The sequence below is a fragment of the Mobula hypostoma genome, chromosome 5 (assembly GCF_963921235.1).
Source record: "Mobula hypostoma chromosome 5, sMobHyp1.1, whole genome shotgun sequence".
NCBI classification, from domain to species: domain Eukaryota; kingdom Metazoa; phylum Chordata; class Chondrichthyes; order Myliobatiformes; family Myliobatidae; genus Mobula; species Mobula hypostoma.
The window spans coordinates 139,603,042-139,891,399 of NC_086101.1; the positions used below are offsets into that span (position 1 = coordinate 139,603,042).

The window sequence follows — 288,358 nt, forward strand, 5'->3', positions numbered from 1 at the left end:
CTGCTGTGTTGAACAAAGACCTTTGTATCACCAGCTTCATGTCTCTCTGGTGACTTTACTCAGTCACAACACACCCCACATCACTCATGTCTGGCTAATGTATAAACTTACAAATGGACAGATTCTTGGGAGATGTAGGGCTGGGGGGCTACATATTTCCGACTTGCAAATGGCCTGGGTTAGGAATAGTTACAAAAATAGAAACACGCTGTACAGGGGGAGAAACTGCATAATGCTTTACACAAGACTCCTCCCTCCCTGCTTTGATACTGCCTCCTATTCTATGGCGCCCCCTACTTTACCCTAGGTTCTGGTGACAACTCTCACTCATGGCCTGTTCTTGCTCCTATATCTAATATTCTTCCTGGGCAGAAAAGTGGTGCCCTAAGGGCAGGAAAGGTTTCGGCCTGAAACATTGATTATACTCTTTTCCATACATGCTGCCTGATCTGCTGAGTTCCTCCATCTTTTTGTGAGTGTTGCTCGGATTTCCAGCACCTGCAGATTTTCTCTTGTTTAAGTACAGAAGGTGAGATCTTATGTTATAGCTATGCAAGATGTTGGTGAGGCCACCTTTTGAAAATCGTGTTAAATTTTGGTTGCTCTGCTATAGGAAAGATAGCATTAAGTTGGAAAGTGTGTAGATGATGGACTGAGTTATAGAAGGAGGTTGAGAAGACCGGAGTTATTTCATTGGAGCATATGAGAATGAAGTCTTATAGATCTTATAAATCTTATAGAGGTATATAAAATTATAGGGGCATCAGACGGGTGAATCTGCAGTCTTTTTTCCAGGAAATAAGAAAACAAGGGCATGGATTGTCGGTGAGAGGGGGAAACTTTTCACCCAGAAAGTGGTCAATATATGGAATAAGCTGCCAGAGGAAGCGGTTGAGACAGGTACATTAACAACATTCAAAAGGTACTTGGACAGATACGTAACAGGAAAGGTTTAGAGGCGTAACTGTAGGCAATGGGACTAGATGGGAACCTTGGTTGACCTGGATCAGCTGGGCCTGATTCTCTATGAGTTGTTCTGAGTTTTCAAAGCAGTATTGATTGGGTAGGTGACCTAAAGGGGTTTCTCCAATCAAACAATAAAAGTTGGGAATGACTAGGGAAGGGATTTCAAAAACTGGGACCCAGATAGCTTATGACATGGCCAAGAACATTAAAATGGAACTGGACAATGCACAACATGGAGGTGCGGTGAAATCCAACTGGGAGAAACGAGGGAGTGTGTCAAAACATTTGAAAACAACAGTAACGATTTTAAAATAAACGTTTTGCTGGATGTAGTGAGACAAAAACAAATTTTCTTAAATACTAAGATGAGCATTCCCCCTTTAAAGCCCGAACCCAGACACGATTGGTCGTGGGAATCCATCTGCTTGACATTAAAGGTCAAGTCACTCTGTCAAAATATGAACAGATAGGGTGGGCAACTAACTCTCGGTGTTGGAATGTCTGTGAATGAAACTCATTGGGTCCAATCAAGAGAGACGTACATTATGACGCGTCGGGGGTAGGGCGGAGGCAGGAATCCGGGTTGTGGTTACATTGTGAAATTGTTACACATCGTGGATTTGGTGTGGGGGAGTTCGCTGGTCTAAATCTGATCTAAGGTTGATCTAATATTCATCTGCAATACAAGCAAATCTGCAACTCGGCAAAATAAAATCAATCGTGATTTGTACCGGTAATCAATCAGTTATCGATAGCTGTTTGAATGGGAAAAGGGAATAACAAATTATATCGAATTTGCAATTCTCCCTTTCATCCTCAAAGGCCAGTTTGCAACAAGTCAAGCGGTGCAAAGCAAAAGTAAACTGGAAGCTTTGAAGTTGAGATAAATTTCATTATGATCTGATCGTTTAAAAACAATTGTGCAACAGTTCCATTCTACGTGTTAGCCGGGTTATACAGAAAACAGCCCAGAAAAGAGTAGACTTCGTCCTTTAAAGCGTGATTTAAAATAAAACGAAAAGAGGGATTTGCAAGATTCTGACAACTCTGAGAGTGATGTCTGCAATAGCTTACATCGAGTACCTTGCCGCCGAGTGCCTAGTTTCTATTTCCAGCCGCCCTGTGGTGCACCAGTCTCCCGGGCAGGGCTTGGCCGAAGAGGAGACGAGGGGAAACCGGGAGGGTTGCGGTTCCCTCCTGAACATAGCCACAGTCCTGGCCGACCTAAGCAAATTCAATTCGCATTCACAGGTGGGATCCAGTCACGATCCCTGTGACCGAACGCAGCGCCAAGAGGCGGACTTCACGCCCGCAATTCCGCTGCGTGGCGCACCGGGGAAAGTGAAAAGTCCCTCCAGCCAACGACACCAGTGCCCGTACACTGGTTGCGCCAAGATCTACGGGAAGTCTTCTCACTTGAAGGCGCACCTGAGAACGCACACAGGTTGGTCTATTTTTATGCCTTGCTTTGCGTTACAGCCTTTGCAGTTCGTTCCATGGCCTGAGTTGAAATTTAAAAAACATCGGATTGACTGCCGTGATAGATAACAGTATTTCTCTCAGTCAGGCTTAGAATAGTCGATGAAGACGGAGTCCCAGCTGTTGCTTAATCAAGATGTAGGATGCTATGAAATTCATTGCTGGCGTGAAGCTCAGAGTGACGCACAGAAGTGACGACCAATTTTATCTTAAATATAGCATAAGAAGGAAAGCAGACTCCTGAAATGGTTAGGAACAATATGCTAGAGGAACTCAGCGTACTGAACAGCATCTGTGGGAGGAAAGAAAAAGTCAAGTTATCAAGTCTCAACCTTGACTGAGAATGGAAGTAAGAGGGCCGTAAAAAGAAGGGAAGGGAATGGTAAGAGGAGTTCGAGCTGATTGGTGGACCGAGAAGTGTCCTGAACATTTTATCTAGTTACACTCTTCCCCCACCCCATCTTTTCCCAGTGAAACGCAGCAAAATGATTTTTAGTATTTAGTTTTTAATATTTATGGAATTCCCTTCGGACAGAGAATTGAACACAGAAATGTGAACTGGGCTCTCGGTGCAGTACTGGGGGAGTGCTGCACAGTTACAGACCTGCATATAGCATTAGACATTAAACAGATGCCCTTCTGTAACTGAGCTGAAGGTAAAAAGATCTCATTGAAATAGCCTCAATATCCCTCTGTCAGCTTTACTAAAACAGATTATCTGGTCATCACTTCACTGCTGTTGGTAGGAACTTGCTGTATGCAAATTGACTGCCATGCTTTCAAAAGTACAACACTCCATTGGCTATAAAGTGGTTTGAAATGTCCCATGGTTAGAAATGATACTTTAAAAAGCATGCCAGTACTGTATTTCAAAAGCTTTTTTTTCATCTGCCATCTGTTTCTTTTGTTCATTCAATTAAACTGTCTCCTTATCTATTTTATGTAACTTAAAAAAGGTACAGCATGCAAACCCTGATATTATTCCAAACTAAGTGGTGGATAACTGTGTGACAAAAAACAAAGTTGTTAAGAACCCTCAGCAGGTCAGGAAGCATCTGTGGAAAGAGAAACAGTCAACAATCAATGTTTGAGGCCCTTCAAAATTGGGAAAAAAATACAGCAGAGTCATCAGGTAAGAGAGAACAGAAACAAGACATTTGGCCCAACTTGTCCAAGCGAGTCAAGATGCACATCTAAGCTAGTGCCATTTGCCTACGTTTGGTCCATATCCCAAACCTTTCGTACATCTGTCCAAGTGCCTTTAAATGTTGACATTTGTGGTTTTCAGTCAGTGCTAACCTTGAAGGAAAACTGTGTAGTGGTTTGGGAATGTCCAGATGTGGGATGGTTCTGGGCAAATCTATTAGTTGTAGAAGTGGATGTCACACTCAACTTGATAGTTACTTGAGTGATTGAAGAGCTTGTGACATATACCTTGGATTTAGGGAATTACAGGGGACTGCAGATGCTGGAACCACTTCAGATGAAGGGTCTTGACTGTCCATTTCTCTCTACAGATGCTGCCTGACCTGCTCAGTTTCTCCAGCTTCTTGTTTGTAACTTTATATAGCTAGGGTCTGAGATCAGTGATGGATCCTTTCAACAAACTCCATGCATTTCTACGTATCAGTTAATTGAGCTCCAGAACAGTGCTACAGAGGGCTAAATGCTGACTATGCTTTGGTTCACTTGCTCTTATTTAGTTTGGTGCCAGACTTTGTCTGATGATGTATCTGTGAAGACATTTTAAAACACTATACAAATGCAGTTGAAATCCTAACTATCTAGACTCATTGCACCTTTGGAGTTATGGACAAGTGGAAGATGTACAAGCCATCTCTTGAGAAATGCAGACATCTTTTGCTGAGAGATGGCTCCCATAATACATTCTGCAGGCACCACCTTTGATCAATTCTGCATTCTTTGTTGTCCAGAAGAATAAGGGGTTGTGAAACATATATTGAAGCATAAGATCCGAAGGGGCAAGAGTAGATCTTGAATTGTTTCCATTGATCAAACAAGGAGACAGAGTTGAAAGATAAGGAGAAAATCATTTAAAACTGAGGTGTGTAAGGGACATCATCTCACAGAAGAGTGATTAATTGGAACTCTGTGCCAGAGGGTTGTGAAGGCCAGACAACCAAAGGAATTTAATGAAGATGTATATGTATATTTTTGAAAGATAAGGGAATCGAAGGCCATGTGGAACTGAAAGAGGAGTTGAGGCCTTTGGTAAATTTAACATGACCATATTCAATGGCAGGAAAGGCCTGTGAGGGTAAGTGGTCTATTCCTGCTTCTTGTGATGGAAGAAGAGGATGCTTGAAGGTCAAGACCACAGATTTGGCACAACATTCACAGACTACTGAGTAGTTGTGATCCCTGATCACCTACATGTTTGTGATATCTAGATAAACTTCAGCAGGTATCTCAACACTATGTAGTGTCTCTGCATTGGAATTCTCCTGGGCGAATATCCTCAGTTATTGAAGCATTAGTTACATTCAGTCAGTTTCCTTGGATGTTTCCCGCTGATTTTTATCCCTGAAACCAGTCTCCCGAAACAGACACTCTTCTGAGAGCTGTCACAGAGCGCGAGTAATGGGCACACAAAGGAAAAGAGTCAAGAATGTTCTCAAAGGCTCCTTGAAAAAACAATGCAACGTTCCTATTGACTGTTGGGAATCTTCAGCCTATGACTTTTCACAGTGGAGAAAGAGCAGTCAGAATGGTGTTGCAAGTCTTGACTCAAGCTCAATGTTTCAAAGTCAAACTTATTGTCATACACACAAGTACACGTATGCACTGGGGCAATGAAAAAAAACTTACTTGCAGGAACAGGCACATAGCGTCATATATGCATTATTTACTAAAGACAAGCAAATTATACAAAAAAAATTACAAGAAAGAACAGAACAAAGAAAAACAAAGTCCATTGAAGTGCAAAGTAGTCATAGTGATGCTTTCCTAATGTAGTGATTAGGATTGTGTAGGCTGTTGAACAATTGAATGGCTGAAGGGAAGTACCTAGCTATTTTGAACCTGGTGAAGTAGGACTTTTGGCTTCTCTACCTCCTGCCCAATGGTAGCTGCAAAATGATGGCATTGCTCAGATGGTGGATAGATGTTCCCTTCTTAAGGCATACATAATGATTTGAGTCCATGCATTAGGAATGTACAGAAGTCTTGGATAAAGGAACACACTTCACAAATTATCTATTTGCCCCATCGGTCCTGCACCATCTATGGTGTATCTCCCATACACTTCATCAACCACTTTAGACCCCCCAGAACCAGGAAACATCTCATCTTCAAGTATGAGGAAATGCCTAAAAAGAGAAGATGAAGCATAAAAAATGGATAGGTTGCTACAGTCAAAAACTCTTGCAAGTCAAAAATAGTGCTATTGCAACAGTTACCAAGGTACTTCACAAGAACATTGTCAAGTAACATTTAACACTTGATTAATATTTAATATCCCATAAAGTGACATTGGGAGAGATGGTCAAAAGTTAGTTCCAAGATGTAGGTATTAACATGTGTCTTAAAGGTGGAGAGGTAGAGAGTGAATATAAGTTTCTGGAGCCTTCGTTGAAGGGCCAGTCACCAATACTTACTGAGTTCCAAGAACTTAGGGCAATGTAGACCAGCTCTGTGAATACAAGACACTCAAGCTAAAACTACTGAACCAAGGTGGGTAGCTAAAGGCAGTTTGAACTGGGAGTTTCAATGAGAAGTGAGATATCATGATGTTGACAATGTCATTAAAATGTTCTCTTTGACTTTTACAGGAGAGAGACCCTTTCCTTGTACTTGGTCTGGGTGCTGTAAAAAGTTTTCCCGTTCTGATGAGCTAACGAGACACTTCAGAACTCACACAGGTGAGAAGAAGTTCAAGTGCCCCTTGTGTGAGAAATGTTTCATGAGGAGTGACCATTTGAGCAAGCATGCCAAGCGGCACCCAAACTTCCAGTCCAGCATGCTACAGAAGGCAGGGAGGACAGCGGTCTCCTCTCTGCCCTCAGGCCTCGAACCAGCCAGGTAGACGCACAACCACCCACATAGAAACAAGCTGCTGAAGCCTCTCCAACGTCCATCTGCCCACTTGCTCTCCTGCTACTGATTTTTAAAGAAATGGTTATGACATTTGCATTCTGCATCTTGCTGCTGTGGTGTTCAGATTTCTGGAGCAATTTCTCTTTGGGATCTATGCTTGCTAGCAAAAAAAAATTGGCTGGCAAATTAATACTTCTTCGAGACATGGAACAGCATTTCTCTGTAATTGATTTCCACAACTTTAGTATCTTCTGAGTGAAGTTTTAAATGGTCTTCCACGTGCACTGTTCTACTCTGGTACTATTAGCTGGTGTGAAGATTTACTGTACACACTTACTGGGACAGCATGTCACCTGAGCTGAGAGACACTTTCAGCATGCTTTCTTCGAGCTAAAGAAAACCACTATTAATTCTTCTGTTTCCCCATCAACCATGGCAGAACTATCTTAAAAGAGGGAAATAGGCAAATCACAGGCAGAATACTGCAGTAGGTCTCAGGCCAGTGACTTTGCAATTCATCTGTCTAACTGGGAGCAGATTGTGGTTGAAGGGGAAGAAAATAACTTAAATTTCTGCAGCATTGGAAACCATCGTTGATCTAATTGTCCCCTTTAAACTATTCCAGATACACGCTAATGTTTGTGAATTTAGGAAAGAGGAGAAAAAATGACCTTAAAATTCTGCAATGCATTGGAAAACTTTTTTTGGAAAGTTACCAGAAAAATCTACCTCTGTTTTAGTTTCCACAGTATGCCTTGTCAATCATTGTACCATATGGTACCTATCTCTGAGTGTGAATATATAGGGAACAATCTGTACCCTGTTGCCTGAGCTAGCTTTTATATTATATTTTGTTTTCTTGTCATCAACATGCAATTTGTACTTGTTGACTGAAACTGAGTCAAATTTCAAAACAAAATTCAGCTTTTGAAAATGAGGACTTCTTAGTAATGGATAAGTAAGTATCCATTGAGTAAGGAGACAAAAGTGAGAGAACTAAGAAAACTGAAGGATGGATGACAGCTTTAACATGACAGTCATATAATGAAACTGCACTGTGCTTCAGCGCTGGTACATCTGTATCAATACTGTAAAAAAAAGATGAGTAGAGATCTATTTCAGTCCAGCTTTTTAGCTGAAAGTCTTTTCAAATCATTTTAAGGGCACACCTTTCTGAATCATATGCTCTAAATTTTGCAGGCTATCTGACATCCTGTGTAGGATGAGTAGAAATTTCATCAACTGAGTAAAGGCAAGACCAAACCTACTTTCATTATTCTTTGTGATAGCTCTGTTCCCTAACTACTAATGACTTTGTCATCCTGGGAAGTGTCCTAAACCTGAACCAGGTGGTGAATGATCTTGGGGCATTGTTTGACACCATGGTGTACTTCTGAGCACATGTAGAAATAATGAATAATCTGCATCATCACTAAGATTAATGCTTTAACATTGTCTGTTCCCACCCCTGGTTCCTCCTATCATTGAAACTCTCATCCATTTATTTGTGTCCACTACACTATATCAGATGTGAGGTCGCATACTCCAAAGTCCTCAGTTCTGTAAACTTGCTCAAAAAAAATCTGCTTCCTTTGTCCAAATATGCACTAAGGCCATTTACAATCCACACCACCCCCAAATATGTTATGGTTTTTGCTTTGGCAACCTCTGGAATCAGCACTGACCTTGCAACCTCCTGGGATCCCTTGCATATCCTAAGAATTAATCCCCTCACATTTGACAACCGTACTTTCAGCTGCCTAGGCTAAACCTGTTTCTGTCCTCCTTTTAAGGTACGTACTCACTTTGGAAAGGCAATCAAAAATCTTATGGTACTCTAGGACATATTACTATTAAAGGTACCCTATTAATGATTATTTTGCTTTACTGAAAATTGATATCTAAAATGTATAAATCAAAATACCTTTTTTTTTAAAGCAGGCAACAGTTGTTGTTCTGTAGAACATTTAATCGCTTGCCATATAATGCATCATACTGCAAATCCGAATACAGCTCCAACTTGGAACTGAGTTGTAGTAACCCTTTGCAAGTCAACTGCTGCTGTCTACTTCATCTCCACAGAAAGTTTGTGCATATGAAGGTGACTTGCATTTATGTAATGTCATTCATACCTGATGGTATTTTATTACCAAAGATGTATTTTTTCCCCAAAGAGTAGTGACTGTAGGATCAATGCCAAGCTCAATCACCTCATTGGGGGCAAGTCAAAACTAAGTTTTGGTATTAGTTTAAAAGTGAGCAATGGGTACCAATTCATAGCTACCTTAATAAAAGATTTGATATATTTCATCATCCTACAATTTCAATTATAGCAATGCTAGAGATGGGAGCTGTTAAGTTCTAAATGCTCAGTTGGAGTTGAGAAGGTTAATGGTTTATTCAATAGAAGTTTCCAAAACAAAAAAAGATTGAGTAAACAAGAAAAATCTATTCCTTTGTGTGAGGGTCAGTAATCCAAGGCCAGAGATTTAATATGTTAAGCAAAAAGTTAAGATTGGAATTCTGACCACAAGATCTGGAGCACCCTGTCCAAATGGCACTAGATGCAGATTCAGTGGTAACAGACAAAAAGCAAGAATAGAGAAATAGTTGAAAATAAATATTAATGAGGAAAGGTCGAGTAAACTAGAGTATTTCTTTTTGGATTGAGAAAAGATCAGAGGTGACTTGATAGAGTTGTATAAGATGATAAAGAGGCTTAGGTAGAGGGGACAGCCAGCAACATTTTCCTAGGCCAATATGAGCAGGCATAATTTTAAGGTGATTGGAGGTAAGTACAGCAGGGATGATCCAAGGTACTTCATTTTTTTTACAGAGTGGTAAGTGTGTGGAATGTACTGCCAGGGGTCATGGTAGAGGCTGATAATTCAGGGCATTCAAAAGACTTAAGCACAGGGATGGGAAAAAAAATGAAGGGCTATGTGGGAGGGAATGGTTAGATTGATCTTAGAGTAGGTTATAGGGTCAGCACAACATCGTGGGATGAAGGGTCTGTATTGTCCTGTAATGTTTATGTTCTATGTGGAATCTGTTGTGTTAACAGGAGTGGAACTAATTGGAGAATTCTTTCACAGAGTTCACATGCACTAAGCCACCTGTTCTACTCATTTATCTTTAATCCAATTTAAAAGAAAATTTTGATTGTTTTTATTTATTAAATTCATTTTTTCATGCTTTGGCTGACAGACATGACCAGGATGCATTCTCCCGCTCTAATTGAACTAAGTAGCTGTGAGGTCATTTCTGAGTCAAATACCTTGGTGGGTCTAGCATCAAATAAAAACTAGACCCTGTAAAGGTGGCAAATACCCTTCCCTGAAGGACAATGTGAACCAGATGGATTTTAACAACCCAGTCACTTTGTAACCTTTATTAGGGGAGAACCAGTGGATGTGGTATATTTGGATTTTCAAAAGGCTTTTGACAAGGTCCCACACAGGAGATTAGTGTGCAAACTTAAAGCACACGGTATTGGGGGTAAGGTATTGGTGTGGGTGGAGAATTGGTTAGCAGACAGGAAGCAAAGAGTGGGAATAAACGGGACCTTTTCAGAATGGCAGGCGGTGACTAGTGGGGTACCGCAAGGCTCAGTGCTGGGACCCCAGTTGTTTACAATATATATTAATGACTTGGATGAGGGAATTAAATGCAGCATCTCCAAGTTTGCGGATGACACGAAGCTGGGTGGCAGTGTTAGCAGTGAGGAGGATGCTAAGAGGATGCAGGCTGACTTGGATAGGTTGGGTGAGTGGGCAAACTCATGGCAGATGCAATTTAATGTGGATAAATGTGAAGTTATCCACTTTGGTGGCAAAAATAGGAAAACAGATTATTATCTGAATGGTGGCCGATTAGGAAAAGGGGAGGTGCAACGAGACCTGGGTGTCATTATACACCAGTCATTGAAAGTGGGCATGCAGGTACAGCAGGCGGTGAAAAAGGCGAACGGTATGCTGGCATTTATAGCGAGAGGATTCGAGTACAGGAGCAGGGAGGTACTACTGCAGTCGTACAAGGCCTTGGTGAGACCACACCTGGAGTATTGTGTGCAGTTTTGGTCCCCTAATCTGAGGAAAGACATCTTTGCCATAGAGGGAGTACAAAGAAGGTTCACCAGATTGATTCCTGGGATGGCAGGTCTTTCATATGAAGAAAGACTGGATGAACTGGGCTTGTACTCGTTGGAATTTAGAAGATTGAGGGGGGATCTGATTGAAACGTATAAGATCCTAAAGGGATTGGACAGGCTAGATGCGGGAAGATTGTTCCCGATGTTGGGGAGGTCTGGAACGAGGGGTCACAGTTTGAGGATAGAGGGGAAGCCTTTTAGGACCGAGGTTAGGAAAAACTTCTTCACACAGAGAGTGGTGAATCTGTGGAATTCTCTGCCACAGCAAACTGTTGAGGCCAGTTCATTAGCTATGTTTAAAAGGAAGTTAGATATGGCCCTTGTGGCTACAGGGGTCGGGGGGTATGGAGGGAAGGCTGGGTTCTGAGTTGGATGATCAGCCATGATCATAATAAATGGCGGTGCAGGCTCGAAGGGCCGAATGGCCTACTCCTGCACCTATTTTCTATGTTTCTATGTTTCTATTAATGACTTTTTAAATTAAAATGCCATATTATTAAACTAAATTTAAATTCCAGAGCAGCTGTGGTGGGAATGGAATTATAATCTAGATAAAGTTAAAACATCATTTTGCATGATTGCTGGTTTTGCCACACCTCCTGCTATCAACATTCTGTGGCTACATACTTGGAAATAATTTAGGTTGCAAATATGGTGCAAGCTAAATGTGACTTAAATAATATGCTTATATATTCTTGCAGGCACATATTTAAATTAAAAGCAATGTTATTAAATTAGAGTTGGTCTAAGGCATAGCTCTACAGCAGGTAGGAGTTAGGGTTGAAGTCTTAATGTGGTCTAATCGGAAATTGTCTGTAGAATAAACTGCTGGAGGAACTCAGTGGGCTGAATAGTATCTGTGGTTGAGGGGGGTGGGGTCTGTGAGAAACGATGACACTTTTGGTCAACATCCTGTATCACGGCTGTAAGTAGAGGGGGGGGAGACAACCAGTATTAAGGGGGGGGTGAGATGAGGACTGGTGGTTGACAGGTGGATTGAGGAAAGGTCACAGATGATGGGCAGAAGCTGCCAAGTGTGGGGCAGGAAGGGTGAAGTAGCAGGTGGTGGAGGAGAGGTGAATGTGGAAACAGATGCTGTAGGCGTGAAAAGCAGGACATAAAGGCTACAAATGCTAGAATCTTAAGCAGTGATAATGAGAAGATAGAAATTCCTCTGATCCATTGTATATCAATTCTCTTGAATACCCCAAAGTCTGATCTTATATCAGATTTGTTGGCCTCAACACCTCTCCTTTCATCGTGTTTTGCACCCAATGTTTTGTCATTCTTCCACATATAAAGCACTAGATAAAGAAAAAACTACTGCTTCTAGTAGCATTTCTCAGAGCAAGGGTCATGCCCTAAAATTACACTTTTCAAGCCATGAATCTAAGAAACACCACTTAATATCAATTGTAATGAAAATATAAGAGCCAAATGCTCTCAGCAGCAACTATAAAGGAAGAAATGCAGTTAACATTTAAACAACTTAATTGTCAATCTAAATCTTTATCAGTTAATCCCTTGGAAGATACTGTTTGGTCCGTTATGCATTTCTGGCATTTTCATTTTTTTATTTCAGAGGAACAACATCAATACTTTGCTATTGACCTGAAACTTAAAAAAGTTGTATGGTTGGGAGTGGAATTTGAATTTTCGTAACTGAGATTGGTTACTGATTGACAGGTAGGAAATGTTATGATCTGAATATGGAACAGTACTGCATAGGTACAGGCCCTTTAGTCCCATTCTGTCTGTGCTGACCATGAAGCCAATCCGCCTGCCTGTAAATGGTCCACCTCCCTCCATTATCTTCCTGTTCATGTGCCTATCTAAATGCCATTCATTATCTTTAGAAATAAAATGAGTCACAGGTTAGCCATACTACACGTGAGAAACTTGTATTTAAATGACCAAACCGCCTTTGACCACAGGCTTTAACTAGGCACAGGGCCAACATCAGGTTCATATACACTGCCTGGGTGAAATGCGGCATGGTGTATGGGCTTCCATAAATGCAATGTGCAGAAGGGCTCATCTATTTTGTGCCAACCTTGACACCGACACAGACTGCTCAGGCTTCACAGAGTAAGGACATTGCTTGCCCAAAAACAGCATCTCATTTTAGGTGCCTCTCCCACAAAATCAGTGGCAGTAATTTTTGATTTCAGTGATTTTTAAAAATGAATTAGTAATCTGAATCTCTCATTTAAAAAAATTCATGAATATGAAATTGCTCAAAGCTTTTAAATGATCCTTCATTGTAATTGTACAAGAATTTTTCTGAAATCAGATTTTAACAAGCATCAAACAGCCAAGAATAGCGCAAATAGCTTCCTTCTGGTACTAGCCAGCCCCCTGACTCTCAATTAGACTCAAAATAACAACTCAGTTCAATTTCTATTTGGCAAATATAAACCTTTCACTGAATTAAAAAGTTGGATATCCCATCATTTATATAAAGTATATAACTTAACATAGCACAGAAAAAACTCTCTGGCAATAGATTGCATTGTTCCATCCCTTGTAGCTACTGTCCTACACTAGACAGTGCTCATACTAAATATACTTAAAACAGGCTCTACTATCTAACAGTAGACTGCAAACCAATGAGTACATGAACAAGCATCTGTCCGTCATTGTAACCTATCAGTCTCCCAGAACAAAGCCAATAAGAAATCTCCACTGTCCTTATTGGAGTAGCAACATCATTTTCATATTTCTTTGTTACAAAGGTGGTCATTGAGCCCACTCTGTATATGCTATGTCTATTAGCAATCTCACCCCCCACCAAATTTTACTGTAATTTATTCTTCCCACATTCCCATCAATTATCACCATACTCTACAACTTACCTGTACAGTAGCAGGAAAGGCCAGTTAAACTACTATAACTGAAGCAGAGTCTGCATGTTTCAGAGATGGCTATTTAGTTTCATTAAGGAGACTGGCAATCCCCCCCCCCCCACAGTGAATACAAACTCTTCTTTAATGAACAAAAATTTTTAAATAATATTCCACTCTTTAATTCAGCATTTAATTGTCCATAAATACTATTAGTGAGAATGTATAATTTTGCTTTAATGTGCCATGAATAATATCTCTTCACTGGTATAGACATACAGCTTGTACTATATCTTGATATGAAAGCAAATTTTGGCATCTGCCTTTTGGAAAATATAGAAACAAGCCTTGCTGCTGTGCTGATAGAAATGCTGTCAGTAGTTAGCTTTCTGCTTTTCATACAAAAGCTTTACAAGATTGGGTCAACAACAGGAATTCTGCAGATGCAGGAAATTCAAGCAACACACATCAAAGTTGCTGGTGAATGCAGCAGGCCAGGCAGCATCTCTAGGAAGAGGTGCAGTCGACGTTTCAGGCCGAGACCCTTCGTCAGGACTAACTGAAGGAAGAGTGAGTAAGGGATTTGAAAGTTGGAGGGGGAGGGGGAGATCCAAAATGATAGGAGAAGACAGGAGCGAGAGGGATGGAGCCAAGAGCTGGACAGGTGATAGGCAAAAGGCATACGAGAGGATCATGGGACAGGAGGTCCGGGAAGAAAGATGGGGGGGGGGGAACCCAGAGGATGGGCAAGGGGCATATTCAGAGGGACAGAGGGAGAAAAAGGAGAGTGAGAGAAAGAAAGAATGCGTGGAATATAAGGTGTTGTTCCTCCAACCTGAGTGTGGCACCTTATATTCCGTCTGGGTAGCCTCCAACCTGATGGCGTGAACATCGACTTCTCTAGCTTCCGCTGGTGCCCCACCTCCCCTTCGTACCCCATCTGTTACTTATTTTTATGCACACATTCTTTCTGTCTTCTCCTATCATTTTGGATCTCCCCATCCAACTTTCAAATCCCTTACTCACTCTTCCTTCAGTTAGTCCTGACGAAGGGTCTCGGCCTGAAACGTCGACTGCACCTCTTCCTAGAGATGCTGCCTGGCCTGCTGCGTTCACCAGCAACTTTGATGTGTGTTACAAGATTGGGTCAGCCTATCTCATACTTTGTTTATTGATATTCATTTGTTCTGCCATTATACTGCTCATGTTCAAAAGGTTTACTCAATGGTATTGTCCCCCCTTCAAGCAGCAGCTTGTTTCCTCACCAGCATCAATCAGGTCCAGAATCCTGTAATCTCACTGCCTATTTAACCAGCCTGCAAACCACATTAATGCAATCTAGCAGGGAAATAGCTACTAGATTCCTATTAGCCATATTCAATCTTCCAGAGAGGGCTGTAGTGTATTTGATTTCTAATCACTACAAGCTCTAGCAGATTAGTCCACTGCAGGATTTTAAGTCATGGAATACACGATAAACAATGTTTATTTGTTATTAATCTTAAAACAAGGATTTCTTTTTCACAAAATGATTCCAGTGTTGACTGGACCCTACATATATTGATACATAAAATGATTCAAATGAGCTCAAAAATGACAGACTGTAAAAATAAGTTATTTATTTAACTTCGTACATAGACACATCATTTCAAAGGGTAATTATTTTCTTTTAAAACAAAATAACACAAATAGACATTAGAAATATCAAACAAATGAGTTCTCAAAACAAAGTTCTAACACAAAAGTCTTCAAAAGAAATTTTACAAAAATGCACAAGAGGAAGTAATACCAATTAACAGATATCTCCAAAATCCAATGTGAAGGAATTCAATAATTAAATGTGTCAGTTTCAATGAAGGCGAAAAAAGGGACAGATTCTAGAATCACATCCCAGATCTACCCCTTTCAGGAGTAATTGAAAGTATAAATATGACATTTTATTGGCTTTTCACAAAAGCCATTATTGGATCAAGGCAAGAGTTACAACAAGTACAGGGAGATTGAGAAGAGACAGGCAAGGACTAATAGGCAGACATCTCCGAAACATTATGTTTTCTTTCATTAAAAAGGTGCAGGTTGGTAAGTTACATGATAAAAGTTGTGGACCACATTAATAAAAAAACATTTCCATCAATAGAACACTAAATATTGTGATTTCAATTACTTAGAAAAATAAGGCAAGCATCAAAATTTTAAATAGGTAACTCTTTGAACACCAAACCTTCCCAAATTTGAATTATGTCAACAAACAGATTAAAACCTCTTTTTTTAAAAAACAGTATTATTGAAGACCAAGATGCCAGCCTTGCCCACGGTACTACACCATGGATGAATTAAGGGGTATTTAACGACAACCTTCCAATCAGGTGGTTTCAGGAGCAGACAGGACACTTGACGAGTCTTGTATATAAAAATAATGTACAAGGCACACAATTTAACAAGTTGCCAGTTCAGCACTGGTTAAATCTGCAACAGATTATCCTCCTGACAACCTATTTAAATATACAATCAATGGCCTTCATATTATTCCCTTACTACGTAACAAGAATCTTGACTGGAACATGCAAATTAGTTTTCCTGCAGTGCTCAGGAATTATGTGTACATTACAGTTCATATTTGACAGCAGAACCACTTTTGTCTATACTGCAATGTGGATTAATTTTATTTACTTAAAATAAGTTAGTTTGCTGTTGTACACAGGGAGCTGCTCTGTTACCCAAGAGCATCTTGGCTACTAATTCTCTAACTGGGAGGCACAACTTTGAAACAAAATGCATTTGAAGAAAGTAGATTTTTGCTTTCCTAAGAGGGAATTACCTTATACATCTTCAATCCATACTGATACAAGTGTCACAATAAATTTATCAGTCAATACTGGACACCCAGCAGCATTTTACTGGGAATTTGCTTCATAAAATTCATTGGAGTCACAAACAGGTGCTCATATCCTGGAACATGAACAAGCAATCCTTAAGGGAGTAATTTAACTTTACTGAGAGAAAAACTGGCTCCCATTTTTTTATAACTCTGTACAATAGTCATGTTAGGGTCAAGACAGCCCAGGATCAAATGTAACTACACCAGTGGATGTGCACGTAGCAGTGATGTCTGGCAAAAAGTATACATCAAAGCGTGCAACAGAAGTATTTTGTAATTTCTCTGTTTATGTAACAAGCATTCCACAGTCAAAGAAATAATTCCCAAAACACACACACCCACTCTCCAGGGTCACAATAGATATTAACATTCTGATAACTGCTTACTACTGTCACTCATTTGAAAAACAGCAGACAAGAAAGTACCATCAGGCACAGACAATATGGCATTTAGATTTGCTCAAAATCTCTTCCACCACCCCGTCTCCAAATGCACAAGCAGATTTAAAAACGAAAACTTACTAGTAAATGCATACAGAAAATGGCTCTGAGTTACCAAATGAGGCACCTTGTTTGCCTGCAAACATGATTGATGTGAAAAGGGAAATGTCCACTGTTTCTCAGTTATGCACCTGCACTCTTCGTCGTCGCCTGAGGAAAGCCTTCAGATTCCACTTGCCCGGTGGCAGCATGTGTGGCCCATTGTAAACACACAGAACTGTCATGTTGTCAGCATACGTGAGGTTCTGTAAAAGCTGCAGGAAACCAAAGGGTATGAGTGCAATAAGCAAACAAAGGCAAAGTATTGCAAGAAAAGGTTGAAATGATATTATATTGTTCCCTTTTAATCACACACTTGTTAAGTTCTATCAAATAGCTATTTACTCAACTATCACCATTTTGTTTTGTAATAATCGTTCTGGTTTCAGTGAACGTACATTCAGTGACCATCCGTAAACTAGCGCATTAATGCAAGTATCTAATCAGCCAATCATGTAGCAGCAACTTAATGCATAAAAGCATGCAGACATGATCAAGAGGTTCAGTTGTTGTTCAAAGCAAACATCAAAATGGGGAAGAAATTTGATCCAAGTGACTTTGATTGTGCAACGATTGTTGGTGGTAGACAGGGATAGCTTGAGTATTTCAGAAACTGCTGATCTCCTGGGATTTTCATGTACAAGTGTCTAGAGTTTACAGAGAATGGTGTGAGAAACAAAAAACATCCAGTGAATGGCAGTTTGTGGGTGAAAATAGCTTGTTAATGAGAGAGACCAGAGGAGAATGGCCAGGCTGGCTCATGCTGACAGGAAGGCAACAGTAGCTCAAATAACCACACATTACAACACGACAGAGGAGCATCTCTGAATGCACAAAACATCAAAGCTTGAAGTAGATGGGCTACAGCAGCGGAAGACCACAAAAATACATTTAGTGGCCACTTTATTAGGTACAGAATCAATCTAATAAAGTGGCTACCAAGTTTAAATTAATGCAGTGATTTCATATTCCGCAGTGCAAGATTCTATTACTGATAACTGTATACTATCAAAACTGTACATAAATCTTAAGTAGAACAACTGCATAACTTAAAGTTTAGCCAATGTACCTTGGGCGTAATAAAGAAATACTGAGAGGTGTTTTCCTTGCAAGCAGCGCGCACAACCATTTCAAAAACCCTTCTTTCATTGGTGGGATCCATTCCCTGCAATCATCAAAAGAAAATAAACGTCAGCCCTTCTGCCACATGTATTGCAAAAATTTCCCATGTCAGGATGCTTAATTCATGCAAAGGTGGACAATTACTTTTGAGAATTAAGTGTCCATTGTGACAGCCATTCAGCAGATAAAATCTGTATCACTGCTCCTTTGCAAGAAGGATGATATATGAAGGTAATCTAATCAATAGTATAAAAGAAGATATCAAAAGATATTTCAGATGTATAAAGAGTAAAAGCGAGGCAACAATGGATATTGGACCACTGGCAAATGACACTGGAGAGGTAGTATTAGGGGACAAAAATATGGCAGATGAACTCAATAAGTATTTCGCGTCAATCATCACTGTGGAAGACAGCAGCAGCATGCCAGAAATTTGTAAGTATCGGGGGCAGAAGTAAGTGTAGACTCTAGTACTAAGGAGGTGCTGCTTAGGAAGCTGAAAGGTCTGAAAGTAGGTAAGTCACCTGGACTAGATGGACAACACCGCAGGGTTCTGAAAGAAGGAGCTGAAGAGAGTCAGTGGATGTTGTTAACTTGGAATTTCAAAAGGCCTCTGACAAGTTGCCTCACTTGAGGCTGCATAACAATAGAAGAGCTCATGGTTTTACAGGAAAGATACTAGCGTGGATTGGCCGACTGGCAGGAGGCAAAGAATGGGAGTAAATGGGGTCTTTTCTGGTTGGCTGTTAGTGACTAGTGGTGTTCCACAGGGGTCGATGTTGGGACTGACTGTCAATCTTATATGTCAATTATTTGGATGACGGAATTGATGACTTTGTGGCCAAGTTTGCGGATGATACAAAGATAGGTGGAGGGACAGGTAGTTCTAAGGAAGCAGTAAGTCTGCAGGACCTACAGATTAGAAAAATGGCAAAGGAGTGGCAGATGGAGTACAGTGTAGGGAAGTGTATGGTTATGCACTTTGGTAGGAGGAGTAGAAGTGTATACTATTTTCTATACGGAGAGCGAATTCCTAAATTGGAGATGCAAAGGGACTTGGAGTTCTTGTGCAGGATTTCCTAAAGATTAACTTGCAGGTCAAGTCAGTGGTAAGGAAGGCAATTTCAATATAAGCATTCATCTTGAGGGGACCAGAATATAAAAGCAAGGATGTAATGCTGTGGCTTTATAAGACATTGGTCAGAACGCATGGAGTATTATGAGCAGTTTTGGGCCCCTTATCTAAGAAAGGATGTGCTGGCATTGGGGAGGGTCTACAGCAGGTTCACGAGAATGATCCCAAAAATGAAAGGACAAACACACGAGGACAGTTTGATGGCTCTGAGCCTGTGTTCACAGGACTTAAGAAGAATGAGGGGAATCTCACTGAAACCTATTGAATAGTGAAAGGCCAAGATAGAGTGGATGTGGAGAGGACGTTTCCTATAGTGGTAAGGGGAGGGAGGGTTTAGGACCAGAGTGTATAGCCTTAGAATACAAGGACATCCCTTTAGAATAGGCAAGAGGAGGTAATTCTTTAGCCAGAGGGTGGTGAATCTGTGGAATTTATTGCCACGGATGGCTGTGGAAGACAAGTCATTGGGTATATTTAAAGAAGTTGATAATTCTTGATTAGTAAGAACATTAAAGATTATGGGGAGAAGGCAGCAGAACGGGGTTGGAAGAGATAATAAATCAGCCATGATGGAATAGCGGAGCAGACTCTATAGGCCAAGCGGCCTAATTCTGTTCCTATGTCTTATGGTCAAAGATTGCGTGAATAATGAATGATTGACCAGTTTGGGGATCTGCAAGCCCTGTTAGCTGGAAGTAAAGGTTCCTATTACCCTACTGTGAAGAAGGGCAGCCAAGTTATTCTAGCAGTATATACCTCAAATTAAGAAAATCATATTGGCACAGTCACTGGGACGAATGACCTCCTGTGCAGTAAAATGCAATGATAGTTTTTGCACTGGAACTTTAACATTGAAATAGTTACTTTCAATGAGAGGAAGAAATAAAATTTGCACTGATAGAAGTACCTGATTGATTTCGTCTACAACACGAAAGGGGCATCTGTTTAATTCCTGCAGTGCCATCAAATAGAGCATTGTAGAAACGCTTCGCTCCCCACCACTCTGGTGATGCTGGGTGAGTTCATGCAGCTGGGTGCTGCTACGAAACTTCACTCGGATTCGGATACCATACTTGTCATATTCCTCCTGTGGGGAGAAGAACACATACAGCATTGAAACACTGAGACCTAAAACTGCCCTGTATTCTACAGAGTTTGGAAGGACCTGATTGTGATATAGAAGATTCCAGGAATACCTATGATGTTCTATGAGGAATCAGATGCGAAAGATCTGATTCCTCAGGTGTGGAAGTCAATCAGTTAGGGCTGAGAGAAGGATTGGAATTCTCTACTTCAGGAGTAAAAACTTAGGTTTGGAAAGCATTCAAGGGATGCAGTAAATTAGTAGCAAAGGGAACTCGTTAAAAGATCAACCACAATGGTGGAGCAGGGTCATGGTGTTTTTTAGCCTGGTCACACTTTTGATTAACTTCTGATCAAGTTTGTTTGAGCATTTAGATAATATTATTTAGTCAGCACCTCTTTTTTTTATATTTTAAGACAACAACTTTCTAAATGACATAGGTGATGAGTGTGAATATGAAACAATGTAGTTAAGTATTCAAGGAGTTTCCCTACTTAGTAAAAGAAATGGTTAAGCTCATAAAACTAAATTTAAATAGGTCTTCATTCACCTCGCATTCAAATTGCAACAGGTTTCAGCAATATGTAGAGAACATAGTAGGTTGGATTGTTATGTCCCTCTTGTGGGTCATCGCTCAGTTTCTGCACCAGCAGTGAAGCAGGGGAGAACTCCACTGTTGTTCATCTGTCTTTGTGTGTAGTTCTTCATTGTTTCCATTGTATTTATTTGTTATCTATTGTGAATTCCCGCAAGAAAAATGAATCTCAGGGTAGTATATCGTGACATACATGCACTTACTTTAAACTGAAAGCACTAGATCAGATGACTGTGTGGCTGCCAATGGACTTCACCACTGAATACTGAGGCAGTTGTGTATCACCCTAAACTGAAAACACAGCCACATTTCACATCTGCCCCCTTCCCCCAGCTACATGGTAGGATAATTGTTTGTCTAGCGCAAACCTGTTACATACACTTGGCAGTCAGAGGGTAAGAATCCAGTGAAAGATTTTTGTTTTATATTTTTAATGAATTTACAGCAGTTTCACATATTTTTAACTAAACCTATTTTTTTGAAATTATATACATTTCAGTTGTTTCTAAGTGTCAGTGCTGAAAAGGACTATCTGAAAGACAAGGTAATTCAGAAGCAATCCCTAAAGTTCCTAAGGCCTAGTCACTGCTTACAGACCACTCTACTTCTCAGGCTTGCTGTGACTAAGGGACGCTCAGCTGAAAAAGGACAATGCTGCACATAGGACTACAAGTAAGCACATTCAAGGCATGGGTATTATGTATAATTTGGGCCAATGTCCATCAGTAGATACATTAACAGAAGAAAAAAAACAGCAGAGGGAATAAAGAAGCATCAAGACTACTGCTGTGTCGTACTATTTCAGGAAGTCTTAGGAATGCAATATTCAAAAAGGCAATTGTACATTCAGGGAATAATCCCTCAACTCAGCGAAGGGAAATGAACAAAAGGTTAATGAAGAATGGCAGACACTTCTTAGGATATTGCAGGTGCAGTTAATTTTATAAATCTTACCAGTAACAGTCTACATCTGGGGTGAAGGAAGGAATTGCATCTCACTCAAGGGTTAAACCACTAGGTAAATAATAGTACCTGCATTATTGATATATCAGTGCTAACATACAAGGTCTTACCTCACTGTCTGTGTGGAGGTCAACTTCACCTGCACACTGCATTGAGCGGAAATACTCGCTAAATTTCTCATTAATTTGTTCAACTAGCTGCTTTAAGGGATTTAGCCATCTTTCTTTTACCTACAGAGAGAAGAAAGGGCATTGACTCACATTAACAGTTTGTAAAAAAAACTTAAAAATCCAAATCAACGTTAATATAGTTGTCAAAGTATTAATCCAATAACCTGTGAGATATTCAGCTTGTAATTTTCTAATTCGCTCTTTTTTTTATTTAGCTCATCAGATAAATTTTCTATTTCTTGCTTCCTTCGCTTGTATTCATCCACAACCTAAGAAGATAAATTTCATACAGCTTATTAATTCAACAGAAATCAGTGCATGTTATTATCAAAACCTAATTTCACTCAGTACATCTCAATAATCTTCTCACATCTAAGAGCTTTTTGTCAAGTATTTCTCAGAGGATAGCCTCCTGACTGCCCAATATATTTACTGTAGCAATATTTATTCCCCATGTCATTATATACAATAGCATATTCAGTTGAATTACAAATACTTCCATATCCACAACTCAGTTTTTTAACTATGTAAATGGAACTGACCAGATCATCCGTTTGTGGTTAACACTTTGACTGCTATTTGCGAGAGCCTGCTGCTTGTAAATTGACCCTGCATATCCAATTTCCATTAGGTGACTTAGCAAAAGCATATTCCAACATAAGTAGAGAAGTTCACAAACTTTCCTTCTAAGTGAAATGACAATCTAACTGCAGTATTTTAATTTTACAATACTTAATACTGGCTGAAAACCCCTTATCTAAAATGCTTGGGACAGAATTGTTTCAGATTTTGGAATATTTGCATCTACATAATGAAGTAGCTTGGGGATGTGACTCAAGTCTAGACACAAAATCCATTTACATTACATATACATCTTATACACATCCTGAACAACTCTGAATTTATGTGCTCTCGGTAAGCAGTCTGTCTTACACTTGTTCATTACACATATGCACCTAACAGTAAAAATTATATTTTCATTATAGTAATTGTATATAATAGCATGTACAAGGTAACAACAACAACATTGGGAGAATATCTGAATCAGTTGTTGAACAGAAACAATCAACGGCAGGCTTTCAGTCTCCATTTATGTTGTCATGTTTTGATTAAAAGGTTACAGTACGCAGTATTAGCATTTTACTTTTTTGGGTTTATGTAACATATAAAACAAAAGATTGAATTTAATTACAGGTAAATGCAATGAAAACTATGAAAAAGTCAGCATTTTACTTTTAACAAAATAGTGTTGCTGGTCATGTTACATTCAAACATGGGCTTTTAGGTGGAGATGAAATTCAGATTTTTAAAAAAATGTTTTTTCCTTAGTGTCATCTGCCTCATTAACAAGGGTTTCTATCGTAGCAATTTTTTGATTTTATAAACCAACATGATTTCTTTATTTTTTTTGGGGTACTGGTAGGTCCTTAAAGCTGCACTGCCCAGCAATCCCCCAATTTAATCCTAGCCTAATCAAGGGATAACTTACAATAACCAATTAACCTACCAACTGGCATGTCTTTGGATCATGGGAGAAAACCGGAGGACCCGAAAGAAACCCACACAGTCATGGGGAGAATGTACAAACTCCCTTAGAGATGGCGGTAGGTATTGAACCCGTGTCACTGGCATTGTAAAGTGTTGTGCTAACCACTACGTTACCCTGCTGCCCTTGCTCGTTCTGTTATAAATGCATACTGCTCTAGCCCTTCAATTAGTCCACCATACATTTTCACCATGTCGTCTATGGGCATCTTTTCTACCGTGTTAACATTATCATCTCCATTCGTCATTAGCACAGTGCAAAGAATAAGTATAAAACACATTGTCATTACTGTGAACTATGCACAAAGATCTGGCTGTGATGACTGCTGAAAATAAATTGGTGGCAACAAAGCCCTACTCGGGATATGTGAGGTCACTTCTCAGAGACCTGGGTTTCTTCAGTGCCTTGTGGAATTTTCCATTGGGGCATCATGTCACTGCTCAAAAAAAAAAAAAAAAATTGGATTTCAGAGGTTTATAGATTTTGCATTTTTGGAAAAAGGGTGCTCAACCTGTATTAGTATTCACTCAGCAGATTTAGATTTAGGTTGCTTAAGGAAAAGACCATTTGGATTATCAAGTTGATGATGCTGCGGAGTAATTCAGTCAGTAATTCAGAGTTATAAACTACAAAAGCAGACACTTTGAACCCGCATATCTGATGAAAATTGGCGGAAGAAAGATTCTATTTATACTCAAAATGTTCTCTGGAATGGTTTGGAATACTTAAGAGTCATGAAAAAAGAGCAAAGTAAATGCAATTTCTTTCCAGTTGTTAGCGTTTGAATATTTTGAAATATGTAACTGCAATCTGAGCCTTTCTTCACTAAAAAAAAATCTATAGGCCGTATTCAATTTCCGAAAAGTCCCAAAGTGGGACTTTTGACATTGCTTTCAAGACAAAATTGCTGATTTCATTTATTAAAACTCTGAACTGTAAATGTTAAAACAAAAATATGCCCTTACTGAAAAATTCAAGCCTGTAAAACATGATGCTCTTGACTTCTCCTCATTAAGGCAAGCATCTATTTCATCCAGGGAATTGGGAAGACTCTGAAATGCCTAGACAAAAAAAAAGGACAAATGAAACTACCAGAATGATTTTTAGTAATAGAAATAGAATGATACAGTTGGTTAATAAAATGATTACTGTAGGATAGGGTTGCTCAATAGGCTTATTCCTGCGTACACAGAGGAATAACAAAAATAAATACAAATCATGCTTAGCCATCGATCAACTATTTGCCATGCTCATCAGTCATCAGACAAGTAGTAATAAAAGAAACTTCAACCTCCCAGTACAACCTGAATAACAGTACCAATAACACAGCCCACCTTTCTGCTCAAACCAGGATCCTTACAACATCATTCTTGAACAGACTTTTACCAACCAGACTTGTTTTCTAGAGTATAATCTTTCCCTATATTCAGTAACAAATGTGATCATGTATTGAACTGCTGCAAATTATGCTACTTCAGGTAGTGTCATGAAGTAGCATAAAAAAAACCATGGCTGAACTCAGCAGATCACTACCCAGCATCAATATGGAAGATTACTCATCCTTTACAAAATTAATTAGAAATATTGTAATATCAAATTTCATCTAAGTACTTAAATATAAGCAATGAGATGATATTTGAATCACCAAAACACACTAAGAACTGGTATATGCAATTAATATAAATGGGTACAAACAACAGGAATTCTGCAGATGCTGGAAATTCAAGCAACACACATCAAAGTTGCTGGTGAACGCAGCAGGCCAAGCAGCATCTATAGGAAGAGGCGCAGTCGACGTTTCAGGCCGAGACCCTGGTCTCGGCCTGAAACGTCGACTGCGCCTCTTCCTATAGATGCTGCTTGGCCTGCTGCGTTCACCAGCAACTTTGATGTGTGTTGCTAATATAAATGGGTACTCGATGCTTGGCATGATACAGTATGCTGAATGACTTGTTTCAGAATCAGGTTTATTAACACTGACATATCATGAAATTTGTTATTTTGTGGCAGCAGTACAGTGCAAGACATAAAAATTACTAAGCTACAATAAAGTAAATAGTAAGATAATGTTCGTGGATCATTCATAAATCTAATGGTGGAGGAGAAGAAACTGTTCCTAAAATGTTGAGTGTGTATCTTCAGCCTCCTGTATCTCCCCCTAATAGTAGTAATGAGACAAGAGTATGTCCCAGATGGTGAGCTCCTTAATCACGGCTCCGCCTTTTAAAGATGCTCTTGATGGTGGGGAGGCTTGTGCTGGATATTGAGGATGGAGCCAGCTAAACTACAACCCTCTGCAGCCTCTTTCGATCCTTGGTATTGGAGCCTTCATACCAGGTGGTGATGCAACCAGGTGGAATTCTGCACGTTGATGATGTATTGTGGAAAATGCCTTCATGTATTCTACTGTATTGATTTAATAGCATACATACACAAGTTATAACTCATTATCCACTTTCATTAAACTTATCCATGTTTTTAGTGAGGCAACACTTCTACAATTTAAAATTAACATCAAATACAATGAAGTTTCATGACTTTTGACTGGTCTTATGAATTTACTGTTTTTACTTTTGAGTCATTTCATTCTGTTTAATCCATGATCAATCCATTCTTTATTTATTCTGAACCATTGTAACCACACACTTAACTCCCATTAATAAATGGACAATGGTAGACTACTCATTAGAATCACCACTAGAGATGACATGCCAGGTCTGTAATTTTCCACATTTTTGTCTCTGCATAATGGTACAATTCAGCAATTCATTTTTACTTACCGTCATCAGTTCTGGAGGAATGTCACTCTGATTTGGATCCAAGTCACAGATCTCCCTGGCTGCTTTCATACGCTCCTTACACATATTCAAAAGTTTGTGCTTTTTTTCATCCAGCTCTCTGTACTGTTGCTATATCCATAATTAAAATAATATTATGAGCACTGGTACAGACTTATTTGGCCAAATGAGCGACTTCTACATAATCCTACATAAGAGAACGCAGTTACTGAACAAAAAAATGGCAAGTATCAAGTACAACTTTAAATGCAGAAGGCAACACTTGCATCATGCGAGAATAACTGAATCAATGTCATTTTGTATGGGGTATTAATTTCTCAAAATCAATGTCGATAAATATGAAGGCTACTAAAATGTGTGTATAAAATCAAGTTAGGAAAAATAACGTATTGGTGTAGAACCCACAAAAACAGTGCTGGGAAAAGAATTTCATTCATCAACCTCAGAATACATCAGCATAAAGCGTGGTAACTATACCTCTTTCATTTTTTGTTCCACAGTAGATTCTTTAAATTCTGTTTCCAGCTGATTCTTTTCATAACTTAATAATGTGTTTTCAAGAACAAAGCCAACTTTATCCATGTTCAGCCTCATGCAGGTCTAGAAACAAAAGGTCACAAGCGTAACTGTGCATACTACCTCTCAATCCCACCGGAAACCCTACATTACCTATTGCACCTGTGAACAGCTACAACAGATTGTTTATTTATGCTGCCAATTTCAGTGGACTGGAAATTCTACATAGCATTCTAAGTAGGAAACGGTGGAAAAGACTGTTTCAGCACAAGGTTTACAATACATTATCTGTCATTTCAATGGTTGATAATTATGTTTTGTATGCAACTATAAATGAATTAATGATTATTTCAGTGAATGGTCTAGCCAACTTCCCAGATGATAAAAAGACGCTTAAAACAGTGGAAACATTAAAAAAGGATAAAAGTAATGATAAATGTTAACTTGTACTGTACATAAGAGTGCAAAGGCTAGGGGAGTATGCTCAGCTTCTTTATGAGCTGGAGTACTGAACTGTTATATGAAAGCTCTGATGAAATGTTGACTTCTTCACCCGGATTACCCAATGTTATGTGTGGCCTCCGTCGGTCGTGATTGACCATGGGTACTGTGCCTCTGGTAGTCACTGGTTTGTCGAGCAGTGTTGACTGCGGCTATTGAGGCCGATCCTGGAACGATAGGCTCTGCCACAGCTGCTGCATGTGTAGGGCGTCGTGGAATTGTTGTCCGCTGTGCTCTCCGTTTAGCTCTCCACTCCTCAAACTGACTCAGGATCACTCTTTCGCCTTGCTGTAGGTGTTGCTGAAGGGTACCTCGCCATTTGTTGCGGTCATCTGCTGAATCCTCCCAGCACTCTGTGTTGATTTTTAAGGCTTTCATGTCGTGCTTGCAGAGGTCCTTGAAGTGAAGCTGGGGTCTACCAACGTTCCTCTTGCCTGTTGCTAGTTCTCCACAGAGGATGTCCTTGGGCAGTCTACCATCCTTCATATGATGGACATGGCCCAGCCAGCGCAGTCTGCGTTGTCTTAAAAGCGTGAACATTGTGGGAAGTCCAGTGTGGGGGAGGACTTCAGAGTTTGGAACTTTGTCTTTCCAGGCGATACAGAGGATGCGGTGAAGGTTGCGCAGGTGAAAACTATTGCGTTTCTTCTCCTGTTTGAAGTAGATGGTCCAAGTCTCACTACCATACAGGAGGGCGCTGATAATGTATGCAATGTACACGGCAGTCTTGGGTCTTTGTAGCAAGTTCCGGATTCTCCCAGACCCGCGAGGAGAGTCCAGCAAGGATCGATGTTGCTTTGCTGATACGCCTATTGATTTCAGCATCGAGGGAGAGAGTGTCGCTAATGGTCGACTCCAAGTACGTGAACTTGTGGACGACTTCTAGATTGTAATCGTCGATGGTAATGACAGGTGTCTCCACTACGTTCTGGACAAGGACATTTGTTTTCTTTACGCTGATGGTAAGCCTGAAGTCCTTGCATGCCTTAGAGAAGCGGTCCATGAGAGTTTGTAGTTGCTGTTTGGTGTGAGAGGTTATAGCAGCGTCATTGGCAAAGAGTATGTCACATATTAAGATCTTTCGCACCTTTGTTCTTGCTCTTAGGCGCGCAGGGTTGAACCCAATTTACAGTATTCACTATCAACAGGACTGTATACTTGCAGGGCTCTGATCCAGGCACAGTGTATTCTCTGCTATTTTTGACCAACAAAACAGAGAAACTTCAGACTCCCACCATCCCCAATGATCCAGCAATTTCAGAATCTGAGGCCAACATGAGAGCATCCTTGAGGAGGATGATAGAAAAGCATCTGGCCCAGGCAGAGTACATGGCTGAGAACTGAAGATCCGGAGTGTTCACTGACATTATTAATGCTTTGGAAGTCTGCGGTACCAATCTGCTTCGAGCAGGCTTTAATTTTACCAGTGCACAAGAAGAATATGGTAACCTGCCTCAATGACTTTGATAATAAATTTACTTAAACTTTGGATGCTAAAGAACTTTCCATTCCATCAACTGCATTTTCCTTTAACAAAAACAATGACAAATTAAACAATAGCAAAAATGAAACCAAGATATCTGTACTTCACAAATTTCACTGCAGTAATACAAGCTCCAAGTCTTTCAGAAGCATAACAATGCATTTACACAGAATAGATCACATCACATGAGAGGTAGAGATAATGTCAAGTCTTCCCCCCCCATAGTACAAAAGTCTAAAACTCTGTCGTCTCATTGTTCATTTCTGAATAAGTTAACAAAGCAAATAAAATAGAATTAATTTCTTTTTTTTTAAATTTTATTTTTATTTGGATAAGGAATTCACAAGTATCATGTACTTCTTTCACATGTATGACCTTTTCCATTTTTTTATATGTATAAAACTATAATTATTTATACATTCTTAAGTACATATTGAGATGATATAAAAAGAAATTAGACCCTTAAATAGATAATTATGTACAGTAGAAATTCTAATCTATTAGGCTAAGTAATGGTATTAATTGTTAAGAAAAGTAGTAATAATAGTGGATTAGTAATAGTTTCCATACATCTCTTCTGGATCACTTCTTCTGGTCCAAAAAGTTGTGTGTAAGCCTATGTAACAACCATTGTAGGTGTTTATATCCTAACTTGTTCATGCTTATCCGATCCCTATGTACTTAATTACTTAATTTTATCATTTTTTATCCCTTACCCAAATCTTTTCCTTTAATTGTATTAATTCTCTATCTTCCAAACAAAAAAAACAAAAACAGTAAACATTTAGACTAGGGGTGCTTACATTAGCAATATTACTGTGTTGATGAGAAGAGCAGTATAAATCATTAGGAGATTCATCTAAAGTCTGCTCGCATTGGGGTTATATATTCAATCCATTTATTCCAGATTTGATAAAATTTTTCTTTTTGAATTCTCAGGGAGTAAGTCAACTTTTCCATTTTAAATATTTCCAAGATAATTTTGTGCCAATCTTCTAATGTAGGTGGTATTGGATTTAGCCACTTTCTAGTGATTGATTTCTTACTTGCCACTAAAAGGGCCTGCAGTAACTTTATGTCTTCCTTCTGTTCAAGAAACAATACATGCCCCAAATAGAGCGTCTCAAAGTTCAGAGGTATCTGGGTCCTAAGTACCTTAACTAATGTTCTATGAATACTTTCCCAATATAGACTTAATTTAGGACAATCCCAGAAAATATGGAAATGATTTGCCTAAAATAGAATTAATTTCATACAAAAATTTAAGTATTTGTAATATCTTTTTAAGTATTTAAGTATTTGTAATAATTTTCACAATTACTATTGCTTTACTAAAGAGTACAGATCTATGTAATGATAGTTAAACACATTTGTGATTTTTCTTAACAAAACCAAAATTATTACACTAACATAATTTCCTCACATACTTTTCAAGGTATTTTGCCAGAGATTTAGAGTCATGGAGCAATATTTATGAATTGTTCCATAAATTCCTTTGAATCATACCTTAATAAGCTGTGTTAACTCTGAAACCAGCTTGGCTTTCTGGGTATAGATTGCTTTCAACTTTGCATTAGCTTTTCGTTCTTCCTCTTCAAGATTGATGGTATCCATCTCCATCTGCTTGAGACTTGGAAAATATTGTCAAATATGAGGACTGAGCAGCATTTGTCTGCTAACATGAAAATACTTTGTGACAAGACCACCATTGCCTCAGATAAAGAGCTTGCCTCCAATATTTGCGTTTTCAGGACAGCTGGATTATTCAGAGATCAAATTGAAAATAAACTTTAACAGAACCTGGCTGAAATAAATCAAAATTATATTGAACAATAACTCCCATTGCTAACCTACATTTGCTCCTAACTGAATTAAATAACTGGGAAAAAATGTTGTCCAAGATGCATCAAATTTGTAGCATTTATTATCTGAAACATTAACATCTTCCAAAATGATGGCAGCACACTTGGTCGCAGTGGCCTCTCTGGGTGCAAAACAATATTGTAAATGTTTGTATTAAATGTTTTTCTTGTGATCGCAAGATACTGTTGGACATTGGTAATACATAATAATGCAAGTCAGGTTCATTGGTAAGACCTAACAGGGGTGGGGGAGGCTGCATGGCCTCGCTTGTTGCATGGACCAGGCCCAAATGCTGCAGTGTCACCTGTTACAGCCTCCCTAGGGAGGAGGTACTGGAGAGAACAAGAGGCATGGCTGGCGCATTGGGATCTGTGCCTGGTTCAGGGCTGGCCCCTGCAGGCCGGTTGGAAGAACTGCCGTGTGTTTGTTCTTCCAAAAACTTGGCACCATCTATCTTCAAGTCACATCACTCAGGGACTTGTGCTAATATTTTGTGACTATATGGTGGCGTAAGTATATGTGCTGTGCACTGTATGTAACTTTATGTACTGTGCTTTGCACCTTGCCCCTTGCCCCCGAACAAACAATGTTTCATTTAGCTGCATACATGTGTATGATAGAATGACAATTAAACTTGATCTTGAATATCTCTTTTCCTCATGCCAACAAAGCTGATTTCATTTAGTTTGCACTCATATTACATAATTTAAATGATACAAAGAAGCAACAGCTGTTATGCAACAATCTAATATAACCACTCAGAGTAAGGAGCTGCTTGTTTGACATAATTAACAACAATGCAAGTTCTATCAGTACTTGGCATCCATTTTAGTTTTATAGTTTACTAATATTGCATACTTCAAGGTGTGCATATGATTCTTCCAAATTAGAATGACAAAAGCAGCAAATGCAGTAATTAATATGACACTTAAAATATACCCAATGCAAAACTAGAATATCAAGAACTATTCAAATATAAAGAGTGAACCCTTTTCTATTCAATAAAATAATTATCATGGAAATATTTTCCCCACATAAAATTTAACTTCTTAGTAAACAGAGAAATTCATTTTTTTCTTTAATATTATGCACACTGAAAATATTCCTAACGTTGTGTTTATATTCTCTTGCACTTCCAAAAATCATCTCTTAAATTGGGGGTTCCCAACCTGGGGTGCATGGACCCCTCGGTTAATAGTAGGTGCCCATGACATAAAAAAGGTTGGGAACCCCTACTTTACATCATTAGTTCATAAATACCCAGCCAGATAAATCCAGAATTTTGTTGTACTGTTAAAGGGCGGTGTTTGTTGTTTTCCACACAAGATACCCTCAGAATTTACATTGTACCTGAATGCACAGTAAAGAGGGTCATTCTGTACCTGTCATTCTTTGTGCTGATTTTTTGTTCTAGTTGCCTTCTCTTGCTTTTCATCTCCAAAAGCTCTTTCTTTTTTGTCCTCAGTTCATTATCTTTCCACTCGAGATGTCGGTGTGTCTCAGAAATTTCAGCAAGGCGGGATTCTAGCGCATTTAGCTTTGCAGTTATTTCCTACAAACGAAGTAGACAAATAGCATATGATGTTATGGAACATCCTTTTACTCCTTGCTCTTTCCCTGCAGTTCACTTTACACTGAAATGAAGAGGCAGCTAACAAAATTGTCAAAAGAAATGATGCTAATATGGTTACAGTCCAGCTCCTTAGATGAAGCAACTAGTTCCAGACCTCAACAACTACAAGGAAAACCATGCTGTATCTAACAGAATAAAAGTATTATAATAATAACTAAAAGCCTAGTTTAGACAAGACACTATGCAGGTTGACTCTGTGGTTAAGAAGGCATATGGTGCAATGGCCTTCATCAACCGTGGGATTGAGTATAAGAGCAGAGAGGAAATGTTGCAGCTATATAGGAACCCTGGACAGACTCCATTTGGAGTACTGTGCTCAATTCTGGTCGCCTCACTACAGGAAGGACGTGGAAACCATAGAAAGGGTGTAGAGGAGATTTACAAGGATGTTGCCTGGATTAGAGAGCATGCCTTATGAGAATAGGTTGAGTGAACTCGGCCTTTTCTCCTTGGAGCGACAGAGGATGAGAGGTGACCTGATAGAGGTGTACAAGATAATGAGAGGCATTGATCGTGTGGATAGTCAGAGGCTTTTTCCCAGGGCTGAAATGGCTAGCACGAGAGGGCATAGTTTTAAGGTGCTTGGAAGTATTCTATTCAGGTTCCGTCTGTCTAAGTCGACAATGGATGCGCCTGGTCCTCTCCGGGGCGCAGACCTGGGGCTGCCCAGACATGAAGATCCCCCTCTCGGCCTCGCGGATGTGGTCCAAAGGAATGGGAAGCAGTACATTTGGCATCAGCTTGGCTGCAGGAGCTGCTGGGAAGTGACGTGATACGTCATCCAACCGCCTTAGGGGCTCCACTCTGGATTTGTGTAGGATTTACTCCTTAGCCTTCTCTTCTCCCAAAGATATCCATAAGGCAGTGGGATCTGTAACCCTGGATAGGGGCCCATACCAGGTACTGTCAGCCGGAGCCAGCTGAGCCCGGGACTCCTGTAAGGCAGGGTTGTCACGCCCTGTAGTAGTGATATATGGAGCCACTACCCACTGCTTGGAAGTAGGTACAGAGATGTCAGGGATAAGTTTTTTTATGCAGAGAGTGGTGAGTGCGTGGGATGGGCTGGCGGCGGAGGCGGAAACGATAGGGTCTTTCAAGAGACTCCTGGATAGGTACATAGAGCTTAGAAAAATAGAGGGCCTAGGTAGTTCTAAGGTAAGGACATGTTCGGCACAACTTTGTGGGCCAAAGGTCCTTTATTGTGCTGTAGGTTTTCTATGCTCTATGTTCTAAGATCTTTCTAGTCCGGCATTCTAAATTCCAGCAAATTCCATGGCCCAAAATGTTTTGAATCGGTAGTTCCGATTTGTATTAATTAATTCTAAGTTCTAAAACTCAGTGAGATATTTTCTAACCTGCAGCTAATTAACTTACCAATGCAGCTTCTGCAACATCAGCCACTACTGTTTCTGACTTACAGAAGCTTCATATTACAGACAGTTCTCAGAACCCTTGTTTGACTCAGGGAGTATCAATATTTATATTAAATAAAAAGGTCTCCCATTCAGAGGATCATGACCTGGAGCAATTTCTGTAGTTGAGAAATGGAATTTCTAATGCTTCAACATTCAAACAAAAAGCCATTATAATTGTTTGAAAACTTACTTTTGCTTGATCATCCAACCGTCTCCGTTCCTCCACATCCACTTGAACAGTGAGGAACTGTGCATTTTTCAATGATGTGTTGCTTGAAATGGTCTTATTGGAGTATACCGATTTTTTTACACTGTATCGCTCTTCCCCTGTATAGATCTGACGCAGATGAGTTTCTTTTATCACCTGCAAAACATCAATGTTGGTTAGAATGTTGTACACTAATTCACATTGTTAGAAAATATACAGTGGTACATCTATCAGATTTCTCCCTGGACAGTACAGGTTATAGACCAGCGTTCCGATTTGACTACTGCTACAAAAATTAGTAAGATCTTGTCTCTTGGACTACGAACTCAAAATATCAAAAGACTTAAAAAGATTTTCCCCCTGTATTAAAGGAATACAATCAACATAACTTTCACCAATATCTGAACAATCTGCTCTATTGATTGCTATAAAGAATTGAGTGCAAAAAGAGGGGAATTGTACGTTAAATCTTATTCCTTTACAGATGTGAAAACCATCATCTAGCATGAGAAAAGATTAATATAAAAAAGACTGCCCTTTGATCTTTAATTTATTCAGTCTGACTGCTGGTAAATTATGGTCCCTCGTACACTATTAGATCACAGAGGATCCAATTATGAATATGTGAGATGTTTCTGATAGTGAAAGAAACAAAACTCAGGGTTTATCAAGCAGTGGCAAATCAAGGCAACTGGACTTGCTATGTTGTCTAGAAGACGTTTCGCCACTCATCCGATAGGCTTCTTCAGTTCTAATCCATGGTGGGTAGTTTTCCAGCTTGTTGACGCTTGTTTCTGGTTTGTCTGTGAGTTGTTTAAAGGTATAGCAATCACAAGAGGGTCGTTAAGAGGGTCATGTGACTATACAATACCTTTAAACAACTCAATTGAGTTTATAAGCCAAAGAACTACCCAACATGGATTAGAACTGAAGAGGCCTCTCGGATGAGTGGTGAAGCATCTTCCAGACAACACAGCAAATTCAGTTGCCTTGATTACTACTGCTTGATATACAATAACCTGGATGACTGAGAAACTTCACACACAAAATCTAGGATTGTTAATATAAATTAGTCACTGCAAAATTCAGTAGAGTTTTGACAAAAAACTGTTAAATATTGAGGATCAGTTAACACATTTAGGTTGATGCATGTTAAATACTTCGGACAAAAGATGAATATACAGATGCTACAGACATAACAAAGGTATAGGTAAGCGAAGAAGGGGTGTTATTTTTTGTTAAAGGAGGACATAACAGCAGTACTTAGTGATGGTATTTTTGAGGGATCATCATGAGGCCATATGGGTAGAAATTAGAAACAATAAGGGTCACTCTAATGGGGCTATTAGTCAGCTGGAACTTCAGGAGTTGGTGTGTAGAGAAATTGCTCAGAGTTGTAAGAATAATAGGGTTGTATTAGTGGGAGATTTTAATTAATTAAAAAGTACAGCAAGTCAAAAGTGGAAAATAACTGACCTTTTTTCTGACATTAATTTTTGGAAAGTAGCTAATCGTAAACATACTTAACAACATTTTCTGAGAAGAGCCTTGGGGGAAATGCAGCATATCCACAGGAATAAAAGTCCAAGATGAATTTTGTGAAGATGCTTAGGCAGATGAATGGGCATTACTTATTTTCAAAAAAACTTTTGACATAGTACATTAGAGAAAAAGAATCTCTGGGAATTAAGACAGACAGTGAATTGCCTGGATTATCATGGACACAGGGCAGTTTTTAAAATGGAGACATGATACTTTGCACTTTCATGATTGCTTATGACTTAGAAGAGGATGAGGGAAGCAGTTAACACATTTGCAGATGGACAAAAGACTGCAAGCGCCAGAATCCTAGAGAGGAAAATAAACAACATGGCCTTGATGTGTCAAGGAAAATGGACCCACATCTGAAAAATGGTATTTTAACATATTTAGATACTACATGATAACGGTAAGCTATGGAGTGAACTGAAATTGTTTCAGAGGAAGCGTGACCTGAGTGAATGTGGTACAGCACTATTGAGGGTGGCAAGCGGTAACCTTGTAGGACTCCTTGCTTAGAAATGCTATGCTTCTGATACAACTTGAATACAAGAAGTCAATTAAAAATACCTACCTTTTCAATCATCGATCTAGTCTTTGCTGTTCCTATAGGAACATCATAAACTTTGTACTGTTCACAAAGATAGCTCATTACAGGTTCGGGTGCATCGATCAGCTCTCGCAAATAGGATATAAAACCATAACTTCTATCAAAAGACAGACAAAATTCCCACTGTTAATTGGGATATAATAAAGCAAACTGCTGAAAGAAAAGATCCCAAAAAGTAAAGAAAATAGTCAAGGAAAATTGACATGCAAGTTACACAATAAGTTTTTATTTTTGATTAAAGGGAGCGGCCCTTATAGTAACAATTGATATCAAGTTGCAGTCTAAGAAAACTGCAACATTAACTATTACAAATGTCAAGTTCTTCAGTTACTTTTGATCTTAAAGTCAACATTTCAGAGCTCAATTCTGACATCCTCCGTAAGGAGTTTCTGTACGCCCTCCCCATGGAATTAGTGGGTTTTCCCCTGGGTGCTCTGGTTTCCTCCCGTAGTCCAAAGACGTTCCAGGTAGGCTAAATGGTCATTGTAAATTGTCCTGTGATCAGGTTCGGGTTAAATCAACGTTGTTGTGGGTTACTGGGCAGCATGACAAGGGCCTATTCTTCACTTTATCTCTAAGTAATAAAAATGAAAATAAATGCAGCACAAATTATAATCAGTTAAATACTCAGTGGTATTGGTATGTAGTAGAGTTCAGTATATATTGTAAAGCAGTGTGAGATTTGTGGATTTAGTCCAGAATTTTCTCATAATGCAGTAAGTCGATCAGTGTAAATGTACAGTAACAGAGAAATAAATTTTCCCTGCAAATGTCATCTCTCTTGTTCAGTGCATAACAGATTCTCTTGCCCGTCAGAGTCTCACTCCACAGAACCAAGAACAAATATATAACCTGATGATCCAGCAAAAAGAGCGCAGAATTATCCCATGTTCCAGACAGCTAATGAGTAAGCAAATATTGGTCCAGAGAGATGCACTGATCCCAATAGCTTTATGCAATTTTGAACCGTCACTTAAGCACTGACCTACCTACTTTATAGAATTACAGTGCATTGTTCTGGTCAGTCCTTCCTCTATTAAAAAATGGTAATCCCTTAAATGAATTTTGTTACACATATATACATTGGTGGTTGCAAGAACTTGTACACAAATTAATGGCTACATTCCTTTCATTGCAATGGTGAGTATATTTTCAAAGTACTTCATTGATTTTAAAGCACTGTAATGTTTCAAGGTCATGAAGATCACTGCAGAAATACAAGTGCTTCTTGCATAAAAATTGAGATCTGATTAGAAGTATTAAAATATTACAAGTGCTACATACAAGATTATACATGTTTATTTTTCATTTTTGATGACTAGTTCAAGAAACCTAAGCAAAGCAGAATCGTTTTAGGAAAAGTTCAAGCCAAACAAGATAATGAAAAAAAAGCAGAGACATTATTACATACATTTCCAAATAAGAAGTTAGCCATTTAAGTTTCAAAGCACAAAGAAAATCTTCCACAAATGATGCAGCTATTTAGCATCTTGGAGAATAAAAATAGTTTAAGCAGAGAAAATGTAACCTACTTACTTAAGTTCTTGAATGGGCCTAGTAGGTGGCTTTCCTGCCATTGAAATAGGAGGTGCACACACCGCATTCACTTTTAGCCTCTGTTTATCACGAACCTGATTGTGTAATATTGGTGATAATCAATTTAATTTATTGGGAATAGTGTTCCAGCTTACTTTCCTCCCTCCAGTTCTCCCTGCACCCCCACCCCACACACAATCAATATTTCCAAATTTGCTGAATATGCAAGCAACTGACATCAACAATCTTCAGCTGTGTGTCAATTCTCCATGCGCAGCCAGTTACTATGTGGTGTTATTGTGGTATGATCTTCAACCCAAGCAAGCGCGCACGCACGCACACGCACACACACACACACAATTTCAACCAACATGAGCGTGGACAGCAACCACACTCACGAACCTGGATTTCTGCTCTGGTCCTTTCCATTCTCCAAATTTAGATGTGGCTTAAGGCTATCCATTCTTTCACTGGAGATCAGTGAACAGATCAAAGCTATTATGACTATTATAATTGAAATAGTCAAATAAAATCATTGGTGTAATAATAATGTAAAAACAAATATAACTTTACATGCAAGTGACTCATTAAAATGTAATAAAGATGCTTCCTTGCCTAATTGTAAGTCTAACTTGGGTCTAATTCCAGTATGGTTCTAATTCCCTGATTACAATAAAATTTTTAGTTTAACATCTTGCAAGCATATAGTCGTCAATCTAATTCCAGTTAAACATTCTTCTCATCAGTTATTTTCTATTTAACCCATTTGATGTAAAGATTCAATACAATAACCAGGAAAATAATAAAAACAGACATGGCAGTACTAATTCTGATTTATATGACCATGCACATTTTATCCTTCCATTGAGAAATCTTGCCCTTGTGTGACAGCACACAAAAAAGGTGAACGATGAGTTGGCAGCTTCTGCATTTTTCTCTTAAGGCTCAAATAAAAGTAAAGGAAACAAGATAAACTAGATGGATGTTCAGTATACACAGAAAATGCTGGAGGAATGCAACAGGCCAGACAGCATCTATGGAGAAGAGTAAACAGTCGGCATTTCAGGCTGAGACCCTTCATCAGGACTGAAGAAAAAAGATAAGTCAGAGTAAGGGGGGAGGGAAGGAAGTAGTACAAGGGAGCAGCTGATAGGTGAAACCAGGAGAAGAGGGGTGAAGTAAAGAGCTGGGAAGTCGATTGGTGAAAGATAAATGAGAAGTGGGAATCTGATAAAGACAGAAAGCCATGAAAGAAAGGGAAAGGGGAAGGAGCACCAGGGGGCGGTGATAGGCAGGTAAGGAGATAAGGTGACAGAGTGAAATGGGAAAGGGGAATGGTGAAGGAGAGGTGGCAGCCATTACCGGAAGTTTGAGAAATCAATGTTCATGCCATCAGGTCCTTCCAGGCCAGGCGACACTTCACCTGTGAGTCTGTTGGGAGGGGGTCATCTACTGTATCCGGTGTTCCTGGTATGGCCTCCTGTATATCGGTCAGACCCAAAGTAGATTGGAAGACCTATGCTCCATCCAGCGGAAAAAGTGGGATGTCCCAGTGGCCACCTATTTTAATTCTACTTCCCATTCCCATTCAGACATTTTAGTCCACGGTCTTCCCTACTGCCGCGATGAGGCAACACCCAGTTTGGAGGAGCAACACCTCATATTCCGTCTGGGTAGCCTCCAACCTGTTGGCATGAACATCGATTTCTTGAACTTCCAGTAATGGACACCCACCCTACTTCACCATTCCTCTCTCTCACCTTATTTCCTTAACTACCTCTGGTGCTCCTCCTCCTTATTCCTTTCTTCATGGCCTTCTGTCCTCTCCTATCAGATTCCACCTTCTCCTTCATTTTTTCCACCAATCGACTTCTCAGCTCTTTACTTCATCGTTTACCTGCACCCAGTTTCACTTATCACCCACTACTTTGCATTTCTTCCTCCCCTCCCCCCCCCCACCTTCTTACGCTGACTTTCATCTTTTTTCTCCAGTCCTGATGAATGGTCTCAGCCCAAAACATCGACTGTTTATCCTTTTCCATAGATGCTGCCCGGCCTGCTGTGTTCCTCCAGCATTTTGTGTGTGTCGCTTAGATTTCCAGCATCTGCAAATTTTCTCGTTTGTGATTGGATATACAGTATAGCAGACAAGACAATTTGGAAGCAACAAATAAATCTCACTTCAAATGAAAAACTAATACTTTTGAAATGTAAAGTTTCTTCTTTAAAAAGAAAAAGTCCTACTTGTGCAACACACATCAAAGTTGCTGGTGAACGCAGCAGGCCAGGCAGCATCTCTAGGAAGAGGTACAGTCGATGTTTCAGGCCAAGACCCTTCGTCAGGACTAACTGAAGGAAGAGTTAGTAAGATATTTGAAAGTGGGAGAGGGAGGGGGAGATCCAAAATGATAGGAGAAGACAGGAGGGGGAGGGATGGAGCCAAGAGCTGGATAGGTGATAGGCAAAAGGGATATGAGAGGATCATGGGACAGGAGGTCCGGGGAGAAAGACAAAGGGGGTTCCGGGGGGCGGGGGAACCCAGAGGATGGGCAAGGGGTATAGTCAGAGGGACAGAGGGAGAAAAAGGAGAGTGAGAGAAAGAATGCGTGTATAAAAATAAATAATGGATGGGGTACAAGGGGGAGGTGGGGCATTAGCGGAAGTTAGAGAAGTCAATGTTCATGCCATCAGGTTGGAGGCTACCAAGACGGAATATAAGGTGTCGTTCCTCCAACTTGAGTGTGGCTTCATCTTTACAGTAGAGGATGCCGTGGATAGACATGTCAGAATGGGAATGGGATGTGGAATTAAAATGTGTGGCCACTGGGAGATCCTGCTTTCTCTGGCGGACAGAGCGTAGGTGTTCAGCAAAACAGTCTCCCAGTCTGCGTCGGGTCTCACCAATATATAGAAGGCCACATCGGGAGCACCGGACGCAGTATATCACCCCAGCCGACTCACAGGTGAAGCGTCGCCTCACCTGGAAGGACTGTCTGGGGCCCTGAATGGTGGTAAGGGAGGAAGTGTAAGGGCATGTGTAGCCCTTGTTCCGCTTACAAGGATAAGTGCCAGGAGGGAGATCAGTGGGGAGGGATGGGGGGGATGAATGGACAAGGGAGTCGCGTAGGGAGCGATCCCTGCGGAAAGCAGAAAGAGTGGGGGAGGGAAAGATGTGCTTAGTGGTGGGATCCTGTTGGAGGTGACGGAAGTTACAGAGAATAATATGTTGGACCCGGAGGCTGGTAGGGTGGTAGGTGAGGACCAGGGGAACCTTATTCCTAGTGGGGTGGCGGGAGGATGGAGTGAGAGCAGATGTGCGTGAAATGGGGGAGATGTGTTTGACAGCAGAGTTGATAGTGGAGGAAGGGAAGCCCCTTTCTTTAAAAAAGGAGGACACCTCCCTTGTCCTGGAATGAAAAGCCTCATCCTGAGAGCAGATGCGGCGGAGACGGAGGGATTGCGAGATGGGGATGGCATTTTTGCAAGAGACAGGGTGAGAAGAGGAATAGTCCAGATAGCTGTGAGAGTCAGTAGGCTTATAGTAGACATCAGTGGATAAGCTGTCTCCAGAGACAGAGACAGAAAGATCTAGAAAGGGGAGGGAGGTGTCGGAAATGGACCAGGTAAACTTGAGAGCAGGGTGAAAGTTGGAGGCAAAGTTAATAAAGTCAACGAGCTCAGCATGCGTGCAGGAAGCAGCGCCAATGCAGTCGTCGATGTAGCGAAGGAAAAGTGGGGAACAGATACCAGAATAGGCACGGAACATAGATTGTTCCACAAAGCCAACAAAAAGGCAGGCATAGCTAGGACCCATACCAGTGCCCATAGCTACACCTTTAGTTTGGAGGAAGTGGAAGGAGCCAAAGGAGAAATTATTAAGAGTAAGGACTAATTCCGCTAGAAGGAGCAAAGTGGTGGTAGAGGGGAACTGATTAGGTCTGGAATCCAAAAAGAAGCGGAGAGCTTTGAGACCTTCCTAATGGGGGATGGAAGTATATAGGGACTGGACATCCATGGTGAAAATAAAGCGGTGGGGGCCAGGGAACTTAAAATCATCGAAAAGTTTAAGAGCGTGAGAAGTGTCACGAACGTAGGTAGGAAGGGATTGAACAAGGGGGGATAAAACCGTGTCGAGGTATGCAGAAACGAGTTCGGTGGGGCAGGAGCAAGCTGAGACAATAGGTCTGCCAGAGAAAGCAGGATCTCCCAGTGGCCACGCATTTTAATTCCACATTCCATTCCCATTCTGACATGTCTATCCACTGCCTCCTCTACTGTAAAGATGAAGCCACACTCAGGTTGGAGGAACAACACCTTATATTCCAGCTTGGTAGCCTCCATCCTGATGGCATGAAAATCGACTTCTCTAACTTCCGCTAATGCCCCACCTCCCCCTCGTACCCCATCCGTTATTTATTTTTATACACACATTCTTTCTCTCTCTCTCTCCTTTTTCTCCCTCTGTCCCTCTGACTATACCCCTTGCCCATCCTCTGAGCCCCCCCCCCTTGTCTTTCTCCCCGGACCTCCTGTCCCATGATCCTCTCATATCCCCTTTGCCTATCACCTGTCCAGCTCTTGGCTCCATCCCTCCCGCTCCTGTCTTCTCCTATCACTTTGGATCTCCCCCTTCCTCTCCCACTTTCAAATCTCTTACTAACTCTTCCTTCTGTTAGTCCTGACGAAGGGTCTCGGCCTGAAACGTCGACTGTACCTCTTCCCAGAGATGCTGCCTGGCCTGCTGCGTTCACCAGCAACTTTGATGTGTGTTGCTTGAATTTCCAGCATCTGCAGAATTCCTGTTGTTTGAGTTCTACTTGTGGACATCTTTGTGCTTTCACTGACCTCATGAAGGAATGCATCCATGTCTTCCATGTTCACACAAACAAAAGCCCTCAGATCATTCAGTGAAATATGGTTTTCAACATACTTAGCGTTTCTCGAATCCTTCATATTGAGCTGTAAAAATTAGGAAAGAAAAAATAATAATAGGTAAAATACTTTTTCAAAATCATGCTACCAAAATGAACAGCAACATTACATACTTATGAGCTTAAAGACAATAATTATAAAAGCACATTTTTTTTAATTAAGGCACAGTGTGAAGTCTGCAGGGTATCAGCAAGGTTGCGAAGATGAGGCATCAAGTGAAGCAACCAAATTTTGGTTTCAAAGATATTTAAGATTATAGGAGAGACTGATTTACGTATCAGAGATCCCCAAAATCCTGCTTTTAATATTCAAGGAATATTGAAGGAAGACAGCATTTGGAACAGAATCAGAATGAACTTTATTAGCATATGCCTTGAAATTTTATTTGTAGCAACAGTGAAGTGCAAGAAAAAATACTGTATGTTATAATAAAAGTGTGAAGAAAGAATGAGGTTTATATACATACTATAATAAATAAGACCATAAGATATACGAGCAGAATTAGGCCATTTGGCCCATCAAGTCTGCTCCACCATTTCATCATGGCTTATCCAATTTTCCTCTCAGGCCCAATCTCCTGTCTTCTCCCTGTATCTTATCAAGCTCTGATCAATCAAGAATCTATCAACCTCTGCCTTAAATATACATAAAGACGGCCTCCACAGCTGTTTGTAGCCAGGAATTCCACAGATTCACCATTCTCTGGCTAAAGAAATTCCTCCTCATCTCCATTTTAAAAGGACACCCCTCTACTCCGTCCTCTGGTCTTAGAGTCTCCTACCATAGGAAACATATTCTCCACATCTACCCTATCAAGGCCCTTCACCATTCGATAGGTTTCAATGAAATCACCCCTTATACTTCTGAATTTTAATGAATGCAGGCCCAGAGCCATCAAAAGCTCTTCGTATGACAAGCCATTCAATCTTGGAATCATTTTGTGAACTTCCTTTGAACCCTCTCCAGTTTCAGTACATCCTTTCTAAGATAACAGTCCCAAAACTGCTCACAATATTCCAAATGAGGCCTCTGCAGTGCTTTATAATGTCTCAACATTACATCCTTGCTTTTATATTCTAGTCCTCTTGAAATGAATGCTAACATTGCATTTGCCCTCCTCACCACAGACTTAATCTGCAAATTAACCTATCAGGTCATCCTGCACAAGGACTCCCAAGTCCCTTTGCACATCAGATTTTGTATTTTCTCTCCACTTAGAAAATAGTCAACCCTTTAATTTCTTCTACCAAAGTGCATGACCATACATGTCCCAACACTGTATTCCATCTGCCACTTCTTTGCCCATTCTCCTAATCTGTCAAAAGTCCTTCTGTAGCCACTCTATTTCCTCAAAACTATCTGCCCCTCCACCTATCTTCATATCATCTGCAAACTTTGCAACAAAGCCATCTCCCCTGGAAGAGAGCCCAATGATCCAAAAATTCCCTCCTACACCAACCCCATAGCCACATATTAAACTGTATAATCTTCCTAATTCTGGCCTCACTAGAATGGGGCACAGGTAGCAATCCTGAGATCACAACCCTGGATGTACCACCCTTTAACTTAGTACTAAACTTCCTTAACTCCCTATGCAGAATCTCGTCACTCGGCCTACCCACGTCACTGGTAAGAATGCTGAGGAGTCAATTCAAGACATCCCAGACCCTGGCGCCCGGGATGCCACATGCCATCCGGGAATCTCATTCTAGCCCTCACAACCTCCTGTCCGTTCCCCAAAGAAATCCCCTATCACCACAGCGTGACTCTTCTCTCCCCTTTCCCTTCCGAGTCACAAAGCTAGACTCAGTGCCACAGACCCAATCACTGTGACTTTCCTCTGTTGAGTCAACCTCTCCATAAGATCCAAAGTGATATACCTTTTGTTGAGGGGGATGAACACAGGGGTATTCTGCACTGGCTTCTTAACCCCTTTCCCCTTCCTGACTGCCGTCCAGTTTCCTATGTCCTTCTTAGGTGCAACTACACCTCTGTATGTCCTACGTATTAACCCCTCAGTCTCCCGAATGATCTGGAGTTCATCCAGTTCCAGCTCCAACTCCTTAATGTAGATTAATAGAAGCCACAGCTGGTTGCACTTCTCATAGTTGTAGACATCAGGGACACTGGACCCTGCCTTCCTAAATCCTACAAGGGGAGCATTCCACTACCCTCGAAGAACTACTTGGGCAGTGAACCCAAGTGAAATCCCCTCCTCTCAAAACATCCGAGATCTGGAAGTTAATAAGCACCAATTTTAATCATAGTAACTTTGTGAAAGAAGCACAGAAATGTTCTTAAAAGGGCACACCATAATTGTTTTGGTGCAGTGTCGAAGCAGGCTGTTGCAAGTCCATGGCCTGCTTCCTAATCACTAGTTAACAATACAGTTCAATGTCTTGGTCACTGAAGTCATTGAAGACTTCAGAAAAACAAGACTTATAATAGGAATCCAGACACAACTGAAAGACATCCTACTTCTTTAACCATGAATAATGGCATTATCATTTTAATAAATACTTACAAAAGGATCCTTACCTCGAGCATAATTGGCTCATAGATGTGTCCACTGAATTTATTCTTGTTGTCTCTTAACCACAGGACAGCATTGTATGTATCTCTAAATCGATCTCGAAGTTTTGCTTCTTTAAAATTCATCATATCTTCAAGTCTTTTGATATTAACCATTACCTCTGTTTCAAATAGTTGTACATGATACCATAAGCAGAGCACGTTATGACACATCGACTTAAAGGTATATTTAAAAACTATGATAACAATATCATTATATTTTTTTGGAACAAAAGCAATGAGGCTATCGGTGTTTAATGATAGTCTGGGTAAAAAAGACAGTAACTGCTGACACAGATACCATGTTCCTTTACAATGCTTGGCTGCAGTCCTCAACAAGAGGATTTTCAGTGAAATTCTGGCAACAGATTCTTTAGAGTTGTCCACTAGTTCCTTACCAAAGCATCAATAAAGTCAAGGCTGGTGCATTCAAGAGTGACCAAGTGAATGGCATAACTATTAAAAATTATGGCTGAACAACCTCATTAGCCTGAAGAATTATTTTACAAAGAGGGAGATCTCATTCCGTTATCGTAATTCATATTTCCAAATTATTGATTATCTGAAATTCTGTGCATCACCCGAATCTAGTTTAGTTTCTACTTCCAAGTTAGAACATTGCATTAGTAGTTGTAATATTCTTCAGTTGAACTTGTTGATCAGCCAATTCTTGCCTCAATGCCAAAGAAAATTCAACCTGGAAAAAAACGACCACCTAAGTAGTCACCCAAAAGATCCACCAAATATTATGGGCAACTGCCAGCAAGTGGCTTAGCAAGCATAAAGAAGAGACAAGTCTGACAGAATGGAAAGACATCTATCATGAGTAAAGGTATCATGAAAAATTTACACTGTGATATCACAAACATGGCAGCTGCAACTGTGAGCTGTTTCAAATTAATCTACATAATATAACTAAATCTTAACAGCTAAAACAATTTAATACATAAACTAAATAAGGTACAGGTGTCCCCCGCTTTTCGAACGTTCGCTTTACGAAACCTCACTGTTACGAAAGACCTACACTAGTTCCCTGTTATTGCTAACAGAAGGCATTTTCACTGTTACAAAAAAAGCAGCGCACGCCCTGAGCAGCCGCTCTCCCCCGGATTCGGAACGGCATTCTCGCCGTCACTGCTTAAACACATGCCTGTGAGCAGCCGTTTGCAAGATGAGTTCTAAGGTATCGGAAAAGCCTAAAAGAACTTGTAAGGGTGTTGCACTTAGCGTAAAACTAGACATAATTAAGCGTTTCGATCGTGGTGAACGAAGTAAGGACAAAGTGAGCTTGGTTTGTGGAAGTTGACGAAGATGATCTTGAAGAGGTTTTGGCATCCCATGACCAAGAACTGATAGATGAAGAGCTGATGCAACTGGAAGAGGAAAGGATAACAATCAAAACCGAATGCAGTAGCGAACAGACCGAAAGTGAAGTCGTCCAGGAACTGAACGTGAAGCAACTGCGTGAGATTTTCGCTGCAATGATAAAGTACGACTTTAATTTTGAAAGGGTACGTTGGTTGAGGGCTTATTTGCAAGATAGTTTACAAAGAACTGTTAGATAGAAAAATGTGCGAGGCCAGCAGTCAAGCATACTGTTGTTTTTCAAGCCTTCCACATCAGCCACAGCTGACGACGAACCTCCACCTTCGACATCGAGGCAGGCAGACATAAAAGATGACCTGCCTGCCCTGATCGACGATGAGATGACACCCCCATGTCCCACCACCACAGTGGTCCTAACCCCCAGGCCGCAGACAGATACTGATTCGCGGAGAATGCAGCGATAGCCAGGAGGCACCCAGCACTTCTTTAAGAAAAAAGCCAAAATAAACTAGCTAATTAATTAGGTGCCGCCCAGCACGTAATTAATTAGCTTGTTTATTTCAGCTTTTTTCTTAAAGATGTGCTGGATACGTCCCGGCTACCGCTGTATCCCTACATGCTTCGCGGATCAGTATCGGTTCGCTGCCTGGAGGGTGGGGGCCACTGCACCACCCCAACCTCCGACGACTCAGCCTAACACACCATCATCAGTGTGCTCGGCACTGTCCCCGATTCCCGTAAGTGATACACTGTACATATATTATTTCTACTTTATATCGGCTGTGTATTTTTACGTGTTATTTGGTATGATTTGGCAGCTTCATAGCTTAAAAGGTTACTGAAGAGCGCTTGCGCGAGATTTTCTGCCGACGGCGCTTACGCCGTGTTTCTGCCAAGAGCGCTTGCGTGAGATTTTTGCTACGGAAAACAATGCAGGCAATCGTTGTAGGTAAGTATTTCTACTTTATATAGGCTGTGTATTTATCATATCATTCCTGCTTTTACTATATATTACTGTTATTTTAGGTTTTCTGTGTTATTTGGCATGATTTGGTAGGTTATTTCTGGGTCTGCGAACGCTCACAAATTTTTCCCATATAAATAAATGGTAATTGCTTCTTCGCTTTACAACATTCTGGCTTACGAACCGTTTCATAGGAATGCTCTACCTTCGGATGGCGGGGGAAACCTGTATATTAAAACAAAACAAGTAAATAAAGGGACAACTAGAAATGTGCGACTGCTACGATAAGTGGGAGCTTTCAAACACTTTTTGTCCAATGCAAAACATTGCTATAAATGTCTGCAGTTCAGGGAACTTCGGTATCTGAATGGCAGATTGTGGGACATCAGAGTGAAAATTACCAGGACTTTTCCCTTCAAGAGGTTGCCACACCATTTAGATCAAGTACTTGGAAATTGACATGGAACAGGAACAATGAATGTAGAAGATCGTCTTAAGGGAACTTCAAACTTGCAAATCCAATAGATCTGATATTCTTGAGACATTTGGAGACAAGTGTGAGGGCGGTGCAGAGGACAAACCAACCACCACAGAATGGTACAAAAAACCACAAGGGCTAGATTCCAGAAGTCCAAGTACATACCAACTATATAAATAGGACCAAGAGGAAAGTTTTGCTGATAGCAAAAGCGGAGCCACAAAACACATTAATGCCAGGATTATCATGTGTGCCAAATGCAAGCTGGCATAGGATTATTCCAATCAGGGGGATGACTGCGCGATTCTGTCTGGTATGGAAAAAGTCTTGATTTATGGGGCACTAGCATTAGTACTAGGGAAAGGAAGAATGGTTCTACTGGGACAGACAACACCCAAACCCTGCTGGGGCCAGATTTCTAGCGAATTGAACAAACAAGGAGTTCATTAATTTAAAAAAAAAGGAAAGGGTGGTGTGCTGGTAGAGAGAAATCTAGAACACTAATATGAAAAGACAAGGAAGCAGTGCAGGGAAGAGTTTAGGATAAGGATAGGACATGCACTAACAAATAGTGGATAACAATTAGTGGTAATTAGACAAACAGAAGTATATAAACAGTTGCTAAGATGTCCAAATATGTTAAAAAGACAAAAAGACAAGTGCTGTACCTCAATGCGTGAATAAACAGTGCAAAAAGATGTGAGCAGATATAATGTAGCTGTCATTGCAGACAAATTGTAACACGGCGATAAAGGCTGACAATAGAAATTAATAAAAAGGAAAAGGCAATGAAGTAGCTTTGTTAGTCTTCTTCTTCATGTGCCTTGCACATTACATACTTGGGCAATCATGGCTCTCCACATCAAAAGATCCCTCACAGCATCAATGATATCTCGCACAGCTTTGTCAGTAAAAGTTTAAATCACAGGAATAGTTAAAAATAGTAACATAAAATCAGTCTAGGTGGAGCTAAGAAGCACCAAGGGTGTTAGAAAAGATTGGTGGGAGTAGTCTACAAATTTGAAACAGCCATCACGCAGGGTAAAGTACCATTCAGGGAATTTTTAGCATAGGCTGGGGGAGAGGGTGGGGTAGGTAGAATGAGTCAGGCTCAAGATATAGGAGAGGATATTTAAGGAAAACACAATATTGGTTCCTTCATATGGTGTTGAACTTGTAAGCTTCATAAACACAGAAGACAAAAGGCCAGTTCCTGAATTTGTTTCAGGAGGCAAGATAGAAATTTCTATACACAAATGGCAGAAGGATTCTGTAGAGAGAACAGGAATATCATAATGAAATGGAGCCATGATCATACCAAATGGTGAACCAGCTTCAAGAGTAAAATGGCCTACTGGAGCTGCTATTTCATCAAGGAATGCTTTTGCCTGCTGACCACAGAATGCGGGCCTTCACCTATTTACAATAATTGCCACCTACTGTTTGGCCCAAGAAGTGCAGATGACAGACAAATGTGCACTTTTGCTTAATGTCAAATACACTAAAAAATGAAACACTGGCCACTTATTACTCTGTTTGCTTGATTCCATTTGACAAATGTTTAATATTCAGTGGGTAATAACAGAATTCAAAATTACAATGTCACTTTACCTGTTTACTACCAATGTATTAGGTATTTTAAATACAGCACACCTTAGTACCCACTACTTCTTAAATTACTGGAATTTGCAAACTTCTAGAAATTCACTTACTCTTTTTGTCTTTCTCTAAATTTTCCTTCTCTCTTCGCAGCTCTCCCTTCTCAGTATCAATGGCTCCCTTTTCTTCCTGGACTTTCCGGAGGGCACTGCTAATTTGGTCAATCTCAGGTTGCACATGGTCATAATTCCTTGTGGCGTTCAGTTCATTTTGAAGATCATCAATCATTTTCTTTGTGTTGCTTATTCTTTTTTGACGGTCAATTTCCTCATCTTTTTTCATTCTTAAATTTTGCTGAACTTCTTCAACCTTATAGAAAGATCCTAATTTAATTAATTACATGAAATATATCCTCCAATTTTATAACACATCAAGTTTTTGTTTACTATTACCATACTACTTGTATATTATGGGGATGCTTCACAGCAGCAGGGACTGGAAATCTGGTCAGGATGCTTCACAGCAGCAGGGACTGGAAATCTGGTCAGGACTGATGGGAAGATGAATGCAACCAAATACAGACAGATCCTGGATAAAAACCTGCTGGCCTTAAAGCTTAAACTGGGGAGGAAGCTCATCTTTCAGCAGGACAACAACTCAAAGCAAACTGCCAGAGCAACCATGGAGTGGCTTCAAATGAAGAAAATTGATGTCCTTGAGTGGCTCAGTCAGTGTCCTGACCCTAACCTGTTTGAGCATCTCTGACAAGACCTCAAGATTGCTGTCCACCACAACTCCCCAACCTGGCACAGCTTGAGCAATTTGCAAGGTGAAATGAGCAAATCTTGCTCCATCACATTGTGCAAAGCTATCGGAGACTTATCCAAAAAGATTACTTGCCTAAATAGCTGTGAGAGGCATTTCAATTAAGTACTGAGCAAAGGGGTACGAGTACTTTTGAACTGCTGACATTTCAGTTTTGAATATCTAGTGACTACTTGCCCTAATAACTGGGAGAGGTGTTTTAATAAAATACTGAGCAAAGGGCGTATGAGTACTTTTGAAATGCTGACATTTTAGTTTTGAATATCTAGTTTTTCATGTTTTATAATTTTCTGGTTTTGGGGCTCTACTGTGGAAAAAGGAGCATGTGATTCATAAATAAAAATTTGCTGTTAAATTGATCAAAATCCCTGATTGTTATACCTATTTATGTGAATAAAGGGTTAGGAGATGAATACTTTTACAAAACACTGTATATATATATATAATGCAGTATTATACTTTCTACTTTAAGTGCATCAAAAAAAAAACAAGATGTCAAGTTATTCCTAACATAATCCCAGTGAATTCCAGCTTTATGTTCTCAATACCTTTATTATCTTTTTATTTCTATGAGATTTCCTCAGATGCATTTTTTTAAAATCTTTGTCCCAGAAATGCCCTCTTGTAAATTCATCACTGCCTGTTTAGTCTTGGTCTCTTTGTCCCATATATAAACCCCTGGTACGCCATTTATAAATTATTCACCTGTACTCTCACATTCAGGGATTTCAGCCAGTGAATTTTCCTTTATCCCCACCCCTCCCGAACCAAGATTTTATTCAGCTCTAGTGACCATAAATTAGTGAGGAGTCTGTGGCCTGGTCATTAAAATTACATATAGTAGAACACAATCTCATTCTACTTGCTTGAGGTAGCATTCAATTAGCAACTTATATAGGATAACGCTAAGTGAAGATTTGTATTGCTTCAGCACTTAAAACAGTACACAGCACAGGAACAAGCTAACAAATTGTTAGCAATTAAATGGCAAGCTGAAAAGCATGGGAAGAGGAGAAACCATATACAGATAAAACCTCAATCGAGTGAGCATGTCAGTTCTATGTTGCGTACCTACCCCCTCTAACCTCTTCCTCCATTAGCTGACTCCAGCCTTGGAAACATGAACTTGATGATAACGCTGGCAACCACAGCAACAGGAAAGACAATGGGCTCAATGCTGGGTCATGTGATTCAGGTCTCCCGCCTCAGAGCCAGTCAAGTTCATGTTTCCAGAACTGGAGTCAGCTAATGGAGGAAGGGGTTGCAGGGGGTTGGTGCGCAACATAGAACTGGCAAGCTCACTTGATTGAGGATTCGTCTGTGTATAGTCTCTCCTCTTCCCATGCTTTTCAGTAATATTTCATGTACTTTCATTCTTTATTTTTTCTCTTAAGATGTGTAATCCAACACTTTCTAACTAGTCCGCTAATCTGTTTACTCTTTCAGCTGAGTTCCAGCAATCTCTAAATAAATGTTAACACAAAGATGACTACTTGAAAATGCTGCTGGGAAGAATATGGCAATGAAGATACTTGGCTTGTTTTCTCTCCTTGATCCAATGATGGTGTGGCCACAACCATAATTTCTACAGTTACTTAGCAGGGACTGCAATGGGAACAATTTCCACTCGAGTGTCCATAATTTAATCACTTCAGATTTGTCTAACTGTGATAAATCTACATTGCATACAAATATAAAATGCTTTAAAAGATTACAATTTTCAGAACTGCATTGTTAATGGCAAAATTAAATTCTGTATAGAATTTATTTTTCTCAAATTGAACTAAAGGTTCAGAATGATCATTTAAATCTGACCAAATTCTCTAACAACTTAATTTCTTTGTAAGACTATCCCCACACTGAGTAAAAATAGCTCAAAACTTGTTAAAACTTTTCCAAAAGTGAAACAGTACTGACCTCTTTGTCCTTCCGTTCCAATAGATCTTGTTTTTGTTTGCACTCCTGTGAGATTTTCTTAATTTCTGAACTCTACAAGAATAGAATTTTGCAATTATTTCACAAACACATTCACAGTCACCCAGTTTAACTATGATACACATTCTTAAATCAAATTAGACTGAATGCACATCACATTCTACACTACAAAATAAATTAAGAGAAGATAGGGTTTCATTCTTGCAAGTAAGAGCCACAAGGTGAAATCAAAGAATTTTGTAGCATAAGACAAGGCTCAATCCCATGTGAGTTGCAAGGTAACCTATCCAATTAACCCTGCTTACTCCACAGTCTTTAATTTGGATGATGTCTATTATATAGTACCACAACAAATACATTTTGGAAGTCCATAAATAGAACATCAATTGTATTTCCTTCGTTGACACATAAGACAGGAGCAGAATCAGGCCATTCAGCCCATTGAGTCTGCTCCATCTTTGTCCCACTCAACCCCACACTTGCCTTCTCACCATATCCTCTGACACCCTGATCAATCAGAAAATGATCCCCTTCCACCTTAAGTATATGCGCAGACCTGGCCTCAACCGTAGAGCATTCCACAGATTTACTACTCTCTGGTTAAAATAAAAAATCCTCCTTACCTCTGTTCTAAAAGGTCGCCCCTCAATTTTGAGGTTGTGCCCTCTAGCTCTGGATACTCCCACCATAGGAAACATCCTCTCCACATCCACCCTATCTAGTTCTTTCAACATTCAGTAGGTTTCAATGAGATCCCCCCACTTTCTCCTAAATTCCAGTGAGTACAGGTCCAAAGCTGCCAAATACTCCTCGTATGTTAACCCCTTTATTCCTGGAATCATCCTCATGAACCTTCTCTGGACTCTCTCCAATGACAATGCATTCTTTCTGAGATATGGGGTGCAAAACTGTTGACAATACTCCAAGTGTGGCCTGACCAGTGTTTTATAAAGGCTCAGCATCATCTCCTTGCTTTATTATCAAGGATGCATCTCACCCTAACCATGGACTTTTTACTCTCCTCCCATCTGGTAGGCACTACAGGAGCCTCTGCTCTTGCACCAGCAGGCACAGGAACAGCTTCTTCACTGAGGCTGTGACCCTGCTGGACCTTACATCACAGCACTAAGCAGTATTGCACCCATATTGTATGTCTCAGTACTTTTATATTTGTGTGCTATAGCACTTACTTTTTTATTCACAGTTATTTTGTAAATAACACTATTCTTTGCATTTCTGGTCAGACGCTAAATGCATTTCATTGGTTTTGTATCTGTACTCGGCACAATGACAATAAAGTTGAATCTAATCTAATATTCTATTCACCTTGAAATAAATGCCAACATTGTATTTGCTTTCTTTACCACAGACCCAACCTGTAAATTAACCTTCTGGGAGTCATGCACAATGACTCCTAAGTCCCTCTGCATCTGATGTTTGAGCCTTCTCCATCCCCATGTAGATAACAGTCCACACTATTGTTCCCTCACCAAAATGTATCATACACTTCCCAACACTGTATTACCCCTACATTAATTCATCATAAGACTAAAAAATTAGTTAGAAACAATGTGTCTTTAACAAATACCTTGATGACTGCCCCTAGTCAAGCCACATTTGTACCAGTGAATGCCAATTCTCTAGTTGGGAATTGTTTCTAGAATTTTCTCCACCAAAGGTTAAATTGACTGGACTGTAATTATTCATTCACCCAGAAACTTGCATCGAGAGCTAACAATACAATTTTATTTTCCCACACAAGACAAGCTATCCAAAAAATTTTCTCCTAGGCAAACAAAACATGTTTAAAAAGAACAATTGTGCTTAACTATAACATACGTTTAAGCTTGCAAGTAAAATCTACAACAAAGGAACAGGATATTAGAGTGAACTGGTTCTATGTCAGTGTCCACGACCTTGATCTTGTGCCCAACATCACCTCACAATAACAGCACCTTTTATTCTTCCCACATATTTACTCAGTTTCCTCTTAAAAATATCTCCAATTTCTCCATATGGCTGTGTCTGCATAATAGCAGTGGCAACTTTTTTCTAGATCCTCCTTAGAAGTTCAAAAATCAAATGCCAATGTTTAAAACAATAAGAAAACACGGCTGCATCAATCTTTATAACTCTAATTTATAATTTTTCATTACTGGTTGTACATGTGCAACTTTCATTTAAAATGCACTTAATTTTTTTTTAAAGACATCATTCACACAAAAATGAAATTAACATGAGTACTGAGCTGCATCACACCAATAATAAAATATTAGATGTGGTATCTTCAGGCCAAGATGATACTGCACATGTATTTAATCCATCTGCCTGAATAATCACAGCAATTCATTAATCAGGTTCATTAACGTCAACAATTAAGGTCCTTTAAATGCAAGTACCTGTGATGAAACAACTCAATGCTGAGATAAAACTGATGTTTAAGTACAGTGAGTTAAGTCATCACTCCAGGCGTAAAAATAAAATGGGAGTTTCTAACAGGTGGTGAGGAAGGAGTAACATGGACAAGATTTTATACTTAATTACTGCTACGTGAACTAATCTCAAGCAAAATCAGTTAGGACCACCAAAAAAAATGGTATCATTGAGGCTTTCATCCATCTCCTCTTGGAATGTACACTTGTCAAAAAGGTCTACAAAAGAATGTGGCAGTTTTATCCCATATTCCTGACTTCATTCACCATGGTTTGTTTCCAAACATCAGCTCCTGGTGGTGGAAGACTATCAAAAACACCCAGAACTTGCCAGACCTCAGTATAGGGAACTATCCAAATTGAATGTGGAAGGATAATGCACTGAAACATGAGAGTCTGCCACAAAGGCTGCATGGAGAAGATATCCTGATGAATGTTGCATGATGCTAAGTTCCTCCAGCACTGTACAAGTTTCCACAGAGATGAGTCACAGTGTAGACCTTCCCACCACAGCACAGTGGGGGGCTGAAGCACATGTAAAAAATCTCCAGGACTCGTGGTATTTTTATGAAAGGAAAAATAATCTCATTTAGATATAATACAAATTTTGCAAGTAAATAGGGTATTTCTTATATTAATGACTATTATTTTATATATTTAAATTTTTATGAATTAAACTGCGGCTTTGAGTACAAGCTATGATTTGACAACCTCTGGATAAGGCGGCAAGGGGTGAAAATTGGGAAGGAAATTTTGGATTGTAGAATGATCACAATATTGAACAAACAGAAAAGAGGCAAAACCTTGGGATTAGGGAATGAAAGAAGCCACACATCCACCATGCCAATATTATTCATTAAATAAACCTTTGTAATCATGTAAAAGAGAATAGTTTGCCTTTTCTAAATGGAAAAACTATTGGCATGGGGAAAAAAATAGCAGCATAGCTGTTATCAGTTTTTCCATAGATAAGTGTACAAATAATATCTCTTATGCTTTGTTTAAAATACTCATTATTTCAACATATACAGGTTTTCAAAGTTTGTAAACTGATTCATATTTGTAGCAACTACAGATAAAATCAGAAGCCTTATCCAACAGCAAACAAGCTTCTCATTCTAACCTTTTCCTTGACTTTTGTTTCCTGCTCCTTACACTGCCTTTCAACAACCTGAATTCTTCTAGTCACTGGAGCCTGAGCTTCTTTTAGTGCTTTGAGTTCTTGTTTCAGCTGGTCACGGAGGTGCTTCACTTCTTCATGCTCCTGTCGCGCAGCCTCATATTCCTTTACAAAAGATAAGGTCAGATCTTAAAGAAAGCAAGTACCTTTTATTAGAATCTTACAATACACAGGATGCCATTTGGCCAATCGTGTCCATGATAATTCTCTTGAACAGCTATTCAATTAGTCCCACTGTTCTGGAAATATTTCCTCCAAGTATTTATTCAGTTTCATTCTGAACATAACTATTGTTTCAGCCTCTCTTTCAGGCAGCACATATTAGACCACTACAGCAAACTGCAAACCACATTACAAAATATTGTAACCAAAATGCAGTAAGAACATTGACATATTTTACACTACTGTATAATTCTACTAAAACTGAAGAGTAGTGATAGAAAGCCACAAAATTATTTGTAATCAACACATCTATTGAAAGTTGATATCCAAAGAGCACATTCAATAATGTACACAGTACAGCCTGAAAGAACTTTTGTCCTGCTGAAGGGTTTTAGCCCGAAATGTTGACTGTACTTTTTTTCCTGGCCTGCTGAGTTCTCCCAGCATTTTGTGTATGGTGCTCAGATTTCCAGCATCTGCATATTTTTCCTCTTGTCTGAAAGAACTTTGTAAGGATTGCCCACCAGACCAACAAGAATTGAATTTTCTCTCATTTTGTATCAAAATCTTTCTCTGACCACAGCACTAGTCAGTGCACTTCTCAAGAAGCACTCGAGTTATTTCTATATACACCATACAAAGGCACTTCTACTCCCACGACACAGCAAAAACATACAAGTACATCTCCTTGGGCTCAAGCTCTATTGAAGCAGCAGTTGTGATTGTTCATTACACATTCAGCCCAGGTTGGGTCCTAAAATGGAATTCAGGATCCTAGCAAAATCCTAAAAGCCAGATTTAAATATATAAAATAGTAGTGCATCGTTTCTGATCAGGGCAGCTATTCACAACAACTCAGCACCCATAATTAAAAACACCAGAAACACATCGGTAGAAGTAGAGTTAACGCTTCATCAGAACTACTATGGATTTCCAGCATCTGCAAATGATGATGGGGATGAGAAGTCTATCTTTCCACCATCTTGTATCTGCAGAGTTTTCAGCACTTCACCTGCAGGTTTGTGAACATGATGCCTGTGAATGTATCTCACTTTGGCAATTCAATCTTCTTCAGGATATAGACCTTCAAAATTTTTAAAAAGAGCTTTAACTAAAGGTAATGCATTGAACATTAACATGGAAATTTGAGACCATGCAGAAACAACTCCTATATCAGCTGGTGGTGAGAAAGAAAAAGGAAGTATTTTTGAGACCACGGTTTAAAACAAATGCTCTTTGAATATTACTCACTACACATCAACAGCCATTTTCCACTTAAACATGGAGCATTTAGGAAGACCATTTTTCGATTGCCCAGTATCGAAACATCTGTCCTCTGTGCAATCGAAAGCAAACAAAAAAAAATAGCTGTCAAAAAAGTGACCATTTGGGTCATCAGGTTCATCACAACCTACCAATCCACCCAAAATCATTCAATCCAAAGACGGGTAAAACTTTGTCCAAACTGGGCTAAAGAAATTCCTCTCCAGATCCTTCACATAATTAAAATTAGTTCAGGATTTAAACTTATCCTATGTCATAATTCCCAAGCAATTAACGTCAATGATATGAATCATTTTCATGTAAATTTAAATTAGGAATCCAAAACATCAACATTGTTTCCAAAAGAATATTCTGATCAGTCCCATACACTGAAGTAAAATACAGCAGGATAATGTCATAACTTACCACCCAAGGTCTCTTTCTTTCTAGGATCTTTATTTTATCCAAATGCCTTTGTCGTTCATAATACCTCTGCACATCTTGCTCACTTCGCTCATTTCTCTGTTTCATTTTCTCCAAAGCAGCTGACTTTTCTTTGCACGTGTTCTATAAATGCAGTAAATAAACCATTTTTTGAAGCTGCTAAGAAGGAGGCAGGTAATGCTCATAGTAATTTACATCTATCTTTACCTCGAGTTCTTTCTCCTTTTCTCGATAATTTTTTAAATCACTGTGAAATTTGTACATCTCAGGTGGGCCAACTGATTTTTCTGTGGCTTCCAAAAGCTCGATTTTTGACATTTTTGCAAACTCTCCAACTTTCTCCTATAAAATTAAATAGGAAGTTGAATGTACCTTTTGTAAAGACCAGAAGCATCAATCTGCTCATTGGGTGGGTGGGTGGTTGAGGGCGAAGAGATGGAAGGACAATTACTCAGAAAGGATGCTGACACAATTTTAAACAAATTGGTACTGCAAGGTCTCAGTGTGGCCCTGTTCTTCAATGTTATTTTTTAATTTGTACTATTTTTTAAATATCTTTGCGTTATACTGCCCCGGTAAAACAAGTTTTATGACACGTCACTGATAATAAACCTGATTCTGATACCACAGCTGCAATGAGTCTTCTTAAACTTCCTAATACCTGTCTTGCAGACACAAAAGACCACATGAAGGTTGCAATACCAGAAAAGATACTGGCTGCAATAAGATCTCCATGAGAATCCAAGCAACCAGGCTTGTTCAGTATTAGCATAAATTAGAACACGATACCAGTTCTCCATACTGGAAACACGTGTTAACTATTGGGAGATACAATATTAGCATAAATTAGATCATGATACCAGTTCTCCATACTGGAAACACGTGTTAACTATTGGGAGGTACAATATTAGCATAAATTAGATCATGATACCAGTTCTCCATACCAGAAACACATGTTAACTATTGGGAGATAATCAGTTTTCTTTAACTGTTTAGACCAAATTTGACACCAAAGTTTTGCATCAATACACAAGAGATTTATAAATCCCTAAATGATGCCAAGTAATGCTTATATTAATTCAGAATATTTATTGATGTGTAAACAGTGATTAACAAAATATAGGGATATTTTTGAAAAACAAAATCAACCATTATAAACATTGGCATTGATTTGCTTCAAGGTGTTTAAAATAATAATATTTACCAAATTGTAAACAAAGAACATTAGAAACAAAAGCAATAATAGGCAGTGTGGGCAATTGATCCTGCTTCATATAGTGTCGCATTGGAAGCAGCCCAAAGATGATTCACCAGGCTAATTCTTATAACGAAATGGTTAGGGTACCCAGATAGATTATAAGATTCACAATCCTCGGAATTTAGAAGAATGAGGGGGCAACCTTATTAAAATATACAAGACCCTAAGGAGGGCTGAGATATTTTCACTTATGAGAAAGTCACAAACAAAGAGACATAGCTGTAAAATAAGGAGCTGATCATTTAAAACAGGAGTGCAGAAATTCCTTCTGAGAGTAGTGGAATCCACTGCCCCCTTACCAGGGTGGTAAAGGCCCAAGATTATTTAAGGTGGAAGTTAATGATTATTTAGAAGACTGACAAATCGAAGGTTTTTGGGAACTGGAATGGAAGAGGAGTTGAGGCCAGCACAGATTAGACATTATCATATGGAAGACTGAGGGACCTAGTGGTCTGTTCCTATTTTCTACTTTTGCGTACCACCATGCAAAACAATCACAGTTGATTAGGTACTTTGCCCATACTCACAACTAATTCAAATCGCCCATGATTCTTTCGGCATCTAAAATGTCTTAAATCCAGATTTTTGAATATTCTCAATGTCCATGGCTCTTTGTGTTACGCTTTATTTTATTTCCATGTACCCTAATGTTAACACATACCTGGGGTAAAAACTGGCAGAGATTGCCTACTTGAATGTTCAAAGCCGCAGTCTGTTCTTCAACCATTTTCTGGGTTGCATGTTCTCCATTTATTTGCCAAACTGACTGGTTATTTACAACAGAAATTTCTCGACTAATTTTAAGGTTTTGTGAACGCCTGTAACTATAAACAGCAAATACTTAAAATCCAAAACTTAAATTATGCTGTCAGAAAATGTACAGAAAATGTATTATTATACAGCAGTCTTTTGACAGTAAAATTATCCAATCCTCTCATTCTGGACAGGAATGCTGATGATACTAAATACAGTCACAAGAGAGTCCTGCAAAACCAAGAAGGCTCTACTCAAACAAAAAATATTTTCCTTTGCTTTTAATCTGCATTCTTTACCAGAAAAAATCTCAAATAACTTGACAATTTTCAAGACTGCAACTGAGTATATTTCTTTTGGATACACATCTGAAAGTTTTTAAAATCTGCAAGAAACTAACTGATCATTATTGCTTTTGACTTAAGTAGAAATAGTTAACATTACTACAAATCAGTGCTGAGCTCGCGGTCCCTTTCTGGACATGATTGTGTCTTTAAAACTTCCTTTTCCTTCTCGTGACAATATATTACTCTGAGGAGTTTGTTGGATGTACGTGGGCTATAATTACAGCAATGGCACAGCAGTAGCTCTGGTGAGGATCTGGGATAGCGGGCTGGTTAGCTACAAGATTGCACATAAGGTATTAGGACATGCACTACTAAGCTAACAGTGTCATCACTGGAAATTACAGAGCAAATTTACACAGGCATTTCATTACATTATACTTACAGCTCAAGTTCAATATACCCTCTGCTACATCCTCGTTTCACATAAAGACCAACCTGTTTAAATAGACAATTTTAGTGCAACTATTAAAAATCATGTGAGAAAATAAACTCGAACATATATAGTGAAAGTTGGCCCTTCGAAAGTTGAGTCAGTGGATTAAATACCAAATATGCAAGCACCAAATCATTTTAATAATCCATTACCACTTCTAGCCTCAAAAAACTGATAGCAACAAAATTCATCTTTTTATTTCAATTATTCACTTTAAACCCAATACCTTGACCAAATAGAATGAAATGAATTTAATGATCAGTCTATCATCATATTGTCTATGAAATGCCAAAAGTGCAAGATGAAGTGCAGCAGGACAAAGCTTGACTGATACATAAATACTGGCACGCATTGGTTGAGCCATATGGCCTATTTATATATCCTATATATTCTTCAAAATACCATGAAATTTATGTTTGCTGGCTTTGCTTCTTAACCACTCCAATGAACCTGAGCACATCCCCATTTATCAATGGGGTTAAAAACAAATTTATCAGTGTCAGGAAACCTGAATTGCTCAACTACAGGATTATATGCATGACCTTGATGATAAACATGAGACAGTACTATCCTGAAAAAATGCTTTGGCCTGAAACGTCGACTGTTTACTGTTTTCCATAGATGCTGCCTGACCTGCTAAGTTCCTCTAGCATCTTGTGTGCATTCATCATCATCATCATCAGGTGCCATGCCCAGTTTGAGCTTTGACTGCCATAGTCCGTACACTCCTGTTTCGGGTAAAGTGGATCAATTCATTGGTATTCATTTCCAGTTCTCTGGCTGCTGTCTCCATCATCATTTGTCTTTGCCTTCCTTTTGCTTTCTTCCCTCCAATCTTTCCCATAATTACCGTACATTCTAACTCCTCTTTCCTAATCACATGTCCAATGAAATTACATTGTCTTTTCATGATCTCATACATTATTTCTCTTTTTGTGCTTGCTCTGTTCATGATATCCTGTTGGATATTCATTTCGTCCATAATATTCTTTGCATCCTCCTCAAAAACCACATCTCTACTGCTACAATTCGTTTCCTCATGTTACTAGATATTGTTCAACATTCTGAGTTTAGTGTTGGTCAGTATACTCTTCATTCTTGTAAAGGTGTCTTTTGCCATCCCTATTCTTCTTTTGATGTCCATATCGCACCTGCCATCTGATGTCACCCAGCTTCCTAAGTCGCAAAAGTTCTGTACTTGTCTTATGTCTTCCCCGTTTATTTTCAGCCTGCAGATAGGATTCTCCTTTTTGGATATCATCATACATTCTGTTTTTTTGCAATTGATAGATGGACCCATTTCTGCACTTTCTTCAACAACTATATCAATTAAGTTTTGTAGTTCTCCGTACTTGCAATTAACACAGTGTCATCTGCATATCTGAAATTATTGTGTGCATTACCTTGATGAAACAGTATTAGTACATTGGAGTACATGAAGCTCAACATCTACTCTATACAGAGTCCTCCCTCTATGTGCCTATTCTGTGCTCATCTTACTAGGGGTCAACCAGTAGGGGGATAGATGGAGTAATGGTCATGCTCATTACAGAGAACAGGGTTTCAACTCAATGACAGCCTTGTACACCATTCTGCCAAACCAACAGCAGGAGAGGAACATGAGATAGCTCAAGATAAGCAGGGAGCTTTTTGTTTCACTTCTTGGCATTAGAAAAGATTGCATAATAGATGAAAGAAATTCATTTTCTCAAAATCATGAATCTTTGGAATTCTCAAGCTAGAGAGCAAAAGAGTCATTGAATATTTTCAAAGATCGAGACTGACAGACATTTAAATAACAAGGAACAAGAGAAGGACCAAGAAGTGGTGCTGTGGCCAAGATTATTGACCATGATCTTACTGAATGGTGGAAATGGCTTAACAAGCCAAAGGCCTATTCCTACTCCTGCTCTTACAATTTATAACCTTGGTTTCCACACTGATATTTCACAATTGCACTGCACAGAACTAGACCATTCAGCACAATATACTGGCTCTTTGAAAGCTAATCATTATTTTCCTCATTGCCCTTTTAGTCAAAGTAGGGTTTTGGGCAGCAGGAGTGGAGGTTTAAAATGATACAGGAAATCTGTATATACTTAATTTATGAATCTGTATGAATGAGGTGTTTTGACTTATTCTACACGCTTACTGTGAAAACACTGAAAATTTGTACCTCGCACAGATATTCTGCATAGGTGTGGCAATGCTTTCTGCTAAATTTGGAATTTTCATTCCTACATACTTCAAATGATTTTTAAAAATGTGTACCAGTTACCTGGAAGAATTTTTGATGCAAGCATTGAAAATTGGCACAGCCCCAAAGATGAGTGTCAAAAATGAACTTTGATGGTGAATATTAGGCCTTAACAATATAACATACACGTATAATATCTTTGTACATAGCACTGGAGAGTAGAATTAAAGCAAATGTGATTTCTTAATTATACTTATATAGGATTATCAAAAGAAAGAAGCTCTGCAAAATGCACCTCTTAAAAATTACACAAACACACATCCACCAATCATTCAAATTAATCTTTGACAATGATGTTGCTTAAATTTATGTAAAACTGATTATGTTTAAATTATTTAAATGACAGATCGAGCCAAGTGATTATCTCTCAGTAGTCAGAACATACAAAGCTGGATTTTGCAGTTAGTGAATGAGCTAGCACCAGCTGTTCTCAACACCTGAACCTTACCTAGACACACCTTATGTGAACTTCTACACTACAATTTCCTAAACATATAGATACATGATCTGCTGCTTTTAAACATATTTAAAATATACCTGTGTCATATAACCAAAGAACTACAAGGTACTTGGTAAATAAATGTAAATCTTCAATGCCAGTAGATTATGAAATAATTTCAGTTTATATTATCAAGTACGCAACATTAAATCATCTTTTTTTTGTTTGACATGTTCAATGGCATTGTTGCATCTTCAACACACTGTAAGCACTTTCCCTATTATGTTATTGCCGACCAGCTATTGGTGGAATATCAATTAATTGGTAGTTCTCCAGTTATTGTCTAATCTAAACAACCAAATCTTTATTGTCCAGAAAGCATCAATTCTGACTCAATTCATAGAATAAAGTGCATCTTAAGTAACCATCTATCTGTTCAGTATGAATGTGGAATAATAAAGGAATCAAAAGTACTAACAAGGGAATCTCAGAAGACACCCAACTGAGCAAAAGGCAAGCAATAAAATCCCTTAGTTACCCTCCCTTTGTATGCTACTCACACATTAATAAATACCAAAAACTACCAAAAGCTTTCAATCCATTTTGGTGCCATTTTTATTCCTCATTCATGCCACTTAAAAGTAACAACATAACAAAATTACAGAAGATACTCAATTTCAGAGTTAACTTATAAATTAATTGTCAAATAATACAATTAACCAAAATAACTTGCTGCAAAATATCAATCTCACATTACTGGTACCCACCTTGTCCCCTCTCCCAATAAAGGAGGTTTTTCCTGCCAGGCCCAGGCAAATAGCACACACTATGCTGGATTTTCCAGTGCCATTGGCACCAACAATCATGTTCAGATTGGCGCCAGGGAGGATCTCACAGGAATCGTAAGTTCTGAAAGGCATAATGTTGGCTAAATTTAAACACAAAAATTGACTTTGCTTTATAATAAACATAAGAAATATATTAGACAAATATAAACAAATCTTTAATCATTCAATCATACAAATATAAACAAACCTTTAATCATTCATTCTTTAAACCAAACTTTCAAACTTCATTAACACTGGAAATTCAACACTACTGGATTTAACAAACATACAAGGCACAAATCCCAAACAGAAAAATTGATCTTGCCATTTCAAAATTTTTATGAAAAATTCACCTCTAATCAATACGTCACATTACAAAGCAAGCAATCTCGATTTTCCTTTCTTCTCTTTAAGATAAAGCCTAATGGAAAACCATTTGTGAATTTTGAGAAATAGCACTGATAATGCAATACATTATAATAAAGTTCGCTTAGTTTAACTTCAATCAGACTTGAGTCTTGATGTTGGTAAACTATGCAAATTTTACTTTTCTCTTTTTGATTCCTTCCCAAGCACTTCGGTCCATCTAGTTCATGGTCAAATCTAGACTTGCAACAATTTCTTACAACATCAATAAATTATGACAGTATATTCTCACACAACTATTAAGAAGATGCACAACTTCTCCCCAATAATGGTCTAATTTCTGAACAATTTAAACATTAAAATTTAATGACAGCCAACAGAGGAAACTGGGTGCTGCAGTAGCTTAGTAGTCAGCACAATGCTATTACAGCTAGGGCCGGAGTTCAAAGTTCAATTCTGGCACCACCTATAAGGAGTCTGTACATTCTCCCCATGACCCATAATGTGGGTTTCCTCCAAGTGTTCCTGTTTCCTCCCACAGTCGAAAGACATACCAGTTAGTTGATTAATTGGTCACTGTGATTAGGCCAGTATTAGACAGGTGGGTTGCTGGGCAGCATGGTTCACGGGGCCAGAAGGGCCTGTTCCACACTGCATCTCTAAATAAAAATAAAATATTCCTTGGAGTTTACAAAATTTGACGTTATTCAAAAATACAAAACGCTAATGGGGCTTGACAAGGTAGATGTTAAAACATTTTTTTTAAACTCATGGGAGAGTCACAAACAAGGAAACACAGTTTCAAGATAAGGGGCCAGTCATTTAAAATTGAGGTGCATATAAAACCTTTGTGGGTAATAATCTCTGGAATGTTCTGTCCAAAAGATGTAAGATACAGAAAATAATATTTGAAATATATTAGCAGCTTATTTTTGAAGTACAATTTATTCAAATCAAATTACTTGCCTTCAGTCACCATTGTTACTCCTTTTATTCAATTACTTGACACGAGTCCTACTACCAAAGTCAATAATTAATGGCCTTCTACCAAAGTGAATAATTAATAGCCATCTGTATTGCCACGATGGATGAGAGCCACCAATTTGAAGTCTGATGTGAAGGAATAATGGTATTGAACAGGTAGTTTCATGATTTTGACCCAGCACTGATGAAAGACCAGTGACATGTTTTCAAAAAAAATAGGTGTGCAAATTATAAGTTTCGTTGTTCCTCTGCATCTGCCTCTATTCACTGCATATTCACCCATATTATGACTGTTTTCTAATTCCAATGAATATTGCCAACACTTTTGTATTAAAGTCATTACCATGTTACAACTGCTTTGTACGTTCTTCCATCTTTATGTTGTTACTGTTTTTCACTAACATGAAAGAGACAAAATTCACTAATAAATGCACATTGACCTACCCTTGGTAGCAACCTGAGCTGTAAAGAATGTGCAGAGGATCTCCTGGTTCCGATTTAAAATGGCTTTGGTGATGCACAGTGAAAACACAACTATTAACTATTTTATTACTCACACTTTTCCTCAGAAACGGTTACTGCAATCAAGAGCCTGTAACTTCCCTTCCAGAGTTGAGCTTGTATGACTTAGCCTTTTTGCAGTTTCAACTGAAATCTTGAAGGTGCAGGGTGGTTTTTGTGTGGTGCGTATAAGCTGAATCAAGGTGGCGGCGCCCAAGCCCAAAAGTGGGGAACAAGCCAATACTTGGCTGCTGGAGTGGAGTGGACTTGGAGATGATTTGAAGCAGCAGAACCAAAGTGAGGCGGAGTCAAAGCAGCCAGGCCCAGACACAAGAGTAAAGAACAAGCCACTATTTGACCGATTTAAGCACTGAGCCAAATTGGAAAGGGTGGTATGGACTAAATCGAAGCGACAATCCCAGGCCCGAGAGCATATCAAAGCGGCAGGGCCCAGGTCCAAGAGCAAGTAACAATCCGCTGTTTAGCCGATTTAAGCACAGGGCCAGATTGAAAAGGTCAGGGTTTCAGAGCTGGAGGTGAGGAACTGGCCAGTGTTCAGCTTACTGCTCATCAGATTTGCTCATCTCTGCAATGAATTGAGACAGTGGCCTGAAACTAAAGGGCTGCTGGATCAACTGTAACTGGCTTTGTGGCTGTGGACTCACTTTCATGACCTTTAGCTCTGAATGTTACTTGCTCACTTCTATTGTTTGCAAGATTTCTTTTTTTTAAATGGGTTCTATGGGTTTCTTTGTTTTGTGGTTGCCTGTAAAGAGATAAATCTCAAGGTTGTATATAGAATATATACTTGGATAATAAATATACTTTGAACTTTGAAGTAAACAAAGGAGGATATTACTTTTGCAATATGTGTAAAATGTGATTTCATCCTCTTTAATAGCAAACATACCATGAATTCCAGTTAACTGGGACACATCAGGACCAGTACATTTTGATCCAATTAAGTGGCTGCCCCCATTAGCCGAAGTTTCATGAAAATTGTTAAAGTATAAAAAAGAAACTACCATTCAACTGAGTAATAAATTATGTTTTTAAATAAAATACAGAATGAACTAGAACGCTACCAAAACTACCACAGTACTACAAAACTATGTATTAGTTCCTAATAGCTATACACAGAGGAATTTTTTTCGCTGTATGCTAATATGTTCTTTTGATTGACTGTTACGGAGCAAAGTCAATTCTTCGTAGTTCCTAACTTGAAGTGAAATCATTTTATTTTCACTCCTGGCAACTCCAAGCCTGAATGCCCGAAACCACAATGAGCAAAACAACTCTAAATTGTTTTACTGTGTATTATTTGCCAAATATCAGTGACAAAAATCACTGCTTTTTGAACACCAGTGACTATTTAAAACGGCCATATGACGTGCACACAACTGACAGCAGTGAGAAAATGTTCGGCAACAGTTTCCTACTCCAATTAAGCAGCAGAGTGTCCCAAATAAACAAACGGAGACCCCGCCATTTTCTCAATTTGTTTTTGTTCTTTAAGAGTTATCCAAATAAGTGGCTGCCCCAATTACCGATTGCCCAATTAACCGGTATCTACTGTATTAACACAGTACTTTTCAAATCGCAAGATTGAAAGGTACCTGTTCAGAGAATGCAAGTCCTCATACATGAATAATGAAAAGTCAACATGCTGGTGAAACAAAATCTGGAAATGGTAGAGAGTATGTCCTCCAATTATATAGGGCCATTCAGAAAGTACATTTAAAATGCTGTCTGTAGGTCAAGTCTTACTGTCAGAATCAGACTTATCAATAGCATGTTGTGAAATTTGTTGTCTTGTGGCAGCAGTACAGTGCAAGACATGAAAATTTACAATGCTGCATTAAAAAATTGTGTAAAAGAGGAACAGCGAGTAAGTATTCATGGACTGTTCAGAAATCTGACAGCAAAGGGAAAGAAGTTGTTCCTAAAAAGTTGAATGTGGGTCTTTAGGGCCCTGTACCTCTTCCCTGACAGTAGTAATGAGAAGAAGGCGTGTTCCAGAATGTGAGGGTCCTTAATCATGAGTGCTGCCATCTTGAGGTGCCTTTTTCAATGGCAGGGAGTGCTGTGCTCATTATAGAACTGACCAAGCCTACAATCCTCTACAGCCTTTTTTCGTCCTGTGCACTGAAGCCGCCATACCAGCAGATGATGCATCCAGTCATAATGTTCTCCACCGTACATCTACAGAAATATGCTCAAGTCTTTGGTGACGTAACAAATCTCCTCAAACACCCAGTGAAGTATAACTGCTTATATTTGCCACCATGCCTTTTTCGTGATTGCATAAATGTGTTAAGCCCGGGATAGATCCTCTGGGATGCTAACGTCCAGGAACTTGAAGTCGCTTACCCTTCTCACTGCTTAATGAGGACTAATGTGTGTTCTCCCAACTTCCCCTTCCCGTATCAAAGTAAGGCTTTACATGCCAGAGACAGGAGAGCAAAGGTTCTACAAATTGATCTTATGAAACCAAATAAAGCCAATTAGACAGTTTACACTAGTGCTTGAGAGATGCTGCATCAGCAAAATATGCAGAATCCTACCCCTGACAAGGTGAAAGCAGAGTTGATGCTTCTTCTATCTACAGCAGCAGTCCATGAAAGTCTTGCTTAATGGTATTGGCTCATGGCATAAAAAATGTTGAGAACCTCTGATCTAAAGTGTATAAAAATAGGGATCACAGTCTCATATTAAAGGATTGGTCATTCAGGACTAAGTTGAGAAGAAATATCTGGAGCCAGAAGGTAATGAATCTTTCAAATTACCTAACCAAGAAATGGTGAATAGCTGCTCAATACTATATATTCAAATCAGCTATCAATACTTATAGATATTAAGGTAATCAAGGGACATGGGGTTACTATAAACACCAAGGTAAAAGATAAGTCATAATCATACTGAATGATGGAGCAGGTCAAAGTGGCCAAACAGTCTACTGTTGTTTCTATTTCCAGTTCCACTGCCTTAATTTTCTCTGCTAACTTCTACATTTGATCTTATCTGAACTCCAAATCATTGCTGACTTGTTTACTGAAGTACAGAAGAGATAGGGTCTGATGCTTAACATGCACAAAAAATCAGTCCTCCAACAGCAAAGGTCCATGATGGAATGGTGGAAAATATGGATAGTTTTTTCTATCTCTGGAATCAGCTCTTGTTGATGAAATTCATTAGTCAGCAGCGTCTTTAGGTATTTTAGGAATAAATTGTTGGTGAAAATCAACTGCTACCTGGTAAACCATGACAGGAAATAAGCATCCCAGTAAAACACTCATGCCTGCTAGGTAGCAATGATCCCTATACATCCCAGATATGGATCAGCTAAAGCAGGCATTTCAAAGCACTGAAGAGATACCTTCAGTACTGCCTCTACAAAACCCTCCACATCCACGGATAATATAACCAGAACATAATCCCCAGCCAAATGAGGCTGTAATTACTTTTATGCAAGCTCTAATAGGCAAATGATATTGTTTGCATATCCATAATGTGAAAAAGAATCTATTCCAAGATCTACCACAAGAGGGGATTGGCAGACACAGGAAAAAAATAAATGAAATATACTCTTAAAGTGCCCTTAAGCAAGTGCACTTCCCAATCACTATGTAGGAAGCCCTAACCAATGGACACCCAATACAAAGGAAGAGCATTTGAGACAAAATTGAGAACCTGAAATCCACTTGTTAGCTGGACACGGAATGTCAACACAAAAAAAAAAGCAGAAAAGCACTGCCTCCTGAATTGCCAACACACCTGTTCATATATCTCCTGCCCCATCTTGGCAGAGTCTGCAGGTCCAAGAATGACTTTAACATCAAAGCCCACAGTACTGAAGTGACAGCAAGTTATTTTTGGCCATGAAGGACCATGCAAGAGAGAAGTGTTACAAATGCATGCACACTTTAGTCTTCAATCGTCTTAGATATACTTGCTATCAGATCAAGACTTCATTCTATCAAAACTTTGTTATGGCTTGAGTACAATGGACACCTCATGCTTTGTACAGGCAACTTCAGGAAGAGTTGGATCACTTGTGGAAATCTTGCTGATGAAAGACTAAACCCAACAGTATGCAATTATTAAAAGAAACCAGTTAGACTTGTATCAAATTCTGACAATATTTTAATGTAGTTTGCATTTGAAGAGTTATGAAATGCAGCCATTATGTCCATGCTATGGAGGAGCAAAATGGTAGGGTCCGAATAAAGAAGGGAAAATCTGCAGATTCTGGAAATCCAAGCAACACACACAAAATGCTGGAGGAACTCGGCAGACCAAGCAGCATCTGTGGAAAAGAGTACAGTTGACGTTTCGGGCCGAGATCCTTCAGCAGAACTGGAGAAAAAAGATGAGGAGCCAGAGTAAGAAGGTGGGGGGAGGGGAGGAAGAAACACAAGGTGATAGGTAAAATCAGGAGAGGGGAAGAGGTGAAGTAAGAGCTGGGAAGTTGATTGGTGAAAGAGATACAGGGTTGGAGAAGGGGGAGTCTGAAACCCCTAGAAGAAAGAAAAGGGGGAGGAGGACCAGAGGAAGGTGATGGGCAGGTAAAGAGATAAGGTGAGAGAGGGAAATAGGAATGGGGAATAGTGAAGGGGTGGGGGACGCATTACCAGAAGTTCGAGAAATCGATGTTCACGCCATCAGCTCGGAGGCTACCCAGACAGAATATAAGGTGTTGCTCCTCCAACCTGAGCGTGGCTTCATTGTGGCAGCAAAGGAGGCCTTGGACTGATATGTTGGAATGGGAAGTAGAATTAAACAGGCGGGCTCTCCCTCCCTCCCAGGTTCACCCGTCACCTTGTGTTGCTTCCTCCACTTCTCACGCTTTCTTACTCTGGCTCATCTTTTTTTCCTCCAGTCCTGATGAAGGGTCACGGCCTGAAACATCAACTGTATTCTTTTCCACAGATGCTGCCAGCCTGCTGAGTTCCTCCAGCAGTTTGTGTGTTGCTTGGGTCAGAATAAAGTAAACGTTTTAAAAGAGCTGAAAAATAATTAGAATATTAAAATCACGCCTACCCTTAAAATAACATCAACACTTATTAACAAATTAATTGGCTGCCGAATTTCCTTAAGTGAAAGCAATCCTTGTTAATCAGTGAAACAGCTTGGTTTGTTTAATAATAAAGGTATTATATAACAGTAGGTTATCATTGTTGCTATTATTGGATGAGTATTTATGCTTAAATTATTTTGGGTACCTTAAAATTAGATAAAAGGCCAGATGGCCCCAATTTATTATCTTCTTTAGATACCAAACTGCAATGAGTAATAAAGATTAAAAATAAATTACCTTCACTTACAGATGAAGGCAAAGAATACGTGAAGAGGCAAGTTAATGCAAAATGTGAACATTAACAAAGCCACTTGTCCAGATTTTTTTCCAGAAAAATACAACTGTAGAAGATAACCCACAAACAGTTGTAAAAAATCTAATCCCTAATGGTAAAAATAGATATGCCACCTACTGGTTATATTTGAAACATCAGAACTCCTCTATCACTAATAAACTATTGCTAGAACAGGAGGGCATACAATCCAACTGCTAATGCAAACATTTTTCAAAGACGCATTATTCCCACTCTACATCATCTTTTGCCATCAAAATCTTTCCACTCCTTTTTCTACGTATACATTTACATTATTCATCAGAAACACTTTCTGCAGTAATATGGACCATATTTTCAAACACCCCTTGAGACAGTTCTGTTTTTCCCCTGATGTGATAATGGATACGAAATCGTAGAAACTTTATAACGAAGATGTATCTCATCATTTTTGTGTCAATCAAAAAGAGTCACCACAACCCAGCACCAATTCCTGTATATCATGGCACTTTAAGTACATACCCAAAGTACTTACTAAATGTAATGAGGTCTTCTGTTTTGATTGGCATTTCAAGCAGACTTCCAAATGCTTTACAGAAAAAAATATGAACTTGCCCTAACTATTTCACATTATTAATATTTTGACCCCTTGAGAGAAGTTTGGGTGGCAGAGTGGAAATAAGTCTGTACCAAAAGAGGTGTAAGGCGCTCCTTCCCTCCACTAGCCTCCAGGTCACCATCGGACACCAGCTTAGCCCTGATCAGGGTCACATAATGCCATGGGAGCAGGTGGTGAATGGTTGTATAAGCAGCTGATGCACATCACAATTCCTGGTTATGCAACCACTGATGCCAGGCAGACAATCACTGAAGGGTATTGATGATGGTTGGGGTCACCCATCTTGTAAAGGCACTGCCTAGAAGGCAGCAATGGCAAACCACTTCTGTGGAAAAATTTGTCAAGAAATATCATGGTCACGGATAGAGCAGCAGCATGGAGGGAGGGGGATCTTACCAACAGGTAACAACCTTTCATTTGGTACACAGGTTAAAGACAGATGGGAGACCCTGATCACCCACGTCATCTGATGTGGCAAAAATTGGAGGTGATGCTGAGAGAAGTGTAGGATCCTTCTTGTTTATTGTCCTCAATTTTATAAACCCAATAACGACTCATTTCAGCCACGTTATTTCAAATTTCAAAGTTGATTTACTATAAGAGTACATATATGTCCCCCCAGATACAACCCTGAGATTCATTTTCTTGTGCACATACTAAATAAATCCATAACAGAATTTTTAAAAAAGCTCAACCTAACCTCAGTATAGGCAAGTTGTGTGGAATGGCCAGTTTCCATGCTGAATGATTCTATCCAATTGTCTCTCATACATAAAAATTTCCAGTCTTCATAATTTACTAACTTCTGTTGGATTCCCTCCAATGAAATCACATATTTACAATAAATTAATGACAAGTACTCTAGCTATGTTCTAACAGGTTTTGTGTACTGTTCTAGCATAGGTTTCCTACTATTACATTCTATGCCTTTAATAATAAATGTCTTATTAAATCTCTGTGGACATACAAGATCTCTCTCTCTTCCCCTATGGCTCTCAGCTTTTTTCCTGTAAATTGTGCATTTATTTGTGTTATTACTCTTCCAAATGCATACATCTGAATTGAATTACATTTGCCACTTTTTTGCTTAAATGACCTGACCAAATAAATATTCTCACAATCTAAAACTTACTTCTTTTGGGTCATTTGCAAGCTTCTTCATAATGTTCCTAAGTTGGTTTTAATCAATAATATGCAGATTACAAAAGGCAAGGACTAAGTACAAAGCCTTTTAGAGCACCACTGATGACAGCTTTCAAACTACAGCAACACCCATCAACCCCTGTCCTTTGCTACGTTCCGCTAAACCAGTTCTGGATCTAACTAGCCAGTCTATCTTGAGTCCCAGGGACTTTTACTTTTTTGAGAACCAACAATGTGAGATGTTACCAAAAACATTCCCAAAATCCAAGTAAGATTATATCAGCCACACTTCCTTCATTAGCTCCTGAATTTAATAAAGATCGTCCAACACAATTTCCCTTAACAAATCCATGCTTCTTTTTTGATTATTCTGTACCTTTTTAAGTAAAGCTTGGACCCACTTTTCTCAAGCCTTCCACTAATAAAGAGTTTCCTTGTGGCAGGTGTGTGTTTGGGGCAGATCAGCATAATGAAATTAATCACAGCCATTATTGGTGAACAACAGGTCGCATTTACACAATACCACAAACATAATGGAACATCCCAAAGCACATACAAGAGAGTTTTCAAGGAAAACAAAGACAAAATTTGGCACCAAATCACATAAGGAGATAACATGAAAAGAGAGTAGGAGCTTGCTCAAAGCAGGAGGGTTGAAGCAGCACAAAGGCAGCAGAGCTAAGACAGTGCATAGTTTCTTTTCTTTTTAAATCTTTTTATTTATTTTTTTAATATAATTTTTATTGAGTTTTCAAAAAGAATACATGAAAAGATAGAATCTACCCTCCCCCCTCCCCTTAACCCTTCCCCCCACCCCATATATATAGTCCTTCCTAAAAAGAAAGAAAGAGAGAAAAAAGAAAAGAACTGCCTGGGTGTTGGAAGGTTTCCACATGCTCCATGGGATTCAAAATAAATTTGGTATAATTATTCGTTACTTTCCCCAAGGGACCAAGGTCTTTATCGGAGCACTTAAATATGCCATCCTATCTAAGGGCGCCAAGTATTCAAAAATGTTACATATTTATCTCTTAAATTATAAGTAATTTTTTCGAGTGGAATAGAACTAGCCATTTCATTGTTCCAACGATCCATACTTAAATACGAATCAGATTTCCAAGTAACTGCTATAGTCTTCTTAGCTACTGCCAATGCAATTTTTATAAATTCTTTCTGATATTTATTCAATTTAAGTTTCGGTTTTATCCCTTCAATATCACCTAATAGAAATAATACAGGGTTATGTGGAAGTTGAGTTCCAGTAATTTGTTCCAATAAGACTCTTAAATTTATCCAAAAGGGTTGAATTTTAAAACAAGACCAAGTAGAATGTAAAAAAGTACCAATTTCTTGATTACACCGAAAGCATTTATCAGATAGATTTGAATTTAATCTATTTTTTTTTGTGGTGTAATATATAATTGGTGTAAAAAATTATATTGTACTAATCTAAGTCGAACATTTATTGTATTTGTCATACTGTCAAGACAGAGTCTTGACCAATTTGTTTCATCAATATTAATATTCAAATCTGTTTCCCATTTTTGCTTTGACTTATGGGTTCCTTGTTTAATTGTCTGTTCTTGAATCAAATTATACATACAAGAAATAAATTTTTTAATTTTCCCTTTTTGAATTAAAATTTCAATTTCATTAGGTTTTGGCAAAAACATTGTTTGACCCAGCTTACCTTTTAAGTAAGCCCTTAATTGAAAGTAACAAAAGAAAGTATTATTAGATATTTTATATTTATCCTTTAATTGTTCAAATGACATCAATATACCTCGTTCAAAACAATCTCCTATAAATTTAATCCCTTTTTGGTACCAATTATATAAAAGTTGATTGTCCATTGTAAAAGGAATAAGTCTGTTTTGAAACAAAGGTCTCCTTGCTAATAGAGATTTCTGTGTTTCATTATCATCATTTATCTTATTCCATAGATCAATCAAATGTGTTAATATAGGAGATTCTTTCTTTTCCCGTATCCATTTAGATTCCCATTTATATATAAAATCTTCAGGTTTATTTTCTCCTATCTTGTCTAATTCTATTTTAATCCATGCTGGTTTTCGATCATCGAAGAAAGATGCAATAAATCTAAGTTGATTTGCTTTATAATAGTTTTTAAAGTTTGGAAGTTGTAACCCTCCTAATTCAAATTTACATGTCAATTTTTCCAATGATATTCTTGACATTTTACCTTTCCAAAGAAATTTTCTCACACATTTATTTAACTCTTGAAAAAATTTCTGTGGCAATTGTATTGGTAATGTTTGAAACAAATACTGTAATCTAGGAAATATATTCATTTTTACAACATTGACTCTACCTACTAATGTTATTGGTAGTATCATCCATTTGTCAAGATCTTCTTGAATATTTTTCAACAGTGGTAAATAATTAAATTTATATAAATTCTTTACATCATTATCAAATCTTATACCTAAATACTTTATACCATTTACCGGCCATCTAAATTGGGTTACTAATCGACATTGACTATAGTCTCCTTTAGTAAGAGGTAAAATTTCACTTCTATCCCAATTTATTTTGTAACCTGATACCTTCTCATATTCACCTAATCTAGAAGATAGTTTATGTAACGAATATTGTGGGTTTGTTAAATAGATCAAAACATCATCGGCAAAAAGATTAATTTTATATTCCTCCTGATTAACTGTAAAACCCATAATATCTGGATCAATTCTGATTAGTTCTGCTAATGGCTCTATCGCCAGTACAAATAAAACAGGTGATAATGGACAACCTTGTCTAGTTGACCTTTTTAACTGGAATGGTGTTGAAATTTGAGAATTTGTCACTACTTTAGCTTTAGGGTTAGAATTTAAAGTTTTAATCCAATTTATAAAAGATGTTCCTAACCCATATTTTTCTAATACTTTAAATAAAAAATCCCATTCTAATCTATCGAATGCTTTTTCTGCATCCAAAGCTACTACTATACTCTTCTTATCCCTTTTTTGTGCCAAATGAATTATACTGAGTAGCCGGGTTACATTATCTGCCAATTGTCTATTTTTAATAAATCCTGTTTGATCCATATGTATTAATTTTGGTAAATATTTAGATAATCTATTCGATAAAATTTTTGCTATTATTTTATAATCCATATTCAATAAAGAAATAGGCCTGTATGATGTTGGTTTCATAGGGTCTCTGTCTTTTTTTGGCAATACTATTACAATCGCTGTTGAAAAAGATTCTGGAAGTTTATGTATTTTTTCTGCTTGACGTATTAGTTCCATAAAAAGAGGAAATAATAAATCTTTAAATTTTTTATAAAATTCAGGTGGAAAACCATCTTCTCCTGGAGATTTATTACTTTGGAGTGATCCTAAAGCTTCTTCAACTTCTTTTAATGTAAAAGGCATATCTAATCCCTTCTGTTCTTCCAAATTCAATTTTGGAAGAGAAATTTGTGATAAAAACCTTTCTATCTCATTAACATCATTTTGGGATTCTGATTGATATAATTCAGAATAGAAATTTTTTAAAGTTTCATTTATTTCAAGAGGTTTATAAGATATTTTATTTGCCCTTGTTCTAATTGCATTTATTGTTTTGGAAGCTTGTTCTGTTTTCAACTGCCAGGCAAGAATTTTATGTGCTCTCTCACCTAACTCATAATACCTTTGTTTAGTTCTTATAATTGCTTTTTCCGTTCTATATGTCTGAAGCGTATTATATTGTAACTTCTTATTAACAAGTTGTCTTCGTTTTTCTTCTGACATATATCTTTGAGATTCTTTTTCTATTTTTGTAATCTCTTTCTCCAATTGATCGAGTTCTGCCATATATTCTTCCTTAATTTTAGACGTATAACTTATTATCTGGCCCCTAAGATATGCTTTCATCGCATCCCATAATATAAATTTATCATCCACAGAATGAAAATTTGTATCCAAAAAAATTGAATCTGCTTTTTCATAAAATCACAGAAATCTTGACGTTTTAATAATGTTGAATTAAATCTCCATCTATAAGCCACTTCTTCCTTATCAGCCATTATTATTGTCATTAATAAAGGGGAATGATCTGATAATATTCTTGCTTTATATTCCATATTTTTCACTCTGTGTTGAATATGCATTGATAATAGAAACAAATCTATCCTTGAGTAAGTTTTATGTCTATGGGAGTAGAACGAATAGTCTCTTTCTTTAGGATTGATTCTTCTCCATATATCAATCAAATTTAAATCCTTCATCAATGATAAAGTTAAATTTACTACCTTCGATTTTATAACAGCCTTGGTTGATCTATCTAAGACTGGGTCTAAGCAAAAATTAAAGTCTCCTCCAATTAATATTTTTTCATGTGCATCCGCCAAATTCAGAAAAGCTTCTTGTATGAATTTTGCATCATTTTCGTTTGGTGCATAAATATTCATAAAAGTCCATAATTCAGAAAAAAGTTGACAATGTATAATCACATATCTCCCCGCAGAATCAGTTATTACATTTTGTATTCTAATTGGTAACGTTTTATTGATCAAAATTGCTACTCCCCTCGCTTTTGAATTAAATGAAGCCGCAACAACACTTCCCACCCAATCTCTCTTTAGTTTTTGATGTTCTGTTTCTGTTAGGTGCGTTTCCTGTAAAAAAGCTAAATCTATCTTCATTTTTTTAATATGTGTTAAGATTCTTTTTCTTTTCACTGGTTCATTAAGCCCATTAACATTAAAACTCAAAAAATTCAATAAATTAGTCATTATTCTTAACAAAGTTACTCCAATCTAAAACATTACTTATCTTCTCAACTCTCATAGTTCCTTGGGGAATCTCTTTAAACTTCACCATGTTGCTATGTGTTTCCCTCCCAACCTTCCAGGCAAAAAGAAAAGATAGAAAGAATACAAAAAAAGAAAAAACAAAATACCCCCCCCCCCACTAATGTTGTGAATGAAAAGATACACAACACTACCCCCCTCCATTTTACGGGTCATGGCAAAAGCCACGCTTGCATACATGATTAGTGTAGCAATTGATCAGTGCTTCTTCCAGCTCCCCGCAACAAAAAAAAATTATATATATATAGGCAAAATTAATGTTACTATTCCCAACTAATATTCCTCCAGTTTTAACCTTTCTTACCCCCCTTGTATAATTAATGATATATTTATACATTCATCCAGCTTCAAAAATCCAACAAGTCCATTCTTTAACCCAATTTTCATCTTCAATCTATCTCGCTCCCCTGGATTTGTTCTTGTATCTGGTGAATATTCAGAGAATCTTGCACAAACTGCTCTGCTTTCTGGTAGTCATCAAAAAATCTTTTTTCTCCACCAGGCAAAAAAATCTTCAAGGTTGCAGGATAACGCAGTATAAATTGATAACCATGATCCCATAGGGTTTTTTTCACTGGATTAAATTTCTTCCTTCTCTTCAAAAGTTCATAACTTATATCAGGGTAGAAAAAAACTTTGTTCCCTTTAATTATCAATGGCCCTTTTCTATCCTTGGCAGCTCCAGCAGCTGCCTGTAGAATCCTTTCCTTGTCTTGAAATCTTAAAAATGTTATTAAAATCGATCGTGGATATTGGTCATCTTTTGGTTTTGGTCTTAGAGCTCTATGTGCCCGCTCAATTTCAATTGGTCGAACCTCCTCTCCCATTTGCAAAACATCCGGGATCCATTTTTGAAAAAATTCTATTGGTTTTTCTCCCTCCATACCTTCTTTAAGACCAACAATTTTAATATTATTACGTCTACTGAAATTTTCCAACATGTCCACTTTCTCCAAGAGTCGATTTCTTTCCGAGTTCCAGACAAGCAAATCATTTTCTATTTTTTCCACTCTATCATTCATATGCCCCATTGCTCTTTCTATCTTTTGAAGCTTCTTATCCATTTTGTCCTGTCTTTCCATAACTTTATTATAGCACATCTTCGTATCTCTAAGCTCTTCTCTTACTTTTCTTAGTTCAGCCGTTAATTGCAATATAGCCTCTCTTATGTCTCTATCATCTCCTTTACTTCCAATCGCTTCCAATTCTTCCTCCTCTTCTTCATCTGTGTTCTCTGCAGAATCCAATTCTGACTCTGAGTCATTTTCAATTGCAGTGGCTGTCAATTCTTGTATTTTGCGTTGTGTCGATTTGCGCACGCGCATTTCCGGTGCCTTCTTCGAAGAACCCGTTACCACCGCCATTGCTCCCTGTTCTACCGAAGGAGATCCAAGCTGAGTCCGAGGCTCCATCATTGCAGTAGGCCCTTTTTTCTTCCCCTCTCGCGGCTGCTTCGCAACAGCAGACTTCTTTTGTTGCGGTTTAGGAGGCATATCGTAAAGTAGTCTTACAAAGTTTATAAATAGTTTTCAGAAAATATTTATTAACTTTGTTTTGTTTAAACGGTACTTTACTGATTTGTTGCGGGAGAGCTGGATTTACACGTCTCAATCCCACGTCATCACATGACGCCCTCCCATCTTTTTATTTAATTAGTACACAAAAGGTAAAACATATAGAAGCTAATACACTGTTGCGATATAAATTTACAAGAGATATTAATACATAAAAAAGTACAAACAGTGCAGTTTAGTTAGAAAATAACAAGGTAATATAATAGTATACTAATTTTCCATATATATCAATAAAGAGAAGAAAAAACCCTAAAAAAGACCCCCCCCAAAAAACCCACCATGTAACTAACTAACCTAAAAAGCAAAGAAAAGCAATGGGCTAACTAGGAATCAAGTAGACTTAAACAACTTAAAACAATCACATCCTCAAACCCGACCTCCATTAATAACAGTTAAAAACCAAGAAGGGAATGTAAATATGGTCAAAGAGAAAAAAAAGTTAAATGAAAATGTTGAGTAAAAGATCTCCAGGTCTGTTCAAATTTAACTGAAGAATCAAAGATTACTTCTGATTTTTTCCAAAATTAAACATAGTATCGCTTGAGAAAACCAAAAAAAAAGTAGTTGGGGCATTAATCTCCTTCCAATGTTGTAAAATACGTCTTTTCGCCATTAAAGTAAGAAATGCAATCATTCTACGGGCTGAAGGGGAAAGATTATTGGAAGTTTTAGGTAATCCAAAAATAGCAGTAATAGGATGGGGAGAAATATCTGTATTCAATACCTTTGAGATAATATTAAAAATGTCCTTCCAAAAAGTTTCCAAAGTAGGACAGGACCAAAACATATGAGTTAAGGAAGCTATCTCCCCAAACAGTGCATAGTTTAAAATAAGAAATTCTACAGATTTAGGTCTAGGCAGCTGAAAACACTCATCAATAGCAGAACACTTAAAATGCAATTGAACGGGTATCCAGAACTGCAATCTAAAAGCAAGGTGGAAGAATGTGTTATCAAAGCAGAAACAAATATAGTCAGCTAGGAAGATGTAACTGTAGGCAGATTTTAAGCAATACAAGATAACAGCAGCAAGAGTTCTGTGGGAGCCCAAGCATTGCCTGGACCTATCTCAGAGAGCATCAAAACAATCTAACATATACTTTTATAGTACTGTAGTGGTACTGGCAGAATTCGAATTTGTTCTGCATTTCATTTAAATGCATACTTTGTTACTCAGTTAAATGGTAGTTTGTCTTTTTTTTAAAATATCTTTTCAACTATTTCCATGAAACTGTGGCTAATTGGGGCAGCCACTTAATTGAGCCAAAATGTACTGGTCCCAATTTATCGGAAGTCATTGTATTAAAGTAAAGCCCCATCTACACCCTTGAGTGGATGCAAAATAAATGATAGCACCATACTGAATAACAACAGGAGATGACCAGACTAAAATTAATCTCTTAAATAATATCTCTAAAAGAACATCACCTAATCATTATACTAATGTTTGTACAATTTTCTGCAGGCAAACTGGTTGTCATGTGTCCTGTGATACAACTGTTAACATACCTGTATTTTAAATGTTTTTATTTGGTCAAGGGTGCTTTGTATGACCTCAAGAAAATTATATAAATGCATTTTCTTTAAGAATTGCACAGGACTGCCATTAGCTCATTATTTAAACCAATGCTATTGGAAAGGGAACAAGTATATATTTTACATGAACTTGCAATATTCTCAATAATATGATTAACTTTAAGCAACTGCTCAAATTTAAAACCAATTGCAGGAAATAGCAGGTACAGTGTCAGGAAGGCTGCATAGTGCTTGAGTGGAGTCGTTCTATAACCTGAAGAGCTAATGTTATGTATGGCAAGTAAGATATCAATAAAAATGCTGTGCACTTTCTACACTATTTTTACTTTAAATTTCTATTTTTAGTCTCCTCTGTTTGGTAAATCATTTATGTCATCATTCCATTCTGAAACTGAAAGCTAAAATCAGTTGTCTAATGAACAATTAGCAATTTCCTTTTGTTTTGATGCTCCATTTAAGAGTAAAATGTTTCTCAAAATAAACGACCTGGTAGTGGAACTTGAGAATTGAATCAACCCTATAGCAGGATAATCTGATATTTAATTTCGGTATACTCCAGGGCCCCTGATGAAAGTTAATTTGCTTGTCTATATTAGTAACATATCCTGGAAAGATAGACCTGTCAGTTGTTTGATTAGCTCAACTTGGAGAATAATAGGTTTCCAATTCCACTGCCAGATGCTGAGACAAGTAGTAAGCTATAAGTATCACAAACACGAGGAATTCTGCATGCTGAAAATTCAAGCAATACACATCAAAGTTGCTGATGAACGCAGCAGGCCAGGCAGCATCTCTAGGAAGAGGTACAGTCGATGTTTTGGGCCGAGACCCTTCCTCAGGACTAACTGAAGGAAGAGCTAGTAAGAGATTTGAGAGGGGGAGGGGGAGATCCAAAATGATAGGAGCCAAGAGTTGGACACGTGATTGGCAAAAGGGATATGAGAGGATCATGGGACAGGAGGCCCAGGGAGAAGGAAAGGGGGGGGGGAACCCAGAGGATGGGCAAGGGGTATAGTCAGAGGGACAGAGGGAGAAAAAGGAGAGAGAGAGAGAAAGAATGTGTGTATATAAATAATAACGGATGGGGTACGAGGGGGAGGTGGGGCATTAGCGGAAGTTTGAGAAGTCAATGTTCATGCCATCAGGTTGGAGGCTACCCTGACGGAATATAAGGTGTTGTTCCTCCAGCCTGAGTGTGGCTTCATCTTTACAGTAGAGGAGCTCGTGGATAGATATATCAGAATGGGAATGGGATGTGGAATTATAGAAGGCCACATCGGGAGCACCGGATCTCCCAGTGGCCACATATTTTAATTCCACATCCCATTCCCATTCTGATATATCTATCTACTGCCCCACCTTCTTACTAGCTCTTCCTTCAGTTAGTCCTGACGAAGGGTCTCGGCCCGAAACATCGACTGTACCTTTTCCTAGAGATGCTGCCTGGCCTGCTGCGTTCACCAGCAACTTTGATGTGTGTAGCTCTAAGTAAGTATCACTAATTTTCTCTTTAACCTAATGTACACAAATTTTGTAATGCTCAACTTGTTCTGACCCAGCTGGTGGCATAGTGGCATCAGCGTTGGATTTCAGGTCTAGAGTTCAAATCCAGCCGGCTCCCCTGCACGCTTTCCATCCGTGCTGGGTTACGAGCTGGTGATCTCTTTGGAAACTCACCCAGCAGAAGGCAATGGCAAACCACTGCTGTAACTTGCCTCGTACACGGTTCCCCACTACGTCAGAGAGGTGTGGAGGGAAATTGCTAACCGGAGAAACTCCAGATGCAACATACCTTTCCTTTCCAACTTGTTCCGCATAGTGTCTTAATTTCTACCAAGCCCGATCACCCTGCATTTAATGATCTACACCAGCTCTGGGTTAGGCAAACCTTGGACTTGATACAAATCTTACAGCATCTTTAAATTAGGTACAGCATCCTAGGACGGCAATAAGTTATTGTGCGGGTCTAATTTGGGAAAGCAAGGCATTGTCACCCATAAACTACCAAGAACCACAATGCTGTTAATGCCATTTACTTTCAAGTGAGCATTGACTTATTATTGTACCAAGATATGATACATTTTTAAAAAAAATTTGTCCATCATCCACACAGATCATTCTATTCAAAAGCACATCAAGATAATAAATACAAGAACACATAAACAGCTGGAGAGACTCAGCTGATCAGGCAGCATCTATGGAGAGAAACCTTTTTTATGTGTTGCTCCAGATTCCATCATCTGCAGTCATTTGAGTCTGTAATAAATGTAACGAGTCGCTACCCTTGAACATTTAATAAGCCAAATCCCTGTCTGCCTTCTCAGTTGGAACTAAAAGTTCACATGGCACTATACTTTAGAGGTACCATTCCAATATTTATCTCTCAGCCAATACTTTGGGTACTAACACATTGGTATAGTGCGATCTCACAAACAGCAATTAGCAGTTGCTTTGACTAAATCAGGGACTACACTTTGAAAGCATCTGTAATAGCTGTAGAACTCTTTCGACAGAACCGAAATTACTCCTGCACGGAATCGTTCTTTTACGGATACTTGGGATAAATCTCTGCCTTCCAAAGGGAATAATAAGGAAAGATGTCAAGTCGGTATTTGTGCACCGCACACTTTCTCCCACTAGTCTTCCTCTGAAGTCTCCCACGCCCCCAACCCCCGCGCGCATCTACCAGCTGCCTAAAGGCCACGGCTTCACTGGTAGGAAGGCGCAGGTAAACAAAAGTGAAGGGGTGGGCGAGCGCTTACTATCACAGGCCGTAACCTGGCGTTCACTCACAGGAAATTCTCCATCTTAATTCGGACAATAGCTCCCTCAACGAACTGGCTGCCTGTCCTGTCAGCCTCCTGCGAAAGCTGCCTGCATCCGCTCGACGCCTTCTTGTGTCCAGCAGCTTTCTGGCTTGGCAGTTTACGCTTCAGCGCCGCCATCTTCGCGGTCGCCAGGCTCCCGCCTTCGCGCGCAAACGCAGTGCAACGTCATCAGGTCGTCACGGATCGGGGAGGGCGCGCTCGTTAACGCCCCCCAGCGAGCGCCGGGCCTCCTCGGCCCCGGGTAAAACGTAACAAAGTTTCATAGATAGTACAGGTGCGCGGTCCTTTATCCAAAAAGCTCCGAAAACCGAAGTTTCTCTCGCCAACCGCTGACGTCACTCAGGTGTGACGTGGCAGCACTAGCAGAGGCCGCCAGGCGTCAGTTGTGGCTCAGCGCTCGTACCGGTTGCATGTGCATTTGCGGTTCGCTGATACTTTGTGTTCACTGTTGACTTTGTGTTTAATTTCACTGTGAAAATGTCAAAAAGAGCTGCAGGTACCCCTATGGGTAACTGAGAAAAAGAGAAGGAATCTTCTCTATGAATAACGCAGAAAGCGGAGTTATTGCAGAAACTTGATCGTGGTGTGTCTGTGCGACATCTTACTGAAGAAAATAGTCGGAACTACCACTGTATATGATTTAAATAAATAGAAAGACAAGTTACTGAAGTTTTATAGTAACAGTGACGTTCTACATTTATTCCAATAAGTCATTTACCATGTGTTTGATTCGGTTCGTTTGAAGCTGTACATTTTTATGTTTTATTGAATGTTTTTGTTGGAAATAAAATTTCTTCATGTCATTATTCCCTAAACAATACAGTATAACTTTTATTTACATAGTATTTACATTGATAAGTAATTAGAGATGATTTAAAGTATATGGGAGGATGTGCGTAGGTTTGGTGCGCCGCTGGGTCTTAAAGTCCACCGTACTGAGCCAGGTTAAATAAGGGACTTGAGCATACGTGTTTTTTGGTATGGCGGGGGGGGGGGTGTCTGAATTCCGAAATGTAACTGGCCTCAAGGATTTCGGATAAGGGATTGTGGACCTGTAATGGCTCAGCTCCGCTTGTTAACAGCAAATGCTAATAATAACCCACTCAGCCTGGGTGAGCAGTTTGTGCACACTTTACATCTGGAGATGGGGTTAGAATCCAATGGCATAGATGGAAGGGTAAGTTATGATGATGTAGTCATTTTATACCCTTGTGTGTCATTTTCATTACAACTTATATATTCTTGAATTTGTACAATACTGATTATTTTGCCTTTTTTAAAATTAGCCTCTTTTATCCCATTTGGACCTAAAGTTGGTACCCTGTATTTGTCTGCTTTTAAACCCACCTGCCCACAGTTTAGTCCCTTTGGTTAATGTATAAATATTATATCCTTGTTACCTTAATGCTCCTCTGGACGCACTGTATCCCATTATCTAAATCTAACACGGACACCAAAGACACAAAATTAGTCACAGTTCTAAACGGAGAAATAGTGAGACTGGCAGATTGATGATATCTTGAGATTTATGTTGGCTATATTATTGAGGAATAATAAGCAGGGGACCCTGGACATCACAGTAGTGTGGTTAGCGCGACACTATTACAGTTTGGGGCATCGGAGTTCAGAGTTTAATCCCAGCATGCTCTGTGAGGAGTCTCTATTGAAATGCATGGGTTTCTTCCCCACAGTCCAAAGATGTAGCGAGTAGGCTAATAAGTCACTGTAAATTGTCCCGTGATTAGATTAGGGCTAAATTGTGGTTGTCGGGGTTGCTGGGTGGTGACGCTGGAAGGGCCTATTCCACGCTGTATCTAAATAAAATAACATTTTAAAAATATAGAAAAGGAGGAGGAGCAACCCAAAGTAAAAGTACTTTGTTGTAGGAATTCCAGTTTCAAGGAATGAGAGTGGATCTCATCCAGGTGAACTGGTGTGGTAAACCATATATATATATGTTGTGACTGGGTTAACTGTCTGGACACACCCTTCTGCTGACTGCCCCTGTGGCTCCTCCCACAGACCCCTGTATAAAGGTGTTCGCCTTGCCCCTCCCCCTCAGTCCGGGAGCAGACACTCACCGTGGAGGTCGTATTGTACAGCAAATAAAAACCTTTCAGTATTTTACCAAACCTCAGTCTTTTGGAGTTATTGAAGGTGCTTCAACTGGAATCAAAAATTGGTCAGTTATGAAAAAGGGGAGCAACACACACACAATGCTGGAGGAGCTACTGTTCTCCCCTCCATAGCTGCAGCCCGAGCTGCTGAGTTCCACCACCATTTTATGTACATTGCTCAATTTCTAGCATCTGCAGAATTTCCTGTGTTTATGCTTAGAAAATGGGCTGCCTTTAAGGAAGAGATGATTCAGGTATGGTTATGGTTGAGTAGCAGACAAAAATATAAATGAATTGACAGCTCCCTATTTGGGGAAAGAGATATAAAGGATGATAAAGCAAACAAAAGCCCAGATTTATGAGAATGCGTGTTGCTTATGAGAGTATTTCCTGATATGAGAGTGTATAGCTATAAGGTTTGAGAACCAGGAATCTTTTTCTTTGCAGAAGAGAAAGATGAAAGGAGATTTGGCATAAGTATAAAAAATAATGAGTGCTATGACAGGGTTGCTAGTAGGAATACTCCCTATGTGGAAGGACTGAGGTCAGCAGGTCAGAGACATTATACAAAAGGGAAGTGAATTAAAAGTAACATGAGGGTATTTTTCTACACAGTTCTTGCTTGGAATCTGGGATGTACTACATACACATATGGTGAAGTTAGGTTCTTTTGTGGTCTTTGAGAGGGAATTGGATAAACATATGATGCAGCAGAACATGTGCTTTAGAGAAAGGGCTGGTGAGAAGAGCTAAAATATTGATCTGGCGGAAATCTAGTGTGACCATATTCTAAGGTACTTCCTTGACAGTAGCTTCATCTTTAACCAAATGGATAAGGCTTAGCAGGTGTTGCATCTTGGGAGGTCAAACCAGGATAGGACTTGTACTGTGAATGGTAAGGCCCTGGGGAATTTTGTGGAACAAAGGGACTGAGGAATATAAGTACATAGTTCCCTGAAAATGGAGTCATAGACAGACAGAGTGGTAAAAAAGGTGTTTAGTTCAATGGTCTTCATCAGTCAGGGCACTAAGTAAATGAGTTGGGACTTTATGGTGTCGTTGTACAAGGCATTAATGAGGCTGCACTAGCACTACTGTGTACAGTTTTGGTTCCTCTGTTACTGGAAAGGTGCCATTAAGCTAGAAAGAGTGCAAAGAAGATTTATAGGAATGTTGCCAAGACTTGAGGATCAGAATTATAAGAAGAGGTTCGGCAGGTAAGCCTGAGAGACAACTTCTTCACACAGAGTTGCCTGTAGGAGTCATGTTGCCAAAGAAAGCAGTTGAGGTAAGCACAATAACCACATTTAAAGATATTTAATAAACACATACATAGGAAGATGAGCCAAAAAGAAAAAAATAATAATAAGCAATAAATATCAAGAACATGAGATGAAGAGTCTTTGAAAATGAGTCCACAGATTGTGGGAACATTTCAGTGATGGGGTGAGTGAAGTTATCCTCTCTGGTTCAAGAACCTGATAGTTGAAGGATAATAACTGCTTCTGAACCTGGTGGTATGGGTCCTGAGGCTCCTGCAGCTGTGAGAAGAGAGCAAGGCCTGGGTGGTGGGGGTCCGGAATGATAGATGCTGCTTTCCTGCGACAGTGCTTCCATGTAGATGTGCTCAACAGTAGGGAGGGCTTTACCCTTGATGGACTGGGTTGTATTCACGACAACTTGTAGGATTTTCTGTTCAAGGGCATTGGTTCAAGCTCTATGACTCTGAGTGCACCATCTCTAAGTTTCCCTCCAAGCTACCCATGATTACTGCCCTTTCTTTCCTGGGGCAGAATGATGAAATACTCACTGTTGGGAACTGCTGTATTTTAGAGAGGTGGCTCATCACCACTTTGTCAAGGGCAATTGTGGGCAGTCAGTCCACGTTTCATAAATGAATAAAGACAGTTCAGTGTAAATAGCAGCGTTCTGGAGGTGCCAAATTTCAGAAGTGACATTGAGTTAAAACTCCACCTGGCTGCTGGATGTGAAGAAGGGCAGGGAGACCATCCCTGAGCCCTGGCCAACCACCTTCCTTCAGTCCACAATTGTTAAACAAGTTATCCAGTTATTTGTCAAGAGTGGAAACTTGCTGTGCACAAATTGGCTTCCATGCATCCTACACTGCAACGCTGCACTTTATTGACCATATTCTTTTGAAATTACTTGGAAAAAGTTGGGAATGCAATTCTTCCTTTGTAATTTTTACTTTAAAGAATCTTCTTATTCCTACACTCCAGGTAATTGTGATGGTAATACAATAAGTTCTTGCCACACTTGTAGGAACACCGTACCTGAAGTTGCTAAACTGAGTGTTGCTGACTTGCTTACTTATTGATCACTTCTGTTCTAATCTCTCTGATATTGAAATCCAACACTGTTCCAACAAAGCTCGGCAAAAGCTTGAGGAAGACACTACAAACTTCCAAACAATGCTGACCACAACCATTTGAAAGCATCAATCTTTCTAACATTTTTATTTCATATTTCCAACAGTCACTGTTTGCTGATTTGAAAATTTGAGATAATTATCTGCTGCTACTCAGCTTTATGATATCACCACTACCATTCATCTCACACTGTCATCCTTCTTATATTAATTTTCCTGCCTTCATAGCCTTGTGATTCTCATTCATCCTTCAATCCTCGCCCTACCGTCTACTTTCTGTGCATCTTAAAATCTGACTTGTCTCCAACTATTCCCATTTCTGATGAAAGGCTATCATCCTGAAACATTAACTGCTTCCCTTTCCACAGATGTTGCCTCACTTCAGATGATTTTATTTGTTTCGAGGGGCTGTTCTTGTTGCCTCTCCTATCGGTTTGGAAACTCATCTTCTTTGGGAGAAGAAAGTATCTTCAATCCAGCAGAACAGAACTAGATTTCATATTCTGTTGTAGATCTCTTCCATTGACACTGAATTAAGAAGAAGGATTGTCAAAGAAATGGCACCTCAAGAGAGATGATCAGAGTTCTTCAACCAAGGTTAGAAAGTATTATAAATTATGGAACAAGCTTCATGTGCCTTGATTCTACCTTCTTGATTGTATGATTCTTGGATTGTGCTTTTTGTTTGATAACTGTTTAATAAAAAACATTCCTGTTGTTCACTAACCTAACAATGTCTCTTGATGAATTGCAATGAATTGAAGTTTATGCTGATAATTAAGCCATAACATTAATTGTCCATACTCTCTTCATTGAGGCAAGAGATCTTTATAACAGGACTGGTTGACACTTGTTAGGGTGTATTCTGGAATTATGGTATATAGCAAATATTAATTTCAACAGCAACTAGTCTTCAGATCTGAATGTGGATTGTAGATTGAGTTTAAAATGCAGTTCAGAACAATGTTGATTTTTGTGAACTAGATTCTAGATGAAAGAACTAGATTTTGTGTGCTGAATGACTGATGGCATCGTCTACCTCTCAATATTTGGTTCAATTGACTCCATGGCCAGCAAGGAGAATAATAGGCCACTGATCACAGTGCTTCCTTGTAGTTAAAGAGACCTAACTGCATTTCTATCCCATTGCATTCTTTAAATCTAACCCTCTCCAGATCATTGGCTTACACAGCACGTATCTACATTAGAAGTAGGAGTTGCCACTCTCTGAATTTAAAAAATAGTCTACTCATGACTTTCCCCTAAACTTTCCTACTCACACCTTAAAGGATATCCTCTAAAATTAGTCATTGCTGCCTTGGGAAAATGGTGCGAACTGCCTATTCTCTCTATCCCCCTTGTATTCTTATATACCTCTATCAGGTCATGGAGGCATAGTGGTTAGCATAACATAACGCTTTACAGTGCCAGTGACCAGGGTTTATTTCCCGCTGCTGTCAGTGAGGAGTATATGTTCTCTCCATGGCCCCATGGGTTTCCTCGGGGTGCTCAGATTTCCTCCCACAGGACAAAGACATACTGGTTGGTAGGTTAATTGTTCATTGTAAATTGCTGCATGATTAGGCCAGGGTTAAATTGAGGGCTGCAAAGCCTTGGCTAGGAACGAGTGGGGTTTATAATGAAAAAGCAGGCCCTTTTAATAATATAATCAATGTGAGTGCTCACTGTATTCAATTCCTTTGTTACTTTTAACTAGAGATTTCAAGCAATTAGCCTAATAGGAGGTCTCCCATATTAAATACACTCAGTGGCCACTTTATTAGGTACGGGAGGCACCTAATGAAGTGATCACTGAGTGTATACTACAAGTGCAAAATGCAGCTGAAAATCTGAAAACAAATGAATACAAATATTAAGCAGGTAGTATTTTCAGGGGAAAAAATAACTGAGGTAGTGTTTTGGGCTGATGATCTTTCATCAAAACTGGTTGTAGATTAAGTAATCCATTCTGAAATGACGACTGAGTTTCTCACTGTACAGATGTTCCTTCACATGTTTTATTTCCATAATCAAAGTAACTGCCTGTAGCTTGACCTGTTACGAAACAAAGATAGAGTTGGAGAAGCTGGCGGGACAACAGGAGGCCCATGTTGTATGTGTCAGCCAAAAAAAGAGCAATATGACCTAATTTTTGCAATACTTCCTAGTCTTCATTTCACAAAGGTCATCTAGATGTATCTCAATATGCTTGGGCTTTGTACTTCAGCCACCTTTTCACGTAATGAGTTCTAAGTCCCCAGCACTGGCTGTGTGGAAAACATTCTTCTTAATTCCTTTCTATTTTTTTTACCAATTACTTTAAATCTACCCCCTTACCATTGCTCATTTATATCTCCTATGCAAGATCCACAAACCTAACTATGCGGGTAAGCCCATTGTCTCTACCTGCTCCTGCCCCACTGAACTTGTGTCTGCATAGCTTCACTCCATTCTGTTCCTCTTGGTTCAGGTCCTTCCCACTTACATCCACAACAGTTCACATTCCCAAGCTCCTCAACAACTTTCTATTCCCTGACATTGACCGCATCATTTTCGCCATGGAGGCCCGGTCCCTATAAACTACTATCCCCCATCAAGATGGCCTCAAAGCTCTCCACTTCTTTCTCAACAAAAGACCCAACCAGTTTCCCTGCACCACCAGCATCTTTCATTTGGCAGAACTGCTCCTCAATCTCAACAATTTCTCCTTCAGCTCCTCCCACTTTCTTCAAACTCAAGGGGTAACCATAGGCCTCAGCTTTGCCTGCCTTTTCATTGGCTACGTAGAACAGTCCATGTTCCAAGCCTTCCCTGGTAATGCTCTCTAACTCCTCCTGCCCTATGTTGACAACTGCATTGGTGCTGCTTCATGCACCCATGTTGATCTCATCAATTCTGCCAAGTTTGCGTCCAACTTCCACCCTGCCCATAATTTCAGTTGGTCCATTTCTGACACCTCCCTTCCCTTTCTCGATCTCTCTGTCTCCATTTCTGGAGACAAACTGTCTACCTGCATCTTTTATAAGCGTATGCCTATCAAGACTATATGCACCTCTTCCAGCCCCGACTGCTGCATCTGTTCCCAGGATGAGGCTTTCCTTTCCAGGATATCAAAGGTGTCTTCCTTCTTCAAAGAACGAGGTTTCCCTCCTCTACTCATGATGCTGCCCTCACTCGTATCCCTCCATTTTCTGGACATCCCTGCACACCCTCTCTTCCCACAGTCTTAACAGTGATATGTCCTCTTGTCCTCACCTACCACCCCATGAGTCTCTGTATCAAACACATTATTCCCCATAACTCTGCCATTTTAATGGGATCCACCCACCAAAAACAACTTTACATTCTCCTCTCCCCCAACACTCTGCTTTCCAAAGGGATCGCTCCCTCCGTGATGGCCTGCCGGTTCGTCCTTAACGACTAACCCTCCTCCTGGCACCCATCCCTGTAAACAACAGAAATGCTACACCCACCCATTCACTTCCTCCCTTGCCTCAATTCAAGGCCTCAAGCTGTTCTTCCGGGTGAGGCAACAACTCACCTGCAAATCTGCTGGAGTCATTTATTGTATCACGGTGATCCTGATGTGGCCTCCTCTACGTTGGTGAGACCAGACATAAAATGAGGGACCTCCAATCCATCTGACAAAAACGGAATTTCCCAATGGCCAACCATTTTCACTTCTATCTCCATTCCTGTTCCGACATATCCATAAGACCATAAGACAAAGGAGCAGAAGTAGGCCATTCGGCCCATTGAGTCTGCTCCGCCATTTTATCATGAGCTGATCCATTTTATCCTGTTTAGTCCCACTGCCCCGCCTTCTCACCATAGCCTTTGATGCCCTGGCTACTCAGATACCTATCAATCTCTGCCTTAAATACACCCAATGACTTGGCCTCCCCTGCTGCCCGTGGCCACAAATTCCATAGATTCACCACCCTCTGACTAAAAAAATTTTTTCGCATTTCTGTTCTGAAAGGGCGCCCTTCAATCCTGAAGTCATGCCCTCTCGTACTAGACTCCCCCATCATGGGAAACAACTTTGCCACATCCACTCTGTCCATGCCTTTTAACATTCGAAATGTTTCTATGAGGTCTCCCCCATTCTGCTAAGCTCCAAGGAATACAGTCCAAGAGCGGACAAACGTTCCTCATATGTTAACCCTCTCATTCCCGGAATCATTCTAGTGAATCTTCTCTGTACCCTCTCCAACGTCAGCACATCCTTTCTTAAATAAGGAGACCAAAACTGCCCACAGTACTCCATGGGAACATCACATCCCTGCTCCTATACTCTATTCCTCTAGAAACGAATGCCAACATTGCATTCGCTTTCTTCATTACCGACTCAACCTGGAGGCTGACTTTAAGGGAATCCTGTACGAGGACTCCCAAGTCCCGTTGCATCTCAGAACTTTGAATTCTTTCCCCATTTAAATAATAGTCTGCCCGTTTATTTTTTCTGCAAACTGCATAACCATACACTTTCCAACATTGTACTTCATTTGCCACTTCTCTGCCCATTCTTCCAATCTATCCAAGTCTCTCTGCAGACTCTCCGTTTCCTCAGCACTACCGGCCCCTCCACCTATCTTCGTATCGTCAGCAAACTTAGCCACAAAGCCATCTATTCCATAATCCAAATCGTTGATGTACAATGTAAAAAGAAGCGGCCCCAACACTGATCCCTGTGGAACACCACAGGTAACCGGCAGCCAACCAGAATAGGATCCCTTTATTCCCACTCTCTGTTTCCTGCCAATCAGCCAACGCTCTATCCATGTATGTAACTTTCCTGTAATTCCATGGGCTCTTATCTTGTTAAGCAGCCTCATGTGTGGCACCTTGTCAAAGGCCTTCTGAAAATCCAAATATACAACATCCACTGCACCTCCCTTGTCTAGCCTACTGGTAATTTCCTCAAAAAATTGTAATAGGTTTGTCAGGCAGGATTTTCCTTTAAGGAATCCATGCTGAGTTCTGCCTATCTTGTCATATGCCTCCAGGTACTCTGTAACCTCATCCTTGACAATCGACTCCAACAACTTCCCAACCACCGACGTCAAGCTAACAGGTCTATAATTTCCATTTTGCTTCCTTGCCCCCTTCTTAAATAGCGGAGCGACATTTGCAATCTTCCAGTCTTCCGGAACCATGCCAGAATCTATCGACTTTTGAAAGATCATCGCTAATGCCTCCGCAATCTCCACAGCTACTTCCTTCAGAACACGAGGGTGCATTCCATCTGGTCCAGGAGATTTATCGACCTTTAGCCTATTCAGCTTCCTGAGTACTTTCTCTGTTGTAATTGTGACTGCGCACACCTCTCTTCCCTGCCACCCTTGAGTGTCCGGTATCCTGCTGTCTTCCTCAGTGAAGACTGATGCAAAATACTTGTTCAGTTCCTCTGCCATCTCCTCATCTCCCATTACAATTTCTCCAGTATCATTTTTTATCGGTCCTATATCTATTCTCACCTGTCTTTTACTCTTTATATACTTGAAAAAGCTTTTAGTATCCTCCTTGATATTATTTGCTAGTTTCCTTTCATAGTTAATCTTTTCTCTCTTAATGACCTTCTTGGTTTCCTTTTGTAAAGTTTTAAAGACTTCCCAATCCTCTGTCTTCCCACTAATTTTTGCTTCCTTGTATGCCCTCTCCTTAGCTTTAACTTTGGCTTTGACTTCTCTTGTCAACCACGGTTGCATCCTTTTTCCACTCGAAAATTTCTTCTTTTTTGGAATATACCTGTCTTGCACATTCCTCATTTTTTGCATAAACTCCAGCCACTGCTGCTCTGCCGTCTTTCCCGCCAGTGTCCCTTTCCAGTCAACTTTGGCCAGTTCCTCTCTCATGCCACTGTAGTTTCCTTTACTTCACTGAAACACCGACACATCAGATTTCGGCTTCTCTTTTTCTAATTTCACAGTGAACTCAACCATGTTATGATCGCTGTCTCCTAAGGGTTCCTTCACCTCAATCTCTCCAATCACCTCCGGTTCATTACACAATACCCAATCCAGTACAGCCGATCCCGTAGTGGGCTCAACAACAAGCTGCTCTAAAAAGCCATCTCGCAGACATTCTACAAGTTCTCTCTCTTGAGATCCAGTGCCGACCTGATTTTTCCAATCTACTCGCATGTTAAAATCCCCCACAATTATCATAACACTGCCCTTCTGACAAGCCTTTTCTATTTCCAGTTATAATTTGTAGTCCACATCCCTGCAGCTGTTTGGAGGCCTATAAATAACTGCCATCAGGGTCCTTTTACCCCTGCTATTCCTTAGCTCATCCCATAAAGATTCTGCACCTTCCGATCCTATATCACCTCTTTCTAATGATTTAATATCATTTCTTACCAATAAAGCCACGCCTCCCCCTCTGCCTACCTTCCTATCCTTCCAATACACCGTGTATCCTTGGACGTTCCGCTCCCAGAGACATGCATCCTTTAGCCAGGTCTCAGTGAGGGCCACAATATCATACCACACATATCATATCAGCTGACGGCCCTCCTCTTTTGCCACATCAAGGCCATTCTCAGGGCTGAGAAGCAACACCTCATTTCCATCTAGGTAGCCCCTACCTGATGGTATGAACATTGATTTCTCCTTCTGGTATTTTTTTTTCTGTTCCCTCTTCTATTTTTCACTTGGACATCTTACCTCTTCTCACTTGCCTGTCACCTCCCTCTTCCCTCTCTCCCATGGTCATAGCTCCTCTATTATCAGATTCCATCTTCTCCAGCCCTATCCCTCCTACCTGGCTTCACATATCACCTTTCATATAGTCCTCCTTCCCCTCCCTCCACCTTTTTATTCTGGCATCTTTCACTTTCCTTTCCAGTCCTGAAGAAGGGTCTCAGCCCGAAACGTCAACTGATTATTCATCTCCATAGATGCTGCCTAATCTGCATTTTGTGAGTATTACTTTAAATCAATACACCCTATTTATTAATCTCTCAGCTTTAAATGTATAGTTTTCTTTGGTGCAGATAGATTTGGCCAGTGAGCTTTTGTGGTAAGACTTGAATGGACATGAATGACCTTTTTGCCGAGTACAAACAAACAACATGCAAATCTATGAAGGAGACAGAAAGATAAGGTGCTGTTTCTGAGTTCCAATGGCTTTTCAAGCACTTCAAGTTTCATGCAGCGTCTTGTTGTTTGTATTTCTAATGTCAAGATGGGAAACACTTCAGAGATGACTCCAACTTGTATGCCTTGACCTTGTGGTCAGGACAGAACCTTGCTCTGAGGTGGTATGTTACCAGAAGATGGGTCATTAGTTTGATTTTTTTCCCCTTAGTTTGAAATGTGTTTGGGCCATAATCTGCTGAAAGTGCAGACTGATCATAGTAAATGAGACTAACACTATCGCCTTAACTAATGGGATTTATAAGTGAAGACAGAAGCAATTAAAATCTCCTTTCCTCCCATAGATGATGTTTGATCTGCTGAGTTTTTCCAGGAGATTATTTCTTGCTCCAAATTCCAGCATCTGCAATCTCTTGTGGCTCCAGATGCAGAGGAACATTAAAGATATTTGAGTGATGGGAAGAGGGGAAATTATTTCCATTAGTTATGCATTCTATTAGGTACCTAACAGCTGCCTGAGAAACCTGTAATCTAATGGACCAGTATGCTCAATGTATATCTTGCATAGGACAAAACAACATTAAGTGCTGATGAAAATTTCAATGTTCACAGACTCATTGCTGAATTGAACAAGCAGAAGGTAAAGACACTTAAACTAAAAATAATAAACAAGTCACTATGCACTTTAGTTTTATGGAGTACTAAGAGTAAAAGCAGATTACTTTGGATGTTGCAGATCTGTAATAAAAACACATTCGGAGGTTTCTGTAGAAAGACATGTTAATGAGCTACTGGCAGAGCATACAAGGTAGTGATGATTTTTTTAATGTGCGGAAGAGTAGAAAGGCAGAAGGAAGGCAAGAACATAAAGAGGAGAACCTTGGTGGGTGAAAGGCAGAAGAGATTGAATAATAAAAGGAATGATGTTGTGAAGAGAAACTCAGCGGTGATAGGCCAGGATCACTTGTTCATGTTTATTGCCATTCATCCATACACATGTAAACCGCCAAATGAGACAGCAAACACGAGAAAATCTGCAGATGCTGGAAATTCAAGCAACACACAAAAAGTTGCTGGTGAACGCAGCAGGCCAGGCAGCAACTATTGGAAGAGGTACAGTCAACGTTTCGGGCCGAGACCCTTTATCAGGACTAACTGAAAGAAGAGCTAGTAAGAGATTTGAAATTAGGAGGGGGAGGGGGAGATCCGAAATGATAGGAGAAGACAGGAGGGGGAGGGATGGAGCCAAGAGCTGGACAGTTGATTGGCAAAAGGGACATGAGAGGATCATGGGACAGGAGGCTTAGGGAGAAAGAAAAGGGGGAGGGGGGAAAAGCCCAGAGGATGGGCAAGGGGTATAGTGAGAGGGACAGAGGGAGAAAAAGGAGAGAGAGAGAGAAAGAATGTGTGTATAAAAATAAATAACGGATGGGGTATGAGGGGGAGGTGGGGCATTAGCGGAAGTTTGAGAAGTCAATGTTCATGCCAACAGGTTGGAGGCTACCCAGACAGAATATAGGGTGTTGTCCCTCCAACCTGAGTGTGGCTTCATCTTTACAGTAGAGGAGGCCGTGGATAGACATATCAGAATGGGAATGGGAGATGGAATTAAAATGTGTGGCCACTGGGAGATCCTGCTTTCTCTGGCAGACAGAGCGTAGATGTTCAGCAAAACGATCTCCCAGTCTGCGTCGTTCCTTTGGACCATGGTGCACAACACAGTACATGTACACTAACTCACACACATAACACGGAAAATATTATTACCACAAATAAATTAACAAATAAGGTGCATATACAACACCAGTTGAAAAGTAAACAGTGTAATGCTACTGGTGCTTCACAGGTGACGAGACCAACGTGGTGACCATTAGTCTTAACGGCCTGGGGGAAGAGCTGTTTCCCATCTTAACAGTTCTTATCCTAATGCTGTGGTGCATCCTGCTTGATGGTATGGGTCAAAGAGATTGTTAGCCAGATGGGTGGGATCACTGACACTGCTAAGGGCCCTGCATCTGCAGCACTCCTGACAAATATCTTTAATGTGGGGGAAGAGAGACTCTGATGATCCTTTCAGCAATTCTTCCAATCCTTTGTAGGAAGATGTGGTCAGGTGCCTTGTGATTCCCATACCAGACGGAGGTGCAGCTGGTCAGGACACTCTCGATGGTGCTCCTGTAAAAATTGGTTAAAATGGTGGTGGGGGAGTGTCATTCTGTGGTTGGAGCTGTAACAGTACCAACACCCTTGTTAGAAGTAGCTGTCTTAAAGTTATAGAATTTGCTGATTACTTAAGGGAACTGTATCAGGAGCACGGATTAGTGTCTCTTTGAATTTGTATTACCATTTATTAATCAGTTCCCATAAGTACTCAGTGAGATTTAGTATAATATGTAAATAGAGATTTGATGCTTGGAGACAAGGGAGACAAAGCACAGATTTGCAATTTCTTTACTGCACATTTCAATTAATCTGCAAGTGTAAACCCATGTCTGAATTTCCCTGCCTCTTGAATTCTCAATCCCATGCTGACCTCTAAATCCTTGGCCTTGTACAGTGTAACTTCAAAGAACAGCATAACAATGTTGACTGCTCAGTTTATAGGCTTAAACCCTCAGCAATAATTTCAACAATTTCAGATAATGATTCTGCACAATTAATTTTCTACAATCCCTGCATTCAGTGCTTCCAAAACCCTTCATTTCAACGTTAGCTCTTGTCACACCCTCTGCAGGTGTTGCCTGGCTTGCTGAGTATTTCCATTGTCATTAAATACAGTATTTTGAAGAAAGGGATGTTGAATATCAATGTGTTAATTTGATAATGTATAAATGATTTGTTGTGTGTTGTTCTGTCTTTTCAGTACTCTTTGGTGAGGCCCATTGTAACACACGTTGTGCACCTCAGAGCTATTGAAGTAGTTGGGATTAGTCACAAGCACTAACAACATGCAAATTAGGCTTGGCAGGGAAAGTGGAGATCTTTCAGACTGTTGCAGATGTAATGTTCTTGCTTGCAACAGAGAGAGTTTGCATGCTGTATTGGGGCTGGGTGGGGTTCACAAAGGGAGGAATCAGTCCCAATACTTGAGGTCAGGAACCCTAGCAGATGACGAATGGTTCTGGGCTCAAAGGGCTTGAAAATAAAATGACTTTCCATTGATAAACACAGTCACATTAGTAAATCTCATGCTAGAATGGACCTCATTTTTTTTAAAGTTTGCTGTATTTAAGCATTATTCTGACATTTACCACACACATGGTTTTGTAACTGATAAGGTAATTTCTTATTACACAATCTTTATACTGAAATATTATGTTAAAAAGTGCTCTGAAAATCTGTGGTTCTCTGATTACTTTTTTGAAACCTGCTGGATGGTCATGACTACTCACTAGTGATGCAAAGATAGGTAAGAAAGAAGAGCCCAGGTTAGGAAAACCCTGATACGTAGAGTCTGTGCTTATGAAATCAGTAGGATGGATTTACCAGCTGATGTGGGGTTACAGTTCACGAGACAGAACCCTGATGTAAGCTGGGATTTAACTTTATAAACTAGTAGTGAGTGAGCAGAGATCTGGCAAATGGAGCTTAACATTGGGATATGTGAAATTGACTGTTTTGATAGGAAAATAGTAAAAGAAACAAGCAAACACAAGGAAATCTACAGATGCTGGAATTTCAAGCGACACACATAAAAGTTGCTGGTGAACGCAGCAGGCCAGGCAGCATCTCTAGGAAGAGGTACAGTCGAAGTTTCGGGCCGAGACCCTTTGTCCTGACTGTACCTCTTCCTAGAGATGCTGCCTGGCCTGCTGCGTTCACCAGCAACTTTTATGTGCGTTAAAAGAAACAAGCATATTGTTTGAATGGTAGGAGGGTGAAGATCTCAGAGAGGCAGAGGGATGTCATGATACTGTGCATGAATTACAAATGGCTATACTGTCGGTGAAATCAATAAATTGGGCGGCTAATAGCATGTGTCCATTTATTGAATATGAAAGTAGAGAGGTTATGCCTAATTTATATAGAGCAGTGTAGACACTATATTTGGAGTGTTGATTCTTTATTTAAGGAAACATGCAGTTCAGAAATTCAGACTAAATTTGTCTTCATTTTCCCAGTTCAGACAAAGGATCTTTGGTTCTTTTTCCACAGGTGCACTTTGACCTGCCCAATGTTTCGAGCACATTCTGTATGCATTTGTTAATTGCCTATTGTAGGTTGCCCCAGGGATATAGATGAGTGAGATGATCAGAGGAGTGTTAATAGGAATAATGTAGGATTAGCTTCAGTCTGTTCACTCCACAACACCCTGGTTCCATCTTCCATTACAACTAATAACGACTCCCCTTCTTAAGACACCCCCCCCCCACAATAGCAGGAGATGAAGTGACCTTTCTCTTTATCTCTTTCCTTTCCACATCTAGGGGATGTAATGGTCCTTCCAGATGAGGCAGTAATTTTTGCCACAGTTTCAGGATGCTAGTCTTGTTCAAATGTTACCATCTACTGATGATTCCACTCTCCCATCTCAGCTCTGGACCATGGGCAAACTCTGTTCTACATTCTACGTTTAGATCACATCAGTGACGAGCCCTGGAACTGAGTGGAACCATACAGGTTGTACGTGAGTAAGTGCTGTTTGTAGCACTTTGCTGATGACTGGGTGTTAATTAGCCAATATAAATTTCCCCTGCTTTTCATTTTGAAATTGCCCAAGCCTGGACAATTTCCCGTATTCTTTGATAGATGCCATGTTGTAAGTATATTGAAATAGCTTGGCTAGAGGTCGGGCTGATTTTCAGTATCATTAACACTTCCATGATTTTGCTACATCCACTGCTCTTTTTTCTTTCTTGTGGAGACCTTGGTTCCAAGTGGAACAAGCAATCTGCTGGAGGAACTTGGCATGTTGAGCAGTATCTGTCGGAGAGAATGAATTGTTGATGTCAATAACTGCTACCACACCCACCCCCCATACAGATGCGCTGCTCAATCTGCTGAGTTCTTCCAGCTTATTGTTGGTCCAGATTCCAGCATCTGCAGACACTTGTCTCCTTGATTCTAGGAGGTGCTGTTGAAGAAACCTTGGCTGATAACTGAAATGAATTTTATAAATGGCATTCTCTACTGCAATGGTGCAGTGGTGGTTGAGATGCCAATCAATTAGGCTTCATTGTTCCGAATGGAGTTGAACTTGGAGTGCTGGGATTGCTTTAACTGTCCGCATAGTGAAAATTAATTTCCAGAACATTGCTCTGAGAGTGTCTTTAAACAAAATTGTATATCTTTTATAATTTTCCTTTGAATTTTTGCTCTCAAATCATTTGCCATAGTTGCTGTGATTGCTGTGGGGAGGGTGGGGAGAATAAAGAAATTTACCTGACTGACAAAAAAGTTTCCAGTCATGCTCCAGCAAAGACTGGGCATGAGAAAGTGAGATCAATGTGTTAGGTAACCAATGACAAAAGTCAGGGGCAGACAACTGGACAGGGAAGTCATGTAATGGAATCTTCAGGAATAGCTGAGCTGACAAACTAAGTCTAAGTGGAATAGAAGGGAAGAAAGAGAATGCCTCCTGTAATCACCTGGGTCAGGTCAGGTGTGTGAGGAATATAATTATATAAACTCCTGACTGCGTTTTGGCTTTTGGGTATGTTTGCTTATGTGCAATGCTGAAATGATACAAAACTCTGTTTGAGACATTTCAGGTGGTTACTTGCCTTCAGTACTTGATGCTGTAGGAGAGCCATTGATATGTCCAATATTCTGAGTTTAAACTTTCCAGATTATGAGAAGCTTTCATATAAGGAAGTGTTCAGGCTTCGAATACTTGGTGGCAGTAAAGGTTAAGAAACTGGGTCAAAACCTCATGATACAGGACAGATGCTGTTCACTTGGTCGAGCATCTGCATGTAGGTTATTAAGCTCCAAATATCCATTAGTCTTCATCTCACCCTCTCAACATATCATTCTATTGCTTTCTTCTTAATGTGTATCCAGCTTCCTCTTAAATGAGCTCAGCATTGTTGGTAATGCAATTATGATGGATATTCATTGTCTAGGGCCAGAGAGCCTTTTTTTCCCGAAGGTCAGCTTTCTAACATAGCAGCAGCGAGCTTCTAGTGATCAAAAGCATTTTTAAGTAAATTAAACTTCAAGCCAATATTTTTTGTTCAGTGTCTTGCTGTAAATGGAAGCCAGTCTTCATTTGTTAATGTAAATTGCAAGCAGTAATCAGTCTAAAGTTAAAAAGGATAGTTTTGCAAACAATCAGCACTGTCTATTTTGCACAGACTGATGGCTCACAGCATGAAGCTGGTTACAGGAAACTTTGAAGTGGGAAAGGATTTTGATGCTGTTTTGATCAATACAGGCACCCCAAGTTCTGTTTGAAACGTCTTCTGAGGAAACCCTGACAGTAAATATTCTATGGATCCATTCCAAAGCAATGTTGAGAATCCCTACAGTTTTCCGGCATTTTCAGATGTCCCTTTTCTGATTTATTTTCTTTTTAGGATATCTTTTAGATGTTCTTGCTCTTGGATGAGGTTGAACATGTTTAACTATCACAAGTCTTCTCAGAGTTTCAGCCTTCGGTTGTACCGTACTGCCACTCCAGTTGACCTGTCAATGTAAAAGTTAGCTGATCTGGAAGAATCTTCTAAGTCACTTAGTGTCAACAAAATTTACGAGCAGATTTTATCAGCATCGGTGCTCTCACCTGTGGATTTTGGACACTGGGTCGAGGACCTTGCTCTGTCTAAGTGAAGGATGTGAAATGAATTAGGTGTGGTTGCAGGTGTGATGGTGGAGAATCCTTAGTGAAGGAGAATGAAAGATGACATCAGTGTGGATTATCTTGCCATCGGAGCAGATACAATGAAGACTGAAAAATTTGGGAGAAGGGAAGGGACGAAGAGTGGGAGGAAATACAATCAAAGTAGCAGTGGGAATCTAAGTTTGAGATGGATATCAGTGGTTTGTGTATTCACTGAGATGGAAGTGGAGCAATTCAGAAAGGATAAAGTCAGAGATGGATGGAAGTGGTATATGCAGCTTTAATTGTAATATTTAATAAGACCAGGGCTGAAATGACTAACATGAGGGGGCATAGTTTTAAGATGCTTGGAAGTAGGTACAAGGGGGATGTCAGAGGTGAATTTCTCACACAGAAAGTGGTGGGTGCCTGGAATGCACTGCCAGCAACAGTGGTAGAGGTGGATACAATGGGGTCTTTTAGGAGACTCTTAGATGGCTACATGGAGCTTAGAAAAATTGAGGGCTCTACAGTAGGGAAATTCTAGGCAGTTTCTAGAGTAGGTTACATGGTCGGCACAACATTGTGGGCTGAAGGGCCTGTAATGTGCTGCAGATTTCTACGTTCTATGTTCTAAGAGAAGTTTAGATAGGTTCCTGGATGAGAGAGATTTGGAGGGATAAGGTCCATCTGCTGGTAGATGGGATCGGGCTGGCATGGACTGAAGAGCCCTTTTCTGTGCTGTAGTTCTCAATGACTCAGTGACCATATGACAATGAGAGCAGGGCGGAAATGGGTCATGTAGGAACCATTTCAAAGTGTGAGGGCATCATTGATGTCAAGAATATAAATGGGAGCGGGAGAAAGGAAAGAGTTAATGGTGATAAGAAATGTTTAGTGGAGATGAACAAGCTGAGTTCTGTTTGTGGATCTTGGGCAGAAGGTAGAAGTGGGTTGAATAGTGTTAGGGGGCTATGAGGTTGGAGATTAAAAATCTTCTTTTTAATCTGTATTGTATTTTGAGCTGTGCTTTTTTAATTTAGTAGAGGTGGCTAGTCACGTGGTAGAAGCAAAGAGTTTAGTTCTGTATTCATGCTTTGTCTTTAGTTCAGTCTAATTGGGGTAGAGATAGGGAGTGGGTTGGGGATGATATCTTTTTGTTGACCTCTTGAATACCCTTGAATACATTAAGAACGCTTGGCTTATGTGTGTTTAATACGCTAAGACTGTTTATTTCATTATATCACTGGTTTTAATTTCATTAGTTTTTATTTCAAGATTGTTTTGCTGGTTTCTAAATAAAAGATTGAATGTATTCTTCAACTTTGGAACTTTGTTATTGCACAATAGCACATTATATCGTATCACCCCCCCTCCCCCCACCATGCTTAGTCCCTAAGTGGTTTTGGTTTGTTTTCAAGTAACTGCTACATCTAGCAAAAATAGTAAAAAAAAAATAGTTCTGTATGAGAGAAGGAAGCAATATAGTTGCCAATTTATCAGGAAAAAATGACTGAGTGAAATGTCCCAAGCTGGACTGAAATGAGGACTGGTCGATTATCCCACTGAAGGACAAGTATATGAGCGCTCATGGCTGTATCTTTGAACTGGAGAAAGTAGGGTAGGTGGAGTTGAATAAGTTATTGAATGTGCGGAGGTGTTCAGTCAGGTGAAAACATTTGTTGATAGAAGGGAACTGGTCTGGGACTCTTGGGCCATCCTTGTATGAATGGAGACCAGATGAACATTTGGCACCAGAAAACTTTCAAAGTGTGAGGGCATCATTGATGTCAAGGATATAAGTGGGAGAAAGGAAAGAGTTAATGGTGATAGAAATGTTTAGTGGGGATGAACAAGCTGAGTTCTGCTTGTGGATCTTGGGCAGAAGGTAGAAGTGTGTTGAATAAGGTTAGAGGGCTATGAGGTTGGAGAAGGTCGTCTCCGAAGGAGATGTATGATTGTATGGGAGATAATGGCCCAAGTTTAGGGTTATGCTCCAGAGGGAGGTATGAAAGGTGTCTGAGAGCTAATATTTAGCCTTTTTAAGATAGCATCAGCTCAGCAGATCAGCAGTTTGGAAGAGGGTTTGGTTCTTTTCTGAAGGGATTAGCTGTGGGTTCAGATGGGATAGGTAGGATTGAGTAAGCAGAATGGAAAAATGAAGGCAGTTAATATCTTTAGTTAGCACTGAATAGATCTAGAGAGAGTTGAAGGTCAGAGAGAAGAGTCCAAGTAAATCAGGATTTCTGGCAACAAAGCAGGCATGGAGATAAATGTAGTAGGAGTTGAGTCTCACATGGGGCTTGAAATTCATTAAGAAAGTCATTGGGGGATGAAGCTGAGGCCTCTGAAGACTTAATATTGAACTCAGCAATTCTAAATCACCTGCTTTTCCCTTAAATCAGAATTGGCTCATCTGTTCTTCTCATTCCACACGTACCACATTTTCCCCTGGATGTTTCCATCATTATTTCCTCTCAGTCTGTGGTCCCAGCAACGGCTCTGACCTGCATCTCACAGCATTAACATGCCTTCATATACCAAACAATTCTGTAAACTGGAAAATCCTAGCCTCAGCCTATCAAAGGTATTCCCTTTGCTCTATTCAGTACGCCCCTCTGCTTTTACAACTAACTAGCTGTCTCTCTTCCAGTTCTATTGAAGAGTCTCTGTGCTCACCAGTTTCTTCAACTTTGTCTCTAACTTCCAACCTGTTCTCAAGTTTACTTGGCCCATTTCTGACAATGATCTCCTCTTTCTTGATCTCACTGAATCCAAATCTGGAGACAAATTATCCGCTGACATCTTTTAAAAACCCACTGACTCTCACAGTACTCTTGACTATACCTTTCCCCACACTGTCAGTTGTAAAAATGCTATTGCTTCTCCCAGTTCCTCCACCTGCACCTCACCACAATGTCATGAATACTAATTTCTCTTTTGGTAATCACTCCCCTCTGTTCCATACCATATAACCATATAACAATTACAGCATGGAAACAGGCCATCTTGGCCCTTCTAGTCCGTGCCAAATGCTTACTCTCACCTAGTCCCATCTACCTGCACTCAGCCCATAACCCTCCATTCCTTTCCTGTCCATATACCTATCCAATTTTTTTTTAAATGACAAAATCAAACCTGCCTCTACCACTTCTAATGGAAGCTCGTTCCACATAGCTACCACTCTCTGAGTAAAGAAGTTCCCCTCGTGTGACCCCTAAACTTTTGCCCCTTAACTCTCAACTCATGTCCTCTTGTTTGAATCTCCCCTACTCTCAATGGAAGAAAGCCTATCCACGTCAACCCTATCTATACCCTTCATAATTTTAAATACCTCTATCAAGTCCCCTCTCAACCTTCTACGCTCCAAAGTATAAAGACCTAGCATGTTCAACCTTTCTCTGTAACTTAGGTACTGAAACCCAGGTAGCATTCTAGTAAATCTCCTCTGTACTCTCTCTATATTGTTGACAACTTTCCTATAATTTGGTGACCAGAACTGTACACAATACTCCAAATTTGGCCTCACCAATGCTGTGTGTGACTGTATGTACATGTACTGTGTTTGGCAGATTCCTGGAGCAATGGTACTTTGTTTAGCTGTGTACATGTGTATGGTTGAATGACAATTAAAGTTGAACTTTATTTTGCCATTAACCAGCACTCTGAAGGAATTTGGTGGCCAGTTAACCCACCGGTACATCTTCGGGATGAAGCTGGAACACCGGGAAGAAACTCAAGTGTTGTGGAGAGTATATGATAAACCTGCCAGCACCAAAGATCAGGAGCTGTGAGACAGGAGCACTAACCGCTGCACCAACAAGCTACTTGAACAATTGATTTCCTGATATAGAATCCAGACATCTGCTGGAGAACACAAGAGATTCCTTTTTCGTTTGCCCCATTCTGTTGTCTCTCTTATCCCTTCTCTTCCCCTCCTTCAGGGCCTGCCCATCACCTCCCTCTAGTTTAAAAACGCAAACAACAGGAATTCTACAGATGCTGGAAATTCAAGCAACACACATACAAGTTGCTGGTGAACGCAGCAGGCCAGACAGCATCTCTAGGAAGAAGTGCAGTCGACGTTTCAGGCTGAGACCCTTCGTCAGGAAGGGTCCTGACGTCCTGACGAAGGGTCTCGGCCTGAAACGTCGACTGCACTTCTTCCTAGAGATGCTGCCTGGCCTGCTGCGTTCACCAGCAACTTGTATGTGTGTTACCTCCCTCTAGTTCCCCACTTCTTTCCCTTTATTCCATGGTCTACTATTCTCTCCTACTGGATCCCTTCTTCTTCTTCAGCCTATCACTTCCCAGCTTCTCGTATCAGCCCTTCCCCCACCCACCCCGCCTACTACCTCACCTGGTCTCACCTATCACCTGCCAACTTGCACTCTTTCCCCTCACCCCCCCCCCACCATCTTATTCAGGCTTCAGCCTTCTTTAACAAGGTCTTGGTCTGAAACGTCAGCTGCTTACTTTCCTCTATTGATGCTGCCAACCTCCTCTGTTGCTCAAGATTTCTAGCATCTGCAGAATTGCTTGTGTCTCTGATATGAAACACTTACTTTGTTTTTTATTTCAGATTCCTGGTGTCTGCATGTCTTTTTATACTTTTCATTGTGAAGGTTAGTGAATGAAAGACATTTTAAAAGATAGCCATTCTAGAATAAAGATCTAAAATGAATGATATGTGTTGCTATCTGTCCTGTAACAACACAAATCAAACAAATATTCATACTTTTAATATCTGTATGATTACAGGAAATGACCGGAACTTGTCAGAGGTCTACATGGCTGGCAAGCAAGTGCTTCCTTTTGCCAAAGCCTTGTTTAATGATCACAGTTCACCTAGTGCACATTGACATGGATTGATGGATAATCCATCCAATCACAGTGAGCCTCTGCTATAAAGGGTGCTTTAGTTCCATCCACAAGCACTGTCTTGTTTGTTTAGCTGAGGTTAAGAAGCTTTAAATAACAATTTCAGCATCTACTGCTTTCAACCAGATTGATTCGTATCTGTACTTCGGGTTTTCTGGTTCAGCAGAGTTTCAGCTGTAATACCCATCTCTGACTCCTGAATAATTTTCCTCCTTCCATTGTGTTTCCTGACTGGGGTTCTCATCATCCTAGGAAAACTACAGTCTACAAGATTGTTCCAGCTCACAGCCCCCTCTCACACTCCGTTTGGGATAACAAATTAAGAGCTGGATGAATCTTGCATTCCCTAATTCAGGATCAGGAGTTCAGTGTTCTCCATCTCTGGGCACTGAGTGGGCCGTAAACATTCACGGAGTCATAATGAGGCAGCACAGAACAGCCATTCAACCCATGCGACCACTGCTGGCTCTTCAAAGTACTGTCTCATTAAATACTTGTTCTTCCTTCCCTTTCAGTTTTCTAAATTCTACACCAGGTATTTAAAAGTATAATAAAGATTAGTGGGCCAAGACTAATCTACCAATCAGTAAGACCTTGTCTCCATTTTCCCATGTGATATCCATATTCTATGATTCCTTTAACGTCCAAGTGCTTATTTATTTCATGAGAAGTGAGTTACGTAAAATAGGTAAATTCAATATAATCCCTAGTGATCAATCTTCAACAGAGATCTCAGCATCCCCTAACAACTCCATCTTACAAGACATTGAATCTGCTCATTCAGTATCCATATGCCATGAGGTACAGAATTCCAAATTTTCACAACTCTTTGAGAGAAAGCATTTTTTCCTCATTTTCCCTTATCCAACCCATTCCCGGAGATTGCCTTCAAATCCTATACTGCACTGCCAGGGGAATCAGTCCCTCAACACCTATCCTATCAATATCTTTTGAAAATCTTACGTAATATATGATTCTATTCCCACTTAATCAATTCCCCCATTTCAGAGACACCACCGAAGCTGCTTGATTCATTCCTTGATCATTTCTTGTCACAAAGGAATAAAATAAGTTTCCTCATTTGGTTGCTTTGTCATTACTGGTTAATAATCCTGATGTTCAATACTTCATTCCAATCTCCTCTTAACTCTTTCTGATATTAGCGAACAATGAAACTTCTCCAGTCTCTTTGCCATTCAAGTAAGCTGGAAAGAATGCAGAAAATTTATGAGAATGCTTAAGCTGGAAAGAATGCAAAGAAGACTTACAAGAACACATGCAGACAAGTCCTCTAACCCCAGGATAAGCTTCCAGTGGACTCGCAGACCCAGCACTTCGGCCATCCAAGTCAACTTCCTATTGACCTTTGGCTTTGATCTTCAGTATCTACCTCAGAATATGCCGATGACAATGAATGAAGACCCTGGCAAAGTCCAGGTCTCTAGCTCTGGTCTTACTGACTTGCGTACCCAGGGGTCACAGACCCTTGTTCCTCTTACCCACATAGAACATAGAATAGTACAGCACAGTACAGGCCCTTCGGCCCACAATGTTGTGCTGACCCTCAAACCCTGCCTCCCATATAAGCCCCCACCTTAGATTCCTCCATATACCTGTCTAGTAGTCTCTTAAACTTCACTAGTGTATCTGCCTCCACCACTGACTCAGGCAGTGCATTCCAGGCACCAACCACTCTCTGAGTAAAAAAAACCTTCCTCTAATATCCCCCTTGAACTGCCCACCCCTTACCTTAAAGCCATGTCCTCTTGTATTGAGCAGTGGTGCCCTGGGGAAGAGGCGCTGGCTATCCACTCTATCTATTCCTCTGATTATCTTGTATACCGCTATCATGTGTCCTCTCATCCTCCTTCTCTCCAAAGAGTAAAGCCCTAGTTCCCTTAATCTCTGATCATAATGCATACTTTCTAAACCAGGCAGCATCCTGGTAAATCTCCTCTGTACCCTTTCCAATGCTTCCACATCCTTCCTATAGTGAGGTGACCAGAACTGGACACAATACTCCAAGTGTGGCCTAACCAGAGTTTTATAGAGCTGCATCATTACATCGCGACTCTTAAACTCTATCCCTCGACTTGGAACATGGAACTCTGATCCTAGTCAAACTGGGAGTCTTAAGCAAGAGTTAGAGGGAAATGTTGGGCAGGCTAAGACTTCATTCTTTGGGTCATAGGTGATTGAGCGGTGGCCTTACAGAGATGTATAAAATTGCTAGGGGTATAGAAAGGGCGAATGCACCCAGGGAAAAAGAATCAAAAAATAGAGGGCATGGGGTTAAAGAGGGGTGGGAGGGGGAAATTTAAAATTGAACCATGGGACAGTGTTTTCACACAAAGAGTGGTCAGTATATGGAAGAAGATGTGAGAGGAAGTTGCTGAGGCTGGTACATTAACAACGTTTAAAAGATAGACTTAGACAAATACATGCATAGGTAAGGTTTAGAGCAGGGGTTCCCAACCTGGGGTCCACAAGCTCCTCGATCAATGGTAGGGGTCCATGGCATAAAAAAGGTTGAGAACTCCCGGTTTAGAAGGATATGGGTTAAACACAGGCAAATAGGACTAGCTTAAATGGGCCTCTTGATCAGCATGGATCAGTTGAGCCAAAAGACCCATTTCTGTACTGTATTTCTCTAAACCTCTACAACACTTAAGATTTTTCCATTGTTTCTGACAAGAAGTCACAGTACTTCAGTTGAAGCATACCTCATTTAACTGGATCATGCACTTTTTAAGTCATACAGCATAAAAACATGCAGTAAATATCTCCACTTCTCCACCTAAAAAGCTCCTTTAAATCTTGTCCTTTGATCAAGCTTTTCGGTCATCTGACTTAATACTGCATTTTATTACCTAGTGTCATGTTTTGATTGACATATGTGGTTCACTACTTAAAGAGCAAACTGATCGAACCTCCAGTTCAGAAAGAGAGAAATTGCAATTAAGGTTTAGTTTATATATTTTATTTTTCTTCTGGATAAATATAGAACGCAATTTGGATTTTGTAAGACATGGCCAAGAAGCAATAGCAAGCTATACTTCTAATGGTCTTTGAATACAAACATTAAACTAAAACATTACTCATAATTATCATCTTTTACCAGTCTGAAATGTTTAATATTTACAGTTCTTCAGTAATTACGATTACTGGATATTGCTAACGAGAAACTAAGGAGCCCTGTGGCCGCTACGTTTTCGTACAAAACAAACATAACACATTTCTGAGCTAAAAGTTAGCAAGAAGACATTCAAATCAAATGAAATCTTCTGTCCTGTGAGGAGGAAGAATATTTACAACTTCTGCAAGATCCACATCAAGCTCCTGTGACTCAAACATTCTCGGTGTGGCTTGCGTCGGGGACCTCTATTCAGATATAAATGCTGTACCAGTCAGGTTCATTTGGAGATTCTGCGTCGAATGGCAAAGGACTCTCCAAATCTAAATGAGAAAGAGCAAACCCAGGTAACATAAAAGCAATTATTCATTTCTATCCTATGTTCAGGAAAAAAAAATTCAACTTTAACCCACCTTATCTGGTTTGCATTGAAACTCACCTTTTTGACTAAGCTTTGTTTCCCTAATGTTAGGTGCCAAACTTGTCATTAACCTTATGAACATGCTTTTTACCACATGAAAGGTGCTGCAAGACATTGTGGGGTTCTGTGGTGGAAATGGCCAGTATCCCAAGATCCAGGGGCAAGAATGTGATTCAGCTGATTAAATGGATTGTATATTATATAGCACAGTATATCCCTTTGCCTATAATGCCGAACATGATACCAAATTAAACTAATTGCTTTTTCCAGAACATGATCTGTAGGGAATAAAGGGATATGGATCATGTGCCTATCTAAAAGACACTTTTGCATCTGCTTTCGCCAACACGCCAACACTCCTGGCAGCGGTTTCCTGACACCAAACATGCTGGACATCCGTGCTCACCCCATCTTCCTGCCCCCTTAGCTCTTGTCCTTAACTACCACCCCATGAGCCCCTAGATCCAACACATCATTCTCTGCAATCTCCACCACCTCCAAAGGGATTCCACAACTAAACATATCTTTTCTTCTCTCCCTCCACCCCCCCCAACTCTCCGCTTTCCACAGAGATCACTCTGTCCGTGATTCCCTTGTCCATTCATCCCTCCCCAGTAATCTCCCTCCCGGCACATCTTTGCAAGTGGCCAAAGTGTTACGCCTGCCCATTTATCTCCTCCCTCACCTGCATTCAGTGTCCCAAGCAATCCTTCCAGGTGAGGGAACACTTCACCTGTGAATCTTCAGGGATTGTCTATTGTATACAGTGCTCCCGAAGCAGCCCCCTCCACTTCGGTCTTCCCCATCATGACTGGGGGGCTGCTCCATCAAGCACCTCCACACTATCTGCCAAAAGCAGAAGATCCTGGTGGCCCAATATTTTAATTCGGATTTGCATCCCTGTTCTGACGTGTCAATCTGTGACCTCCTCTTGTGCCACGATGAAGCCATCCTCAGCGTGGAGGAGCAACATCTTATATTCTGTCTGGGTAGCGTCCAACCTGAAGACAGGAAAATCGATCTTCTTCTCTAGCCTCTTACCTCTTCTCACCTACCTATCACCTCCTGCTGGGTTCCCTCCCACTCTTCTCTCCTATCAGATTCCTTCCTCTGCAGCCCTTTACCTTTCCCACCCACCTGACTTTACCTATCACCTTCTAGCTATTCCTCTTCCACTCTGCGGCCCCCCCCCCGCCCACCACCATTTTATTCAGGTATTTCCCACTTCCTTTCTAGTCCTGAAGAAGGGTCTCGGCCAGTGGATACTGCTGAGTTCCTCCAGCATTTTGTGTGTGTTTCTGTAAATAAGTTATTATTTTTATTATTAACTAATTCTACTGAAGTGAGTTAAGGCAGTAAAGCAGTGAGATGGTCTGTGAAATGAGTCAAAACTAGCGAGCCAAGTGACCTTCCTCACCTGAAGAGTTGTCCACTCCTTCACAGACACTTCCTATTAGAGGTGTCACTCTTAAATAGCTTATAGATTTGTATAATTATAGAACACACACATTTAGGTTGCATTTGCAACAGTTCAAAATGTTGGCAAAGATAGAGAGAATGCCACAGAATGGACCAGTAATACACTAAAGTTTTCAAATTATGCCAGGACTTCCACAGTTTTTTGTAGTTTCTGCGTTCTGTATTTGCAACATTCTTTCATCCAACTTCCCAATGTGCACCATCTGCAAATGGACGTTAACCGAAACTCTGTTGGCAGATTTCATACAAAGGTCACTCACCTATACTGGCTGCTGGACTGGCAACGGCTCAGTTATAAGACTCTCATTCCCCCGTTTCTAAATCTTTCCATGACCTCACCTGACCTCAGCTCTGTCTTTCCTTCAAAGCCTCTGCATTCCTCGAGTTCTAGTTTCTTAATTGTCCTCATATTTAATCCAGCCACTAGTTGTGTCTGTGCCTTCTAGGCTCTAAGCCTTGGAATTCCCTCACTGAACCTCCCTGTCTCTGTCCTCATTATGCTGTTTCTCAAAACCTCTCTCCTTGAGTATATGGATTGGTGTTCATTTTATGTTTGATAACATAACTGAGAGGCAACTTTGTATCTTTTTCAACTTCAAAGTTTATGTGTAAATGTTGTTTGGTGCTACTTATCAGAGTCAGTTGGAAAATGGGCAGTAGGGTAATTCTAAAGCACCATTTTTTGTACAAGATGATAAACGATTGTAAAGATAGGTTTGACCACACAATGCCACAGAAATGATTTTGTGCCCAGTCCTTTACTTCCAGATTATACTTTATACTTTATTGTCGCCAAACAATTGATACTAGAGCATACAATCATCACAGCGATATTTGATTCTGCGCTTCGCGCTCCCTGGAGTACAAATCAATAGTAAATATTAAAAATTTAAATTATAAATCATAAATAGAAAATAGAAAAGGGAAAGTAAGGTAGTGCAAAAAAACCAAGAGGCAGGTCCAGATATTTGGAGGGTACGGCTCAGATCCGTAGTTCCTTCATCCTGAGGGAGGTTCAGAGATCAACACCATATTTCTTTCCAGTACAGAAAGAGGCCACTTTAACCCAGCAAGTCTACACCACTCATCTACACACTGGAGGTGACTTACTCTGGCCGATTAATCTTTGAAACTACATTTTTGGAGGTTTGATGTATTGTGCTTTTAGAGATACTATTCTGCACGCCGCTGTTTTAACACAGTGTTATTTGTTACTGTTGGCTTCCTGTTAACTTGAACCAGTCTGGCCATTCTCCTGTGACCTCCCTCATCAACAAGGCATTTTTGCCCACAGAACTGCCACTCACTGCACGTTTTTTTTTTTTGCTTTTCATACGATTCTCCGTAAACTCTGGAGTTTGATCAGCAGTTTCTGATGTATTCAAACTCTCCTGACTAGCAGCAGCAGTCATGCCACCGTCAAAGTCACTTAGATCACATTTCTTCCCCATTCTGATGTTTGATCTGAACAACAACTGAACCTCTTGACCATGTCTGCGTGCTTTTATGCATTGAGTTGTTGCCACAAAGTTGGCTGATTGTTGCATAAATGAATAGTTGTGTCTAATAAAGTGGTCAATTAGTGTTTACATACATCAGACTTTTGAATTTAAGAATATCACAGGAGCTCTTTTGTGAGGAGAGGTGTCCATAAGTCAGGCATTTATAACTTGGGACAGGCCTGTAGAAATAGGGAGGTAATGATGCCAGAGGAGATGATACTTATAAAATCAAATGTAAACCTTAGTGTCAACCTGATGTAATCTTTTCTTCAAGCAGATCTAAGGGTAGGCAAGGTAATAAGAAACAGTGCACACTGTAGGCATTTGGATGCAGTTTTTCCCTCCATCATTTGAGGGGTGTTGTATTCCACAGTGAGTTGTTTATTTATAGAGATACAGTGCTGAACAGGCCCTTCCAGGTCTTTGAACTCACGCTGCCCATCCACCCTAGCCTAATGATGGCCAATTAACCTACCAAACAGTACAGCTTTGAAATGTGGGAGGACACTGGACCACCTGGAGAAGTCGCATGTAGTCACAGGGAGAATATACAAACTCTTTACAGACAGCGGCGGGATTTGAACCCTAGTCGCTGGTACTGTAAAGCGTCGTGAACAAACTGCCAGCAGAAGTGGTGAATCAAGTTTGATTTCAACATTTAAGAGAAGTTTGGATAAGTGCAAGGGTGGGGGCGGTATGGAGGGTGCAGGTTAATGGGACTAGGCAGAGTAATAGTTCAGCATGACTAGATGGGCTGAATAGCCTGTTGCTGTGCTGTAGTGCTCTATGTCTCTAAGAACTTAATGTCCCTTGAATTCTGACCTCTTAAGACTATAAATTTTGTTGCTCCATCATGGGAGTGGCACACTTGTGCAACTGACAGAGCTGGTTTCCCATGGCTTCAGTGACCTGGGATCAATCCTGGTCTGGAGTTTGAACATTCCTCCAATGACCACATATACAGAATGGTGCAAAAAGCAAACAAAAAATACAGCGGGTGGCAGTTCAGTGGGCCAAAATGCCTTGTTAATGAGAGAGGTCAGAGAAGAATAGCCAGACTGGTTCAAGTTGACCGGAAGCTGACTATAACAAATAACCATGCGTTAAAACAGCGGTGTACACACATCGAACCTTGAAAGGATGGGCTACAGCAGCAGAAGACTACAGACATATACTCACCAGCCACTTTATTAGGTACAGGAGGTAACTAACCAAGTCGTCAGAGTGTATATGGTCATTCCAAGAAATTGAAGAACTAGTTTCCTCTCTCCCTCATTTAGTATTTGTTCTTTATTATGTCTTGTATGTTTTTAAATTATGTTCATTACCAGACTATGGGGGTGTGGTTGCCATTGAGTAATTTTACTGCATTTTTTGACTTAAAGACAAAATTAAGGACATCAGTAAAGTTGGAACATACTTGTCACTCATTAAAAGCTGTACTTCCTCCATTCTGAGTGTGCCAATGCTCCAAGTCTTTCGCATCCCCAGGGTCAACTGCTTACTATTGGAGGCCAATGTAAGAACTTAAATCTTGCACTAAGCTAATTCTAACATTTCCTTGTGTTGTTCTCCTTCAATTTTAATTTGATTTTTTTCTCTCTCATAAACTGCAGATGTTCTACTGAATGAAAATTTACTGAATGTAAATGCAACTTCTCCGATTTAACTGTGTAGCATTGCACAGCTTAACTAGGCATCACAAAGATCGATTTCTGGCAGGCTTAACAGTGTAATTGAAGGGCGTGGGAGCTCCTATATATGCTACATATTTCAAGATACTGACCACTGGAGTTTAGCCAGGCCTAAATTGTTTTTTTGGAAGTGTGCCCCATGCTCAATGGGGGATTCTATAAGTCAGGAGGTTATGTTCCATTTCAGAGAATTATGCACCAAAGCAAGACTGCTGTTATGATGCTAAAGGTCAGGGAAGTTGCAGTGGATCAGGACATTGCATTAGATTTGACATTACAGTGTGCATCAGGCAGACCAACGAGGGAACCTCAGTAGGTAAGGCTAGAGGGCAGCATTGGATCACTGCAGGTACAGTAAGCCTCAGCGGGGCTGGATAGCCTGTAATTATCCAGTCAAGACCCCAGACCACACAAAATCACGCAGCAACGTAGAAAACTGAGCCCCATTTGTGAGTCCTGGCGCTGGCGCAATGCTGTCTGCAGATCACTGACTGCATAAAGGACACTGGGATGAGTAGAATGGAAATGCAATTTTATTTTAAATCAGCAGCACTTTCAGAAAGGGATTTTTACTGAATTTACTGTGACTGATCAGACACTCCCATTGGAGACATTCCAAACACAATAGCAACAACAGACTAGGAGGGGCTTGGAGTTTCCATTCATTCTTCTACAGAATACTGCTGCCAACCTACCGGAAAGTTCACATATGGAACACAGGCTCCAGCAAAAAACAAATCAACGGTCCCACTACCTCACTGAAAATCAGTAATTTTATCTATACTGTCCAACACAAGCTATAGTGTTGTTAAATTTATCCCTTCAGTGATTTTATTTCTTCTTCCCAGACCTTGCATGATCCTAAATATTATCCAAGCAGGGGTAGAATGGGAGAACTTGACTCAGGTCGGCCTCAATCTAAAAGCCAAGTAGTTCAGGGATTACATCAGGAAGCACATGGGGGACTCGAATAAAAAACTTGGGACTGATATTGGAAATGACTGTTAGGCCTTGGTGACGGAGTCAAGGGGATAGAAGGAGCTCATCACACATCAGCCAGGATCTCGTGAAATAGGTGATACTGTCTGAATTGCTTCCTATCCTAGTGCTCTAATGATGAGATATCTGCTCTGGGAGGTATCACAGTTTGGAAGGAACTATGATGTGGCTAAGCATTGGTCAGATGAAGAACAATTTCATGAATCCACGTACATTGAGATGTATCCCAGGTCTAATATCTGCTGGCAGGTTGATTCCAAATGTTGCAATATACACAAACTTCTTTTTCATACACCTTTCACTGCTCTTCCCAAAGATAACCCCAACCTTACCTCACAGCTCAGGAAACCTAAGTAAATTAAGATGCATCCACCAGCTTTTGTTTGTCAAGATACAGCAATATTCAGAAAATAAGTCTTGCAGTTCTATAATGCCTTGGCATTTTCAAGACATTTCCAATGTGCTGTAAAAATACTACAATTTCACTGTTGGATATAGAGTCATGAAGTCATAGGAGAGTACAGCACAGAAACAGGCCTCTCAGCTCATCTAGTCCATGCCAAGGTATTTAAACTACCTACTCCTATTGACCTGCACCAGGACCATAGCCCTTCATATGCCTACCATCCATGTATCTATCCAAGCTTCTCTTAAACATTGAAATCGAGCTCACTGCACCACTTGCACTGGCAGCTCATTCCACACACTCATGACCTGATGGGGGAAGAAGTTCCCCTTAAACTTTTCACCCGTAACCCATGACCTCTAGTTGTAGTTCCACTCAACCACTCAGTGGAAAAAGCCAGCTTGCATTTACCCTATCTATACCTCTCATAATTTTGAATATTGCTATCAAATCTTCTATGTTCCAAGGAATAAAGCCCTATCTATTCAATCTCTCCATATAACTCAGGTCCTCCACCCCCAGCAACATCCTTGTAAATTTTTGCTCTACTCTTTCGACCTTATTTACATCTTTCCTGTAGGTAGGTGACCAAACCTGCACACAGTACTCCAAATTAGGCCTCAGCAATGTCTTGTACAACTACAATATAACATAACATCCCATCTCTTATCCTCAATACTTTGATTTATGAAGGCCAATGTGCCAAAAGCTTTCTTTACAACCCTATCCACCTGTGATGCCACTTGCAACAAATTATGGACCTGTATTCCTAGATCCCTTTGTTCTATTACACTCCTCAGTGCCCTACCGTTCACTGTGTGAGACCTACCCTGATCGGTCCTACCAAATGCAACATGTCGCACTTGACTGTATTAAATTCCATCAGCTATTTTTCCAGCTGGTCCAGATCCTGTTGCAAGCCATGATAGTCTTCCTCACTGTATACTGTAAATTATATACAGTGGCCAATTTCCACCTGTCAGGGGTTAAGGCTGAAACACAAGAGACATCAGCAACAGCCAAGCCGGTGACTCCTTTGGATCCTGTGCTGCATTCACTACAGTCACTGTATAGCTGGTCCCCTGCTTCAACTCCACTTTCTTAAAGAATCAACCACCGACCCCTGCCGGCAGAGCCAATTGTATGAAATCAGGTTCATGAGTTTGGTGAATGGGGACAGACGACACTCATTTATTTACAGGATAAGAGAGACACTAAGCATTCAGTAAACCCTTCAACTTGCACAAGGTAACAAATACTTATCTAAACTGAGCACGCAAATTGTTGGAACAAACACAAAACATGCACACAGTGACAAGTACTTATTTAAAGTGTTAGCCCAGGCCCTCTTTATTGTAGCACACCTCCATAGTTTACCGTCCCCACGGCACCATCAATTAGCACATGGTGACCCGGAGAGCGAAAAGAGTGAGCGGTTTCTGCACACTAGATTTAAACGCTACAACCGCAGTGACATCATCATCGAAACAGCAGCGTGTGGTAGAAGCTGCAATGCTCCTTACGTGAAACGGTCCTCAGCTCCGCACGGGGGTGTGGCTATTGATGAGCAGGTAAGTTAGAGACTTACTGCAACAGCCCCCGACTACATCAGTAACCTGTAATAGAACTTATCTTCTTGCATGGGTTTCCAAATTTCACAGCTTTGAGGAGTCTTAAAACTGACATGTTTTAAGATGGCACCATGGCACATCTGCCTGCAGCCAAAGCTCCTCCAAGCAGAACAATGGCGTAGGTACGGAAAATCATTGCATGATCTTCCAGACATATAACATAGAAACTGGCTGTTTATCCCACACTGACTAGTGGGCAGCCATCTACACTAATCCCATTTTCCAGCCCGGCATCCCCATACCTTCAATGTCTAGGGATTTCAAGTGCTCATCCATTCGCTTCTTAAATGCTGTTAGTGACTCTGCATCCACCACTCTCTCATATAGTTCAAAGTAAATTTAATATCAACGTACTTACATTTCACCATATACTGTTTTGAGATTCACTTTCCGGCAGACATTCACAGTATTTAGAGAAATATAATGGGATCAATGGAAAACTACACAGAAACGATGATGATGATGTCTCGACTCAGGCCTGAGAAGCTAGCGTTGGGCATTTTCATGTCTTACAAGGCGCGGATCGGAAGGCGGTGTGGGGCGCCACTCCTTGCACAGACATTTCGCAGTATTTTTCCCTTTATTTTACGAGGTCGAGTTGCGAGCTCAACACTCAACCCAGCACGGATGGGAAGCATACTTGGGAGCGGCCCGACTGGATTCGAACCCGGGAACCTCCATTCCGGAGTCCGGCGCTGATGTCACTGCGCCACCAGCTGACCACAGAAACAAAGACTGAAAGACTAACTAACTGTGTATATGAAATACATAAGTAAATAAATAATAATGAGAACATAAGTTGTAGAGGCCTTGAAAGCAAGCCCATAGGTTGTGGAATCCTTTCAGAGTTGAGGTGCGTGAAGTTACCTATGCTGGTTCAGGAACCTGATAGTTGAAATGTAATAACTGTTCCTGAAGCTGAGGGTGTGGAACCTAAGTATTTGCCCACGTGATTGCTGACAATCTGGGATGCTGGGGAATGCTGCGATGAGTTTATCCAATAGGGAGAAGGGTGGCCTGGGCATGACTGTCATCTCACTGCGCGATGAACAATGCCCTGAGCGTGTCACCCACTTCCCACGCGGGTGAGGAATCTCTATGGGGCAGAGTGATGGCGGAAATGAAGTTAAGGTATCCCTCACTCTTCGAGTGGGATTTGCAACTCCGGGAGGAGTGGAGCACAGCAGAGGAAGGAACCAAGCCCTTCGCTAGTGGGTTCTGATCAAAGGGATCTATCGTGATAGCAACAACCCACCAGAGAATCATGGTGGAGCATTTAGTTAAAGCAGTTCCTCCTGGTTTAAAGGGAGTGGTACTCCCCTGATTGGGACCAGTGATAGGGAGCACTGTAGATGCTGTTGTAAAGGTGCAGCAGTTAGAGGCTGACCGTAGTACGTGGCAGAAGGAAAGTCCCCATAGTTGGGTATGCAAATTAGACGAGCACCCAGGGGTGACCTGCAACGAAATGTTGCTCACCTCCAGGACCCCAAAGGAGCAGGTAGATGGGGGTCCTAATCCTACCTTCTATGCCATGTGGAGGCAGCGCTGCCAGGGGAAGGGGGTCAGGAGGCTGTTTAGGGAGAAGGGTCATTCTCCAAGCCTTCTCCCGATGAGGGGTCTTTCTGCTCTCTGCAGGATTTCTCACATTCCTCTCAGGGTTCCCTGTATACCTGTGCACAATCCTGATTTGATGGAGGCGGACGTGAGAAGCACGGAGGAACATCTGGAGAAACTTCTGTGATGCCCGGTTCGCTGCCACTGCTACTGTGCGATCGAGAATCTTTGGAGGGAAGGCCCCAAATCCTCGGCTTTGCCTGTTGCTGGCGGCCGGGGCCAGGGTCGAAGTGCTCAGCAGAGATGGTGCTTGGCACTCGCTGTCGGAGGCTCGAACTTTTCAGACGGACTGAGAGTCGGACTGTGGTCGGGTGCTTCCAGGATGCTGCATCGGCAAGTTTATGGCGCTGGAAGCTCGTGGCAGGGAGATTTTTCTTCCTTCTACCGTCTGCGTGAGATGTTGGGACTTTCGAGAGACTTTGAGACTTTTTTACCGTGCCCATGGTCTGTTCTTCTATCAAGTTACAGTATTGCTTGCACTGTTGTAACTATATGTTATAATTATGTGGTTTTTGTCAGTTTTTCAGTCTTGGTCTGTCTTGTGTTTCTGTGATATCACACTGGAGGAACATTGTATCATTTCTTAATGCATGCATTTCTAAATGACAATAAAAGAGGACTGTGTGTCCTCATAATCTAATCTGATCTAATACCTTGATGGAGGCTCTGCAAGAGACACTGGTGGATCTTCAGTAACAGCAGGTGTCAGGTGGTGGGTGGTGCCCTCCTGCCCCACTCGGACAGTGACTCACATTTCACAGGGGCCAAAGTCCAAGGGTGGGCTGTGGAGTCTGGCATTCTGTGGGCGTGCCACATCTGCTACTACCCACAGATGGCAGGGATGATCAACTGCCTGAACTGGCTGTTGAAACAGTTATTGACCTCCCCCACCCCCCCCCACCCCCACTTGCACCTTTCAGAGGTAGCTGAGTGTGCTGCAGCAGTTGTTGAATAACCCGGCTAATGGGCCTGGGAGGGTCTCCAATGTCCTAGGTTGGCAGTGTCAGAAGAATTGGGGTTGGTGTGGGTGCAGCACCCACAGGGCCACCATAGCTCGGGGAGATTGTGGTGTGCAGATCAGGGAATACGTGATGGTTGGTGTTACAGGGAGAAAAGGGGATAGTCTGTCTAAGTACTCATTGACTAACCAGGAAGGAGTGAGTTTGTGACTCCCTACATTACTGTATGGTGAAGTGGTGGATATTGACAGCAGTGGTGATGATGGTGGTTGGTGTGAGATCCTACAAGACATTTCCACAGATGGCATATGAGTAAGCAAACCACACCGATGCCTTAGACCGTTGAATCTGCATGAGGGTGCCATCACATGCTACAGAAAGGGTGCTGCTGATAGTGACCCCATTTAACAAAAAAGAACAGGACTGTTAGGGGAACTTGTCCAGCTTCTCGGGTTTTGACATTCTGTTGTTGGGCACGTGGCCAAGTGGTTAAGGTGTTCGTCTAGTGATCTGAAGGTCATTAGATCGAGCCTCAGCTGTGGCAGCGTGTTTGTGTCCTTGAGCAAGGCACATAAGCACACATTGCTCTAGTGTCTGTGCAAGGAGTGGTGCCCCACACAGACTTCCAATCTGCGCCTTGAAAGACATGAAAATGCCCGACGCAGGCCTCTCATGGTTTGAGTCGATGTTCCCTCCCCTTTGGGGGAAGCCAGGAGGGAGTCGTCCACTCCAGCCAACCTCGCCCCATAGTATGGGAATGGCCTTAGAGAACTTGAATCTCAGTAACCCCCAGTGGAGTAAGTGTTTTAAGGGCTGGTACTTCCCCACTTATGATTTGTCTGATCCCAAGGTCCTGACTCGTAGTAATCCCTCTGCCAACAGGGGAGGGGAAGAATTGTTGTTGCTTGCAGTACAATGAGCATGGGTCCAACCATTCAGTGGGGCACAGCAAATGTGAGCAGGAGCAGTGTCCTGGGGTAACTGTGTCAAAACCAAATGGCGCACACCCTGGACATTAAACAGTAACTGCTGCATATGCGGCACCCAGGTTAGCCCATGGCCTCCCTATAAATAAATTGTTAACCTACTTACCAGTTGTGTGTATTCTATCCCCATTCACTGAACCCACAAGCCTGATTTGATACAACAGAGTCTTTGTTTGATATTTAGGATTTGTATATTTTCAAAATTCTGAGGGAAATGATTAGTTAAATTTAGATTAAGTGAAACTAATCTGCAGGTACAAGGAACAACAAGTTACTTTTATACAACAGAAAAACATTTTGAGGTATATCACAGGAACACCAAACAAAGATTTGGCACCGTGTCTCATATTAGGACCAGTGACTCAGAGACCTCTCAGGGAGTGAAGATTAAGGATGGACTTACAGGGGAAAGAGTGACAAGAGTGGAAGTGGTGGTTTAGGTCCAGTGGTGAAGGGATGGGAACTGGAGATGGTGCTATGCAGGTTACTCATAAGAGCAGAGAGCTGAAAGAGCTCACATAGAAAGAAAGGAGGCAAAAGATAAATACAGTTGTTTTCACCAAAGGTTGCAGAACAATAAATCAAACGTCATGTATATTCCACAGCACTCTTTCATCACACTTCCTCATTCAGCTGCTGTAGCTCTGCATTAGACAAAGTAACAGAGAGTTGTCCAGCAGTCTGATGATATCTAGTGGGGGTTAATCAGGCTTGATTACAAATAAAACTTACTATGGTGAAATTACTTCTTCGAAAATAGTCATCCGCTTTCTCCCTCTTTCCCTTGATCTGTCCTCGAGGACCTGTTAAGTGTTTTCCTTTTGCATACTCTTGTTTTCATCAGCAGTCAAATACTATTAAACAATCTTTCAGTAATGATTAGGAGGTTAAACTTCAAGCAAGAAAACTTAAGCCTAGTTCATCTGAGGATTAAATTAATTTGAGTGCAGTTATAGCTTTAATTTAAAGAAATACCTTGACATGGTCCATTTTGGAATAAAATGTCATCGATTGCGATATCACTGTTTATTGAGAGGCCGCGGATTGCTTCAAACACAATCTGAAATGCAAAATATTTATTTGTTAGTGATTATGATTTGGAATGCATTGCCACAAAGAATGGGGGAGGGCATGGTAGGTAACTGTTTCCAGCTGTTGCAGGATCGTTCAGCTTTGGAAAGAGATTTAAGTCCATCAGTAAAATGACAATGACACTGTGACACAAGAAAGTCTGTAGATGCTGAAAATCCAAAGAAACGCATACAAAATGCTGTAGGAACGCAGAAGGTCAGGCAGCCTCAATGGAAAAGAGTGATTCCCCAACATTTCAGGCTGAGACCCTTCTTCAGGACTCTTGTGATCTCACTGAAAGTTTCATTAGTGAATACAAATGGAAATAAAACTTAAAGGGGGGAGATATTTGCAGGGGCGTGGTGGAGTTGAATTAAATGCGGATATCTTTTAAAGAGCTAATACAGGCACCATGTACTGAATAGCCTGCTTCCAGTATGAAAATCAAAAAGAAAAACTGCAGTGCTGGAAATCTGAAATAAAAACAGTATAAGGTAGAGAAAGTATTCGGCCGTTAATGCAGCATCTGTGGAAGGAGAAACGGAGTTAATGTTTCAGGTTACAGACCATTCATCAGAAATGAGAAAGAGAAAACAAGCTAGTCTAGGTAGCAGAGAAGGTGGCAGCAACAAAAGGAATCACACCCTATTACAGATAGTCCCTGTGTTCTGATGAAGTGTCTCTAACCAGAAGCATTAACTCTGCTTCTCTTTCCACAGACACTCAAAGATACAAATATTTAAAGGTTCAAAGTACATCTATTAACAAAGTATGTGTGCAGTATACAACCCTGGAAAGCCAGAAAACAAAGAAAAACCACAGAATCTGTTTAAAGAAAAAATACCAAACCCTTCGTCCAAGCGCAAAAAAAAACATGCCAACAGCAACAAAAAAAAAGCGAAAGTCACAGAGTACAAAACAAAATCAGAAGAGTCCATATTCAGTTCAGGTCTGTGTTCGGTGCAGGCCACCCTGATCAAATAACCTGAAATAGCAACTAAAGAAAAAGTGACCAGAAACCAGAAACACATAACATGAACTACAGAGTCCAATCTACAAACTGCAGACCCAGAACTTCAGCACCATCCTCCAACAGCATCGAGGGAGAGATTCCATACGAATGCGGAGACCTTTCTTCCGGAGCAACGAGCGAAAGGGAGAGAGAGAGAGAACCTGTTCGCCTTCCGCACTCGCCTCAGTGATTTCAATCTCCCTTGGTGCTTTAGTCAGCTACATCGGTGATAAATGGAGTCGATCATGGTCTCGCACTCCATCTCCAAGCTGCTTGGCCTCGAGGCTGTTCGAAGTCTCACAGAACACTCTCAGAGACAGCAAAGTACCAGATCACGCAATCAGCCAGAAAACACACCACCAAACTGTGGATCACAGGCTCCAACTGTAGTAGAATCACATTTGAAAGAAAAGAAGATGTGAAAGAAGTAGTTTTGTGAATGCCTGAGAGGTATTGCCTTTGATCACGTTGAATTTTTCCAGCAATTTCCATTTTTAGCACTCTAGTTATCTTTATTTAGCTGGTGAGGAATGAACAAAAGAGCACAAGACCTTTTTGTTCTGTGGATGAAATACCTGACTCAAAAGATTTGAGGGGAACTGTGCCTCAGACAGCATGTGTAGTTTATTGCTGCCTCAGCACAGAAAACAACAAAAAAAAACAGGTTGATGTTCATAGCTGAGGTGATTTATTTGCAAAATTGTACAAATGCATTGAAAAATACAGGAGGAAAGGGATCTACTTAGTCTCTTTTCAATTAGAGTCCAGAGGTCTGGCGAGATTCTTACAGCTGTGTGGTTTGCAGCAATGAAACATGTTGCAGTTTAATATTTTGCTCATGTACTGAAAAGGTGAAGGTATTCAGTGAATCAATAGTAGGATTAAAAATTGTTGATTTATTGGAAAACAATCATGGCCCTTAAATGTGGATTTTTCTGGAATTGGATAAGCACTCCCCTGGTTAGACACAGCATAGTTAAATGGCGAGAGGAAATAAAAGAATTGCCTTTCTGTAGCACTTACCACTTCTTCAGCATTCTTCAAGTTTGGAAGAGCTGTCACAGCCGTAATGTTAAAGACCGCCAGAAGATACACAGCAAGCTCTCAGAAGCCTAATGAGATTGTGACCAGATAATCAAGGCCTCTTAGGAGATAAATATTTAACCAGGGCATTCAAGGATAAATTATGTTGTGGTATATTTCACACCCTCCCAAGGAGGTGAACAGAGCCTTGGTTTAGCATCTCGTTCACAGGCTGTATTTCCCCCACAGTTATTATTGCCTCAGTAATGCATTGAGGGCATCGCCCTATATTCCTGTGCCTTAGCTTCTGGAATGGGATTTGAACCCAGCCACCTGATTCAGAGACAAGTGTAGCACCCAATAAGCTGCAAAATCCCGGTGTGTTTCACTCTAATAATGTAATTTAACATCTAACTTTAGTGAAAGATAGATCAGGTGGTCAGCCAGGCAAGGCAGAGTGAGTGCAAGAGTAGAAGGGCCTTGCTGGGCGTGTAGGTAGGCCACAGTTTGATTACTGTGCTCAGTTCTGATCAGCAGGTTGTAGATGAGGTGTGGTGGCACTAGAGGGAGCAGGAGATTCATGAGGATAGTACCAGAGCTGAAGGACTACTGATAAAATGAGAAACTGTTTGGGCTGGGAGTATTTTCCTTGGAACACAGTAGGCCAAGGTCAGAATTAATTGATGAGTATAAAACTGTAGAAGACTAGAGAAATTGAACAGGAAAAAGGAATTTCCTTCAGCAGAGATCCGGAGACATATATTTCTGGTAATTGACAGAAGGGTTTGAGGGGAAATAAAGAGGAACTTTTCAAAGGTAAAGACTGATAATGTCTGAAACTCATTGCCTGAGGAGTAGAGAAAGTCGAAATCCCTACTACCTTTAGAAAGGACCTGAATAAACACAAAACACCATTCAGTTATGTATCAGGAGAATAACCTGTAGAATTTGGCGTTCCCCTACCCTGAACACAAGCCAAATACCTTAATGATTCTGTAATTTGTCAGTGGGATATTTTTCTCACTTAGCACAGTAAATCTCTGTAAATGAGATCACCAATGTACTCCTAAATCGGGAATAAAGTTATCCTAGCAAGGGCATCTGATCAACAGAAATAGGTCAAACAATTTCAGGTTCAAAAGCAAGTTCAAAGGCAGACATTCCGCACACAACAATGGAAATTTTATAGGATTTGACAAATCTCTCATGGGATTTGCTCATCGCTGCAAAGCAAGAAGTTGAATGGTTACTGGAGATAGGGATATGGGGTTAAAGTTACAACCAAATTAATCATGGCCATTCTGAAACCACTTAGCATTTTGTGCTGAGAGTTCATTGTTCACAACTGTTTGGGGGGATGGTGCACAGCAAGGTAAATTACAATGCCCAATCCCCCCAGTCATAGCTTACGAACGTATGTTTCCACTGTGTGTTTATTAAGCCATTAATGGAAAGTGGCTTTATTGATGTTATGGATAAATCTAATTTACAATGCCTTTGTTTGTACTAATTTATTGAAATAATAAAAAACAAGATTACACTTCTCACAACTGTAATACTTGATCATTATGAACAAAAAATGTATGAAATAAAACAACTCCAGAGAAAATGTATTGTGATAACATTCTATCTGTATATAAAATACTTTGTTTGAGAACTTTGATCTCAAGGCTACCTTGTTAGCATTTGATTTAAGCCTCTGGAGAATTTTGTGTGGGGGTGGAGATTGGAATACTAGTTTTGATACTGTATAGTTTTAATACTGTAGATAAGCCAGAACATCATAAGCTCTTGCACTCTTGAATTAAGCAGCAGATATTGATGGAAAGAATATTTTCTGTAGTATATCCCTCTGCTCTATTATTCAACCATTATACTGTAGGTTGGCTAAAACTTTAAATTACATTTGTTTGTTGCCTGTGGTGAGTGAGCCTGAGATTTAAAAAGTGAATATGGCCTGTCGGGATACTTCAGCAGAACTGAGACCATTAGACATTTGGTAAGGGCCAATAAAAAGTTGGGTTTAAGTGGAGCAGCCATTGTTGGAGTGGCCCAAGGTTAGAGTGGAGAGCTGGAGGCTTTGGCTCAAGAGGCTTGGGTGAGGAGAGGCAGAGGCTAAGGTAAGCTTCTGATGTTTGTTTGTTTCTTATTGCAATTAGAGCAGTGAGAATAATGGTCTAATCAGTGGAATGCTCCTCTTGAAGGAAATGGGAAGATACGGAGACCTCCTGTATCCCTGACAGTTACACCTGCTGCAGGAAGTACATCCAGCCGTAGTGTCTTGTAGAATGCATTAGGGAATGGATCTGGAGCTCTGGATCAGTTAGGAGACTGAAGGATTGTTTGACAGGAGATATAGGAAGGTAGTTATATCTAAGGTGCAGGACACAGGTAGCTGAGTGACTGTCAGGGGAAGGGAGGGGGATAAGCAGCCAAAGCAGGGTACCTAGTGGCTGTTCTCAATAATAAATATAACACTTTGCATGTCATTGAGCAGAGGAAAACCACAGCAGTCAGGTCTCTGTCACCAGACAATGAACCTGGGTAGGTGACAGATCTCTTGGTGGGTAAGCATTTCAGAGACAGTGACCACAATTCCCTTTACCATAGCCCTAGAGAGAGATAAGAGCACATGGCATGGGAAAGTATTCAATTTGGGAAGGGCAAATTATGATGCTATTAGGTAAATTGGGAAATGATGTACTCAGGGAAATGCACAATAGAAGTGTGGAGGTTATTTAGGGAGATCTCACATGAGTTTCTGGATAGGTTTGTCTCATTGAGGCAGGGAGAGGATGGTAGGGTGAAAGACCCATGGTTGACAAGAGATGTGGAAGATCGAGTTAAGATGAAGAAGTTACCTTTGCTTTATTTGACACACGTACATTGACACATACAGTGAAACATGTTGCTTGTGTTAAATCAAATTAAGTCAACAAGGATTGTGCTGGGCAGCCCACTGGTGTTGCATGCATCTGGAGCCCAAATAGCACGCCCACAACTTACTAACCCTAACCATAGGTCTTTAGAGTGTGGGAGGAAACTATGGTATTCAGAGGAAACCCACATGGTTATGGGCAGAATGTACAAATTCTTTACAGACGGCGATGAGAAATAAACTGCTATAAAGCTCTGTGCTAATTGCTACACCACAGCAAGGAACAGACAGGGGTCTTGAGAGTTATAAGGCAGGCAGAAAGTATTTACAAGAGCTAGAAGGGGACATGAGAAAGCTTTGGCAAGTTCAATTAAGGAAAACACCAAGGGGTTCTACACATACGTGAAGACTAGTAGGGTGACTAAAGTGAGGGAAGGGCCGATTGGGGATAAAAGAGAAACCATGAGTTGGAAGTGGGGGTAAGGGAGGTCCTTAATGAATATGTTGCTTCACTATTCACCAGGGGCCTTGACGAATGTGAGGTCATTGTAGAACAGGCTGATACGCTGGAACATGTCAACGTTAAGGAAGATGTGCTGGAATTTTTGAACATCATTAAGATAGATAAGTCCCCAAGACCAGATGGGATATATCCCAGGTTACTATGGGAAGTGAGGGAAGAGATTGCTGTACCTTTGACATTGATCTTTGTATCCTCACTGGCCCCAGGAGTAATGCCAGAAGATTTGGAGAGTGGCAAATATTATTCCATTGTTCAAGAAAGATAATAGGGATAAACCTGAGAGATATAGACCAGTGAGTCTTACATTAGTGGTGGGAAAACTACTGGAGATGATTCCTAGAGACAGGACTTAGGAGCATTTGGACAAGCATAGTCTGATTAGAGATAGTCAGCATGGCTTTGAGAGGGATAAGTCATGCCTCACAAGCCTGAAGGAATTATTTGAGGAATTGACAAACCAATGGAGGTAGAACAGTGGATGTGGTGTATGTGGATTTTAGTAAGGCATTTAATAAGGTTCACCATGATAGGCTCATTTAAAAAGTCAGAAGGAATGAGTTCCAGGGAAAATTGGTTGCATCGATTCAGAATTGCCTTGCCCACAGAACGCAGAGGTTGGTTGTAGATGGAGTATATTCTGTCTGGTGGCTGATGACTGTGGGTGTTCTGCAAGGATCTGGTCTGGGACCCTGCTCTTTATGATTTTTACGAATGACTTGGATGAGGAAGTGGAAGGGTGGGTTAGCAAGTCTGCAGATAACACAAAGGTTGGTGGTGTTGTGGATAGTGTAGAAGGTTGTTGCAGGTTACAATGAGACATTAGGATGCAGAGCTGGACTGAGAAGTGGCAGATGGGAGTTCAATCTGAACATGTGTGAAGTGATTCACTTCGGAAGGTAAAACTTGAAGGCAGAATATAGGGTTAAAGGCAGGAGTCACAACAGTGAAGAGGAACAGAAGGATCATGGGGTTCATGTCCATAGGTTACTCAATGTTACAGCACAAGTTGGTAGAGTGGTTAAATAGGCATATAGTCTGTTGGCCTTCATAAATTGGGGGATTGAGTTCAAGAGCCAAAATATAATGTTTCGGCTCAAAAAACTCTTATTAGACCACACTTAGAGTAGTGTGTTCAGTTCTACTTGCCTCATTATAGGAAGGATGAGGGAACGTTGGAGGGCGTGCTGAAGAGATATAACAAGATGCCTGGATTAGAAAGCTTGTCTTCTGAGAATAGTTGAGTGAGCTATGGCTTTGCTCTTTGGAGCGAAGAGTGGAGTGAAGTCCTGGAAAACAAGCTTTCTTACCACTTTCTGTATCACCTGTGCATTGCATCAAGAAATGCAAGCAGAAAAATATATTTTTTGTGTTTATTTACTTTTTCTCCACGAAATAACTTCCTTGACTGTGAATTTTATTCGATATTTCAAATTTTTCGGGTAGTGATTTAATAAATTCTGTGAGGTCAAATTCATGGAACCCAAATGGCTATAAGCAGAGGTTGGCTGTATGATTCCAATACTAACTTAATCCTACCATATTTCATGCAAGCTTGGCAGCTGGAAACCACAGGCATAAACATGGGTAAAATTTCACCTCTTATCAGATTTGAAAGCAGTGAAGTAATTAATTAAGCACAGTTTGTTTTATCACAAAAACATGGAAGATTTTAAATTCATTTTATAGTGCAAATAGCAAAGTTCCTTTTCAACTGCACTGGTACTGCAATTATGTCATAATGCTCAAGTCAGGATACTGCACAAGAATTAAAAACATCTTAAGGGCTTAAAGGAAGATAAAATAGATTTGTTCCATTTAAAATCATAAAGAACATAGATTTCCTTTTTACTACAACTCTAGAGTTAGTACAACTCTAGGGTACATGTATTTGTCAAGTATTTTGTGCATTTGATGTTTTCCCTTTATTTCCACGAGCTTAATTGACCTAAATAAGCTCTAGTCCTTACTGATTCTCACAAACCCTCCTGCATGGAAAATGGAAATTCAAAGTCCTGTCTAGAAAGTTGAAAAGTGGGCTTCGTGAGTGGTTTGGGGAGGGTGGAGGTGACTTTCACACAAGCAACATCAGCACGTATGAGGTCATGAAATCCTCACCTTCCCCAGGCACCAATGAATGGCCCTCAGAGAACCAATCTCAGACAGAAGTCTAGCAGGCCAAGTAATAGATACTGCAGCTGCAACTCACTGGCGGGTGGTAGACAGACCTTCCCTCAGATGGTCAGGTCCAATGAAGAAATGCTAATGTATTTGTGTTGGATTGTTGTACAGCTTGAGGGAAACTCCAGCCATCATGAACCAGTAATGCATAATTCACAAATGGCTGTCATATAGATGTAACAAATAATTAAGAAAACTAATAGAATGTTTTCATTTATTGTGAGGAAAAGTAACAAGAAAATAGTGAGGTTATGCTTCATTTATACAGAACATTTGGAGTACTACCTATTAAAGGAAGCACGTATATACTGTGTGTGTATGTATATGTGAGTGTGTGTGTATATATATATATATATATATATCTAGGTTTGGTTGCAGGACTAATATCTAGAATGGAGTGTTGTCTTATGAAGAATTGTTGGACAGGCTTGGCTTGTATCTGCTGGTAAAAGAAGAGAGAGATGACTGAATATATCTTTTTCTAATTGGTCTTTCAATCATATTGATGTTGATAGAATGATTCATATTGTGGGAGAGTCTCAAACTAGGGGTTTAAGAATGTGGGTGGTCATTTAAAATGGAATTGAGGCACCCTATTCCCCTGCAGAAAGTAGAGAGTCTTTGGAATTCTCTTTCCAAAGGGCTGATGGAAGTAAAGCATTTGAATATTTTAAGGCTAAGATGGATAAATTATTGCTGAGCAACAATGAAAGGAGCTGAGATGACAATCAGTTCAGTCGAGAACTTATTAAAAGATGGAGTAGACTCGATGGGCTGAGTGATTCACTTCTGCTCTTAATTCCATTGGCTCATGTGGTGAATGTTTAAAGTAGACAATAACAACTTGAATTTGTACGACACCTTAACATAGCAAACATCTCAAGATATTTCACAGCATCAGAAAATCAAACCAAACCTGACAATTTGGATTGGTGAATAAAAACTTCGTCAAATAAGAAACTTCTATGTTAGAAAGAGGGAAGGGAGATAAAGAAGGGAAAGTTTTATCGATGGAATTCCAGAGCGTAGGATCTTGACGCTGTACATGTGGCCACCAAAATAGTTAGTTCTTAAATTTGGGAGTGATCAAGGGGCCGGGATTAGAAGAGTGCAGGTAACTTGCAGGGTTACAGATCTGAGGGGGATTACAGAGTGGGAGTAGATCAGATAGAGATTTGAAAAATGAATGAACAGATAGTGCACAAACAGGAGCAAACATGTAGACAGTGAGTGAATGGGACGGTGCAAGTTAGGATACAAGCAGCAGTTTCAGATAAAATGGAACTTACAAATAGACTGAAGGTTGGTCAGGCAAGAACTAGCGTAGCTAAGTCCAAACTTAATAATGGTCTTTGGCCATACGTTAGCTAAAGCAGGTTACAGTTGGGTGGAAATTTGCCAACTAACCTGATGGCTTTGCTCACATTTGTACTCTATCGAGGCCTTCATCCAAGATATGCTTTGTTCTCCTCTTCTTTTCCACATAAGGATTTCTGGAGAATTCTCTTTCTTCAAGTAGACATTTAGCAATCCTGTTCCAAGCCCATACATGTGGTAAAAGAACACTAGACACTGTTTGCCTGTGAATCCTCTCAGCTGCCATGACAACAGTCGTGCATTGTATCCACGCCTCATATGGGAGGCCTCAATATACATATAGCGGCCTGAAGGAAAGTTTGCAACAGATTAGATTACAGGCATTCCGCACTGAAACAAAAACATTGTTCTGGTGAAATCACAAACAAGAGAAAATCTGTAGATGCTGGAAATCTAAGCAACATACACAAAAAACTGAAGGAACTCAGCAGGCTAGGCAGCATCTATGGAAAAGAGCGCAGTTGATATTTCAGGCCGAGACCCTTCATCAGGCCTGCTAAGTTCCTCCAGCATTTTGTGTGTGTTGTTCTGGGAAACATAACTCTACCAAAGTAAATGAAAATCAAAACAACTGCATGCACTAGAAATCTGAAATAAAAAGATAGAATATTCTAGAAAACTTGGAAAGACAGCTGTGTGGGAAGAGAATCATTAACAGTTTCACTTTTCACAGATCTGCCAGATCTGCAGGGATTTTCCAACATTGTCTGCTTTAATTTATAATTTTTTCCCCATTTCCTTTTAGTTAATCATGGGATAACAAAAGATCATGAATCTCCGGAATTCTTTACCCGAGAGAGTCGAGCAGGTGATATCATTATAAGTATTTAAAATGGAGGTAGATACATTTTTGAATGATTGAGGGATATGGGGATCTGACACAGAAATGGGGCCTGGGCTAGATCAGCCAATATCACATTGATTGGTTGGGTAGACTGAAGGGGTCAGATCTCTTACACAGATATCCCACCTCTTCCGGAAGTTCCGGGAGTCTCCCGCATATTGATAGTGGCTCCCTGATGCCTGGAAATTATATACATTATCACGGAAATCCATTTTTTTTGAGAGGGAGAGGGAGAGCGAGCATCCTGATTGGTCTCTCTTCGTGCTAAGTAGACCTATCAGTTTTCCCTGTGGGCGGGCTTTACAGTCGACCTCAAAAATAATGACAGTGTTGCTCACTGCACTGTTTGCAACAGTGACTTTTCTATTGGCCATGGTGGGTTAAATTGTAAAAGACATGTTGAGGTGAGTTTAACAGGTGTCATTCGTTCATTTGGATAGCTAACGTTATTTAAACTAGCTGGCTAGCTGCTAAGGAGCTACTCTATTGATGTCCTATGTGATGAGGCCAAACTCCCTGTCGACTTGCTTAAAGTTGTAATAGAATAAACGTGATAATATTATATAAGTACATATTTCAATGTCACATTTTCTGCATATACCCAGCTTGGTTTACGGATTAGATAAAATCACTAAACAAAGTATTACATACACCCTTGGAGGTCAACCGGGGGGGTGGGCGGGATGGGAGGGAATATGGGGTTGCAGGGCGGGGCAGGCGGGGGCTCTACCTCCCTGAAATGAGTTTTTGTAGGGTGGGATGTCCGCTTACGCCTGCTCCCATTCTAAAAGAGTGATAGCTGTAAAAGCAACATGGCCTTACACTTCACTATCTCTGTTTTTGTTGTTATGTTTGGCAAGTGTTTTCATCTTCACACTTCTAATTGGTTGGCTTGATTTATGATGAAGTGTGTCCCGGGAGGGGCAGACAGGAATCTATCTGTTCAGGAGCCACGGTTGGATCAATCGTTGTCTGGCGTCTTGTCCACAGCCATTCCCCGAGTGGCCCTGAGTTGGCTTCGTCTGATAGAGTCCTTGAAGCATGCAAGCCTCCGCATGACGTCAGCACGTTGATTCAGGTCATGGAGGACTATCCCTGTAACCTTCTTGAGGTCTATAACCTTATGAGGGCTCTGCATTTTGGACCCATTAAACGTTATTAATTTGTAATCACTTAGTCACAGGCAGCCATAGGCTTGAGATGTAGGGTCAATCTCAGTTGAAAGAATTCACTTGGTTGGAAAGTTGAAAGATGTGTCTCATGTGTTCCCTGGGTTGAAATGGCTAACACAAGAGGACACAGTTTTAAGGTGCTTGGAAGTAGGTACACAGGACATGTCAGGGGTAAGTTTTTACCCAGAGGGTGGTGTGTGTGTGGAATGGGCTGCCGGCGACGGTGGTGGAGTCGAATACAATAGGGTCTTTTGAGAGACTCCTGGACAGGTACATGGAGCTTAGAAAAATAGAGGGCTATGGGTAACCCGGGGTAATTTCTAAAGTAAGTACATGTTCAGCACAGCATTGTGGGCAGAAGGGCCTGTATCGTGCTGCAGGTTTTCTATGTTTCTATGTGTGATAGCCTACTGCTTGGGGAATGTATGGCTAAACAGCTGATCTCACATTCCCCTGCAGAAAGAGAGGGCACCAACAGGAATATCTGCTTGGAGCTGAGATGTTCAATTTGCACTGTTCAGGAGATCTTACAATTTAAGGTTAAGTACCTAAAAAGCACATATGTTTAAATGACTTTATCTAACTTTCATTTTGCCAATGATCTTCTACCACTTCCACTGAAAGGTGACAAGCAGTCCTCTTATCATATGATAAAGCTAATCATACACAATAAAGACTGGCCAAAAGGCCTTGGCATTTAAATGGATGAGAAACATAAAAGCTTCTGGAGAGACACTGACATGGCCAATGCTGAGAAATTGGGCGGCTGGCAGAACTAAATCAATTGGCAAGCAACAAAATGTTAACCCAAAATATTAACAATTCTCCTGCATCACATGTGTCGCTCAACCCAATAAATTCCATCACAGATTGATTATAGCTCAGAAGTCCTTGACTCAAAACAAACTATTACAAGAAAAAGAGCAGAGCGCTGAATTGAGAAATCATTAAATATCACAGCTGAGTGCACATGGTTGCATTTCTCTCTGCAATAAAACTGCAAAGGTACAATAAGCTGGTATCCTTGGAGGTTTGGTGGTGCTGGACCAGCAGACTTTCTAGACTGTTGGACGTTGCTTCTATTAAATGCACATTCCACTTTTTTTACATGTAGTATAATAAGTTTTTCAGCAAGCCTGATGAATTCAAAGTGTGCGGAAATACACAAATATTCCCGACCTTGGCCCCGTCTGTAAAACTATTCATACTCCTGATGATGGTGGCTTGAAGCTCAATCCCAGCTCCAGCTGCACATCCTATCCTCCATCTGGACCCTGGTCCAAGCCATACTTTGGACCGCTGGCTGGACGGATGAGTGAACTGGATGCTGAACCATCAAAATGAACGAATGATTAGATGGCAGATTAGTCTGAGTATTCCTCTTCCACCCGTGCTGTTGCCTATAGTACTCTGCTTCAGAACTCTTCTCCTCAGCATCAGAATATGGGATAAAAAGGAGTCTAGATCCCTTACAAACACAGACAAAAACTCATTACCGTCCCCTCTGATCACACCAGTACCAGTACATTCTCCAGCCCTTGTCTGACATCCAGCAGTGAAAGAGCGGAAATGTTATCGAAGCCATTGTCCTTGGGTCTGTCTGCACTGACCAATTCCCCTGCCCTGGATGTTGTTTGCAAGTGGACATTAGTGCCATGCATAATATTACTGACATATGTCCTGAAATTTGTTGCTTTGCTGCAGGAGTACAGTGCACAGCATAAAAATAAACCGGAAATGTAAAATATGTATAATTAAAGAAGTGGTGGGATAAGGTTCATGGGTTGATTTATTGCCTGTTCAGAAATCTGATGGCAGAAGGGAAGAAGCTTCCCACGGTGGGTGCCATGGTCGAGTAGCAGTTAGCGCAAAGCTATCATAGCTCGGGGCGTTGGAGTGCAGAGTTCAGTTCCGGCATCCTCTGTAAGTCCTCCCTCTGAATTTGTGGGTTTTCCCCGGGTGTGCCAGTATCCTCCCACAGTTCAAAAAAATACAGGTTAGTGGAGTAAAGATGAGGAAATCTGCAGATGCTGGAAATCCAAGCAACACACAGAAAATGCTGGAGGAACCCTTAAGGCCAGGCAGTACCTGTGGAAAAGAGTAAGCAGTCAACGTTTTGTGCCAAGACCCTTCATCAGGACTGGAAGTAAAGATGAGAAGTTGGAGCAAGAAGGTGGGGGGAGTGGCGGGGAAGAAGTACAAGGTGGTAGGTGATAGGTGAAACCGGGTGAGGGGGAGTCGTGAAGTAAAGAGCTGAGAAGTTGACAGGTGAAAGAGATAAAGGGCTGGAGAAGGGGGAATCTGATAGGAGAGGGTAGAAGACTATGGAAGACAAGGAAGGGGAGGAACACCAGAGAGAGGTGATGGGCAGGTAAGGAGATAAGATGAGAGAGATAAATGGGAATTGGGGAATGGTAAAGGCAGGGATGGAGGGGGGCAATTACCAGAAGTTTGAGAAATCAATGTTCACGCAATCAGGTTGGAGGCTGCTGAGACGGAATATAAAGTATTGCTCCTCCAACCTGAATGTGGCCTCATTGCGGCAGCAGAGGGGGCCGTAGACTGACATGTCAGAATGGGGATGGGAAGTAGAATTGAAATGGGTGGCCACATGGAGATCCTGGCAGATGAAGCATAGTTGCCTGGTGAACCAGTCTACATCAGGTCTCACTGATATACAGGAGGCCACACTGGGAGCGCCGGATACAGTAGATGACCCTAACAGACTCACAGATAAAGAGTGCTGTACCTGCAAAGACTGTTTGGGGTCTTGAATGGTGGTGAGGGAGGAAGTGTAGAGGGTAGGGTACTTGTTCCACTTGCAAGGATAAGTACCAGGAAGGAGATCAGTGGGGAGGGACAAAAGGACAAGGGAATAGCGTAGGGAGCGATCCCTGCAGAAAGCAGAAAGTTGGGAGGGGGAGGGAAAGATGTGCTTGGCGGTGGGATCCCATTGGAGGTGGCAGAAGTTACAGAGAATTATGTGTTAGACATGGAGGCTAGTAGGGTGGTAGGTGAGGACAAGAGGAACTCTATCCCTGGTGGGGTGGTGGGAGGATGGGTGAGAGCAGATATGTGCGAAATTGTGGAGGAAGGAAAGCCCCTTTCTTTGAAGAAGGAGGACAGCTCATTAGTTCTGGAATGGTTTAATTAGTCACTGTAAATTATCCCGTGATTAGGCTACGGTTAAATCGGGGCTTACTGTTGGCATGGCTCAAAGGAACGGAAGGACATATTCTGTGCAGTATCTCTAAGTAAATAAAATAAATAAGCTGTTCATAAAATGTTAAGAATGTGTCTTCGGGCACCTGTACCTCCTCCCTGATTGTAGCAATGAGAAGAGGGCATGGCCTGTCTGATGGGGTCCTGAGTAATGGATGTCACCTTTTTGAGGTATCGCTTTCTGAAGATGTCTTCAGTGCTGAGGAGGCTAATGCCCTTGATACAGCTGGCTGACTTTGCAAACCTCTGCTGCTTTTTCCGATCCTGTGCAGTGGCCTCTCCTACCAGACAGTGATGCAACCAGTTAGAATGCTCTCCATGGTACATCCGTAGAAATTTGCTAGAAACTTTGGTGACATACCAAACCTCCTCAAACTCCTAATGAAATATAGCCACGGGTGTCATTTTTTGCAATTGCATCAGTATGTTGGGCCCAGGATAGATCTTCAGAAATGTTGACACCCAGAAACTTGAAACTGCTCACCCTTTCCACTGCTGAAAGCTGGCGTGTGTTCTCTCAACTTTCCACACATGAAGTCTACAATTAATCCCTCGGTCTTACTGACATTGAGTGCAAGGTTGCTGTTGCAAAGCCACTCAACCAGGACAGTCTCTCACACTCTTGCATGTCTCCTTGTCACAATCTGCATTTCTGCCAGCAACAGCTGCATCATGGGAAAATTCACTGATGGATCTAACCTGGTCCCAACATATTGATGCAGTTATAAAGAAGGCAAGCCAGCAGCTATACTTCATTAGGAGTTTGAAGAGATTTGGTATGTCAACAAATACACTGAAAAACTTCTATAGATGTACCATGGAGAGCATTCTGACAGGCTGTATCACTGTCTGGTATGGGGAGGGGGTGGCTACTGCACAGGACTGAAAGAAGCTGCAGAGGGGTGTAAATTTAGTCAGCTCCATCTTGGGTACAAGCCTACAAAGTACCCAGGAGTGGTGTCTCAGAAAGGCAGCGTCCATTATTAAGGACCTCCAGCACCCAGGGCATGCCCTTTTCTCACTGTTACCATCAAGTAGGAGATATGGAAGCCTGAAGGCGCACACTCAGTGATTCAGGAACAGCTTCTTCCCCTCTGCCATCCAATTTCTAAATGGTCATTGAACCCTTGAACACTACCTCATTTTTTAAATATATATTATTTCTGTTTTTGCATGATTTTTAATCTATTCAATATACGTATACTGTAATTGATTTACCTATTTATTATTATTTCTTCTATATTACGTATTGAATTGAATTGCTGCTGCTAAGTTAACAAACTTCACGACGCATGCCGTTGATAATAAATCTGATTGATTCCGAGTTCTATACTCCATACATACTTTGATAATGAAGTGAACCTTTGAACCTTTTAAGTTCCGTTACAAAGAAGGCATGGCAGTACCTCTACTTTCTGAGAAGTTTGTGAAGATTTGGTATGTCATCTGAAGCTTTGACAAACTTATATAAAGAAACGGTGGACAGTTTACTGATTGGTTGCATCATGTCCTGATAAGGAAACACCAATGGTCTTGAACGGAAAAATCTTCATGAAGTAATGGATACTGCCCAGTCCATCACACCTAAAGCCCTCACCATCACTGAGCGCATCGACAAGGATTGCTGTCACAGGAGAGCAGCATCCATCATCAAGGTTCCCCACCATCCCAGGCCATGATCTCTTCTTGCTGTTGCCATCAGGAAGGTAGTACAGGAACCTTAGGTCCCACTCCATCAGATTCAGGAGTAGTTATAACCCCTCAACCATTCGACTCTTGAACCAGAGTGGATATTCACTCATCCCAACACTGAACTGATTCCACAACATATGGACTCATTTTCAAGGACTCTACAACGCATGTTCCCAATATTTAGTAGCTAATTTTTTTTTTGTTTCTTTTTTCGTATTTGCACAATTTGTTGTCTTTTGCACAGTGGTTGCTCGTTTGTCTTTTCTGTGTGTAATTTTTCATTGAATCTATTGTGTTTCCTTTTACTTACTGTGAATGCCCACAAGAAAATAAATCTCAGGGTAGTATATGGTGACGTATGTGTAACTTGTATGTTAATAAATTCACCAAGGCAACCTTCCATTTTTGTGACATCACTCAAATCTGCTTTAGTGCATTTGCTGCTAAAATCCACACCCCTGGCATATCTCCAGACCACGCTACTAGAATCTACTATGCGATATCTACCCCAATAGCTCATATAACTATTATTGATCTGTGAAGCATCCTAGCACATTTTGGTAAGTTATAGGCACTATATTAGTGACAGATGATGTTGTTTTATTGAGTGCTATATCTTCTAACACTTCATAAAATGCAATCCTGTGACTCAGAATTCTCACAGTTCAGAGCTCATTACAGGTCTTTGTGACTGTTCATAGCTCTCAGTCAGTTCATTACTGGGCCATCAACTTAGCCATATGAGGAAAAATTAAGTAGATCAGGCCTGTACTCCCTTGGGTTTGGGAGAATGAGAAAATGATCTCATTGAAAAGTGTAGAATTCCTGTGGGCTTTAACAGGATTGGCAAGTGAATCATGTTTTCCTTGGCTGTGGTCTCCAGAACCAGTCATGGGTTCATTTAGCACTGAGATGTAAAGAAGTTTCTTCACCCAGTTGACAGTTAATCATTTAAATACACTACCCAGGAGATGGCTCAGTCCCTAAATTACTTTCTAGGCAGAGAAACATTTTGTTGGATATTAATCAATATATGTGCAGTTAATGCAGGAAACTGAGGGTCAGGTAAATGATTAGTCATTTTCTTATTGAATGGTAGAGCAGGCAAAGGGTTTAATAGTCTAGTCCTGATTCCATTTCTTACTTGAGAGTCATACAGTACATGTCCATGCTAACTATCAAGTACCCATCTATCAGCACTTGATGCATGGCCTTCTACGTCCTGGCAATTCAAACGCTCATCTAGTTATTGTTAAATGCTGCAAGTGCCTTGGCCTCCACCACCCTCTACCACCCTCTAAATTAGTCCGCTCAGATTCCAGCCACCCTCTGGGTGCGAAGTTCCTTACCCTGATCCTCTTGACGTTTCTTACTTTTTACTTTAAATATCTGCCCTCTAGATTTAGACATTTCTACCACCAGGATAAGTTCCCTTCTACCTACCTTATATATTCATTTAATAATTTTGAATACATCTATCAGCCTCCTCTGCTTCAAAGAAAACAAACCCAGCTGACGCAGCCTCTCGTCATACCAAGAAAAGGTAAAAGTTAGAGCTATGATTAATTTGAGAATGTTTGTTGACATACAACTCACCTACCCCTGTGGTGTGATCTCCTTTTGGACCTGTGAAGGATGTTGGTGTAGCACCTGTTCTTCTGTACCAATTGCCTCTATCATTGTGGTCCTGAATAAATCCACAATTATCTGTGTCAAAATTGCACTTCCCTGGAACAGCCAGCCAGGACCCTGCGGAGACAGAAGGAGCCCCCTTAAGCTGTAAGCATCTCCAATCTTACTTTAATGTTGCAGTCAACAAAGAGTCTGCGGCAGAAGACTTTGAGCCTGCTTTTACACTCAGTGTAATTGTGGTATATCTATGGCAGCACGAGGGAGGAGTCAGAGTTAAGCCCTTTGCCCGGGTCAGAAGTTGAACTTTTCAGGTCCAGGTTCAAAGTCAGATAGGAAGCCTCCACTCTACAGTGTGTAATATGAGTGGAATGGCTGTGTTAACTTGGGAAGAAGTATTGTGGGTTTCCTATCACCTCCTTAAGGGTAATAAAGAAGGCCTTTCCAGTGATGCTCGCATATAGTGAATAGATAAACAATGTTGTTTGTGAGCTACAATTGTGAAAGCCATGCGATGCGTAAGAGGAAGATTTTTGAGAAATTGTCTGTCAGCACCTGGGATTACAGAACAAATGGAACCAGAGAAGGTCTCCTAGTTACCATAGACAGCCTCACCAGAGTGAGAAAATGTGTTATTCAAAACCCATCTCCATGAACCCACCTCCATGCATGACCCTTAATATAATTGACTATCAGGAGTCCAATTACCTCAAATTTTAAGTTGACAACTGACTCGCAATCTACTGCTATTTTTAGAGATTTCCAAATTTCTGCTTGTGCTAACTTCACTCCCAAAAAGTCTAGTGACCACTGCTAAAGTTTCTTCAACTAGACTCAAAGGGTACCTCAGATATGCAAATTGAGCTTAAAAATTACTATTAAGTTCTGCTTACAACACCTCTGCCAAAATGATTATTCTATCTATTAATGGAATCTCCTGTCTAGATCTACATCACTATAAAGTAAAAGATAGATAAGTATTTTGGTGCAATCAATACCTCCAGGAATCTGACAATCCCCTTGGCTTACAACGATGTCATCTAGTGCAACCTTCCCACAGTTCCAGAAACTCTTACAAACGCTGACAAATACTATCTAGAAAAGAAAGGACAACCATTACTTCAACGAAATTCAGCTCTGTCACAAGCATTTTTATGACAAAATTTAAATGACAAAATTCTCTTCCACTAAGCAATCCACACCTCGCTTCTCGTCTGTATAAAAACAGTTGGAATTCAGGTTAGTAAATCATAAATAACACAACAGAACTTCGCTATCAGTACAGCTGGACGTAAATGAAAGAATTTTACATTAATCTTTAAAAATTAGGGTGGATTACTTTTTAAATGACAATAAGTAGAAACCAATCAGGAAAAGGCCATTCAGTCCATCATTAGCTTACCTGGCATTCAAATACTCCTGCCTCATTTGTATCTGAAATCCATTTTGCATTTCCAGTATTTGTACCCCTTTAATTACCTTTCATGAACAAAAAACTAACATTCTCAGTCTTTAGATTTTTAATTTATCCGCAGTTTCCACAGTTTTTTTTTGGAGGAAACAGTATCAATTACTTTTGTGTAAAGAAATTCAGACAATTTTGTTGCCCCTTTGGTTTTGTCTCTCCAACTTGGAAGAAGTAGCTTCTCTCTATCTGACCTGTTACCACCTTAAAACCTGAAAATAACACTGTTTAATCTTCTATACATCTAGAGTTAAAGAGAAAGGGTACCTTTTGTACCTTTCAAAATCTTATAGTCTTATTAAACAAAAAGTAACTGCTTCCACTGCACCTCCCATTTGTTTGTCCTCCACCAGCTAGAGGATGTGTGCGGCAGCTGCACAGAAACATCACCACCTTCAGCTTACCTCCAGAAACACCCATCGCCCTGATCTGGAAATACACTGGCACTCCTTCATCATACTCTGGAACTCCCTACGGAACAGCATTGCGGGAATACCTTTAACATACAGTCAGCAGTGGCCTGAAGGTAGTTCTGATTCTGTGTGATTGCCTGCCATGACAGCACATCAACATCCCACAAAAAAATTCTGCAAAATCATTATTTTAGTTAAGAATGATTGTGTCATTAGTCCTAAGGGGTTAATTTTTAAAATTCCAAAAGTCAATAAAAGCAGAAAAGAAAAATGTTGAAGTTAATAAAATTGTGCTCTAGGTTAATGAGAACTAGTAAATATGATGAGGAGATAATGTGAGTGTTTGAGTCCAAGAAAAGCATGAATTAATATTTTAAAAAGTATTTTTTTTTCTTTTACAGCTATCAATCATTCAACACAGGTACTGCACCTGCCCAGCTCTTCATCCTATCAATGTCATATTATAAACTACAGCAACACATACAAAATACTGAGGGAACTCAGCAGGTCAGGCGGCATCTGTGGAAATGAATAAACAAGCAACATTTCAGGCTGAGACCCTTCATCACGTCTAGAAAAGGACGGGGAAGAAACCAGAGTAGGAAGGTTGGGGGAGGAGAAGGAGCGCAAGCTGGAAGTTGACGGGTAAAGTCAGGTTAGGAAGAAGGTAGGTGGGTGGGGGAGGTGGGATGAAGAGAGAACTTGGGAGAAGATAACTGGAAAAGGTAAAGGACTGAAGATGAAAGGATATGATAGGTTACAAGAGAGGACCATGGAAGAAAGGCAAGAAGGAAGGGCACCAGGAGGAGGTGAAAGCAGGTGAGGAGAAGAGAATAGGTAAGAAGAGAATCAGGGTGGGGAATGGAAGAAGGGGGAAGGGGAGGTCAGAAATACAACTTCCCTTTCTCCCATGGTCCACTCTCCTCTCCTATCAAATTCCTTCTTCTTCAGCCCCAGACCTGTTGAGTTCCTCCAGCACTGTGTGTGTGTTACTCCGGATATCCAGCATCAGAAAAATTCTTATGTCAGTTCAACTTCTGGCATAAGTTGAATTGTTACCTTTGGTTTTGGGTTGCTGGAAGCAATCTCGATATGCCTAAATAACAGAAAATCTGATAGCATTAAAAGATTAGAAACATAAGAATTGTTGAAAATAGTTAAATTTTTGATTCAAAATGTCCATGGCCTTCTCTACTGCCACCAACATATCTGACCACAACCTCCTCTGCTGCCACAATGAGACCAGATGCAGGTTGGAGGAACAACATCTCATGTTCTATCTTGGTAGTCTCCAACTTGACATCATCGATTTCTGGAACTTCTGGTAATCACTTGCCTGGATTTTACCCTCCCACCTGTTCTTCCTCATTCTGGGGCCCTCATGCCCCTTCTCTTCACCTTCCTTGCTCTCAAGACCTGCATGTCACCTCCCTCTGATTCCTCATCTTCTTCCTTTTATTCCATAGTCTACTGCGTCTATTATATTTCTTCTTCTCCAGCTCTTTACCTTTTCCATACATCATCTCCTAGCTTCTCACATCATTCCCTTCTATTACCCCTTAAAGTAATATTTTTATCAATATATGTCACTATATACATCTCTGAGGTTCATTTTCTTCCAGGCATACTCAATAAATCCAATAACCATAATAGAATCAATGAAAGACAAAAACAGACTGCACAACCAGTGTAAAAAGGACAACAAACTGAAAATACAAAAAAGAAATAAAAATATTAATAATAATAATAATAGATAAAAAATAAGCAATAAATATCGAGAACATGAGATGGAGTCCGTGAAAGTGAGTCGATAGGTTGTGGGAACAGTTCAGTGATGGGGCAAGAGAAGTTGAGTGAAGTTATCCCCTTTTGTTCAGAAGCCTGATGGTTGAGGGGTAGTAACTGTTCCTGAAGCTGGTGGTGTGAGTCCTGAGGTTGCCGTACCACCTTCCTGATGGTAGCAGTGAGAAGAGAGCATGGCCTAGATGGTGGGGGTCCCTGATGGTGGATGCTTCTTTCCTGTGACAATGCTCCAAGTAGATGTGGGCAATGGTGGGGAGGGCTTTACCCGTGATGGACTGGACCATATCCACTACTTTTTGTAGGATTTTCCATAGAAGGGTCTTGGTATTTCCATACCAGGCTGCGATGCAGCCAAATCTTCACAAACTCCTAAAGAAGTGGAGCCACTGTTATGCTTTCTTTGTAATTGTACTTACCCCTCTCCCACACACTTACATTCTTCCTCACCTACCATCTGCCAGCTTGTGCTGCTCCCCCTTCAGCCAACTTTTTATTCTGGATTCATCCCTTTCAGTTTTAATGACGGGTTGGCCCAAAATGTTGACTGTTCCTTTTCCCTCCACAGATACTGCCTGACCTGCTGAGTTCCTCTAGCATTTTGTGTGCGTGTTCAAAATAAATATTTAAGAATATGAAATGCTTTTTAAGTGAAGGCCAACTCAAATGCAACTGATCCAGAGTTGCTTCAATGTTATATGCATTACAGTGCACTACAAAGGAATTCTTGCTACATGCTTTTGTTATATGCATTACAGTGCACTACAAAGGAATTCTTGCTACATGCTTTTGTTATATGCATTACAGTGCACTACAAAGGAATGCTTGCTACATGCTTTTGTGTTGCAAAAGTGCTCCATTAAGTCTTGGAATTTTAGAAGACTGAGTATTTGCTCTAAAATAGTGAACAGATTGAAGGACAGAGAGACTTAAGGAGGGAATTCAGATCTCAGTACCTTTGTAGCTGACAACTGAGGAGCTGATGGTTGATTCACTAAGTTCTCAGGCATTGTAAAGAGCAGAATTGAGCAAGTACAGAGATCTTGTTTTGTTCCGTGGAGGAGGAGAAGGTTACATTGCTGAAGAGAGGCAACACCAACTATACTTTGAAAGTAAAGCAAAGAATTTTAAGATCCATATACTGCCTGGTGTTGGTCAGGAGGCGAATGGGACTGGTGGACATGGAGAACGGAGTTTTAGTTTACCTTAGCGGGCTCCAGTCTTTGGAAATTGACTTCTGCTTGAATCCACATTCCTGTTGGTGATTTGGGAATTGTCCAAATCTTTTCCTGGACTTTGTCCATTTCATCATAAATATAGACAGCAAGGGCATCTTCCGATATAAAATGATTCAGTGCATAGAAAAATCGCAAGCAGTACTGGAGGTTGGCTAGTAAAAGTGGGCCTATTAGGTGGGCCACGTACTCCTGATGATATCCAAATCTTGCATTGGAAATAAGAAAGCCACCTACGAAAAGTCAGAGAGCATCTGCTGGTGAACCAGCACAATAAACCCAAAGAAACACAACCCCTAGAGATACTCAAGAGACTTACAGAAAAATACACATAAAATACCGAGTCTGCTCCATCAAATGCTGCCGCAAATTTATTTCTCCTTAGCTAATCTTTAAACAGTTCTCCATTTGTGTTTTTAGGAAAACCAGTCAAGACCACCCATAAACTTAAGAGTTCCAGTAAGACCAATAGAAGCACTCTGCAGCTTAATTGTGCAGAGACTTTCCCAGACTGAGCAAAAGCTTGAGTTCACCCGACCCCCTAAATTACAACAGATTCTTTTCAACTGCCCCCTCTCCCAACACTCCACAACTCCAGGTCACTAAGCATGTAGATTTTAAAACCTTCAACTGTATTTTATCTAAATCTAAATTCAATTCTACAGTTTCTCCAGTTCTCTAATCTTTGCACTCCTCAGGTTCTGGACATGTGCCTGCCCCCAGATTTTGAAATTTATACCATCCACCAAAAATAGCTGTATCTTTGAGCATCAAGACACTAAAGCAGCGGATTTCCCTCTGGCCTCTACCTGCCTTTCCTTTCACCATTTACAAATAGTTGTAAAGACAACCTCAGAACTGGTTTCAAAATTTTTTTATATCATAAATTGAATGACGATTTGGACCAAAACTGTCACAGCTTTCACATTAGGTTATCAGGCCATGAGAGTCGAGAACTTAGGTTGCAGATAATTTAAAGCTATGTACCGATTAAGGCCTCACATACTTCTCTGACGACAGCACGTCCACTTTTGCACGTCTATTTCTATTTGAGGGAAGGAATGCACCCAGAGCAAAACTGTGACTCCAAAGCGGGGGGGGTTCACTTGAGACATTTTAAACCTATCATCTTAAACATATCTCTACTGTTTACCTCAATCACTCTGCATGGGAATAAGTGCCACAGTTTTCCACGATTTCTTATGAAGAGGTTATTGAATCCCCTATTGGATTTGTTAATATTTATAGTTCCTAGTTGGGATCCCGTCCAGCTGTCTAATTCAGCCAGGGTAGTTCAAGAACACAGCTGTTGTGGGACTAACTTTATGCTGACACACAGTAAAATAGCTCGCTGCAATTTCCAGACTTTTCATTGATGCCATGGATGTTGAATAAAAATGAAGGTATTTAACAAAAAAGAATGGATGCAATTTTAATCGAATTCTGTGTTGTGGGATTTACTTTGTTAATACTGATGGCCATCAGGTATCATTTCCAAGGGGTCGCTGGTGTCCACCAGAGGGAAATCAACAATCTGAATGAACAGCTAATTGCCTGGAAGCATTCCCTTGGACAGCTAGCCATCAAGTTAGAAAGCATGACCCTTAGCCACCACTGGGAATGTTGTACACAATGTGAAATAAGCACTTAAGCATACACATATGATGATAGCTGAAATATTATGAATAAAGATTTTCAAAACTTAAAGATTTTTTTCTTATTATTTTAAAAATTCTGTGGGGTTGAATGAAGTTCTGATGTGGCAATTATTCCTTAGGAAATTACTACCTGGCCACCCAGTGAAGTTCACCATGCCTTCAACGTCCATGTCTACACACTACAAATGAGTGCAGCGGTGATTTCTGTCTGATATACGGACAGTGGCCTTATTCATTTAAATGGGAATCACTAACTTTCAATAAAAAGTTAAGTACGTGCAATTTGTATATATGTTCCTTAAGCTCAAGCTTGTAATTGATTTACATCAGCTAAATGCATTTTATTAATTTTTTAATTATTACACAATCATTTTAATGTTTTGAGTTACTTAAATCTACATCAAATGCCGCTGAAAGTGACATTTTAAAAAAAGGAAGCTGTTTTATTGGGTGGGGTGGTTACGGTGGAGAAGAGGCCTGGTTACCACTCTGCCTCCTGGAGCTACCTTTCTGCAAGAACAAATGCGCGGCAGTTCCTCATCTCACACTGGGTCAGCCACAGATGAAGGCAATCCAGCTTGTCTCACACTTGGCTTCCAGGGTGCTAACACTGGAGAGTGGTACCGATGAGAGAGCCAGCCCCCAGGGGCTAGTCCCTAACCCAGCACAAAATCAAGTGCGGCTGTCACACCTCTGAGAGCAATGATTCACATCAAGCAGGATCCCACACATCAGCTTTAAGATGTTTATGTAAGGGAATTACAATCCACACATATAATATTTAATTTTTCTTTAACAGATGTTATCAATCAGTAATTAAGCTTATTTTATCATTGCATTTCACTTGAACCTCGTGTGTCATATTTACTGCTGACTTCACTTAATAATAATACCCTCTTCCCCGAACAGCAAGCAAAATATACCGCACAAATGTAATGTATCTTACCCATTCCACTTGTGTGATCTCCAAATCGGAACAGATTTGGTTTTCGAATCTGTCTGGTCCATTTTTTGCCATCCATGTGGTTTTGGGTATAATTGCAGAGATTTTGATCAAAGTTGCAATTTGCCACAGAGGGATCAAAGAGCAGAGCTTGATTCAACAGAAGAAGAAAATACCACTCAGTATCTCCCAGAATGCGGAGCACAGAAACCGACCATTCAGTCTACTACATTCACATAAAAGAGTAATTCCAAATTACACAACCGAAGCATGTACCAACCCCATAATATTCTGCTGTCTGCATCTCCACCAAGGTAATTGACTACTGCCAAACTTATAACTGCCCAAGAGGAGTTCTAGCTGGAAACAATCTAGAAGAATAATCTGAACTCCAGTTCAAATTCATGTTTAATTGTTATTCAACCACATACATGTCAACAGCTGAACAAAACACCAGTTCTCTGGAGCCAAGGAGCAAGACACAGTACATACAGTACACACAGCACATAAAGTTGCGAAATAATTAGCACGTCCTTGAGTGATGTGGCCTGAAGGTTGATGGTGCATGGGTTGTTTTTCCTGGAGCTACATTTCTGCAAGGACAAACGCGTTGCAGTTCCTCATCTCACACTGGGTCAGCCAGAGACGAAGGCAATCCACCTTGTCTCCCAGGGAGCTAACGCTGGAGAGTAGGACCGATGAGAGAGCCAGCCCGCAGGGGCCAGTCCCTAACCCAGCACAAAATCAAGTGCGGCTGTCGCACCTCTGATCTCTCCCACACCGCTTCTGGCACCTCAGGTGATGTTGGGGCATGAGGGTCCAGTCCACGTAACAACTGAGACCACACATCTCCCCGCTGACAGTCTCACCAATGAACTGGACTTGCAGTATCTGTCTTACCAATGTCTAACAGGATCTTGCAATCATAAGAAAAAAGTTTAAGACAAACATTTGCACTGTTTGTGGATTAAGGTTTCATTGAGCCTCAGCATTAGAGTAGTTGCCCAGCTGCCCAGAGTTAGTGGAGCTTCAGGAACAATATTATCCTCTACTTCTCTTCTCAGAAAAGGGTTTAAGTGGGAATGTTCATATGTACAGGCTTGGCTGAAGACAGCAGGTACTTAGAAATGCTGCTCCATCAAGGTGCACTTCACCCTCCTTCAGAAACATTCTTGTCTCTGGTTCTAGATCCTGCAGTTGCTGATGCAGGTGATTTGCTGCAGGATGTTTCTCTGGCAGCCCAATTGAACCTGGAGCCAGAGAGGGGCAACTCACAGGTCCATGGTTGAGATCTTAATAAGGAGTGTTCACACGCTTCTGGCAGCCCAATCAAACAGAGATTCATTAGCAAGGGACAGTGAGAATGGCTCCAGGGGTTGTGTTGTGTTCTTTATGAGATGTAGGAATTCCAGGAGGCCTGCAGCCTCTCAGATAACCACATCTGCACCAGATGTGGCAAACTGTAGCTCCTCAAAGACCATGCTAAGGAACTGGAGCTGCAGCTCAGTGACAGATGGCTCATATGGGAAACTGATGACATGATAGATAGGAGGCTCAGGGAGGTAGTCACCTCTAAGTTGCAGGAGGCAGGTACCTGGGTGACTGTCAGGAGAGGGAAAAGAAATGGGCAGCCAGTGCCAAGTACCCCTGTGGCCGTTCCCCTCAGTAATACGTGTACCACTTTGGATACTGTTGAGGGTGGATGACCTATGAGAGGGAAGCTACAGCGAATGTGTCTCTGGCACTGAGTCTGGCCACATGGCTCAGAAGGAAAGGAGAGAGAAGAGGACTGCGGTAGTGATAAGGAATTCCATAATTAGAGGAGTAGACAGGAGATTCTGTGGACGCAATAAAGACGCACTGATGGTAAGTTGCCTCCCAGGTGTCATGGTCAAGGATATCTTGGATCGGACCCACAACATTCTAAAGGGGGAGACAGAAGTCTTGGAATATATTGTTACCAACGATGTAGGCACCAATAGGGAGGAGGTGCAGCAGAAGAATTTAGAGAGCTAGGTAGAAAGCTGAAAATTAGGACCTCCAGGTAGTAATCGCTGGACTGCTGCCTGTGCCATGCACCACTGAGGGTGAGAACAGGATGATTTGGCAGATGAATGCATGGCTGATGATCTGGTGCAGGGGAAAGGGTTTCAGATTTCTGGATCATTGGGTATTTTTTCTGGGGAAGGTATGACCTTTCGCAAGAGGGACGTGTTACACCTGAACCTGAGGGCGACCAGTCTCCTTGTGGACAGGTTTGTTGGGCAGTGTTTAAACAAATTTGGCAAGGGGATGGGAACCGGAGTGATAGGACTGAGGATGGGGCAAGTGGTATACAAGCAGAGGCAGTGTGTAGTGAGACTGCGAGGAAGAATAGGCAGATGCTAGGGTAAAATTGAAGTCAGTGGGATAAGTTGCAGTGTAAAAGAGGGACAAATTTGAAAAGGGTGACAAAATGAAGCACTGAAGGTGTGAAATTTGAATGCATGCAGTACAAGGTCAATGATCTTGTAGCGAAGTTTGAGATTGGCAAGTATAACATTATAGGCAACACTGAGTCGTGGTTGAAAGAAGATTATAGTTGGGAGTTTAACATCCAAGGATACACATTGTAGTAACAGGACAGGCGGTAGTCCGAGGTGGTGCATGGCTCTGTTGGTTAAAAATGAAATAAAATCCTTAGAAAGAGGTGACATAGGATCATAAGATGTAGAATCGTTGTGCCTAGAGTTATGGATCTGCAAGATTTAAAAAAAAAAGGCTCTCATGGTAGTTATATACAGGCCTCTGAACAGCAGCCAAGATTTGGAATACAAATTACAGTGAGATATAGAAAATGTATGTCAAAAGGACAATGTTATGATAATCATGGGGGATTTCAATAAGTAGGTGGACTGGGAAAATCAGATTGATGCTGATTCTGGATCCCGAGAGAGTATTTGCAGAATGCCCACAAGATGACTTTTTAGAGCAATTTGTGGTTGAACCCACTAGGGGATAAGTTGTTCTGGAATGGGTGTTCTGTAATGAACCAGATTTTGCTAGAGAACTTAAGGTAAAAGAACCATCAGGGGATCAGTGATTATAATATGATAGAATTCACACTGCAATTTGAGAGACAGACCTAAAGTCAAATGTATCAGTATTACAATGGAATTAAGGGAATTACAGAAGCATGAGAGAAGAGCTGGCTAAAGTTGATTGAAAGAATACACTAGCAGCAGTAACAGCAGAGAAGGAATGGCTGGAGTTTCTGGAAGCAATTTGGAAGGCGCAGGATGGGTATATCCCAATGAAGTATTCTAAAGGCAAGATGACACAACTGTAGCTGAGACGATAAGTCAAAGCCAACACAAAAGTAAATGAGAGGGCATATAATAGAGCAAAAATTAGTGGGAAGTTAGACAATTAGGAAGTTTTTAAAAACCAGAAGGCAATTAAAAAAGCCATAAGGAGCGAAAAGATGAAATATGAAGGTAAGCTAGCTAAAAACATTAAATAGGATACCAAATCTTGTTTCAGATGTTTATATAAAGAGTAGGTATCTGACCACTAGAAAATGACACTGAAGAGGTGGTAATGGGGGACAAGGAAAAGGTAGACAAACTGAATAAGTATTTTGCATCAGTCTTCACTGTAGAAGGCACTAGCAGTATGCCAAAAGTTCAATTGTGTCAGCGGACAGAAGTAAGTGCAGTTGCTATTACTAGGGAGAAGGTGCTTGGGAATCTAAAAGGTCAGAAGGTAGACAAGTCACCTGGACCAGATGGACTACACCACAGGGTTCTGAAAAAGGTAGCTGAAGAGATTATGGAGTCTTTAGTAATGATCTTTCAAGGATCACTAGATTCTGGAATGGTTCTAGAGGACTGGAAAATTGCAAATATCACTCCACTCTTCAAGAAGGGAGAGAGGCAGAAGAAAGGAAATTATAGGCCGGTTGTTAGCCTGACCTCAGTGGTTGGGAAGATGTTGGAGTCAATTGTCAAGGATGAGATTCCAGGGTACTTAGAGGCACATGGTATGTTTTCCTTAAGGGAAAATCATGCCTGACAAACCTGTTGGAATTCTTTGAAGAAAGAACAAGCAGGATAGACAAAGGACAATCAGTGGATGTCGTACTTGGACTTTCTGAAGGCCTTGGAAAAGGTGCTGCACACGAGGCCGCTCAGCAAGATAAGGGTTCATGGTATTACAGTTAAGATATTAGCTGAATGGCAGGAGACAAAGAATGGGATTAAATGGAGCCTTTTCTGACTGGCTGCTGGTGACTAGTGGTGTTCCACAGGAGTCGGTGTTGGGATGGCTTCTTTTTACATTGTAGGTCAATGATTTGGAAGACAGAATTGATGGCTTTGTCACCGAGTTTGAGGATAGGTGGAGGGGCAGGTAGTGTTGAGGAAGCAGGAAGGCTGCAGAAAGACTTAGACAGATGAGCAAAGAAATGGCAGATGGAATACAATGTCAGGAGTTTATGGTTATGTACTTCAGTAAAAGGAATAAAAGTGTAGAATATTTTCTAAACAGGGAGAAAATAAAGAATTCCAAGGTGCAAAGAGACCTAGGATTCCTCATGCAGGGTTCCCTAAAGGTTAACTGGCAGGTGAGGAAAGCAAATGCAATGTTAGTGTTCATTTCGAGAGAACGAGAATGTAAAAGCAAGGATGTAATTAATACTGAAGCTTTATAACGCACTGGTGAGGCCTCACCTGGAGTACTGTAAGCAGATTAGGGCCCCTTATTGAAGAAAGGTTGTTCTGACATTGGAGAGAAATCAAAGGAGGTTCACAAAAATTGTTCAGGAATTGAAAAGCTTATCATATGAGGAGTGTTTGATCGCTTTGAGCCTGCACTCACTGGAATTTAGAAGAATGAGGAGGGATCTCATTTAAACCCTTTGAATGTTGAAAGGCCTAGATGGAGTGGGTGTGGAGAGGATGTTTCCTATAGTGGGGAAACCTAGGACCAGAGGGCACAATCTTAGAATAGAGAGACATCCATTTAGAATGCAGATGGGGAGGAATTTCTTTGGCCAGAGAGTGATCAATTTGTCGAATTCATTGCCACAGGCAGCTGAAGAAACCAGTTCATTAGATGTGTTAAAGGTGGAGGATGATATAGTCTTGATAAGTCAGGGCATGAAAGTTATGGAGAGAAGGCAAGTGAATGGGGTTGAGCGGGAAATGGATCAGCCATGATCAAACGGCGCCAACTCAATGGGTCGAGTGGCCTAATACTGTTCCTATATCATATGGCAGTGGTCCCCAGCCACCGGGCTGCAGACCGGTACCGGACCTCAAAGCATGTGCTACCGGGCCGCGAGCAAACGATATGATTTGGTGATATGAAATGATATGAGTCAACTGCACCTTTCCTCATCCCCCGTCACGCACTGTTGAACTTGAACACCACCCCCCCCCCCCCACCCCCAGGTCGGTCGGTCTGCAAGAATACTGTCAATATTAAACCAGTCCACGGTGCAAAAAAGGTTGGGGACCTCTGTCATATGGTTACCCAAAGACTTTAGATGTTCAAGAAGATAGTAACCATCATGTTCTCAAGAGTAATTAAGAATAGGCAATAAATGCTGGACTTGCCGATACATAATTACCCTTGAAGAGATGTTGGTGAACTGACTTTTGAACATCTCTTTTGCTTCTGGCAAACTTCCTCCTGCAATTGCAGAATAACTTGAGGTCTTCAAACGTAATGAAGTGCAGAAGCATGAGTGAACAGATCAACTATGGATCAACAGCAAGAGAAAGACTTTACATCTATGTACTCTGAGCAGTTGAAGAACAGAATGGGTCAAATTTGATGGTAAAACAATGCTTAGCAAGTTGTTTATAAAAAAAGGATAGATTAACAAGAAAATTATTTCTTCATTTGCCGCCAGGTTATCTAGCACAACTGGGGTGAGTGGGCATATCTTTGCCGAATTAATCAAAGTGGATTCTCATTGTGGCAAAGGTTATCCATTGGTTGAGTTTATTGAATGGAAAACAATACCAGTTAAAAAATAGTAAGAACATCTTGTGCCTTTTGTACATCATAATAATTCCATTTTTGGTGAGGTAATTTGTGGGAATAAGCACAAATTGATAATAAAATGAGCCAGCTTTCATTCCATGGTCAAAAAGAACTTGTGATTATCCAAAGAAGGAAATATTCAGGACGGGATGACAAGCTTGTTCAGTGAAGTGGATTCCAAAGAGTTGAGGCCTAGTCAGATATGGATATAGCCAACAACATAAGGAGGAAAAAGGGTATGCATATGCAAGAACCTCTTTAGACCCAGCCAGGGAAACATCATCTCAGCCTTTATCCTGTCATATCCAGTAACAAATGAGATCATCTATCATAATTCTGATCTGTAGACAGTACTAATTCCTGTTAATTTCCTGTCATATAACAAACTTCGCCCCCATGAATCACTTTGGTGAACCTTTGTCACTTTTGCAATTATATCCTTCCTGTGGTGGAGAGAAAAGACAAATACGCAATGTTTATCATCTCAACATAGAGAGTTGAATTGAATAAAGTCAATTCAATTCAGGGAAGAAATGAAAATAAATTTCTTTATTCAGAGAGAAGCGAATCTTGAATCGTCCAAGTGTGGTGTGGAAGGTTAGTCACTGTGTACTTTTAGGACTAATTAGCAGCTTCTTGGAGATCAAAGGGTAAGGGATTAAAGATGTTCCAATGTTAATGGGGACAAATGGCCTACTATTTCTTACATTTTAGTGCAAAATATTAACTCTGCTTCCCCCTCCATGAACGCTGGCTGAACAGCTGGGTTACTTCCAGAATATTTGGTTTTAACTCCATATCACATGTCCAATAACTGACATCAGCAGTGACAGGGTGTGGTCATAGAAATGGAATGGACTCAGGCTGGTTTCACCAACTCCCAATCAATCCACTCCACCACATCCACCACTTCCACTCCACATGCTGCTATCTTCAATTTGGTGACTAGGAACCAAGTTCGGGACTTCTAGAATTCTTTGTGTCTCAGGATTACACTGGGGGAAAGTCATTAATTAAAGAAGGAAAGAAGACTCTTCTAATCAAGATACAGCTATCCATTTATTGGACACAATATTGATAGTCTATTGTTGTTCTAAAAGTTCCCCTTGTCCATGTATGAGCAATGTGAACTGTTGATGCTGTTTGCAAGTTCTCTCCATTGTTGAAGGTAGATATCCATGCAAAACGTCTCTGTGGGATACACAACCTACCATTAAGAAGAAGGATGGAATATCTTACCTGGTTCATTGCTGCAGAAATGTGGAGAGAAGGAAACATCATCCAGTGCAACATAGCCCTCAGTCATGCTGCTGAAGGCAACTTCAAACACCATCTGAAAAAGAAAAATATGTTCTCTATTGCAACCTTGAACAAACTGACATAAGTGCACTAGAAACAGGAGCAGGAGCAGGCCATTTGGTCTTTCAAGCCTGATCCATCATCATTCAGAAAGATAGTCAATTTCTATATCAAGACTGTTACAGGGTCTCAACCTGAAACATCAGCCATCCTGCTGGCTCCCCAAATGCTGCCTGACCTGCCAAGTTCCTCTGCACTTTGCATTTCGAATCAGATTACAGCATCTAAATTCCGTCATGTCTCCACTTTCCAATTCAATCCCTTTATCTTTTAATTTCCTTCGTAACCATAACCTGTCAGTTGAATTCTTGAAAATATTACCCAAGCATGCTCATCCCTCTAGAGAAGGGAATTGCACAGAATATTCATAATTTATTGTAAGAAATTTCTCCCATCTCTACGCTGAATGAGATGGGAAGAAATAAATTATGTTCTGTTTCTAGATTTTTTTGGTTCTAGATTATTCAGCCAAGGAAAACTCTCTCACAGCTGCATGCCAAGAACATTTATACACTTCAATAAGATCACTTTCATTTCTTGGCTTAAGAGAATATAGGCTCATAATGCTGTATCCAACTTTATTATGTTATTTGTTCATCCCAGCAAACCCTCTGCTGAATGTACACAGCTCTCCCTCGTGTTGCCATCCTCCTTCAAGCAAACAGCCCAACACAAAGTATACCAGCAGTGTTTTTCACATATTTTCAATTAATAGCCAAACCCCTCACCACAAAGCATGTGCCATTTGTTTTACTAACATCATAGATTTTCTGTGATATGTGAGCACAGATCCCTCGTAGCGATATCTGGATAAAGATAAACATAAGTAGATTCTACAAATGCTGGAAATCCAGAGCAACACACACAAAATGCTGCAGGCACTCAGCAGGTTAGGCAGCATCTTTGGAAATGAACAAATTCAACATTTCAGGCCAAGACCATTGATCAATAAAGTCCTGATTTTGTCCAGATCAGGGGTTCCCAACCTGTGGTCCTTGGAACCTTCAGTTAATGGTAAGGGTCCATGGCATAAAAGAAGTTAGGAAACTCTGGTCTAGATAATGATATTTGCTAATAGTTTATATTTTCCCAAGTTGTTATTCTTCATAACAAAGTGGACACTTTCATACTTCTACACATACCTCATTCTTGCCAAATCATAAAGCCCATTAGAATTCCCAAACAATCTCCTTGCACCCTCCTAACAGATCATGTTCCCAGTGGCTGGATATGTAATCCCTGTTCCAAATCATGGATATGAATTGTAAAAAGCTGAATGCCAGTCAATGATCCTTGAAACACTCTACCAGTCTGCCAAGCTGCAAACAAGCTATTTCTTTCCACATTGTTCTCCATCAATAACCAATTCTTAATCTATGCCATTGCATAATTCCTAATTCCATGGATCCTAACTTTGTTCAGGAAAACATTTGTGAGGCCCCTTTTCTAATGGCTTCTGAAAGTCTAAACCCATTACATCCCTTATTTACACTGCTAACTACATTCTAGAATTGTGGAACACGAGTTCCTTTTGTGATTTCTCACATTGACTTGCTTGTTATATTCTATCTCAATCACTTTATTAATTACTCTAATAGAATCCTGTCAATTGATGCTGGGCTAATTACTTTTCAGCTTTTCTGTCATATTTGCTCTGATAATGAGACTTCCTGCACAGGAGTTTTTTTTAAAGTGCCTTCCTTCTTCCTGAACCAGGGTTTCCCCTTATCCTTGTGGACAGAGCCCATGATTACATCTCATCCATTCTCCTAGTTTCTCTGTCTCCATTATATCTACTCTGATGACAAGATACTCCACACAGGTGCCTTTGAATTGTCTTCTTCTTTTCCCTGTAACGATGGACGGATTTTCCAACACCACAGCTGAGTCTTCTTTCCAAATCTCTACTCTCATCCTTCTCCTCCCCAACAGAGTATTCCATTGTCCTTACCTTCTAATCAAATAGCCTGTCTCCATTAGTATCAGCAACAACAAAATGTACTTCTAGCTGCCAGGTTATGTCACTTAGTCTCTAGAGATATTCTTTTTTTTCTGCCCATTCCTTCCCCACCTTTTCTACTACTGAAAACTAATATATTTTCTCTTTCGCTGTTTCAACAACACTATCTGTCTTGAACTGTTAATCCAGTTTCTCTCTCCACAGATGCTGCCTGATTTGTTGAGTGTTTTGGGAAATAAAAAAGTTCTGGTTTTATTTCAGATTTCTAGCATTGGCAGCTTTAATGATTTTATTTGGTCAACTTCCTTAACATTCCCTTGTTCTACTTTTCTGAGAAAAGAAATTACTTTTGCCATCTTTTAATTCAAAGGAACTTTGCTGAAATTGAGAAAGTTCTGGAAAATCATATCCAATGCATCCCATTTTTCATCTCTTCTCACCTATGTTCATGGACTGGACCTTCACAGTGCCCTCTGGTGGTAATTCCAGAGATTCACACCCTTCTGAGTAATTTCTTCTTTCTCCATCATTAATTCCTTGTTTTGTAACCCAAGACTGACCCTGCATTGGAGATCTCACACAGGGGAAATACCCTCGACCCCATCCAGTCTGCTGAGCCCTGCCCAAATTTTATCACCACCTTGTTTTAAATGCTTGAGAAATCAAACCTAGTTGATCTAGTCTCTCCTCATACAACAGTCCTTAGCTGTTTTGACCTTCTTGCAAAAAAGGAAGCAGTTGAATACTGAAAAAAGTATGAAATCCAATGAGGACAACCAGCAACTAATATTCTCAATTTCACTCATCATTGGTGGCCAAAAAAAAACTCTCCCTGTGGAAACAACAGGAATTCTGCAGATGCTGGAAATTCAAGCAACACACATAAAAGTTGCTGGGGAACGCAGCAGGCCAGGCAGCACCTCTTCCTAGAGATGCTGCCTGGCCTGCTGCGTTCACCAGCAACTTTTATGTGTGTTGCTCTCCCTATGGTATAGAGCATGAATGTATTTTGATGAAGGATCCTGGATACAAAATGGCCATTGTTTCTCCCGCAGATACTGCCTGATCTACCGAGTGTTTTGCTGTCTTCTTGGAGAGATTAGCATATTTGATTTACAATAATCATGAAAAATTAGGAGAAAAAGAGCAGAAAGAATGAGAATATTTATCAAAGATTTCACTCTAGATTTGAACTGTGGAAATAGCTTAAAACAGAACTTGTTTGGTTGGAATTAAAGTATAATACCGGGAAGTCAATAACAAAGGTGGAAGAAAGAAAGACTTTTTTAAATGTCTTCCATGTCCTTGGGATGTTCCAGAAGACTTCGCGTGTTTCAAATTACTTTTGAAGACAGGAAGCAAAATTTAAACAAAAGTATTATCATCTCTTCCAACCATTAATAAATCATATAGATAAGAGTCAAAATGAGATTATGTGCTGATGGCCTGAAGAAGGAATAAATTCTACGCAAATCACAGCATACTTATATTTTACATGGGACAGGATTAGTATAGAGAGGCATTTGGTTATCAGCATGGGCATAATGTGCTGAAGGGCTTGTGTCTATATCCAATGATTATGAAATAGATAAATAGCAGAAAAATTGAGATGTAAGGCATGATTAAAGGTTTTCCTGAAGGCCTGAAGATACACACGGGTTAAGAATAGTCAAAATAGACAAGGTACAAGTTTCTGAACTGTACCCAGTATGTCCTTAGTAGAATTCTAGTCCTTCAAGGTGAATATTTCCATAGCCTCACTCTTACCCTTCTCATCAACTTCATCAACCCAGCATCCCTCTGCAATCATCACGTTCCTTTGCTTGTGTACTCTCACACATTCCCCCATTCTAATCACCCCATCACTAGTGGCTGTCCCCTCGCCAACCAAGATTAGCTTTGGAATTTGTCCTGGTTCCTCTGATTCTCTCTCCTCTGCGATATTCTTTAAACTCATACATTTGCTCAAGCATTTATCTGCCAGTCATAACAGGTCCTCATGTGACTTAGTGCCTATAGCATAAAGAATGCTCCAGTGAAGAGCACTGCAATATTTCACTCATTCAAAGTGCTGTTTAAGTGCAACAGCCCCAGATCTAATCATGAGACTAAATTGTCACTGACAATACTTTACAAAAAGGCTCAATTAAATTGTAAAGAAGAAAAGGGAATAGTCAAAGAAACACAGAGAAAATAAGCACTAAATAATAAAGGGAACCAGATCAAATAAAATTAAAAGAAACTCTAGAAAATGACAGGAAGTATTCCATCCAGCAAATCACTCCCAATAATCCACTCCTCTTAATATCCAAGGTGCAGTCACCACATTTGAATTTTTCTCCTGAGAAGTATTAGCAAATTGGGGGAAGAGTGCAGAGCTTTAAAATGCCAAGGACTTCCTTTAAGCAGAGATTGGATGAAGGTCTTCAAAAATCATGAAAGGCTTTGATAGACTAAATAAATGACAAAAGGCAGAGAAAAAAGGGCGTACACAGTTGTCTCTCGGTATCCGTGGGGGATTGGTTCCAGGACCCTCCGAGGATACCAAAATCCGCGGCTGCTCAGGTCCCTTATATAAAATGGCGTAGTATTTGCATATAACCTACGCACATCCTCCTGTATACTTTAAATCATCTCTAGATTACTTATAATATCTAATACAATGTAAATGCTATGTAAATAGTTAGTTTACTCTATTATTTAGGGAATAATGACGCTTTGGAGGAGGCTTAATAATACTAATGTCAGTATCTGTGGAGGTTGAGGGCTGAGGATCTTCAAGCGTTGAAGGTTGAGCTTCACAATTGCAGATGCTTTAGTTAGAAACATTGTTATAGGAAGCTGTTTCTTCTTTCTCTTTGCATCATCAAACAAATCTTGCAGTGCTTGTAGGCATGTTGTTATCCCTCGGGTGACACGGGGGCTTAGTTCCATCGAAGGAATGTACTCGAGGATCATATCCTTTAACACTTGCGCCTGTTGAAAAACTGCTGCAAATTTTTGAAGCGTCCAAATTGATGGCTCTGCCTCCTCTAAATCTTCTGCATGATCATCTTCTGTAGAGGATTTCAGCAGACCTTCGAGTTCATCAAGGGCAGCACCAATCGTCCCGAAAGTGAGGCGGGTGTAAGTCGCCTTAATGCACTTGATGGTGATTTGATCAAGTGGCTGCAGCAGTGACGTAGTGTTAGGAGGTAGGAACATCATTTCCACGTTATCGTTGGTGAAGCAGAGAGATTGTGGATGGCTGGGAGCATTGTCAATTATGAGAAGGACCTTGAATGGCAGCCTCTTCTCTTCAAGGTATTTCTTCACTTCCGGAATGAAGCACTAGTGGAACTATTCCAAGAACAAGATGGCCGTCACCTAAGCCTTCTTGTTGTGTTGCCAGAACACGGGCAGGCAATTTTTGTTTTCGTTCTTAAGGGCCCGGACATTGTTTGCTCAGTAGATGAGGCCTAGCTTGATCATGTGACCTGCTGCGTTGCCACACAGCACCAGAGTAAGAAAATCTTTCCAGGCCTTGAAACCCGGGGCCTGCTTGGCACTTTTATGGATGTAGGTACGATTGGGCATCTTCTTCCAGAACAAGCCCGTTTTATCACAATCGAAGACTTGCTCTGGAAGGTAGCCTTTCTCTTCTGTGAGTATCTTGAGCTCCTCTGGGAACGCTGATGCTGCCTTGGCAACAGCCAATGCCGATTCTCCCGTGATCTTTAACTCCTTGAGGCTGTAGCGCTTTACATAGCTAGCCAGCCATCCCTTACTAGCCTTAAACTCCTTCCTCTTGCTCTCCTTAACCCCCTCACAGTAGTGCTCGTAGAGGCTAAGTGCTTTTCATGCATAATTTTGCCATCCACAAGGATATGCTTCTGTGACATGTCCTCTAGCCACACTCTTAATGCTTTCTCAGTGTTCGCAAGCACTTTATCACGAACCAGAGAGACCATTTTGCCGTTGTAGGGGTAGCACTAATACTTCCACGAATTTCAGCTTCTTTCTGCTTTATTGTGTGAATGCTGGATTTGTTCTTACCGCCCTTACGTCCCACTTCAGCAAGTGACAAGCCACTTTTCAAAAGATCTAAGGTTTTTATTTTCTTGGCGAGAGATAGCACTTTACGCTCCCTCTTGGCCTTTGAGGAATTGCCTTGACCACTTAATTGCTTTTTAGGAGCCATTTTTTCAGAGAAACAAAGGGTGCACACAACACAAGTAGCGAACGAACGAGACGCGAGGTGAACGATGCTCAAACAACGAGTGCTGGAGAGAGACTGGGATCTGTGAAATGGCGGGAGGCTACAGCAGGGTATGCCTACACATCACTTCATTCATATGGATTAAGCGTAGTGCTCGGTGTGCGGCAAATTGGAACGTCCTGGAATTTTTTTTTGAATATTTTCAATCTGCGGTTGGTTGAACCCACAGATGCGGAACCCGCGGATACAGAGGGCCGACTGTATTTAGGGTGATTGGCAAAAGAGTCAAAATACAGTGAGTGGAAAAGTTATAGTCTCATAGAAGCCTATGTTCACCTTCTCTGATACTGTTGCTGCTCAGCCCACCAAGTACACACTGAATATCAACCACCTACTTTTACACTAATCATACCCTAACCCATCCCCATATTTCCATTAACTTACCCCAGCACACCACCAAATTGTACCAGTCATCCACACACATGTGGCTTATTAACCTATCAACTGCACATTTTTGGGACACGGGAGGAAACTGGAACACCCTGAAGAAACCCACGTGATCACAGGAACGTCAGGATTGAGCCCAGGTTCCCGGAGCTGCCCCACTGTGCTGGTGCACCTTGTTGTGATCGAGAATGCACTGGCACATTGGAAGCAACTTCAATAGGAGGTTTCAAAGGGAAATTGGAGAAGTAATTGAAGAGCAGGGGACAAAAATTAACTGATCCAAGCATATTTTCTTCTAACACAAGCAAACAGAGTACTGTACCACAAACAACATTAATTCAATCAGGAAAGACTCTAATCAAAGACTATTTAAAGACTAGAAGGAACAGACTGCAGCAACTTCTCCCCATGAAAACAGGTAACTTTTCCAAAATATTTCAGTGATTGTAAAACAGCTAAAATATTATGATCTTCTGATGGGCTCAGTGGACTCAACTCTTAGTATTGCAGGTAAGGCACCTTTAAGTGTACATTGGTACATCACCATGGCTGGAAGGGAGGGAGGAGGGGAGAACTCCAAGCCTGACTAAAATGGTGGAGTGTAAAGTTCCTTCACACGGCATCTTGTTGGCAAATGTACAGTTACCAGAGAACAAGATAAAGGCCCTAAGAGCAAGATTGTTTCTTAAGAGGGAAATGAGAGATTGCAGCGTTCTCTGTTTCACTGAGATGGTTCACTCAAGACATGCTGGATCCAGTGATTAAGCCTGAGGGGATTCTTGATCTAATGGATGGATTGATCTGCGTTAAATTTAGGAAAGGCAAAAGTTGGGGTTTTGTGATTCATGATTAATTCTTCATGGTGCTCAAATGTAGCAAACTTGTCACACTCTTGTTCTCCCGACTTGGAACATCTAATGATTAAATTCCGATAATTCTACTTACCGAGAGAGTTCTCTTCCATGACCCTGACTGTAGTTTACACACCGACAAAGGCTGATGTTAAGCGAGCACTTGAGGTGTTGAGTACAGCAATCAGCAAACCAGAAACAGCCTACCCCGATACCTTTCAAAACATCAGCTGGAAATTCCATTAGATTTGTTTGAAGAAATCTCTGCCTGATAATAATGAAAATATCACCGACAGCACCGGGGCCCCAACACGCTTGGCCACTGTTATCCTACCATCAGAAGTGCCTACCGTTCGTTCCCCAGACTGCATTTTGAGAAGTTTGATCATCTGGCCGTCCTCCTCCTGCCTAGACACAGGCAGAGGCTGAAGGGCAAAACTCCAGAGACAAGGACAACAAAGTCATGATCGCAGGAGGCAGAGGAACTGGTTGACTGGGCTATGTTCAAGGATTCATCAGAGGATCTGAACGAAATTGCCACGGTTATCATGGACCTTATAAAACTGTCATAGATGTGTGCGACCCCACAAACTCATTCAAATCCTTCCCCAACCAAAAGCCCTGGATGAACCAAGAGGTCTACTACTATCTGAGGGCCAGATTAGTAGTGTTCAGATCCGGCGGCCAAGTAAAATACAAGGGGTGCAGCTGTGACGTCTGGAAAGCCACCTCACATGAGAAGTGGCAATTCTGGACCAAACTTCGACCAGAGAAGAATGCTCAACAGATATGGTAGGACTTGAATGTTATCACCTCTTACAAAGTGAAACCAAATGACACATGTGACAATAACGCAAACAACAGGAATTCTGCAGATGCTGGAAATTCAAGCAACACACATCAAAGTTGCCTGCTGCGTTCACCAGCAACTTTGATGTGTGACACATGTGACAGCAAGGTTTTGCTCCCAGATGAGCTCGATGCCTTTTATACTCAGTTTGACCACCAAAACATGAGGCAGCTTCACCAACTCCCACTGAAGACGATGACTCTGTGATTTCAGTCTCTGAGGGCAATGTGAGAGCATCCTTCAGGGGGGTGAACTTACGGAAAGTAACTGACCCAGACAGAGTACCTGACCAAGTACTGAAAAGCTGTACTATTCAACAGGCTGGACTGTCTCCTGATATCTTTAGCAGTTTGAGGTGCCTACCTACTTCAAGCAAGCTTCAATTATAATGGTGCCCAAGAAGAACGTGGTAACCTGCCTCACTGACTTGCATCCACTGTGATGAAATACTTTGAGAGGTTGGTGATGGATCACATTAATTCCTGTCCAAGAAGTGACTTGGATCTGCTCCAATTTGCCTACCATCACAAATGGTCATAGGCTCTTCACTGAACCCTGGAAAATTTGGGCAGCAAAAATTCATATATCAGGATGCTCTTCATTAACTACAACTCTGCAATGAACACTATCATCTCTTCAAAACTAATCAATAAGCTCCTCAGTACCTTCTTATGCAACTGGATCCTTGATTTCCTCACTTGTGAACTCTAGTCAATTCAGATTGGCAACAACATCTTCACAATCACCATCAGCACAGGTGCACACAAGGCATTGTGCTCAGCACCTCAGGCCCCCTCCCCCCCAGCTCTACTTGCTTTATACTTATGACTGTGAGGACAAGTATAGCTCAAATGCCATATTTATAGTTGACAACGCTATTGTTGTTGGCCGAATCAAAGATGGTGACGAATCAACATACAGGAGGGAGAATGAAAATCTAGCTGAATGGTGCCACAATAACCTGCCTCAACGTCAGAAAAAACAAACATCTGATTATTGACTACAGCAGGAGGAAACTGGAAGACTATGAGCCAGTCCTCAGCAGGGAAACAGAGGTAGAGAGGGCCAGTAACTTTAAATTCCTTTGTGTTATCATTTAGAAGTATCTGTCCAGCATGTAACGGCCCTAACAAAGAAGGCATGGCAGTGCCTCTACTTTCTTAGAAGTTTGAGCAAATTCAGTATGCCATCGAAAGCTTTGACAAACTTCATAGATGCACAGTGGAATGTATACTGTCTGGTTGCAACATGGTCTGGTAGGGGAACACCAATGCCCTTGAATGGAAAAACATACAAAAAGTTGTGATATAGCTAAGTCTATCACAGGTAAAGCCCTCCCCATCATTGAGCACATATATATGGAGCATTGTTACAGAAAAACAGCTTCCATCATCAAGGACCCCCACTATCCAGGGCATGCATGCTCTCTTCTTGCTGCTGCTATTTGGAAGGATGTACAGGAGATTTAAGTCCCACACCACCAGGTTTAGGAACAGTTATTACACCTCAACCATCTGTTTCTTGAACCAGAGGGAATAACGTCACTCACCCCAACACTGAACTGGTTCCACAACCTATGGACTCTCTCTCAAGGACTCGACAACTCCTGTTCTCGATATCTATTACTTATTTATTAGTAGGGGAAAGAGATAGGGTGATACAGGCTACTAGGTTCAGGAGGAAAGTCTACTGAATTGGAAAAATCAGCCAAACCTGCAGTACCCAACTCTCATGAATGAGAATTGAAACACAATCTTGTCAGTCAGCGATGACATTACAGCCCGTGGAGCTATGGGCCAAATAACAGCAAGAGCTCAGGTAAGAAATGAGAAAATGTTGGAAATTGTCAGCAGGTCAGTGTATAGAGGGGAAATGAGTTAACAATGCAGGATAATGACCTCTCACCAGAACCAGAAATGGGCAGAAAGGAAATTGTCTTCAGATGCAGAGACGATGGAGTGCTGATGAGGGTGGGTCTGTGATGGAATGAGACCATAAATATACAGAATATGTTGGTACTGACTGAAGGAGTGAGGGTGTTGAAGGGTTGTTAATCACAGTTAATCTTTCTGAAGGAGATATAAATGGAGGGGAGATGAGTGAGAATGGAGATTAGGGGGAAGAAACCACAATGCTGGGGCTTTGAAAGAGAGAACACGGCAGTTGCTGGAACTGTTTTTGAGTTTTGTTCTAATTATGTGTTTAAAATGAATCCCTAGCATTTATTGTATCAAGCTCCATTGGCAGGGATATGTCAGGACACATTAAGAAAGTGCAGGAAAAAGATTCAGAAATTTCCCTGTTGATTGTAATATTAAAGAAACTGGGCTCATTTCAAAATTTTCCAGAAAAGATTACAGGAGATCATGGAATCAAAGAAGTTTACAGCATTGCAGGCTGCTCGACCAAGGGTTGCAAACACTTCCTAGTTCCTGTAGGATATAAGACTTCAACAGAAAGATCAGATACTTAAATATCTGAGGGGCTCTGCCTCCATCATCCTTTCAGGTAGTGGTTTCCACACCACGTAATGCTTTGAATGAAAATACATTCCCTAAGTTCCCAATAAAGTGAGGTAGATATTCTAAACTCTATGAAGGTTTAAAACCAGGAAAGGTTATTCTTTGCAGGGAGTTTTCAGTGTTGAGCACATTCTTACATAAGGGATTGTTAAGACATTGAATGCTCTGAAAGAAGAATTGGCTTTTATGAGTGGGTAAATTGTGTATGAGGTTATGAGAAAACAGAGTTTGTGAAAATTGCAGCTCCTTCAAGGAGTTTCTATGCTTGAGATGTTTCTGTGCTAAAAGTAATACATTTCCTTGCAAAACTATTCCCTATAAGTTCAGAACTTCACACCTGTAATACATAATAAATGTGTGCATGTCAGTTTATTTAAAGTGTCTGAATTGACAAATTCTAAAAAGTCTTCCAATGTAATAAGCAAGTAATTTCAAATTAAATCTAAATAGAAGTTTCTGCCTTCACATTCTTCCATGTACCCAGAGGGCCATTTCCAACACCCTGAACACTCATTTGAATGGGAAAGCCTTTTAGGACTGTTCCATTTTACTCATCTCATGCAGTTGGTCCAAGTTCTGCCCCTTCGTTCTGGAAACTTTTACTTCACAATCCACTAATCTCCCATGACGATATTGTTTTTTCATGTTGAGAAACCTGTCATGTGAATATATGTTACTGTAACGAGAAGCTGACTGGGACACCAGATGAGTTCACTCAGGCACTAGCCCTGCAGACATCTCAACGCATTCCAGAGAGAGGAAAAAGTAATCAAGCTTTGATAGGTCAGCATTTGGAATCAGAGAATGTTGCATCTTAAGTGCTATTTTAGATATTAAAAATGCACTTGAAAGCACACACATCTCCAATAAATCACAAGCACTAAAATCTGAAATGGAAGCATAAAATGCTATGATGGTGCTTCACATCAATAACAGCAGATTGATTATTGTTTAGGCCGGATGAGTTAAATGTGCACTTCCATTATATAAAGTGAGTGACACCAGCAGTCCTGCGAGCAGAGCACTGTGTCACACTGTCAGAGACCCGAGTTCATTCCTGCCCTTGCATATTCTCCCTGGGTGGTAATACTGAAACTTTATAGGGCATTGGTCAGTCCGCATTTGGAATATTGTGAGCAGTTTTGGGCACCATGTCTTAAAAAGGATGTACTGGCATTGAAGAGGGTCCAGGGGAGGTGTACAAGAATAATCCCAGGAATGAAAGGGTTACATATGAGGAGTGTTTGATTGCTTTGGGCTTGAACTTACTGGAGTTTAGTACAGTATTAAAATTGTTTAAACAGCGTTGCCAAATCTGACAGAATATGCAGCTGAACAGACTACAATCAATTCCTCTAGAAAAAAGGGTGGCTCAGTGTTTGGTATTTTGAAATCTGTTGTGAATATGTGTCCATGTGAGAGGGAAGACCATAACCTGAGGCCAACAATGTAAGATGGATTCTAGAGAATCCACTGCGGATTTAAGGCGGCCTTTATCCTACAAATGGTGAAACCTTGGATCTCATTCATACCGATGATGGGGGAGGTGACTTGCAGAAAAGCAGATATATGGATGCTCAACATGGAGAAAGGCACAGAGGGAAAAGCTGTTAGAGAGAGACACAAAAGGAAAAGGAGGATGGCAAGGAGAGCTGAACGAAATGTAATTTTTATTTAACAGCCTTCGAAGTTATTTGGTTGAATTCATTGCATTTTTCACCAGATACTAATGGCAAGATCAATCATTAAAAAGACAACAGTGCCACAACATGGACATGTCCATCATGGCTCCTCGAACTGCCTCCACCGTCACATTGGCTGACTGGGAGTCAGCACCACAAAATGTGGTCAGACTACAACAGCTGAGTCCTGCAAATTGCAATGAAAGTCTGACTATGCTTTAATTCAGACTGCACAGTTTCAAGATTCAAGATTCCAGATTGCTTATTGTCATTCTTCAGTACACGTGCGTAAAGGAGGACGAAATGTTTGAACTCCTCTTGGTAGCAGCAGGGCACATGAAAACACAAGTAAGATAACAACTGTGTCAGCGTAGGTATGAGGTGCGGAGAGTAGGTAAAAAGTGGCAGTGCATGGGGAGATGAAAGGCGATTAGGGGGTCAGGGAGAGGAGAGGCTGATGTGGATGTAGTGGTGGTGAGGGTTAATGGATGGAGGTGGTAGTCAGCCTGACGACTTAGAGGAAGTAACTGTTTTTAAGTCCAGTGTTCGTGGAGTGGATGCTGTGTAGCCTCTTCCCTGATGGGAGTGGGACAAACAGTCCATAAGCAGGGTGGCTGGGATCCTTCATGATATTGCTGGCTATTTTCTGGCATCTTTCTGTATCCACATCCTTGAAGGTGGCTAGGCTGGTGCCAGTGATGCATTAGGTAGTTTTAGCTAACCTTTGAGACATGCTGGGTTCCAGTAGAAGCCATTTCACAAGCTTTGTATTGTATTCATTCAAAGGAATGATCTATGATTTTGGCGGGTGGGCATGGAAGGAATAGGTTAATTCAGCACTTGGAATACTGTGTACAGTTCCAATCACCACGTTCCAGGAAGAATGGAACAGCATTGAGAGGATGTGAAGGAGATTTACGAGGATGCTGGCAGGTCTGGAGAAGTGTAGCTATAAGAAAGGATGTCTTATTTCACTGAAATGAAGGAGGCTGAGCGGAGGTTTAATTAAGATTCTAAAAATGATGAGAGATAGTGAAGGGGTAAATGTAGAGATCCAATCCCCTTTAGCAGTGAAATCAATAACTACAGGAGTTGGCAGAGGGAGCTGAGAGGAAAGTTATTTCAATTAACAGCTGGGGGGGGTGGGGGGGGATCCAGAATTCACTGCCTGGAAGTGTAATGAAGGCAAAAACCTAGGTAACTGCTTGATAGGCACAAGATTGTGAGCTAAGAGTTAGGAAGTGGGTTTAACCCACGGCCATTTTTAGCAAAGATAGACGTAATGAACCAAATCACAATTCTTCATGCCTTGCTTACATAATGTCCTTTGAGTTTTGACAGGCACCTTCCTCCTTTCAAATGCAAGGGTTGAATATTTTTTGCGAGTATATGAAATATCTAACAGACTAAATACTACAGGCACTCCTTTAGCATTACCAAAACTCTAAATCATTTTACGGCAGATGATGTCCTGACTGTCTATGGTATATTCATGACAAAGCAGTCCAAATCAAAGAAAGGTTTTGGATAACTCCCAAGTCACCAAACAAAATGTGGATTCAAGTTGAAGTCAACTGCCGGAGACTGCAGCCCACTTAGATAAACAACCCTGTGATGCCTGCTGTATATATTCTAACTTGCAGCAGGTCAATATTTCCTTAAAAATATACCACCTAACCTGTAGAGTCTTTGAAATGTTTATATGTACAAGAAATATAAATGAGATTGGAACTGACTTGTTGATTAATCTTATTATTAAGATTTTCCGACAACCCTTGAAGATTTCTATTCTTCTCTAATTCGGAACTCTACTGTGTTCCCCACTCAGAGCCTTTTTGACTAGGCCAGAACTCAGTGCCTAAGTAAAGCAGGTGATGGTCAACCACCTTCTTAAATTACTGTAACCCCTCTGATGAAGGTATTTCCACAATGCTGTGCATAGGGAATTCCAGAATTTAGACTCAGTGACCATGAAAGAGCAATGATTTAGTTCCAAATGTCAATGGAGTGCAACGCTGAGAGAAAGCTGCAGGTGGTGATGTATCTATGCACCCAAAGCCCTTCTCCTTCGAGTAGATGTGGACTTGCTGCATGTCATGTACTCAAGGGATTTTTTTTTTGATGGTATCAACTGCAACCATTAGGAGTTGGTGGTCAGAGGCCACTTAACCCATGTGTGAATGTTGTACAGTTTTTCCCCACATTCAGGCTTGGGCTTCTTCATTGCTGAGGAGACGTGAATGCAATTGAATGTTCCATGCACAAGCATCCCCACTTCTGGTCATTGATGAAGCAGTCAAGACGGTTGGGCTCAGACCACCGCCCTGAAGAATTTCCACAGTAATAATCAGCATTCACGAAACCCAACCATCTTCCTTTCTATGAGACACTTCTCCAATCACTGAAGTGTTTTCTCCTTCACACTTATTGACTAGTACAGGGAGGCAACAGGTTGGCCACGATGAATTGGGCCAAAAGGCTTATTTCTGTGCTGTAAAATCAATGGCTTCCATTTCATCAGCATTCCAAAATGGATCATTCACTTGGGAATTCTAGATGAACCCAGTTTCATGTGCTTTAGTCCTAATCTTTTCCTTCACATGTTGGGTTCCATCACTGAGAACAGGAATATTCTTGAATTAGTTGTTTAATTGTCTACCGCCATTCATAACTAGATGCAGTAGGACTACATAGCTTTGCTTTGCTCTCTTGGTATAGGATTACTTAACATGAAATACTTCAAGCTATTTTTGCAGTGTTGCAGTTTCACTAGTTTGCCACATTTTTGATATGTATGGCACTGCTCCCAGCATGTTCTCTGCATTGCTTATTAAACAAGGGATTTCCCCCTGTCATGATAATTATATAGACTGAAGGACCTGCTAGGACTTGAAGTTAGAGCTTGTGAGGTTGCACATTTCCACTATTGCCAACACAACACAATGGAAGGTGTCACCAATATGAAGATGGGAATTTGGCACTTCAGGTAAAGTGAGATGGTCAATTCTGTTATGCAGAGTCACATTTGCCACAAATAGATTGGCAAGAACGAGGTCGATCAGGTTTGTCCTTTGTGTTAGTTTGTTCATTATCAAACACAAATTCAGTTTGGGCATTATGTCCTTCAAGAATCTGCCAGCTTGCCCCATGGTGGTGCTACCAAGCCTGCCTTTGTGATGGGCAATGAATCCTCCCATCCAGAGACAAGCTGTGTCTTTGCTACTCACATTTTTTCATCATGGAAGGGTACTGATTCATCAGCACAGGGAGGAAAGGAGATGATAATCAGGAAACTTCAATGCTCCATGGGGTGCAGAGTCACTGCTGAAAATCGCTGATGGGTTTGTCCTGCCAGAGGGCAATACGTCCAGGGAATGTGATGGAGGATTCAGGTACATTGTCTCTACCTATGATTCTACAAGGACAGCAATACCAGGTTACAGACTGAGATGGCAGTAAACTTATACACCAGTATCAGTCATTTGTGAGGAGGACTTTGCAGGTAGACTGAGCTGGCAATAAATTTACCACATTCAAATTCAGTTCTTAAGTCAATGCAAAGTAAAACAACTTGCTTAAACCAATTTCCTTTAATATAGGACTGATGACACAACTAAAACATTTTACCCCAGTTAACAGTCAACCACATTGCTCTACCACTGACATCCCTGCCTCAGCTGGCAGGACTATAAACTCCAGACTTCATTGACTGAATTTCTCTTCCTCTCCACCTCATCATTCCTTAAAACTTACTCACTGTCCTGACCAGAATATCCCAATATATCCTCATGTGGCTTCTTCAAATTTCCTTTGTTAATGCTCCAGTGAGAACCTTAGCATGCTTTACTATGTCAAATGTAGAACACTGTAATAAAAAGACTCACCTGAAATGGATGTGAAGCTTTAATATTCACCTTGACCAAATTCCAGTTGTATGTCGACTGATTTGCCCGCCACACCTCTTCATAATGACCGATTCTGTCCTTGGTGTAAACCACAAAGAAAGTAGTATGTTTCTGATGAAGTTGGTAAAAGAAGGACAGACATCCAGATAGGGCGGAAATTGTCACCGGTGACATCAACTGAGCTACTTCGTGCAAATGTGTGGCATAAATTGAGTCAACGTACATATAGTGACCTGCAAGAACAATGCGATTGTAAAGAGGATTATGAAATAATAGTAACAGTCATACAGCAGTCTACAGAAATAGATATGCTGCACAGTAGTTTAATTCAAATCTAAACATTTGTTATGTTTATGATACTGGGAAGCTGGGTGGCCGTGAGTAACACACATGAACGATGGAGAGGTGAGGAATAAACATGTGGCTGTTTATTTTACTAGTGAGTCATCTACTGAATATACTCTCATATTACAATCACTACATAACACACACGGAAGCCTGATAGCAACCCATAAGGGTCGAACTATATATGAATACATAACATATCCCTTCCCCCTTGTCTTAAAGGTTTCTCCCCCTTCCCATACACAGACCAACTGCTGAACTATTAGCATTCAATAGAGTAATCATCAAATTCAACTCACAACAAAAAAGTATTTCTTTCTAAACAAGGGAAAGAGGGTAGACCGTCTGTATTCCCAGATAGAACCCTGGAGGTTATTCTGCCCCATGTGCTAAGGTTTAGTCACTAAACTACAGATTCAATCTGCCTGGAGGCTGCCCATTCCTGTGAAGGCCCCAGTGACCTGGGGATGACACCAAAGAGTTTTTATCTCTTGGTGGTGTATGTATAGATCCTAGCTTTGGTACTGTATTGTCAGGAGGGGCACCTCAAAGCACGGGTGATGGAGGAGCACTGGCTGTGTCATTTGACCTTACATGAGGTTCTGCGGTCGTTTTCTCAGAATCCTGCTCCAGTACTACAAAATGGACCTGGATTCATCTTCTGTTTGTTAATCTCCACTTTAACATGTACCATGTCCCTCAATGGAACAACCTCACCAGTGTAAGTCTTTAAAGTCAACCTTCCCCCTTCTGGGGTGAGATGCTACAACTTCTTCCTGGAAATTGTCTCTGATACCAGTGATACTGCAGTACCCATGTCCACCAGCATCCTTACTATGGGCCCATCCAACCACAGGATCACATAATAGCCATCTTTGTGTTTGGAAATAGATAAAACATGCAAAGCTATTCAACCACAGAATGAGAGTCACTCAGTTCACCTTCAGTATGTTCCATCACCTGTCCCTTTTAGTTTTTCCAAAACTCGTTTTTCTTTACTACAGTGTTTTTGGTTGACAGGCATGTTCAATATGTCCCTTTTTTGCCATGGCTTCAGCAATCTATATCCTTATGTTAGCAATCTTTTGCTGAATACCTAGTTTTGCCCAAACAGTAACATCAGTGGAAATATTATGAACTTTTCTGAGTTGCCTCACTATGCAGACCACAAGCGAGCTTATAGCATAACTGACGTTCGACGACTGCCCAAAATCATAGCGTTCAGACAATTGCTTCAGCACTGCCACAACTGTGAAATAGGCTCGCCTTCCTCTTGGTTCCTTTTATGAAATCTAAACTCTCAGCAATAATCAAAGGTTTAGGTGAACAGTGGTTCTTTAAGACTTGAACTATGTCCACTTAAGGCTTATGATCAGGCTTAGCAGGTTGCACTAAGTCAGGTTGAAGGCTACCCAGACAGAATATAAAGTGCTGCTCCTCCATCCTGAGGGTGGCTTCATCCTTGCATTAGAGGAGGTCATGGACCAACATGTCCGAACGGGTATAGGAATCAGAATTAAATGCCCTACCTAATGGCATGAACATTGAATTCTCCTTCTGGTAAAAAAAAAAATTACCCTCCCTGTCTCCTCTTCTTCTATTCGCCATTCTGGCCTTTTACCTCTTCTCACCTGCCTATCACCTCTTCCTGGACCCTCTCCTCCTTCCATTTTTCCTAGGTCCACTCTCCTCTCCTATCAGATTCCTTCTTCTCCAGTCCTTTACCTTTCCCACCCACCTGTCTTCACCTATCACCTTTGTGCTAGCCTACTTCCCCTCCCCCCCCCCCCCACTTTTTATTCTGGCATCCTCCCCTTTCCTTTCCAGTCCTGGAGAAGGATCTTGGCCTGAAATTTGACTGTTTATTCACTTCCTTAGATGTTGCCTGACCTGATGAGTTTCTCTGCATTTTGTGTGTGTTGCTTTGGATTCCAAGCATCTTAGATTTTTCTCGTGTTTCTGACCTATATTTAAGGTATCTTCTCTCCTTTAACCAATTGTTTATGCTATGCTATTCCTTTTCTAAAGTTATTATTGAATTTGTTTCTGCCATCCTTTCAGGCAGCTTTCGGCTTGGTCCAGTATCCATTAATGTCAATCGATTAACAAAAATCTATCAATGCCAGTTTTGAAACTAAAAACCTCCTTTACTCAAGGGAGGTACCAGAGGATTGGAGAATAGCCAATGTTGTTCTGCTGTTTAAAATAGGCTCTAAACATAAACGAGGAAATTATAGGCTGACATCAGTTGTGTGAAACATTGTAAGGTATTCTAAGGGACCACGTATATAAGTACATTTGTATTTGGATAAAACATAGAATATAGAATAGTACAGCACAGTACAGGCCCTTCAGCCCACAACATTGTGCTGACCCTCAAACCCTGCCTCTCATATAACCCCCCACCTTAAATTCCTCCATATCCTGTCTAGCAGTCTCTTAAATTTCACTAGTGTATCTGCCTCCACCACTGACTCAGGCAGTGCATTCCAGGCACCAACCACTCTCTAAGTAAAAAACCCTACTCTAATATCCCCCTTGAACTTCCCACCCTTTACCTTAAAGCCACGTCCTCTTGTATTGAGCAGTGGTGTCCTGGGGAAGCGGTGCCGGCTGTCCACTCTATCTATTCCTCTTAATATCTTGTATACCTCCATCATGTCTCCTCTCATCCTCCTCCTCTCCGTTTAGACATGGACTGATTAAGGATAGTCTGCATGGCTTCGTGTGTGGTAGGTCATGTCTAACCAATCTTATAGAGTTTTTCAAGGAAGTTACCAGGAAAGAGGATGAAGGCAAGGCAGTGGATGTTGTCTAAATGGACTTCAGTAAGGGTCCTACATGGGAGGCTGGTCAAGAAGGTTCAGTGGCTCGACATTCAAGATGAGGTAGTAAATTGGATTAGATATTAGCTTTGTGGGAGAAGCCAGAGAGTGGTAGTGGAGGGTTGCCTCTCTGACTGAAAGCCTGTGACTAGTGGAGTGCCACAGGGATCAGTGCTGGGTCTATTGTACTTTGTTATCTATATCAATGATCTGGATGATAATTTGGTTAACTGGATCAGCAAATTTGCAGCTGACACCAAGATTGGGGGTGTAGTGGACAGTGACAAAGGCTATCATGGCTTGCAGAGGGATCTGCATCAGGAGGAAAAAACTCTGGCAGATAGAATTTAATACAGACAAGTGCGAGGTTTTGCACTTCAGTAGGACCAACCAGTGTAGTCTTACACAGTGAACGGCAGGGCACTGAGGAGTGTGGTAGAACAAAGGGATCTGGGAATACAGGTACATAATTTGTTGAAAGTGACATCACAGGTAAATAGGGTTGTAAAGAAAACTTCTGGCACGTTGACCTTCATAAATCACTCTACTGAGTACAGGAGGTGGGATGTTTTGCCGATGTTGTATAAGACGTTGGTGAGACCTAATTTGGAGTATTGTGTGCAGTTTTGGTCCCCTACCTACAGGAAAGATGTAAATAAGGTTGAAAGAGTGCAGAGAAAATTTATAAGTATGTTGCCAGATCTGGAAGACCTGAGTTATAAGGAAAGATTGAATTGGGTAGATCTGTATTCTGCTGTGTACATACATCTACTGATGCTTCTGGACACATCTTCAGTGATGTTCCTGGAATCATTGGGTGTTTCGGGTCTTTCAACATCATACAACCTCCTCCAGGTGACCCAGCCAGGGCTGATCAGACCCCAGCTTGTGTCCAGATGGCTAGCTACTTATGACTCCATGGCTCCCCTCTTTTGAGCCACAGCCATCTTGAGGCCCTCTCTGCCGCATCTGTGGTACTGTGGATGGCTCTCCTCTTCCTCTCTCCCTCGATGCCCAAATTGCTGAAGGCTCTAACTAAGGAACGGGCTACAAATCCCCTGCAACTAACTTCCACTGGGAGACACCTCGCTCTCCATCCAGCCTGCTGACAGTTGCTGACCAGTCCTGCATACTTGGAGAGCTTCCTTTCAAAAGCCTCTTCCAAGCGATCTTCCCATGGGACTGTCAGCTCCAGCAGCACCACTTGCTTAGTAGACTCAGACACTAGGACAATGTCTGGTCGCAGGGTCATGGCTGCGATATGGTTGGGGAACTTCAGCTGCCATTCGAAGTCCACCAACAGCTGCCAGAATGTAGACGATTTAGAGAAGAGATTTGATAGAGGTATACAAAATTATGAGTGGTGTAGATAGGGTAAATGCAAGCAATCTTTTTCCACTGTGGTTGAATGGGACTACAACCAGAGATCATAATTTAAGAGTGAAAGATGAAAAGTTTAAGGCGAAAATGACAGGAAACCTCATTTCAGAGGGTCGTGAGAGTGTGGAATGAGCTGCCAGCACATGTGGTATATGTGAGCTCAAATTCTACATTTAAGAGAAGTTTGGATAGTTACTTGGTTAGTGGGAGTATGGAGGGCTATGGTCCAGATGCAGGTTGATGGGAGTAGGGTAGGTCTTAAACAGTGAATGGCAGGGCACTGAGGAGTTTCAGAGTGCAATAGATGGGCCTGTTTCTGTGCTGTACTTCTCTATGACTCTATGACACAAGCACTAAATGCGTAATAGAGTAACAGCCAGGCATTATAATTCACTTCTCAACATTAGCTTCATTGACCAGGATGAAGTCAAATTCAGGAATTAAATCTGGCAATTGCAAATACATTGTTCATTCATCATCAGCAAACAAGGATGCATTTATCACTTGTAAGCTTATTGGGGTACTTCTAGTTTTCTATTATCCTTTTCAAGATTATCACAAATACTTTCGAACATATACTAAGGTAAATACAATAAATGAGTGCCTAGAAATCAAGTTCACCCTCTATAAAGATACAGTAATATCTGAGATGTTACAACTGTGAGAAAATTTGACTGAGAAAAGTTTTAAAATTGTGGGGATAGTCACTAATAAATCCGACAGGGCGTTCAGGACAAATATCTGTACTAAAGAGTGAAAACTCCTAACCGGGAGACAAATAGCGGAGATGCTTTCAGAGGAAAGTTGGATAAATAAATGCAGGGGAAAGGAATGGAAGGATATGTGATGGAGTGGGATGAAGAAGGATAAGAGGATGCATAAACATCAGCAGATACCAACTGGGCTGTATGACCTGGGCCAAGGTAAAGAATCATGCTTTCACATAAACAGAAATCCCGCTGTCCTTTGATGGTAAGGTATCATTTCTTTGTAAAGGATCACTGGGAATGTAAGCTACTCCTACACATTCTCAATTTTAGAACTGGATGAATTAATGATATCATCCAATTTGTCTCTTTGTAGTATTAGTGAATGGGTGGAGATTTGCATCAGATCACCAGTGCGCAACATGTTTCCACTTGCCTCCCAGATGGACGTGCAGAATCCAGTACAAATAATGGCCAATAATTTTGCATGCATTCAGCATCTGTGATCAGTTGTGACAATTCTTTACTCAAGAGAAGCTTGATGGTGTTAAAAGTAGGGAGAGGTTCAGTATGATTGGCATTCAGATGTTTCCACTTCTGCAGGAGATCAGAAGTAGAGGAAATAAATATGTTAGTTGCCAATAAATCCACTGAGACATTTAGTCAGCCCAACTGACCAGCTTTAAACCCCACAGGGACCTTCTCCCACCCCTCTTCATCTTGCCCTGACAATCAGCATATCCGTGCATTCCAGCACCAGGGCAGTTACGGCCTTACAGCACCAGTGACGTGTGCTCCGTCCTACCCGCTGATACTGGCTGTGTGGCACCTGATATGTCCTCCCTGTAACCATGTCAGTTTCCTCCAGGCTCCTTCCACATACCAAAGATCTACAGGTTAGTAGGTTATTAGTCACTGCAAATAGCCCCCATTCTATAGGTGAGCGGTAAAATCCAAGGGGGGGGGGTGTTGAGAAGAATAAAAGGTGGGTGTAGCATCAGGAGTGCTTGTTCACTCGGTATGCTGAGAGACCTGTTTCAAAGCTGTCTGACTCCCATCTCCTTTGTACCTTTATCCAGTTTCTTCTAATCCATATCACCCCTCAATCATTCTCAAAAGGAGTGAGTTCAATTTTGCCACCGCACTCTAGATCAGGGGTTCCTGACATAGGTCCATGGCCCCTCAGTTAATGGTAGGGGTCCGTGGCGTAAAAAAGATTAGGAACCCCTAGTCCAGATGAAGAAAATTTCCCCGAGTTCCCTACTAGACTTCTAGGTAGCCCCAAATTTTGACTAAAAGTCACACCTCTAAATCCATCCTATCACATTCTGTTGTCATCTCAACAATCTCTACCAATTCATCGTTCCAGATTTTTTTTAAATTTTAGAGCAAAGTTTAAACCAAAACAAAACTCTTTCGAGCCTATTTACAGAGTAATATGGGGTTCAGTTTTAGATTATTGATTGATGATGTAACTTGAGTGGTTTCCATTTGGTGGTTCATCTGTATTAATAGTTGTATACCTGGGCAGGTGCTGTAGAACGGCTGTGATCATGAAGTTGGTGTTTGGGTGGGAACAATCTAGTATGAGTGATGCATAAACACAAGTTTGGACCTGTAAACTAAATTGCAACTTTCTGTTCTGTAGATTTAATGTAACTCTGTGAGCAGAATAAAAATTCATCCTCATATCGCCTTGTAGAAAGCTATACCAGATGGGACAACTTCCTCCAGCCTTTAATAGTGTGATGTAGATGGGATCTCTGCCTCTTTATTAAGCTCTCCAGATCGGATTGCAATTGTGGATGAAAAATATCGTTTATTGATGCAGTAATTAGATGAAAAGAGGGTATGCTGAGAAGGCTCATGACGATGACACCCTAGTGCATGTGTTATGTGGAATACGTGATGCATAGGGGGCACAGAGTTTTATCAGCTGCTCCAGAATTTCCACAACCATAATATGCAGCACGATGAAAATCCCAAATTAATCCCAATATTAGTTACAAATTGTATCATGAACACTAGGAATAAATGCCCTTTAAGTACACACCTTGCAATTGATGCAATTACAAGTTCAGTCCAGTATAAACGATGCTAAAAGACGTTTGTGTTACGCTACAAAGTGTCTCACAGAAGCAGCTATTGAGCTGGAGACTGGAGAGGAAGGCAGGTGGGGACTGGCTGGAGTGGTGGTGAGTAGATGGGGCTCACAGCAAACAACATGCAGTCTATTTTTTTTTAAAAAGGATCTTGGCCATAGCTGAAGCTACACCTACACCTTTTCATTAAAAAGATTATGCCAGTGGAGGTTAATAAAATACAAATGAGGTGTGCAAAATCAATCTGAGTCACTTACACAAATGTGGATGTGGAGTAATAACCATCAGCTCCACTCTGGCTAGAATAATTAGTGTCTGCATGTATGTTCGGTTGTGAAAGCCGGGACAGACAATTAAATCAGATGGAACAAGGCTCCCTCGTCAAGTGAGACTCATGCTATATTGGCCGTTACAGGCTGAGTTTACATTATAACAGCATAAACACACCCTTGAATCCCTGGCAGCTGTATTGGGGGTGGTGGGGGGAGGCAGTAATAAACCACAGCTCTCTCTCTGACAACTTGCAGAGCAAAGTCATATGTCATGAGTTACATTGTAAGTCAATAAAGTTTAATAGTCATGAAATAGTTCTTATCTTGCAGGCACCAGAAATGCGCATTCCATTCGAAACAAAGCAGGATGTGGTGGATCAGTCGCCAAAGAGTTGCTTTGACTGGACTATTTAAGAAGTTCACTACTTCTGTGAACAGCCTTGGGTGCAGTATTATTTCTATACTAACCGCTATCCAAGCTTTCATAAGCACGTGTCAGTGTTTTCCCTGTGTATGCAAATCTACCATTTGTTCCTTGACTCACTTCAGTGTTTGTTATGTGGGGGATTAAGCTGACTGGAGAGATTCTTCCTTGAGTTCAGAAGATCAGGTGATCTCACTGAAATAAACTAAAATTCTTACAGGTTTGGTGGGGTAAAGAGAGTTACTGTTTGTCCTTCCTAGGATACTTGGAAGCTGGGATCACAGTCAGGAAAGAAATGAGAAGACGTTTCTTCAGTAGATCTTGGAACCCTCCACCCTTAGCTTTGAAAGCTGTCAATAAGTATATTTCATTTTTAGATATTAAGGGGATCAATGGATGTGTGGTTAGTGCAGAAAACTGGTGCATGATCTTTTTGAAAGGAACAGACACAAGGGGCTAGATGGTTTACACTTGCTCCTATTTCCTCTGTTGCTCTCTTAGGTTATGACAGTTAAGTTTAGAATCTGTGCAAATTTGCATCTTGCTATTAATATCTTGCCATAAATCAAAACAAAAATAGTATAATCCGATGTTTGCCTGCTTTCTTTGCCTCTCTAAAGCTTTAAACAGCATGACTAAATCAAAGGATATAGTTATCCTCTAAGATATTAGCACTACTGATCACAGGGTAAAATATAGCAAAAAAGAGCAAACGTGCCTGCAATGGTATGCTACTATTTCAATGAACTCACAAGTTGTCCCATTTCCATGTTCTTTCCTTGTACTCTGTAAGCTTCCCTGTTTGTATACCCGGCCTACTTTCATGGTCCTTTCAAGCAGAGCAGTCCTGTTTGCAGCAACTCAACGTGCATTAAAATTCTCATCTCATCCGCTGACAGGACATTTTCTTAAATCCGTTTTGCCTAGTTAAGCCAGAGGAAACGTTTACTCCCTACCTATCCCTTTAAGATGCTGAACATGCTTCTGAGATGCCACTGGGCCTTAGACAGAGTGAATATGCAGTCTTTTCCCCCCACAGAAAGGGAATCAAAAACTAGAGGGCTTAAGTTTACGGTGAGTAGGAAAGATTTAAAAGGGATCTGAGAGACAACTTCGCGCAGAAGGTGGAAGTTACTTGGAATAAGCTGATTGAGAAAGCGATTGGGTCAGTTACAATAACAATATTTCAAATAGATTTGGACAGGGAAATGGATAGGAAAGATTTCAGACAGAGCCAAATACGGACAAATGGCTCTAGCTTTAGCCATCTTGGTGGGCATTGACAAGCTGGACCAAAGGAGCCATTTCCATGTTATAACTCTGTCCCAAAGAAAAATTAAACCGTGGTTTCTCTCCCCATAAAATGTCATGAGGTTTTAAACTTATATAAAGCCCCGTATCACAAGTCCTATCAGTGACAATAAACCTGATTCTGAAAGAAGCCTCAGAATGTGACCTGCCCAACTCCTGGCAGGAGCTCACTCTGTCCAGCAGGGGTCTCAATACTGCACTTCACCGCCAGAAGAGAAGGGCATCAGCTCAAGGAGGCAGTTCCCATGGCAGCAACAACCAAAATACCTATCTTTGAAGGAGGAGGAGGAGGAGAAATGGTCTCCCCAAGTTAACTTAAATAGACTGGAAGTCCTGGCCAATGAAATAATGGTAGGAAGAAGATTGGGTGCATGGGGAGGGGGACATTACGCCTGTCAGAACCCCCATAAGGAGAGACTGGCCAAAGGAGTCTACAGACATCTCCTCCATCTGTCAGAATCCCCACACAAGGGAGCGCCAGGAAAGCAGATATCAAAATCTCCAAACGTTGTAACAAGACAATTCACTTGCTAATATGACACCAGCAGATTAGCAATCCTCACTATATGCAGGCTGAATGGATGTCTCAGTTCTTTACAAGTTCAAAAGACAGGGTTTTGTTATAACTAGCCATTTAAGCTGTTAGAGCAATGATTATTTTATTCATGATTATGAGAGCAAGTATGTGGGGAATTCTTACCCGTGATCTGCCCCCTGCCTGATTACAGCTGTATTATGTTGATTATGAGCTGGAGATAGTTACTCCGTTGCATTGGGGGGGGGGTGATGTTAAGCTTTCACAAGCTCCTTTATAGAAGTGTCTCTCGATCAATGCCTCTTCATCTCATGCTAGGAGATGAAGTTGTGGGTGTTGAGCAGACATATCCCCTGAATACTCTTCTTTTGCTGGTCCTCTTGCTCCTGGTGTTCTTCAAGCTCTGCCTCATGTCCAGTAAGCTCAGACCACTTGTCCCCTTTCTTCCAGTCTGAGATGTGCAAGATTGTGCAACATGGAGCAGACTAAAAAGAAGGCTCTGCATCTGGTTAGTATGTACCACAGGGAAGATTGCACTGATTCAGTGAAGGGAATTTCACATTCAAGAGACCCAGAGCATTTTCCAATCCTGTCCAGGAACTTGCACATACTCAATATGTCTGCATTCAGTTGCTATGATTGGAGGACCCTGTGAGGTAAAAGTAGCCTTCCAATCATAGCAACTGAATGCAGACACAAGAGGTGGAAGGCATCATATGTGCTTCCCAGAAATGCTGCACTCTCCATTGTAAAATTCTCCTCATTCACAACCATCAACACATCAAACGGATGGAATCCCTTTTCTGTTCACATGAAGCCCCAGGTTATTCAGGGATCCCTAATGGACAATCAATGGGTGCCAATGCTCTTGGGGAGCCAACAATGCAGGCAAATCTCAGTGCCATTCCAAATTACCACCTCCTCCTGACTGATATCGAAGTACATGGCACCATTCCTCTTCCCGTACAGTGCTCAGATGACCTCTCTGATTCAGTAGTGAGAAACAAATTTGGCGAAACAGTAGAGATCTCCTGACTGAAAGGATCCAATGCCGTGATGTTATGAATCAAGGCCAAATAGTGTCCTTCAGTGTTATAAGTTCCATTCTACGTTTGTATTTCATTAGCATGCTTCACTATTAAAATGGGTATTTCTTTATGAATTCATCTAGGATGTCTGGGTTAAGGGAAACATACCTTGCTCATTGTCCAACGTGTGATCAGTGGGCAGGTGCAATGGTGAATCTCGAACCGATCCTCCGCCAACTAGCCAGTTCAGATTTGGGTTCCATCTGTTGTTATAGCCACAGAGATGATTTTCTTCAAAGGTGCACTCTACAATGGTAAAAAAGAGATTGGATACTCTTATAAAGTTCAATGCTTAGAATAACAATCCAATCCACAATAACTGCTGGAACTCTAACTACAGTAAATCCTTCCAGGGTACATCACAGGAGTTGTAACTGGATGAAATTTTTTAGCACAGTAAATTGAACAACATTAGGTGAGGTGACCAAAAGCTCTTTGAAATCCTGTTTTAAGGAGGACAATAAAAGCGAGAACAAGAAGCTTCAGGAGAGCATAAACATCTGCATTCTGCAGATGCTGGAAATTTTGAACAACGCATACAAAATGCTGGAGGAACTCATTAAGTCAGGCAACATCCGTAGAGGGGAATAAACAGTTGATGTTTTGGGCCCAGACCCAAAACATTGTTCAGGAAGGGATTCCAGCTTTTGTGGCCCAGGCAAGAGAGATGGAAAACAGGGATACTGTGGAAGCTGGATTTGAAGGAATGCAAAGATCCTGAAGAGTTTTATGACTAGAACAATAAATTCGGGAATGCCCAGAATTTGGGAAGTACACAAGATGTTGGAGTGAATTACTTTGATAGGGAGAAGACCTTGAAGGATGAATTGTAATCTAGAGGGCTTGCTTATCCACTACCCAGCCCAGAACTGATAGACAAACTATAGATTACATGAGACAGGGCATGAGCAGTAAGGGGAGTGAGCTCAGATCAAGGGGGCCTGAAAAGAGAGGCTGTTGAGGAATGTTCTGAAATAGTCCTAAAGTAAACACTATGATTGGGAATTCCTGGGGAGTGGAGGTAGGGGCACAGCTGGACAATGTCATGGGGTGGGTGGGGTTTGGGCAGCACAGTGGCATGGGTAACAGATACAAGGCTTCATATCTCCAGCACCCCAGGTTCCATTCTGACCTTGAGCGCTGTGTTTGTATTGATTCCATATGCCCTCTGAGTGCATAGATTCCTTTTGGATACCTCAGCTTCCTCCCACATTCCAAAGATGTGTGGGTCAGTAGGTTAATTGGCCACTGTAAATTCTCCCATGTGTAGGTGAGCGGTAGAATCCATGATGGAAATGTAGGGAGAATAGAAATTGCAATTACTGTAAGATACTGTGAATGGGAGCTCAATGGTCAATACAGTGAAACAAAGAGCCAGTTTCCAAAGCAACACACACAAAGTGCTGGAGGAACTCAGCAGGTCAGGCTGCATCGATGGAAATTAATTGACGATTTGGGCTGAGACCCTTCTTAGGGACTGACACAGAAGGGAAAAAATACCAGAATAAAAAGGTGGGGGCAGGGGAAGGAGGCTAGGCTAGGTGATAGGAGAACCCAGGAGGGTGGGAAAGGTCAAGGGCTGGAGAAGCAGAAGTCTGATAGAAGAGGAGAGTGGACCATAGGAGAAAAGGAAAGAGGAGGGAACCTGGGGGGGGGAGGGGGGCGGGAAGAGATAGGCGGGTGGCTTCATCTATCACCTTACAGCTAGCCTCTTTCACCTCCCCCCACCTTTTTATTCTAGTATCTTCCTCCTTCCTTCTCAGTCCTGAAGAAGGGTCTCAATCTGAAATGTCAACTGTTTATTCATTTCCATAGATGCCGCCTGACCTGATGAGTTCCTCCAGGATTTTGTGTGTGTTGCCTTGGATTTCCAGCATCTGTGGACTAGCTTGTTTTTTTTGGCAAGATATAGCAATGGAAACAGGCTCAAAAAAAACACAATATATTATATTAATGACTGTAAGATTTCAAGAGGTGCAAATAGCAATCTTATTAACGACACTAAAGTACAAACTGTTTCTAACAATGGGGGGAAGAAAAAAGGGGAGAGAGGGGTGGTTGGGGAAGAGGGTTGGGGTGTGTGGGGGGGAGAGGGATATATATATATCAGTATCTGCAGAATGGGGCCTGTGCTGGAGACAGAAGACTATCTTTGGCTTATCCAGAGCTCTCTGTTAGACCAGTAATCTAACAATCTAACAGTGGAGAACCCAGGGGAGGTACTGCTGCAGTGGGGTGTGTGCAGTTCATGGACTTAAGATATTGGATGACCACATTCAACAATGACTCCACATATTCCACAGTTTACAATATTGTAGTGCCTGTACATAATAACCAGATACTCACCAATACAATACCCAGGAGTGATATTGATCTCAAAAACTGCAATACTGGCCTTTGGGTCTGGATTGACAATACCTTCAAGAATGATCTGTAAAGGTCGAATACAAAATTAAAAGGGAGAGATTGGAAATATTAACCTCTATTCTGTTCTGTTTCCACTGGAGTTAATTAAGGCCACTGACCTTATCAATATTGCAAGGCTGGGCCTTAGGGCAGGAAGATGATGGGGGCAGTGAAACTTTATTAGGTAAATACCATGGCTGAGGCTTTCATAGGCAGCACAGTGGTGTAGCTAATTAACCCACTGCCTCAGAGTGCAAGAGACCGAAGTTCGATCCCGACCTCAGGTGTTATCTGTGTGCACATTCTCCCTGTGACCATCTGGGTTTCCTTTGGGTGTTCCAGTTTTCTCCTATATCCTAAAGGCATGTGGGTTAATAGGTTAAATGGCTGTTCTTAGTCTATAGAGAGTGGTGAATCTGGGGGAAATTGATAGGAGCATGGGGTGAGCAAACAGTGAGTACAGTGTTAGATTTTCATTAATAGGTAATCAATGATTGGCATGGACCCATTGCGCCAAAGGACCTGCTCTGTGCTGTATGTTCATACAACTCATTCTGTGGAGATACTCACAGAAGCAGCTGGAGGTATTATTCAAAGATGGAGAAACTGAAGAGAAGGTTTAATAGAAGTGGCTTCCAGTGGCATACAATTAAGGTGATTGATAAAAGAACACGAGAAAAATTGATTCTGCACAGTGACCTGGTGTGATCTGGACTGCATTGCCTGCGAGTGAGATGGAGGCAGACTAGGCAGCCCTGGGGTATAGCTCGTAGAGATGCCACACCCTGACTTCGGGTGCATATATGTTCAAAGTTCAAAATAAATTTATTATCAAAATACACGTATGTCACCATATACTACCTTGAGATTCATTTTCTGGCAGGCATTCACAGTAGAACAAAGACATACAATATAATCAATGAAGAGTTACACACAAAGACTGACAAACAACCAATATGCAAAAGAAGACAATCTGTGCGAATATCAAACAGACAGACAGACAAACAACACTGAGAACATGAGCTTTAGCATTCTTGAAAGTGAGCCTGTAGGTCGTGGAATCAATTCTGAGCTGAGGTGAATGAAGTTATCCACCCTGGTTGAAGAGCTTAATGATTGAAGGTTAATAACTGTGTGGAGTTTGCACATTCTCCCCATGACTTGGTGGGTTTCCTCTGGGTGTTCTGGTTTCCTTCTACATCTCAGTGAAGTGCAGTCTTACTTTCTCCCCGTTGCACTGCTTGGTGTTTAGGGCAGCAATGAAGGTCCTCCATCTCTGGTGGTATTCAGGGCTTTCTTCATCATGTCAGAAGCTTCCTCTCAGTTTTCACTACTGTCAGTCATGCAAGTCCCAGCTGGAGACTCCGAAGTACCATCACACTCAGATGTATAAGGATTCTTCATTGCTGTTTCCATAACAATTTTTGTTTTATCAGTCAGGGTTGTTAGCCCTGAGCTGAACCCCCAAACCTGGAGGACCAGTAGACCACTCTTAATCTGGCCTCTGCCCTTTGACCTGTTTGGCATGGGTGACCCTACCAAGAGCCAAAGCACAAAGCGCTGACTCCAGCCACATAGCTCTCTGGGTCATTGAGGCACACAAGCCTCCAAACCCTATGACAAGGTTCTAGTTCTCTCGGAGGAGAGAAATGTAGACGGTTATGTTAATTGTAAATTGCCCCTATCGCAAGTGAATGCTAGAATCTGGGAGGGGGATATTGAAAGGAATGTGGGGAGAATAAAATGGAATTTTCATTTATACAGTACAATCATTCAAGGGATATGGGCTTCACTGGCCCAGCCTGTTAGAACTGCCCATCCTAGGTGCCCTTAGAAGGCAGTGGTGAGCTGTCTTCTTGAATCACTGAGGTCCTGGAGGGGTGGGTCTACACACAATGCTGTCAAAGAGGGAGTTCCAGGATTACCATAAAATGAGTGTAACTGGGTGCTTGTTAGGCCAAAAGGCCAGGAATGGATGACTATTTCATTCAAAGATAGAGGATTCCAAGTGGGAGCATCAGTGTCAGTGGTTCTGCTGAGAGCTTGGTGAAGGGAAAAACCAACTGTTTCTCTCTCCAATGGCATTGCCTAATCTGCCATGTGTTTCTAGAATCTTCTGTTCATACTTCAATTTTCCTTTCTCTGTGTTTTTGTTTTTGCTTCTCTTTTATTGGAATGGTTCCAGTCATGTGGGGCTTCAGTTAAATAGTGTGAAGAAGACTAAGAAGAAACTTAATTGAAGTGCTCAAAACCATGAAGACTTTTGATAAAGTAATGAAGGAGAAAGCATTTTGGTTTTATTTAGACAGTAGGATTTTTAATTGCAATTCATAGATGGAAGAAGCAGAGATGGGTAATTTATTATATGTTCTGAGTTGTGATTTGTCAAACACTGTCGAAAATGGTGTGTAATTAGATTAAATAGGAATATTCAAAGTGGATAGGACCATGGCAAGTAGATACATTTAAAGGCTATAGGGAAAGAAGGGGAAATGGGGAGCATGCTTGAACTAGATAGCTGGCCTATAGACCTATTACAGGCATGCTGGCTAGATATCCTCCTTACATAGAACAGCATTCAACGTTTCCATGTGATCTTGGATCTGGAGCAGGAAAAGCTCAAAATAGCCTACAACAGAGGGTCAGAGAAGCTCCAGCATTTTTAAGTAACCACAGCAGAATATGCAACAGGGCGCCTGGCATAGAATTCACAGAGTGCATAAGTCATGTTCTTTGAATGCTGAATTATATTTTGCAACTAAAATATCAGCAATAAAAAGGAAACTATAGATGAAATTCAGAATAATACAAATGACCTATTTCTATTGTGTCGACTAATTTACCGGGTGGCCAGGTGGTTCCTAATCAGACTATGGATTCCATATGGATTTGCGATGAGGCAAGAAGTAGTTAATATCATTTAAATTCTTTGTGGTGATTTTTTTTTTCTTTTCTGGATACGAAAGTAGCAGTTTAGTTCTATTTTGTGCAAAACTTACCATTAAAATGTTTCATTAAAGTGCCTCCAACTGGGAAGACCTGCCACAGAATGTACTTTTCCATATCACATGAATTGGCTCCAAGTTGCTGCTGGAAAGGTCTTGTTGGAAATCTTCAATAACTAACAATAAATTTTTTTAAATGCCTGCAGATCATAGATGATAGAAAGGACAGACAGGAGATGAGGCATAATCACAGCCAGTGGGATAAGTTACAGGGCAATAGAGGCGTGGTGCAGTTAAAATAGAAAGCAACAGATACTGGACTGAAAGTGTTGTATTTGAATGAATGCAGCATAAGAAATAAAATGGATGCTCTTGAAATTCAGCTACAGATTGGCAAGTATGACATTGTGGCCATCTCTGAAACTTGGCTAAAGGATGGCTGCCATTGGGAGCTGAACGTCCAAAGATATATGGCGTATCAGAAAGACAGGTTAGTGGGCAGAGGGGGTGGTGTGGCCCTGTGTAAGAAATAATATTAAATCAATAGAAAGGGATGACATAGGATTAGAAGGTGTAGAGTCTCTTTGGGTTGAGTTCAGAAATGGTAAAAGGACCCTAATGGCAGTTGTATACAGGCCTCCAAACAGCAATCGGGATGTGGATTACAAATTACAGCAGGAGATAGGAAAGGTGTGTCAGAAGGGCAATATCATGATAATCATTGGGGATTTTAGCTTGAAAGTGGATTCGGAAAACCAGGTCAGTACTGGACCTCAAGAGAGAGAATTTGTAGAATATCTAAGGGATGGCTTTTTAGAAAAGCTTGTTGAGTCCATTAGGGATCGGCTGTGCTGGATTGGGTGTTATGCAATGATCCAGAGGTGATAAGAGAGCTTAAGGTTAAGGAACACTTAGGGAACAGTGATCACAATATGACAGCAAACAACAGGAATTCTGCAGATGCTGGAAATTCAAACAATATGACAGCATTCACTTTAAAATTTGAGAAGGAGAAACTAAATTCCAATGTGTTGGTATTTCAGTTGAATAACGGAACTTACAATGGCATGAGAAAGGAACTGGCCAAGGTTGACTGGAAAGGGACACTAGCAGGAAGAGCAGCAGAGCAGCAATGACTGGAGTTTCTGCAAAAAATGAAGGAAGTGGAAGACAGATACATTCCAAATAAGAAGAAATTTTTGAATGGAAGAAGGACAATTCCATGGCTGACAAGTGAAATCAGAGCCAAAGTAACAGCTAAAGAGAGGGCATACAAGGAAGCCAAAGCTAGTGGGAAGATAGAGGGTTGGGAGGCTTTTAAAAACTTGCAGAAGGAAACTAAGAATGTCATTGGGAAGGAAAAGATGAATTATGAAAGGAAGCTGGCGACTAATATCAAAGAAGATACTAAAAGCTTTTTTAAGTATACAAAGGGTAAAAGAGTTGAGGGTTGATATAGGACGAATAGAAAATGATGCTGGAGATATTGTTTTGAGAGAGACACAGAGGCGAAGTTGTTGAAATCGATTGCTAGGGATGAGATTACAGAGTACCTGGAGGTACATGACAAGTTAGGCCAAAGCCAGCATGGTTTCCTGAAAGGAAAATCCTGCCTGTCTAACCTACTGCAATTTTTTGAGGTAATTACAAGCAGGGTAGACAAAGTAGATCCAGTAGATGTGGTGCACTTGGATTTTCAGACGGCCTTTGACAAGGTGTCACACATGAGGCTGCTTAGCAAGATAAGAGTTCATGGAATTACAGGGAAGTTACTAACACGTGTGGAACATTGGCTGATCGGCAGAAAACAGAGCGTGGCACTCATGAGACCACACTTGGAGTATTGTGTGCAGTTTTGGCCTCCTTATTTTAGAAAAGATATACTGACATTGGAGAGGGTTCAGAGAAGATTCTCAAGTATGATCCAGGAATGAAAGGGTTACTGTATGAGGAACGTCTGGCAGCTCTTGGGCTGTATTCCCTGGAGTTCAGGAGAATGAGGGGGGATCTCACAGAAACATTCCGAATGTTAAAAGGCCTGAACAGATTAGATATGGAAAAGTTATTTCCCATGGTATGGGGAGTCTAGAACAAGAGGGTATGGCTTCAGGATTGAAGGACATCCATTTAGAACAGAGGTGCGGAGAAATTATTTAAGTCAGAGGGTGGTAAATCTGTGGAATTTGTTACCACAAGTGGCTGTGGAGGCCAAGTCATTGGGTGTATTTAAGGCAGAGATAGATAGGTTCTTGATTAGCCAGGGCATCAAAGGGTATGGGTAGAAGGCAAGGGAGTGGGGATGACTGGAAAAATTGGGTCAGCCCACGATTGAACGGCAGAACAGACTTGATGGGCCAACTGGCCTACTTCTGCTCCTATATCTTTTGGTTTTATGGTCTTATGGTCAAATACCGCAGTTGATGTTACTCATCTTAGGCAGACTTATACCAAAACTCCCAGCTGTAGCTTTGTGCCTCTCAGATCTAAGGTCTGTGGGTTTAAGTCCCAGTACAGGGACTGAAAAATGTAACAGTGTCACCGGTGCAATATTTCAGATAACTGGTTAGGCCAATGTCCTCTAAGCTCCCATATCACCATTTTGAAGAAGAGTAGAGGGACATGCTCTGCCCCAGTGTCTGAGGGCCAATACCTATCACCCAAATAACATACTAAAGACAAATGATATCATTGTTACCATGTCAATGTTTGTGGGAGCCTGCTGAGTGAAAAATTGGCTGCTATGTCATTGGAGTGACTGCACTCCATTGGCTGGACAGCAAGCTGGAACTCATGAAAAGGAAGTGAAAGGTGATACTGAAATCCCAAAATTCATTGGAATTATTGTACTCATCCTTTCTCTTCCAAAATGCTCCTTTCACAGTGGGTCAACTATTGCCGGCCACCCATCAAATTTCCACCACTTTCCAGCCTCTGGAAATCCCTTTCTCAAAGTTTCAGTCCCACTAACCGACAGTTAGATTGGCATGTAATATGTTGCACCAGTGTTCAAGTTTGTTCCTGTTTATGATCTCAACAGTACATGCAAATACACGACACTTTTTACATAGCCAAAGTTTTCCAAAATGCTTTGCAGGAGTAATATTAAAGAGTAAACAGCAACACAACAGTAAATACTCTACAGGTCAGACGATACCCGTAAAATGGTTAATGTTTTGAATCTGGCATCCCTAATAAGAACTGGAAAAGGGAAAAAAAATAATTAATTGGGAGAAGGTGAGGGAGGGATGGTTGGAACAAAGGGAACATCTCTGATAGGATGAGACCAAGTGGATTAATGCGGCAGTTACTGGCAAATTGTGGGACACGTCCAGCAAGCTAAACTGCATGAATAGAATAAGGTAAACTGAGCTAACATGATGCCAGGGAGAAGTGGCCCTTCCTGAACTGACAGAAAGAAAAAGTGAGCTATGTAAAGGAGAATTCAATACTGTGTGTGGAAGGTGAGAATTTCTTCCTTGTATTTGCTTGGGGCCTCATAAGTGTCAATTTGCAAAGGAACTTATCTGAATAGATGATTAGAATACTTGGCTAAAACATTGGGTTTTAAGGTATGTTAAATGGAGGAACGGGAAACAGGGAGGCAAAGGGGTTAGACAGGGAGTCCCAGAACTTACAACGATGGCAGTCATGGCCACCAGGGGTGGATTGACAAATTTCAGGGATCCACAAGAGGCTGTAATCAGAGAATCCTGGAGAATTCAGAAGTCTGTAGAGCTGAAGGAAATTACACAGACAATGACAGAGCCTGTAAAATGAAGCTATCCCTCTTTCCTCAGTGCTACTGCTTTAACCCTTAATCTCACTCTTCTTCCCAAAGACTGTCAGACTAGCAAATAACTTTTATTCTAATTGCATTGAAGTGCTTCCTAATCACATCAGCACCTTACTTCGTTTAGTACAGAACCTTTGTCCCAATCGTCAAGTAAACAGTTTAAACTTTAAACATTCACCTTTCATCATGGGGTCACTACTGTAGTATTATACCTGTGCTACTGTCAAACCTTGCCTACATAAGCAAGGGCAACAGGTGCATTCCAGTCACACACCATCCCAACTATGCAGCTTCTTCCTAATCTCTGAGGCAAACTCCTTGTGAAACACCATCAGCTCATGGATTTCAATCAGGACATTGAGGTAGAGCTTCGGATGAGGTGATGTTTGAGAAGAGTAAAAGCAGGGAGAATCCCTGGGATCCATTGGAATATCAGAGGTAACAAAATCATGAGTAATAGAAAGCAGATCAGATGAACTGAGATCCATGTGAAATTCATGAATATTTTTGTAATAAGGTGGTTAAGTGATTAGAAATGGTAGAGTTACCTTAGATTTCTCTGCTATATTCCTCACGCCTATGCTGGCAATCTTCCAGCTGTCAGATGGCTCTTTGGCAGTCCAAAGCAGAAAATCAAAGCTGTTACCTTCTGGTCGAAAGTACATATTAAGCCTTCCAGGATCTGAGCCTGTGATCTGATACACAAGCCTCACGCAGCTCTCTCCCAGAGCCTGGAGCTCAGGACTGGTGAGGGTACCCACTTTTTTAGTGTTGCCAAAGGAACCTTCAATATGGACATAGCGACCTGCAATACAAGGATCACAGTAATGACTAGCAAAGATCAAATCAGCAGCAGAGGGCAAAAACATTCATGCATCGGATGAGAATTTCTCTTCACTTTATGCCTTCTTCCCAAGGAAAGAGCAAAGGCACCACAGAAATCATGAGAGCTCCCACAACGGCATGGCAAGGGCCCAGTAGACGCTTAAAATTCTTTAAATAAACCATCTGCTCACTTGCTCATGTTCTGCAGTGCAATTCTCTTGTAATCAGTGTAAACAGTATCAATGTCAAAAAGTATTGTGAGATTTCCCCTGATCTAGTGCCTCGCATTAAAAAAAATCAGCTTTTCTGTGACCACGTACCAGATCAATCACAGTGCTAAGTTCCCACCAATTGACAGAGAAGCTCTAATGACCTTGATCCATTCCAGGACTATTTGGTGTGCTTTGAAAATCACTGATATATCTTTCCTTAGCTTGCTGGCACACTGACAACTGTACCCCATTCTATCCAACAAATGTTTCTATATATTTCGCAAAGTCCATTTACAGTCATTTAAACCTGATCTGCTTATCGATGGTGGACAGACACAGCAATTTTAAAATGCTTACATTTTGGTAATATATCAGCCGTTCTGCTGACTATATAAGGTTATCATTATATATATCAAGGACGGACCCAGATAGTGAAGAAGTATGTTCTAAGTATTTGTACAACAGCCCAGGCTTACAATGGACGTAATGCACACCATTATGCAGACGTTTGAACCCATGTACACTAATTCACTGTTTTTTTAAATTTCCTCTTTATTGCACTACTTATTTAATTTAACTATTAAATATATATATATTTATAGGCATGGATTATAGACCATGGATTTGCACCTTGGAAGGTTTCCAGGGCGCAGGCCTGGGCAAGGTTGTATGGAAGACCAGCAGTTGCCCATGCTGCAAGTCTCTCCTCTCCACGTCACCAATGTTATCCAAGGGAAGGGCATTAGGACCCATACAGCTTGGCACCGGTGTCGTCGCAGAGCAATGTGTGGTTAAGTGCCTTGCTGAAGGACACACACGCTGCCTCAGCCAAGGCTCGAACTAACGACCTTCAAATCACTAGACGAACGCCTTAACCACTTGGCCATGCGCCAACACACACACACATTTTATATATATACACACACACTTACTGTAATTCACAGTTTCCTTTTTCTATTATCATGCATTCCATTGTACTGCTGCCACAAAGTTAACAGATTTCACAAGATATGCCAGTGCTATTAAATTTGATTCTGAAAATGGACATACAAAATCAAAACCAGAGCTAATTCAGGATAGAATGCCAACGGGATTCAAAAGGGTGATCTCTGTACTCCCACTAATAGCACAATTACCAACAAGCTATGCTGGCACTCCATCCGAGATCCTCAACATCTACTCATCCCACCGCTGCCGCATCTTTGCTTCAGTGAATACCCACTACAAAACACACCACAGCCAATTGCCTTGCGATCGTCAACAGAACATTGCAAGCCAGAGCAAGCTGCCATCTGAATGTAACAAGACACAAGGTGCACAGGGATATGACTAACTCCATTTAGATCTAGCTCTGTACAGAATCTCAATCATATTTATTATTACTGACTTGTAATGTATAATGTGAAATTTATTTTTTGCAGCAGTGCAATGCAAAGGCATAAAATTAATATAAATTACAAACAACTAAATAGTGCAAAATAAAAAGGAATAAGGAGATAGTGTTCATGAATTCATAGACTGTTCACAAATCTGACAGCTGTGGGGAAGAAGTTGTGCCTGAATCAATGAGCGTGGGGCTTCAGGTTCATATACCTCACCTCTGATGACAGCAATGAGAAGAGGTCATGTCCCAGACACTGAGAGTCCTTAGTGATGGATGTAACTTTTTTGGGGCATCACCTCTTAAAAATGTTATCAATGATGGGGAGTGTTCTGCCTATGATACAGATCGCTCTGCCTCCAACTATCTGCAGTGTCTTCCATTCTTGTGCATTAAAGCCTCCATACATGTCTATGATGCAACCGATCAGAATGTTCTCCACATAAACACACCTGCTGTGTTCCTCCAGCATTTTGTTTGTGTTACTCTGAATGACCGCAAGTGTAAACTTAATTTGCTAGTCTTTGATGACATACCAAGTCTCCTTAAAGTCCAAACAACAAATTGCCACTGGCGGCCTACTGATTGCATCAGTGTTTTGGACCCAGGATAAATCCCCCAAGATGTTGATGCCTAGGAACTTAAAACTCCTTACTCTTCCCATCACTGACTACTCAATGAGGACTGGTGTGTGGGTGTGTTCTCCTGACTTCCCCTTCCTGAAGTCCAAGATTAATTCCTTTGTCTTTCTGACATTGAGCGTGAGGCTGATGTTGTGACACCACCCAGCCAGCTCTCCTATGTCACTCCTGCAGGCCTCCTCATCACCATCTGCGATCTTACCAACAACAGCAGATCTGTGAATTTATAAATGGCACTTCAGCTGTGCTTAGCCACAGTCGTGAGTATAGAGAGAGTAGAGCAGTGGGCTAAGCACATATTCCTGAAGGGTACCTGTGACGGTTATCAGTGAGGTGATGTTATAAAGTTCAAAGTAAAATTTATTATCAGAGTACATACACATCACCACATACAATCCTGAGATTCCTTTTGTGTGGGCATACTTAGCAAATCTATAAAAGGGTAACTGTAAACAGGACTTGTAAACTTAAACATCAGGAACAATAAACTGCAAACACGCTGTACAAATGCAGATAATAAATAAATAACAATAAATAACGAGCATGTAATAACAAGGTCAAAGAGTCCTTAATTGAGTGTAATTATCTCCTTGAGTGTAATTATCTCCTTTTGTACAAGAGCCTGATGGTAACTGTTATTGAACCTGGCGGTGTGAGCCCTGAGGCACCTTCTACCAAATGGCAGCAAGTGAGAAAAGAGCTTGGCCAGGGTGGTGAGGATTTTCGGTGATGGATGCTGCTTTTCTACGGCAATGTTTCATGTAGATGGTGGGGAGGGCTCTACCCATGATGTACTGGGCTGAATCCACTACCTTTTGTAGGATTTTCTGCTCAAGGGCATTGGGGATCCCACACCAGGTTGTAATGAAGCCAGTCAGCACACTTCCCACCAGATATCTATAGAGGTTTGCCAAGGTTTTTGATGACATACCAAAGCTCCGCAGTCTTCTGAGGAAGTAGAGGCACTGTTGTGCTTTCATTGCAATTATATTTTTTATGATGCGTCGAGGACAGATCTCTGAGATAGTGACACCCAGGAATTTAAAGTTACTGACCCTCTCCACCACTGATCTTCCAATGATTACTGGTTTATGGACCTCTGGTTTCCCTCTCCTGAAATCTATCAGTTCCTTAGTGTTATTGATATTGAGTAAGAGGTTGTTGTTATTAGATTAGATTAGATGATGAGAACACTCAGTCCTCTTTTATTGTCATTTAGAAATGCATACATGTGTTAAGAAATGATACAATGTTTCTCCAGAGTGATATCACAGAAAACAGGATAAGCCAAAGACTAACACTGACAGAACCACATAATTATAACATATAGTTACAGTAGTGCAAAGCAATACCATAATTTGATGAAGAACAAACCATGGGCATGGTAAAAATAGTCTCAAAGTCTCCAAGTCGATTGACTCCCGAGTCCCCGATAGCAGGCGGCAAAAGGGAGAAACTCCCTGCCATAAACCTCCGGGCACCGTCAACTTGCCGATGCCTTGGAAGCAGCCGACCACAGCCAACACAGAGTCCATCCATCCGAAAACTTCGAGCCTCCGACTAGCCGCCCCGATACAGCCTCCCGAGCGCCATCCTCTGCTGAGCGCCTTCGACCTCGGCCCGGCCGCTGAAACACGCAAAGCCGAGGATTTCAGGGCCCTCTGCTCCGGAGATTCTGGTTACCACACAGTAACAGCGGCAGCGAAGTGGGCATTTCAGAAGTTTTTCAGGAGTTCCTCCGTACTCTCACGTCTGTCTCCATCAAATCAGAATTGTGCACGGTCCCCTACTTGACAAATTACAGATATCATTTATTCACCGAAGGGGCCGCGCGCGCTGCTGTCGCGCCGCCATCTTCTCCTCTTCTGATGTTATTACACCACTCAGCCAATTTTCCAATCTCCCTCCTGAATGCTGATTCATTACCACCTTTGACACAATGCACCACAGTATTACTTAGTTGTACTGTCTCAGGTCTCCCTATAAAAAAGTCGAGGATCCAGTTACAGGGGGAGGTACAGTGGCCCAAGTTTTGAAGTTTGATGATTGATACTGTGGTGATGATGGTGTTGAATGCTGAGCTGTAATCAATAAACTGCAGTCAATGTTGCCAAAGTTTCAACATATTAAGTGTTTAGGATCATCTGGCCTGGTTATCGTGTTTTCTGATTTTGATCATCTACACTGTTGAAGAGGAATAAAAACATACTCTTACAAAAAGCTACTGAAGTTGGAAGGGATTTGAAAGTTTGAAAATCAAGATCAAGCCAACTTGTATTTATATTAAATAGAGACTTATAGAGACTTGCGGTTAGTGTAACATCATTGGAACTCCAGCTGTAGGATCAGGTTTGATTCCCATCGCCACCTGTAAGGAGTTTGTGCCTTCTCTCCCTGACCACATGGGTTTCCTCTGGGTGCTCAAGTTTCGTTCACCATTCCAAAGATGTACAGTTGGGATTAATGAATTGTGTGGATTCTATGCAGGTGCTGGAAGAGTGGTGGTGCTTGAGTGTTGCACTGCACACTCCTTACTCATTTGATTTGACACAAGAAGATGCTTTTATGACCATAAGACATTGGAGCAAAATTAGGCCATTCAGCCCATCAAGTCTGCTCTGTCATTCCATCAGGATTGATCCTGAATCCCACTCAACTCCATACAACTGCCTTCTCACCAGTCAGGAAGCTATCAGCTTCTGCTTTAAATATACCCATGGACGGCCTCCACTGCAGTCTATGGCAGAGTATACTCCCCATCACCCTTTGTCATTGGAACCATTTGGGATCAACTATCAGTGAAGGGATTAAACAAAAATTGAATGATTGGTACTTGTGGTCTGCACACAACTGCTATTTGAAAACAGGGAAATGAAAGTGAGACAAAAAGAGTAAAGAGAAATAACAAAAGAAAGGATTGAAAATGACAAAGAAAGTGACAAAGAGAAACAAACAAAAGTAGGTTGACAAAGTAGCACTTTGCAATAAATTGCCTCTTAGATATTCAGATATAGAAGGATATGGATCTAATACAAACAAATGAGATTATTGCAAACGGGCAAACAATTGTCACGGACACAGAGGACCAAATGCCTGTTTAGTATAGTAGGACTCTATGAATTCAGCTCCCCCTTGAAGAAGGGTCTCTGGTTGTTTCTGATTAATCTTCGTGTAGTGTTTCATCCTCTTTACATTCTTGGGCAAATTTGACTTTAAGGACAAATGTCTCAAGGACAATGTGCAAGGTTGCTATTTGGATGTCATTCCTATTGTCTACAACAACATGGCAGAGAGTCTATTTCTGATTTCTAATTAATGCAGTCTTCCTCTCCACCAAGGACATTATAGTACAGTTGATAAGGTAGTGTTTGATGCATAGAACAGTACAGCACAGGAACTGGCACTTCAGCCCATGACGTCTGTGCTAAACACAAGCCAATTTGAACTCATCCCATCAGCCTGCACGTGGTTTATACATAATTGCTGTATCACCTACCTATTCATCTGTCTATCCAAATGCTTCTTAAATGTTGCTGGCTGCTTCCACCACCTTCCAGGCACGGCACATACCAATCTTTGTAAAATAAAAAATTCCCTCTCAAATCTCCTCTAAATTGTCCCGCTATCTCTTTAAATCTATGTTTTCTAGTACATTTCTACACTGGAAAAAAAGATTCTCACCACCTGTGAGTCTATCAGGGTCATCTATTGTATCCGGTGCTCCCGATGCAGTCTCCATAGTATCCAAGACATCTTCAAGGAGCAACGGCTCAGAAAGGCAGCGTCCATTATTAAGGATTACCATCACCCAGGACGTGCCCCCTTCTCCTTGTTAGCATCAGGAAGGAGGTATAGAAGCCTGAAGGCACACACTCAGCAGTTCAGGAACAGCTTCTTCCCCTCTGCCATCCAATTTGTAAATGGACAATGAACCCATGAACGCAATCTCACTTTTTTATTATTTCTGTTTCTGCACCATTTTTAATTTACCATAAATATATATACACACATACACACTTACTGTAGTCCATTTATTTATTTTTCTATTTTATCATGTATTGCATTGCACTGCTGCCACAAATTTCATAAATTTCACAACACGTGCCCGATTCTGATTCCTACACACCAGTAAGCCTCAATGCAGGTTGTGGGACCACTTCATCGAGTACCTTCACTCTGTCTGCCACAGGATCTCCCAGTGGCTACCCATTTTAATTTGGCCTCCCATTGCAATACCAACATGGCTGCCTATAGCCTCCACTAGTGCCATGATGAGGCCAAATATGGGTTGAAACGGTGTAACCTCATATTCCAGCCTCCAACCTGATAGCATGAACATTGATTTCTCTAACTTCTAATAATTACTCCTCCTTCCCCCCCTTAATTGTTTATTCCCCATTTTGGATAGCTTCTTATCCCTTTCCTTCTTCTTTCTGACCCATTGCCACCCTCTGGTACCCCTCTTCCTTCCCTTTATTCCATGGTCCACTGTCCTCTCCTGTTAGATTCCTCTTCCACCTATCACCTCCCAACTTCTAACTTCATCCCCCTCCCCCACCCACCCACCTTCCCCCTTACCTGCTTCCACCTATCACCTGCCAATTTGTACTCATTTCCCTCACTCAAACTTCTTATTCTGGCTTCTTCCCCCTTCCTTTCCAGTCCTGATGAAAGTTCTCAGTCTGAAACAGTGATTATTTATTCCCCTCCATCGATGCTGCCTGACTTGCTGAGTTGCTCCTGCATTTTGTGTGTTTGAATCCAGTTTACCAGGTTTCTGTGGGTACCTTCTGGATTAGCACATGAGGAACCTTGCTGAATCTTTTATTGAAGTCTATGTAGACAATATCCACTGCCCTACCTCCTTCAATCTTCATAACCTTCTCAAAAAACTGAATCAAGTTTATAAAACGTGACTTCCCCACGCTGACTATTCCTAAAAAGTCCACGATTTTCCAGATGTTAGTAAATCCTATCCCCAAGAATCTTCTCCAATTTCCCTACCACTGATATATGGCTCCCTGCCCTATAATTTCCTTGTCTGACCAATTGCCATTCTTAAACAAGAGAACAATATTGGCTATTCTCCAGGCTTGTGGTGAAGAGAATATAAAGATCTCTTTGTATCCTCTGTCAGTAAATATCTGCATCTGCGAGTTTAACCCCATTACATCAGCTGGGGAATACGTCTGGAATTTTAAGAGACATAGTACTAGTCACGATTATCACAACACTGCAAGACTGCCATAAAATCTCCCCAGGTTCACAAGCATCCTTTAGTGTATGGAATTTGACATCCTTACCCTAACTATGTGTGACTCCAAATGAACAGAAAAGTCATCTCCTCTGAAGAGGCTCCTGCAAACTGCATCAGTATACACTACAGGCAATAGCTGCTGGCAAAACCATCTTAAGTGAACAAACAGGGGGGGAGAAAGCTTGGAAACTTTGATGTCTGCTGAAAGGCACAGCATTGCCATCCAGTATCTCAGGGGATGACGAGTTTTGGCAGTGGGCTGTGTTGAATGGTTGCTCCTGAAAGGAAATGAATTGGAATTAATTTTATTCACTGGAGTCCCAGAGAGGCAAACCAGTGAGGCCATAGAGGGCAAATTGCAGGGACTTTGTGATGGTGGTGATTGGCAAACATCCATTCCTGTTTTGTGGCTCAGTAATACTGTAATAATACTGTTACAGTAATAAAATTAAGAGGTGCAACAATCAAAATCATTTTTACAGATGCAAACTAAGTGAAGATTCATTCTCATCATAACAACAGCCTGAATTTATATATAGCAAGGTTGAAAAGCTTTTGCGCAGAACATAGAACAGTACAGTACAAGAACAGGCCTTTTTGGTCCACAATATCTGTGCTGACTATGATGCTAATTAAGATGGCACATTTGCCTGCAAATGTCGCTTTCCTCCATTCCTTGCCTGCTCATGTGCCCGTTTAAAAAGCCTATAAATATCGCTGTCATACCTGCTTCCAGTACCTGCCCTGCCAGAGCATTTCAGACACCTACCTGTAATGAGTTCTTCGGGTGTGTGCCAGAAAGCGTTGGGCTCCAAGGTTTTTAGAGCACCTGAATTGGTTAATCATTGTATGATGAGAATCATTGATCGTTTTAGAATCCCTCTTTCTCGAGCATCTCGTTCTTTGTAATGTGGTCGCCTGATGCTTTCTATTTAAGCTTGTTAAGTTTATTTTGATAGGCTCGAGGATTCTGTGTTACTTGTATTATTTAAGTGGATGCCTGCTTAGCACTGATCACAGGGTCCTAGTTTTGAGATTATTATAAGACCACAAGACCATAAGTTATAGGAGCAGAATTAGGTCATTAGGCACATCGAGTCTGCTCCACCATTTCACCATGGCTGATCTATTATTCCTCTCAGCCTCAGTCTCCTGCTTTTTGTCCACATCACTTCATGTCTTGACCAGTCAAGAATCTATCAACTTCTGCCTTAAATATGTGTAAAGGCTTGGCCTCCACAGCATCCTGCGGCAATGAATTCCACAGATTCACCACTTTCTGGCTAAAGAAATTCCTCCTCATCTCCTTTCTAAAAGGACACCCCACTGTTCTGAGGCTGTGTCCTCTGGTCACCCTATGAATAAACTCTCATCGCTGTCTCTATATCGGAGTCTGTCTCTTCTCCGCTCTTGGGTTCCGATATTGCCAGTGCACATTGTAACACCTACCTGTCTGTGTAAAACTCCACATACAGCTCCCTTAAACTTACTCTCTCTCACCTTAAGCATATGCTTTCTAGTTTCTGGATGTGTCATGGGGCAGAAAATTGAAAATTCGTTGCAACACAGGCAATGAAAAATTGCTAAAGTAGTATCTTATCATATTGTGAAACATACCAAGGCAATTCACGCTAACATTACCAGGCACAATTAGATATCCAGATGCATAGGACTACATTAGGGCTCTAGATCTTGGCAGCAGACAGCACAACGAACTGTGGTGGAGTGATTAAGATCAAGGGACCAGAACCAGAGGAGCACAAGCAGATTGTTACTGGGCCGCAGGAGCAATTCCGAATCAGGAAATAATCTTTCACATATTTCAAAGGAAACAATTACCAGAAATGTTTCATCTCAAGAGCATACTGTAGAGTCCTGACATATGACCTTTCTACAAATATTGGAACCTCACTCAACATCCCTTTTCATTTTTTTGTTGATCAATGAAAGCCAAATCTGCCAATTAAAATAAGGAAACAATTCATCACCTTCCAAGTACTCAGCAGTTGCTACTTCACGTCGACACAACGCATCTCAAAATAAATAAATAAATATTAAACTAACAAAGCAGTTTTAACCTAGTGAACTGAGTGATGTGACTTTGAATCAGTTCCATATCTCTTTATTTCAGATACAATTGCTCTTCATTACCACCTTGGTAACTCTCCTATCAACGTTCCTATTGCAGCTAATACTTGCCAGGAATTATCTGTGTAATTGACATCAGCTAGGCAGGGCAAGTTACAGTAGATCATTATCCTGCTGTAAGTAACCTGCCACAAGTTCCTGCCAGAAAGATGAGCCCTTATGGCAGGCTGGATGGAGAATGACATCAGCAATGTACCAAGGACACCTACCAATTGTTGATAGAAGGTGATTACATCACAGCCTTGGAAACAGAGGGCAACTGCATTTAATGGACTCATACTACATTGAAATAGGCTTTTCAACCTAACCAGTTAATACGGGACATAATACCCAATTAAGCCAGCCCTATTTGCTCGTATTTGGCCCTTATCCCTGTAATCCCTCTTTGTAAGACCATAAGGAGCAGAATTAGGCCATTTGGCCCATCGAGTCTGCTCTACCATTTCATCATAGCTGATCCATTTCCCTCTCAGCCCCAATTTCTTGCCTTCTTCCTGTATCCCTTCATGCTCTGACTAACTGAGACTCCATCAGCCTCTGCCTTAAATATACCCAGTGACTTGGCCTCCACAGCCACCCGTGGTAACAAATTCCTCAAATTCACTACTCTCTGGCTAAAGCTCCTCCTCATCTCCATTCTAAATGGACATCCCACTATTCAGAGCCTATGTCCTTTGATCTTGGACTCCCCACCACATGAAACATCCTCTCCAGATCCACTCTATCGAGACCTTTCAACATTTGATAGGTTTCAATGAGAAAATATCCATGTACCTGTTGCAAGTGTCTTTTAGCTTCTGTTAATGTGCCTGCCGCAACCACCTCTTAATCTAGGAGCTTATTCCATGTACAGGCCAGGCTCTGAGTAGAAAAGTTGCCCCTCATGTTCCTATTAAATCTCTCCACTCTCACCTTAAACTTAGGCACTCTAGCTTTTGATGTCCAAACCCTGAGAAAGACCACTTGGATTCACCCTATCTATGCCCAGCTGATGGGTGTGCTGGCAGATATAATCAACATTTCCCTGGAACAAACCATTGTCCCCTCGGCAACCATCATTCCATTGCCAAAGAAGGTGATAGTAACCTGCCTAGACAACTATTATCCGGTGGCGTTAACATCAACCATTATGAAATGCTTTGAGCTGCTGGCCATGGAGCACATTAAAACCTTTCTCCCAGCTATATTGGACCCTTTCCAGTTCGCTTATAACTCAAATCGATCTATTGATAAGGCAATAGCCTCTGCCCTCCACTCTGTCTTGTCCCACCTGGAAAATGGGGTTTCATATGCCAGACTGCTGTTTATAGAATTTAGTTCAGCATTTAACGCCATCAAACCCCAGAAACTGATGGGGAAACTGTCCTCACTGGGTCTCAACACCTCTCTCTGCAACTGGATACTGGACTTCTTAACAATGAGACCACAGTCAGTCAGTGTGGGCAACAACATCTCTTGTCCCGTTACGCTGAGCACGGGCACTCCCCAAAGCTGTGTGCTCAGCCCACTGCTGTTCACACTGCCGATGGGTGACTTTGTCGCAGGATCCAGCTCAAACCGTGTCATCGAATTTGCGGATGACACCGCAGTAGTTGGCCTTATTAAGGACGATGCGAGATGGCATCTAGAGAGGAAGTGGAGAGGCTGGTAGGTTGGTGTGAGAAGAACAACCTAAGCCTGAACATGACGAAGACCAAGAAAATCATTGTGGATTTCAGGAAGTGCAGACACACCATCCCCCTCTGTGAATACATGGCTCCTCCAGAGAGAGTTAAGTGCGCCAAGTTCCTGAGAGTTCGAATCACGGATGTCCTCATCTAGTCCCTTAATATCACATCCCTGAACAAGAAGACACAGCAGCGCCTCCACTTCCTAAGAAGATTGGGGTAAGCAAGGACTCCCCCCACCTCCTCACCCCATCTTAACTGTATTTTACAGGAGCACCATTGAGAGCATCCTGACAAGTTGCATCTCCATCTGGCATGGGAGCAGTCGAACATCAGACCAGAAGTCCTACAAAGGTCTGTGAGAACAGCTGAGAGGATCATAGGGGTCTCTCTACTATCCATCAGGGACATTTACCAGGAGTGCTGCATACGCAGGACCCTTAGTGTTATTAAGGATCCCACCCATCCATCCAGCATCCTCTTTGACTTTCCACCATCAGGCAGGAGACTGTGGTGCATTAAAACAAGAATGGTCAGAATAAGAAACAGCTTTTCCCCCAGGCCATTAGGTCTAAACTCCCTGTCACATTGTATTCAAAATGTCACTGTTTAACCTATTCCTTACCTTACAATATTTAATATTAATGCACTTTAGTTTGTTATTTATGTGTGATTCATCTGTAGATTTTATCCTTACCTTCATAAATTGTTGTGTGCTACATCTGTTATGTGTACTACTATGTTTTACACTCCGGTTCAAAGAAAATTTGCCTTGTTTCTATATACGAGTACATTATATGAATATATACCTTATATAGATGTATATAGTTAAATGACAATGACTTGACTTTATATGCCCCTGTAATCAGAATCAGGTTTAATATTACTGGCGTATATTGTGAAATACGTTTTGCGGCAGCAGTACATTGTTATACAGAAAACTAAAAGAATGATAAATTATAATAAGAAATATATTTTAAAACATTAAATTCAATAAGTAATGCAAAAAGAGAGGGAATAAAATACTGAGGTAGTGTTCATTGTCCATTCAGAAATCTGATGGTGGATGGGAAGAAGCTGAAACATTGAGAGTATCTTCAGACTCCTTTCTCATTGTTACTATCAGGAAGGAGGTATGGAAGGCATGTCCTGGATGATGGGAGTCCTTAATGATTGACATTGCTTTTTTGAGGCATCACCTTTTGAAGGTGTCCTGGATGCTGGAGAGGCTCATGTCCGTTTGCAACAGGCTGAGTTTGCAACTTTCTGCAGCTTTTTCCAATCCTGTGGAGTAGCCCCTCCATACCCGATGGTGATGCAACCAGTTAGAAGTCTGTCCACCGTACATCGGTAGAAATTTGCAAGAGTCTTTCATGTCATATCAAGTCTTCTCAAACTCCTAGCCACTGTTTTGCCTTCTTTGTAATTGCATCAATATTTTGGGGCCCAGGATAGAGCTTCAGAGATGTTGACACCCAGGAACTGCTCACACTTTGCACAACTGATCCCTCGATGAGGACTGGTGTGTATTCCCTCGACCTCACCTTCATGATGTCCACAAGCAATCCCTTGCTCTTACTAACACTGAGTGCAAGGTTGTTGTTACGTCATCGATCAACCAGCTGATCTATCTCACTCTTGTACGCCTCCTTATCACCATATGAAATTCTGCCAACAATAGTTATGTCATCAGCAAATTCATGGATTTGTAAAGCCACACAGTCGTGGGTGTAGAGAGAGTAGAGCAGTGGGCTAAACACACATCCTTGAAGTGCACCAGTGTTGATAGTCAGCAAGGAGGCGATTTTGCAATCCGTACTGATTGTGGTCTCCTGGTGAGAATGTCAAGGATATAGTTGCAGAGGGAGGTACAGTGGCCCAGGGTTTGAAGCTTGGTGATTTGTACTGAGGATATAATGCTGTTGAATGCTGAGCTGTCAATAAACAACAGCTTGACATAAGTATTGCTATTATCCAGGTGATCCAAGGCCAAGTGGAGAGCCAGTAAGATTGCATCCACTGTAGACACTGTGGTGATAGGGAAATTGCAGCAGGCCTAGGTCTTTGCTTAGGTATGAGTTGATTCTGGCCATAACCAACCTCTCAGAGCACTTCATTACAGAGATGGGAGTGCAACTGGGCAATAGTCATTGAGACAGCTCACCCTGCTCTTCTTGGGTTCTGGGATGATTGTCAGCATTTTGAAGCAGGTGGGAACCTCTGCCCTCAGCATTGAGGAACTGTATCCTTGAACACTCCTGCCAGTGTGATAGATATTTACTTCAATCTCATGTTTGCTAAACTGTCTTTTTATAATAGCAGCTGCAATTTGAAAGGTCACAAACAGTTGTAAATAAACTTTTATCTATATTGCTTTGTTTAAATTCAGGTCATAAATGAAGTCAGTCTTTGGTTCTTTAAATGTAAATGGAAAGCAGCTTGAGGTAAAAAAAAACACTCTTATAGAACAGCTTTGCAAATAGGCTCTATATTTTGAAGATGCTCTGTCTCAAAAGAGTCACTGGACCTGTTTTATTTTTGCTCAAGATAAGTCAATAGGTTGTTTAATTTGGATTGTTTCAAACAGAGAAGCTGACTCTTAAATTGTTTAGTTCAAGGTAGCTTGCAGAACCAGATATATAATATGAATTAGCATATCCATAACTGATGTGTTTATAGTTGGAGAGTTTTATGCATGCAGAGGTTAGCTTTACAGCATTAATTATAGCTAGCTAGGATCTACATCTCCAAAAATGGCTTCAGACCATTTATGTTAAAAGGGTCTGAGGAAATATCACATGCTGTGAAGTCACTCAATGGCTGGAAAGGGTTTGAACATAGAGAGCACTTCAGGTTTATTAGGAATAGAGTAAAAAACATCAACAAACATGGAAGAACTAGAATCCATTCCTCTAGCTTTTATTTCAGTGACAGACAATTTGTTTGTCTGCATCTTTGGTAGCTTATCGGAATTGTATCTTTGTTTAGAAATCCTTAATTTTTTTTTAGAAATGCTTTGTGCTTCATGGAAATTATTTGTGTTTTAGAAATAATTTGTAAATTAGGAAATGTTTAAGATAGAAATCCTCTGTGGGTTTTAACTGTGTTTTAAGCATATTGTGTGGATTTAAATGTGTATCACTGTAAATTTAAAAACTGAGTTTTAAACTACTTTATTGGCTGGAAGCATCTTCTCCTTGGTAGGAAGAAGGGACCCACTGCTCAAATAGTGGGTATTGGCAGGTAAACACCATAGAGAATAAACAGGGAAGCAAACTAGTCTTTGAAAGTTGGGTAGCAACAGTATAATTTCCCATCAGCGCAAATACTCATGGCTATTTACAGTATATCTGATAGTGTATAAAGCCTTTGTTTGAGTTTTGAACTTCACAGTCAGCAAACCTAATACCGTTGCACCAGTTGGTAGGCACAGGTTTTCAAAGCTACCCGGCTACACCATCAGGACCTGATGCCTTGCAAGGTTTCACCCTCTCGAAAGAAGTTCTGACGTTGGCCTCCAAGACAGGAAACCCAGAGTCACCAAATGCTGCATGGATTCTCATAGGTGCAGTTTTACTCGGCCTTTCAAAGCATGAAAGGTATTGAGCTCGTCTGGGAGCGAAGCATCACAGCCATTTATGATGTTAGGTTTCACCTTGTAGGAAGTAACAGCCTACAAACCCTGCCAGGGCTGACGTGTATCTGATTTCATCTCTAACTTGAATTGGAATGGTTTTTTTGCTCTTAAAATGGCCTTCTGTAGGTCATACCTGGACTTCCTGTATAGTTCTGGATCACCAGTTTGAATGCCACCAACCTAGCCCTCAGCAGACTATGAATCTCCTGGCTCTTCCACAGCTTTTGGTTTGGATATGTCCAGTGTGTTCTCAAAAGGCACACACTCATCCACGTGTCGATGAAGTTGGTGACAACTTGGCATATTCAGATTCAAAGATGTATCTCTGAATGTTGTTCAGTCCACTGATTCAAAGCACTCTTCCACCTTCCTCGACCATACCTTTTTGGTCCTCATTACCAGTGCTGCGGTCTTTAGTCTTTGCCTGTACACTGGGAGTAGAAGTACAGCCAGGCGATTGGACTTTCCAAAGTGGGGAGATGGGATGGCATGGTAAGTGTTCTTGTTGGTGGTACAACAGTGGTCAAACGTGTTGAATCCTCTGTTCCGCAGGTGATATGTTGGTGGTAGTTGTTCAGAGACTTCTTCAAGCTGGCCCCTTCAAGTTGAAATCCCCTGCAATGATAGGGAAGGCGCCAGGGTGTGCTGTTTCGTGACTGCTGATCATGGTGCTCAGTTCCTCCAGTGACTGCCTGACGCTGGCCTGAGGTGGAATGTACACTGCTACCAGGATGACGGTGGAAAACTCCCTCGGCAGATAAAATGGATGACACTTAACCGCAAGATGTTCCAGGTCAGGTGAGCAGGACTGAGACATAACTACCACAGCTGTGCACCACGATGAGTTAATCATAAAGCATACACCACATCCTCTACCTTTAAAAGACTCAGATTGTGGACCACGTTTCCATGAAGCAAAGTACTCAACAGTCCCTTATGTCCCTCTGGAACTGCGATCTTGCTGAACTCTTCAATTTTATTTTCCAGAGACTGTACATTGCCAGCAGGCTTAAGGCCATTGTGTTTCATTCATACCTGTCGCCCGACATGCCTTCCATGCTAAGTCCCAGCCAGCTCATACTTTATAACTAGTCACTTGAGTTCTAAGACCCAGCATTTGTGGATTCAAGAAAAACTACAAAAAAAACAAGAACAAATCAAACCTGGTTTGTTATTATAGTACCATGTTGTATCTATGTATCTATGACTCACTGAAAGGTTGAGCCGTAATGTTTCAGAAAAAGCTGACTATTCCATATCATTTGGAAAGCAAGATATTAATTAATTAGTAGGTGACATTTCCATAGCTGGGGTGAGACTCCAAACACTGAAGGAATAAGTTGCACAAAGGATGAATGACTTCTGAGGTGGGAGTAAAAAGAGAAAAAGCTGAAAACAGTCAGTAGGAAAAGAAAAACAGGACTAACATTTCAGGTTAGAGACCGTCTGTCAAAGATCAGGAAGGGAGACACAAAACAGCCATTCTAAATTTCAGATGAAGTGGGAAAAGGAATGAATAGGACAAAGGGAATATCTCGAGCTGGCTAAGACCATGACTCTATCTTGCTTCAACCCACTTTTCTCCCTAACTTCCCTGAAACTTTAAATAACCTTTTTTTCCATCTCTTTTCCAAAATATTAACTTTGTTTCTCTTATCACAGATGCTGCCTGATCTATTGAGAACTTCCAGTGTTTTCTGTGTTTATTTTCTATTTCAGATTTCCACTATCTTTGGGTTTTGCTTTAATTTTCATTTTGTTTGGATTTTAGGTACAAGAGCCAGTAGACATCTGAAGGCAGCTTATCCCTGGGATAACTTGAAAGAAACCACATTACCAACTTCTGCTCAGAGATCACAGAATAAAGACCTGGAACTTGCTGTCATCAGCAAGAGCAATGATTTCTGCTGACCTGAAGGAATCTATCCACAGATTTATCAAATCTGAGCAGCATTTCCTCCGTTCTGTCATCAGTTCTAGGAGATCGGCTGCAGTCAGTAACAGTGATGTCATCAAGCTGGCTCAACAGCCAATCATATTAAGGAATTCTCCAAGCCGCGAAGAAAAGGGCTTTCTTTGAGCCAAAATATTGGACATTTTTAACTAACATATAATAAAAGTTGAAACAGACATCCAAGTCAAAGTAAAAGATGAAAATGAATCCAAAATAAACCTGATAAAATTCAGTAAAACATTTATTTTTATTGCATTAAAAATTCATCAGAATTAGGAACACCCAAGGGATATGCCTAAAAATATTTTAAGTGGGATCACAAAATTTGCTAAGTTAGATGGGTCACCAAAAACTCACTTTGTCATCATACAAAGTACAGATTTGCAGAGCATTTTAGCAGGGACACAGTGTATGGATATCTGACATTTTTGTCAATTCACTGTTTCCCTTCAGTTCCAGTGGATAAGATTATGAAAGACAAAAGCAAAGCAGGAAGGTGAATCATCAACAGTGATTCCAAGATACACATGTTTAGTCACATACACCCAGAAATGTCAGTTGCACACAATACCAACGGCCAACATTGACGATTTCACCATTGGTAGTATTGTAAGCAAAAGCACAAGAGATTGGAAGTGCTGGAAATGCTGGAAATTTGGAGCAACACACACAAAATGCTGGCAGAACTCAACATCCATGGAGGGAAATGTATAGTTGACATCTCAGGCCAAGACCCTTCAGCAGTACTGCTGAGGGTCTCAGTCCAAAAAGTCGACAGTAGTATTATCAAACCCAGCCATTGTATTAAACACGATGAATTCTGCAGATGCTGGAAATTCAAGCAGCACACATCAAAGTTGCTGGTCGCAGCAGGCCAGGCAGCATCTCTAGGAAGAGGTACAGTCAACGTTTCGGGCCGAGACCCTTCGTCAGGCCCGAAACGTTGACTGTACCTCTTCCTAGAGATGCTGCCTGGCCTGCTGCGTTCACCAGCAACTTTGATGTGTGTTCATTGTATTAAACTGTGATTTTGGCAAGCTGTTACAATTGTTTTTTCAAAACGTTAGATTTAATTGTTAATAAAACATTGAAAAATGTGTATCACAGCTCCCACCAATGGAGCAACAAATTTACACCCCCCAATAGCACATAACAGAAGAAATTCCAATAATAGTGAAGCAGCAAAAAAGAAATGGACACAGTGTTTATCATGATCGATCTTGTCATTCTGTTCTTGCTCTTATAGCCTGTTAAAGTTGACAAACACTTCAAATTTCTTCCCTAGGATCTGCACATGATCTCAGAAAAATCTTTAGCGTGCCAAACCTCAAATGGCCTATTAAAAATTAAATTATATATAAATGGCCATGATGCAATGCAATTAAATCTGAGAATAGATTGGAAGGTTTAAAGGATATGAGTTATACCATTATGAAACATTCCTTTTAAATGTACCACAGATTTTCCATCATTTTGATTACTTTATGCCCAAAGGAAAGTACATATAAAATGACACAACACAAAAACATAACAACAGGTCACCAACCAAGGCAAGAACTACATTGGCCTTTGTCTGTCTAGTATCTGACCATCAGTGAACAGTGGAGTGCTTCACAAGCACAAGGCAGATACAATGCAAATATACCAGTCGTAAAGCACCCGGCACTTCCATGGGCAAGTCATCCATGTAGTCCTGTATGATGCTTTTTCTCAAACTATGGACAATGTACATATCTTAGGCTCATCAACCCTAATGGAGCCCAGGCTGCCAACAGCAACTCACCAGAATCTTCTGTCCTGGGCCAGACTTTCAAGTTGTCCCTAGGTGTAGCCCATCTTCTTGGTGTTGGCTTTCACCACACAACTTATCCTTCCTCTCCAAGGGATGAGGTCTTTGGAACTTCTGTTTGTTGTTTCTGTTGCTCTGGGTTTTTATGGGATGGAATTGCTAGTCCCATGCCCAATCCTCCTCCTATCACAGCTGGGCTTGGGACAGTCTATGGCAGAATTGGATGATGTAGGCGGATAACATAACACCAGGCATCTAGCTCACAAGTAAGAATATCAGCACCACCCGAAGTAAAGAATACCTCTCGACTTGAATTCCATCCTACCATTCTCTGCAGAACTGGTTCACCCTGTCTGCAGTGCATGCCATCCACTCATATACAAAAACAACAAAGATTTCTTCAGCAGCACCCTAACCCCCAATCATTGACTTTGTTTTCACTTGGTTTGGAATCCTCAGAAGTTTTCTCCCTGACAACAAAGCAGGAGCACCCCCATCACCACTTACTCTCTGTCTCCTCCATGTCTGAAGGTTGTGGGTTTTCCTGCTCTAGACACTGGAGAACAAAGGGCTAGGGCTGATATTCCACCGCAGTACTGTAAGCTTTACTGAAGGGTGCAAAGTTATGGTGTGGACCATCAGCTTCCTGAGTCAATTAACTTGCTTCTTACCTTAATTACTGATGGCCATGAGAATGACTTATTATTTAATGACAATATGCAGTTATTTCCTAATCATCCCTAAGAAGCTGGTGGTGGGCTAGTGCACAGTCTATTGCTTCTACTTTCCTGGAGGGAGAGAGGCCCGCAGTACGATGGACGGCGTGCTTCCTTTCAGCTTGATGCTGCACAGTGGAGTCGGAAAATAAAAACACTTGTGGATCCCGTGTGGTCTTAGAGGAAATGAAGGCTGGTGCCAATGTTAGGCACAGCTGTTGCTTTATGGGTAATCCTGTCCCTCCCCCGCCTTGGCTCAGCTTCCCTACTTCACCAACTGAAGCAAGCCGGTTCCAGACATAAACATTTAATTTTAAAAATTCATATGCCTTAGGAAAAATAAATCAATGGGGGAAGTTCGTGGGGGGTGGGGGTGAGTGCCTCACAGTTAGGTATCTTACTTAGTTATTCCTACCTTTACTTCTCCATTTACTTTCTCTCATTATTGTTCTCCCATCTGTGAAACATAAACCAGTACATATACTACAGGGAAATATCCATTCAGCCTAGCTGGCCTACGCTGCTCTGTAAGTTCCAGCCTCCCACTCCTTATTTCCTTAGACTTGTACTCTTTTGTGCCGTGTGTGTATATTTTGTGGAAGCTTTAGCTCATTTAATAACACTCCTATAGCTAGTTCAAGGTTCATTTGTGAATCGTTAGCACTGAGGGAGTCCTGTGCCATTGCAGCTGTCATCTTCCGCACATAATAATAAAACAAGAGACCATGTCTGCTCTGTCATGTAATTGAGAGAGATCCCATTGGATCCAGTTCAAGAGAAGGGGAAGGGAGTCCCTCCCAGTGCTCTGGCCAAATCTTTTCCAATGTAGGTTCTTACATTGTTGCTGGTGAAAGCTTGCTATGCGCAAATTAGCAGCTGGGTTTCCTTGGTTAAACAGTAACTGGACTTCACAAATGTAAAACGGTTCAGGACAATGTGAAAAATGCAACCAGACCAGAATTCCTTCTTGCTTTTTATCTACCTCCCCCTTTAAATACATCTTAGTTCTTCACTCGCTGCGAGAGCCAGTTTCCCTTTCTCACCACTTTTCTCAAAACACTTTCCCTGAATCCCCAGTTGGATTGATTGATTCAAGCAACACACATCAAAGTTGCTGGTGAACGCAGCAGGCCAGGCAGCATCTCTAGGAAGAAGTACAGTTGACGTTTCAGGCCGAGACCCTTCGTCAGGACTAACTGAAGGAAGAGTTAGTAAGAGATTTGAAAGTGGGAGGGGGAGGGGGAGATCCAAAATGATTGATTGATTGATTGATTGATTTCACTATACAGCATGGAACAGGATATCAGTGACCTTCCAGTGTTAATGGATCCTGATTTTGTTTTTTCCCTTTTCACGCATCTACCCAATAAAACACCTCAACTCCTCTATCAGTTTAAAGCAATTTGCCTAATAACCCCACTGCCTGCCCGCACCTTCCCCCCAACAGATGCTTGTGTCAATTACTTCAAATTAATATGGATTGTAATATGGTTAGCAAAGAGAAGATCAGCATAGTCTTAATACATTAAAAGGAAATAATTTTCGCTGAACACCTACGCCCTGTCTGCCAGAGGAAGCAGGATCTCCCAGTGGCCACACATTTTAATTCCACATCCCATTCCCATTCTGATATGTCAATCCAAGGCCTCCTCTACTGTCAAGATGAAGCCACACTCAGGTTGGAGGAACAACACCTTATATTCCGTCTGGGTAGCCTCCAACCTGATGGCATGAACATTGATTTCTCTAACTTCTGCTAATGCCCCTCTTCCCCTTCTTACCCCATCCCTTATTTTATTTATTTATTTATTCATTTATTATTCCCCCTCCCCTTTTCTCTCTCTCTCTCTCTTTCCCTCTCACAATCACTCCTTGCCTGCTCTCCATCTTACTCTGGTCCTCCCCTACCCCTTTCTTTCTCCCATGTCTCCAGCTTTGTTTCCCTTTAGCCAATCAACTTTCCAGTTCTTGGCTCCATCCCTCCCTCTCCTGTCTTCTCCTATCATTTCCGATCTCCCCCTCCCCCTCCCACTTTCAAATCTCTTACTAGCTCTTCTTTCAGTTAGTCCTGACGAAGGGTCTCAGCCCGAAACGTCGACTGTACCTCTTCCTATAGATACTGCCTGGCCTGCTCTGTTCTACCCGCATTTTGTGTGTGCTGTTTATATAAAAGAAAGTTCCAGTTGCAGGGAAGCATTTCAGTTACTGCACAACCGTACACCCGTGCAGCTTAGAGAAAACAGTGGCTGGCGGAGTCCTATTATCACAGAGGGCACACAAATCCCACTCAGTAAGATACAGGCCAAGGGTAAGGTTGTCTGGGCTAGAAGCCAGGAGACAAACCATAGGAAGAGCCTGGCAGGAGGAGGCCACAGAAGGAGTGAGCATCACTGCACAATGTGGCAATGCAGAAGGGTATTTCACATCCTCACAAGAATTGTCAGGGCGATCTGCACACCACTATTCACACCGGCAGTATGCTGATTGCAGCAGGAAAGGATATGGTAAGTGGAGGTCTGGGCTCGTTCAGCAAGATGGAAGTCATCAGAAAAAGGAGGGATGTGGTTAAACACTTATGGCTCTGATGCAGGGATTTGGTTACTCCTGTGCATAATCAGTACTTTCAGGTGAACCTCCAAAGTAACTTGTAAGAGGATTTTTTTTTCTTTTACATAATTTGGACTCTCCCTCCTGATTGGTGCACTATATTGATAACAAGAGAAAGATATATTCTAACATGGAACAGCGAGCGGCAGTCATTAGAACACATGGGCCAACCCTGAGGCTTTCCCACTCAGCGCTAAAGAAAAACAGTCCCACACCCTACAAGAGGGCAATCTGATCCTCCAGAATAACTACATTCCAGGGTTAGGAAAGATGCAAGCCTATGGAAAGTGGAGCTGTAACTCTATTGGCATGCTTGGCAAAATCCTTGGAACACACCCTCGCCATAACTAACATCCTGCTTCTCCTGTCTGCAGTGCCCACAGGAACACAAGAGATTCAGTGGTGAAGAATCCTGCAAAGCACCCTCTCAAAGTCAAACTGACCAATGGTAACCAACAGAAGCTGCATTATGTTCACTGCACCTGGACTGCCCAGAAGTCCAACAGAATTGGCAACTACAATGAGGCTCTCGGCTTCTCTACCAGAAGGAACCTGCACTGATCTGTGACTAGGAGATCCAGGAGCTAATGAACTGCAGACAAAAGGACTTCATGCATTAGATTCACTCAGTGGCCACTTCATTAGGTACACATGCTTATTAATGCAAATATCTAATCAGCCAGTCGTGTGGCAACATGCAGGCATGGTCAAGAAGTCCAGTTGATGCTCAGACCAAACATCAGGATGGGGAAGAAATGTGATCTAGGTGACTGATCTAAATGATTGTTGGTGACAGACTGTGTTGTTTGAGTATCTCAGAAACTGCTGATCTCCTGGGACTTCCTTTCTGCTCTGGTGTTCCTACTCACACTGCCATGCCAGCATCTCAGGACTAGGAGATGAGTGTCATGGTCTGGTCTGTGAAGTCCGCATTCCGGTTCACGGTCCGGTCCGTCTTCCAGCTGTCCTTTGTTTGAATTAATCATAGGCACCTGATTCCCATCTTTGACCTTGCAATATAAGTAGCCTTGGGATTGAGTGTGGGCTGCTGGTTTGTCTTGTCAGTCCCCCTTGGAGCAACCTGCTGATGGAAGGCTAGTGAAACCATTTGTGATCTCTAAACCTGGTTGGAGGACAACTGCTTTATGGAGCCTTGTTGCCACTCATTGGAGTAGTCTTTGTGGTGTGGATTTGGCTGTTTCCTGGGCCAGCTAAGTGGCTGCCAGCCACTCCAAGCTAGGTAGGGATCCAGCTGTTTCTGTAGCCAGCTGAGGTTGCTGGCCGAACTGAGACACGGAGCTTCCCTGGAGCAGAGATGGAACTGTCTGTCGTTCTTTGGTGTTTGTCTCTTCTTGTCCTTGACTCTGTGGGGTAAGCCAGGCTGTTTTGCTGTTGCCCTGCAGGGGGATCTGTCTTGTCTTGTCCTCGCCTCTGTGGGATAAGCCGGGCTGTTTTGCCATTGCCCTGTGGGGTGGACCTGTCTTGTCTTGGCCTTGCCTCTGTTGGATAAGTCTGACAGTTCTGCCGTTACCTGACGGAGAGACCTGTTCCACGTTAGTGTGGAGATGAAGTTGGGTCTGGGCTTGTCGAAGGATAGTCCCAGCTCTATGTTGATGCTCGGTTCCCAGTCTGTCTCTGAGCTCCAAGAACCTAAGCCTCGAAGATCCCGCAGCCAAGCTCAAAGAACCCAAGCCTCGAAGATCCCGCAGCCAAACTCCAAGACCCCAAGCTTCAAGAATCCCAAGCCAAGCTCAAGACCTGAGACCCCAAGCCTTGAGGATCCCAAGCCAAGCTCAAGACCCAAGACCCCAGCCTCAAGCCATGTCATATCCTTGCCTGGTTCTGGGGTCCGAGCCCAAGGCAAGACCCAGGTTCTGGGTCCTTGTCCAGTCTCTGGCTTGGAATCCAAGCTTCGTCTTGTCTCCAAGATCAGGCCTCTAGACCCCAGCCGCATCCTGTCCTGAAGCCATGTCATGCCCTTGCCTGGTTCTGGGGTCCGAGCCCAAGGCAAGACCCAAGTTCTGGGTCCTTGTCCAGTCTCGGGCTTGGAATCCAAGCTTCGTCTTCTCTCCAAGCTCAGGCCTCTAGACCCCAGCCACGTCCTGTCCTGAAGCCATGTCATGCCCTTGCCTGGTTCTGGGGTCCGAGCCCAAGGCAAGACCAAGACCCAGGTTCTGGGTCCTTGTCCAGTCTCTGGCTCTGAGTCCAAGCCTTGTCTCCTAGTCCATGGTTCTTAGTCCTGGTCCCGCTTTCCCTAGCCTAACTCTGCGTTCTTGTCCCTGCTCCTTGCCTGAATCCTGTCACGTCCCTACTCTAGTCAAGTCCTGTTCCTTGTACTTCAGTGTCTGTGTCTTGCATTTGGGTCTGTTCCCAGTGCCCCCTTGTGAAAATGAGATTCACAGGATGCAGTTAAATTGCCTCCTTGTGTTGAGAAAATCAGTGAGGCCAACAACAGAAGGTCTCCATAGTCACATCCTGATCCAACAACGGGTTGTAGGAGTACAGGGCCTTTCTGAGGAATCCATCTCATAGTGTTTGGCATTGGCAGTAGCGTAGTGTCAAACCTTCTGCACTCATATGGACATCTCATCTCATACCTTGTACAAGACCTTGCAAAGCATACAGATGTCTCTGCACTCTCATTGTTGTTTGCAGACTGTCTCAACACTATGCACACTTGTGAGTGACTAATATCCCAGCAGAGCAAAGGATATTATTAAGTAACAAGGCTACTTGCCTCAGTAGGTCAATTAATAAATGTCATTATTCATGAAAGGCTTCAGCTCATGTAAACATAAAGTGACTAACACACTAAAAATGAGTCAATCTTAGCTCGTTTTTGAAATGTCCTTTTCTATAGATTCCAATGTGCGGTCTAGGCCGACATTCCTAGTGTACATGAGGGTGCTCTTCATTGACTATAGCTCAGCATTCAACACTTTCATCCCCTTGAAACTAATCGCTAAGCTCCAAGACCTAGGCCTTGATACCTATCTGTGCAACTGGAGTCCTGATCTCCTCACTTGCAGACCTTAGTCTGTACAGATGGCACATCTCCTCCACGATCATCATCAGCACAGGTGCACCACAAGGCTGTGTGCTTAGTCCTTACTCTACACCTACGATTGTGTGACTAAGTACAACTCCAATGCCATATTTATAGTCATAGTATAGTCATAGTCATACTTTATTGATCCCGGGGGAAATTGGTTTTTGTTACAGTTGCACCATTATTAATAAATAGTAATAGAAATACTACTATTAGTAAATAGTAATAGTCATGGAAATAATAGCTAGTAATAGCATCGTAATAGAAAAATAGCAATAAATAGTTAAATAGTAATATGTAAATTATGCCAGTAAATTATGAAATAAGTCCAGGACCAGCCTATTGGCTCAGGGTGTCTGGCCCTCCAAGGGAGGAGTTGTAAAGTTTGATGGCCACAGGCAGGAATGACTTCCTATGATGCTCTGTGCTGCATCTCGGAGGAATGAGTCTCTGGCTGAATGTACTCCTGTGCCCACCCAGTACATTATGTAGTGGATGGGAGACATTGACCAAGATGGCATGCAACTTAGACAGCATCCTCTTTTCAGACACCACCGTGAGAGAGTCCAGTTCCATCCCCACAACATCACTGGCCTTATTAGGGGTTCGGAGTTGGAAAGGTTCAGTAACTTGAAATTCCTTGGTGTTACCATGTCAGAGGAACTGTCATTACAAAGAAGGCAAGACATTGCCTCTACTTTCTTCGAAGATTGCATAGATTTGGAATGTCATCTAAAACTTTGACAAACTTCTATAGATGCACAGTGGAGAATATCCTAACTGGTTGCATCATGGCCTGGTATGGAAATATGACCAGGTTTGGAAAAGTCTACAAAATTCGTGGATACAGCCAGTCCATCAGAGGAAATGCCTACCCCATCACTGAGCACATTTAAAAGGAGTGCTACCATGAGAAAGTATCATCGTTCATCAAAGACCAATACCGCCCCCCCCACACCCCTGCATCATCCAGGCCAGGCTCTTATTTCATTCCTACTATTGGGCAGGATGTACCACACTGCCAGGTTCATAAACTGTTAGTAGCCTGCACCCATCAGGCTCCTGAATCAGAGTGGATAACTTCTCTCACTTCAACAATTAGCTGTCTCCATAACCTACAGACTCACTTTCAAGGACCCTACAATGCATGTTCTCAGTATTATTTATTTACTTCCTTTTATTTATTACTTGCACAATTTGCCTTCTTCTGAACATTGTTGTCTGTCTTTGTTTATGCATAGTTTTTCATAAATGTATTGTATTTTTTGTATTTTTATTGAAATACAGCACAGAATAGGCCCTTCTGACCATTCGAGCCACACCGCACTGCCCAGGAATCCTTGGATTTAATCCTAGCCTAACCACAGGACAATTTACAATGCCAATTAGCCTACCAACCGGTACATTTTTGTTCTTTAATTTCCTGTAAATACCTGCCAGAAAATGAATCTCAAGGTATTATATAGAGACATATACATACTTTGATAATAAACTTATGTCAAACTTTAGTATTGAGAAGGTTCTACATTATCAAAGAGGGTTATCCTCAAGAATTTAAACATCTGATTTTGTAGGGGCACACCAAAGACACATAATAAACACATACATGCATAATGTCTTTAAAGTGTTCAATGATTAATTCAGGGGCCAGGCACCATTCTGTACTGGCACTCCCTGTGACAGACCAGCTGTTTGAGGGCCAACATTTTACTGTGGTATTAAATTGAGATGGTTTGATCTCTGAGGAATGTTTCATTTACACATGAATGTGGACCCTACACTTACTATGGATGCTGGTAAAGAAAGACTTAGGAGAGAAGTTTCACACAATCCTTGGATCTGGACAATGCAGGCAGACCCAAAATACAATTAGTTTTCTTTTCTCTAGTCTCTCTCTAGAAATCAGTGAGTTCTTCCAGTCACAGACCAGAGGAAATCTCCCTTCAATATTTTTAAAAATTTCTTTCCACCTTTGTCGAGTCTCTCAGCAATAACCACTTTGTCTGTCTTTCATGTGCGTGTGGAGAATACCTTCCACCCGGTGGTGACACGCTCACATCTACGGCACTGAAGAAGTGCTGTGCTGTTACACTGAAAACTCATCTGCCTCTCTTATGAATATGAAAGATCCCACAAACTCTGTCTGAAGAGCAGGAGACATTCTGTTCTCTCTAGTCTCCTGGCAGGTATTAATGTCTTATCGCAAAGCACATTGTCTACTCAACTGAATCAATGTTGTTCGTGGAATCTTGCTCTGCACATACTCCTGTGTCTTAACAGAGACTGCCCCTCAAGAATAATACCTCATTAGCTTTGAAATGTTTCAGGGATCTTAAGTTTGTAAAACATATCGACATTCTTTAAATATTACCCAGTATTGTTACAATCTACTCTTTTACATGATCAGTTTGCTCTGTCTTTGATGTTTCCTTGGTGTCTAATTGGAATTTCATGTAAGTCATTGTACTCAGGGACAAATGCTTCAGCCTATCCATGCTTCAAAGAGTTTTCAGCTCCAGCATGCATTTTTCATCCATCACTTCAGAGAGTTTGCACAAGCAAACATTGTCAAATATAACAAATATAGTTCATGGAAGTCACAAAAACCTGTTGTCAAGTTGTTTCAAAGTTCTGAAGTTTCACTTATTGTGCCACAGGGCAAGAAAAACTAAGCAGAGATTTGGCAATATGGTTCAAAGTTGTCATGGGGGTTTCAATAGAAGAAGAAATTGAAGAAAGTTGATTAAGTTGACATGAATTAAAAGTAATGGGGCAAAGAACAGGGGAACATTAAAAACATAATTTAAACATTCAAAAAATATTTTAAAAGTAATCAGATGATCCTTAGAGAGTCACCATTTACAAACATGGATCCAGGAATGGCAAGTGGGATTAGTCAAATCTATTTTTGGCTAGTATGGGTAAGAATGGTCTCTTGTATTGATAGCTTTTCCAAAGGAACAAGCTTGATCCTGCCTGGCAGGGCAGTGAATTCAGATTCAATAGCTTTCAAAAAGGACCTGGAAAAAAATTAGGGGCAAGGAAAAGGAACAAGGTCGTGGAACCATAGAAAGCTCTTACAAAGAAATGGTATAGGTACAATGGGCCAAATGGCCTCCTGCTATGTTAGATCAGTCCATGACTGAGACAAACAACATTTCACAGTTGTTTCTGAGGTGGTTGGAGGTATGACACATAATGATCACGTTACTGTGCACACATAAGCCAGAGCTATGACTTCAAATCCCACAATGACAGCTGCGGAATTTGTATAATGAATCAATTCAAGAATAAAATGCCAGGATTAGCAATAGTAACCACAAATTACTGAACTATTATAAAAGCTTATCTAGTTCGCTGATGTATGATGGGGAGAAATTCCTAAATACCTATTTCTGATCTGGCCTTAGTACAACTCCATGTCTATAGCAATGTAGTTGACCCTAAACTATCCAGTGAAATGGCCAGGTAAATAACTCGGCTCCTAGGGTGAGGGGCAGGGGGGTGGTTTTAGGAGTGGGCAATCTTATGAATAAATCTGGCTGAGGCGTTTTTCTGTGCTAACCCAAAGATCTGCAAGTCTTAAAAAACTTAATTTATTATTATTTTTTTTAGTTAAGGTGCAGTATACCGTTGAAAACACCGACATGAGATAAGGTGGAAGTATCCGGATTACTGTATACAACTGTCTGCGTAAAGAAGGCTGGATTTGTAGCAATCTTTGAAATATCTGGCTCACTCCAAGAAGTTGGCAATGCACTAGGATATGTAAAATAGAAACAGAAAATGCTGGAACCACTCAGCAGGACAGGCAGTGTTTGCGAAGAAAAAAAAGAAGTAATCGTTTCACTTTAAAGACCCTTCATCCGAACTGGTTAAGGGGGAAAGGTTAAGCCGAAGCCTTCTGATGGATGCTGCCTGACCTGCTGAGTATTTCCAGATTTGTCTGCTCTTATTTCACATTTTCAACATCTGCAGCTCTTTGGATTTTCAAAAATCAGACCCAACACTAGTGGTGACATTTCTCATCTTCATGAAACTGCTTTCCAATACCGCATACCTAGCAACAGCGACGAGAACTTCGCAGGAAATATTCTTCTACTTTAAAAGTATTTTAATGCAGCCAAACCTCTTTAGGTGCGTCTCGGGGACAATGATCAAATACAATCTTACACCATGTCATATCAGACTAGACGCTCAAAAGATTCCAGAAAGATGAAGGAGAAGAGTGAAGAGGCAGGAGAGGTGGAGGTGAACAGTTCCAAAGGCTTTAGGGCTTTGACCGTTGAAGGCGTAGCTATCAGCACTGGGTAACTAAAATCGGGATAATTAAATGTCAGAACTGGAGATCGCGTCGAGTTTTAAGGGTGGAAGGGTTCACACTGGTACGAGATCACATGGGATTGAAAACAAGGTTGAGAATTTGCGAAGTCCATCAACGTTCCAAAAATACAGTTACCATGGTAGCGGGCGCACTCAAATGCAATTCCTTGTCTGTATCTATAAATACATAAGTTCACGGGTGTGGTGTGTACGGGAGGCGCTCAGTTATACCTGCAAAATCTGTACCTGAAGCTGTTCTGTAAATGTCTCTCTTACAGGATGTTCGTGCTGTGCTACTGCAAAAAAACACCCGTGGCTAACATGTACTTTTTACAAAATGGTATCTCAGAATAGCACTAGATTGGACAGACAGAGCTTTGAAAAGTTTAACTCTTCAGGGTAACAACAGTTCTCAATACTCTTCATTATTGTAGCAATTTATGATCCGAGCGTGCTCTGGTATCTCTAACGCATATCTTACCCTCTTAACCTCACGCTTTATTTATTTCTCAAGTCCAAAATTCCATAATAGGATTGTACGGAATGTGGCGAGCTGATGCACAGTCGCCCCCCCCCAAAAAAGTCGACAATTCTTCCCCCAACCCCCACCTCCAGATGCTGTTCGACCTGCAGAGTTCCTGCACAGCATTTGCATGGAAATTAAACAATCAGCATTTGCTTTCGCGCAGTATATACCTTGTAAGTTCACCATCCAGGGTCCAAAGAGGGGCTCTGGTTCATAGCCACACATATCTCTCTCGAAATTGCACGACCCGTTACTCCCCTGGACGACGGTTGCAAACTGCAGGACTTCGTGCATGTAAATAGATAAAAAGAGAGCGTAAATTCAAAATGCATCGAAATAAATGCTTACTTCTTACCTCTGGATGAAAATATTTTTGCTTCAGCTTTCTTGAACAGGTGCACCATATCTGGACGTATAAATGCATCAGTATTTACCGTGTAGTATTAAGAAGAAATAAAACGTCATGGCGCAGAGTTAAGTTCCACTGTGAAGATTGTGCATGGAATGAGTTCTTCAACTTTCTTTAAACTGTGGGTCACCCAGCAATGTCCTCATATAATATAGCGTGTGTAGAGCGGCGAGACGTTTTGTTGCAGATTCAGCAGTGTTGGTATTCCAGGGGGAGGAGAAAAGGAGCTAAGGGAGGGGGGCGGATTGGGGGGAGTATAACGAATTTCAGATTCACAGGGATACACCTACCAAGAAAGGCTGCTATGTGAAGCTATTCGTGAGTGCGGAGGCAGACCGAATGCTGTGCTTTGGAAAAAATGACTACACTCATCTTTCATGCAAAGTTTGCTTCCCTCGCCATCCTTGCCCACCGCTCTTGTGAAGTCATTTTAGCTAGCCATGATCGCAAAGATGTATATGTTCCTTGAAATTCGGTTGCTTGATTTAGCAAGACTATTCCACGCGACCCAGAACAGTTATTGCTGTTGTCAGAGGAGAGAGTGGGAATGGGGGCAGGGTCAAATATGGACTAAGTCTGCCAGTGTTAGTTTTCCGAGCAAGTCCTGCTTTTTCTAAGGAGTTGCCCGAAAAAAAAATGAAAAGCCTGTATGCATTTAATGTTTTAAGAACCATTTATCAGCCGCCAATGAAGGAACTCGGGTTCACGCTACAGTTCTGTCAAGGACAGATGTTGATGTCTGCTCGCCAAGTGTCTGGGAGCTGCTGCTTCAATCCCATATCAGGCTGTAAGACGCTGTCAGGGCAACAACGGGGGATCAGTCCAAATTGAGGCCAACACGGTGAAGTAACCGCAAGGCAGGAATTGGGGAGGAAAGTGATTTGGATTGCTGGCGCTAAATGCGTGCGAGCCCATTGGCTACCACAACTCGCTACGTCACAACTTCACCTTCACTGCCGTGCTGAACGGGCAGCAGTCGGTCCCGTCAACCCGGGGCGGCTGCGGCGGAGCTCTCGCTCTTGCTTCAGCTGCAAGAGCCGGCGTCGTTGTCACAGAATGATGGCGGGGGTGCTTTGCATCAAACTTCATCACAGAGAGGTTTGCTGCCAGTGTCAGGGTGAATAGAAGGTGATCGATAAGTGGGGTTGGATAAAATTAGTTAAAGCACGGGAGCCAACAATGTTCAACATGTGGCGAGAATGAAGTGAGGTGATGTAAATGAGGGGGAGGGCTGGCGGGGTGGTGATGCCCTATCAAGAGAGGTTTGACAGTTTGTTTTATATTCCTTGGGGTTCAGAAAGATGAGAGGTGGTCTTATACAAACATGAAAGAGCGAGTTGTGTGAGGTGTCTTCACGAATGGGAGTGTCAGGAACATGGGAGTATTGTAATCTAAAAGGGGGAGAGAGAAGACAGTCAATTAAAACTGAGGTGTGCAGAAATTTCTTCTCTCAGAGGGTGGTGGTTTTTTGGAAGGAGGGAGATTAAAAATCTGTCTGAGAGGTGCCACAACAACAACCTCTCATTCAATGTCTGCAAGACCAAAGAGCTGATTATTAACTTCAGGGAGAGGGAAATGGGGATCCATGAGCCAGTTCTCATCTGGAGAAATCAGAGGTGGTCAGCAACCTTAAATTCTTTGGTGTTATAATGTTCTTATGATGGGGCAAGCTAGAAAACCTGGTGGCACAAAACTTGTATTTTCTTGTGTGTATTTTTATTTTATTTAGATATACAGCATATAATGGCCCATCAGCTCAATGAGTCACACTGCCCAACAACCCACTTACTGTATTTAACACTAACCTAATCACGGGACAATTTACAATGAGCAATTAACCTACTAACCAGTATGTTTTTGTTTGTGGGAGGAATCAAGAGCACCCAGAGAAATCCACGCGGTCAAAGGGAGGGCATACAAATTCCTTACAGACAATGGCAGGAATTGAACCCTGGTTACTGGCGCTGTAAAGTGACGTTCTGACTGCTACACTACCATGTCACCCCACGGTTTGTGTTAGCATGGACTCGGAAGCCCTGGTTCTACTGTGTATCTCGATAATAGGTCCATATGAGATCCATTTTAAGTTCCTGGAGGAACATTAATCACAGTCTTCCAATGTTCTTCAGCTGTGTACATGGTGAAGGGGGGCCAAGAAACTAAATGTAATGAGAAGTTAGCTTGGCAACTGCATGCTATTCAATTAACATTAGTGCCAGAGAAATATATTACCATGGAACATAATTAATTGGTGCTTGAAAAGACATAGATAAACAAATTAAAGGCATCATAGATTTATTAGAGCCAGATCACTTTTGATTACCCTGATTGAGTTTCTGATGAAGCAATACAGAGTTCCAATGACGAAGATGCTAGAAAACTGGAAATACGAGGGGTGATTGATAAGTTCTTGGCCTAAGGTAGAAGGAGTCAATTTTAGAAAACCTAGCACATTTATTTTTCAACACAGTCCCCTCCTACATTTACACTCTTAGTCCAGCAGTCGTGCAGCATACAGATCCCTTCTTTGTAGAAGTCGGCATCTTGGACCTCCAGAAGTGGTCCACAGCAGGGGTGATTGATAAATTCGTGGCCTAACGTAGAAGGAGATGGGTTATTAACTTCAAATATCCTGCATAATCACTCAAAGAGTTGAACTGCACGTGCATATAACGAGAGCTGTACAACTCATCTCCTTCTACCTTAGGCCACGAACATATCAATGGTCAAGGGTCGAAACACTCTGTGAAGGTTGGGACACCACCTGATGACATCTGCTTCTGGCTGAAGGCTACAGTTACCTTATAAGGTATCTGGAGAATGCACCATAACAGGTGTATGTAACAAGTAATCTCTGGTTTGTACCCGTGGCTTCCAGGAAAGACTGGATGGCAACTGAGGAAGGTCGGTGACGCTGGAGAGACAGCTGACCTCCAGGAAAGACTGGCACAGACTCACAAGGCTAGCAATCTTGTGGGCAGCACTCGCAAGAGGGCACCACTCAAGCTACAATTGAACATGAAGAGCAATACCCCCAGAGTCTCCCGAGAGGGGGGGAGGATGAGAGACTCAACGGGACAGTCATACCGGAAACGGCCAGGACAGGAAACATGACTACAAGGAAGCCAAAGCAAACAACACTGACCGGAGAGGAATTCCCGGTAAGGTGTCATTGCGGGAAAGTCTGCAAAAACATCAGAGGGCTCAAGATACACCAGAGCAGGTCTAGATGTGGATCAATGGTGACCCAAGTGCAGCGCACGGACTTAGTGTCCAGTGAGATGAAGGAGAATTCCAGCCAGGAAGCACCCCACAGAGCTGAAAATCTCTCTGCACTTGGGTCGCCTCAGCACCAAACAACAGACCAAGTGAGTTCCTCTTCAGCTCCCCCAATCCATTCGTCAAGGAAAGACAGGATCAAATGGCCTAGGTCATCAGACAACGTCACCTGGATGCAGTTTGATGATGATCTAGACGGCATCCTGGAAGTTGCCTTAGCAGGTCCAGTACACAGAAAGATCGACTCACTCACACCCATAGTGTACAATCTAGCTAAGGAACGATTTGGACCAATGGAGCGGAGAAGCCAGCCCATGTTACTGCAGCAACCGAATAGGAGGGGAACGGAGATTCGTCGCTTGAGAGGCGAATTAAAGGCGCTCAACAAGAGGTTTAAGACCAGCTCACTGGCTGAAAAAGAAGATATCAAGGACTTAACCAGTATGCTGCAGGAAAAGCTGTGAAAACTCCGGAGGGTGGAACATCTGTGACAGCAAAGAAGGAAGAAAGAGAAAAGGTGAGCGCAGTTTGTGAGGTCCATTCAGCTTCACCAGAACTCTTCTTGGCCAACAAAAATGTGGTATACTGTCCAGCTCGAAGCCAGAGGTAGAGGAGTTCCTGCGGGAGGAACACAGCGACCCATGGGGGGGGTCAGGGACTAGGAACCAATCTGGCTGTCCGTAGACCGGAAAAACCATCAGCTGAGCTGAATGTGAAGGAGCCCACATGGCAGGAAATCCAGGACATCATCCGGGAAGCTAAAGCATCAGCTGCCCCAGTCCCAAGCGGCATACCTTATAAGGTGTATAAGAAATGCCCAAAGCTTCTTCGGAGGCTGTGGAAGGTCATGAGAAAGATCTGGGCCAAAGGTACTATTCCATCAAGTTGGAAATTAACAGAGGGATGCTTTATTCCAAAGGAAGAGGATTCTTCCACAATTTCTCTCCTGGATGTGGAATGTAAGATTTCCTTTTCTGTGCTCGCAAGAAGGCTGACTTCTTACATGACGCAGAACCGCTATATCAACACATCCATCCAGAAAGGCGGTATTCCAGGCTTTTCGGGGTGTCTGGAACACACCTCAATGATTAGCCATTTGATCTGTGAGGCCAAGCAGAAAAAAGGTGACCTAACAGTTGTCTGGTTAGACCTCGCGAATGCCTATGGGTCTATTCCACATGACCTCATCCTAGAAGGACTTGACCACTATTACATTCCAGTGGCTATTCGAGACATGATCACCAGCTACATAGGAGGATTCAAACTCAGATTTACATCAGCTTATTTCACAACTAGTTGGCAGGACCTCCAGAAGAGGATTCCAAACAGGGTGCACCATCTCCCCCATCCTATTTATTATGGGAATGAACCTCCTATTATCAGCAGTGGCCCGACACTGGAGTCGGGCATTGTTCAGCCGGCTCTACAAGGGTTCATGGATGACATCACTATAACAACTGTGTCACATGTCCATGCAAGATGGGTATTGGAAACCCTGGACAATGTAGCCACTTGGGCGAGGATGTCCTTCAAGGAAAAGAAGTCCAGGTGTTTGGTGATCAGAAAGGGCAAAGTTGCCAGCAAGTTTAGCCTCCAAGTTCACGGTGAAGTCATCCCTTCCATCGAAGATAACCTGACAAAATGCTTGGGGAAGTGGTTTAATGTGTCACTGACAGATGGGGCCAATGTCACCAATGCTGTGAAGCAGACAGACGAATGGCTGAAGAAGATCGACAAATCCGGACTTCCGGGTAAATTCAAGACCTGGCTGTACCAATACGGCCTTCTGCCCAGGCTTCTTTGGCTCTTCACACTTTATGAGTTCCTCATGACTGCCGTAGAGGGCATCGAGAGGAAAACCAACAAAAGCACCTGTGGAGGTGGTTGGGAGTTCCCCCAAGCTTCTCTTCAGTGGGCCTCTATATTTGATCTGGGCAGCTGCAGCTTCCCCTGTCATCTGTTGTGGAGGAATTCAAGGTGGCAAAATGCAGAGCCTTATTAAGCTTGAGAGATTCCAGTGATGTCTTGGTAAAGCAAGCAGGCATTACAACCAGATCTGGGCGCAAGTGGGCAGCCAACGCAGCTGTGGAGGAGGCAGTGTGTTCTCTGAAGCTGCGAGATATCATCGGCAACTCCTGCGTCGGGCGGCAAGGCCTCGGCTCAGTTCACTTCCAGCAGTGGGGAAGTGCAAGCATAAGGAATAGGCGAGACATGGTACAGGCAGAAGTACGGATCCATGAGGAAGAGAAGCAGATGTCAAAGGCAGTGGAACAAGGGTCCCAGGGTGCCTGGACAAAATGGGGTCTGCCCAAGCGCAAGATCTCATGGGCAGAGTTATGGAGACTGGAGCTCTTCCGTATTTCCTGCCTCTTGCGATCCGTGTATGACACCCTTTCTTTGCTATTACATCTGTACACATGGGGGATAAGAGAGGACCCGAACTGTAAGCTCTGTAGTCAAAAGGGGTCTCTGGCTCATATACTGTCCGGGTGTAAAACAGGTCTAACTCAAGGACGGTATAGGTGGCGCCATGATAAGGTGCTTCTGGCTCTTGCTGACATACTAGAGCGGGAGAGATGCAAGAAGAGGACAGCCGGCACAGATTTGAGGAAGGCCATCACCTTCATCAAAGAGGGACCCATGCCTTTCGTAATCAAACAACCAAAGCCCAATCTGCTGCTAACAGCCAGGTCCTGGGAGATGAGGGTTGATGTGGGAAGGAGGCTGCAGTTCCCAGATGTGGTGCACACAACCCTACGCCCGGACATTGTACTGTGGTCAACTGAAGACAGGAAAATAATTCTGGTTGAGCTGACTGTGCCATGGGAGAAGGGATGGGAAGAGGCCCACGAGAGAAAGACCTTGAAGTACCAGCCTTTAGTGCAGGAGTGTAACGACAAGGGATGGCAGGCGTGGTTGTTCCCTGTGGAGATCGGCTGCAGATGTTTCCCAGCCAAATCAGCATTGCGGTTGTTGTCAACTCTGGGCCTGGACGAAAGCAGCAAACAACAAGCAGCTTGTAGGATGGGGGAAGAGGCAGAACGAACCTCTTGTCGGATTTGGAGTAGGCGAGAGGAGGGAAGCTGGAAGCTAGGAGCAGATGGGCAGTGAGATTTTTAAAAAAAGTACTGGAACAGTGAGATAGAAAATTCTGCATCTATTAGAAAGCAGAGCTAAGAGGAGAAATCAGGAAGTACTCAGCAAGTCAGGCCGCATTTGTGCAGAGAGATAAAATAAATTAATGAACAGAGTTTAAGGCCCAGTGTTCAGGATCCCATGAGTGCAGAGTTCACAGGCTAGTATTCAGGGTCCTGTCAGTGGCGAGACCAGTGGTCAAGGCCTAGTTTTCACCAATTGGCAGGTCCTGGGTTCGGTGCCAAAGCCTGAGAGTCAGTTGGAAGTCTGGAAGCCATAGCCCATTGGCCAGAGCCCCAAGTCTGCTGGAGACATCCTGCTCTGGGGTTGCAAGGATGGATGGGTGGGAAGGAGGAAGGAGTGGGCTAATTTTGCTATGGCTGTTTTGTAGCTTGCTGTGTTCTGTTTTGTTGTGTTTTGCGTTGTTCTGCCAAATATTGTAGACATGCTATGTCGGCGCCAGAATGTGTGGCAACACGTTCATGCTGTCCCCAGCACATCCATGAGTGTCTTGGTTATTAACGTATTTCACTGTATGTTTGATGTACATTTGATGTAGATAAATTTGAATCTTGGTCTTAACCCATTATCAGAATGGGATACTTCTACACAGATTAATAAAGCAGATTAGTTGAAATTGTTGAATTCAGTGTCAAATCTAAACAGAAGATCAGAAGCTGTTCCTCAAGGCATCACTGGAACAGGGTGCAAAATCAAAAACAAAGAGATCATTGTTAAAGCAAAATGGAGAATACTGTAAAAGCGATGGAACTGGAAGCTCAGAATCATCAGTGTGCACTGAACAAAGTTATTCCAAAAACCATTTACCCAAACTGTAAATAAGATTATATTGTTATTATCAAATACAATGTAATACATTGAAAGAAGCTCAACTTCACCTGGACGAATTGTTTGGGTCCATGGATGTCGAGGGGAATGAGGGTAAGTGAAGGGTAATGAGGGCAGGGAATGGAACAGATATAGTTGGAAAACCTGTGGATGAGGGTAAAGAAAGAATCTCAGAAGCATTATGTGGAAAGTGTCATTGTCAGACTAGATGGTGTTTAGAAACTGGTAGAATAAAATGGAATTGTTACAAGTAGTAAGGTTTATTATCATTACAGCTTTTTTCTTCCTCTTTTTCTCTCATCTGTTCTCATTCATCTCTTTCTATTTACACCTACTCTAGACAGTCTCAGTTCATCCCAATCCTAACATAGACATTCCCTTTGTTCTCTCTGACTTCATTGCATCATCATCCCTGAGGCCTGACTTGGCCGCGCTATCAGAAACCTTGAAGCAAGTGGTCATCATAGAACTGACAGTTCGTTGGGAAGACTAGATTGAAGAGGCATTTGAATGTAAGAAACCCAAATACCAGGAGCTGTTAGAGCAGTGCTGGAGGGCACGATGTGAATCTATAGAGGAGGAGTGTAGAGGTTTTTCTGGCTGCTCGCTGTGTAGAACCTCCTTGGCATTACGAGGGCTGCAAAGAAAAGAGTCACCAGGACCGTCACAGAGGCTGCTGAGCGAGCCTCCAGATGACTAGGTCAAGAGGTGTGAGCCATAAACCAATGTTCCTGGGACACTAGCCAGGGCTTGATCAACCCTGGCTGGGTCACCTGGGTGAGAGTGTCTGATGTTGAAAGACCCAGAACACCCGATGACCCCAAGTTACATCACTGATTATGTGTCCCAGCGCATCCTAGGATGTATCTCAGCAGCACCATTCCCTCTTCTTTGTAATTTAACACTTACTGGTTTTCTAACTGTTTCTAGCACTGATGAAGAGTCTTCAACCCGGAACATTAACCCCCTTTCTCTCTTAACTGTTGTTGCCTGAGCTGATGAATATTTCCATTATTATTTCCTATTTTGAGGTTATAGTTGTCACAAAACTTTGAACAGTGAATTCCAGGAGGTCATTAGCAGACTATGTAAGGGTATGTACCGGGTGTGAAATAGGCAAACATTTAGCAGATGATGATTAATTCAGTGGAGAGAACTGATTGGGATCTTCATTTGGAGGAATAGAGGGACCTAGCAGTACAAGTGCATCGTTTGTTGAAAGCAGCCTCACAGTAAACACGTTGGAGAAAAGGACATTTAGAAAGCTGGCCTTCATCAATCAGAGCATTGAGTATAAGAGTTGGAACATTATGTTATGGTTGTATAAGTTGTTGGTGAGGCCATGCGTGGAGTACTGTATATAGTTTTGCTCACCTATTATAGGAAAGATGTGGTTGGAGTGCAGAAAAGACTTACAGGGATGTTGCTAGATGAAAGGGCCTGAGCTACAGGAAGAGGTTGGTCTGGCTAGGTCTTTAGGCCTTACAATGTAGCAGAGTGGGGTGGGAAAAGTAATAGAAGCATTAAAATAATGAGAGGCATAAATAAGGTGGGCAGTAGAGGTGTGGGAGAAGGCAAAACTAGGGGGCATAGATTTAGGTGAGAAGAGTAAAATTTAAAAGGAAGCTGAGGTGCAACTTTTTCCATGGAGAATGGTGAGTATATGGAATATGTTTCCAGAAGACGTGGCTGAGGCAGGTGCAATAGTATCACACAGGGAAGCATTTTGGATAGGTAGATAGAGGGGTATAGGTGGAACACAGGAATTTGGGACTAGCTCAGTAGACAACGTAGCATGGACTAGCTGAGATGAAGGCCCTGTATCCATGCTGTGTTGCACTATAACTATGAATGATGTGAGTATAGTTTTAAAGGGTGCTAGGGCATTGAGGTGTATGGAATATGTTCATGTATCTTAGACAGACAAGAAAGAAAGATGTACCAACAGAGTAACGAAGCAGACAGGAAAGTGCAGCTGTGTGACCTGAGCTAATCTGAAATGAAATATGTGAATACTTGAGTAATGCCAGGAAAAAGAGGGAAACAGCTTGCTAAATGGACCATGGAGAGCTCAGTCTGTTAGTTGGTTGCCAATATTTCTGAATAGGAAAAAGGAGGAAAGGTTTCTATGTCCAAAGCATTTTTCATAGACTGAGAACATCCCTATGTACTTTACAGCCAATAAATTGCCATATGAAATGTAAAAAATGCAACACACAATTTGCACACAGCAAGGTACCAGGTGTGTAATGAAGTATCATTGACCCATCGCATTTATTCTGTTACTCTCTTCACAGATAATGATTTACTGAGTATCACCAACATTTTCTGTTAATATCCAGAATTTGCCAGACTTTGTAATTGTGATATCACTTTGGTTGCATGTTAACAAGTGTGACATTACAATGCTGTGAGCATGCTACCATGTACAATACCCTTTGCTGCTCTATTACCAGAAGAAGGATGAGTTACCCAATGTCAAGGTAATGAATAATAATTCAGAGAATTGTCTATGATAGTGATTAATAAGATGTTTTCCACCCATCAGAGAGAGAAGATGGGTCCTTTGGGTCTGTAGCACTCCCCTGAGATCACATAGGAGAACCAGTTCGTCCTCAAAACCTGAGTAGAATTAGAATGGTAACTAACTTGAAGAAGGGACAATGTGAAACAACTGAATTGAAGAATTCTTCATTGTGCCCTTCCAGAATTCTGATCATCAGGCTGCTCAGTATATGTATTAGCTGGAACAGTGGTACAATGAGAACCAAGGTAGGATGAAGGGTTAGTTGCTTAGCTCATGGGATAATGCTTCCTGAGACCAGGTGGATTATTAAGATAACTCACCCACTCAGTCCATGCTGCATTTGAGTTGTGTCTTTGCCTCAGGTTCACATGATCGTGGAGTCAAGGTTCACAGAGAACTGAGCACAAGACCTAGACTGATGCTGCAGTGCGGGTCTGAGGGACAGCTTCACTCTCGAAAGGTGCCAATATTTAGGCAAAACATTGAACTGGCATCTTATGTGGTGGAAATGATACCATGACAATATCTTATGTATTCCCCAGTTGGCACAACCAGTAGAAAAATAGATAAGCTTGCAAGCTTGTGTTTATATAATACTTTTTACAATCTCTGTACACATCAGTGTACTTCGCAGCCAAGAGGATTATCTAGTTGTAATATCGGTGTCTGCGGGATTACGCTGTACGTGAAGAGACCGCCATGTTTCCAATATTACCACAGTGATCATAATTAAAAAGTACCTTATTGCCTGGAAAACGCTATAGAATTCCCGTGATTGCCATGGATTGTTTAAATGTAAGTGAATTGCTATTTTCAGATGTTAGAAGTATCCCAGATACTAACCTGCTGTACTCGAAGTTCTTCTCTCACTGTTAAGTCTAATAGAATCAAAGAGAGTAAAGTGTAAAAATCATCCCATAGTCAGGAAGTTTTATACATCCACTATATTTCTTATGAATATAAACTTTGGAGGATCATGGTCCTTCTGTTGGATTTCTTTTCTTATTTTATCTTTACTTAATCAAAAGTATACATGCAGATTTATTGGTAGGCATCCTTTTCCAGCAAAAAGGATCTAAATAGGCATCAGAACATGGATGGAGTTAGTACTTTGCCATTGTCACCTCATATGGAAGTGTTCTTGTAAGATTCCTCTGAATGAGATCACACATGTAAACAGATAAAATTTCTTTTATTTGGCTATTTCATATCGTTTTCATGATGAATTCTAAGATTGTTTATAATGTGTTGTCTTACTGTAGGAGGGGAATTGAAAGGATTTCAGCTGCCTTCACTGAATGACCCACTAATTCTTGGCATGTCAGCACAAATATTTCTTATTGAAAACAATTTCTTCAAACAAAAGCATTGATTGAACTACTTAATTTGCCTAGTCTTTGTGCCGGGCATTCCCTGTTATGCCCTGATGCCACAACAAAAACTTGCACTTCAGCCCAGGCCTCGTCATTTTAGATTATGAGGACACTCAGTCCTCGTTTATTGTCATTTAGAAATGCATGTATTAAGAAATGATACAATGTTCCTCCAGAGTGATATCACAAAAAAAACAGGACAAACCAAAGACTAACACTGACAAGACCACATAATTATAACATACAGTTACAGCAGTGCAAAGCAATACCATAATTTGATAAAGAGCAGACCATGGACACGGTAAAAAAAAATCTCAAAGTTCCGATCGACTCCCGATAGTCCAGATAGCAGGCGGCAAAAGGGAGAAACTCTTCCTGCCATAAACCTCCAGGCACCGACAACTGCCGATGCATTGGAAGCATCTGACTACGCCCGACTCTGAGTCCGTCCATTTGCAAAGGAGAATGAAGAGTGACCTCAGAGAAGTTTATAAAATCATGATGGGAATGGGTCAGTGAATGGTCATGTCTCTTCTCCATGGTAATCAGATACAAGATAAGAGTGGAAGAGGTTTAAAAGAGATCTAAGAGGTAACTTCCTTACACAGAGCATAGTGAGTACTTGAGGTGGGTACAACTGTAAAATGTAAGAGATATTTGGGTAGGTATATTGAGGGGAGGGGCTTCCAGGTTTGGCCAAAGGTGGACAACTGGGACAAGGAGGGAGGATGCTGTGGTCAGCATGGACCAGATGGGCCGAAGGGCCTGTTGTTATGCTGTATTGCTCTATGACTCTAAACAGAATCTGACACCAAGCCTTTACAGAGACATTGGGACAAAAGCCATGATCAAAGATGTGGAAATAAAGAAAAAAAAGGATTACAGGAGAAAAGGCAGAGTCCAGCACCTTGGAAGCTGAGGGTGAAATGATTAAATCAGGTATCCAGGGATACCTGAGCAGAATCAGAAGGATAGAGATGGCTTATAGTAGGCAACTGAACCCCTTCCAAATCTTTTGACACAATAAAACTACATATTTTAAACAGTCTTATAAATCACAGTGATAACAATATGGAATAGCCATTTCACAAATTAAAGCCAACTATCTGCTTAAATATGTCGTCTTATTCAGAGATCTTGCCGGCACATTCGTGGTGTGACCTCAATCTACGTACTGTTGTCTGTTAATTCGCTCTTGGCCACAGGAATAATGTCTCTTCATACATACAGTATGTATGCATGCTTTCTAAATGAGGGTAAATTATGCAAAGACATCAATAGAAAGCCCCAAGTCCTCCCAAAGTTCATCCTCATGGAAGAGACTTGTAGACTTGAAGGAGCAATGTTTCCCAAGTCAAAGGTGATTCTTATCTGGCACAGGCTCCTTAGAGAGAGCTGGGGAGGAGCTGATTCATACTCAGAATATAACAGCTCCAATCTCATTGTTGGTGGAGCTCCCTTAATATCTGAAAAGAAGGAGTACTTGCATTCTCTGTTGAGTCTTAGGCACTTTACAACTAATAAAAACATTGCAGATCTAGGGAGAGTCTAGGTCTAAAGTAAGAGATGGCAATTTTAATTTTGAGTTCTCGCTGGACTAGAAAGCGATCTGTTTCAGCAAGCGGGCAGGTTATGGTAGAACGGAATTTTTTTCGAGAATCACTACATTCTGGAATGGTTCCAGAGGACTGGAAAATCGCAAATGTCACTCCATTCTTTAACAAGGGAGGGAGGCAAAAGACAAGAAATTATAGGCCAATTAACCTGATTTCAGTGGTTGTTAAGATGTTGGAGTCCATTAGCAAGGATGAGGTTTCGGGGTATTTGGAGGTACATGATAAAATAAGCCAAAGTCAGCATGGTTTCCTTCAGGGGAAACATTGCCTGACAAATCTGTTGGAAATCTTTGAGAAAATAACAAGCAATACATAATGAGAGTAGGTAAATATTGATTACTTGGATTTTCAGAAGGCCTTTGACAAGGTGCCACTCGTGAAGCTGCCAAACAAGTTAAGAGCCCATGGTATTACAGAAGAGATACCAGCATGGACAGAAGATTGGCTGACCACCAGGAGGCAAAGAAAGGGAATAAAGGGGGATTCTCTCATTAGTTCCCGGTGACTATCGGTGTTCCACAAGGGTTAGAGTTGCAACTGCTTTTTTCCCCCCATGTTATACTGTATGTCATTGATTTGGATGACAGAATTGACAGCTTTGTGGCTAGGTTTGTGGATGATACAAAGATAATGTTAAGAAGCAGGGAGTCTGCAGAAGGACTTAGACAGATTAGGAGAATGGGCAAAGGAATGGCAGATGGAATATAGTGTAGGGAACTGTATGGTCATGTACGTTGGTAGACGGATAAAGGTGCAGATTATTTTTTAAATGGGGAGAAAATTCAGAAATCAGAGGTGCAAAGGGATTTGGGGTCTTTGTGCAGAATTCCCTAAAGGTTAGCTTGCAAGTTAAATTAGTGGTAAGGAAGTCAAAATACAATGTTAGCATTCATTTCATTTCAAGGGGACTAGAATATAAAATACTGAAGCTTTATAAGGGATTGTTCCGACCACATATGGAATATTGTGAGCAGTTTTGGGCCCCTTATCTAAGAGAAGATGTGCAGGCATTGGAGAGCTCTAGAGCAGGTTTATAAGCATGTTCCTGGGAATTAAAGGGTTAATGTATGAGGAGAGTTTGGTGACTCTGGGGCTGTAATTGTTGGAGCTTAGAAGAATGAGGGGGGAATCTCATTGCAACTTATGAAATACTGAAAGGCCTAGATCAAGTGGACATGGAGAGGATGTTTCCTATAACGGGGGAGTCTAGGATCAGAGGGCACAACCTCAGAAAAGAGGGCAGTCTCTTTATAAAAAAAGGTAAGGAGGAATTTAAGGGGATGGTGAATCTGTGGAATTTGTTGCCACAGATGGTAGTGCAGGCCAAATCATTGGGTATTTTTAAAGCAGAGGTTGATAGGTTCTTGATTAGTCAGGGTGTCAAAGGTTACAGGGAGAAGGCAGGAGAATAGGGATGATGGAATGATGGAATCAGCGATGATGGAATGGTGGAGAAGACTTGATGAGCTGTATGGCCTAATTCTGGTCCTATGTCTTATGGGATTGCGTCTGAATCAGGATATTGGTAATAACCGTCAGATTGAGTCATCTTTACAGAGGGTGAATTCTGGGACTCGGGATGAGAGAGAAGGCTCATCCGAATGAAGATGATAGACTTTAGCTTTTCTTCTATATTCATGAAAAAAAATCCACGAGCACCAATAGGAAATGTAGAAATGTAGGAGCAGGAAGATATAGACTATTTGGCCCTTTGAACAAACATTGTCATTCTTACCTCAGTACCATGTTTTTGCTCTCTCCCCATGTCTCTAAATTTTCACTGTTTACTTGTTAAATATATTCAGCTGCATGGCCTCCACAGCCTTGTAGTAGAGAATCCCATAGGTTCACAGCCCTCCAGAGAAGAATTTTTTCCCATCTAGGGCATAGTTAGGGTGGTTACAGTTCTTTTTTCACAGATTAGAGCACAAGTTTAAGATGAGAGGAGAGAAAGGCGGCCTGAGGGGGAGGTTTGTTAGCCAGAAGGTGGTGGGGATATGAAACAAGCTGTGAGAGGAGGTGGTAAAGCCGGGTATATATTTGGACAACCACATGGACGGGAAAGGTTTAGAGTGGCCAAATGCAAGCAAGCAGAACTAGTTCAGATAGGCTACTTGGTCTGCTTAGGTGAATTGTGCTGAAGGGCCTGTTTCATTGTGGGGTATAACTCTATTACTCAGTTCCGAATGTCTTACTTCAGATTCTAAGACTGTAACCCCTGGCTACAACCAACATATATCTAGCCTGTCAAATTCTATCTACAGTTTGTAATTGCAAAGCTTATTGAAGGGGTGCTCTGTTTTCTATTTCTGCCAGTTTACCTAGACATCCAGTTCAACTGCTGATCATCAATGCAAAATTTTTTCTACCTTTTTGTAGCCACGCACCAGTCATCCTATTGTCAGAATTGAAAGTAATGTTCTACAATTATTGTGTCTTTTATTTTCAACCAACAACTGTTAAAAACAAACTGTCAAGTCATTTATCCAGTTGATATTCTGTCAAATACATATTGACGGCTGTGTTTTCTACATTAAAAATAAAGTGAGCACTTCTTAAAAAGTATTCAGCTGCTAACATCTGCAGGTTGTGAAACTATCTATAGAAATACAAGTCTTTCCTTCCCGCTTTATTTCCCTTCCTCTTTCCTTTCTTCATTCTTTCTTTATCTCCTGCTTTCCTTCATTGGTCATGCGCTTTGGTGGAAGAAATAAATGGGCAGACTATTATTTAGATGGGGAAAGAATTCAAAATGCAGTGATGCAAAGTGACTTGGGAGTCCTTGTGCAGGATATCCTTAAGGTTAACCTCCAGGTTGAGTCGGTGGTGAAGAAGGTGAATGCAATATTGGCAGTCATTTATAGAGGTATAGAATATAAGAGCAGAGATGTGATGTTGAGACTCTATAAGGCACTAGTGAGACCACACTTAGAGTACTGTGTGCAGTTTTGGGCTCCTTATTTTAGAAAGGATATGATATTGACATTGGAGAGGGTTCAGAGAAAATTCACGAGAATGATTCCAGGAATGAAAGGGTTACCATATGAGGAACATCTGGCAGCTCTTGATCTGTATTCCCTGGAGATCAGGAGAATGAGGTGGGATCTCATAGAAACATTCCAAATGTTAAAAGGCCTGAACAGATTAGATATGCCAAAGTTATTTCCCATGGTAGGGGATTCTAGGACAAGAGGGCACGACTTCAGGATTGAAGGATGTCCATTCAGAGCAGAGATGCAGAGAAATTACTTCAGACAGAGGGTGATAAATCTGTGGAATTTCTTGCCATGAGCAGCTGTGGAGGCCAAGGCATTGGGTGCATTTAAGGCAGACATAGATAGGTTCTTGATTAGCCAGGGCATCAAAGGGTATGGGGAGAAGGCAGAGGAGTAGGAATGACTGGAAGAATTGGATCAGCCCATGATTGAATGCCAGAGCAGACTCGATGGGCTGAATGGCCTACTTCTGCTCCTATTTCTTGTTGTCCTATAGTCTTAACCATTAGGCTCTTGAACCAAAGGGAATAATTTCACTCAACTTCACTCACCCAAAACTGAACTGCTCCCGAAAGCTATGGACTCGCTTTCAAAGACTCTTCACCTCATATTATCGATATTTATTGCTTATTATTTATTTATTTTCTCTTTTTGTATTTGCAGTTCATTTTTTTGCACATTGGTTGTTTGTCTTGTGTGCAGTTTTCATTGATTCTATTGTGTTTATTTGTATTTACTGTGAATTCCCACAAGAAAATGAAACTCAGGATCGTATATGGTGACATATATGTATGTACTTTGATAATAAATTTACTTTGAACTTTGAGTCCTAGCGGTTTTTCCTTTTGCCTTATAAAAGTGAAGCCAATTATCAAACCCTTCTTTTCCAAGATAATATGTAAAATGATAACCGGGTGTGGATTAATTATAGTGTCCTTCAGGTCTGTGTGGTACAGAACCCATCTAGGGAAGGAAATCTAGTGTTTATTTATCCCCAGAATGAGGGAATGCTTAACTATCAAAGACACCATCTTTCAGATGACTGAGTACCTGACAGTTCTCAAGGCTGAATAAAATGTCTACAGGCTTGACTGTGGTCACACCACACAGTCACCTGTATACTTGGTGATCACGCTATTCCTGCAAGTATAATGCCTTTTTGGTGCTGTGTGGGTCCAATTGTAATGGAGATCTTATGTAAAGTGGACTTTAATGTCTGTAATGATAGTGGAAAGTTCAAAAAGATTTCAATAATATTCTTAATGAAATACAGGTGTCCCCCGCTTTTCGAACGTTCGCTTTACAAGACCTACATTAGTACCCTGTTTTTGCTTTCAGAAGGTGTTTTCACTGTCACGAAAAAAATCAGCGCACGATAAAAGGCAGCGCGCGCCACGAGCAGCCACTCTCCCCCGGATTTGGAATGGCATTGCTTTAACATGTTCTTGTGAGCAGCCATTTGCAAGATGAGTTCTATGGTGTCGGAAAAGCCTGAAAGAGCTTGTAAGGGTGTTACACTTAGCGTAAAACTAGACATAATTAAGCGTTTCGATCGTGGTAAACGAAACAAGGACAAGGTGAGCTTGGCTTGTGGAAGCTGATGAAGATGATGTTGAAGAGGTTTTGGCATCCCGTGACCAAGAACTGATAGATGAAGAGCTGATGCAATTGGAAGAGGAAAGGATAACAATCAAACCCGAATGCAGTAGCGAAAGGGAAGCAACTGCGTGAGATTTTCGCTGCAATGATAAAATATGACTTTAATTTTGAAAGGGTGCGTAGGTTTAGGGGATATTTGCAGAATGGTTTGAGTCCTTACAAAGAATTGTATGATAGAAAAATGCGCGAGGCTCAGCAGTCAAGCAAGCCTTCCACATCAGCCACAGCAGACGACGAACCTCGACCTTCGACTTCGAGGCGGGCAGTCATAGGAGAAGATGAGCTGCCTGCCCTGATTGATGATGAGATGACACCCCCTTGTTCCACCACCCCAACCCCCAGGCCCTGGACAGATACTGTACCGATTCATGGAGAATGCAGCGGTAGCCGGGAGGCACACAGCACATCTTTAAGAAAAAAGCTGAAATAAACAAGCTAATTAATTAGGTGTCACCCGGCACGTAATTGTTGGCCCAGATCAGAGACGATGCAATCGGCAATCGCCTCTGATCTGGGCCGACAACTACGTGTCGGGCAGCATCTAATTAATAAGCATGTTTATTTCGGCTTTTTTCTTAAAGATGTGCTGGATGCCTCCTGGCTACCGCTGTACCCCCGCGTGCTTTGCGGCAATGTATTGGGTCGGCGGCTTGGAGGGTGGGGGCCACTGCAACAGCCAACCTGCGATGACCCAGCCTAACACACCACCATCAGTGTGCTCGGCGCTGTCTTCCCGATTCTCGTAAGTGATACTACGCTGTACATACCTTATTTCTACTTTATATCGGCTGTGTATTTTTACATGTTATTTGGTATGATTTGGCAGCTTCATAGTTTAAAGGTTACTGGAGAGCATGTTTATGCCAACAGCGCTTGCGTGAGATTTTCGCTACGGAGATCTGTGCAGGCAATCGCTGTAGAGAAGTATTTCTACTTTATATAGGCTGTGGATTTATCATATCATTCTTGCTTTTACTATATGTTACTATTATTTTAGGTTTTATGTGTTATTTGGCATGATTTGGTAGGTTATTTTTGGGTCTGCAAACACTCACAAAATTTTCCCATATAAATAAATGGTAATTGCTTCTTCGCTTTACGACATTCCAGCTTACGAACCGTTTCACAGGAACGCTCTACCTTCGGATGGCGGGGGAAACCTGTAAAAGCATTTAAAAGGAATGAATATAATTAAAAACACTCAAGTTCTAGAAAATGATTATAAATATTATTGACATTAAATAATTTTTAAAAACACTTCACTACACTGACCTTTTCAACCAAGACGGGTGGCCCCAGTCAACTGAATGGAGCTATAGCACTTATACCAGCATTTAGCTGATGGGCAAGGAGATTAGATGTGCTGGCATCAGAGCTCAACTTGTTCCAGGATTCTAATGTTGCAGCACAGAGGCAGCAAGGAGGTGAGCCATCCTCTGCAGCTAAGCCATATTGGAGAATGGAAGAAGAGCCAGTATCTCCTGGAATACTCAAGCAAAAGGTGGGCATGTGACCTGGTCAATCTCCACTAAAGCTACATCACATTGGTTCACCAACATTCTTCAGAGAAGAAATTCCACATTGCTAAACCTGTCTGGTCTATTTCTGTCTTCAGACAACAATTACACCTTTGACTGTCAAAAGTCTTTTGGACACAGTTATAGTTGGATAGGAAGTAATACCCACATCCCATGAAAAAATACATTTAAAATAGCAGAGTTGTCTTTTTCACATTCCAGTTTGTGAGTGCCAAACTTCATTTGACAGCCATATTTCATATATTACAAGGATTGTGCTTCAAAGTGAGTCCCCTGCGAAGAACATTGGGACAATCTGATATCATGGAAGCTCCACATCTCCTCAATGTCCTCATTTTGGAAACTGTTATAAATACTCATTCTGTTTCTCAGAGAAAAAAACAGTCCTGTTCATAGCTTCTGCTGGCACCAGAGAGTTAACTTTCACAGCACAAGAAAATAATACTCAGGGACAAATTCTGAGTTATGTTGAAATTCAGCCAAAGTAAAACCATGAAAACTTCAAGTTAATACACTGAACGTTCTTCAGCAATTCTTATGGAACCACTGGACTTTAATTGAAACAAACCTATTTTGGTGAGATATCATTTCTAGAGAGGAAAAAAAAAAGTTGTGTGCTGACATAATGCAGTTGTGCTATTAAAAAAAATACAAAAGGAATTGAATTTGGAAACATTTCCTGGAATTGAAAATTTTTCATGTATATTAAAATGACGGGCTGCTATTTAAGTCTTCCTAATCTGATCTCCTGTTTATAAACACATACTAAAATATGAAATGGTAAAAATGAGAGACATAACAATTGTTTAACACTGAGCTAAGGATTAATTGCATGGATTTCAGAATGTAAGCAAAATGGAGATTGATGATGATAGTCATATTAAAAAGTCAACTCCCTACAACTCACACTTCAACATTGCTATATCATCACCAACTTATGGGCCAATGTGTGAGTACTGATCACTCTTATCAATGTACAAACCACTTAACAAGTAGTAATAGGGGGAGCGCTATGCTATGATTGGCCATTGGGAGTACATTATACTCACATTGTTCAGTGCATTTCTGTAACAAACTAAATGACTAGTTCCAAGTTCACTTGGTTCTCAACTGCTCTGCTGAGGATGGTATACAGCTTCCATCACTGACTTACAGCAAAAGATTTAATGAGAAATGTTAAGTTTAATAAAACATGAATTTCATCAGATACATGAACCTTTTGGGCCATTGTGTTATTCTCATGTCTTTACCAATAGTTTAGTATACCTCTTGTCTATTCCTTCACCCTCTGCCTTGCAAAGTTGGTCCTTCAAAGAATTATCCAATTCCTTCTTGAAAGTTTTTTTTTCCAAACTGCTTCTAGTAGGCATTTCAGACAGCTTATTCCCTCTTCAGTATGTGAAGACTTTGATTTCCCCATATTGCCTGTAGTTCTTTTGTTGTTCATCTTAAACAAAAGTCTTTGCTCAGGGACTCCTCTGCTACTGGAGAGATGTTCTCATTTATCAAACTCCTCATGATTTTAGTCTCAATTAAATCGTCCCTTAGTAATCTCAATTTCAAGTGAAGGATCCCAGCCTCTCTACTTTCTCCCAAGTAACCATTATTCTCACATCTCTGGCCCACCTTGAACAAATCTCCTCTGATCCTTGCCAAGACCTCAACATCCTTCCTAAAGAACAGTGCCCAGAAGTGGCTACGGTACTCCAATGAAGGCCATACCAGTGGGTTTATTATGGTTTTGTATTTGTTAATAGAGAGTGCAAGTCAGCAGAAGAGACTTGTATCCAATGTACACTTTTTGGAAATTCCCAGACACACTCAAAAGTAAGTTGGCCAATAACAAGCTGGATAGGAAGTCACTCTACACCACAATGAATGTGGCTTTAATGTGGGTGTTGTGTGCCCACACTTTTGAAATGCTTTTGTCTATTTTTGTATTCTCATCTGTGTCACTTCTGTGTAATCGGAAGCCAAGTGGGAGGCCTAATTCTAGCCTTGCCAATGTGCCACCCATGTGCCAATCTGCCAAGAACAGATTTACAAGAAGATGTGAATGGTAAATACATCTTGCTGCTGATCCCACTGAACTGTGGCTCACTTGTTTGCTCTGGCGGGCAATTGCAATTTAGTCCATTTGAAAGGAACATGAATCCTTTTTCTCAGCCTTGGCTTATCGTCAAGCTGTTCACTGAGGATTAGGGATAAAGAGCAGGTTTCAGTGAGTCTGCAACCACAAAGCAATTCATCAGCAATAAGAACCAGACACCTAGGACTCACTAACTCCGGACACTTAAGTATTAAAATCCAGTCCTGTTCCAAAGGAGTGTTGCACTTGGAATTATTCTTGTTTTAACATAGAGAACATAATTTTTCTTAAATCCATTTCTTGGATATGCAAGGTCAGCATTTATTGTTCTTTCCATTGAGAGGATGGTGAGCTCCCAAGTTAGCAGTGTCCTTCTGATAAAGTATCAGAATGATAAAGGAGGGGAGGAGAAGATGGTGGCACAACTCAGCGTGCGTGGCTGCTCCGAATTGATATCGTATTTGTTATATAGGGGCAGTGCACAATCCTGATTTGATGGAGACGGACGTGAGAAGCACAGAGGAACATCTGGAGAAACTTCTGAAATGCCCACTTCGCTGCCGCTGCTACTGTGCGATCGAGAATCTCCGGAGGGGAAGGCCCCAAATCCTTGGCTTTGCCTATTGCCTGTTGCCAGGGCTGGGGTCGAAGCACTCGGCAGAGATGGTGCTCGGTGCTCGGTGTCAGAGGGCTGGTCAGAGCTCGAGGTTTTCGGATGGACTCAGAGTCGGACTGTGGTCGGGTGCTTCCAGGATGCTGCATCGGCAAGTTTGCAGCGCTGGAAGCTCATGGCAGGGAGAGTTTCTCCCTTCAACCATCTGCATGAGATGATGGGACTTTCGAGAGACTTTGAGACTTTTTTTTACGGTGCCCATGGTCTGTTCTTCATCAAATTACGGTATTGCTTTACACTGTTGTAACTATATGTTATAATTATGTGGTTTTTGTCAGTTTTTTTTAGTCTTGGTTTGTCTTGTGTTTCTGTGATATCATTCTGGAGGAAAAAAATTGTATCATTTCTTAATGCATACATTACTAAATGACAATAAAAGAGAACTGCGTGTCCTCATAATCTAATCTAAAAAAAAGTATTCATACGTAGGAAGTTCAAGGATTTGGTGATAATGAAAAAAATAGTACTTCAGGTCAGGAAGACATCTGACGGAGTTAAACCTGCAGGCTTTCTCCTTTTTCTTTGGTTCTTTTTGGTGCCAGAGGAGTTGTCAATCAGAGCTGATGAGTCACTCCAATATATTCTGTGGACAGCATCCACTGTAGCAAAGGCGGAACAAAGGACTGATTAGATGTCAATCAAACAGGCTACTTTGTACAGAACCGATCTCATCAATGTTACCTCCAACTTCCACCCTGCCCTTAAATTCACATGTCCATTTCAGACACCTCCCTCCCCTTTCTCAACCTCCGTCTCCATCTCTGGAGACGGTGTCTACCGACATCTTTTATAGACCTACTAATTCCCACGTCTATTGTGACTAGACCTTTTCCCACCCTGTTTCCTGTAAGATACTATTCTCATTTCTCAGTTCCTTTGTCTCCACCGCATCTGTTCCCAACATTAGGCTTTCCTTTCTAGGATATCAAAGATGTCCTTTCTTCAAAGAATGGGGATTCTCTTCCGTCGCCATTGATGCTGTCCTCGGTTGCATCTCCTCCATTTCCCAGATATCTGCACTCACCTCATCTTCCCGCTGCCTTAGCAGTGATAAGAGTTCCTCTTGTCCTCACCTGCCACCCCATGAGCCTCTGCATCAAACACATCATTCCCCATAACTTCTACCATTTCAATGGTATCCAACCACCAAACATGACTTTACCTCCCTCCCCCCACCACTCTCTGCTTTCCATAGGGATCACTCCCTCTGTGACTGTCTGTCCATTCATCCTTCCTGACTAATCCCCCTCCTAGCACATATCCCCGCAAACACCAGAAATGCTATACTAGCCAATTTACCTCCTCCATAACCTCAGTTCAGGGCGCCAAGCTGTCCGTCAAGGTGAGGCAACACTTCACCTGTGAATCTATGAATCTGTCGGGGTCATCCATTATATTTATTGTTCCTGATGCGGCGTCCTCAGAATTGGTAAGACCCGATGTAACCTGGGGTACGACATTGTCAGACACCTCCTCTCCATCTGCCAAAAGCGTTATTTTCCATTGGTAAACGATTTTAATTCCTATCTCAATTCCCATTCCAACATGTCAATCCATGGCCTCCTCTTTTGCCACAATGAGGCCACTCTCAGAGCAGAGGAGCAACTCCACATATTCTGTCTAGGTAGCTTCCAACCTGTTGGCATGAACATTAATTTCTCGTTCCAGTGCTGTTTTCCCCTCCCCCTTCCCCCTTCTTCTATTCCCCACTCTGACCTCTTACCTCTTCTCACCTGCCTATCAACTCCCCCTGGTGTGCCTCTTTCTTCCTTTTCTCCCATGGTCAACTTTCCTCTGCTATCAGATTCCTTCTTCTCTAGACCCTTTCCTTTCCCTCCCACCTGGCTTCACCTAACGCTTTATAGTTAGTCCTCCTTCCCCTTCCCCCACCCTTTTATTCTGGAATCCTCCTTTCCTTTCAAGTCCTGAAGAAGGGTCTTAGCCCAAAACATCGACTGTTTATTCATTTCCATAGCTGTTGTTGGACCTGCTGAGTTCCTGCAGCAGTTAGTGTGAGTTACTCTTGTACAGAATTATGTCGAGTTTCACATGTATTTGAGCAGCTTTTATCCAGACAACTATTCTGTCAGCTTCTGACTTACATCCTGTAGATGGTGAAAAGAGTTTGTTAAAGTGTGCTGCATGATCCCCTGCCTCTGACCTGTTGTTGCATTTGTAGCATTTATGCTTTTGCTGTTTCCAATGCTCTCACCTGTTACTTCACATCTTAGCTTCAAATGGCTTGGTCAAAAGCTGGCCTTTGAACAGATGGAGCCACGATATATTACCCATTCAAGGCATCTGGTTAAAGATAGCTGCAACTGCATCTGACTCATTGTTATACAAAGCAAGCTTCCATGGTGATTGCATTGTTTGTTTTAATAAAACTGGGCGAGGCTGCTAAGAAGTATTCCTTCAAAATAATTCCATGAGATCTCCCACATCTACCAAAGAAATCAAACAAGTCTCAGTTTAGCCCTTTGTCTGAAAATTATTACCTCTGAAAATGCAGTATTGACTCAGAAACACACTGGGAGCGCAGGTTTGGATTTTGGGGTGACTTTATCCCAAAATTGTCTAAGTCAAACAGGATAGAAATGGGTCTTGTGGCTCACCGTGCCAGTGACTGACCATTAAGCCATTTATCCCTAGCCTACATTAATCCACCTTATTCTCCCTTCACCCCAGATACTACTATTCAACTTCACACAAGGACAACACCAGAGGTCAGGACTGAGCCCAGGTTTCTGACATTGCAAGACACTGAATCTGCCTCTGTCCCACCCAAGGCAGTGAGAGGGGAACCAGGCATCTTTAACTAAGATGATTCCTGACAATTCTATGTTAATATCTGAGCTTGTATTAGCTACATTCCAGGACTAATGATACACAGCTGTGAGCTCAGATCACTTCAAGTCAAATGGAGAATCTAAGCACAGTTTTATAAACAATTCCAGATTACAAAAACAACTGTCAGCATCAGTAATAGTGATCTTGACACCACTGAATCATACACACAATGCCCTCTGCCACTGGAGAGAAGGTTTAACCTGCAGACATCTGCAGACTTATCGCCACCTTTTCCATGGTAACATTAGGACTGTTGTCCTGTCAAGAAATAGCCACAACTCAAAACTATATAAAAAAGTTGCAGGTAATTTCTGCCATACCATTCTTACTTTTCATACAAAATTCACAATCTCAAAGTTCACAGCCTATGTTGGAAGTGTCATGGTAACTGGGAGATTTATTTTTACTGCAGCCTTTGGGCACATTTCTTTTTCGCAGTGTGGAGCACGATAGAATACTCTCCACTTTTCTGTGCACATTCAACAACAACAACGCTTAAGATAGTCATCGCCATCCAGGACTTGTTAGTTTACCTGACTGAAACACTCACTCCTTACTGTGGACCACCTACATAATGAACTGAAATCACTGACCTGGGCTAATCTAACATAATCTTCCAAGACATTGGTGAGGCTGCACCTGGAGTATTGTGTACAGTTCTGGTTACCCAATAATAGAAAGGACATCATTAAGCTGGGAAGAGTGGGAAGCATAAGAACAAGAATTTCTGATGCCCATCGTCTTCAGGGATATCAAATTCACCTCCACTCTCTTTTTCATTGTTCCTGCACCCTTCTAGAACTGTGCTAGAGATTTTTGCCAGATCTCACACTTGGTGGTATCTAAACACTGAAGACCAAAAATAGGTGGCTAGTTTAAGGGACAATTGCATCAACACCCTATGATGTTCGACTGCAAATAGCTTCCTACAGGGAACCAGCAAGTGTACCCATATAGCAACTATGATAAGTATGAGTGCTTGAAAACTGAAGAATATACTGGTAAACCATCAGATTGTGGTTAACTTACTGAGTTGGTGTCTGGAGAGCAGGATTATTGAATGGGAGGCACCATCATAGCAACTGGGAAGTTTAAGTGCATATAATAAAATAAATCTGGAAATAAAAGCTAGGTTCATAAACGCCAGCCATGAATCTGTCAGTTATCATTTAAGGTTTGCTAGTTCACCAGAAACACCATGGAAGGAAATAGTGGTCCATACCAGTCCGGCAATCAGATGTTTGACTTCTGACCACACTCTAAAATGGACAGCTTGTTCAGGGATGATAAGCAACACTATTTTCTTTTTTAAAGCCTCCGTTATTGAGCATCTGTATTGCACCAAAGTAAGAAGTTCATGCGGGGACGTCAAAGTTTTCAGGGAAGTTGCTGTGGTGCCTTTGGCCCTGATCTAGACATACAGGTCCTCCCTAGGTTATGAATGTCCAGCTTATGTGCAGTCAATACACACAATGGAGCATTTGGGAGACCAACCACAGACATCTTCTGCCATGTGAGAACTCAACTTGTGGACACCTTTTTGACTTGTGAACTGTCCAAGTTATAAACAGTTCACAGAACAGAACACTGCCATGACCTGGGGAGGACCTGTGCTGGCTGGATGCTTGAAGGCATGGGATGCCCACTTAAAACATGGCTGATGACACCTTAAGGATTCCATCTAATCATCCAGATACACAACAGCAAAAACCAGGTGACTGGTATTGAGACACCATCAACATGCTGGCATGCTTCTTTCTGATGAACAGATCTGGAGGTACACAAGTTAGGGTCCCAGGCTGGCCATGATGTGATATTCCTGACATGATCCTGGACAAGATTGAGATTTGGACCTGTCAAAGGAACAAGACAGAGTGTAGAGACTATTAAAAGAGGGAGCGAGGGAAGATGATGCATCAGCATTGGTTGATGCAAGGTTCTCTTCCACCCATCAGCCATTTGACAACCACATGCAACATTAACTTCCCACCTCGCACGCTCCCCCAAAACAAAGCAACCCTGCATGCTGCCAAGCCTGGCTTTTCATGGTCTCCCGTTCATACCTTAGTTCTTGGTGGAAGTGAAAAGGTCAAATGGCAACCAACAAATGAGCATGGATCACCCAGGAGAGTGAAGGAAAGAAATAACTTTGACATGGATGAAGTAGAAAATGGTGGGACACTCAGCTAACTCTGTACAACAACCTTGTGTGGGCTCCTTGGCAACAGCAAATCATCCCGACAGTTGCACGATACAGTCCCTGTGTCTTCAACCCTGCGAGGGTCTTGCTGCTCACATCCCTTCTGTGGTGGCCAACACCACCTGAGCTTTCAAACTCATGAGACCTCACTAAGGATCTTTTTCTTCCAACGGTTGTGTATGGAGACATGAAGCTGTCACTGAGTTCTGTTCCAAAAGGATTAGTTTGAAAAGAATAATATGGGAGAAGTGAGTGGTGCTTTGACCTGCGCCTTCATTGCGCTGCCTCTTGACATCATTCCCACAACGACTCAGTCACAGTTCCGAACTCGCAGTGAGCTGGAGAGCACTTGAGAACATCAGTGCAACATTGAATGAGCAAGACCAGTGCATTATGCATTCAGTTTAAGGTAGGCCTTTAAAGATCCTTTCTCCAGCTTTAACTTCAATGGAAACATCCTATCAGATACCTTTGCTTCACCAAAGGGGTTCTTACTGATCTCTGTTCTGTTTCAGGTCATAATTAAAGTTTTAGAAGGAGGGCATGGGGAGATAGGAACTGAATGGGCCTTACTCCCTATAGCTATAGTATAGTACTGGGAAGCCCAACAAATGCACCCATAGGCTCCTAATGTCAATTGCCCCCTTTGTCTGTGTATCTGTTCTGGTGTGCAGTATTGCCCTCCAATACCTGTGATGTTCTACCCACCTCTTTACCTAACTCCTGCACACATGCCTAATGTTTCCTTAGGATGTAAACAATTCCCTGGAACTATTCTAAAGAAGAACTGGAGGCAATATGAGGAGCATTTGCTGGCTCTTGGCCTGTACTCACTGTAATTTAGAAAAACGGTGGGGAGGGTGGGGGGAAGGGATTCTCATTGAAACCTATTGAATATTGAAAGGCCTAGAGAGACTGGACATGGAGAGAATGTTTCCTATAATGGGGAAGTCTAGGACTAGAGCACATAGCCTCAGAATATATGGACACCCCTTTAGAACAGAAATGAGGAGCAATTTCTTTCTCCAGAGGCCAATGAATCTGTGCATTTTATTGTGACAGATGGCTATGGAGGCCAAGTCATCGTCCATATGTAAAGCGGAGGTTGATAGGTTCTTGATTAGTAAGAGCGTTACAGTTTCAGGGAAAAGGCAGGAGGCTGAGAGGATTAATAAATAAGCTATGATGGAATAGTGAAGCAGACTTGGTAGGTCAAATGGCCTTATTCTGCTCCTATGTCTTATAGTCTTTATCTTCATTCAACTTCCTCATGTTAGCTGACCACTGTTCTAATGTCTGTGCAACTTGACTAGTGTTTCCTTCATTATAACAATGACTATATTGCAAAAAATATTTAATTTGCTGTAATTTGAACTATCCTAGAAAAAAAAAGAAAACCTCGCTCAAATTAAAGCCAGAGACATTGGAAACACTCAGCAAGTCAAACAGCAACTGTGGCAATGAATATAAATTTCATCTTTTAGGGTGATAACCGTTCCCCAAAACACATGCAAGTCATTTTTTCCATCCTGTATCCACAGTAGTGAGTAAAGTTACACTTGGCCATACACCCTGCCAAAAGAAATTCATTCCAATGAACATGTAACTGATGATTAAAAATATTTTTACCGCACCATGCATGCCCGGTAAATAGAAAACACATTGGTTTAACGTTGGGATAACAAATACGTTCCACATGTCCACCTGAACTTTACAACCCATATTTATTATTTACTGAATTTACAATACAATAGGGATGTAAGCTGCATAGTCTTCATATTTCAGCACTAATGCCTTGAATATTGTAACCTATCACTTCACAATTCTACTTGTCAAAAGCTATCCAAGGGACAGTTTATCATGAAAAGATGTAGTATAGAATTTCAGCTTCACCTTTGATGTGAGGAGTGATGGGGTCATTTAAAGATGTCTAATTGACTGCAAGGTCAGCATATCCCATCCTCACGGCCTTCAATCCATTTGCATTTGACCAACGTTCTTAGGATGTATTTACATTTGGTTTTGATATCAGAACAACCAAGATCATTTTTCATTAGTTGCTGACCAACAATTTGCAAAGCTATTAAAAATTACAAGAGTCTACCATGTGAAAGAGGAAATCTCTAACCAACAAAACCCCAAAATTTTTCTGTAGGTTTTACAGCTCAAAGGATTATACCATATTTTTCTGTTTATATGTGTGGTTGGAATGGGAGAGTGGACTTGCACAATCTTGGTTCTGGTTAGTTGTGGGCAGTATTTATATTCCTGGTTGCACGTTAAAATCCATAAGCATAGAAACAGGCCCTTCAGTCCATTGTCCACCCCAACCATTGACTATCACAATAATCCCATTTTATTCTTCCAACAATTCCCTCCAGGTTCCGCCACTCAACTATGCATTAGGGATATTTACAGTAACCCAGAGAAAACCCACGCAGTCATGGGGAGATTGTCAAAACCCCTAACAGGCAGTGTCAGGAATTGAACCTAGGTTGCCTGTACTGTAAAGCATTGGGCTAACCACTCCATAGTCCACAGACAACTGTACCCAGTGTAAGTCACAGCCTGTTAAGATCAACTGAATGCCCGATAGATCTAGGAGTTTGATGGTACAGCACAGCATAATGTGACAACTTATGAGGTCAGAGGATCATTCAAAGTACTCACAATATGATGGAATTATGCAATAATCCTACAATTAATGTAACTCTGGGTTTGCATATTTTAAGGAAGGAACACAACAGATGACAGAACCTTTGCAGTTAGACTGCCATGGTAACTGTACGGCAGGATGGGAAGGTCGAGCAGGAATATGGAGTCAGCATTTAATCAACAAGCAGCATTCAGATTCTGTGAAAACCCAACAATAAAGGCAATTGGGATATTTGCTTTACGCCATCTGAATTGTTTGTGGCAAAATTAAACATTGAATGCCTATTAAGTTTTACCATTATATATAATTAAATTGCAATATCTGATAGTGATCAAGTAGCCTTTGAGTATCAGTGCTGATGAAGTCATGTGCAAGAACTGCCGCTGTGACTGACTCCTGCTTGAAAAGCTCTCCCATGAATAACTGTAACAGAATGTTATCAATCCAATGGGCCTAACACCCACAGGATCATTTTTCCAATAATACAGCATTTCTGGCTCATAGCTGGATACGCCGTGTGAAGGTTGTCTGATGCCCCAGGAGGGAGACCACGGCTGTCAAGGATACTGTTTACTGCTCTTCTTTCATTACTGCTAAGTATCTGGATTGATATGTCCATTACTTTGATCAAGGATAGCACAACGCTAAAAGAAACCCAATCTAGGGAGTAAATATCTTCAAAAGAAGGAACACTGCTTGAACCAATATCAGACATGTCAGTTAAAAGTTCAGTTTGGGAGACCCCAAACTATAATCCCTATTTTTTGCTTTTCAGAGCACCCTTGCATAGGTGAGCAACAGACACAAAATATTGAAGGAAGTTAGCAAGTCAAGCAGCATCTACAGAAGGGAATAAACAGTGGCTGTTTCAGACCAATGTCCATCAGCAGGACAGTAAATGAAGGCGGTGGAAACCAAAGGAAGCTTCAGTCCCCTTCCTCTCCAGTCCTGATGGAGGGCCTTGGCCAAAGACATTGTCTGTTTATTCCACTCCATTGTTGCTTCCTAACTTGCTGACTGACTGACTCCAGCATTTGTGTGAGTTGCTTAAGATTTCCAGCATCTGCAAAATCCCTCTGTCTAGGTTGTGCAGCTAATCGTCTGTAACCTGCCCCAGCCACAACTCCAAACCAACTGTGCTTGCTTCCTTCAATAGAAAGATCTTCTCCATTATTACATCTGTCACAGTAGGGAGATATATCCTCAAAAAAACGAGATCGCTTATCTTTAGTCATATGGACTCTATGTACCACCTTAAATTGTATGAGGTGATGGCGAGCACATAGCGATGAAGTATTAACCAGTTTAAAAATTTCATTCCAAGTTTCCTCAGATATTGATGTCTGTAAATCTTGTTCCCAGAGATTCTTAATTTTGTCTAGAGGAACATTTCTTGTCTCCAGTAACATACCATAGATATTAGATATTGAACCATTATGAAAAGGTGTCAAATTAAAAATTACATCTAGTAAGTTCTTATCTGAGCTTATAGGAAATGTGCATAATTGAGATCTTAGAAAGTCTCTGATTTGTAGATATCTAAAAAAGTGAGTTTTGGGTAAGCTATATTTAGCTGACAATTGCTCAAATGAGAAAAGATTTCCTCCAACAAACAGATCCCAAAAACATCTAATACCCAACCTGTCCCATTCTTTAAAAACTAAATCAGTCATGGAGGGTTTTAAAAAAATTAAAATAAATGGGACTAGAAAGGGAAAATCTCAATAAAATAAAATGTTTTCTAAATCGTATCCAGATCCTCAGAGTATGTTTAACTATTATCAGTTAGTTTACTTACAAATAAAGGAAGTGAGGATCCAAGAAGAGAAATAATAGAAAACTTATCAACAGAGTTCACTCTAAAGAAACCCATACTGGACAGTCTACACGATTAATATAATATAGCCAAAACGTAAGATATTGTATGTTAACTGCCCAGTAAAAAAACTTCATTAATTCATATATTTTGGATTTGTCCATGTCTTGAAAAATCTTGGAAGGAAGTGTTTCAAACTTTTTCTTTACTTTTCAAAGTCAATTTTAAGCCTAATCCTCTGACGACCCCCTATTCGGTAATGTTGCAGGACATGATATCAAGCTGAAGACATCTGATTTACATAATGGCCTTTAGTCCTCTCATAGCTAGGAGGGCGCTTTTATTTAAATGGAAAGATGTTTTTCCTCCTACTCATGCTCAATGGTTATGCGACGTTATGTCATGCTTAGATTTCGAGAAGATTCGTTGTTCAATTTCTGAATCTCGTCAAGACTTTCAAACAATGTGGGGACCCTTTCTGAATTATTTTCAAAACTTTCAAAGCCCTCAATTAGTTGTTTAAATTCAGATGTTGGCTTTTATTAATTTGTTATTATACGAGAAGGTATTTTACCTTTTTTCTCCTTAATAACCAGCTTCGGTCTTGGTAGGGGTTAGACTCTTTTTTTGTAATAAATTAGTATGTTTCAATATAACTATTGACTAACTTACATGAATATGGGGTAATGAGATTGTTATTGTGAATAGATATAATGTAATTGGCAGGTTTTTAAAATGTTTTTTGACCTTTTATATGCACTTTCTTGTACTCTGTATTCTTCTATGTAGAAACCAATAAAAATATTGAAAAGAAAAGAAAGATCTAGGTTTGATTCCTGTTCAAAAACTTGAGCAAAAGAAAAAGAATCATCTAGTTCTCCATCCCAATCCAAGGGAGGGCTGCTCCTTAGGACCTCCTGTCTGAGACATCTAACCAAGACCCTGTCTGCTCTCTCCCTTGGACATGAAATCTATTAGCACAATGTGGAGGAAGAGTAGGTGAGTTATTACAGAAGCATGCATTTGTATTTATCCCTCTATGCTGGTCATTATTGCTTTGGTTCTAGCAGGAGTTTACTCAATGCATTATGCCTGCCATGTTCCGTACATTACAATGGTGATTGAACCTCTAAGGTTTACTTGTAAAGCAGTCTGGCACAACCCAAAGGGTTATAAATATGCTGTAAAAGTGAATGTCTTTACTCTTTAGTTATCCTGACTTTCCACATCTCATTGAACAAGGTTCAAGAACATCAAGCTGTTGAACAAAAGGGAATAACTACACTCATTCTATCTCTAGGGTTCCCACAACCGATGGCCTCACTTTAAGGACTCTCTATCTTGTGACTTCATGCTCTCGTTATTTATTTTTGTTTCTATTTGCACAGTTTGTTGTTCATTGATGCCGTTTACCGGAACCGATGCATAGATTTGCAAAGTATGCCCGCAGGAAAAAAAGTCTTGGGGTTATATATGGTGACATGTATGTACTCTGATAATAAATTTTGACTTTGAACTTCATTGACCTATCTGCTGAAATGTCCAGGAAGGCAGGCAAGAAGAAATAGGCCTTGCTGAAACGGAGAGCAAGACAGCGTGAAGAGCAGTAGAAGTGAGGAGACATGCAGTGAGTGGGCAGCAAATGGAAACCTGACCAATGACTGGCAAGAGGTTCAAAGTGAGTACATTGAATGCCAATGGAAGTTTGAGGCCCTTGGTTCAATGAAGCACAGCCTGCCCATCATAAAATCTTCCTCAATTTTTCAACAGACAGTTCCTGCCCTGCCAAAACAAAAAATAGCGGTAAGTATGCTAACATTTTACCAGGTAACAAATACAGAAGATGCTGGAAGAATTCAGCAGGTCTATGGAAAGAAAATTAGAGTTAACATTTCAGGTCCAAGGCACTTCATCGGAACTGATGAAGGGTCTTCAAATTTAAAGTTGTCCTGATTCTCTTTCACAGATGTTACCTGAGCTGCTGAGTGTTTCCAGTGATTTTTGTTTTAATTTCAGATTTCCAGCGCTCTTCTTTAATCAAATAACACACACAAATAACAACAACACGTGCAGCTTGTGGCAGGGTCTGCACACCATCCAGACTTCAAAGCTAAGCGCAGTGGTGCTGTCAACATTGCTGCCTCTCTCCCAGATGAGCTAAATCTTATTTATGCTCAATTTGATGCTGCAATCACAAAGCCCCTGAGGAGAGCTGCTGATGCGACCTGCAGCTTGGTCGTCTCTGAGGCCGAAGTACACAGATATTTCCAACGAGTGGACAGTCGTAGGGCTGCGGGACCAGACGGCATCCCAGGGCGGGTGCTCAGAGTGTGCATGGTACAACTGGCTGTGTGTTTACAGCTCTCCCTCTCCCAGTGTAAAGTGCCCTCCTGCTTCAAAACATCCATCATTGTTCCTGTACTTAAAAAGACCAAGGTAACATGTCTGAACGACTGGCGTCCTGTCGCACTCAGCTCAATAATAAGAAAATGCTTTAAGAGGCTGATCATGGACTACATCTGCAGCATGCTACCACCCACACTGGACCCCTTACAATTCGCCTACCAACACAACTGATCGGCAGATGTCGCAATAGCCACTGCTCTGCACACCGTCCTTACAGATCTGGCGAAGAACAATGCTTATGTGAGAATGCTGTTCTTCGACTACAGTTCAGCATTCAACACCATAATTCCCTCCAGGCTTGACAAGAAGCTCAGAGACCTCAGCTTTCACCCTACCTTGTGCAGCTGGAACCTGGACTTCCTGTCAGGTTGCCGGCAGGTAGTAAGAGTTGACTCCCTCACCTCTGCCCCTCAACACAGGTGCCCCTCAGGGCTGTGTCCTAAGCCCCCTCCTTTACTCTCTGTATACCCATAACTGTGTCACCGCCCACAGCTCCAATCTGCCAATTAAATTTGCTGATGACACTACACTGATTGGCCTAATCTCAAATAATAATGAGGCAGCCTACAGAGAAGTCATCACCCTGACACAGTGGTGTCAAGAAAACAACCTCTCCTTCAACGTCGCAAAAACAAAGGAGCTGGTTGTGAACTACAGGAAGAATGGAGACAGACTAACCCCTATTGACATCAATGGAAATGGAGTTGAAAGAGTGAACAGCTTTAAGTTCCTCTGCATAAACACCACCGAGGATCTCACATGGTCTGTACATACTGGCTGTGCAGTGAAAAAGGCACAACAGCACCTCTTTCACCTCAGACGGTTGAGGAAATTTGGTATGGACCCCAGATGCTAAGAGCTCTCTACAGGGTACACAATTGAGAGCATCCTGACTGGCTGCATCACTGCCTGGTATGGGAACTGTACTTCCCTCAATCACAGGGCTCTGCTGAGAGTGGTGCGGACAGCCCAACGCATCTGTAGATATGATCTTTCCACTATTCAGGGCATTTACAAAGACAGGCGTGCAAGAAGGGCCCAAAGGATCACTGGGGACCTAAGTCACCCCAACCACAAACTGTTCCAGCTGCTACCATCCAGGAAATGGTACCACAGCATAAAAGCCAGGACCAACAGGTTCTGGGACAGCTTCTTCCACCAGGCCATCAGACTGATTAATTCATGCTGATACAATTGTATTTCTATGTTATATTGACTGTCCTGTTGTACACACTATTTATTATAAATTGCACATTGCACACTTAGACAGATGTAACATAAAGATTTTTACTCATGGATATGAAAGATGTAAGTAATAAAGCCAATTCAATTCAACTTCAGTAAACAGATTATACACTGTTTTCCTACACAGTGCTGAACCACAATGCTTTCCATGCAGGATGGCAGTGCAATATTCCTTTGTCCCAGGTATTGGAGAAGAAGCAAGAACCATGATGTTAAAAGTGTGGATTTTTGTGGATGATTACACAATGTAGAATTCCTTTCACAACGTCCCCCTCCCAACCAGAAACTGAAACAATCTATGCCTGTATGTAGTGAGAACTCCACAACATTCATCCAAGAGCTGATGAATGGCAACATCAATGCCACAAAAGTGTCAGGTAGTGAACATCGCCAGCTGCAACCAGCGACTTTTGACAGTCAACAGCGCTGCCATCACCAAGTCCCTAATAATTAACATTGACCAGAAATGCAGACATCCCACCTCTCCCGGAAGTTCCGGGAGTCTCCCGCATGTGAAAAGTGGCTCCCTGATGCCCGCAAATTATATACAATATCACGGAAGTCATTTTTTTTGAGAGCGAGTGAGAGAAAGCAAGAGAGAGCTCGTGCGCGACCACGAGAGAGAGCGCGTGCGAGAGAAAGCAAGCGAGAGCATGCAAGAGAGAGAGGGAGCGTGAGAGAACAAGAGAGAAAGCAAGCGAGAGCGTGAGAGAGAAAGCAAGCAAGAGAGAGGGAGCACGAGAGAGAAAACAAACGAGATAGAGAGCGTGAGAGAGCAAGAGAGAAAGCAAGCGAGAGAGCGTGAGAGCGCAAGAGAGCAAGAGAGAAAGCAAGCGAGAGAGCGTGAGAGCGCAAGAGAGCAAGAGAGAAAGCAAGCGAGAGAGCGTGAGAAAGCAAGCAAGCGAGAGAGAGAGTGCGAGAGTAAGCAAGCGAGAGCGCGCGAGCGACCACGTGAGAGAGGGAGAGAGAGCGAGAGCGCGTCATTGCAGAGTGTTCCAAAAAAAATATAAAATGTACGTCACCCCAGACTACACTAAAGTGTACCCCTGCCTAATAGGGGTCAAAAATAATGACAGTGCTGCTCGCTGCACTGTTTGCAACGGTGACTTTTCTATTGCCCATGGTGGGTTAAAATGTAAAAGACATGTTGAGGTGAGTTTAACAGGTGTCATTCATTCATTTGCATAGCTAACATTATTTAAACTAGCTGGCTAGCTGCTAAGGAGCTACTCTATTGCAGACATCCCACCTCTCCCGGAAATCTCCCACAAATTGATGGTGCTACCTCCCTGAAATGAGTTTTTGCAGGGTGGGATGTCTGAGAAATGTAACTGGAACATCCATACAAATTCTGTGGCCACAAGAAAGAATGTTCTAGCTTGTTACAAGCCTTCCTTTGCCAGACTTCAGAGGCTGAGTACTTTGCAGCGAGTGACTCACCAAGGCCTTTTCAACTTCTACAGGCAAAGGAAGGCCTGTAAGAAGCTAGAGCACTTTCTCTCCATTGGCCTGAATGAGCTGTGCTACAATAACATTGAAGGCATTTGACATGTGATGGTATTGGATTTGCTGTACACAAAGTTCTGAACTCAAAGTTCTTAAGCCCTATCCAATATAGACAGCTATCAGTGCCCTCAAGAGAGGTTTTATGGGAGCCACCTACTCTTCAAGTGCAAGACCACTTCCCTGTTTACCTTCCAAGGCAGGTTTAGCTGTCTATAACCAGTATTTGGTGGTGGATTTCCTCTCCCTACCAAGGGCAAGGTACTTCCAGCTAACAAAATTCATTTATCTTTAGTGATAGATGTTTAAATTTAGATAAATTTCTAATGACAGATTTAAAATTCACAGAGGATTTCTATCTTATAAAACAGAAAAAATTTCCAAAACCCAGATACAATTCTTATAAACTATAGCGATATACCCATGAATTGTAGACAAACTACTCAACTATTGCAAAAATCAAGGGCAAAGGAATGGATTCCAGCCACTCCAGCTTTCTGTCATTCTTCTAGTTATTCCTTAGCCATTCCTAACAAGCTTGTCTGCTCTCTAACATTTATAATGTTTTTTTTCACTACTTGATGACTTCACACACATCTGATGTTTTTCAGTTACATTAATCACACCAGGTTAATTAATCTGAAGTGGACCCTATTGTTTTCTCTTGATTGAATAATGGGCCAACAAAGGCCCTATTTTTCACTTGGTTACTGAGCAGAGAATATTGGTTAGAAGTTTAACTTTCTCGAAAACAACCCTTTGGCCCCTGAACTAGCTGTTGTGCTAGAAAGATGAACTTGGTTAAAAAACATTCAAAATCCAAGATAAAATTTGACTGGTACTCTACCACTGCAGATACGTCTTTCCTCCAGCACCCGCACATCATGGCTGCAGTGTGTGGCAGCTACATCAGTTACTCGCCTGGGGTTATTTCTACTGCAGTCCCAAGCCCGTGGCTGGTTTCACTAGGAAGAATAGTGGCAGCACCTACATGGAAACACCAAGTACCTACCTTCTACATACCAGCCTGGCTTGGAAATGAATTGCATTCTTTCATCATTGCCATGTCTAAATCATAAGTGTACCTCCTTTACCATAGCACTGGAGAGGGATAGTGATCACAATTCTATCTCCTTTACCATAACACTGGAGAGGGATAGGAACAGACAAGTTAGGAAAGCGTTAAATTGGAGTAAGGGGAAATATGAGGCTATCAGGCAGGAACTTGGAAGCATAAATTAGGAACAGTTGTTCTCAGGGAAATGTACAAAAGAACTGTGGCAAATGTTCAGGGGATATTTGCATGGAGTTCTGCATAGGTACGTTTCAATGAGACAGAGAAAGGATGGTAGGGTCAGGAACCGTGGTGTACAAAGGCAAGAAGAAAAGAAAAGCATATGAAAGGTTCAAAAACTAGGTAATGATAGAGATCTAGTAGATTATAAGGCTAGCAGGAAGGAGCTTAGGAATGAAATTAGAGAGCCAGAAGGGGCCATGAGAAGGCCTTGGCAGACAGGATTAAGAAAAACCCCAAGGCATTCTACAAGGATGTGAAGAGCAAGAGGATAAGACGTGAGAGAATAGGACCAATCAAGTGTGACAGTGGGAAAGTGTATGGAACAGGAGGAGACAGCACAGGTACTGAATAATACTTTGCTTCAGTATTCACTATGGAAAAGGATCTTGGCGATTATAGGGATGACTTTCAGAGGACTGAAAAGCTTGAGCATATAGACATTAAGAAAGAGGATGTGCTGGAGCTTTGGAAAAGCATCAAGTTGGATTAAGTCACCGGGACCAGACAAGATGAACTCCAGGCTACTGTGGGAGGCAAGGGAGGAGATTGCTGAGCCTCTGGCAATGATTTTTGTATCATTCCTGGGGATGGGAGAGGTTCCAGAAGATTGGAGGGTTGCGGATGTTGTTCCCTTATTCAAGAAAGGGAGTAGAGATAGAACAGTAAATTATAGACCAGTGAATCTTATTTCAGTGGTTGGTAAATTAATGGAAAAGATCCTGAGAGGCAGGATTTATAGATATTTGGAGAGACATAATATGATTAGGAATAGTCAGCATGGCTTTGTCAAAGGCAGGTCAAGATTTATAGCCTCATTGAATTTTTGGAGGATGTGACAAAACACATTGATGAAGGTAGAGTCCATAGGACACTCCAAACTGCTGCACAGGTTAACTCTGTGGTTAAGAAGGTATACAGTGCATTGGCCTTCGTCAACCGTGGGATTGAGTTTAGGAGCCGAGAAATAATGTTGTAGCTATATAGGACCCTGGTCGGATTCCACTTGGAGTACTGTGCTCAGTTCTGATTGCCTCACTACAGGAAGGATGTGGAAACCATAGAAAGGGTGCAGAGGAGATTTACAAGGATGTTGCCTGGATTGGGGAACATGTCTTATGAGAATAAGTTGATTGAACTTGGCCTTTCCTCCTTGGAGTGACGGAGGATGAGAGATGACCTGATAGGGGTGTATAAGATGACAAGAGGCATTAATCATGTGGATCATCAGAGGCTTTTTCCCAGGGCTGAAATGGCTGTCAGGAGTAAGTTTTTTTACGCAGAGAGTGGTGAGTGTGTGGAATAGGCTGCCAGCGACAGTGATGGAGACGGAATGATAGGGTCTTTTAAGAGACTCCTGGATAGGTACATGGAGCTTAGAAAAATAAAGGGCTATTGGTAACCCTAGGTAATTTCTAAAGTAAGTATGTTCAGCACAGCATTGTGGGCCGAAGGGTCTGTATTGTGCTGTAGGTTTTCTATGTTTCTATGTTAAATCCTGGAACTTCACCCCCAAATCATATCAAGGGAGGTCTTTCATCAGAACAACAGCAGTAAATCAAAAGATCTCATCATCAGTGTCTAAAGGATATTTAGGGATGGCACTAATTGCTGAATATATAATATACACATCTAAAGAAAATTTTTAAAAAGACTGCAGTTGATATTTTTTGTGCAATCTCACATTATAAGGGGGGAGTAGAGTTACTGATTGGGAAATATTACACAATATAGAGCAAGGTATTTGAGGTCAGGTTGTACCGGACAATATGAACTCAATATTGTCATCCTAATGTAATGCAAGCCAGGTTCACAGTCCTTTTCCAAACTACATTTTTGTTTCTTCTTTGTCTTTCTTCTGGGCATAACGCTGCTGGAAGTTGTAATGTCTAGGAAATATGTGAAGGAATGTCTTTTGATGTTAACACTTCTAAGCCCATTTTAAAATGTTTTCTTCTCCCCATACTTCTAACAATTGTCAGTTTGTGTGACCGCATTATGGGAAACTGTTTAAATCCCTATCAGATGGGCCTGCGTTCCAGTTGCAAATGACCGTGAAGCAGTGTTACAAGGAATAAACTGATTTTACACTAGTTGATAAATGTTCGTATGTTTGTTTAAATCTCTTCTGGTATATTTAGACATTAGAGATTTATTGGTTTCTCTGAAGCCTTAAAAACACATTGAAAATACAGATGTTGAATAAATAAACCAAGTATCCAAAGGCATTGGTTGTTGCAGTTGCTCTGAGAACCCTTATAATGTTGTATGAGCTTGTTTTCACCAATCAAGAATTCAAAACAATGAGGAAAACTTGTGGAATTCTTCCAAATGATCATGTTCACCAATTCCCCAGAAATTTTCAGCACACAGCTGGGCCTGATCGGTTAGACCAATGTTTTATTTGCTTTATACTTACCCTATTCCTTTAGGATTACTTTGTCATTGATATCACTACCTGCCACAATTACACTATCTCAGCAATATTTCACCTCATTGCTGCCAAATGTGCTAACCTTACTGGCCTCTGTGCAAAGCTAACCATGTATGAATGTCCTAACCTATAATGTAAACACTCTCAAAAACTGTCATTTTTTAATTCAAACGACAGGAATTCTGCAGATGCTGGAAATTCAAGCAACACACATCAAAGTTACTGGTGAACGCAGCAGGCCAGGCAGCATCTCTAGGAAGAGGTACAGTTGACGTTTCAGGCCGAGACCCTTCGTCAGGACTAACTGAAGGAAGAGTTAGTAAGAGATTTGAAAGTGGGAGGGGGAGGGGGAGATCCAAAATGATAGGAGAAGACAGGAGGGGGAGGGATGGAGCCAAGAGCTGGACAGGTGATTGGCAAAGGGGATATGAGAGGATCATGGAACAGGAGGTCCAGGGAGAAAGATGGGGGGGCGGGGAACCTAGAGGATGGGCAAGGGGTATAGTCAGAGGGACAGAGGGAGAAAAAGGAGAGTGAGAGAAAGAATGTGTGTATAAAAATAAATAACGGATGGGGTACGAGGGGGAGGTGAGGCATTAGCGGAAGTTAGAGAAGTCGATGTTCATGCCATCAGGTTGGAGGCTACCCAGACGGAATATAAGGTGTTGTTCCTCCAATCTGAGTGTGGCTTCATCTTTACAGTAGAGGAGGCCGTGGATAGACATGTCAGAATGAGAATGGGATGTGGAATTAAAATGTGTGGCCACTGGGAGATCCTACTTTCTCTGGCGGACAGAGCGTAGGTGTTCAGCAAAGCGGTCTCCCAGTCTGCATCTGGTCTCGTCAATATATAGAAGGCCACATCGGGAGCACAGGACACATCCTGTCCCATGATCCTCTCATATCCCCTTTGCCAATCATCTGTCCAGCTCTTGGCTCCATCCCTCCCCCTCCTGTCTTCTCCTATCATTTTGGATCTCCCCCTCCCCCTCCCACTTTCAAATCTCTTACTAACTCTTCCTTCAGTTAGTCCTGCCGAAGGGTCTCGGCCTGAAACGTCGACTGTACCTCTTCCTAGAGATGCTGCCTGGCCTGCTGCATTCACCAGCAACTTTGATGTGTGTTGCATTTTTTAGTTCAGCTGGCTTTCTTCTCCAATATTTCTAACCCTTTTTAATGTATGTTTCCCTTTCCCAGGACACCATGGTTTATTCTTCCAAATCAGGTTGACCCTCTGAGATGGTGATGTCAACTGTGCTTATGATTCTTGGCCTGCAGTAGCTTTCTACATGGCTAACCGCAACAAATCTCTTAATGCCTCCAAATCTTTACCCAATCGGGCTCAATTGCTCTCACTTAATTCACCCTTAACTAGCCAGAAGACAAAGGATCTCAACCTAAGTGCCCATTTCCCTCTACAGATGCTGCCTGACCCACTGAGTTCCACTAACACCTCTCGTGTTGGGCAGTTCCTTCTGTCTCTAGCACCTTACCCCCTAAGATCTAACCCTACCACCTTTCCCTCCACCAATCAGAAATTGGTCCTCACAACATCATCTGCAATCCCCATGCATGCTGCTAAGCCCAGCTCTACTTCATCATGAGTATTCTTGATCCTTCCACCTTATATCTGATAAATAGTCACTTGCGTGCAAATGTCACCTTATTGCAGATGCGTCTCAACATCTTCTTTAGGTAAAACAATCAGCTTCGGAGAAGATATTTGGTGCTTTGATACCCATTCTCACCAGGGCAGCACAATGACAAGATACTCACTACTGTAGCCCAGTGGCCTCTGGGACCCTCGATTGATTCCACCCTTGGGAACTTCATGTCGATTTTCCATGTTCTCCCCGTGACCATGTTGGTTTCTCACAGGTGTTTCAATTTCCTCCAATATCCAAACAAACTATTGGGAGGTTAAGTAGTTTTATATTATTCCTTGCTGTAAGTAAATGGCAAGAGAAGGGAAGAGAAGATAAGAGTGAAAGTAACTTACAAGAGGAGCAGGAAAGTGAGAGGAGAAATGAGAAGGATGAGATTTCTCTGCTAGGTGTTAACATTGACCCAATGTGCTGAATAGTACCGTTTAATAAGTATTGAAACTCAGAAACCAGTCATCTGAACTGGAGACTTTGAGGGTGGTGAATTTATGGAATTTCTTACCACAGGCAGCTGTGGAGGCCAAATCTTTAGGTGTATTTAAGGCAGAGATTGATAAGTTCTTGATTGGACATGGCATCAAAGGTTACGGGGAGAAAGCTGGGGGATGGGGTCGAAGACGTGGATGGGAAAAACAGATCAGCCATGATTGAATGGTGCAGCAGACTCAATGGGCCAAGGCCTAATTCCTAACTCACAGCAAGCCCCACCTTCCCTCTGAAATGGCCCAGCAAGCTTCGTGGTTTCTAGGGCAATTGTGTAGACCTTTCTCTAATTCAATGAATTTAAGTAAGTGCAGAGTAACCAAGATGACATCCTTGGAGCTGAAGTTTCTGTAACATTTGGAAGTTTTAAAGCTTTAAAGAACAAGAAGGATCTGTTCCTTCCTGAACTGAAATTGGTGCTATTATTTGGTCTCTTTCAATATTATATTTCAATAATGGCGCATGGAAGGATGATGGAGTATTCTAATTCTCAGAAGTTCGCGTGCTTGCAAAACAAGCCTAATACATACATAACAATGTCAGCAATTTTTCAACACTCCCAAGGAAATCATCATGAATCCAACACGTTATTCTCCGTAACTTCCACCATCTCCAAAGGGATCCTACCACTAAAAATCCCTTTACCCTCCCACTCTCTCCGCTTTCCACAGGGATCACACTCTCCATGATTCCCTTGTATATTAATCCCTCCCCACTAAACTCCCTCCTGGCACTTATCACCGCAAGCGGGCCAGATATTACACCTGCCCATTCACCTCCTCCCTCACCTCCATTCAGTGCCCTAAACAGTCCTTCCAGGTGAGGCAACCCTTCACCTGTGAATTTGCTGGGGTTACCTATTGTGTCCGCTGTTCCCGATGCAGCCTCCTCTAAATTACTTGTTGTAAATTGAGAGATTGCTTCGTTAAGTACCTCCGCACAACCTGCCATAAGTGGGACTTCCCGATGGACAAACATGTTAATTCTGATTCCACTTCCCATTTCGACGTGTTGATCCATTGTCTCTTCTTGTGCCAAGATGATGTCACCCTCGGGGTGGAGGAGCAACATCTTATATTCTGTCTGGATACCCTCCAACCTGATGGCATGAATATTGCTTTCTCCTTCTGGTAAACAAATTCCACCCACCTCTCTTCTTCTATTTCCCACTCTGACCTTTTACTTCTTCTCATCTGCCTATAATTTCCCTGCGGGTCCCTTCCTCCTTCCCTTTCTCCTCTAGTCCACTCTCCTGTCCTATCAGATTCTTTCTTCTCCAGCCCTTGACCTTTCTCACTCACCTGGCTTCATCTATCGCCTTCTTATTCTGGCATCATCCCCCTTTCGTCTGAGTCCTGAAGAACAGTCTCAGCCCAAAGCATCAACTCTTTATTCTTTTTCATAGATGCTGCCTGATCTGCTGAGCTCCTCCAGCATTTTGTTTTGCTTTGGATTTCCAGAATCTGCAGACCATTTTTTGTTTTTTATTCATGGTTTATGGCCATTAACAAGAAAATCAGCATTATATTTTCATCCCTAATTGCTCTGGAACAAATAGTTTTCCGGACCCTTTAGAAGGGGTTAATGGGGAAACGTATTGTTGTGGATCTGGAGTTACATATGGTGCCTATATAAAGTATTCACTCCCAGACCTTGGAAGTTTTCATGTTTTATTGCTTTACAACATTGAATCACAGTGGGTTTAATCTGGCTTTTTTGACACTGATCAACAGAAAAAGACTCTTTCATGTCAAAGTGAAACAAGATCTCTACAAAGTGATCTAAGTTAAATACAATTGTAACCCCCAGGTTCGGCCGGCGGCGCTAGTCTAGGGAAGACCGTCTCTGGCCCCACCAAACATGTGAAACCTGAGGTGCAAAACCTCTCACTTGTGTGGATGCTGCGTGATGTGTTCCCCATTACAAATCAGTGCCACAAAATAGCAAACAGCACACCATATGCAATTAAACGATTTAGCTTTAGCTTAATAATTCTTAATTTGACTCAGGAGTTAGTAAAGAAAACAAAAAGAAGAGGGCCCATTTTAATGAAACAGTCTAATGTGCACGTTGGAGCTCACGGTTTCCTGTCCATTAGTTCTCCATCGATTCCCCCCCCGGTGGCGTCGACTCATGGCCCCACTCCAAGTCCATTCCATCCTGCAGTCTATGACCTCTCCATTCTGGCATCTTCTCTCTCCATCTTCCGCTGAACAAAAAACCACGAATACCTCGCTCTCAGGCACACAAGAAAGAAAACCACTCTCCTGATTGGACAGTGCATATTCCAAAGCCCCTGTTATCTCTAGTCATAACCCAAACACTGCTGCTACAGAGAAACCATTAGATTAGCAGTGAAACCTTTCCCAGGGTGTTACACTCTCCCCCCACCAAATTTAGTCATGTCCTCATGACTTTGAGATCATTTGCCAACCCTTCCTGCAAAACGGAAAGTCCAACCCAGGTGTAAAAGGCAGTGACATAGCTCCCCAAAGCGGTAGGGTCCACATTCTGTTCCCCTGGTGCTACATAGGCCAGCCTATCCGGTGGTCTCCTGATTCTGTGAGACCTCCGTACCCCCTCACCAACTTCCTCATGTACTACTGGGGATACTTCTGGTCTACCTGGCAAGGCCTCCCCTGGCCTATCACTCGTGCCCACCTGCAACTCGGACCCTTCTGTCCCTTGGGTGAGCCCCGCTTCATCCCTTGCAGGGCCCTGCTGCAACCTGGGCTGTCCACTGATAAGCCCCCACCTCTGATTTCACCTGGCTCAGTGTGAGAAGGGTTGGGAGTCTCCTCCTCAATCAGTGAGGAGTTAGCAAAAGGCAGCAGATACCACACCCCCATGTCCTCATCCTCCGATTCAGTATCTCACTCAGGGGTGGGGCCGGCCTAATCTCTCCTGTTGTTGGTTCTGCAGTCACCCTGCATTGCCGCAGAGTTCTTTTGTCAGGTGTAGCCTCCAGGTCGGGCTCTGGGTCAACCTGCACCTCTTGTTCCAGAGGTAGAATGTGGTTCTGATGGAGAATCTTGACAGGCCCATTCCCATCCTCTAGTTTCACACGGAAAGCTGGTATGTTTGGCATCTGACTCTCCACTACATAGGGCGTAACCGCCCAGCGGTCAGCCAACTTATGCTTCCCAGGTAGCCCCAAATTCCTTATGAGGCCTCGGTCTCCTGGCAGGAGTTGGGAGAACCTCACCTTTTGATCGTACCTCCTCTTATATCCTTGATTCTGCTTGGCAGCCGCGACCTCAACTAATTCATAAGCCCTTTTCAACTCTCTTCTCATATCAGACACATACTTCAGATAAGTCTTCGGTGGTAGGTCACCTTCGTCAGTCCCAAAACAAAGGTCAATGGGCAACCTCGCCTTGCACCCAAACATCAGATAACATGGCGACTACCCAGTAGCTTCATTTCAGGTACAGTTGTAACAGTGGACCAGATATGTTGACTCCACCTGCTCCTGGCTGATCTTCAAGGTCCCAAGCATGTCTAGCAAAGTCTGATTAAACCTCTCAAGCTGAGGATCACCCTGCGGATGATAAGGAGTAGTCCTCGACTTCTCGACTCCAAGCATGCTCCATGGATGAGTCTGTTCTCGAAATCCCACCCCTGATCACTATGTATCCCCCTGGGAAGGCCATAATAAATTAAATTCTTCTCCCATAACACTTTGGCCACTGTGGATGCCCTCTGGTCCTTGGTAGGGAAAGCCCGTGCATATCTGGTGTAGTGGTCCGTGATGGCTACGACATTCACCGAGTTGCTGGCATCGGGTTCTATTGACAGGAAATCCATGCACACCAGGTCCAGAGGCCCTGCACTCTGCAAGTGGGACAAGGGACTGCCTGCATAGACAGTGTCTTCCTCTGTATGCATCAAATACACGACCTGCAGTATTCTTTGACCTCTGGCTTTATTCGGGGCCAGTAGAACCGGTCTATGAGCAATCCTTAGGTCTTTTCAACCCCCAAATGTCCAGAATCATCATGAAGTGACTTCAACACAATCTCTGATACTTCTCAGGCAGAACTAGCTGGGAACATCGAGGTCAGTCCGGAGGTGACGTGACCCGGTATAGGATCTGGTTCCTCAACTCCAACCTGGGCTATTCCCTCAGTAATGGAGGCACCACAGCATGTTTTGTCTTCTCCGCCTGAGCCAAGTCTCCCTTTTCAACCGCTGACCAACTAGTACCAATGCCCGGGTCGTCTCGCTGAGTAGCTGCCACTTCCCCAGAACTCAATTCTGGTAACTGGTTTGTCTTCAGAGCAGTCAGATTACAATAATCTTGTGGAATGGCGTCATCAGAAGCTCCCAATTGGTGTACCATTCGATCCTGCCCCTCCTTTTCCTCTGCCTTCACCGTGATGACAAACTGGCACATGGCTTTACCCCCGGGGCAGAAATGCTCTCCCACTCTTCGTCACTGTCCAGGCTTTCATGCACCCGTCAGGACAAAGCATCAGCATCAATGTTCCTGCTTCCCAGCCAGTACTTCAAGCTGAAATCGTAGGCAAACAACGCCGCCAACCACCGATGGCCTGTGGAATCCAATTTTGCCAAGGTCAGGATATAAGTTAGGGGACTGTTGTCCGTCCTCACCTCAAACTTGGCACCATAGAGGTAGTTACTCAGCTTATCCACCACAGCTCATTTCTATGCCAGAAACTCAAACTTGTGCGTGGGATAGTTTTTCTCAGAGGGCAACAGACTCCAGCCGTCAAACACAGCAAGTCTCCACCCGGTGCCCTGATCCTGATACAGGACACTCTCTAAGCCCTTTCAGCTGGCATCCATGTGCAGTACATACGGCAATCGGGGGGTCCGCAAAAGCCAGCACAGACGCCTGTGTCAGCACCTCCTTCAGCGACTGAAAGGCCTCTTAACATTTCACATCCCACCTCGGTCCAAAAGGCTCAGAAGGGCTACGGTACTCTTCACCCTCCTCTCCTTTTGTCCTCCTCCCTTTCTTCCCCAAGGGAGGGTAACCACACAGAAGCTGATTCAATGAGTGACTCACTTTCACATAAACCTTCGATAGTAACCACAGAACCTGAGAAATGAGCGAAAGTCTGGGGCCTTGGCCATGTGGTCACTGCCTCTATCTTAGACGGATCTGTAACTACTCCATATCATGAGACTATGTGCCCAACGTAGCTAACGGATGTCTTGCAGAACTGGCACTTGTCCAGGGAAAGTTTTAACCCTTCAACTTTCAGGCGGCCCAGCATCTTCAGTAGTCTCGCTTCATGTTCTTCCAAGGTGGACTCAAACACTCTGAGGTCATCCAGGTACACCAATACCTCAAGCAAGTTCATATCCCCCACCATTTTCTCCATGACATGCTGGAAGATTACCGGGGCTCCTGATATGCCCTGGGGCATCCTTCTAAACTGGAAGAATCCAAAGTAGATGCCGTCTTCTCTTTGTCAGCCTCACTCATGGGGATCTGGTAATATCCACTCCTCAAGTCCAGCACACTGAACCACTTCGCACCACTCAGACAGGCCAGCGCATCTTCGATCTTGGGATCGTATACTGGGCAGGGATGGTATGCTTGTTCAGAGTCCTATTGTCCACACACATCCGTACCTTCCCATTCTTCTTTCTGGCCACTACTATTGGGGATGCATAGGGGCTTCTGGACTCGGTGATGATTTCAGCTTTCTTTAACTTCCACAAATGCTGCCGAACGTCTTCCATCTCTGCAGGGGTCAGTCACTGCGACCTCTCTTTGAACAGGGTGTCCTTGGTCACCCGGATAGTGTGACAAGTGCTCTTGGAACAACCTACATCAAACTCGTCAGTGGAAAAGACACCTTCCAGCTTCAACATCTTCTCTACCAACCTGCTCTTCCAACCCACAGGTATCAGGGAGCCCCGAGGTTGAATGACTCAGCGGTCAACCTACCCCCTTTTTCCACTAGTTTCTCCCCAGCTTGTTTCACAGGGACATTAGACATTACTGTCGCCGGGAAAAGATGCGCTGGGGCATCCCCCGTTTGAAGGTGACCTCCCTCTTCGCAGTGTTCCTGACAATCACTGCCATCCTGCTCGCCTGTACAACCGAGGGCTTCTGCAGTTTGGGCCTCACCAGTACCTCAGCAGGCACTCCCGACTTCTCTTCGTGATCTTCCGGAGCATCCACCAAGTGGGCTTCGCCCTCGGGCATTCCGGGAAATTTGGGGTTTCCCATTACTCTTGCTATTTCCCTGGGCCATAACACAATTGGCTTGGACTGGGTGAACCACACAGTCCCTCATCTAAACTCATTATCCAGCCCAAAGCAGCCACGCACTTCCTCAAAAGCAGCTCAAAGCACTGGATGAATGGACAAGGTTCTCAGAAAGCTCTCTCTAGCTTTCTCCTTGCAGGCCTGTGGAATCCAATTTCACTGAGGTCAGGATATAAGTTAGGGTATTGTCGTTCGACCTCACCTCAAATTTGGCACATGGAGGTAGTCACTCAGCTTATCAAGCTCAGCCGCCTGAGTGGTTCCTCTGTGCTGCAAGCAACTCAGCTGCCTCTCTAGGCGAAAGATGTAGGCAGAGAGCTTCTCCCCCTTCTCCTGACGCATGTTCTGAAACCCCGTCCTGAGCTCCATTGGGCCTCCTGTTGTGCCAAATGCATTTACCAGTGCTCCCTTGTGGCACGGCTCTCACAATGTCAGCAGCCCCGCCCCCTCAAACTCTCAACCAATCCTTGTCGCTTTACATCATCAGAGCACTGCCACTCATCTAACAACTCCGCCCAAGCCTTGTACTCCTCTTCCCCTTCAGGGATGGGCTTCCTTCCTGAGAATAGGTGGCGCCTGCCGTAGCTGGGACTTCAAACCAGGGCATTTTTCCGTTTATTCGCCAGAGAGGCAAGGATGGATACTAGCTCAGAATTCTCATTCTTCACTGGGGGATGGCGACTCATTAGACATTCCAAATCAGACCACTCCTTCTCCTCGCTAAGCAGAAATAAGAGAACCCTGTCTTTGAAGTCTTTGAAGCGAGTGGCTGTTCTGTGAGCAAAAACGTCTTGTTAAATCCACTCGCTGGATGTTTTTTTGTTTTTGACACCATTCTTTGTAAACTCCAGAGTTTGTTTTGCGTAAAAATCCCAGGAGTTCAGCAGTTTCTGAGATATCAAATCACCCTGGATGGAACCTAATTAATTAGCTTGTTTATTTCGGCTTTTTTCTTAAAGATGTGCCGGACGCACTCCGGTGCGTTCCGGCTAGCACTGCACCACTGGGTTTTCCTCCAGGATTTCCCTGTATTTTGCTGCCTTCATTTTGCCTTCTACATTCACAAGCCTTCCAGGGCCTGCTGCAGTGATGCATCCCCACAGCACGATGCAGCCACCACCATGCTTCACGGAAGGGATGGGTGTGCATAGTTTGGCTTACGCCAAACATAGCATTTAGTCTGATGGCCAAAAAGCTCAACTCTGGTTTTATCAGACCATAGAACCTTCTTCCAGCTGACATCAGAGTTTCCCACATGCCTTCTGACAAACTCTAGCTAAGATTTCGTGTGAATTGTTTTCAACAGTGGCTTTCTCTTTGCTACATTCCCATAAAGCTCTGACTGGGGAAGCACCTGGACAACAGCTGTTGTATGCACAGTCTCTCCCAACTCAGCCACTGAAGCTTTTAACTCCTCCAGAATTGCCATAGATCTCTTACTGCCTTCCTTCACTCATGGTCTTGCATAGTCACTCAGTTTTTGAGGCAGCCTGTTCTAGGCAGATTTACAGCTGTGCCATATTCTTTCCATGTCTTGATAATTGACTTAACTGTACTCCAAGGGATATTCAATGATTTGGAAATTTTCTTGTATCCATCTCCTGATGAGTTTTTTAATAATATTTTTGCAGAGTTTCTTTTGCCTTCATAATGTAGTTTTTGCCCTCATACTGACTCATCTGCAGTTGGACCTTCCAGATACAGGTGTATTTTTACTACAACCAATTGAAACACCTTGACTGCACACAGGTCTCCAACGACAGATCTCCATTTAATTAATTATGTGACTTCTAAAACCAATCGGCTGTACCAGTGTTGATTTGGTGGGTCATATTAAAGGGGGGGGTGAATACTTATGCAATCAATTATTTTGTGTTTTATATTTGTAATTAAATTAGATTACTCTGTAGAGATCTGATTTCGCTTTGACATGAAAGAGTCTTCTTCTGGCGATCAGTTTCAAAAAAAGCCAAATTAAATCCACTGTGATTCAATGTTGTAAAACAATAAAACATCAAAACTTCCAAGAGGGGGGCAAATACTTTTTATAGGCACTATACTAGAGGCCAAAATGAGTGAAAAACACATTGATGATAACAAACTGAAATCAAGGAATGCAAATGCCTGTTCTTAACTGACAACTCACCTTGATGACTAAAGTGTAATCTTAACTCAGCTAATAAATCCTCCCAGCCTCAAGTCAGTAATTCACCTTGCAGCATGGGGATAGATGTTATGCTGTGTGATTATTTCAGTTCCTACTGTGAAATGAGGGAAATTCTGCCGCTCGTAACAGTTACATCTCCAGCAGTAAAATGAAGGTGACTCAAGTTAATCTTTGATGTTGATAATTTAACCTTAATATAATTCTAATAAACATATTATCACATAGCCAACTTTTGAATTTTAACAGACACCCAGAACAATGTACACTCAGTGGCCACTTTATTATGCATCTCCTGTGTCAAACTGAGGTATGTTTGTGGCCTTCTGCTGCTATAGCACATCACATGTCCTTTATTCAGGGCTGCTCTTCTGCACACCACTGTTGCAATGCATGGATATTTGAGTTACTGTCACCTTCCTGTCAGCTTGAACCAGTCTGGCCATTCTCCTCTGACCTTTCTTATTAACAAGGTGTTTTCGCCCACAGAACTGCAGCTGACTGGATTTTTTTGTTTTTCAAACTATTCTCTATAAACTCTAGAGACTGCTGTGTGTGAAAATCCCAGGAGATCAGCAGTTTCTACGATATTCAAACCAACAACTACTCCGGAGTCAAAGTCACTTAGATCATATTTCTTTCCCATTCTGATGTTTGGTCTGAACAACAACTGAAATTCATCATCATGTTGGCATACATTTATGCATTGAGTTGCCACCAGATGATTGGCTGATTTGATATTTGCATTAACAAGTTAGGTGTACCCAGTCCTTCCATGATAGCTGAAACAATCTCTCTGCCCTCTTTTCCCATATTGTGACTCGACCACTTAGGGGAACCACACAGGAGCTGCACAAGGGTATCACGTCTCCAAGTGAACACCATCCCCAATTGGAAGTAAACCACCATCCCTTCATAGTTATTGGGCTAAATCCTGGAAACCACCTCTCCAGGTGCACAATAGGAGCATCTGTCACAGTTCCAGAAAGCTGCTCATCATCACCTTTTCAAGGACAAATTGAGGTGGACAATAAATGTTGGTTATGCCAATTACAAGCTGTAAAAATAATTTTAAAATGCTGCTGTCAAATTTTGAAATCTTGTTCAAGAAACAAGAATCAAAATTTGTACAACTATCTCTTTTGCTATTTAATATCTGCTGCTTTTCATCCTATTGCAAACATTCTCTTCGGCTTTTTCCTCCTGTCTCCATATTCATTGTATCCATTTTTGAACAAATCTGTCTCTCCCTGTTCTGGTAAAAACCACTTAAGCTGAAATATTCTGTTTCCACAGTGGCTGAGTCTTTCCAGCAACCTCTGTGTTTACATTATACAGTCATAGATTTTATGGTCAGCATGTAGAGAGGCAAACATGAAATAACTACCCTCAAAAGTTCAAGGCTAGGAATGGATTACTGTCAGGAAGGAGGTACAGAAGCCTGAAGACACACACTCACTAGGTCTTGTATTCAGCTACCCTTCACAATGTCACAATACCTCAAATACTTAGTACTTTTGAAACATAATCGATTTTGAAATATAGGAAAAAACCTTATATTCCATTTTATTTATCAGAATCCGAATCCGAATCCCTAGACAGGTATATGGAGGAATCTAAGGTGGGGGCTTATATGGGGGGCAGGGTTTGAGGGCCGGCACAACATTGTGGGCCGAAGGGCCTGTACTGTGCTGTACTATTCTACATTCTATATGTTCAACAGATTCACAGGGAAAGTGTTGCCTCATCTGGAAGGACTGTTTGGGGCCCTGAATGGAGGTGAGGGAGGGGGTGAGTGGGCAGGTGTTGCACTTTGGCTGCATGCAGGGTTAAGTACCAGGAGGGAGATTTGTGGGGAAGGAAGAATGGACAAGAGAATCACAATTGCTGCAGAAAGCGTAGAGTTTGGGGGAGGGAAAGATATTTTTGGAGGTAGTGTCCCTTTGAAATTGTGAACTCAGTCTTTTCCCTAGGGTTGAGGAATCAACAATGAGAAGGCATAGGTTTCAGATGAGGGGGGGAAGGAGTTAAGAATAACTTGAGTGGCAAATTTTTACACATAGGGTGGTTGGAAATAATTCTGAAATTGTGAAGCTCAGGTGTTAATTGTTGGACTGAGTTGCTCTCCGATCGTTGCAATTTACTTGCAAAAGTTTCGTTGCCGTACTTAGGATGGTGCATATGTGGAATGAGCTGCCAGAGGAAGTGTTTCAGATCACTGAAAATAATAATTTTTATAATAACAACTTTTAAAAGACAGTTGGACAGATACAGGATTAGTTCAAATTTAAGAGGAGTGTGGGCCAAACACAGGCAACTGATACTAGCTTGGATGGTCACCTTATTCAGCATTGACCAGTTAGGCTGATGGGTCTTTCTTCATGATAAATGACTCCAAATGGCTCAGTTTATGGGTGCTACCAATTGAACTACCTAGCAACTAGCTGGTGTCCCACATTCACGCTGTTGCTTTGATATATGTTGACTCTGTTGGTGGGGACTCATTCTCGAAAGCAACGGCGTATCTTGGAAGGCAAGTTCTAGATCTCTGTGCTTATCTCAATACTTGCAATCTCCAAACGTTGCTCTCCAACTAATTCTACTCAAGTTATGATGAAGGCACTGGAGGTTTAAAATCTTACTGCAATGAACAGAGAGGTTATACCTTGCAAGAAAAACTGACCAAAATGCAGATCATTGGCCTGGGCTAATCCAACAGACCTTCCAAATTATGGAAGGGCATGACAGGGTTGAAATAAAAGAAAATGATTCTAAGAAGTAGACCATTCGGCCCTTCGAGCCTGCACCGCCATTCTGAGATCATGGCTGATCATCTACTATCAATACCCGGTTCCTGCCTTGTCCCCATAACCCTTGATTCTCCTATCCATAAGATACCTAGCTAGCTCCTTCTTGAAAGCATCCAGAGAATTGGCCTCCACTGCCTTCTGAGGCAGCACGTTCCACACCTCCACAACTCTCTGGGAGAAGAAGTTCCTCCTCAACTCTGTCCTAAATGACCTACCCCTTATTCTTAAACCATGCCCTCTGGTACTGAACTCTCCCAGCATCTGGAACATATTTCCTGCCTCTATCTTGTCCAATCCCTTAATAATCTTATATGTCTCAATCAGATCCCCCCTCACTCTCCTTAATTCCAGCATGTCCAAGCCCAGTCTCTCTAACCTCTCTGCGTAAGACAGTCCGGACATCCCAGGAATTAACCTAGTGAACCTACACTGCACCTCCTCCACAGCCAGGATGTCCTTCCTTAACCCTGGAGACCAAAACTGCATACAATACTCCAGGTGTGGTCTCACCAGGGCCCTGTACAAATGTAAAAGGATTTCCTTGCTCTTGTACTCCATTCCCTTTGTAATAAAGGCCAACATTCCATTAGCCTTCTTCACTGCCTGCTGCACTTGCTCGTTCACCTTCAGAGACTGATGAACAAGTACTCCTAGATCTCTTTGTATTTCTCCCTTACCTAACTCCACACCATTCAGATAATAATCTGCCTTCCTGTTCTTGCTCCCAAAGTGAATAACCTCACACTTATTCACATTAAACGCCATCTACCAAGTTTCTGCCCACTCACCCAGCCTATCCAAGTCACCTTGAATTCTCCTAACATCCTCATCACATGTCACACTGCCACCCAGCTTAGTATCATCAACAAACTTGCTGATGTTATTCACAATGCCTTCCTCTAAATCATTAACGTAAATCGTAAACAGCTGTGGTCCCAATACCGAGCCCTGTAGCACCCCACTAGTCACCACCTGCCATTCTGAGAAACACCCATTCACTGCTACCCTTTGCTTTCTATCTGCCAACCAGTTTTTTATCCATGACAATATCCTCCCCCCAATGCCATGAGCTCTGATTTTACCCACCAATCTCCTATGTGGTACCTTATCGAATACCTTCTGAAAGTCAAGGTACACCACATCCACTGGTTCTCCTGCGTCTGTCTTCCTTGTTACATCCTCGAAAAACTCCAATAGATTAGTCAAGCATGATTTGCCCTTGGTAAATCCATGCTGGCTCGGCCCAATCCTATCACTGCTATCAAGATATGCCGCTATTTCATCTTTAATAATGGACTCTAGCATCTTCCCCACAACTGATGTTAGGCTAACAGGGCAATAGTTCTCTGTTTTCTCCCTCCCTCCTTTCTTAAAAAGTGGGATAACATTAGCCATTCGCCAATCCTCAGGAACTGATCCTGAATCTAAGGAACATTGGAAAATGATCACCAATGCATCCGCAATTTCCAGAGCCATCTCCTTTAGTACCCTAGGATGCAGACCATCTGGACCTGGAGATTTGTCAGCCTTCAGTCCCATCAGTCTACTCATCACCGTTTCCTTCCAATGTCAATCTGTTTCAGTTCCTCTGTTACCCTATGTCCTTGGCCCATCCATACATCAGGGAGATCGCTTGTGTCTTCCCTAGTAAAGACAGATCCAAAGTACTTATTAAATTCGTCTGCCATTTCTCTGTTTCCCATAACAATTTCTCCCAATTCATTCTTCAAGGGCCCAACATTGTTCTTAACTATCTTCCTTCTCTTCACGTACCTAAAAAAAACTTTTGCTATCCTCCTTTATATTCCTAGCTAGCTTGCGTTCACACCTCATTTTTTCTCCCTGTATTGCCTTTTTAGTTAAGTTATGTTGCTCCTTAAAAATTTCCCAATCCGTCTTCCCACTCACCTTAGCTCTGTTATACTTCTTTTTTAATGCTATGCTATCTCTGACTTCCTTTGTCAAACACTGTGGCCACTTTCCCCCCTTTGAATCCTTCCTTCTCCGGGGGATGAACTGATTTTGCACCTTGTGCATTATTCCCAAGAATACCTGTCATGGCTGTTCCACTGTCTTTTCTGCTAGGATATCCGACCAGTCAACTTTGGCCAGCTCCTCCCTCATGGCTCCATAGTCTCCTTTGTTCAACTGCAATACTGACACTTCTGATCTGCCCTTATCCCTCTCAACTTGCAGATAAAAACTTATCATATTATGGTCAAGGACTATTGGTATCATAGTTCCTTATGATGTAGAAGGAAGCCATAAACCCAGTTAGTCTGTGACAGCTCTCCGAGGATCTAAGGAATTCCAACAATCCCATTTCCCCTTGATTTCTACATTAGTTGCTTCCTGTCACAATTCTCACACCCTCCTACACCAGCCAACTAATCTACCAACACCTTTGCTAGGATAAGCCCACACAGTCACAAAGAGAAGGTGTAAGCCATGCATGGTTTGGAATCGGTTCAAGCACAGGTTACGGAAGCAGTGAAGAAGCAGCACTACCTGCTCCAACACTGTGTTACTTGATATAAGATTATGGTTAATGAATCCATCGGGGAATTTTAAAAAAACTTCTTTATGCAGACAGCAATGAGAAAGCCGAGTTTAACCAATTTCCCCCGGGATTAATAAAGTATGACCATGACTATTAACTCCCACAGGGGGTGGTTAAAGCACGTGGGTAGACCAGCATTTATATGGAATGGTAATAAATAAACGAAGGCAAAAAAAATGGAATGAATAAGGTGATAGAATGAGATGGGAGGGTTGAGGGAGACTTACATTGAGCGCAGAAAATGGCCTGGACCAGTTAGACTGAATAATGTTTTTCTGTGTGACGGATATTCTTTCAATGGACAGCTGAACCAACTGTACTTCTTTTGAACTTAATTTATACATTCCAGAGAGAGGAAAAACAGAGTCTTCCTTTGGTTTTTAGCAAAACTGCAAACATCACAAAAAAAAGCCAGAACAGGAATAGCCTGATTGCAACGCAGAATAATTATTGTTGGAACAGTTCCAAAAAGATTTGGCAGAATGGAACAATGTTATACAATGAGGTGTCTGATATGTCAGGGTAAGGCAAATAGCTCCAGTATGTGGAATAATCTTTTATTTGCTCTATCAGTCTTCAGAACAACTGCATCTATCAAAGGTCATTTGTGCTTCCTACCTCTCATTGATAGCTGCATGCTTCTTTATATATATATATGTGTGTAAGTGTGTGGGTGTGCACATGTGCATGTGTGTATATGTGTGCTCACACACACGTCTTTGTGCTTGTGAACTTCTTTATTTCATAGGAATTTATTAATATCTCCCAGATGCCTTGTTGCAATACTCTTAATATCTTCCTCTCATCCACTTACATTTGACCAAGTCTATACTTCTGTTTAAAAATAGTTAGATTAAGATCTAAGCGGAAACAAATATTCATCTTTAAAACCAAAGGGGTCACATAGATTGCCAATTCTGATAAAACTAGCTTTCCATGACATGAGATAAATGGGTGATCTGTCTTTCTTATTTAATCCTCACATCCTAATTTGAGTGGATATTCTATGCAGAGAAAATGGACTGATATATTGGATGTTAATACCACAATTGAACCAAATAATTGCTGATTAAGAATGCTTTACATCATTGGAGGCTAGGTGGGCAGTTTTATAGGGAAAGATGGAGGTGTTGAGTGGAGATGGAAATCGGGAGGTAGGCAGTAGGTAGTTGGGTGGAGGTACTGATGGGGGCTAGAAATGAATATGGAGATAGTGTGAGAAATAGTGAGGTAGTTAAATGCTGATATAAAGAGAAAATGCTGGAAACTTTCAGTTTGGTCAGGCAGCATCTATGAAGAGAGAAATACATTCAGTGGCTACTTTATTAGGTATCTCCTGTAACTAATAGTGGCCACTGAATGTACATAGCTTCATGGTCCTCTGCTGCTGTAGCCCATCCACTTCAAGGTTCAATATATTGTGCATTCAGACATGCTGTTCTGTAAATGGATGACCGCTGAGGTGCGTGCACTGCTGAGGACCCGTGACTCCGCCTTCAGAGCAGGCGACAAGGCAGCCCGAACAACAACGAGGGCCAAGTTGTCCCTGGCCATCAGAGAGGCAAAGCGCTCACACGGCCAGCGAATCCACAGCCGCTTCCAGGACAGCGGTGACACGCGACGCATGTGGAAGGGCATTCAGGACATCACCAACTACAAGACAACATCACCTGCCTGAGCTGGTGATGCCTTCCTCCCAGATGTGTTGTACAACTTCTACGCTCATTTTGAGGTGGAAAATAATGTGGCGGCGAGGAAGACCACCCCTCCTCCAAATGACCAGGTGCTGTGTCTTACCGTGGCCGATGTGAGGAAAACTCTATGCAGGGTCAACCCACGGAAGGCTGCTGGACCAGACAATATTCCTGGCAGAGTGCTTAGAGAATGTCCAGACCAGCTAGCAGAGATTCTCACTGATATCTTCAACATTTCCCAGAGCAGCGCCATTGTTCCTACGTGCTTCAAGGCTACCACCATCGTCCCTGTGCTGAAGAAGTCTTCAGTGTCCTGCCTTAACGACTATCGTCCTATTGCACTCACATTCATCATCATGAAGTGTTTTAAGAGGCTCGTCATGAGGCACATCAAGACCCTGCTGTCCCCCTCACTGGACCCCCTGCAGTTCGCCTACTGTCCCAACCGTTCAACCATATAACATATAACAATTACAGCACGGAAACAGGCCATCTCGGCCCTTCTAGTCCATGCCGAAACAGACGACATTACCATCACCCTCCACCTGGCCCTAACCCACCTGGACAAAAAAGACACGTACGTTCAAATGCTGTTCATAGACTTCAGTTCAGCATTCAACACAATCATTCCTCAGAAACTGACTGGAAAGCTGAGCCTACTGGGCCTGAACACCTCCCTTTGCAACTGGATCCTAGACTTCCTGACTGGGAGACCTCAGTCAGTCCGGATTGGAAGCAGCATCTCCAACACCATCACACTGAACACGGGGGCCCCCCAGGGCTGTGTGCTCAGTCCACTGCTGCTCACTCTGCTGACCCACGACTGTGCTGCAACACACAACTCGAACCACATCATCACGACCGTGGTGGGTCTCATCAGCAAGAACGATGAGTCAGCATACAGAGAGGAGGTGCAGAGGCTAACAGACTGGTGCAGAGCCAACAACCTGTATCTGAATGTGGACAAAACAAAACAGATGGTTGTTGACTTCAGGAGGACATGGAGCGACCACTCTCCACTGAGCATCAACGACTCCTCCGTAGAGATCACCTCTTGGGTTCTCAAAACCTCCATCTTCTATCCGTCCCCACCTTCCCTAAATATCCTAACCCTCACCCCTGCTCTTACCTTTGTCACCTTTCGCCCACACTTCAGTAAGTCCCATGCCTGCTACAATACTGAGGTCTTCTACTGCCTCTGTCTCTGAGTCTGCTTCTTACGCAAGCTTTCCCCACCTCACACCAACGACCCCCTCTGTCTCCAGCCCTCCTGCCCTGTCTAAGTCTTTTCATCCTAACTTGCAGGCAGAGAACCAGAGTGGGGTGTCCAAGGAGAGGATGCGGGTTGGAGACATCAACTGACTTGATGTCAGCATTCCTCTCTCCTCCTCGAAACTTACCCCCTCTGAATGCGCTGCCCTCCACTCCCCTGGCACCAATCCCATCCTGACCATCAAACACGCTGACAAAGGGAAGCGGTTTTCGTGTAGCGGACTGACCTCTAGCTTGCTGAGGCCGGGCAGCAACTCTTAGGCACCACCTCATTCCTACCCCCTGAAGAGAACCTCACCCCAGACCATCAGCCCACTGTTTCCTGCGCTCTGATGACCCTGTGATCTCCATCTCAGAGGCCGATGTTAGGCTGTCTTTAAAGAGAGTGAACCCTTGCAAGGTGCAAGGTCCCGATGGAGTACTTAGTAAGGCTCTGAATACCTGTGACAACCAAAAAGCAGGAGTATTCAAGGCCATTTTCAACCTCTCACTGCTACAGGTGGAAGTTCCCACTTGCTTCAAAAAGGTAACAACTATACCAGTGCCTAAGGAGAATAATGTGGGCTGCCTTAATGACTATTGCCTGGTAGCACTCACATCGACAGTGATGAAATGCTTTGAGAAGTTGGTCATGACTAGACTGAACTCCTGCCTCAGTAAGGACCTGGATCTGTTGCAATTTGCCTATTGCCACAATAGGTCAATAGCAGACACAATCTCAATGGTTCTCCACACAGTTTTTTTACCACCTGGACAACACAAATGCCTATGTCAGGAAGCTGTTCATCGACTATAGCTCAGCATTTAATACCATCATTCCCACAATCCTGATTGAGAAGTTGCAGAACCCGGGCCTCTGTACCTCCCTCTGCAATTAGATCCTTGACTTCCTAACCGGAAGACCACAATCTGTGCAGATTGGTGATAACATCTCCTCCTCACTGATGATTAACACTGGTGCACCTCAGGAGTGTGTGCTCAGCCCACTGCTCTACTCTCTATATACACATGACTGTGTGGCTAGGCATAACTCAAATGCCATCTATAAATTTGCTGATGATACAACCATTGTTGGTAGAAATCTCAGGTGGTGACGAGAGGGCATACAGGAGTGAAATATGCCAACTAGTGGAGTGGTGCTGCAGCAACAACCTGGCACAACATCAGTAAGATGAAAGAGCTGATTGTGGACTTCAGGAAGGGTAAGACGAAGGAACACATACCAATCCTCATAGAGGGATCAGAAGTGGAGAGAGTGAACAGTTTCAAGTTCCTGGGTGTCAAGATCTCTGAGGATCTAACCTGGTCCCAGCATATTGATGTAGTTATAAAGAAGGCAAGACAGTGGCTACACTTTATTAGGAGTTTGAAGAGATTTGGCATGTCAACAAATACACTCAAAAACTTCTATAGTTGTACCATGGAGAGCATTCTGACAGGCTGCATTATTGTCTGGTATGGAGGGGCTACTGCACAGGACCGAAAGAAGCTGCAGAAGATTGTAAATCTAGTCAGCTCCATCTTGGGTACTAGCCTACAAAGTAGCCAGGATATCGTCAGGGAGCGGTGTCTCAGAAAGGCAGCGTCCATTTTTAAGGACGTCCAGCACCCACGGCATGCACTTTTCTCACTGTTACCATCAGGTAGGAGGTACAGAAACCTGAAGGCACACACTCAGCAATTCAGGAATAGCTTCTTCCCCTCCGCCATCCGATTCCTAAATGGACATTGAATCTTTGGACACTACCTCACTTTTTCTTTAATATACAGTATTTCTGTTTTTGCACATTTTTTAATCTATTCAATATATGTAATTGATTTACTTGTTTATTTATTATTATTTTTCTCTCTGCTAGATCATGTATTGCATTGAACTGCTGCTGCTAAGTTAACAAATTTCACATCACATGCTGATGATAATAAACCTGATTCTGATTCTGATTCCGATCACTAACTTCATCAAATCAGAGATCTCCCAACCACTGCCACCAAACTCATAGTTCCCTTACCCCGTACTGCTCACTTCTACCTCCTACCCAAGTTACACAAACCTAACACCCCAGGTAGACCTATTGTCTCTGCTTGCTCCTGCGCCACCAAACTTGTGTCCGCGTACCTTAACTCTATTCTATCCCCTTTGGTTCAGTCCCTTCCCGCCAACATCCAAGGCACTTCACATTCTCTCACTCCTCAATAACTTTCAAATCCCTGGACCTGGCCACCTCATTTTCTCCATGGATGTCCAGTCCCCATACACTTCTATCCTCCATCAAGAAGGCTTTAAAACTCTCCACTTCCTTCACAACAAAAGAACCAGCCATTTCCCTCCCACCACCACCCTCCTCCATCTGACAGATCCGATCCTTACACTCAACAATTACTTCTTCAGTTCCTCCCACTTCCTCCAAACTCAAGGGGTGGCCATGGTTACCTGATGGGCCCCAGTTATGCCTGCCTTTTTGTTGGATACATGGGATAGTCCATGCTCCAAGCCTTCCCTGATAATTCTCCCCAACTGTGTGTGCACTGAATTCATGACTGCACTGGTGCTGCTCCACTTTGCATCTAATTTCCATCATGCCCTTCACTTCACTTGGTCCTTTTCTGACACCTCTCTCCCCTTTCTCGATCTCTCTGTCTCCATCTCTGAAGACACACTGACTACCTACATCTTTTATAAACCAATCGATTTCCAAGTCCGTTTCAATAGATATTGAAACATATTTTCCCAATCTGCTTCAATATGCAGGTAGATTGGAAAAATCAGGTTGCTGCTGGACTACAGGAGGGGGAACTTCTGGAGTGCCTACAAGATGGCTTTTTAAAGCAGCTCGTGGTTAAGCCCACTAGAAGATTAGCTACTCTGGATTCGGTGTTGTGCAATGAACTAGAATTGATTAAAGACCTTAAGGTAAAAGAACCCTTGTGGCGAGTGATCATAATGTGATCAAATTCACCCTGAAATTTGAGAAGAAGAAGCTAAAGTCAGATGTATCAGTATTACAGTGGAGTAAAGGGAATTACGGAGGCATGAGCCATTTACACCTCGGACTTCAACTACTGCACAGAGTCTTGTCATCTTCAGAAGTTTTCGGATGACTCTGCCATAGTTGGATGCATCAGCAAGGGAGATGAGGCTGAGCACAGGGCTACGGTAGGAAACTTTGTCACATGGTGTGAGCAGAATTATCTGCAGCTTAATGTGAAAAAGACTAAGGAGCTGGTGGTACACCTGAGGAGAGCTAAGGTACCGGTGACCCCTGTTTCCATCCAGGGGGTCAGTGTGGACATGGTGGAGGATTACAAATACCTGGGGATACGAATTGACAATAAACTGGACTGGTCAAAGAACACTGAGGCTGTCTACAAGAAGGGTCAGAGCCATCTCTATTTCCTGAGGAGACTGAAGTCCTTTAACATCTGTCAGACGATGCTGAGGATGTTCTACGAGTCTGTGGTGGCCAGGACGATTGTGTTTGCTGTTGTGTGCTGGGGCAGCAGGCTGAGGGTAGCAGACACCAACAGAATCAACAAACTCATTTGTAAGGCCAGTGATGTTGTGGGGATGGAACTGGACTCTCTCACAGTGGTGTCTGAAAAGAGGATGCTGTCCAAGTTGCATGCCATCTTGGACAATGTCTCCCATCCACTACATAATGTACTGGTTGGGCACAGGAGTACATTCAGCCAGAGACTCATTCCACCGAGATGCAGCACTGAGCGTCATAGGAAGTCATTCCTGCCTGTGGCCATCAAACTTTACAACTCCTCCCTTGGAGGGTCAGACACCCTGAGCCAATAGGCTGGTCCTGGACATTTCCTGGCATAATTTACATATTACTATTTAATTATTTATGGTTTTATTACTATTTAATTATTTATGGTGCATCTGTGATGAAAACCAGTTTCCCTCGGGATCAATAAAGTATGACTATGACTATGACTATATGACTATGAGAGAGGAGCTGGCTAGAATTGATTGGAAAAGAACACTGGCAGACAGCATGGTTGGAATTTCTGGAAATGCTTTGGAAGGCACAGGATATATACATCCCAAAGAGGAAGAAGTACTCTAAAGCAGAAATTCCCAACAGGAGGTGGTGTCCTAAGGGGCATTAGGAGAAACAGAAGTCGTCAGGAGGTGGGGATGGTAAGCGACACCTTAGCTTGAGTCAAGAAACCTGACTGACCATTAGTAGAGCAGGCACTTCCCAAAAAAATAGTATGAGGTACTGGAACACGGGAAGAACCATAACTCTGCAGGCAGTGAGCACTCATCATCACAATGTGTCTTAAGCTTTTCAAAGAGACCTCAGCTTCATATATATGGTCAAGAACCATCTTTAGGGATTATAAGGCCTTATGTAATTGGTCAACCACACTAACTGGAATAGTATAAAGGTAGCACATTCAGATTCCAATCTGAATCCTTGTCAATGTAATTTTCACTGTTGTGATTGTCTTCATCTTCGCCTCGTGTTCCTAAGCATGCCACTATCATTGTTTCATCTGTGTCAACTTGTTGCTGTCATCAACATCCAATAGGCAGTCCCAACTTGTGTTAATTTTTTATTTTAATTTAGCCCCGTTATTGACAGATAAATACATTTGGTGTGATCTCTCTGAGTCTGAAGGCAGTAAAGCCTTGAATTCTAATCCTGCTAAGAAGGTGTGTCAATACAATCTTACATACATGGAGTATGATCTTATTCTGTTACCGTTAGATCATCAGATACCCCATGAGACTTATTTGTAATGCAAACACGAGGAAATCTGCAGATGCTGGAACTTCAAGCAACACACATAAAAGTTGCTGGTGAATGCAGCAGGCCAGGCAGCATCTATAGAAAGAGGTACAGTCAACTTTTCGGGCCGAGACCCTTTGTCAGGACCCAACATCTCGGCCCGAAACAGTCGGCCCGAAACGTTGACTGTACCTCTTCCTATAGATGCTGCCTGGCCTGTTGCATTCACCAGCAATTTTTATGTGTGAGACTTATTTGTAATACAGTATTGTCTAATGAAGCCATGAAACTATCAAGATTGCAGGAACACTTCCGTAAAAGACACCCTGATAAGGTTTCTTAAGGTATTACTCAGTTCCAGAAGATGAAAGAAGCATTTGAAAAGCGTTGCACTGTTGAGCCATTTGTCAAGAAAGCTAAAATGACTTTGATAGTGGTCTCATTGCCCCTTCTAACATTTCTAAAATGATAGCAAAATGTGGAAAATCTCACCAAATTGGTGAAAGATGAATAATGCCTGCTGTATCAGAAATGCTCAGCACTGTTCTCAAAATGGATAGCAGTATTTTAAAATCAATTCCTCTGAGTAATAACTCTGTAGTTCCTCGTATTGATGAAACGAGTGAAGGCATTGAGTATCAACTATGCACAGATCTACAAAAAACAGAATTTGGGATACAATTGGAGAAGTCAACTGTGCAAATCAACGAGGCATTGCTAATGGCATACATACATTTTATCAAAAATGGAAAAGTTTATGAAGAGATTCCCTTTCGTAAGAAGTTAAAAATGAATATCAATAGGAGAATCAACCTACGACGAGCTCAAAATGTATATTGAGGATAACGGTATTTTGATTAGGAACATGATTTCTTGTAAAACAGATGGAGCACCATTTATGAAAGGTTGCCATGCAAATTTAGTGACATTTACGAAAAAAGAAATTCCAAGTCTGTTTGCAATCCATTGTGTAATTCATCATAAGCATCTCGTAGCCAAAAACTTTAGCTAGAGAAATGCTTTCAAGCATGATTCTTGTAAAATTAAAGCTCATCCATTAAATAGCAGTGTATTTCACCAGTTATGCAAGATAATGATGAAGGGTTTGAGTATTTGCTTTTTTCACACTGCATTGGCTGACAAAAGACTGCTGCTTAAAATGTTTCTTGATCTTTTGACACTGTGGTTGAATTTTTGCTCAAGGTCAACAAGAGCCAAAATTCAAAATGATGAAGAAGCAAAGATGCTTTTCAAAAATGTCGGCTTTTGTGGTATGTGGCGACACTGTCGTACAAATTTTCCTGGACTTCGGAGAAGAGCCAAACTGCTCTTTATTGCATTTCCATCCTCCTATCTTGTTGAAAGAGGCATCAGTGCAGTGAACCACATAGTCACAAAAAAACAGAAACCACTTGGTCATTGTTACATATGGGGTCTTAAAGACTTTTGCTGTAACAACTTGAAGCAGATATTTCAAATCTTGCTAAAAACTTTTAAGCTCATGCCTCACATTGACATTGAAGCTG

General features: G+C 41.6%; 3 protein-coding genes across 16 annotated transcripts; 1 reads left to right on the top strand and 2 right to left on the bottom strand.

Moving 5' to 3' along the window:
- Window positions 1–883: 883 nt before the first annotated feature.
- klf9 (Kruppel like factor 9) lies at window positions 884–106,073 on the top strand. Of its 10 annotated transcripts, none has more exons than XM_063049046.1 (5): window positions 884–2,410; window positions 6,237–6,326; window positions 8,295–8,360; window positions 12,234–12,337; window positions 105,799–106,073. In XM_063049046.1, the coding sequence occupies exons 1-4, from the start codon at window positions 2,023–2,025 to the stop codon at window positions 12,311–12,313; spliced, it is 624 nt and encodes a 207-aa protein (XP_062905116.1). In that variant the 5' UTR covers window positions 884–2,022; the 3' UTR covers window positions 12,314–12,337; window positions 105,799–106,073. The 10 variants fall into 10 exon arrangements, with proteins under 10 accessions (XP_062905116.1, XP_062905117.1, XP_062905114.1 ...); XM_063049047.1 differs by lacking the exon at window positions 105,799–106,073 and adding an exon at window positions 61,152–63,287; XM_063049044.1 differs by lacking the exon at window positions 105,799–106,073 and adding an exon at window positions 51,770–52,232.
- On the bottom strand, window positions 14,559–83,929 carry smc5 (structural maintenance of chromosomes 5). 4 transcript variants are annotated; one of them, XM_063049039.1, is made up of 25 exons: window positions 83,734–83,853; window positions 70,759–70,909; window positions 63,994–64,135; window positions 60,480–60,532; window positions 59,659–59,821; window positions 57,947–58,081; window positions 57,722–57,862; window positions 55,814–55,975; window positions 52,241–52,312; window positions 49,612–49,867; window positions 45,099–45,253; window positions 42,474–42,587; window positions 37,629–37,723; window positions 36,057–36,189; window positions 33,926–34,099; window positions 32,070–32,239; window positions 30,331–30,454; window positions 26,802–26,924; window positions 26,307–26,435; window positions 24,492–24,587; window positions 22,145–22,249; window positions 21,921–22,040; window positions 20,076–20,255; window positions 17,981–18,076; window positions 14,559–17,126 (listed from the first exon to the last, which is right to left on the bottom strand). In XM_063049039.1, exons 3-25 carry the CDS (start codon window positions 64,090–64,092, stop codon window positions 16,992–16,994), a joined length of 3,030 nt encoding a protein of 1,009 aa, XP_062905109.1. In that variant the 5' UTR covers window positions 64,093–64,135; window positions 70,759–70,909; window positions 83,734–83,853; the 3' UTR covers window positions 14,559–16,991. The 4 variants fall into 4 exon arrangements, with proteins under 4 accessions (XP_062905109.1, XP_062905108.1, XP_062905106.1 ...); XM_063049038.1 differs by having other exon boundaries at window positions 70,723–70,909; XM_063049036.1 differs by lacking the exon at window positions 70,759–70,909 and having other exon boundaries at window positions 83,734–83,929.
- A 3,914-nt stretch (window positions 106,074–109,987) lies between the features above and the next one.
- On the bottom strand, window positions 109,988–223,815 carry mamdc2a (MAM domain containing 2a). 2 transcript variants are annotated; one of them, XM_063049040.1, is made up of 14 exons: window positions 223,081–223,813; window positions 222,817–222,930; window positions 192,463–192,719; window positions 185,117–185,201; window positions 182,879–183,016; window positions 171,761–172,014; window positions 155,247–155,340; window positions 147,981–148,127; window positions 145,347–145,609; window positions 141,462–141,558; window positions 140,431–140,583; window positions 131,935–132,191; window positions 122,818–122,902; window positions 109,988–110,474 (listed from the first exon to the last, which is right to left on the bottom strand). In XM_063049040.1, exons 1-14 carry the CDS (start codon window positions 223,109–223,111, stop codon window positions 110,404–110,406), a joined length of 2,046 nt encoding a protein of 681 aa, XP_062905110.1. In that variant the 5' UTR covers window positions 223,112–223,813; the 3' UTR covers window positions 109,988–110,403. The 2 variants fall into 2 exon arrangements, with proteins under 2 accessions (XP_062905110.1, XP_062905111.1); XM_063049041.1 differs by lacking the exons at window positions 109,988–110,474; window positions 122,818–122,902 and having other exon boundaries at window positions 132,026–132,191; window positions 140,435–140,583; window positions 223,081–223,815.
- Between the last annotated feature and the right edge of the window lie 64,543 nt (window positions 223,816–288,358).

Coding starts and splice junctions, on each gene's coding strand:
- klf9 (XM_063049042.1), top strand. CDS start 2,023: ATGTCTGCAATAGCTTACATCGAGTACCTTGCCGCCGAGTGCCTAGTT. Junction 2,411..6,236: donor GCACCTGAGAACGCACACAG/GTTGGTCTATTT, acceptor TGACTTTTACAG/GAGAGAGACCCTTTCCTTGT.
- smc5 (XM_063049036.1), bottom strand. CDS start 83,885: ATGGCGGCGCTGAAGCGTAAACTGCCAAGCCAGAAAGCTGCTGGACAC. Junction 55,976..57,721: donor AAAGAAAGAGACCTTGGGTG/GTAAGTTATGAC, acceptor TCTTTTGTAAAG/GAATATGAGGCTGCGCGACA. Junction 36,190..37,628: donor AGGCCCATTCAAGAACTTAA/GTAAGTAGGTTA, acceptor GTCTTTTGATAG/AAGTTATGGTTTTATATCCT.
- mamdc2a (XM_063049040.1), bottom strand. CDS start 223,111: ATGACGTTTTATTTCTTCTTAATACTACACG. Junction 155,341..171,760: donor AAGCTTCACATCCATTTCAG/GTGAGTCTTTTT, acceptor TTTCTTTTTCAG/ATGGTGTTTGAAGTTGCCTT. Junction 132,192..140,430: donor AGATCACACCACAGGGGTAG/GTGAGTTGTATG, acceptor ACTTTCCTTCAG/GCCGCTATATGTATATTGAG.